Source organism: Haemorhous mexicanus, chromosome 3 (assembly GCF_027477595.1).
Source record: "Haemorhous mexicanus isolate bHaeMex1 chromosome 3, bHaeMex1.pri, whole genome shotgun sequence".
NCBI lineage: Eukaryota > Metazoa > Chordata > Aves > Passeriformes > Fringillidae > Haemorhous > Haemorhous mexicanus.
The window spans coordinates 76,522,149-76,810,506 of record NC_082343.1 but is presented as its reverse complement, the minus strand read 5'-3'; the positions used below and the strand labels follow the sequence as shown (position 1 = coordinate 76,810,506).

General features: G+C 42.1%; 7 protein-coding genes across 25 annotated transcripts; 2 read left to right on the top strand and 5 right to left on the bottom strand.

Moving 5' to 3' along the window:
* Nucleotides 1-72,282: 72,282 nt before the first annotated feature.
* On the bottom strand, nucleotides 72,283-99,526 carry FAXC (failed axon connections homolog, metaxin like GST domain containing). Its single transcript, XM_059842419.1, has 6 exons — nucleotides 99,222-99,526; nucleotides 98,590-98,725; nucleotides 93,222-93,418; nucleotides 85,862-86,079; nucleotides 80,107-80,223; nucleotides 72,283-78,597 (listed from the first exon to the last, which is right to left on the bottom strand). Exons 1-6 carry the CDS (start codon nucleotides 99,488-99,490, stop codon nucleotides 78,314-78,316), a joined length of 1,221 nt encoding a protein of 406 aa, XP_059698402.1. The 5' UTR covers nucleotides 99,491-99,526; the 3' UTR covers nucleotides 72,283-78,313.
* Nucleotides 99,527-110,162: 10,636 nt separating this feature from the next.
* COQ3 (coenzyme Q3, methyltransferase) lies at nucleotides 110,163-118,041 on the bottom strand. Of its 8 annotated transcripts, none has more exons than XM_059842411.1 (7): nucleotides 117,955-118,041; nucleotides 116,912-117,035; nucleotides 116,387-116,539; nucleotides 116,127-116,226; nucleotides 114,309-114,551; nucleotides 112,947-113,106; nucleotides 110,163-111,544 (listed from the first exon to the last, which is right to left on the bottom strand). In XM_059842411.1, the coding sequence occupies exons 1-7, from the start codon at nucleotides 118,037-118,039 to the stop codon at nucleotides 111,336-111,338; spliced, it is 1,074 nt and encodes a 357-aa protein (XP_059698394.1). In that variant the 5' UTR covers nucleotides 118,040-118,041; the 3' UTR covers nucleotides 110,163-111,335. The 8 variants fall into 8 exon arrangements, 7 of the variants coding, with proteins under 7 accessions (XP_059698394.1, XP_059698397.1, XP_059698398.1 ...); XM_059842414.1 differs by having other exon boundaries at nucleotides 116,912-117,009; nucleotides 117,955-118,038; XM_059842415.1 differs by having other exon boundaries at nucleotides 116,912-117,005; nucleotides 117,955-118,029.
* Nucleotides 118,042-121,893: 3,852 nt separating this feature from the next.
* Nucleotides 121,894-147,578, bottom strand: PNISR (PNN interacting serine and arginine rich protein). 2 transcript variants are annotated; one of them, XM_059842409.1, is made up of 12 exons: nucleotides 147,448-147,578; nucleotides 134,929-135,047; nucleotides 133,517-133,702; nucleotides 131,502-131,728; nucleotides 129,634-129,820; nucleotides 129,176-129,366; nucleotides 128,428-128,565; nucleotides 127,295-127,394; nucleotides 126,535-126,588; nucleotides 125,085-125,255; nucleotides 122,471-123,572; nucleotides 121,894-122,232 (listed from the first exon to the last, which is right to left on the bottom strand). In XM_059842409.1, exons 2-12 carry the CDS (start codon nucleotides 135,014-135,016, stop codon nucleotides 122,202-122,204), a joined length of 2,475 nt encoding a protein of 824 aa, XP_059698392.1. In that variant the 5' UTR covers nucleotides 135,017-135,047; nucleotides 147,448-147,578; the 3' UTR covers nucleotides 121,894-122,201. The 2 variants fall into 2 exon arrangements, with proteins under 2 accessions (XP_059698392.1, XP_059698393.1); XM_059842410.1 differs by lacking the exon at nucleotides 134,929-135,047 and having other exon boundaries at nucleotides 147,448-147,573.
* A 6,054-nt stretch (nucleotides 147,579-153,632) lies between these two features.
* USP45 (ubiquitin specific peptidase 45) lies at nucleotides 153,633-202,041 on the bottom strand. 8 transcript variants are annotated; one of them, XM_059842397.1, is made up of 18 exons: nucleotides 201,942-202,041; nucleotides 193,792-193,901; nucleotides 191,569-191,738; nucleotides 189,934-190,037; nucleotides 189,447-189,547; nucleotides 180,769-180,914; nucleotides 179,422-179,517; nucleotides 177,193-177,323; nucleotides 168,471-168,558; nucleotides 165,093-165,174; nucleotides 164,020-164,111; nucleotides 161,977-162,033; nucleotides 160,445-160,588; nucleotides 158,494-159,160; nucleotides 156,732-156,829; nucleotides 156,264-156,350; nucleotides 155,674-155,827; nucleotides 153,633-154,749 (listed from the first exon to the last, which is right to left on the bottom strand). In XM_059842397.1, exons 2-18 carry the CDS (start codon nucleotides 193,889-193,891, stop codon nucleotides 154,616-154,618), a joined length of 2,451 nt encoding a protein of 816 aa, XP_059698380.1. In that variant the 5' UTR covers nucleotides 193,892-193,901; nucleotides 201,942-202,041; the 3' UTR covers nucleotides 153,633-154,615. The 8 variants fall into 8 exon arrangements, 7 of the variants coding, with proteins under 7 accessions (XP_059698380.1, XP_059698379.1, XP_059698381.1 ...); XM_059842396.1 differs by lacking the exon at nucleotides 201,942-202,041 and adding an exon at nucleotides 201,475-201,588; XM_059842400.1 differs by lacking the exons at nucleotides 153,633-154,749; nucleotides 155,674-155,827; nucleotides 156,264-156,350; nucleotides 156,732-156,829; nucleotides 201,942-202,041 and adding an exon at nucleotides 201,475-201,598 and having other exon boundaries at nucleotides 159,000-159,160; nucleotides 160,558-160,588.
* A 1,734-nt stretch (nucleotides 202,042-203,775) lies between these two features.
* TSTD3 (thiosulfate sulfurtransferase like domain containing 3) lies at nucleotides 203,776-206,753 on the top strand. Of its 2 annotated transcripts, none has more exons than XM_059842404.1 (4): nucleotides 203,776-204,307; nucleotides 204,446-204,607; nucleotides 204,825-204,980; nucleotides 206,338-206,753. In XM_059842404.1, the coding sequence occupies exons 1-4, from the start codon at nucleotides 203,791-203,793 to the stop codon at nucleotides 206,373-206,375; spliced, it is 873 nt and encodes a 290-aa protein (XP_059698387.1). In that variant the 5' UTR covers nucleotides 203,776-203,790; the 3' UTR covers nucleotides 206,376-206,753. The 2 variants fall into 2 exon arrangements, with proteins under 2 accessions (XP_059698387.1, XP_059698386.1); XM_059842403.1 differs by having other exon boundaries at nucleotides 204,825-204,984.
* A 1,555-nt stretch (nucleotides 206,754-208,308) lies between these two features.
* Nucleotides 208,309-226,226, bottom strand: CCNC (cyclin C). 3 transcript variants are annotated; one of them, XM_059842405.1, is made up of 12 exons: nucleotides 226,096-226,226; nucleotides 225,074-225,180; nucleotides 221,475-221,559; nucleotides 221,160-221,229; nucleotides 219,636-219,687; nucleotides 216,982-217,037; nucleotides 215,707-215,742; nucleotides 214,210-214,301; nucleotides 212,993-213,060; nucleotides 212,634-212,713; nucleotides 210,709-210,827; nucleotides 208,309-210,045 (listed from the first exon to the last, which is right to left on the bottom strand). In XM_059842405.1, exons 1-12 carry the CDS (start codon nucleotides 226,125-226,127, stop codon nucleotides 209,991-209,993), a joined length of 852 nt encoding a protein of 283 aa, XP_059698388.1. In that variant the 5' UTR covers nucleotides 226,128-226,226; the 3' UTR covers nucleotides 208,309-209,990. The 3 variants fall into 3 exon arrangements, with proteins under 3 accessions (XP_059698388.1, XP_059698389.1, XP_059698391.1); XM_059842406.1 differs by lacking the exon at nucleotides 226,096-226,226 and adding an exon at nucleotides 225,521-225,852; XM_059842408.1 differs by lacking the exons at nucleotides 221,475-221,559; nucleotides 226,096-226,226.
* Nucleotides 226,227-243,597: 17,371 nt separating this feature from the next.
* PRDM13 (PR/SET domain 13) lies at nucleotides 243,598-250,720 on the top strand. The gene is made up of 4 exons (XM_059843386.1): nucleotides 243,598-243,738; nucleotides 245,420-245,551; nucleotides 245,647-245,767; nucleotides 249,255-250,720. The coding sequence occupies exons 1-4, from the start codon at nucleotides 243,598-243,600 to the stop codon at nucleotides 250,718-250,720; spliced, it is 1,860 nt and encodes a 619-aa protein (XP_059699369.1).
* Nucleotides 250,721-288,358: the final 37,638 nt, after the last annotated feature.

The following is a 288,358-nucleotide window of genomic DNA, read 5'->3' as shown; positions in this document are numbered from 1 at the left end:
CGAAGGGAGGGAGCAGTTGGAAGAGGGCTGGGAGCACTGATGTCATTTACATCACCCCCAGAAAGGTCTCAGTAGAACCCTGCCAGTGGCAAGGCACTGAATTGTATCTGAGAGTGGAGAGGGAAGTGCTTGCACTGAGCTCCTGCTTCACTTTACAGAGGACTGTCAGCAGCACCATCTTGTGCTGCTCCCTGCCAACATCCTCTCCTGACTGACAGCAGAGAGCTCACTGCTGAACAGGACACAAAATGAAGACCCAGGTTTATAGCCCGTGATGAAAAAGGAGATCACACTGGAGAGCATGCCTTGGAAGACAGCTACTGCCATCCTCATATTTATTAAAGTGATGCTGAAAAATAAATCTGGGTGCAATCAATTTATCTGCTGAGAGCATCCTGCACAGCCCTGAAAGGATTTGAGGGCATGGAGGGATCTATTCTGTTCACCCCTCCTAAGTCTGTACCTTTGGCAGAATGCAGGAAGAAATTGCTGTGTCAGGGATGGATTTCCACACAATTATTCATCTGAAGACCCAGTTAGAAATGGTATGGACACCCAGGTGTTGGACCATCCCTAAGCCTGGAGTAGGTTTCATCAAAAATGCTGCCAAAATAAGACAGCTACAAACGCAGGGCCTCTAATCTTGTTTTCTCCTCCATGGCTTCACCGGCACATTTGTGTTATCCCTTTCTTGCTGCTGTGTGCCTGTATGAAGGTGGTCCTGACCCAGAAGGCTCCAATCCTGCCCTTTGCTCCCAAGGGGGCAGTGACAATGGCCCAGGCAGAGGCGGGGTGGGGTCCATCAGTGTGGGGAATGCTGCTACACCCCCACACAGATGGGGACCCGTGCTGGAACCCAGTCCTGCCAAGCAGCTCCTGCACTGCCAGTGGAGGCACCCTGGCTCCTCTGAGGATGATTTCCTGCAGCAGCAATCTCTCCTCCCTGAGACAAGCTGCACCCATGAGTAATGGTGTGTGGATGCAGCAAGAAAAACCCGCTCCACCAGGCAGGGCAGCAGCTCTATTGCACTGCTCAGCAGCAATGACAGTGACAAAATCTGGCACTAAATTATTTGTATCGAACACAGAATCCATAAAGGTAGCAGTCAGGGCACGAAATTATAACTGCATCATCTCTACCTCTTGGCTTTGTTTTTATCATTGAGTCCTGAATCTTGGAAAAAGTGTTTACCCCAGAACTGAGCAGGTTTGTCTTTGGTAAGAGCCTCAGTGCATAAGATGATGCTTACACACCCATTGTTCCTTTGCAGCTTGTGATCCCATCAGCCAGAACAGAGAAATTTTAAAATTTGAGAAAGATATGGTATCCTGACAACTTTGAGAAAATCTGTGGCTGGGGAAAGAGGAGAGACGCAAATTGCTGCCACACACAGTGTGAGTTCTGTAGCCACCAACTGGCCACAAATCCCAGCAGCCTGTGGCTGACCTGGCACTGAGGGGACTGTGGGACACAAGGAGGAGCAGTGGGAACATGACTCAGTGACACTGTGAGAGAGATACCAGGGAGTTGTAGCAGAAGGAAACAAGATGTCCATAGCAAATCCACCTTTGCTAGGGATAACTGCCTTTCCAGGGCCTATGAGCATGGAAAAATGCTGGAAACATGATCTTAGAAAATTGCAAATTATTTGAAACTAAGTCCTTTGTATGTGTTATTTTTAAAATCTCAATATTCTTAAGCTAACTTCATTATTTTGGGAACACAGATTGTAATTTCTGGATACTTTACTTTATGAATGTCAGTGCATGTGACAATTTTTGGGTACCTCTCTCTTAAACACTGAATCCTGGAAGTTCCCCTTCCTCTTCCTCAGCTCCTGCTGGAGTGGCTGACTAGAACACAGACATCTGAGGATATCTAAATCCAGGCAATAGCCCTCCTCCTAGTGCTTTTCAAAGCCCCTCAGGTATTGGTATCTGTTTGGACACAGCCAAATTTCCAAGCTACTGGCCACGTTGCAGCAGTGGCTTCTTGTTTTCTCTGAGTCCCTTGCTGGAAGGGGTTCCCAAGGGGTGGTGCCCTGAAAGCTCAGGGGATCAGAGGACAATTTGCAGAACTGGAACTTCTGGGCTCAAATATGCATTCTGGCTCCACTGGAAGTGTAGGATCCCAGGGGTGAAATCTGTGGGGTGCCAGAGCCATTCGGAGCTGTGGCACCCCATTCAGAGCTTCCACACTGCATGTCAAGGCAGCTGCCACTGCTTTCTAAAAACTTCAGGAAATCAAGAATGCAAAGCTGGAGTCATTGACTGTTCCTGTCAATTTATTGGCATTGCTTGTTTGTCTTCTCTTCCCCCAAATTTTTAAACGTCAGGCAAGTGGCAGAAAAGTGTAGAAGAGATCATGTGACATTTCCGATTTGCTTCTGCATGAGAACTGTTTAGAACAGTCACAGTTTAAAGAAAACACGAGCATAAACAAAACAGTATTTATATGTATATTACAGTAAGGACAATAATACTGCTCCACCTTTTTTCCCCTCAGTAAAGAATATTTTACATCTGTCCTTTGCCTGACTTTATTACTTGAGTCTTCAAGCATTCCAGTGAGTGCACACCAAAGAGGGAAGTGCCAGCATGGGACCCTGGTTTACACCAAAACCTCTGCCTTTCTCTTTGTACAGCTCATAAGGCAAGAAACCCTTGCCTCTGATCAAACTGGAATACATTTCATACACTGCGTACGTCTATCCACTGTTCCCACCAGGCACAATTTTCATAGCACTGCCATAAGCTATTGAGGGTCTCTTTACCTTCCTGTAATCATTCCTGACACTTTTTTCCAACAACATAAAGACTGTGAAGATAGCTAGGAGTGGGTGGTATTCCTGTTTTTAAGCTCAACAGAAGAAGGAGAGAGTTTGTTTATTCTAGGTTTCCAGTCTCAAGTGGCACCAGTTGTTTTATTGTATTGTGTTTTTTCTGACAAGTTATTTTGAATAAACAGAGCTGCTGTTACTGCTGTTTAAGGTGGCACTTGCTACATCCTCCGCTTAAATTCTCCTTAGGCTCCTTTGATGTCCCCTGTGATTGTTTCTCAGTTCCCTCTTCCTTTTGAGATACCTCTGGGTCCTTGTTTCATTATGTTGAGTCACGCCTAAGACAGACCGATGTGCTTGTGGTGCAATGATGAGGCTGGTACTGAGCCTGCACTGTCTGTAGTAGTTTATTATTGCTGCCAGTGAAAAAGAAATCTAAACCTGGCAGCTCAGCCTGCTGTGAATCAATATTTTACAGGTAGTGTACTTTGAAGAGATGACACAAAGACAGACTTGAAGGAGGAGAGGTGGGGGGAAGGGAGGAAGGAGAGGAAAAGAAGAATTTACCTTGACATCCGTTGACATACTTTTCCACCAAAAGTGAAGGAAAACAAGCACCAGGCACTGGTGCTGAGGCTTCCTCACATAATAGGACTCTGCAGCCTTTACAGGACCATTTATTCCCTGGTTGTCCTCCCTGCTATTTTTCTGCTGCAAACAGGATAAAACCCAGAAACGATCAACTTAGCAGAGACAGAATCTGCGCTTTGGGATGAGTACAGAGACAGAGAACAGAAAGGTAGCCCCTTGAGGGGATCCTCAGAGCAAGAGTTTCTGAGCAACAAAGGATGAGGGAGGGAAGGGACCTCCTGTGCCTTTTTCTACTTCTGTCTTCAAGCTCTTGGCAAAGCTTGTTTATTTTTTTACGTTTTTTTTCCTTTTTAGATTGATCTGATTAAGCAATTTTCAGTTCTTTGTCACTGTACAATGAAGGAGCTTTCTGAGGTACCATATGGTAATAAAACCTTTCATTACTTTGTGCTGGCCACCCATTTTCTTCCTGGTGAAAATCAAGATATCAGTTACAATCTGTTAAGGCCTAAATGGCCTGACTCCAGATTATCAGAGAAATGATCTCTCCCAACCCGCCTCATTTGTACATCTGCTTTTAAATAGGACACTTTGGCTGTTTAACTCAAAGGTAAAGCTGGCAGGAGCCAGACTCAGGCAGCCCCTCAAACTCTGAAATTCCCTGCCCCTAGAAAAAAAGCTTGAATTCTTTTTTTTTTTAGAAGTGCATTATACTGCTTCTCTTATTTGCCCTCGTTGTTATGACATGCATAAGGCTTAAATATCCCGTTGGCTGGCACCTAGAATTCAGCAGTCTGACCAGCTGCAGGCTTCAGCCTCCAGGGTCTGCTCATCCACTATCAGAGGACTGCAAAATCCCAGGGGGGACCCCAGAGTAGAAGCTTTATCAAAAATATGCAAGGTATAGTGTCACAGTGACAGATGCATCTCATAAACACACATGGGGATGTCAGTCTTGCATTGAAATGAAGATAGTGGTTAAAATTACAAAATAGTTTGTATTTTACAGGATTTGGATCAACATGTGAATGGAAGGGGGAAGGAAAAGTCTACATCTCAGTACTCATTAGCACGGGGATGATAAATTACAAAATTTTGACTAGCACACCAACAGTTACTATGTTTTATGTTGAAATCTGAATAAAGTGAAGCTTTCTAGAAGAAACTAGAAACACATATTTCTCCACCTGCCCAGAATGATGCTCCAAATGAGAAACATAGCTGAGAGATTTAATGCAGCAAGAAATCCCTAGGGACAGAGACATAACTTAACAAAGATTAAGAAGTTTGCCCACAGTTTTACCAAAACAAAAAAAAAGAAAAAGGACTTTAAGGTTAAGTTCATACTTTCCCACAGTAATTTAGAGGTTCTGCATTCTTGCTTTGACACAATGTGTATCAGAATTAAAAATATAATGGTCAGTTAAATACCAGATTACCTGGTTTTTAAAGTTGATTGTTATCCTTATCAAGAGAAGTCAGTAAGACTCAGTCTGAGTGGATGCCTGCAGCAGAAGAAGGAGGCTGGGGTCATGAAGGTACCATGACATCTTTCTGAACTTGAAGGCTGACTTGTAGTTTGCAAGAGATTCCAATAGTGGACACACTTGTGTCCAGTTTAGGAAAAGTAGTTGTGTTTCAGGGGATCCATCAAAAGGAAACATAAGGTCTCTAGTTCTAGCACCCTCATCATAAAAATGTGTATAACATAATGCCTAATAGTTCAAAGACACACTGTGATGATAATTATTAGCGATAGCACATGAACCCGACAAAGCAATTTTGATCAGGTATAAAAGGATTATTTGATCTGATCATAGAGAGTTACAAACCAAATTACTTCTGATACAAGAGATGTTATTAGTGATCTCCATGGCCTCCCCGACTCATCTAAAAATTATTTTACAAATTTGAATAATGGAAAGTGAAACAATATAGATTTCTGCTCTGCTTTCCCAAACTGTCTAGATGAAAAGACCCTTAATCCACATGTGTGTACCTAGAATAATGACTGATCCAGGCTTACTTTTAAGTCTGCACTCCCTGATGAGGTTGATAATGAGCTGACATGAATTAAAGTAAATAAAACTCACAAGACCTATAACCTGGAACCTCTGTGCCTTGGAATTGAGGTCTTGATAATTGCTTAACTAACACCACCACATCATTTTAAATGTGGAATTACAAACAATTTGAGAGAATGCTATGCTGTGCCCGTGACATAACAGCTGTGGAGTCTTTCATGCAAAAATGAATACATCCCTGCTGCAGGTTAGTTTGACTCAATTCTTCAAGCAATATGAACACACTTTCCATGAAGTGCACGGCTGGTACTGTAAAGCCTTCAGGTGTCTCTAGCAGCAGCCCTTGCAGCACAGACAATGCACTGTCCCACGTGCTTGAGCATCTGCTGCCAGAGGCTCCCTCCAGCCCCCCTGTCCTGCCAGCGGCCAGGGAAAGGACAAGGCTTCGGCCACAGACACCTGATGCTGGAAAACAAACTGAGTTCACCAGTGTGTCAGTGACCCACAAGCGAAGCAGAGGCAGCTTCCTTTCAGTCCTTCGGGGTCATCATTAATAACAGATGGAATAAAGCCAGGGCTGATGCAGTGCTGCTCACCAGCCCGTCCCAGGGTGCTGAGCAGCGGGGCTGGCCCCAGGCTGCAGGCAGGGAGGCTGATGTGCCCAAGCTTGCTCAGTGAGCTGGTGGCAGGGCTGAAAAGAGCATCTGGGTTCCGGAATATGGTCAGTTTTTCAGGGCAGTGCCCTCTCCTTATGCCCCCAGCCAATGGGATAAAAGTTTGAATGGAAAGAGAGACATTTAAAGTGCTGGAGGAAAACAGAGGAGGAAAAACCAGACAGTGAAATAAAATGTATACCCACTTCTTATGTTATACAAAGACTTTGGACAGACAGACTTTATATCAATTGGATGAACACAGCATATTGCACATTGCTACCCTTGTCCGTGGTGCAGACATAACCAAGGCATTCTCCCTTCATGCTCAAACTTTTCAGAGATAGGGCTGTCAGATCAACTTTGCCACCCTGTTTAACACACAAACCATCATCCTCACTAATTTTTAATCTTTGAGCGGAGTGAGAACATCTCACACATCAGCATCCTCTATCTTTTCCTCTGCCCTTCTATTGCCCACGTATTTATAGGCTTCTAGTTTCCATCTCAGCAAACCTTGCAACCTTGTGTCTACTCATACACAGCAGCATTTTCTACCCCCAAAAACTCTCTTGGGTTTTGGAACTGCAGCCCACTGCTTACAGTTGCTCTTAGCTGACCATTAATCAGCTGGGTTTCCATTATAGTTATTTGTTTACCTAGTGTGAAAACCTAGTATCTCAGTGCAATTACCTGGCATACACCGGATACTTAATATGTGCTCTTCATAAATTATTGAGGAGAAAGTCTTTCCCTTCAACCTGTCCTACTAAAACAATGGCTGTTTTTAAAAGCTACCTTTGAAACTTTGGCAGTATTATAATTAAATCTCAATTGTGGAAGTCAGGAGTTATATACCAAACAATGAAAAACATATTAAAGAGTTAATTTCCAAGGTAAGAAGAAGGATCTATTCCTCAGCTGAATTTTCCACTTTTAGTATTCTACTATTTTCTCCTTATGTTTTCATCACTGTAATCAAATTCCAGTTTGTGGGTATTTCGGATGCAGAGTTTTGGGCTCAAAGAGTTGAAACTGCTGTATTTTTTCATGTCAGCATAAAAAAAAATTCCAGAAGGCTTTTTGTTTCTCTCTTTATCTGTATTTCTACAAACTCACTGCTTCGGCTACCTCGACTGCTGCCTCCCTGTGTGAGCTGAGGTGGTCATCAGAGCCCACACAAAGCCTTCCAGCTCTCGACAGCCCATCTGGTGTGAGCAGAACAGGCAAGGGGCAGAGCACGCACTGCACCTCTCTGGAAGCAGGTACTCATGAGCAGTCCTTCAACACTCTTTAGCTTCCAACAGGACAGGACAGCAGTCACATTTTTTCAAATACCCCCTCACTGAAACCCCTTGAATTAAGAATAAGAGCCAGGATAGGGCCTTAAGCCTATAACCACCATCTACTTTAAATGCTATTGCACAGTATTTCCTCACTCAAACCAATGACAATTTTGTTGCAAAGGGAAAATTAGATGTATCAGAAAGCTCTAAAACTGTGCTACCCCTCACCTCATGTGTTTATGTGAAACAAAAGGAGTAGGTGCTCCTTTTAGACTTGCTTGAACGGGGCTGGCTTGTTGAAAGGCATTTTTATCTATTGTTTATTGTACTACTTGTAGATTTTAAGAAAAAAATTGTTTACGTCTGATTTCCCCTTTAAAATCAAAGCAAATTTGCTGGGAACAAAAAACTCGTATCCTTATGAATAACATCGTTATGTTACGTGATTTAGCTTTCACACTGAGAGAAACAACTATTTAAAAACAAGAGCTGAAATAATTGCATTTCACAAGGGTAACGTTATATTACACTGAGCTCTGAAGCTCACATCATTGTTACACTTAACTCTACCCTTCACGGTAGCTGTAAACACATCAACCTACCTGCTCAGCTGTAAGATGCTGAACAGGAAGGGTCCTTTGGAATTTGAAAGGAACCAACATGTAAAATGCTGGGACAATTCTGTGACTCCCTCCCTGCCTCCAGGAGGAGGTGCATAAGCCATTCTCATTCCTATGCCTGTATTCTCCAAATGTGAACAGCCAGTCTCTTTCCAATGGGCTGATGACCGCTGGCTCGTTTGGAATCTTCTGGTGGCAAAATAGGAAACTGAACTGCAGTGCTGCTGTCAAAGGCAGGAAAGGCAGCTGTCAGAAGGATACTTTCCTGCTTTAAAGCCAACGACCACTTGTAAGTCTTACTAATATTGCAAAAGAGCAATTTACCCAATTCCTGCTTACAACCCAACAATCTCAACCAAAAAAAAAAAAAAAAAAAAAAATGGTCCAGGCACTCTGCCAATCTGTCTGAACAAGAGTCCCGGCTTCACTGTGATATAACAGTAGCACAGTCATTATGGACCAAGCACCAGCTATTTTTCAACCCCTCTGAAATCATCAGGCTTCCATCAGGCAAAAATTGAAAATCTGATACATACAGATGTGGAAGAAAATCCTCCCCTTCCCCCACACGAAAGGTTTGCCCTGGATTTTGCTTCAGGAGCAAGACTGGGTGCATGGATGGGTGTTACTTTATATATTCCTTATGCTGTATTTATTGTGTTTATAGCAGCCAGGATAGCAGACAGCCAATGAATTAACATAACAGCCTGCAAAGCTGGTGTGAAATATTATTTTATATACAAAAATCTATCTGAGATCAAAGATACAGCATCAAGCCCTATGAGGCTGCCGGTTGGAAACTCAGTTGATAAAGGGCATAAGAAACAGCTAGCAATACTGCATTTAAAGAGAAACTCAGCCTCCAAGTGAGCCAAGCAGGTATAAACTCCCTTGCTGAGAACTGCAGATCTAATCTAATCTGCCCACCCATTTATAGGATGCTACACTTGCAGCATTTAAGCACCTCACAAAGATAATCACAGTCATAAAATAGGCACATGCATGTGGTCTCCTAATCCACACAGTCCCCATTTCCTTTCATTCCAGCACCAAAATACCTGCAATAATATACGTACACCATCAGGACACAAGGCTATATGCAGGCGTTTTGGAAAACAGGCTGTTTTTCTGCTATGATGAAAGTGAGAAATACCTACATTAATTTTGTATTTATGCCTGCTTCTGCCCTGCTGTTTGCTATCTGGTTTCAAAGTGTTGGCTGCTATCTGGGTTTGCCACACACTGCAGGAAAGCATTTGACGACTTTAGAGAGCTCAGCAGCTGATACTCACCCAAAAACTCACATATTAAGTTTGGTACTGCTCAAACTGGGCACAACCACCCTTATCTTAAGGCAGGATTGTGTACCTCCAGTTGGACAACCTCACTGAGCAGGGAGGGACATGGTGTTAGTAAAAGTAATGCCAGCTCCCAGAAATTGATCCATCAGTGACAAATCAGGCTGGCTCGTGTCCCAAGGGAAAGAGCAGACTGCGAGCCAGGCACGGGAAATACAGGTTGTTTCTTTTTACACTGGCTGCTGCATATAAAATAAATAATTCTGTGGTGTGGCGATGTTGGTTTGAGTCACTACAGCTCACTCTGGGCACTCTGCTGTGGGGGAACAAACACGACAGACCTCCCAAAGCAGCATGTTTGCAAAGAGGAGTGGGAGCCAGCCAGCAAGAGGGAGCTGTGTCAGGTCTCCCAGGTCGGGCAGGGAGGATGTAGACTGCTGCCAGAGCAGAAGCAAAGCACTCACAAGAGGTGGATGGGGGTTCAGCTCACTCTCCAGGGGTGAAACCCCCTCATCACCCATTTACTTTCTACTTCTCATCACCTCAGCATGCACACAAAACAGTTCATTTTCTTTCCTGACATCTTTTAAATACAGATCAACTCTTCTGTCCTAGGAAGATACACAGCTGCATCTTTTGCAGGATGCAAACACAAAGAAAATGCACAGTGTCTCCAATACAGAGCATTCTGATCTTTAAGCCACAAGTCCCCAGTGAAGAAGAAACCAATCCCTGTAAAGGAATATTGAAGGAAAGCAATTGGCCAGTGCTTGGCTGGCTGTCCTGCTTCACTTGCCAACAGATGATATGTAGATTGTCAGGAGTCAAATAATTCTTCTATTAAATTTAATAATAAAAGCTACACAGATTGAGGGGCATTCACCTTGACCAGACAAACCTCTCACAAGGAGCCAAGAACTAAGTTCCATCACAATTTAGACCCCAGGAGTTAACGTTTAGGAGAATCCTAGCCAAACTGCCCCCTGACATCACTGAGGGATCCCAATCCTTACTCCCCAGTCTGTGCTCAGGCCCCTCAGGTTTATTTTGCCTGTCATCTCCTGCAGCACTGCCTGCTCCCCAGCACATTCTTTTCTCCCTTGGGTGCCTTGTAGCTCACAGGGGAGCTCGGTGAAACCAGCAACACCAGGCAGTAGTAAAAGAGTTTGGAGAAGAACACTTGAATTGCTTCTACAAAAGCAAGAACACAAGATACAGGTAAGATACACGGCTATGGTACCCCAGATATCAGTTTTCCATAGCACTGTTTGTTCCTCATTAGTAAACATTTTCTTTAAATCATCTTGGATACTCATTAAATATTATCAGCTACTTAGAACCAAAGGATAATTATGAGTTTAATGAAGCGTGTACCAGCTTGCTGAAGTCTAACGTTTGTTTCTCTGCTGGGACTCCATTTTACTTTGCACTTATCCTTCAGCAAAGCTCTTCTACAAAGTCACTTTGGCAATAAGAAGTATTTAATTAGATTAATGAATTTTTATCACCTCTCCTAGGGATTAGGCTTGTTAAATCCTGGCGACTAAAGAACAACAGATTTTTTATTACTAAATGTTTAGGGATGCATTGGTTGTGTTGCTGTGGCAGACCTCATAAGTCAGGCTGCTTTGGGCAGTTCTACCTTGTATATCCCTGGGTAGGCGAGGGATATTTGGCAGTGACAACCTGTGCCTTCAGTTAAATCACAGACATCAAAATGCAAATTAGGGTGTGCAGACTCCAGACAGGGTTTCCAGCAGCTGACTTTATTTCAAAGTTTTCTAACTATCTCTGTGGGAGGATTAATGAAACCACTTATCATGGGGTCTTCTCAATTGAAAAAAAAAAAAAAAAAAAAGGGAAAAACAAAAAGGAAGGCTGACAATCTGTATTTGGCTTTGCTCACTAGCTAGAGAGCACTGCTACTGTCTGAGCTAACTCTTAGTGTATTTGCTCTTTTGGTTGCTTTTTGTCATAGTCTTAGTTACACCTTGGGAAACTGGTTTTAGGTGCTGCACTGAGACAAGAAGGAGGATGGCCCCTCCATCCCAAGGAGTTTCCTGATGAAGGATTCATCGTGTCATGTCACACAGGATCACACGAAGTACATTTCTTACACAACACCACTCAGTGATGAGCCACGGGGCTCCCAAGACACAGCCTGGAAAAAACTTTGGGCCCCCTCACCAGTGCAATGGATGCACTTAACATCCTGATGATATGCACTTTCATCATCCCGATCATTTGCACTATCAAAGCATAGTTGCACTTTTATAGAGATGCACTGAAGCCATCTCACAGCACAAGCAAACAAGCTCTTAGATCTGGATAGCTGAGTCCCCCTCAAGACTGATGAACATTTTGAAGTTAGTTATGAGACTTTGCAGCAGCTGACTCTGGTTACCAAGACAGCGTGAGGAGAATTTGTGTGATTTGTGTGACTCGAGCCTTGTTTCAGGTGCACATGAGTGATGGTTACCACTGTTGCTCAAGTGAGACACCATCCAAGAAGGTCATTCACAAAATGCCACAAATTTTAAGTAGTGGTAAATGGGCCAAAAACATCAACCATGCAGCTAATGGAATTTCTGTTCCTAAATCATCCGGACACTTTAAAATCTCCACCTTAATGACCTGCCAGCCTTGAAGGACAGGCTTCATACTAGTGTTGGGACCAGAATGGCAGAAGTCCTGCCGGCCACAGCAGGGATCAGTATGTAGTTATCAGCATCCTGGATTTGTCCTTAAACATGAAACATTAGTATCACATTTCTTTGCTCAATACAGCCCAAAATCCACCTGCAGAAACTGAGCACCAAGCATATAGGTTCCTCTCCTCAGCTGGGTTCTGATGGCAGCCTGGCTGGATTCCCTGCTCACAAGAAGGCAATGCCACCTCCCAGAGAAAAGGCTTCAGAGAGTTTGCAGAAGGACAGGAACTAGTGGCAGCAAAAGAGACAGCAATAACATTGATTTTGAAAGGCTGTCACAAAGCAAAAGGGAAGAGAGAACATGAGGCTGGTGCAAAGAGATTACATTTTTAAGAAGTCGTGTCTGTGTGATTTGCACCTCTGCACAGGTCTGATGGCCGTGGCCAAGCCTGCAGAGCCTTGCAGGATTTCATGTGCAGGCACATGTGCCCCTGTGGGCCCCCAGCTGGAGGCATCAGAGCAACATGGGGTCACCAGTGCTCCCTAGGCTCAGGCAATTTCCCGGGTGTCTGGATGCGACCATGCAGCTGTCGGCCCTCCCATCCATGGAACGGCTGCATCCAGCCTCACCCGCTAATGTATGCACACTTCTCTGCCCATCTGTCTTCAATAATCTGTCCCCCAGGACCAGGAGAAAGAAAGAATAATTAAGCTGTTCCATTAAGGAAAGAGGATGTTTTTGACCAGGGAAAGTAACTTACTCGTTTAGCTCATCTCACAGACCCAGTAAAACGTGCGCTCATTGACCACGGGTGCTGCAAGTGTGCACTGATCTGAACTTGTTAATGAAGATAACTCTCTGTGCTGGGAGTGCTAGAGGAGGACAGAGGGTTAGAGGGGAGCACTGAAGTTTATCTGTATTCTGCAGAGTGCATCTGAGTAATAAAAGTCACCTTCCTCAGAAACCTTTGCCCAAGAGTGAACTCAATTCCTCACAGCATGTTTAAAAGAGTCCTGTAAGACACCTGCATGAATAATACTGAGCAGGGCATGCTCACTGAACTTCCTGGCATGCTGGATTCAAAGGGGAAAGAAAAGATGGTGAGAAGCAGGAAAATTGGGAGGAAAGCAAAGAGGAGGGGGAGAAAACCAGGATATAGGTTAAAAATTGAAGCAGGATATGAATAAAAAACTGAAGCTGTAAGCAAAGCTTACTGATGATTTACCAGGGGGACAAGGCAAAGGACAAAACTGGGGTACAAGAAATTAATGGCATTTTCTCACCTATTGAAAATACAACGAGTCTCTTTCTCTGAAAAATCTGTCTTGAAATATATTGAGAGAAGCATCTTTCAATTACCAGCACATTAAACTCCAAGCTCCATGGTGTTACAGCAAACAGAGGGGGAATGACTCTGAGGGGAAATGAATGATTAGGACTCCATCCACATCCCAGCTGCGACAGGATGTGTTTTCACAACACATCAACTGTTTAAATCATTTGATCTTCTTATTGTCTGACAGAGCAAATTAAATATGCGATCTGCTTTCATGAGGCTTCCTGGTTCAAATCCTGGAACTTTCCCTTCTTTTTTTTTTTTTTTTTTTCATATGCTTTTTAAGTTAATTACAGCTCAGCTTACAAATCCCATAGCAGTGTTCCGCAGGTGATCTGGGGTGAACACCTATCAACTCGTGTAGTAAAAGGCTTTTTACAGCTGTCTCTGCTCGGGAGGCTGAGGGCACAGAGCAGATTGTGGCTGCTGGGAGGCTCTGGGTCTTTGCTGTGACCCAGACACTCAGTTGTGCTCCTAGGCAAGGGAAAAGTTGTGCTTGCTGCCCACACAGCTGAGTTCCCTGAGCTGCCTCTCTCGGGAGGGATTGAGCTCTGTGGAGGTGGCTGAAGAGGGCAGAGATATGGGGAGTGGAGTGGAAATTGCACAAGGGGTTAAGAGTAAAAAGAGGGAAAAAAGAGCAACATCTCTGGCAAGTTGGGATCCTGGTGAGGCACCACTGTGGAGGCTCTGGCAGACACCAAGAAGCACTCAAACACCCAAAAATGCCTAGGAGGAGCAAAGGCATGAGGAATAACAGGCATGCTAGCACAGACTTCGAACACAAGGTACAAACATGTCAGCAGTGCACACGTGTTTCTAGAGAAGTGGTAGTGAGGGATACAACTTTCCTTGGAGGGAATGGACAGAGAGATGTAGGGCACTACACACATTCAACACATTCAACAGGCCCGAGCTGCTGCTTACAGATGGAGAAGTAATTCTGGCCTGGAGGTAGGCTTGATTTCTTGGTGCAGCCCTGGAGAGCAAAGGTTTGTCTCTGGACTAAGTGCTTGTGTTGGAAGTGAGATGGAGAGGCCAGGAATTCACACCTAGGACAAGAACCTGGCTTCTATCCCAAGGCCTTTTGACCCACCAGAGCATTCTTCTGTGGCTACTGGGAGGTGAACACGACAAGTAAAATCACTGAGACACTGTGCACTGTGATGCTGCATACATGTATACTATACACACACACACACACACACACATACACATATATATATATGCATGTGAATGAAAGAGATCATTTGACATACCGGGGAAGACCATCATTTTATTCAGTGTTTGTAAAGTGAGTAGCATAAATGTGTCTGCAGGTATTTGCTGCAGATCCATACTCCATCTTGACGTTTAAACAATAATAATGCATGATAATATAAACATTCCTGCTAGTGAAGGCGCCTCAATCAGGGGGCTTTTGTTTACATTTAATTCAAGACCAGTTTGGCACAGAGTATTCAAAGATTCCAGCAATATTTTCTGTTCCTAACAGCAGAAACAGGGCAATTTTCAGGTCAAAGAAAGTGTCCTAGCCATTGTTACAGGCGACCAAAAAATGGTCGCTGCCATGGATGGCAAGGATGTCTAGTTCTTCCTAGAAGACTGCAGAATAATTACTTTACAGTGATTAAAGGGAATTTACTAAGAGATCCTCAAGGTTACTCCATGGCAGCACCGCTGAACATCTGGGCTGGCTAAAGCAATGTAACTGGAGTGTGAGGCAGCTGAGTAGATCACACAATGATTTTGCTTTGTACCTTAAAGCAGGATCCACTGTGTTATGCAGTGTAATGTGTTTCACTCCAGAGCGTGGCAGGAGGTACAAAACACTGCACTGTGCAGACCATACTACTTTCAAAAAGCTTTTGAAAAACATGTGCTGCTTAATTCAATATTGCCAGCCTCTGGTACTCTCTGGCAGGAACTTATAAATCTCTTATAAATCTCTCTGTTTATCTGCAAGTCCAGAGATATGGAGGCATGATGGATACATCTTAATACTATCTTTGTTGTTGCAAATAGGTTTTAATTTAATTTTACATTATGTGGCATTTACTTTATCCGCTCCGATTAAACTAATTCTTCAAGGGACACGAGGAAGGTGACTGAAGGTGATGCAGGCAGTCTCCTGTGGTCTGGGTCTGCACAGGCAGCCCCTTCCAGCCAGCTGTGGCTGCAGCCACCAGAGAATGTGATTAGAGGGGGAGCAGCATCTTCAGTGCTGGGCATTGGGAGAGATTTAAAAACTAAGAGAAAGCGAAGGTAAAACTATAATCTAATTTTGAAAAATGAGGATTAAAGGTTCCATTACTCATGCTGTTTCCACTGTACATATGGAGGTAACAATATGTGATTTTGCTGGATAAAAATATTGGCCCCATGCAGCTAGTGTGGTGCAAGTAAGTCCCTACTGTGTTTGTAATGAGGGAAGGTTAGGATCATGCAGATGTGTGACTGTAAGCCGGTTTAGTATTCGAGCTGGCATAATATGAAGAGATTGTTCCTTGCCTTACTGGCAAGTCTGGATATTCTCCATCGTGTTGTGACAACAACAACAAAACCACCAGGAGAGCGGCGTGGCTCCGCGCCGCATCTCCCGCTTATCGCCCTCTAATGCACAAATTGGGTGGCAGCAGGAGGCTCCCTGCCTGGGGTGCTCCGGGCTTGCTTTCCCAGGAGGCTGCTTTAATTTCGTGTGTTTGGTAAGCGTCTGTTCTTACAAGGGTAGCACAGTGTCTAGATGCGTGGAGGAAAATACTGTTGCTGATGTTTCTAAGCAGCCAGAGACTTCTGCCTTAGTAGTCCAGGGATGCCCCTGGGGCAAGGCTGCCTGCCCAGATGGGCTTACAATTTAACCTGGAGAATAACACTGTCATGGATACTCGTGTGGGAAGGTGAGGGAAGAGGAGGGCTGCTTCCCTGCGGAACAAGGAGGTCACTTCACATGTTTGCCCACTGTCCATGCAGGACAGTGGAAAAAGATGAAGGTAGCAGAAGTGACCTATCACAACTGGGAATGCTTTGGAAAAGTGGGAGAAAAAGCTTCTTCAGGTTACCTGATGCACAGGGACATCACTTCTTCTGCATCACTGAGGAGGAATGTAGGCAGATGTAGGCAGAGACACAGGGAGGTGTGAGAGAAATTAGAGATGGATCAGCGGCTGTGAGAGGGACAGAAGAGAAAAAGAGAGGGAAAGGTAGAGCGTAGGAAAAAAGAACATAGTAGGTGATCATGCAGGGGAAGCAGAAAGCAGGAATTACAGCTGGAGTGGTGGGGAAAATGAGCATCTTTGAGGCTGTGTGTACTGAGGAGAGACAGCAGAGCCTGACTCTGAGCTCTGTGGAAGGTGAGGAGCTACGTGCTGGTGCATGGGGCTGGGGGCGTTGGCAAAGGCAAAGGAAATTATATATCACTCTAATCTGCAGCACATTCCTTGTTGTCTGGGAATATATATGTCAGCTGGGGAGATACCTGTGGAGGTTACTGGAATTAATTGTATTTTTGCATTTCCCTCTCTCTCCCACTCACCTCCCACAGTTGTACACACACAAATTTCTATAGGCATAAATGTAACACTGAAGTTTCATGATGGTTACCAGCATCACTTGGCTCCAGCTATCACATTGCCATTTGAATATTTTTGGATTCCTTACCCCCTCAATTCCCTGGGCATATAGAGAAGTTGTAATTTCCAAGGAATAGAAAAATAAAAAGGAAAACAAACAAACAAACAAAAAGCCCAGCCAAAAAAAAACCACAACCCTTTGGGTGTCCAGGAAGCTTTCCAAATTTGTCTTTGTATTGGATCACCAAGAATTTTCTGGAGACTGAATTTTCTGGCCTAAGTGGCTTAATAGATCTGGATGCCTGAGGTTTAAAACTGTTTTTCTGCTGACAAGATTTTTTCCCACCTGTAAGTTGCAGTAGATTAATTGTTCCTGGGAGATAATTAAGCAGGGACACATTCACTGATGCTGACCAGAGAGACAGAAAAGGGCTGATGGACGGGGACCAAACCAAAAAAAAGAAATCAGAAGATCCACTGTACAGTGCACATGTAGGTCCCAGATGCTGGAGTGAAGTGGGTCCTCAGTAGTGTTTTTATTGCTTTGTAACAAGCAATTCATTGTGGGAAAATAAAAAATTGTATTGCTAATGTATCCCTAACCTGACAAAGCATATATGAAACAAGGAGATATTTATTTCTGTGAGTGTGCCTGTTCTTTATTGAACACATTAGCATACTAAATGCTGCTTTAAAAAGACACAATACTTGTTCCCCATAGTTCATAATTTAAATTATAAATATACTACAGTATCAGAAGAAGGATCAAAATATATTCATTACATGATTCACTGTGTCAGCGCTTTGACTTGCAATCCTGCTGCCATGCAGGCTTTTCCTGCATGTGAAAGGAAAGCATCAAGAGAAATCTGAGTCCCAGTGCTCTCACAGAGAGTTTTGCATCCACTTCAGAGTGGTGGGATTTCATCTGGGAGCTGTTGCAATGTTCCCACTAATGTTCTGTGCATTTACTTCATCTTCCACTCTAGAAAGGTATTTTCCTTAATTTTTATAACAGGAGCCAGCACAGGTAAGGCTTCATCGAAAATTAAATGCTGCTGTGTTGGAATAAATGACCTCTCTTGAGTCTTTAAAATTCTTACAACCCATTCTTCCTGAAAGATGCAATATCTGAAAACCCTTTCTCTCAGCCTTTTATGTTTCTTTTTTTAATTAATATAAGCTGAGATGTCTGTATTAGTACAGCACAAACATTTGGATCTGAAGAACAAATCTACATTTTTTAAAACTTGATGGAAAATATTAAGTGATCAACACCAATTTAAAATTGCATATTAAAATAAATACATACTTTTCATTTAAAGAATTCATTGGAGAAGTCCCAAGTGACAACTACCTTCCATTTACTAACCAGGTAAATGCCACCTTTACAACAGTCATATTCTTTCTTATCATCATCAGTGTCAGCTATTTTCAGATAGTTTTTGTGAGTGGCCAAGACTGTTTGTCCTGCTGCCAGATGAACCAGCATGGTTTATTTTACACTGTTTAAATGGTACTTAGGGCATGCACACAAAGTGTGTCACCCATGTTTCTTTTTGCCACCTCTGATCACTCTATTTTCCCTTTTGTCGACAGAGATTTTACCTCCTCTCCTCCAAGAGAAAGATTGTGGAGACATGTCAAAGCTTATTATTCAATGGAGGGGTCACACCAAGGCTCTTCTACGAATGACCCTGACAGTGTTAAATTCAAGAAAACAGTGCTAAAGGGTATGTGGCCACATGAAAGATTTCCATGGGGTTTTTTGCCATACTGCAGGGTTTGAGTTTTGATTTTTTGACCAATACGATCATTTTTACGTGGCCACCTGAAATAATAAGGGATTATTTCAGATCCAAAGGTAGCCTAGGCATCCTTTCAATAATCACTTTTAAAATAGACAGCAATTTTATCACTCTCTTCTTTTCCATAAAATACCTAACCTGATGGTTCAAATACTTGCCAGGTAAGAGACAGATGAAGGAGGGAACAAGACTGTCCAGTGCTGTGAGTCCCCTCACCAGGGAGAAGACCAGGCAGGTAGAAACTGACCCTTGTGACAAAGAAAGCCATGTGACAAAGAAAAGCTGTTGACTGGGAGAAGAGATGGGTCCTGCAACAGCCAGATCCATCCCGCTCCTATTGTTCTTTCTGGCTCCACCACCTTGGGACAGGCTGGTCACTGCCATCCCTTGCAGTGTGGCCTTTCATCCTGGTCTGGTTCCACCCATATGGAGCAGTATGCAGGCTGTATTGCTGTGGACAAAGTCAAAATTCCATTGATGGTATCTTGTTCTGACAAGATACAAAAGGTATCCACCTCCCAGGCTACAAGTGTAGCAAGCAGAATGAACTCTAAATTCAGAAAATGTCACATTTTTAACAACCAGTTTTGGTGTTTTCAGCCAGTTCCCAAATGAAAAGACCTAATATTTTCTAAAGCCTGATTTTTAATAAAAAATAATTTCACGTACCAGGACAATTCAGCTTTAGAGTCATACATGTTTACTGCATCTACTCTGAAACATTAAATTTATACAGGGATCAACTGCTTCTGCATCCTGAATCATTCCAAAGATTGATTGTCTGTAAATAGGAGACCATGAGGAAGAAGAAAATATAAGTAAGAAAGTGCATTTGCTGTAACAAGCAAAAGTCCTTAAAGCAGGGAGTGGTCTTCAGTACCCAAAATCATTTAGAAGAAAATGCTGGCAGTTTTCCATACAAAGACACACTGACAGTGCAAGACCAGTGAGACAAAAAGGAGCTGCCAAAGGAACATGCCACTACAAACCTGTGCAGCCTGGCAGAACCCAGACCACAGGAGGGACCCCCTACACTCATCCTCCTTCCTAAGAGCACATGGGCAGCAGGGCCCACGGGCAGGGGAGCAAGTCTGCCTTTAGTGCTTCTCACATGGGTTTATCTCCCACTTCCAACACAACTTCCTCTGAGGTCAGACTGTGGGGGACCACTGGTGGCTGTGACAGAAGTCCCCCTGCATCCAAAGAACACCAGAGGGAGGGTGATAGGCAAGGACACAGACAAAATGGCAACTTTCCATTTTTAGGAGCAGCAGCAGTGCCCTGTACACTCAGTAGGACAAAGGATGAAGGCAACACCTTGGTTCATCAGTGGCAGAGCAATGCCCCGCTCTGTCCCAAACCTGTGGGGGCTGAGCTGGGGAGCCCTGCTGTTCCAAAGATAGATGTTTCTGGGTAGGTTTTAGTAACTTGGAGAAGCTGGCTCCAAGCATATGGAGGACAGTCTAAAATATTATTTCATCACACAGGTTTTCAAGAAGGAAAAGAAGAACATTCATGAGTCACCTCTGGGCAAACTCAGAGTTGAATCAAAGGAAAAATGTTCTTTGCAGATAGCACAAACCACCAGTCCCTGCCCACAACAGGCAGCTGTAACATCTTCTTCTGGGAGAGTCTGGACCTGTGCATCTTCATTTACCCTTGGAAAACGAGTGCAGAGCATTTCTGAATGGCAGGATGCACATTCCCACCCTCTACACAGGGCTGAGCATTTGGAGAGACATCTCAGACCTACCTGAGCTAGCAGTTTTGGAGGAGTCCCTCTGCAACAGGAGTCTTCTAGTCTGTATAAGTGTCCCTGTAACCATGCCTAAGGCAGGCATCAATAATATGTAGCAAGACAATTAAAAATTGGACTTTTAAACTCACGTGAGCTTTATGCCCTTCAGAATTTGGCCATCTGAAACTACAGGAGTCTCTAAGTAAAGCACCCAAAAGAGAGGGAAGTATAATCTACTAAAATCACAGAATCCCCATAATGAGGAGCTATTGGCTCAAGCAGGCCACTTTCCAATTTAACTTGTGCCTTTCCTAAGCAGCATGTATATCTCCTACCTTTTTGTGTACAGTAAATGGAAGCAGTGAATCCAGTTTGTACCAGCTTCCCTGGCCACAAAAGTTGACCCACTGTCTTTTCTTTCAAAGGCAGAATTTATAAATCTTGCCTTGCAGCCTTGAGTTTGGGCTGACATTTGTTTCCTTCCCCAAATGAGTTGCTTGGTTACATTTCAAGGAGACATCTGAAAGTATACAAATGTACTTCTAAAACTGATAATCATCTTGGGGGGGGGGGGGAGGCTTATATCCTGTTTTTGCTTATGAGAAGGGCCCCAGGCACCCTGATTTTAAAAATGATCTGACAAGAAGCAAAGACTCAAATGCTTCTTGACACATATACATCTGACACCTCAGATAATCAGCATAGTTTCATGGAATTAGCTGAAACTCCATCCTCACCCCCCACCCCCCACTTGTCATCTCACAGCAGAAAACATGCTGAATAAGAGTGCATCACACCAGGTCCAGGCTTTTATTATATTTTCAGTCCAGAAGAAAGAAAAAAACATTCTTTTTTTTCTCACTGTTTCTCTTCCATCAGCAGAGCTATTCTTTCCTTGATGCCGTATCAAATGTTTAAAAATTTTCCACAGTTTAGTTTTAAAAGCAGTTCATGAAGCCAAAGAAGGAAAAGAAGAAAAAAGAGAAGACCAAATGGAGCCATTTGAGCTCAGCTTTCTAACAAAGAAGCCCAATCAGGAGCTCAGACTTTGGAGCTGAAAGCCCCAGCCTGCCTTCGGACAAATGTCTTCACTTCTCACTGATTTCAGTGACATCTGCACAGTATGGTCAGGGACCCATCTTGCTTCAGAAACTATCTGCCTATGAAAGATTTTGCTCATAAAAGAGAACCTAAAGGATGTGTGAGTCATATGAAAGCACATGGATTTAGAAAAGGAGCACTTCACAGTGTAGAGGAGTGCAATAAAGCCTTGCTCGCCCCCTTACCTGAAGTATTTTTGCAGCACATATATTTACAAGACTCCTTCTTTATTTTCATCCTCTTTGATCTAAGCAGTTCCTTTGATGCATGCAAGTGATAAATCTCTGTGTCTTTCCTCCCAAGACTTTCAGACAATATGTGCCCTACTCTCATGACTACAGTCAGTACCTCCTGAGTTTGGATGCTCCTCTTCCTCCTCCTGCATCCTCCTACTGCTCCTCCCACTCACCAACTTTACCACTCTTTGCCCATAGCTATCTCCTTGTTCCTTGGCAGCACTATCCTCAGGTGTCCTTACAAGCCACATTGATAGAAAAGTTACCTGTAATCCTCAATCCTGCCCAGATCCACTTGGTTTCTGAGGATGCTGGTGCAAGAGATGAAAAGGAGCTCTGTATGTTTAGGCATCCAAGGGCTTGTTTTCGTTCTTCCATCTCCACTTCAAATGCAGCATCACAAAACCTGATTTCCTTCACCTTTCCTAGCACCTCTGTTTTTCTTGATGACCAGTGTTGCTGGCCTTGTGCCTATCTGTACCTGTTTGTCTCCTGGTCTTCTTTCTAGATATTGTAGTTCAGGACAGAAACTCCCCTTCTTCAGTGCTTTTGTGGCTTTTTGCAGCCACAATGTCCCAGCCCATGCCTGGACCTCCCAGCAACTTGAGTCAGGCCATATTGCTGATGAAATACTGTAGATGAGGGGTTTGGATTTCTAGAAATATTTTCCTTTCCATATTTTTTCAGCAGTCATCTGTTAGTAACCTCTGAAGAATGAAATATTTACCCAGGCTTTGATTATTTTGCAATCTTGCATCTTACTGAAAAGTATCTTTTCTAACAACCTTCCAAATTCTCACCTAAATGGAATAAAATGCAGTTTCTTTCACAGGCTTTGCTTTAGCTCAGAGAGATTTGAACTGGGGGGGGGAAAGTTAGCATCCCCATAATAAGACTAGAAAAATTACAGACCACTTTATGTTTTAGCTGCTTATCTGAGGTCTCTGAGCTACCATGGTTTCCCTCAGCTTCAAATATGGAAGCTCAACAGCTTTGAAGAAAAGCAAGTCATTTAATTCAATACATTTCATTTGAAAAACTGATATAAAACTGTTCTTTTTAAAAAATCCCAGCAGCTTTTGCTTCTACAAGGCTAGGTATGCATAAAAGGATGGTGTCTGCCTCCATACCTTAGAGTTCCAGATGCCAACAAACACTGGAAAATGCAGGTAGCTGGGACAAGGAAGGCAGTGGGGGATTGATGTTCTTACAAGTTTGGCAAGGAAAGTGAAAAATCCACCACAGCAAAAGGACAAAAATATACAGTGAGTAGATAAGATACTTCACCAGCCTTACAGCCTTCTTAGATGAAGGGCTGGCAATCCAGCCTCATTGCATTCATGGGGAGAGTATTTTGGAAAAGCACTGGTATCCAGAAATACACATTACTGAACAAGTGTTACTATTAATAGGATTAAGGCTTGCATTTATTATGTTGTGCAAAGATAGCAACTGTGATAAATGAGACTGCAAATACTGCCCACTTTAACCCTTAACCCTAATCACTCTTATTCTTAGACATCATTTTCTATACTCACTTCAATACTTGGTTCCATGCCCATGCTGGACAAAAAGTATTTTCAGGCAGCTCATTACAGTAAACATTAATTATAAGAGCATTAATTTCAACAATCAGATATAAAATTTATCTGTAAAGGAAGCAGCTGTCTTCATTGCATACTCAAACATGTAATTTTGTGTGTTTGCGTGTCACAAAGTGTCTCTGGTTTGTGTCATTTGGAATCACCTGGCATTTTACAGTAAAGGCAACGACATAGATGTCTTACAAATAACAAATCCAGAGATCAATTGCAGCTGTAGTCCTTGCACTGAGGTTCCTGCAGGTGAGAGATACCATCCATACAAAGCTTGCTTCTCTGTCCAGGGCATTCTGGGCCAGCCAGAGGGCATGGCCTCAGTCCGAGCAGTGTGAGTCACACAGGGCTGCAGCTGCCCAGCCTTGTGAGATTTACAGGGTGATCAATGGCCCCAGCATCCTGAATTACTCTGGAGACGGTTTATTAGGAAGGGGCCTTAGGGAGCAAGGAATAGAAGGAGAGAGTAGATTCACAGTTAAAGGGAGAATTGGTACAAGGCAATTTATACATGAAAATTCAGATGCCCTTCTGAATTTCTTAAAAGCTTGAGGCATCTGAGTCCAGGGCTTTGCTCTGGGCCCTTCTCTAGAACTGATGTGCAAGTAAATCAGGCTCCTGTATGAAATCGCTCTTAAATGTGTAAGGCGCCATCAATCAAAAGGTGTAATCAGCTTTCCTCTGCTCAGTCCCTGCAGAGCTATTCTTGGCATGCTGTTGGAAGAAAGCAAAGGCAGAGAGATGCTCTTTTTTTTCCCTCTGAACAGAGTCCCAGAGAGACGGCTACCCCGCATAAGGAATGCAGCCCGTATTCCCTGTCTGTAAGCTGAGTTTCACAGTGTGTCATCGCCTCCTCTGCCAAGGTGCTCCATTCCCAGTGTCCAGGACCATCAGGTCAGTGTCTGGGCCACACTAATCCACACATATTTCTACCTCATCTGACTGCCAAAAATTTCCTTCTCATTTCTGGAACGGTGTTATTTACCCAGACATGCCCTAAAATTTCATGAGGAAACTACAGACCAGCCACTGCCTCCACTTTCATGTACGTTCAGCTCCTCAGTGCCCCAGAGCAACATGAAAGCAGAGCAAAAAGAGTCGTGTCCCCTCACATATGGCTGGGAAGTAGGACTTAAAAACTACTCTGCAGGACTTTTGGATGCCCTCACAGTCAGGAATAGTGGAAAACCTTAGTGTGTTATGGCCAGCCCCTGAGCTGGGCCACAGCCACGGACTTCAACTGTGCCTCTTCCGTGAAACAGGAGCCCTTCAATGGGCATCAGGGAGCCTTGCTTATATGTGCACACACACAGACATTTTGATTATAGGACTGGTTTTGAAATAATTTAAAGGGTATTTGAGAACCAGGAGGAGATATAAAGGCAGTAGGGCCTCACAGGAAAGACAGGGGGAAGAAGCAGTGCTGGGAATTACCAAACCTGGGGCTGCAGCACTAGATTCTCCTCAGCACATCGCAGGATTTATGTCAAGGTTTCCCACTCTGACATTAACCCTCAATCCACACATCAATGGCTGTGTTCCTACTGGGGTGTTTCAGAAGATACACTGCCAAACAAAGCCTTTCAGCAAAGGGCACAGAGGTGGAACCAGACTGACCTCTCAGATTTTCTTCTGAAGTTTTTCTTGTTGTTTCAGTAAAGTCTTGCATAAGGGTAACAACATATTTTGCAATGCCAAGATGCATATCATTCACATATAGAGGTTACACGAGTATCACTGGGAGAATGCATCCCTTCAAGAATTGTTCTAATTAGTGACTTGAGCTTTCATTTAATTACACTCTTTAATGCACGTCTTGGAATTACAGAGGTGGGTGTAATTTAATTAGCCAAAAAAAAAAAAATCCAAGACACATTTCTATTCCCTTAAAATATAGGCTACACCTAAGACATGATGGGGATGACACAGATATTTCCCAGGAACAAGGTCCGTACGCCTTCACCTTGAGGTATGTTCGGATGCAGCCCTGGGCATGCGAGCCTGAGTGTGGCTGGAGGCTGACAGCTGCTCATTACAGGCTGCCAGGGGTCTCAGCCTGGCTCCTGGAGGACAGGTGGCCACAGGACAAATGGAACCCTCACAATTAGCACTAATTGACACTCGCGTGGCCGGTCTCCAACGAGAGGTCAGGGAGCGGGTGAGCTCAGAGGCTGAGCATCCCGTCCTGGCAGCGAGGCTCTGTGGTGCTACCACCACATTGCTGTGTGCAAGCACAAGACTCAGCACCAATATTTTGACAGTCCAGGTGTTCACCAGGACCCCCTGTGGCCCCTGACTAAACTATCCTGGTTTTAGGTCTGCTGTGAATGCCTTAGCCTGGCCTCTTACCCACACCAGCTCCATGAAGTTGCCCTATCATCCATGCCCTTCATCCCCTCTCCATGGATGTGCTGGCTTTCTGGAGAGCAGATGCAAGAGTCTGAGTTTGCTACCACCTCCCACCTTTCATTTTTTTCATTTAGAAACATTTCCACATTAAAAATGTGCAATAAACTGACCAGCTGCCACCCCTTGATGCTTAATCCTCTCTAATCTCGTCTGGGAACACTGAAATGTACAATTTTGCTTATTATGCAGCTTCCAAAAATAATTGAATGTAGCAAGTAGAGAGGGTAGCAAGTGAGGAAAAAAGGAAACTAACCCCTCAGCCATTTATTTATCATTTTCTAAGGGCCTGGATGGCAAACTCTCACTGCTGTGAATGATCTCCTCCTCCTTAGAGAGCACATACGGCTACTCAAGCTGTGGACTGAAAAATGCCCCTTGTCCAACAGAGGCCCTCTCCATCCAGGAACGAGATAACCCGTGCCCCACAGACCTTCCAACTCCACAGCAAACAACATGGTCCTCAGGGATGGAATTAATTGGAGTTTGGATTTTATACTGGTTGGCTTGATTGACTTCATCTGAGGCCTCACAAAAGCAGTAAGTCTTTCAGAGGGGCTCCCTATAAATTTATGGCTCACAAGGCAGGGAAAAAAAATCTCATGTAAATTATACCCTTTGAAAATGATCATGAGGTATCGAGATGGCCCAGGAGACTGTCGAGGAAGTTTCATATCTTGCTCATTTAGCATAGGTAAGTAGCAATAACTTGTTATTCTCTTGAAGTAATGCAAAAGCTTAGGAAAAAAGAGGTGTTTAATCAGTTTACTTAAACCATGCCCTGTACCAAATATTTTAGGTATGTATATATCTGTCTACAATCTGATATCTACAAGGTTCTCCCCATGAAAACCAGCAGGTCTAAGGACTGACTGATGAATGGACACACAGACAGATCGGTGCTGTCCTTTCTTGGAGTAAGGCTTTTCTTTCTTTTGCTGAGAAGCCACCGCCATACCCAGATAATTTTGTGAAATGATGATGCCACTTGGGCAGCAATTGAAAGTGGATCTGACAGAGCCACGGGCATATTGTTCCACGTTGCTACACATTGATCTTAGCTCATCTGGAGCCCCACAGTTTTGTCTTTGACAAATTTCACAGCTCCAGTCATGATTTCTAATCCAAATGTCTCACCTGATCTTTTTCTATGATATCACCAGCTTTTTCCCAGCATTCATCTCCCCCTGACAGAAATATAAAGCCTTATCATGGAGTAATAGAATACCTCAAGTTGGAAGGGCACAGGGCTACCTAAAACTAAATCATATAACTAAGAATGTCATCCCGATGTTCCTTGAACTATGACAGGCTTGATGCTGTGACCACTTTCCTGGGGAGGCTGTTCCAGTGAGTGATGACCCCCTTGATGAGCAACCCTATCCTAATATCCAATCTGCACTTCCCCTGATCCAATTCATTTCATTTCCTTAATTCTTTGGAGAAAGAATTTCTCTGAGGATCTGACTGTCTAACTTGTATAAAAGAGAGTTCATGGCTAAGGCATATCTAGAAAGTGAAGAATTCAGTAAAATTCAGCTTAAAATTATTATTTTCCAGTGTAGCTGTGTGTCCCTTGTCCCAGCTCTGAGAAACATTGAGTCTTCTCTTTTGCTTGTCCTGGGCAGAAGCTATAAAAAAGCAGTATAGAAAGCTCTGGAGGTCAGGGTCCTCTCTCAGTCATCTGCAAATCATCTAACCAAGTCATCAGCTCTTCACAAAGTGCAATATTAAGAGCATATTGTTTCACATATGCTGCTTATCATTTTCCACTTTGAAACAAGCAGCTACAAGCTCTTCTAGAGGAGCATTCTAGTTGCAGCAAAGACAATCAACTTGGAAAAAGTGACTGATTGCTATAGTGCTAGTTTGCATTTCATGTCACCTTGCTTTCAAGTTCTCATTAATTACATTACATTAATTAATTAAGCCTGATAGCACACCTGTTGTTAAGAATTATCCACACTTTATAGTTAGACACCAAAAGAGAGCTATTAGAAGGCTTGTTTTGAATCTAAATTAAAATTGAAATCTAGTCCAGTTTTATGCTGGACCCAGATTGTATCTATGTGAATACACGCTCTCCTTCTCCCTGTTTCCCATTGTACCCAAGACTTCCTAGCTTCTAAAAATAGAGGCAGCATCAAAGGGGTTGTGTTTTCCCTTCCCAGTATGCAGAAGAAAGCTTGGCTTATTTATGTAAGAAAATTATTGCAAAAAGATGACAATTGCAAAAACTCCTCTGTTTTCAAGCTTTTATGGTTCACCCCAGCTGGGGCAGGCCACTGGCACTGGCTCTTGATTTCTATCTGGGGTAGAGCCAGTGCTGAGCCCCATGGAAGGGTTTACTGTGTGATGGTAACAGCTGGACCAGCCCCAGGCCCTGGTCCTGGAAAGGGGAACAGATGGAGGCTGCAGGTGGCCAAATCCTCACCTGGCCTTCCCTTCCTGCAGTGCTGCAGAGCACAGGGAGTCTGGCTGGGCTCCCCTCTCCCTGGCCCCCATGCTTGTGCTGGACAAGAGTGTGAAGATCAGCCTCCCCTGTCCCACCCATGCAGCTCAGCCTTGTCCTGCCCTGCCCTGGGAAGCCCAGCCGTGGGCTACTGCACTTTGTGCCATACAGTAATGCCCTTTATGGACAGGGCAGGATGACACAGCCAAGCATCAAGATGATGGGGACACAGGCCATCTTATCCCAGTCCGTGTGTGATCTGTTACAGATTTCCTGGTAATTCCCTCTAGGGAGAAATGGGTTGCCAGCTACATCCAGATGAGCCCAGAACCCCTCTGGGCTGTGGCCTGCCTCAGTCTTGGTCTGTGTCCCAAACAAGGGGCTATTCAGCCCTTTGCATGGGTTCTTCATAAACCAGAAAAGCAATCCAGGAAAACAAAGTCTCCTCGCTGCTGGGTGGGGTGTTGAAGTGTGTCCTCCCAACACCCAAAACTTCCACAGCCCAGCTGCACCCTTTTTATTATTTGCCCCTCCATCTCATTTGTTGCACTTGATGAAGGCAGTCCCGTTGCCCAGGTGGCTCCTCAAAGGCAGAACAGAGGTGAGGCACCACGCTCCCACGTCCTCCTTCCCCTCCAGCAGTGTCCTTGCATCCCTCTGATGCCAGCAGCTGAGTACTTCCCAGAGAGTTAATTTGTGAAAAGAAACGGTATCGATTCAAGGGGCGTGCAGCAGTAATTCTGTCACTCGGCTTCGACTCGGCACAATCACACTTCATTTTCAGTCTCCAAACAATAAATAAATATAAAATGAGCATTGGCTTAAATAGCATTTAACACGCGTGACTTCCCAAAGAACAGCATAAAAGCAGGATCCATTGCTGCTTTTCCCTTATGTGAATCAATGGGAAATGCTGAATGAGTTAAGAAAAGCAGAGAATAAAAAAAAATAGAGATTATTGTTAGAACAGGGGGCTTTCTGCACTGCTTGTGCTGTATATCCATGATCCTTTTGTGTCCTTTTTTATCCTACCCTGGAATGGAATTAGCTTTCAGTCTTTCCTTTTTTTTTTTCCTTAAATTTGATCTTATTCAAATCAGCCCCTTAGCAGGTTGGCTGAATTCTTGAAAGCCTAACACAGCCTGCAGATGTCTGTCTGTGCAGCCACATGGCAGAACCAGGCTTTGGGGGTCCCCAGAGCATCAGGCGGGACCGGGAACTTCTTGGTGCCGGTTCCAAAAATCCATATCCCTTTCCAGTTCATTACAAACACCTATTGTTTGCCATATTTATCTGCCATCACTGCTGTTTGTTAGCAAATGGAAAAAGAAATGCCAGGACTAAATTTCAGCCTGCCCTTAGAATAGTGGAAAGGGGCTACAGGAATTGAATGACAGATGGTCTTTGAATGATATACAGAACCTCTGCCCCTGGGCCTGCTTTGGAGGAGCTGTTTTGGATTGTTGCTCAGAAGAGTGGGAGGTTGTTGTGTGATATGTGATTATTCCATAATAATTTTAATTATTTTGCCTGTTTTCAAACAATAGTCTCAGCCTTTTTTAATTTTTACACTCACTGAGTTGTGACACGAGCATTCTTTCCTCTGTGTTAGCAGGGATTAAAATCAAGCCCTGTATCCCTTCCCATTTTTTTTTTTTTTTCAAATAATCCATGTTTAAATAAATTACCTCAGCCTGGAAAAGTGAGTTACAGGGCATTCTCCTGACATGTGTGGCAGAGAGAAAAGCGAAGGGCTGGGGAACAGGGCTGGGGGGATGGGGAAGGTTTTATTGTGTTTTGCAGGATGAGATTGTCACCGTAACAAGTTTCAAGAAGAGCTGCTCTTTAACTCCTCTTCCTCGGCACAGAGAGCGCAGCTCTGGGAACCTCATTTACATGCATATGGGTATCTGATTGGATCTGTTCAAAGGTACAGTAGGAGTCAGTCAGATTGAATATGATGTGCATATAAATGAAGTTCCCAAAGTGGGGTGTGATGCTTCAGGAGAGACAGGGAAAATATGCTGTCTCTGCTTCATCCAAAGTCCAATAGAAACTTGGGGATTTTATTTTTTTTTTAACTGGCTTGAGATAAGCAAGAGTGGAAGCCAAAAAAAACCCCATATATATGTACAGATATATATGTATGTATGTATGTATGTATGAATGTATGTATGTATGTAGGTATTTCCCCCCTCCCCATTTATTGAATTTGCATCTTAGGCCAAACACTCATCGCTGGAACCCCATAAATTGCATTAGCTCTGCATTATCAGAGCATTTGGTTTGCAGGACAACTGCACACACACCCCTGCAGGGTTCACCTCCCTTGCAGCACACACACCACACTTACATCCATCCCTCTGCTGACAAGCAGGGATACAAAGAAAGCTGTTGGGCTTTGCTAGGCTTTGGTCTTTCTTGATCCTGCTCAGCCAAAGCCACCACTCACAGTTTTTTGGCTGATCAGAGGGCAAGCAGCATGTGGCTTTGGCTGAGCTTTGTGCTTGGGTGCAGGCAGCAAGCATGGGGCAGTTAGAAGTGTCAGGCAAATATGTTGCTTAGGAGAGGTTTGGTCAACCCTCAGGAGCTGGTGTGCTCCAAAAGTGATAGGAATTATCAGAAAAATGCAACACCATAAAAGACAAAGGGCTAAAGGGAACTCTTCTCCTAGCAAAATAATCATTAGCTAAAGGTACCGTTCCGGAAAGCACAGAATTTAAATAATACTGCAGTGCTAACCTGGGACAGGAAGCAACAATGTGCCTGCAGGCCACGACTCCTTTGGTTTGTGGGGCCTTCCGACCTTGCCAGTGTGCCAGGATTTGGGACACACCCCCCTGGCACATGAGTGCACACCAGACCCTTGGGAGAGCTGCACAGTCCCAAGGTGTCCCAGCCCTCTCTTCACAGCTGGGATAATAGTCGGCTCTGCCTCCTCCCCCAGGCTGGCTGCGAGGAGGAGCACATGGAGACTGGGAGATGTCCAGGAGCCACAAGGATGTGTGCTTTCCCTGAGCCTGGCTCCTGTCCTGAGACGTGGCACCCATGGCTGTGGGGAGGGGGCTGCAGAGGCAGTGCCAGCTGTAGGCGTGGGGATCGTGCACCTCATCGACGACATTCTCTGTAATACCTGCAGTTTTATTTTCAGCAAATCTCAGTCTCTCTGCAGCAGGGTCTCTCACTGGTACTGCAGCTAATGCCCAGCTGAAATTCAGACCATTCCAGTCCCACCAGCAAGGAGAGCCTGGGGAGTGTACTCTGCCTCCACAGGGAGACATGCTGGTGGATGAAATCTTACAGGGTGCTCTTGTGGCACAAGCAGCAAACCTAGCAAGCAGAAACCCACCTGTGGAAATAAAAATAGTGCATATTCATCTCTCCTCAGTGTTACAGGAAGACAAGAATAAATAGTTTACATAGTGATGAGGATGCTCTGGCAAACATCAAGAGTATCTTGAAGCTAGATGCCATAATTTTAAAACCGTAAAGCCACAATGCACATCTCTAAGAGAAATTATTCCAATGCAATCTGAAAAACTAAACTTAAAAGCCGACTCTTTCTTTTTCTTTTTTTTTTTTAACCTTCCTAGACTTGTATCCTGACCTGGGTGTTTCTCATAAAACATTAGATAATATCAAACATTTCAAGCCATCACTGAAAGGAATTTACTGTACAGCTTTATGGGTGCTACCAGCCATAAAGAGACGCAAGCAGAACACTGAGAACAGGTGAATACAAGAGAGACATTTCTATTCCTGCTGCTTAAAAAATATTTGTTTCTGTAACATTGGGCTACTTACTATTTGTGGTTCAAAATCTAAAGAGCTTTGTTTTGCCTTTACTTAAAAGCTGCACTTTGAACTCCTTTAAAAATACCCTATGAAAAGCAGAGCAGGTATCAGCCTTAATAACAGGGCCTAAACTCCAGCGTTTGTGGAGAAATATGAAGGATGGCCACTGCTAGAAGAGAGGGCTTACAGGCAGGAGCACATTTGAATTTTTATCTGCAGTACAGATGATAAAATAAAATCTTGTACAACTCACCAATGACACTAAGATTGGTAGAGTGGTAAGTAAGGAGAGCAGCTTATTGTTCCAGCAGACGGGAATTGCCTGGATGGATGGTTGCAAGTCAGCAACAAGCATTTTAAGACAGGTGAATGAAGTGAAATTCAGGTAAGACATAGGGCAGCAGAGAGCAGGCTCTGCCTGGGCCTCAAAAAATACTCTGAACCACTGAAGACAAGAGCCCCTAGGGAAGCTCCCCCAGCAATGGTATTGCAGAAGCGACAGTGTGGGTTTTGTATGTATAAAGAAATACTTGGTAGAAATCACAAACCATCTTGCCCCCACAGTCCTAAATACCTATGTCCATCTCTGAAGAAGACCCCAAAGGGTCCATGTACATATAAATTAGATATGAAGCAGGGCTAAGAAAGGCTTTTCAGCTTCTCCAATGTGGGCTCAACACAGATGATTAGCAAGAAGCAAGGCAAAGCACTGGGACCCCATGTTAGCATGTTAGATGCCCGGAGACTTTTCAGAGAAAAGGAAGCATAAGGGTGTAATGTACAGGGAATTTGTGTGGTTTAAAGGAGTCTTTTATCATCCATAAAATGTGCCTCAGTCTGAATTGCAGCACCAGCAATTGAGAAGTTACAGTGGATGCCCAGCACCCACTTATTATTTATAATGAGCCTGGAGATCTCAGTGGCGAATCAGCCACTTGCCATAACCCTCTGTCAGGTTGCTGATAATAATCTGAGGTCATGGGCAATGAAGTATGGGGCAGGGATCCTAGCTCTTATGTTTCCTAGGAGATAGGCTGCTGTCTTATATCTGTCCATGCTTCAGTCAGGGCACTGGACTAAATGACCTCCCGAGGTCCCTTTCAATCTGATTTATTCCATGATTCTACCATGATACCTTATGAAAAGTGAATATCTAGCCACAGACCTTAGCCCCAGACCTTGCAGGGTTTTTCTGTCCATCACCCTTGTAAGTTCCCAGCTGGACCACTCTTACCACTGAAACACTGCAAGTGCTTCTGTGATAAATGAAATTGCATGTAAGGAAAGCATGATTTTGGCCATCTGGGATTATGCTATAAACACTTCTACAAGAAAAAAGAAAGTACTCCTGGGAAATAATTGTCATTCATCATTATTTCAACCTTCAGAGTTTTGCAAATAGTTATATACTGCCTTTATATAAAAAAGTTAAACCATACCATACCTATGTGATATGCATAATATTGCTTCCTTGAATTGGCCAAATATAAAAGAGATTGTCAGGTGTGAATATAAGTGGTTGCTTAAGTAAAAATTCATATTGAAATTAGGGATAATTACCCAAGATCTAGCTACCAGCATTAGTAATATAAACAACAACAATTACGAGATTTTTCCCAGTTCATCATATCTAAGGTTTAGATTTTAGTGATGTCCAATGTTAATCTACCTTGTTTAAATGCCTGCTGCCCTTCCAAGTATAATACACCTGGAACAATGAGAAAAACAGGAATCAGTAACCAGTGGTGCTATTTTAATTATCCTTCATGGATTAAATGCTTCAATTTCACTCAGTTATCACCCTGTAACACTACTGCTCAGGAACTTTGCACTATCTTTCCTTGCCCAAGCAAGCTGAATCACATAATTTTATTTTTTCACAGTGCTGCTAACATAGTTCAAGGCATCATCTACATAATGTTGTTCCTGGGAGCCAGTGACTGAGAGAGCACAAAATGCCTGTCCTGAGGGTTTCCAGTGAAGGGCTTAAATGGAATAGAAAGTCAGAGGTCCTGAGAGGTCTCCTGGTGAAGATTGTTTGCTATGCCTTTGAGCAGAGCCCTAAACTGCAAGAGATGCAGGATATTGGTGGGTCTTTTCTCTGTTTAAGGAGCCCAATCCTCTTGAAGTTATCCAGATAGTTCTGATTTTGAAACAATTTTTTCTGACTACCATAACTGCAGGTTTAATTTCTTATTTGAAATAACTTGATTACAATTCATTGACATTTCACCTGGAGGCCAGAGGGAAAAAAGTGTTGCTCAGACCTTACCTTGGACTTGATCCTACAGATCTAGTCAGTAGGGAGGAGGCTTGTGTGAGGACTCCTGGAAAAGATCCTTAGTGGAATTAGTCAGTATTACTCATGATAATATTTGTTGCAAGTAATTGACACATTTTCTTGTAAATCAGTGCAGAAAGCAGCTGAAATTAAGTGGTGCAATGGATTTGGCTTTACTTTCTAATTCAGGTCAGTGATGTGGGGACACAGAATCTGCTAGCGGAGAGGACAGGCATTTTCCCAACACTTTCCCAGGCACCCTGGGAATCCTTCTCTTTCCCTATCATCATCTTACCTCTTAATTTCCTCAATAAACCCAAGCAGCAAGAGCTGGCACTATGAGAAAATATATTCTTACTGAATGCTGAACATCTGTATTTTATTTGTGAAGCCCTTTCCACCACAGACAAGGTAGTGGGACACTATTCACTAAGATTTAACTGCAGGATTTAAGGTTTGTCTTCTGCTCCCTGGAGAACTTTTTTTCTTCAGTTTTTGCTATTTCAACTGCTAAAAAGGGCTATCTTTTCCTGACTATTTGCAAACCTCTACATACATATATATTACCCAGAGGTGGAAAAAATTTGCAAACAAAAATTTGCAAATTTTAACTGATTAGAACATAAGTTCTCTTCCTTTATGAAAATCTGGCCAGTCTGTATTTTTAAAATTACCTTTTTAATCAGTATGAACACTGACATAAAAAGTCAGTATGCAAAAATGGACTTTTCAGCAATTCCAGGAAACTGCAAAATTAAAGTACAGTATATATAGATTTAATAAATGCAAGAATCTAAAGGATATTATTAAAATGTAGTATTTGTTATTAAAATGTACCAAAGGCTAGCTGTTCATACATACGATTCATCTCTACTAGAAGCAGAAATGATCAGAAAATGTATTGCTTAGTAAAAGTTTGCTTTGACTGTAAATAACTGCAGGTAAAATCATAGCCAGTTCTGTGAATTCCTTTAAAAAAAAAAAAAAAAACAATCCACACTGTGATGTAAGAATGTAATTTGGACTCTAAAAATTTTACTTTGTTTTTATTTGAATTTCATTTAAGTGCAAATATTTTCTTACTGCATTACATATTTACATGGTCAGACTATGAATGTTATTTTAATTATTATGTTATCTTAATGGCAAATTGACATTTTAAAATGTCACATAAAAGCACAAATTAAAGAGGCTAGTTTAGTACAATAAACATGATGTGTGACTGAGAACAGGTACTTTCAATTTTCTTCTGTTAGCCTAGTAATACTTAATTAAGCTATTTTGGGTATTAATAAAACCGTTTCAAGCCAGTTTATTAAAATGCACAAACAGAAGAGAGTTCGATCCAGCAGAAGACATTTCAATCCCAGATAAGTAGCAAAAACTAAAAATTTCTATTAGAACTTCACAACTTCAATCATTATTTTGTATGATACTCCTTTAAGTAAAGAGCACAAAATTTATTTTAAAAAAGAAATAAAATTGGAAGAATTTATTTTTCAGCGTGGAAGTCCCCAAAATTTGCAAAAGGCTGTAGAAATAATTCCTATTTCATGGAGAAATTGAAGATGTTTGACATGACAAGGCAAGGCAGTGATGGCTTATTACCCTTAGCACATTGATGTATTATATTGCAAACGGAAGAAAACTACTCTGAATGTCTCAGACCCCACCCCTGATTCCTTCTCATCGACTGTGTCCCGTGCCTAGCTGCTCTTGCTGGCAGAAAACTCCTCTTCCCCATGTCTGATACACACCTCCATGACTTCTTTGATCTCCAAAGGACACCCAGATAACTCAAACACCTCCCATTTTTGCCTATGATGCGTTAAAATTGCCCCATGTTCTTACTTTTATTTCTTTGTCAGAGGAGACAAAGATAACTGTGAGATTTTTTCCTCCAAAGGTCATGTTTGCTGTGCCTGTCCCTGCTGCCCTTCCCTGGCCCCTCCTCTCTCAGGACTATGTGGTACCTAACACGGGTCTCCAGTGCTGAGCACCATGCTCTCTGAATGTCTGCATACTAACATTGGATGTGTGGCTTTAATTACTCTTATGTAATGCCCTGGATGTACATTCATCATCACAACCTCCAGCTCCTCTGCTGCCAAACTGTTCCCTTGACAGTTATTCCCTTCCTTGCATTTCTGCAGTCAATCACGCTTGTGAAGGGTAGGAGCCTGCATTTATCAAAGTCTACTCCATTTTTGCAGATAAATTCCTAAAATATTCAATGTAATTCTGAATTCTAGCCCTGCCCACCAATGCACTTGAAGTGTTTCAGTTAGATATTTCTCTAAGTCTCAGTTCTCTGCAATCAGTGCAGACTTGCAGTGTAGCAGTGAAGGGTTGCCTGCTTTCTTAGGTCAGCTTTCCAGTCAGCCATTTACCCATCTGCCCACAGGTCATTGCTTTTTCTAAATTTGCTCATGAACCTGTAATGTGATTCATGGCATCCAGGAATCAAGATCTATCCTGAAAATCAGTTTATTTTCTCCATGAGGTCTGTTGCCCATAAATCAGTTACTTTGGCTGGATATAGTTGGCTTGATGAGGCAATTACTGGCTGTTGGATGCTTTTTTTTGTTGTTATCTAGATGGCTGATCCATTAACAAATGGATTGAATTATAAAAAAATATATATATAAAAATATAATATACATATAATCAAATAATTAAGACAATAGTAGTTTAATTCCTGGAATCCCTCCCTCTCTTTTAAAGAGAGACAATAGATCCTCAAGCTGCCATCACCCACATTTCTGAAGTTGCCCACTCCCTTCCCAAAGGCCTTCTAATTCTCCAGCTCTTTCAGGCAGCTCCCAAGTTATTCAGCCCTGACTTGTCCAGCTGTTTTGAAATGTCTCAACTTTCAGATAAATTTCTTTCAGATTTTAGCCGGAGTCCTTAGCCACTAGTTACTCCTATTAACTGCTTTAGCCATCTCATTTAATCCTTCACAAAAAACAAAGAAATGCCCTTCTTGGTTCCCTTCTTGTTAGATTAAGAAATGCCCTTCTTAGTTCCCTTCTTGTTAGATTAAGAAATGCCCTTCTTGGTTCCCTTCTTGTTAGATTTTCCTCACTGTTGAAGACTGGACTGACATTTTTGTCTTGTCTTCCTCTTACCAGTTGCATATTTTCAGAATCATGTATCTTTTAAAATAAACTTTGTTTGCTGCACTTCCACTTAACTCAGTAAACAACTTCTAAAAATAATTTTTCTTTTAAGAGGCGAGCACAAAAGGAAGATGCCATTTCTTTCCATAACACAATCAAATAGAGGTTTTTCAAAGTTCCCATGTCATTTAAATATGCAGTATCAGTAGTGGCATGGTGAATGCCAATGAAACACCACTGTCATATTATACCAGCATCATTCTGCTGGTAAATTTCCCCATGTAGACAAGTCCTTAGCAGTATTCCCCAGTGTTCCTCCCATTGTGAGTGACATTTCATAGAGCTGAGAAGAATAATATTGAAATGACCCCAAACCATGATGGAGCGTGGCAAAATTGCGAAAATGATGAGGCTTTGAACATTAACTATTTCGGATTTTAAATGCCTTCTTTCTTTTATTAATTTAGTGGAATTAGGAAGCTATTAAATACAGCAGACCAAACAGAAAGAAGCCAGGAATTGTCACCAAAAAAAAAAAAATTATTCCAGTCAAAGTGGGACCCCAGGCTAACAAATCTCACTACAAAACACCTACAAGGTTACCGCCATTCATACACCTAGGCCCTGGTCATATTATTCCATATGGTGATAAATGCAAGCTGTGCTTATCTTCTTTTTCTGGGAAATGGTTTTTAATAATTATCAGAATCATATCTACCTCTAAATACCATGTAGTTTCTCTGTTCTTGCCAGCCTGCAGCCCTTTCAGCTGTCTTTTCCCTTGACAAGCAGTGGCTTCCCAAGCTGGGAAGGGCTCTGAGAACATCTCCAGCTTTTCCTCCTTCTCCAGAAATGATTGCAGAAAGCCACTAAACCTGGCTGAGGAGGCAGCAAGGCAAGGTCAGAGTGTCTTTTTCTTGGCTGTCCTGTAGCAATGTCACCTCAGCTGCACTGAGGTAGATGGCATTTGCTCCCACGTGTCAGTCTGTGCAGAAACTATTCAGAATTAAAACAAAAGTTACAACTCTTCCTTCCATTTGCAACTTTCAGGTGCAAAATGGCCAAACCATCATGCTCTATTCAGTAAATTCTCAGCAAATGATGCATATAGACAGAGAGGACAATCCCAATCATAAATTAATTGTGCATCAAAGGAGGTCACATCTCGGATATCTGCTCACTGGAAGAAGCTTCTACTGCAAATTTTCTCCCCCAAAACCTGGAAACTTATCAGGGCAGGTGATAAACAAATAGCAATAAGCAGGATTCCATCCAGTTGGGATTTGAATGCTTGCAAAGATGGAGACTCCACATGCTCTCTGGGCAACCTGTACCCATGTCACCCACATCATAACAAAAGTATTTCCTGATGTCCAGGAGGGACCCTCCTGTGTTTCGGTTTTGTGCCCATGGTCCTGCCACTGGTTACCACTGAATAATGCCCCAGTTCTTTGCACCCTCCCTTCTTTATACCTTCTCTCTTATTCAGGTTGAACACTCCCAACTCTAACTCCTTTGTACAGAAACTCACCAACTTTAACTTGCAGTCTTAAAAATAGACTTAACTTAGACACTCATCTGGCATGGGTCCTCTCCAGGACGCCTTTGAGCTACATCAGCAGAGCACTACAGAAAAGATTTGTCTGTTATGGGCTCTGCATTATCTATTTGGGGTTTAAATGGGAGGCTTGCAGTTGCAACAGCTTCCATCCAGCCTTGGAGTGGTAAAATTCCATTTGTTTTAAAGATTTGTCTCTGTACTTAATCACGTTCCTTGCTTGCTCTTTGATAATGCTCATTTTGTTCTCACATCTTTTTTTTCATTATTTTAAAATGGGTGGGGGTAGATATTTCACAGAAAAAATAAATATATATATATTAGCAAAAAGAGTTTCATGCAACTATAATTCCATTTAGATCACTGTCAGTGACAGGCAGAATTTACTTAAAGATATTTTCTGTGCTTTACGGTTACTCATTCATGCAAATAAAGATAGCCCTTGAAGCCAAGTCACCTTGCCCTCTCAATCATCCACCTTGCCCTCCAGAGCTCTGGGGGGAATGCTAAATTAAAATCTGTCTGCTCTGGCAGAGGTGGTTTTTTTGATATAAAGCCAGAATAATTATTCAGACATATGTTTACAGCTGCAAGGTTATATTTTGCCGAAGATTTTTTAAAGTGAAAATGTAACTTGGTTGCTAAAGGGTTTTCTGTTTAATCACTGCAGAGGTATGGAAGACAGGAAAATTTGTGAATTTACCCTCTTTCATCTCAGTCCTTGTGATTTGTTTGTTTAGCTCACTTTTTTTTTTTAATAACATAAAATTTTAGAGGCTCAAAAACGTTTCCAAGTCATGTTTAAAGACTTTCATTCTATTTTTGTGCATAGAAACAGAGTTTCCCCTCTTTTTTGCTTTCTGTGTTGATAATAAACACTGGCCAGAGCGAAACGAAGTAGTACAAGAAAATTGTGTTAGTTGTGTTAAGAAGAGTTCAATGGAGGGCTTCAAACAATATTTTGAGTTGTTTTGCAGCAGTGAAAATTAGCTGGAAGGATGACAAATGCAAATTGAGAAATCCCTAGTTGGAATTTACAAACTGTCCTGTAATGAAAAAGATCCAGACTTTAATTTTTTAACTGTGACAATCCTTGAAGCAACAAGAACAGAAGAAATAGAAGGGGAAAATTCTCAAAAGGAAGACAACTTTGATGATTTAACAGCACTCATGTTACATAAACTTTGCAGGAACAGGTAATATAATACAAAACAAAGCTTCCTCCAATGTGGCATGATTCCACAATATGTATTGAACTCTCGAGTAGAGATGCACCTCAAGAGACTGTCTGTCATCATGCTTAGTGAGAGACATGAAATACCTCTCCATCTTCCTCCTCACTTTTTATTTAGCCCTCTTTTCAGTCAAGCTGGAGCTTTCAAATGATGTCTGTTGCAAAGGTCTGGATAGTTTGGCAGACTCCCTTTCCACCTCAACAGCTGGAACACATATGTGATGCATGAGGTACATAGTGCATCCTGATTTTTGCCTCTCTCTTTCATTACTGCGTTGTCTAGCCACTTCTGAAAGAAAAACAGTTATAGTTAGATCAGTGGTCTCAGACATTCAGGTTTTCAGACATTCACCTGCCTTGGGGTTTTCCACAGCCCTGGAAACACTGCCTTGTGAAGCTGCAAAGCCAGGAAGTTGGTGGTCAGGAATGCCAAGGCTCTGAGCAAGAGGAAGATGGAAACACTGGAAAAAGCTCAAGTTGTAGCAAACATTCAGAAAAGTTGTCTCATAGTAAAAGATTCCAGAATCTTAGTTTTTATTGATTTATTTATTATGTAAATCATGTTGTTTATATAATACATATTATATAAATATATATATTATAAATAATACTGCATATGATTTAAACAAAAATACTTAAGAAGTGGTTGCTGCAAGCAGGCACCTTCAAGATCTCTTACGCTGCATGGCTTTTTCGGTTCAGCAGGAAAAGACATCCAGGTGTTTGAAGCAAAAGCTAGAGAAAAAAGTATAAACATATTTTTTTAAAGCAGCTTCATTAATATCTAAAAGAATCATGGGGTGAAGCTTTATGAATCTCTCAAAGCTTTCATTTCAGGACTGGACAAGTTTCTGAAGATGTAGGAGTTATCTGGGCATGGAAACTGGAGAGGAGCCTGGCTTGTGTCCTGAGAGAGGTCACACAAGCTGGTCACTGCAGGCTCCTCTGTCCTTGCAGTCCCACGGAATCAGAGACCCTGTGAAAAGAGTTTCAAGTTCCAAGAAGCTTGCAGACAAAGAGAAATTACCTGGAGTCTGTTAATTCTTACTTTAAACCAAGAATCACTTCTCAAAATACCTTTGAAACTAGGCCATATTTTGTGTGTTGAGAATAGGCAAAAGGAGGAAAAAAATATTGCAATTAATTCCGAGAAAGTCTGCTTGTTTATTTTCTTCATCTGGCTGTCTCATAATACATTACACATTGTGAGGTTGAAGTCCTCAGTGTAATCTAATAATCAAGAGAGTTTGAGAAAAAATTCATGTGCACAAAGAAACTTTTTCTCAGTTATAATCTCTTAGCCTGGATAATGACATTACATTTTTGAGACACCGAAATCAACATTGCAACAGCCCATTCCAAGACCTATCAGCTTTCATTAACACAGCAATTCATCCCTGCCTTAATCTTTCTTCTTAAACTATTCAAACTGTGAACCAAATAAAATGTCTGTATCCACATGGCTTAAGTTTTACTAAAGTCTGATATTTGGCTCAGGGTCTGATTCACTAAAACATCTGCCTGCCAGTCTAGATTTGTACATTGATTTTCAGGTAAGACATCTCTCTTTAAAAGACCAGACTTCATACTGGAATTTAACACTGAGTACAGAAAAAGGTGTACTGACATTTAGTTCAGGGGCTTGATGAATCAAACCAGAATGATTCAGGTCTTATCAGACTCAGTTATGTGTTGTTTCATCTTCTCCCCTGCCCATTTCATTTAAGAATAATCTTTTGTCACAGTTATTTTTTTTAAAACTTAGGAAACCAGGGCCACTTTCTGACACAATTTTTTTTTTTCTTTAATGGAAAGTCAAGGTACTTTCTAGTCTTTCCGAAATAAGCTCTTAAAAGGCACCTTTTCCTTTTTTAAGGAGTAGATTTCTGCTCTTTGCAGATATTGCAGAGTTGTCCTCTTGTTTAATTGAAAAGCAGACGTGTCTGATGGAGAAATTCCAGTCTCAGCCTGTGGGCTGATGTTTTCAAGGTGTCTAAAATACCCAGTGTTCTCTTTCAGCTCTGTTACACTGTGAAATGGCAAGAAGCTGGGTTATCTGTAGCAGCGCAGAGAGAGACACACCACAGAATCATCAAGGAGTCACAGAATGGTTTGGGTTGGGAGAGACCTTACAGATCATCTAGTTTCAACTTCTCCATCATGGGCAGGGACGCCTTTCACTAGACCATGTTGCTCAGAGCTCCGTCCAACACGGCTTTGAACAATTCCAGGGATGGGGCATCCACAACTTCTCCAGGCAATCTGTTCCAGTGTCTCATAGAAAAAAATTTCTTCCTGATTATCACCAGATCACCTGCATTTCAGGTTGGTACTGCAGTCCTGTAAACAGGCGTTGCTGTTGTCAAAGAAAAATCTCTTTTGAGAAGAATTATTTAGATCCAAAGAAAATCCTCAAATTTATTTCCACAGCATTTATCAATAATACTTATTTACAGAGAGTCTTGCAAGCGTGTGTTGCTAAAAACAAGGGTCAAGACAGAGGAGCTGGGGAGTACAATTGCACCAAGTCATACAGAGAACACCAAATATTTGCCTCCCTTCATGACTCACCCTGGGAATCAACCATCAACCTTTGAAGTAGTGTTCCAACCCAATTCCTTCCTTCACTGAGAGTAGTTCCTTATTCCCTGAGTAGCCTTGCTGATGGAGAGGTAAGGAAGTGTGGAAAACCTTTGCCTGCATAGCAGCCTGAGGAGCTTGTGAGCCTCCATGGATCAAATAGCTTAGTAAGGTGGCAAGTGTTTGGAATCACTGTCTGCACACAGGAGCTCACAGACATGCCTATCTACCTACATGTACATACATACACTCACGTCTATGGGGCACTTACACTCCTATCAAATCCAGCTGATTGGATGGGATGATAAATTCCAAAGAAGAATTTCTGCAAAGAGCCATCCAAATATGTTGCAGCAGAGGAAAAGAACGAGGCAGAGCAAGCAAGGATCTGCTCTGAAACATCTCTCTTCCTCAGCCTGCAGCCCTCTCAAGCAGCATCACAACCCAATGCAGCTGTCTCTACCTCAGGCAAACCAACATGGTGCTCTCCACGAGTCACTAGCTGCAACATGAAACTCTCCACTGCATTCTGACAGCCATCCAGCTCCATCCCAAGCTTGGTCCCTCTCCTGCAATGGGAATTACCTCCTTTCCAAAGGCCCAAGGTGTGCTCTCCCTACTACAGCCTCTTGCCACTGATGCCCAGAGAAGATGAGCAAAGCTGGAGAGCTAAGTAAAGCCACATAGACACCTTGAGGTATTACTGTGAGGAGACACAGGCTGGTGCAGGTGGCATTTATTTCACAGCTGTGCACTGGAGAGGCAAATTTTGGAGCTGCCTGGTGTGTGAAGAGACTCTTCTGTCTCCCAGAACATTGCTGTATGTTAGCAGCAGAGTTTTCATAGATGTCCAGAGACAAAGACTCGTGACTTTTTGCCATCTCCCTTAAAACCACTGGAGGCCTTTGAGCAGGTAATACTTCCACCTCCCTCCACTGTAACTGGTACCACAGTGCTTGTCAGACTTGTAAAACCATAGGCAACTCAAGTTAATATCATCCCTAGGGATATATGGAACTTGCTTGTAGCAGGTGTTATTTAGCTTTTGAAGTTCCTGAAATTGCCCAGAAGTTAAGGAAGAGAGAGGAAATTTGCACAAAATATGTTAAATACTTTTGAGGGTATAGAGAAGGCAAAGATACTGAAAGCAGTGCCACACAGATAATGCTAAAGCATTTAAATTTCAGCATTTGAAGCTTCAGATTAGCTGGCTATGGTCAAATTTTCAGTTCTAGAAGCTAAGTAATAAGATCTAAATGTGGACAGTGCAATTAAACCCTTGTATTTAGAAGCCAAAAAAGTATAGCTGTTTGACATCTCCTGAAATGAGGTGAATGTGTGTACTAGTCTGAAGTACTTACACACTAGTGAGCTCCTGTAGTTTTAAGAGAGACACAGTACCTCATCCTTAATCATTCATGTCTTAAACCAGTTTGCAAAGATGCCTCAGGTGAACTCAGAGGAAAATAAGCAGGACACAAATCTGAATTTTAAAGGTATATACACAGTCTTGTGCTGCAAACAAAGTTAAAACCAGAAAACAAGTATTAAACACAGGATTCTGTCTTATCAAGTGACACAGTGGTGGTTCTCTGAATTAGAGTTGTAGCAGCCCTTGTAGAGGAAGTATATTTTCCACAGCAGATGGAGAATTTATGTTCTACAATGATGAAGTCTAGGTAAAGAAAACCATTATCAGTAGACCACCAATATATGGATGAATGAGACAAGACCTACTTTGAAGAGGAAATTTTTGTAACTAATTTAGGTAGCCAGTAGAGTTGCCTTCAGTAACTGGGACCAAACAGAAATTGCAAAATGTGCCTTCACTCTTTGATGAAGAGCCTTCTCCACAGAAACCAGGTATGTGCTCTCCACACCAAAGGCTTGCCCAGCTCATATCTCCTATGTCCCATCCATGAGGACGAGCCCTTATTAATCTGCATTAATCAATGTCCCAGTATACGCCAGGCCCTCGGAACACGCCCTGTCTGGATGTGACAAAAATGGCTTTGATACGGCATGATAGCTTTAAACATCTCACCATGCCCCTATGAGATGGAGCAGAATTTTGTGATAATTCCAAGGTGACAGACACCATTTGGACAAAGAACAAAATTCCTTAAAGACAAATTCACACTGGATTCCTGTCCTTCACTTAGACTCAGAAAGACCAACCAGCAAAACTTATTAAATTTTTGAGCTATGTTTGTCCACAATCAGATGAAAGAATGATAAGAAAAATAAAGGGAGCCTAGGCAAGCAATCCCTGCCATTTAAAAACTTCATTAAAGCCGATATTAAATTTCTGGATAACCTTTTTTTTTGTCCTAATGAAACTTTTCATTCTTGTGCTCAGGATTGTACAGAAACTTCAGCGCCTGAAGTACACTGGCATGCCCAGACTCTCTCCTAACTTCACCTCCTCCTACAGCTCCCTTAAATAGCAACTCTTAGATAACAAAAGTTTCTTCAACTTTTTTCAGCATTTCTGTTACAACACCTGACCAAGCCAGCCTGATCATGGAGAAAGAAAGAAACAGTGTTCATTGCCTCATCTACTTTTCTCTCTCTGCATGGTGTAACCAGCCCGGATAACACTGGAAGCCACGAGCCTGGTGTGCATCAGTCTGATATGAACCTTTACTGATCATGTTTATCCAGCACCTACTCGGTTTGATCTGCATACCGAGCCACATGAAGGCTCTGAGGCAGAAAGTGCATTTCAAAAATGTGATTTTCCTTTCAGATAAATGCGTTTTACTCAGAGCAAGCTGAATTCTAACTTCTCTCCCAGATTTTGCATTTAAAAATTACTCTTGAAAGTTGAGCAGCTAAGCGTCCAAATCTACAGGGAAAGTTCCAGCCTCAGTCTGAAAGGCAGGAACTTTACCTGTGCACTGTGCTTTCTGCTTCAACTTTTGGTTTGTCTGGAATTTATTTTCATTGTTTTAATCACAATCATTTTGGATGCTTTCAAATGCCCAGAGGACTGCTGATCAATAGATATAATTGCAGATTCAACCCACACAAGTCTGTGGGGGTGGATGAGATCCACCCAAGGCTGCTTAGGGAGATGGTGAAAGTGCTCACCAAGAGACTTTCCATCATTGACCAGCAGTCCTGACTCACCAGGGAGGCCCCTGCTGACTGGAGGTTGGCAAATGTAAAGCCCATCTACAAGAAGGATCAGAAGGACAATCCAGGGAAGTGGTGGAATCACCAACCCTTGAGGTATTTTAAAAACTGTGGATGTGGCACCTGGGTACAGTTTAGTGGTGGACTTGACAGCACTGGGTTAACTGTTGGATTTAATGATCTTAAAGGTCCAATCCAACCTCAGAAGTTGTATGATTCTATGATTCTAAAATCATCTGAAATAGAAAAGGTCTTCTTTTTCACTGAAGTTTCTTCTTGTTAGTCAGCATTAATTGACCACTTTAATTGATATTCTCTACAGCAAAGAAAAAGTAATGATTGGGAAATGTCCACACAGCTGTCACTGCCCACGGCTGCTCCTATGGCTTACTCACCTGAAATGACTACTGCTTTTGGAGAAATTTCACATATGTAGGATATGATGCTGCACAGGAGCACATGGAGGCTTTCTTCAGTGTTGCAGCCAGGGTCCATAGCAAGACCAGACTGATTTTTCCTATGCTTTCTGTGATGTTGCTGTGTAATACCCCAAGGGCTAAAGAAATATTTGGCTATATGTAATAAAATAGGAAAATGAGCAGAAACAATAGCTGGGCAGATCAGAAAATATCAAAGTTGTGAAGAGAGATTCACAAGAAAAGATGTGCCAAGAGCAACTGTGCTTTATAGATACATGCTTAAATAGAAATACAAATGTTTGGGGACAATAAAGTCCAGGTCCCACACATTTCAAACTGATCACCTGAAAAAAACCTACCTGCAGCTCCTCCTTGCCTCCATTTCTCATCTGTAAGACAAAAACAGCACTGTCATCATCACCACCCTTACTGGAGAGCCACAAAAACGAAACAAGGCTTCTGAAGCACCTCAAAACCCTGGTTTTGAACAATACAGAAAAACTTCACAAAAACGAACAACTTCTGCCTGCCAAGCCGAGTTTGAATAGCAGGCAGAGACCACACACAGAATAATTCAAACACAAAGGGCTGAATAGTTGCCTCTTAAATAAGTATTGCCCCCTTCCACGTACAGAGTAAGGCCACAACCCTGTGAGAAAAATATTGTGCAATGCTATGACTAAAACTTCTTATGAAGGGGGTGAATTAAAGGCTGCATAGAAAACTTGGACAGCATTGATGTATCTCTTCTGAGTGCTCATCCACGTAGCAATTTCTTTTGAAAGCATCTTTTAGTGTCATAAATGTAATGGAGGGAGAGAAAATTATTTAGAGCAATGTGAAGATTCAGAGATAAAAGAAATATTTGGTTTGTGCTCTTGAGTCGACTCTGAGATCAGTGATCCTTACATGGATTTCTCTGATTTCAGACCCTTTATGTGAACTTTACAAAACTAAAAATCCATAAATTTCTAGAAGCTAAAACAAACACTTGTTTGCTAAATTGAAGTTTCTTCTGTTTTCTTTTCCATACATCCCCCCAACCAACGGTAAGTAAATGTCTTTTTCTGATAGTGTTTGCATAAGAGGCAAATACAGCTGTTTGAGGACTGGTTTTTGATGATCCAGATTGATTTGTGAAGAGGTTGTCACAGAATTTCTATTCAAGTTCAGGTTTATAATTGTATGTCCTCAGATCCTGAGGCATCCCAGCAAAACCTCCCCGAAGAGAAACCCTAAAATGTTTAGGATCTCTGTCTGTATCTCTATATCCAGTAATGCCTCTATATATATGTATACAAAAACACATGTATATGTACAAAATATATAGTTACATTTATGTTTCTATTCAGATGAATTCACATATCCATATATTTCTATCTGGATATAACAAGTGGTAAATCAAAGAGCTGGAGAGCCAAATATTGACTCCCCAGTGTGTTGCAGACCTAGCCTGAGTGTCTGGGAAATGCACCAGGGAAAGGGAAAGCACTCATGTACTGATGTGGCTGCAGCCTCATCCCATCCCAGTGCCAGCAGAGGCTGCCTTGGCTCCTGCCAGTGCTCCCAGGGCAGCAGCCAGCAGGGATGGCACTGGTGGAAGCAGCAGGACAGGAACAGGACTGGGACTGGGATGGGGTCAGGGAGGAAGCAATATGTGCCTTGCCAGTGAGGTCCCCAGTGACAGCACAGGTATCCCCTGCTGCAACTCAGCCTTCCCAGGGAAGACAGGGCCAGGGAGAGGAGGGGAGGCTCGGTTCCCCAATTAAATTTTATACATCCCTCCACTGTTTCTCAGGTTGCTTTCAGAATCAGAAAATCCAAGAAATATATTCACAGATGTTCCCTTGTTTATTTGTTGACTCTGTGTAATTTGTTTGCCCTAATTTGTTTTTGTCTATCATGGGACTTCCCTTTTTAATTTCCCTTTCTCTGTTTACCACTCTTTGTGGAGCAGCGGTCTGTTAAGCTGTGAGAGGCACATGCCAAATTAAAAAAAAAAAGGGGGGAGGGGGGAAAGGCACCGCAGATTGTTTTAAGCACTGGCTGCCCCTTTGGGCCTGAAGGCCTTGCTTGCAGCCTGCACCTGCTCCTCCTCTTGAGACACGGGGCTCCTGATCTTTATCCCCTGCCTTTAAGCTGCCTGATTCCTATTATCCAAACTCAAACAGCGTTCTCTACATTCACGCCTCCAGCACTTGGCATGAAATTAATAAGCCTGGCTGATATATTTCCCTGGAAGCCTGCCACTCTTTAACAGTGGTGTTAGATTAAAAATTTTGGCATGGTTAATGAACAGGGAAAAGCTGAAGCCAAAAGTTTCATGCAGCAATGCAAAGATTTGGGGGTTATGAAAAGAATACCAACTTTGTTCGCATTTTCTGAATGCCGTCCTAATTACAGGGTTAGATAACAGACACAACAAAATAGTCATGGCTAGAAGAAAGGACGTGTTCTCATCCTTCCCTCGCATTTGATTTTATCTGTAGCCTTTTCAATCGCATCCCATTCTACTGTATTGTGTAACCTGAAACACAGTGGTGCTCAGTTGGATTCAAAACTCTGCATTCACACAATTAGCACTGAAAGGGGGCCACAAATCCAGAAACTCTCCCACCCTCCCCAGGGTCTGGGAGCAGTGCAGTCCTCCTTCAGACTCTTCTGGAGACTGGGAACAACCTCTTCCCCAAACAGCAAAGTCCAAGGTGGATTGCAGGTGGCAATCATGTCCCCAAGTCATTCAGGCCTTTGGGCATTTCTGATCTTCATCCATCTTTGGTTTTAAGAGATCTCATTTATAGGATGCTGACAGCATGGTTAGGTTTTTGCACCAGAAAAAATAATGCTAACAAGAAATTGCATGTGCACCCATGTGTGAGTCATAAGTACATGCATCTATACATATATATGTGTAAGAAGTGCTGTTGATTCTTTCAGGTGCAAGCCTTGTATCCAAATTTGCCTGACACACAGGTGCATTCACTGACTTTCTGTTCTCCCACTTTTGAAAGGAATGATCTTAAAGTTTCCCTGTAAGTCACTTTTTGCCCCCTGGTTACTACGTCATGGCTATGCTGTTACTAAAAGAGCTATAAAAATACTCCGAAACATAGTTTGTCAAACTGAAAGAGACATTAAACTAGTGCTAAAGCATGCCTAGCATGTCACCAGTGGCCCTGAGGTAGCATTAGGAAGAACATGAGACCTGTCTTTTTTCCTGACTGCCACAGGTCCCATAGCTGTAAAGCCACAGTGTTCTACTACTAGTGGCAGAAATGCTTCCCTCTTCCATTTCCTATGGACTCTGGGCTGTGCTCCTGAAAATCCCTCAAAGTGCCTCACCACCCTTCTGAACTCCACTCCAAGGGCCATCCCCTGCTGCAAAGAGGCCCATGCCAGGAGGAGCTCCAGCAGTCTTTTTGCCCTTGAAAACTGCAACAGTGCTACTGACAACAGAAAAGAGCAACTTCTCCAGCTCACTTCTCAAGGGAAACTTGGAGTGAAAGGGCTTTGTATCACCTTACTGTTGTCCTAGCTGCTTTCTCTACCCTGCCCCTTTTCTCCTCTCTTACAGATTTGTCACCATGGCTTGACCAAAGCTGTTTAACATCTGTTATCTCTTCTGCAGCTCACCCCTTCCCTCTCTCCTTTCCTCCTGCCTTCTGGGATGCATTTATATTCTGTTTGTTAAGGTACCCATTGGAACTCCATTTTCCTGATCTTTCCATTTTCCTGATCTTCCATCCTTCAAAATTTCCTCTTCCATACTCTTCAGTGATTTCCAGCTGAGTGAAAGGAACATCTCCTCCACATTAAAAAGTCTTGGCCATTCTGCAACCACTGAGGCGGCCAAACTCCTTTCCCTTTAGAGCAAAGGCCTGCCCTCAGTGCTAGTTTGGCAGAAGTGAGATGTGTCCCTCCCTTGAGTTCTGAACACGAGGTGCCCTGTTTGGGCTGGCTGTTGGCTCTTTATGCACCATGCTGTCGGGTATGGCTCGGAAGGACCAGTGTCACAGATCAGCTAGTGCATTAATGCCTCACTGACACCACCACGTCAGCCGCGGGCTCGGCTGATGGCACAGAAAAGTGTGAAACGATAAGGAAATTGCTAATCTGAGTGATAGGGCATGGCTCTCTGTGCAAATCCTACCTCTCACAGCTGCTCTTTACACATGCATGCCCTTGGACAGCTTCCCAGGCTGCCTCACTCCAAGGGTCTCCCAGAACGCCCCTCCTCTCCACCTAGGGTCAAGTCATCTTCTCCTACGCCAGCACCAACAGCTGGAGGCCAATGACATATGAAGTGCATGCTGAACATAATAAGAGTTTACAATGCTAATAACTTAAGCAGGCAGCATTTGACCCAGGCATAAGTGTGACATGGCAAAAAAAGTGATACGGAAGCACAACTTGTCAGGCTTTGTAACTTACATCTAGATGAAAGAGGGCATCTGCAAAGCATGACCTTTCCTAAAGTGTCCTGCTTGACCTACTGTGGAGCTATTTCAGGAGGCAGGAGGGACAGGCCCATGGGGACTGTCCCCAAGACTAGACAGTGGGAGCCTTTGTTTCAGAAGTTTGAAATTCTGCTGAGAGTCTAGAAACCTTTTTTTCTTCAATTGTCTGCCAAAGAGCAGCAGTTTAGAGGATTTGTTTTGCAAGCAACAGTTTCAAGGAAAATTACTTTTCTTCTGCCAAATTACTAATTTCCCATTTCTGTTTTGAAGAAAACAGACTGGAAGGAAAGTTTTCAGCCAGTACCAGCCACCAAACACCAGTTTCTTCATTCTGCAATCCTTTTTATGAGTCCTTTGTGCACCATTGATCTCCACCCTTCCAGCCTACCTGAGAGCCCCAGGCACAGTGAAACTGTGATTTTCTCTGTACAGCCAGAACAGACTATGTAAAAACACTATGCATTTCCATTAGATTGTAAGGCAAGGTAGCCCCAGCCATAGGTTCCAAATATATGCAAATTTATGATGTTTTGAATGTCCGGCACACCTTTAATTTTTATTGACGAGTTGCACAATAGTTCATCATTAGTAAAGCATAATCAAAATTAATTGATTATCAGCTCACTGTGTATTAATCAGAATTGTCTGCTACTGCAGGAAATGGCAATTAGTCTATATTACCACTGTGTGAAAAGCAAACAACTGGTCTAAACACATGCTAAGTCATCATTTAATATTACATGGCTCCCGCCATTCTGGTCTCTATTCCATGTAAAAATGTCAAAATCAAAAAAGATTTAGAGCATAATGGTTTTGCCTTAACTACTGTTCTTATAAACAATAATGCAGAAATAATTTGTTCGTGTGACATTTTGGAAAGAATGTGACAGAAATGTTAAATATCTCTCCACGTAATCTCACTACATAAACTGTTCCTAGTGTCTGAGTCAGCCATACCACATGATACTACAATCTCCTCAGATTATATGGAGTTTGGGAAGTGTGGATAAACACAAATGTTATAATTGCCAAAATAAAAGAGTGTTAAGACAGGCAGAATCCAGTTTAAAACCTAGCTTAAGAGACTGGATCCATCCTCTTTCTGAAACAGCTTCAGCTGAGCACATTTAGAAATCTCCCTATAAATCTTCATCTGTAGGGGCGCTTATTTCCTCCATTCCCAGCAGGCAGACTGTTGCCTCATGCCTTGGAACCCTTCTTTATATTAATTTCCCTTCCCCTTATATTTTATCTGACCAGAAAATTTTTTCTCCCTTAATCTTTATTATTGTTTATGTTGACGTATGGATACTAATGAACCTGAGGGAAAAAGACATCTGTATTTAGGCTGGCTTGCAGGAACAGTTGGATAATGGACAGTGGCTGGGACCTGGGTTCCAGCATTTTCCCAGCAGATGCTCTGAAGAGCTTGGCAGTCTGCACAAAACCACAATATTAGTCCCTGTTCCAGACCTGTTCTGACACATTTGTATGTCTGTTTTCACTGTCCATCCTGTCCTCACATCTCTTTCCCAAAGCCTGGGAAAGCAAGTCCCAGGCTAATGCTGGCACACGGTGAGGCACTGGCCAAACCAGTGATGCACATCAGCATTTGAGTGAGTTTGGGCTGAAAATTCCAGTATTACATGGGGACTGTGCTGGGAACCAAGGCTGTGGGGGTTGTTGAGTGAATTAGGGAAGGGTTGTATGAGAAATGGATACTATGTGTGAATTGTGCATGTGTTCTGGAGACCCACACAAAAGGTAAGTCACAGGGACAATGAGATAGAAAAGATAGACCAGAATTGAACCTGAGGACAACTGTCTGTTGTCACTTATTCCTCTGGCCTCACCCAAATGATGTCAGATAATCACAGGTCAGCTGTCAAGCAGCAAAGATCACAAACCTGTGGCAATGCAGCATCTTGAGAAGACCATCTGTTCTTCAAAAGCCCAACCAATTCTTTATGTTCTGTGTTCACAAGAGGGTAGCTTGACTACTGGTTCCTCCAGAAATAACCGAGCTCTTCCTTTTGCCCCCCATTTGTCTTCCTAGATTAAACTCCGATGGTACTAATTTCAAGATTTTCTCACATGATTTTTTCTAGTGAAGAAAGCATCAGGTGTTTCCCATGAGACCCATTCAGGTGGTGTCCCCTTACTGCCGCTTTGCCACAAGGCACAGAGGCTGGACCATCACCCCTCCCAGTCCCCAGTCCGTGTGATGCCCCTCCCTCCCAGTCACACATGGCTGCTGGGGAGGTGGCATGAGCACAGGGCACCGGGAGTACATCTCCTACAAGGTCCTGCTCCCCCAGTCTGTGATCTGGCATATTTTGTGACACAGCTTTTTTGGGATCAGTGCACACAACTGCATCTCTCATATGACTCAGATTTCCACCCCAACATGTGAGCTAAGAATTATCATAGTACCTTTCACACTCACCTAATTCCAAGTTAAATCTCAGCAGCTCATATTTCCTGTCTTTATGTGAATCTCCATCTCCTCTGGTTTGTTTTTTTTATAAGGCAGCGGATGGTTGTCAAACACATTATCTGCCCAGATCAGTCCCAGTCAAAGCTGGAACACATTGCTAGAGTTTTTTCCTGGAGTTGTCTGGGAACTTCATTCAGCACTCTGTGGCAAGCTCTGCCTTGCCCTGCAACCAGCAAAAATATCTTTACTACCCCAGGTGCCAGCTGCATCCTACCAGATGGTCAGAGATTTTTCTCCTTTGGTTTTAGACTGACTCAGCAAAGATGGCACTCTCCCATTCACGTGACCCACCACAGAGCTGTGTCCTTGCTCAGTCAGCTTTGAATGGCTGCTCTCCCATAGATGTGATAAAGCCATTTTTTCAAGAGATCTGGGAGGGAAGGATCTGTGGAAGCCAGGACATCTCTCTGGCTGTCTTGGATGGCTCGAGCCCCTGCCCAGGGGGCTCAGAGACCTTGGCACAGAGCCCAAGACGCCTATGACTTTGATTTTGACCCATGGAACAAATTACCACCTTTATATGAAGAATTACAAGTCAACAGAGTTTAAGTAGAATAATAGTTTGTCAAGTGGTGAAAAATAGTTTTTTGGTGTTTTTAGAATGGGGGTTCAGGGTCCCAAGATGGAGGAATTTGGGCGAGTCCTGTCCTTCTTTCTTCTTCCTAGCCTCCATCTTCTGGGTGATTTTGGCACTTTTGGGCTGGTTTAAGGTAGAAACTCACTGTCTAACATAGGTGATAGGTATTGGGAAGTTATGGTAAAGAATGTACACATAGCTTTTAGTATAAAAAGATAACACTGCCCTGAGGGTGGTCAGTGTGCCTCAACCTGACCTGCCAGACAGACCTACAGCAGGTCGGAGAAAGAATGTTACAGATAAGAAATAATAAACAACCTTGAGAATGAGAAAAGAAGAATTCTGACTACTTCTTCAACTGAAGGGCTGGGAAAAAGAGGCTTGTACATTTCTCAGAGTCACTCTGACCAGCAGAGATTCTGAGAAAGATCCATCTTTATTAATTTGTGGAACAGGGACCTTGCAGTTACTGACGGATTTGTTCCGTGGTGCCTGGGAGCACACGGCTAACTCCAGCCCCAGAAAAGGCCAGTTCCAGGCACCTGGTGTAAAACTCGGTGCCATGGGCTCGTATCTCACCACGCATTTGCTGGAACACACAAGGCCAGATATGCTGAAGATGCCCTGTGTTCCCCTGGGGCCCTGCTGACACCCTGCCAGAGCCAGGCTGGCAGGAGCTGCTGAGGCAGATGCTTTCCCACATCTCCCAGCAGTGACTATCCAGTAGAGGGGCAGAGGTACCAGTGAAATCCTCAAAGTAAGAGCATGGCACGCTCCTGAAATCTGAGTCTTGCCTAATTATTTCACTTAGCATTCTTAATGTTGCCAATTATACAGGAGGGTGCAATTATTCATGCTATAGGAATTGTGACATGAGAGCAGGTCAGTGGACTTTTTATTATTAGATAAAGTTCATCTCTCCAGAAATATTCTCATGGGCCAGTCTGTGGCAGCCAAATGAACTCTCACAGGACTGGTGAACCATTACTAATTCTGCCTGATCCATATGCAGAACACATTTCACCATCCTTGTCATCTTTAACACTATCAGCAAGGTACCTTTTAAAAAACCTGTAAGACCCTACTACAAATGCCTCTGCAGTTCTTTGCCATAGGAAAAATACAAAATTTAAAAATAAAAAAATAAATACACATTATTCAATGTAAGTTAGAAGGAGCTTGGTGTAGACATGCTGAAGTTACTGTTATTGAGATAGAATAGAGAGAATAGGATAGTGCAGAACAGAAGTTGCTTCTTTGTACAGGTCAATTAGCCTATATTCTACAATTAGGAGTAGTTTAAGTTGATGATAGAGTCTGCTATCTCTTTGAGTCATTTTTATTTACAGGCATGTATACAAAGACTTTTTTCTGCCATCCCAGTTCTACATCTCTTCCAGCCCACACTGTACCCCAAAAACGAGTTCTCTTCCCTTGTCTTTTCCAACATCATGTCTTCTTTCCTTTTTCTTTAATCTGTTAGATTTTCTTGGCTATATAGTTCACCAAACTCTTCCTCTCCTTCCCCTAAATAAGTTCATTTCCAACCAGGTTTACAAGAAATCTACATTTTCTGCAACTGTTGCACCTATTTTGGTCATGAATGCAATGTAGTTGCCACATTCACAAGTTTTGAGCAGGTTTTCCCTAATCTCCACCATAAAAATAGAATAGTCAACCAAAGTTTGATAGTGTCCAGTGACAGATGGCTTGAAGAAAGATGCAAAAATCTTCATACAGATAATTAAGGAGAAAACTGCTCTTGGAATGTGGGACTCTTACATGGAGGAAGTGTCTACTTAAACCCCATCTCTTGACTAGTTTCTGTATTCATTGCAGTAGAAAGGTTTATATCCCTTTGCATTTTTCATTGCATCTAATATAGCTGTAGACTTCTTCATTATCTGCAATTGCCCTAATAGTAAATGTCCAATTTGCTTTTAATCCTGCTCACCACTTGGAGGTCCATCATACCGAACAACCATGACTTCACATGTTTATTTTGTACCATGTTAAAAAGCCTTTTTTTTGTTTTTAAGTAGTAGTAGTGGTTTCTAGTTTAGGTATTCATTTCATCTGGCATTACCAGAAAGAATATGCAGTCTATTTACTTTTTTCATTTTCAGTCTTATATATTCTGCCAATATGTTCCCACTTCCTTATTTTCTTTCCAAGCTAAGCAGTCTTAGTCATTTCAACCATAACTCAGATGGGAGCACCTTCTATTTTAACAACCACCTCTGCTACTGAGATGGCAGCTTCTGCTTCACACTTCTTTTTTGAGACAAAGAAAGCAGAACTCAGACCAGAATTCTGGGTGATGTCATATTTTATGATTTTCATCTTCTCATATTTTATGATTTGCATCTTCATGACATGTCAGGTGTGACTGGAATGTGCTCTGCCTTCAGCTCCATTCTGTGCACAGCCCACCTTTCAATCCTTTCACCTACAGCTCCGTATTGATCAGCCACTTCCACTGGCTATGCCAGTTCTTTTCTCAGTTATGCTGAACTGAGATCCCAACAATATTTATGAGTAGTTTAATCTACTCCTTCCAATGAACAGAATAATGTAAGCTCTTTTGTATTCACTACGAGCAGAAATCAGCGCTTTCTGCATCACAACCTATTAAGTAATTTATTTTCTTTCATAAATCCTCTTTTCAAAACCCGATAGTCAACACCAAGAGATTTTGGGATAATCTCTCTGGTCATTGAACTTTTTCCTACTGTCTTAGTTTTCACCCCAATACTTCCTACCTGAGTTCTGGTCTAGGCCTGAGTTGATGTGTCCAACATCCTTCATTATTTCTTCACAATAAATAGAGGAGGTGATTTCTCTCCCTGTGCGTCATGAAAGTTTTCATCCAAACAAGGAAAGGTTTACATCATGGATCAGTAACACATGACTGTGCTGATACTTCCTAGGCCTTGACTTAGTAGCTCAATAAACACAAGGTCCAAAAATATATCATAATTCTGGTTATTTTTGCTTTAAGGTTAAATAGCTATGCAAAGCAAATTCCAACATTCCCACCAAAGGAGAAAGGGTAAGAGAGAGAAAGAGAAGCTTGCTGATATAAGTATGAATAAGTAAGAATATGGCAAATCCTCTGCAGTAGGTCGAAGAATTTTTCTTTCAAGTTTTATAACCATAGACACCACAGTCAATGCATTAAGTTATCCATAATGACCTGTCTTCAGCCTGGATCTTCCAGTGTAAATTGATTAGAAATGCAGACAAACAAGAGAAAAATGTGCAATTATGCCTGGCCCCGAGGTTCTTAACGATAAAATACTATCACTGACCCACTTGCATGACAGAAAAACTGCTGCCTGCACAGTGTCTGAAGGCACTATATAATTATGTAATGAGGAAAGACCAAGATTTTCAAAGAGGGAATGAAACATGGGAACCTATTACATGACAAAAGGAGCCATCTAACCAAATTGTCAGGGCTGAAAAGATGGCAAATCCTGACCTTGTTGATTTGTGGGTTTTTAATTACGAAAAGGAAGAAAAAGAAGCCTGCAGAGGTGATGCATTGCCATCTGTTGTAGATGTCTGTCTGAGGATGTTACAAAATGCTCTCCAGAGACAGATACCTGTTCTATACATTGGACACTGAAGAGTGCCTCCATGACATCATTCCACTGTAGAGATCCAAGAGAGTAAGGGAATTCATTTGATTTAAACATCTAATTTGAAGACAGCTGAATTCATTTGGATGTACATTACCCAGTTTTCCTTTTGTTGAATTCCACCTTCCTTTCCAAAGGAAAAAGATTGTGACTCCAGTGCACAGTGACCTCAGGTGCTCACTGTGCGTGGACCCAAGGAGATGCTGAGCACAGCAGCAGCCTGCAGCAGCTGACATTGCAGCAGCTTCTCCAGAACTGAGCTTGGCCAGTTTTTAGCTAGGAAGACTTCAGTATATAGTTCTGCTTTCTGCTGCAAAGCGCAGGAAGACTCAGGCTAACACTTCAAGTACCTGCATTCACAGCAAAGGATCAAAATTGCTTGCAGACACCTGAAGAAAACAAAATGCAAAACTGCAAAATTTTCCCTAATACCCCATTAAACCCACAATGAAGAGAAGAAAGGGAAACATGAGCAGCCATGAGAGGCACACTTACATGACTAGGTGCAGACGGATGTAATCTCACTCCAGCGTGGAAAACAGAGAGCTGCATTACTGCAAGGATGTGCAGGAGCTAAAAACTCACCCTTGTCTCTCCTCAGACCTTAGTTTCCTTGCAGGAAGGTTGGTGGGGTTGGTAGTTGTGAACACCTGCTTGACAGAAATGAGTGTGAAATGCAATAGTGCTTGTTCAGCTCTTTGGCAATGTTAAGTGCCTCTAAAACACTGCAAGTGCTGCACATATTATTCAACTTTTAAAGGTGTAACGGGAACTGGCAATCATTATTGCCCTGGCCAGAGTCTGTGTCAGATTTGTTCTTGCTGGAATTAAAAAGCATGGCTATTAAAATTTGAGTAGGAAAACTCAATCATTAGCTCATATAATTGCCTCATAATATATATGGACTGGTTTATCCCTCTGTGATCAGACCAGGGAAATAACCTCGTAATTCTCATGGCCTGTATCACCAGCTTTACTCCTGGCCAAGAGTCCAGCTCAAATTCTGCTCTGGTGGAAGCTCTGTATGGACCAAGCACAGGCACAACAGCTGAGTATAGTATGAAATTTAGCGATAAGGACAGGGAATGATAAAAAGCAGAAATGAGGTAAAAAAATAGAGTCCTACCCTAACAATACAACACCACCCCATCAGTTTGTTGCCACTGAACTTCTCTTGCCATCAGACCTCATCAGACAGACCAAGGTTGTGCTCCAGCAGCTGCCTTGCCATACAACACAGACTAGGCAATAGTTTATTCCACCATCCAGTACTGGAGCATCTCCGACACACCTCCTGGCTCTGCTCTGGGCTCCCAGAAATTCACTCAGCCCTGATAACCCCATGGTTTAAGGAAGAGTTAATTGAACATATAAATATGCAGTCTTCCTAGGGAACTTAGTTCCCCTGCACAAGAAAAAAATGAAAAAAAAAAAAAATTCACTGAATTCTGTTCAGTGAGAATAAAGGCAAACAGGCTCATAAAGATTACAAAAATGTGAAGCGCTTTTTAACTACACTTTCTAGAGTCCTTGTCACAGACTTCCCTAGAATTTGCATGTATCATATGCCCATCTTCATGACGAGAGGAGAAGAAGGATATGGTTCGATAAGTGCATTGTATTTGCTACTGGGGAGCCTTCTGTGAGAAGCTACCAGAAGCTGCCCCTGTGTCCACTGGAGCCAATGCCAGCCAGCTCCAACACAGACTCTCTGCTGACCAGGGCTGAGCCCATCAGCAAATGGCAAATGGAGCCTTTGGGATGACAGGTTTAAGCTGGGGTGGGCAGGAGAATGGAGCAGAGCAACAGCAACTGCAGCTGGAGAAGAGGAGCAAGAACATGAGAGAAACAGCCCTGCAGACACCAAGGTCAGGGAAGAAGGAGGGGGAGGAGGTGCTCCAGGTGTTGAAGCAGAGATCCCCCCCGTAGCCCCTGGTGCAGACCATGGTGTGGCAGCTGTGTCCCTGCTGCCCATGGAGGCTCAGGGAGAGCAGAGTTCCACCCGCAGCCTGTGGAGGAGCCTGTGACAGAGCAGCTGGATGCTCCAGCACAGGCTTTCCTGTGGGAAGCCTGTGCTGGAGCAGGCTCCTGACAGGACCTGTGTATCCGCGGGGAGAGGAGCCACACTGGAGTAGGTTTGCAGGCAGGACTTGTAGCCCTGTGAGGGGAACCAGTGGAGCAGCCTGTTCCAGAAGGGATGCACTCCGTGGAAACCCCCCACATTGCAGTATTCCATGAAGAACCGCAGGCTGTGGGAGGGACTCGCGGTGGACAAGTCATGGAGGACTGCCTGCTGTGGGAGGGAGTCCCCGCTGGAGCAGGGGAAGGGTGGGAGGAATCCTCCCCCATGAGGAGGAAGGAGCAGCAGAGACAACGTGTGATGAACTGACCACAGCCCCTGCTCCCCAGTCCCCATGCTGCTCGGGTGGGAGGAGGTAGAGAATTCAGGAATAAAGTTGAGCCCAGGGAGAAGGGAGGGGTAGGGATGTGTTTTTAAGGTTTTGAATTGTTTCCCATTGTCTCAAATTGGTCTGATTTAAAGGGCAATAAATTAAATTAATTTCCTCAAGTCAAGTATGTTTTGCCTGTAATGTTAAGTGCTCAGGGATGTCTCCTTATCTCATCCTCTGACATTTTTGTTATCTTTTCTCTCCCCTTCCCAGCTGAGGGGAAGAGCAATAGAGCAGCTTTGGTGGGCAGAAGCGAAGAAAATAATATAAAGGTGAGGCAACATTCCAGGGTGGGTAGTACAGGTACGGATCTCACCAAGGTTTGGTTCTTCTGAACCAAAATTAAGAAATGCAGTGAAGAATGCCCAGGACTGACTGCATAGTAAGTGTTGAATCTAAAAGAGCAGGATCAGATCTAGAGGATGAGGATGTTCTTCTATTTAGAATGGAAGGGAATGCTATGAAGGTGAGGAAAAAACAGTCAATGAGTTTGAGAACAGCTCAAAAAATCTTTTGAAGGCCTGGTGGAAAACAGCTATCACCACCTTCATTGGAAGTTTAACTGGGACTGAAGTAGCAGGTAAAAATACTGAATATATTTGGTCAAATGTATCAGAATTCCACTGGCATGCAGCAGAGATGGACTTGATCTACTGTTCTGACACTATAATTATCTGGTAGCTGATTTATCTTCTACCCTTTATGAGATATGACAGTGTTCACTGATCAAACACAGCTTTCTTCAGTGGAAAAAGGTGGTCAAACCCTTTCGTTTTGTGAGCTGGTGCCTGGCTAAGCAGACCTCTTTGTATTAGTATTCTGAGGGTGGCCCAGCAGCAGAGTAGCATGGAGGGCAGCAGTTGTTTTGTTTTGAGCCCACTTTGTGTTTTTCAGCCCCAAGCATTGCCTCCAGCCACTTTCATTTCCTTAAGAGGATTATTTGCCAGTGATATTTTCTTGAAAAAGCATCAACACAATGTAATGCTGCTGCTTTTTCTTACAAAAATAAGAGAAGTGAATGACCAAGCATATGTCCATGAGGGATTACTGATGTTATTAACATTTCTTGTTTATTTGGTGGCTTAAAAATAACAACAGCAACAAAACCAGACTTGTCTCAAAACTCTTAGTGAAGACTAGCTGATCTTGGTAACCTCATGTTCTTCTCTCCCCTTCCACCACCCACTTCACTGCATAGCCTGGGAAAATAAGCATTTGGCTTTCAGCTCTACAGGCAACAGAAATAGCTCTCTGAACCAAAAGTTTCCTCCAGGTTGACTCAGATTAACATTTTTTTCAGTATTTCCAGTTAATTTAGACTGCATTTGGAGTCATTTTTGGTAAAGACTAAATCACTTGGGTGAAGTTAGAGTCAGTATCTCTCATGAAGGGGTAGGTCATGATGAGGAGGACCTTTGTGTCCTGTTGCTGAAGGCACTGGTGGAGGTTGGGGTGCACTGGTGTGGGGTTGACTTTGGTTCCCTCCACCTTCACTTGACACAGGCCTACCAGCTATGGGCAATAATTCCCTTTCCACCCAGAAAAACCTGTTTTTTTACAGGAGAAACATCAGCACTCCTTCAGTGGGAACTTTGTAGTTATGTTCCAGGTAGGACCTGTATGTACCAAGGCGAGTTTCCAGCCTTCTACACAGCATCATTTTTCCATGATGTCTTTAAACATTTCTCCCAAGGTAACAACACTCCATACAAAAAAAAAAAATTAAAGTTAAAAATATCTATTGTTGGTATTCATAAGTCTCTATCTTAGGACACCAAAAACTCAGTTTCCAGTGTATTTTTCTTCAGAAGAGGAAGAAATGATAGAGTATTGCTCTCTATAAATAGGGAACTTGGGGGCCAAGTGGGGCTGCCAAGACCTCAAAGGAGATGAGTTTTTAGAACTGGTTGTTGAGATGCTAGGAGAAGATCCAGATATCAAAAGTATAAAAAGAAGTAATACTTTAAAAAACGTAAAATGAAAAGAGGACTGTGTTTTTATTGGTAGATAGGTCACAAGGAACCAGCTGACAGTAGGCAATGTCCAATATTTTAAACAGTTGAAGTGGTCACAGCCCCCGTGCTGCATTTGCTGCTGAGAGGAGGTAACACAAGTGTCTCTGCAGATGTGGATTCTGAATTACTTCCTGGTTTGTTGCAGAAGTCATTTACAATCTGTTTTATTAGAAGATGTTTCTGTCAACAAACTTACTCCCCTGACTATTGAGATAGCAAATTAGAAAAGCGAGCAAGGATCTAATAGCAGAAATGCTCTCCCTCTTTCCCCAAAAATCAGTTACTGGTGGGCTGTGTAGGGATTTGTGCTCATGCACCAGTGTTGGGTATGAGCCTGAAGGCTCAGTTTGACATAGGTGTATTTGTGAAAGCAATGTAAGTACAGAGAAATCCCACTTCTTGAAGTTTACATTCCATTTTGGATGTAAAAACAAATGGATTGGATTTTGGATCCAAACCTTAATTTGAAAGAAACATGTTGCAACCCAAGGCAGATCTGGGAGGCTGTAATTCCATGCAAAATAAGCCAGATTTGTAAATCTGTGTAAAACCACTGAGAGATAAATCACACATGTACCTACACAGCGAGTCCAATCCATTCGCAGTGGGCATGTGGAGTCTGACCCAGCAAGCACCAGGCTGGCCAAATGGAGATTTTCATCAGTCACCCCATGGTTTCTCATCTGCCCTTCACGGTTAAGGGTCAGGCTCCTTTTGCTTTTCCAGTGCTGCCTGAGCATCCCCTCCTGCCAGCGTGGGCGTGCTGAACCTTGCATTGGGAACTGGTGGCCAGCCAGCCTGGCAGCTGAGAGGATGGGTCAATAACCTACTGTTATGCATCTGGCCAGTGTATCTGCACACTGTCTGCTACATGGAGTCAAAACTACCTTGGCACCAGTCACAGAGCTCCCACCTTGTCAGCTGCTAAGGGTGGTATTTCCATCAGAAGCTGGTGGAGATTGTACTTGGAAAAATGTGAGTTTTGCCTCTGCTTGCTGTGGCCTTCTTTTTTTGCAATGCCACAATGCAAAGACTGGGGCTACTCTACTGAAAATGTCAAAAAGCTCCAGAATGCTGGAGAGCTGATACTACTCAAAAAACATCCTATCCCTACAATCCTAAAGTTGCAAAATGGGATCCTTGACAGATGCTCAGAGGTACTCTTGTCCCCAAGTTGCAATAGGGAAACTGAGGCATGGCAAGCGTGGGTGACTAGCACAAGGTCATGCATGCCAGTGGGAGTTCTGGGAATAAAGCCCAGAAGCTTCTGGCATATTGAGACACAGGCATATATTTCATACCGCCTTGGCAGGCTGCGGGTGCTCTCGTCTCCTCCCCGCACTGTGTGTGCCACAGAAACAGCCTTTGTTCTCCGTAACTTCCTTCCAAATGTTTCAAACATCACTTCTGCTGGGAACTGTAAAACTCCTGCTTGGTCTCTATGGAGCACTTGTCCAGCCAGTATGTGGCTGTTTCTGCTTGCTGCTAGGCTGGACTTCCTCTGATCCTGGCTATTTGCCAATTTCTGTACCTTTGATCGGCAGGTAAGGTCAGTCTGCAGAGCTTGTCCCAGCATCTCCACTTGTTAGAGACCTTCTGGTCACTCACACTGATCATGAGGACATTTGTTTTCCTTTGGTTTTACCAAAAATTTCTAATTCTGATAATAACTACAACTTTTACCGTTTGCTAAAAGCTAAGGCAAAAAGAGACACCAGCCCATTAGCAACCCACAGGAGGGTCTAGATCTATGATTTTATTAAACCATTTGTTGGCTGAAACCTGTGTGGAATGTGGGTCAGGTCTTTCAATGAAGAAGGAATAATTTGGAGTGTATCTAGGAGAACTTGTGAGCCAGATAACCATTAAACTGTTTGTGGGCTCTCTGTTATTTTTTTTCTTGGAAGGAAGTCCTGACTTTGAAAGTTGTGCAAACACGGGCGTTGTGCAAACACGTTTCCCTTGCTCCCTTCTTGCCCTGCATGCAGCACCAGGGATGGTATCACACATTCTCCACACACTGATGATAAGCTGGACTAACAAGAGTATGAGGAAAATGTGCCAAACCCACAGAGGGAAATGAAAATCAAATCCCCTTCCTCCCATCAGCGTCAAATTTTTATTTATTGACAAGATAGGAGCTCAGTGGAAGGGAAACGAAACGATTAAAAAACAGATAAAAACTAGAAAGAAGCTGCATATCCAAGTCATTCACTGCCCTCCCGTGGCTGTATGTAAAGCACATCCAAAGCACTTGGCAGCAAAGGAAGGCCTCCTCTTCAAATCCGTGCAAATACATTTGCCAAATTAGTAGATTTTCTTTATCTTGTCTTTCACCATCATTTAATGTTTGGCTGTTGGCTGAAAAATAGTTTATACCTTAAATACTGGTAGAATATTACTAGAAAATAATAGAGGGTATGTTATGTGTATTGAAAAAAATTATAAGATACAAAGTTTTAATAGTTGTCTACAATTTTTAGAAAATTGTAATAGTGCATTCTGGTGAAAAAAGGAATTTAAAAACCTTGTTATAACAATATTATTCTCTGAAATTACCTCTTTTTTTTTTTTTTTTTCTTAGTACAAAATAAGAGTCCCTGAAAAATTCCTGATCAGGTGCAGGTAGGATTACACAGTGTTACTCGTTTTCCTGTGCTGTTGCCAAAGGGGAAGGATTGGGATTGTCGAGTGTGTTGGAATCGTTATTTTGCAGCTTTTAATCCAGACGCATTTTTGGCATGTGCTGTATTTATTGTCAACAGACGTACAACTGAGGGATAAGAGATGTTCAGCAATCCTAAATCAAAAAATTGAGTGCATTTTTCAGAATTTTTGCTGTTTGCCTAAACTGTTTCCCACTTTCACCCATCAATATTCTACAAATTGCTAAATTACTGCCACACTGCCAATGCACCCAGGCGTGTCACCCAGGCGTTTCTATGAAAATAATGGGGAGATGTGCTGTCACCACAGAGGCAGAAGGGCAGGTGTCATTGCACATGTGATAATTAAGGGCCAGCATCTCTTCTGTGGGTGTCCCCACACCCTGCAGTGGCAGGGGAATCCAGTGGATGCGTGTCCCTTGGGGCCCAGCCCCACTGTAGGCATCCTCTGAGCTGTTGTGAGGAAAATCCCAAGCAAGGGCTGGAGAGGGAATTTTCAAGCATGGACAAGTCTATCTATTTAAATACAGCTTCTCAGTAATAGCCAACAGAGAGAGAGAAGGCTGGGCCCTGGTTTTCTCTCCACAAGAACACAGAAGAGATGAATGATTTGGTGAGATGCAGCAAAGCCTGGAGGCATTTGTTTCAGCACAACATCGTGCATCCAGAGAGCACGTACACTTGGACAGCTACGCCCAGGCACCACAAAATGAAGAGTAGGTGGTCAGGAACTGAAACAAGAGAAACTAAGGAGGCAGATTTGTCAGCACAGAGGGATCCAGGAGTCAGCCAAGCATGCTGGCAATGCTGCGCTACCACCTGTGTATCCATCAAGGCAAGCACAGAAGAGGTGTTTGCAAAGGAATGATTCAGGACAGAACTGGGAACATCCCTGCAGCTGACAGCCACTGATCATCAACAAGGATTCTGCAATAGAAGAAAGGGGCACAAACAACAGAATTATGTACGCTTCCCTGATGTAGAAATAGGGCAAGATTGGATGGGACATCTCACATCTCTCTTCTAGGAATAAGACATAACTAAAACCAACAACAGTGTCACATGGGCAACCCCTTGAAGAAAATGTCAGGGTCTTTTTTGCAGCTTCTTCCAGCAGATCTCTTCAGAGTCTCTTTCAATTTTCCCCAGGAAAGAAAATAGGAATATTTATGATCAAAAGTTTCACTACTCGATCCTCTCCTAGTGAGATGGCAGGCTGCCTGAGCAAGAGGATGCACATCATCGTGTGCAGGAGCAGCCAGCTCTGCTGGAGACTTGTCAGAACAACCAGGAGGAGGCTGAACAGCACAAGCAAGCTGAAGGCAAATAAGGTAGAAGCCCAACTTCAGTCATCCACAATGATGTTTTGCTGAATGCAAAGTGGATGATTTATTTCTGCTTCCTGGTATATGGCTGCTAAGAGATGAAGCACCAAGTAGGGAGCAAAGCACGTTTCAAAAGCATGGTAGGTCTGCATTAGATGATGTAATTTTGTTGCTGAAAGCTTGTGGCCTGATTCACTTGGCTTGAATGTTAAACTGTCTGACTATACCCTACTTAGGATGGGGAGGTTACAGGAGGGAAAGATCAGCCCTTTAAATTGCATACATCATTCAGTCATTTAAAGTTCTGGATAAACAAAAACTAATTAAATTTTTGAATACATATGGAACAAAATGCTGACTAAACTAGGCCAGAAGGGGGGCATCCAAGGGGTCTGCCATCTCCAGTGCCAGTCAATCACTCATATCTATTTCATTTCATTCACATGTCAAAGAGAAGAAATATTTACTTGCCTAACAAAGCTTTGTGTGCTTCTGTTAGCAGTGGTCTGGTGACACGAGCTCCCCTCAGCTGTGGCACAGGGGCAAACGGGCTTAGATTACAGCTAAAAACAGCACTTCTGTTTGAGGGAGATTACACAGAGAGCGAGAATGAAAAACCAGCTAAACAGGGACTTCCTTGGGCCTTTCCTTATTCGGGGCAATGTTATACCAGATCAAAATCAGGGTGATTGATGCCTAAGCTGTCATTTTAACCCCAGCTTGGAAGTTTGGGGATGTGCAATTAATAACTGGTCCTGGTGCCTCCCAGCAGCATAGAATCAGATAAGGGGCATGGTGTGAGCTGCTTCTTGGGCCAGGGCTGCCTCAAACTCATTTCTGTATTTATTTTTTTTTAAGTTTGAAGCATCATTTGGTCTTGAATCTGAATGGAAACAGGAAAGTTTCAAAAGATTTGCAAGCTGAAATGCTGCAGGATGACTCGTTCTGCTTCAACATTTTTTGCCTCATTGAGTGGCACAGAGTGTGTGGAAAGGGGGCTGCACCATCCCAGGCTGCAGGGAAATATTCACCCCAAAATACATGGCTTATGGCTCCTTCGAGTAATTTTCAGTATCTTCGAGCCATGTTTCAGTATCTGTGAAACTAAATCATCAATATTTGTAATAAAGGCTGTACAGATTATGATTTTATAAACATGTTTACCAGAATATTAAGTATTGTATTTATCATTTCCTTCCTCACCCCAGTTTCTTTTCCCCCTTCCCATCTCCTCAGATATCAAAAGCCAGTAGAATACAAGATTGTCTGTAGAGCTGAGAGACTGTTTAATTTAGATGATGAATGAACCTCTTCCTGCCTTACAATTCAATGAGACAAGTATGCACTTAGATTTGTGCAAGTAAAAGATGTCACAGAACCTACTAATGGTTAGTTCCCATCTGGAAAGGAATCTCAAACGTCAGCAGCAAATCCACAAGTTTCTCACCTTGTTAGCATGGCAAATACAATGTTTAAGTGATCTGATAGAAGCTATTCTGAAACTTTCAAGATGCCACCAAGCTTCAGAGCCTGGTTTTAGACTGGTAAAAGTTTATCACAAAATCTAGCTGGCCAGCAGCAGCTACTTCAGGACAGCCTGAGCCATAGTTGCAGTAAAACAGGCTGCTTCTTACAGACTTTGTGCAGAGGAACTTGCCTGCTGCAGCCACTTGATCTCTATTGTCAGGTATCACAGCGTTAAATAAGATGGCAAGAGACAACCTCCTGTGGATCTCATTCCCTTTCTTCCCCATGAAGCTTAACAATCATACTAGCTAGAATTTTAAAGCTTCACATAATAATCATAGGTTTGCATGTGTAAGATGGTTGCCTGTCTTCTATTATCCTCCTCCTATTCAAAGCTTCTGGTTTACCCCATTTGTTTAAATGCTTGCTCCTTCTCCCTCACCAGTCGTGCCTATTTGCCAGAGGATATCACAGTACATGGTCCTGTCTGATGCTACCAGGCTCATGTGGTGCATGGTTCCAAAGCTCTCCACAATCTACGTACAGATTAAGAAATATATACAATAATAGGCAAGGCATATCATTATGAAGCACTTGATATTTATGCATCCAAAACCACAGAGAGATTAGTTTTACAGTCATACCATTCATTCTTGTTTGCCATATTTTTTGGCTTATTGTAAAAGCACTAATATTTTCATGGCTTTCAATTGAAAAATGAAGGCTTCTTTAACAACTTTTCTAAGAGATTTGATTTTGTGAACTACTTCAGTAAGCAGGCTTTAAAAAGGCTGCTATTCACTCTGACGCTCCAAGTGGGTTCCAAGTGTATCCATAGCTATATAAATGGTGTATCAGATGGAGTTGCTTTTTTCTCCTCTTCAGTTCTCCTCTTTTGGCCTCAGCAGAAATCAAATACCTAACAATAGTTACAGAAGCTAGAAATTCTTCATATCATCCTCACACTTTTACAATTCTTTGTCATTCTGCAGGATTTTGGTAGCTGGTTATGTGCTACAATGAAATCCCAACTCATGTTTGTTAAGAAATGTAGACTAAAGTGAGTGTAATATTTGAATTATTTTATTGGAATAGCAGGGCTGGCATTGGCTTTCAGAAAATAGCTGGGAGAATTTTTACTATTCAGATAGCACTAAGTTGGGGCAGGCAGAGTAGCTACGGTCCCACCTTTAAAATGTGTAACCGTGCTTTACAGTTGAAATATTACAGGAAAATTCTCTGGAGCTGGAAAAAGCATGGGCTGTTCACAACTTGCTCAACAGCTCAGGAGAGAGAAGGCACAAACTTCACCCCCTGCTTTATCAAAACATGCACACATTTGGGAGCCACCTGCTTTCACAGTGATGCTTCCTTCACCAGCAAACCTTCGCATTTTCCCCTTCTGAATCATTGTGTGACAGTGAATCACTGATGATCTTCAGCACTGGGACCAAAAATAGGGCTGGGCGCAGAGAAAGGCTGGGGTAGGGGCAGCCTTTCCTATGTTCAGCCCTGGCTCTCCCAAGCAACAGTGAGCCCGCTGTTCTACCTCTAAATACTTCAGATCCTCCTGGGAGCAATCACCTTTCCCTGCTCCACAGGCTATTTCTGCAGTGCTGCACTGACAGTGCCGAGAAGCCGCGGCAATGGGAGCCGCATTAGCATGCGGTGAAGTTTGCACCCCGGGTAATTATGGTTTTCTTTGTCACAGTGAATCACTGCATGTGAAATTACGGCAATTTCCCTATGCAGAGATGTAGTTGATAAATCAAAGCTGCTTACTAGATAATAACCGTGCTTCAGGTGGCTCCCAAAGAAATGCTGCCTTCCAAACGATGGCGAAGCACGGCCCAACCTCAAAGCCTTCACCCTTAAGCAGAGAAAACTCAGAGAAAACACAGCTCCTTTCACTGCTGTCTGTGAGGTTAGCACACCCTCAGCCACTGCAGAGTCTACTGTGAAGGACAGAAAAACTGCATCTGCCTGGTGACAGCCTATGTGTCCTCTCTCCAAATGTTATTTCTGCATCACATTTTCTCCTTTAAATGTCCTCCCTGTTTTGATAAACAAGTCTTTATTTTAGATCCTCAGTTTCCATCCTAATCAGCACTTCTCTAAGACCCTCTAACCCACTTAAACTGCATCTGCTAAGAAACTCTTTGATGGCTATTGTTTATATCTTTCCTTCTTTCTTTGAGTCCACCCACTGGTGCTTCCTGTATCAAATTCCAATTTCTTGCACTTAGTTTCAAGGCTCTTGACAACTCCATCTTTCTAGTCTTGTCCATTACTCCATTTATCAACTTGTTAGTATTTTTGAAGCACCCAGAAACCATGGTAATGACTGCCACAGAGAAGCTCATGAGGAAATTAATCTTTCTGCTTCCACTGTAGGACTTGGATCCTGAGCAGGAAGTAAGGCTTGGGGTTCAACTTCAAAAGAAATGCCCACCAGCTCATCATTAATTCATCAGTCACTACCTCCTGCACCAGATGAGGCAGAGATCTTAAGGAAAAAAAAACAGTAGGAGAAAGAAAGAATTGAAATCTGCACTCCATGCCTATGCAAAAAGAGGTGGCATTAAAACTACAATGTGCAGTGGAACTCTGGTATTTCCTAACCATGGAGTGCTCAGTGTTCTGAAATCTGAAGTTCCTTTGAACAACTTCCCCTGTCTGAAATGGTACATCATGGCCCAGAAAAAGTATCAAAGTAGAGCTGATCACTGGGCTTTCTGGTAAGGACATAACTGGGTTTGGGTGGGATTCAGCCTGGGATTGAGGTGTTAAATTTGATGTCTGACCATAGGGTACACTCCTGAGCCACGTCCATCTTCCACAGTCCCCCAGGGAAATCTGGGTCATGCAGTCAGTGCAGCAGGGGCAGCTCTGCTCACCCAACAGCAGACACTTCTGCTCTGCTGAGGAGCCCTGAGGCTGCATGGCCCCTCAGAGCAGATCTTCATGGATTACAATAATGCAGGCACCTAGAGAAGCCTAGAAAAGTCTTAAAATAAAATCAAATGTTCATGGCTACATGCACAGCCAACACTGAACTGAGACTATCTTTATCTTCTCTTTCTTGCTGCACCTTTTTTTTTTCTCAGACTGCAAACTTCACAGTAGTTAATGTGAGCCATTGAAGAACACTGCATGCAAGGACTCATGCTGGCCAGATTATTTGGGCCCTACCACAACATAAACATTGAATAATATTAGTTGCAACACCACCATCACTTTCATTTTCCCTTTAGATGTTCCCTTTAGGCAGGATTTGTTTGCAGCTCTTCAGCCATCATTTCAGATGCTGCAGAGGCCCTGTCTGGCCTCCAGCTGCTGCTCCAGGTCTCACCTGAGTCCTGCCAGCCTTCTCTACACAGATGCCTCAGGTCTCCCAAGACACACTGGGCACCCACCTTGCACCCTTGAGCCCATCTCACAACATCAGCATGAGGGAAAAGCTGGTAGAGACCTCTGATCAGCTGCTGTGAACAATTTAACTGGAAAATGAGCAATATTAGAAGGTTTTGGGGTTGAATGGACCTTTACAGGTCATCTAGTCGAATCCCACTTCAATGAGTAGGGGCCATGCTAGATCTGGCCAATAGATAAATGGCTTTTCAGGGAACTTATCTAGGCAGTTTCCCAAGGGTTGTTGTCCTGGGGCACTCTTGGACCATGTGCCAGCCTCCATCTCCCCATGCAGAGAACACAGGCACCCACCCTCACCTTTTTTGCAGCACTCTCTAAAGTAAGGATGAGGTTTACCACCAGTTACTATAATTGACCAAATTCCCACTGACAAAGCTGCAGTAAGCAGCTGTGTGTGCCCATATGGCCCAGAACTACATATAGCATCCAGAATATTTCTCACATGCTGCAATTTAAAGTTTTTGGGAGTAGAGGATAAACAGAGTTTGTGAGTATTTCGCCAAGACAGAAGTTCACTGGAATAGAGAGACCCCTGAACTTGACAGGACTCTGCTTTGGCTGCCACTTCCTCCAAGCTTGCAATATTTAATGTTTCAATAGGTGCATGTTTCTGACCTCAGTGTTTACTAAACACACTGAAATTTCTAGCCTTCATGGGGAGGTTGTTATCTATAACAACCTCACCAACCATAAAAGTTTAAGGCAGTGAAAGGAGCTAAAAATCAACTAGAATAGTACTACAGACTTGGGCTTGAGTTGTCTTTGAGTTTTTTTTTGGGGGGGGCTGTGTTATTTTTGGTAGGTTGGGTTAGGTGTTTTGAGATTTTTTTTTTTTTGGTTGGTTGGTTGGTTTTTTTTTTTTACTGCAACACTGACACAATCAGTTAGGAAGCTGGACTTGATGTCAGGCCTCTGTGAGGTTTGAAAGACCTGTGTATAGCTTTGCACCCTTATTGCCTGCCTGCTGTTGCCCTGCATTTGTTCCAGCCAGGTCACATCTCCTGTCACGCACCCCCTCTGCTGCATTTGGGGCAGCACACTAAGCCTGGCTAAGGACTTGCACTTGCTGAAAATTTTGAAAAATATAGTGAAACTAGCTACCACAGTTCCCTGAGCAAAGATTTTAAAGGTTCTGCACTCCTGACAGAGCTGCCTTCTCAGGATTACTTATCTTCCCACTGGTAGCAGTGGCCATAAAAACAGAGTGAGGACAGCAGGGACTCCTCATCACACCCAAGTTTATGTTAGTCCTTCCTCTTGTGCTACGCCCTGAAATCCTTCCTGAGTGTCAAGGGGAGGGGATCAGTGACAGAATGACTCCATTCAAACAATGCTGGCGGCTAAAGTATTTGCCTGGGGAGATGAGGGCTTAACTGACTGGTCATTAAAGTTTCATGCAATCCCTACTCTCAAGAGAGCAACTCTCAGCTGTGCAGAGCTCCACAGAAAGCACAGACACAGAATAAGGACATGAACCAGAAAGGTATTTTAGATCCATTAGTTATAATTTACACACCAATGACATACAGCGTAAAGACAAAATATACAGATCTTCATATATATGTACATTGATCAACACAGTGCACAATTTAAAGTTATGTTACAATTAAGTGTACAATTTTAAATATGGCTTTATAAACTAGTAATAACAGTGCTAAAATAATGTATGTCTCGTGTAGTTCACAGACAAACAACATAATGCAGCTGCAGCATCAGAGTTCCCATTAAGAAATGTGTTGCTTCATTTTGTTAGTTAAACCTCGTACACTGCAGCTAGCTGGATATATCCCTTGCCCATATACATCTACATACACTTTATTCTTGCTGGATTGCACACCCCTGTCTTTGGGACTTGCATTCTTCAAGTATCCTGAAAAATAAGAACTTGTACATTTGAGGAAAGATAAGTCAGAAGAACAAATTAAGAAGTGAGAGAACACACACAATCATAGTGCCCAGTGAAAATACCAGTGTGACCAGTGCAGATGAAAAGAGCACTTTTTTTAGGGAGCTTAAAAAAGAACAACAGTCACATCTTGTTTGCCTTACTGTCCCCAATAAAGCAAAATTTTACTTAAGCATAATTAGACAGGAATGAGAGAAGCAGTAATTTCGGGGTCACTTGGAAGCTCTGTTGGAAACTCCGGCACCGCTGAAGCAAATGGCACTTTTGTCAACAACTTCAAAGTGGAGCAGGATTTTATTTATTCTGCAAAACTTGAATGCCTTTTGGAAGCATATGTTTCAGCTGTAACTTGTTGAGCTGAATGTGTAAATCATTACATGAAATCCCACAAACCTTTTTATGCTGAAGTCTGACCAAAAGCCTGTAAGGATCTCCCTGGCCTTGAAAAATCTGGGAGTGGTGCAACCAGGACACAGAACTAAGAGTTTAACACTGTAGTGACACACAGTGTTTTCAGTGACTGGAATTCCTGTGCTGTACACAGACTAACACTATTTAACTTTCCAAATTGCTCAGAGAGCTGCAGAAACCTCTGCTAAGAAGTATTTCACACTGGGGCATGTCCATAGGGAATGAACACAGACGAAGCCCTCCCAGTGGCCATCAAAGAGAGGACTGCCCCAAACCGGAGCTGATTCCTGTTGCAACCCTTCTCTCCACCAAGGCAAAGCTGTGAAGACTGGGGTCACTGGCCTGAAAATGAAATGCACATGTGCAGTGTGGGGGAACTTCCCTCCACAGGACACCAGTACAACAGCCCATGTTCACCAGCAGGCTCAAAGCTCTGCTCACTGCCAAGGCTCGCTCCCAAAGAGACCCTTGTCTCTGCAGCTCAGCCACAGGATGACAGCAGGCTGATGCCCCAGAGGAGCCACAGCTACCACAATGAGCCCCTGCACAGTCCACCCAGCACTAGGGAATACCCAAGGCACAGCATACATGGATACCCCACAGCACTGATAACTGCTGAAAGGCACTACAGTATTCAGAGTTACCTCTAGTCCTCTGGTTCTGTGGGATTAAACAGTACAACCTGCATGCTGCTCCGGATCACAGCTGCTGAGAGGTATGGCCATGACTCACACCTATGGGGACCCATTGCTGTATCCAAGCTACTGGACCATCCAACTTAATTCTACATTTAGAGAGCATAATTTGCTTCATTAGTATCACATGTCTAAATCATAATTTCGCAGTATTTGGGGAGGGAAGGAAGCTTAGGCCAAACCCCCAAACTTGTCAAAAAACAGCTTCAAATTCTTATTCAAACATCTAAGGACAAGACCCACTTGAATTCATCCCCTGCCACAGAAATTTCACTTGGTGAGCTGCCCTGCATAAATCTGCACATAACACGCTTTTCCAGCAGGCAATATTTTGTAAGGCTTAGCATCTGACAGATACAGGCCTTTCAAGGAAAACAGTATGAAACTGTCATGATTACTTGAGCAGACATCACTGACAAAAGCAAATTTGTGCCTGAACTGTTGCTGCAGAAATATTTCAGGCAGTATTTTTTCAAAGAGAATATAGATCTGGAGGGACATTGCCAAGGTTTTAAAGATCAAAATGTGTTACTTGCAGTGCTATAATTGGATGGAAACAGTCCTCCAGATCTGAAACATCAGGTTCAGTTTGGTTTTTAAATCAAACACCACATTTGCAGGATTTCTGTAGGACCTATACATCCCGGCGCCTGTTTCCCCCACTCGGTAACAGTGAGCTCTGCTGACAGAGCCAATGAGACCGACAGGGGTAAACAAATCCCTTCTGACATGACAGAGTGTCACACAGTCAAACACTGCCATTCACATGAAAAAAAGCCATCAGACTGCTTCAAATCCAACTCCATTGGAAATGCAGGGCTGGCTTTGAATTCCATTCGCCAAATGAGGGGCAGACCAATTACTCATTCCTTTAAAGCAGCACTATGGAAACACAAAGGCAGTACTCAGCCTTTGGCAGTATTTAGGGTCAAGTAACCAGGAGGAACAGTGCTGTCTGCTCACTAGGATTTGGGCTCATGCTCCAGCTCATAAGCAGGGCAGGGGTCCCACCCATCCAGAGCAGCAGTGGCCCCTGAACCCTTCCTAACATCACCCTACAGTGAATTTCTGGCTGTGGCAGAAGGACCTAAGCCAGGGAAAAACCTCTTGTGGTCTGTGTCACCTCAGACATGATGTCCTGGCATCCATCAGCCTCCAGCTCCTGGCAGAAGCTGCTATCCCAGTCCACCTGCTGGGCAGCTGGCAATCCACAGCTGTCCCAGGTTTCATGGCTGCAGAGACACCTGCTGACCCTCAACCCCCACAGCAGCACCATCAGGATCTCCAGCATCCCTACAATGGACCCCTCGCAATTTTGATCAGCGAGGGAGGCAAAACAAGAAAAAGGAAAAAAAAAAAAAAAAGGAAATTAAGATGCTCTCGGACTATTTTTAGTTCTCTACAGCCCCTCAGCACTAACATTAAAAATAGATATGATGGAACGGGGAAAAAAAAGACTGCAGGACTAAGAAAATGTTCTTTTAGCAAAATTTTGGAAAGTCAAAAACAACTGTTCCCTTTTTAAGAAAACACTTTTTTTTTTCCATGATGCAAACCAAAATAAATGAACATGTTGGTTTTTTTGGTTAACTTTTTGTTTGTTTGTTTCCCCATGACAATTTACCAAGACAGCTTTCAAAAGAAAATGCATGGATTGAATCCTTTTAAAGAGGTCTGACCATCCTTTAATGGTCTTTTAATGACTGGGACTCATCTGCTGCAAGCACACCTTGCAATGCTGAACAAATAGAGAAAGCACAGCCTTCAAACATGCATCAGTAAATGAATGAGAACATCTCCATCAGAATTTCCAACACACTAATGATTTTAAACAGGAACTTTTTGATGCAGATTCCTTTTATTCAGAATATCAATACCTACATTTTTTGCAGATAAAACTCCATGGCTAAGTCTCTCCTGACTTGGCCATGGAGTTACCCAGGCCATCACCTCTGCACTTTCAAGCCCAAGACTTATCTTCTCGTGCCCTATTTTTGTGCTTAGTTTCCTGAGAAGGATCCCAAGTAACTGGATGATATCTTTCTCCTCAGTTTTGGTTCACTTTGCCATTAACACATGCCCACAACATTGACTGGAACAAGGCTTCAAGGACATGCCTAGGGAATTGTGGAAACAGGTGCAAATTCATACCAAACCTGTCAGCTCTCACTGCAGTGGCTCCCATGCATGAACAGACCTGGGGTTTCAGTGCAGACAAACATGTCCCTGCTTTCAAAGCCAAGGCTAACTCCAAGTTTCTCCAGAGCAGGTGCTTTCCTCTGCAGGAGGCACTCTAGGATCCTAGGGAGCAAGCTATTCTTTGAGTGCTGGAGCTATTTCAAGCTCCACATTCACTACAACTATCAACAATTAACATCCTAAAGCAGTTGTCTGCCCTGTCTGCTCCTAGAACATTTGGTACAACCAACACATTATAAAAAAATTGCTGAGGGATCCTGATTCATCTAACTGTAAGTCACTGAGAATGTCATAATTAAAACAGGCCACCAACAAAGTCTGCAGTCAAATACCCAATTTTATATGCATATTTAAAAACACAACAGCTCAGTATGTTTGATCTGCTCTCTCTCTACCAAAATCAACTAATCATGGCCAAGCAACACTGAAATACATGTTTAACTTCAAAGCTGTGAGTAAATCCAATGGATTTATTCTCATCTCTAACCTGCATTTAGGGAGACATGAACATGAAGCATGTAAGAACCTGTGCAATCATTTTGGGATCCAGATCCAAAGATATGTCAGCAAAGGCAATTTAAAGTAAATTCTGGTCATGCTTTCAGTATCTGAATTTCCCGCCACACATGGCAGTGCTGAGAGAACTGTCCCATCTCACCTCCTCCCGTGCATCAGCTTTAGGGACTGTGAACTGCAAGCCAGCACAGTGCCCAGCACCCCCTGAAGCACCTCCCTAGGCAGCTATAAACCATTCAATTGCCTGGGCCAACATCTTGCAGCTACACAGCATCCCATGCCTACTAACACCTCAAACTGCTTTGCAACCTTCATGGGTTTGCTATGTCTGTTGGTAAAGAACATAAAGCATCCACTGCTGAGACACACCAGACTTTCAGCAGCAAATCCCAGCTCTTTAGCCTTGCCTAGAAATAGCAGACAGCAGCCATGGGCAGGGAGTTAAAACATAGTAATTCAAAAATACAGAAGAAATTTGACCAGCACATATTCCAGATGAGTTAACACTGACATCTCCCTCCTGCAATAAAGTATTCTAGAGTAGTGATTTCAACCTTCTGCAAAGAACAAGAAACACTAACCAGCTCCATTCTGCAGGATTATGTTTTCCTCCATCCTTCCCTGACTGTCTGCAAAAGAACTGGGAGCAGTTCTTTTCTGCAGACCCTGTAATACCCAAAGTATGGGTAGCTATCAAATAAAATTCCCCTGAAACTTTGCCAAACTACACAATCTTTTTAGGCTGGAAAACACTTTTGAGATCATCAAGTCCAAGGTTTAACCTAGCACTACCAAGCCCACCACCAAACAATGTCCCTGAAGTGCCACATCTACATGGCTTTTAAATACCTCCAGGGGTGGTGACTGGGCAGCCTGTTTTTCTCAATATCCAATCCAAACCTCCCCTGGCACACCTTGAGGCCATTTCTCTTATCCTAGAGCTTGTTACCTGGGAGAAGAGACCAACCCCCACCTTGCTACAACCTCTCTTCAGGCAGTCATAGAGAGCAATAAGGTCTCTCCTGAGACTCCTTTTCTCCAGGCTAAACACCCCCAGCTCCCTCAGCTGCTCCTCACAAGACTTGTGTTCCAGTTCCTTTCACCAGCTTTATTGTCCTTCTCTGGACATGCTCCAGCACCTCAATGACTTTCTTGCAGTGAAGGGCCCACAACAGAACACAGGACTCAGGGTGCAGCCTCACCAGTGCTGAGACAGGGGGCCAATCACTGCCCTGGTCCTGCTGGCCACACTACTGCTGATACAGGCCAGGGTGCTGCATGAATCTGATACACCACAGCACACCACTGGCTTATCCTGACATGGCACTCAACCAACACCATCAGGGCCTTTTCATTACAGCATCCATCATTTTCTTCCACAGAAGAAAACTGTGCCAATCATATCTCTTCCATTTCTGTCCTCAACCCACTGCTGTAAAGGTAACATAACAACACAAACCAGTTGTGACAAATGCTCCACTTCCCAGAAGTCCGTTCCACTTCAATGGGGGACCTGGTTTTGAACATGAACAAAAATAGGCTTAAAGGTCCTGCTGCCCTCTACACCTCCAGTTTGCCCACGTGTGTTTTAAATGTGTTTACCTTGGTCCACCTGAACAATTACACAAAACAAAATACGGCTGAAATAGTCCAAGCAGTATGTGACAGCTGAATCAAGCACAATGGTCTCTTCCAAAGTGGTATAAACCTCTTCCTGACCTGAAGGAGAAAACAAATCAGAGTGATCCCAAGAAACAGCTTATCTGCACAATGGGAGACACTTGTACACATCACTTGCATTGTTCATGATCTCTGTACTCATCCATGTCCACGTCTGAGTCAAAGAGGGAATGTCCAGTGTAATCTGTGTCAGGGGTTTGGGAAATACTGTTCCCTTCCTCATCAAATGTTTCTGTCCTTGAATAAAAACTAAAGTCCTGCAAAGGGGAGTAAGTCTTGCTTGCTTCGCTGCTTTCCTCAGATTCATACAGAGTGTTGTCATCATCATGGTGCCATTCTGGCCAAAATTTCCTCCTTATTCTTTCACAATACATAGCAAGGTTAATCAGTTCACCTGCAACACAACACAACAGACTTAAGTAAATATATCCAAGCAGTAATGCTCTAACTCACCTGATGATGCAAAATCACATTAGCTGTGTTTGGAAACAAACCGTGTAGGGCCTTTCCAAAGAAGTTCAAAATTCCAAGATGCCATCAATCCTCTTAGCAGTTGTTTTTAATTTTAGTGTAACTACATACAACAAGAAGGGTTACACAGGAATAAACACAAATGCATGTTCACACAAATAGCAAAGTAAGTATCCCAAATTCAACCTCTAAAAAAAGAAATCAAGACAAGCACTAATACTGTAAAGCTTCTGTAGCAGAACTTTTTGCTTAATTGCAAACACCTGGATCCTAAAGACAGAATTTGATCTTATAGATGGCACAGTATGCTTATTAAATACAGTGAATGTGGGGTTTTCACCACCAGATGGCAGCGTTGTCTGCAACATAAATTCACATTTAATATGGCCACCAGCTCACTCCTACAGCTCCCAGCCCTAGTATCTTATGCCTTGTTTATAAATATATGTATGCTTACAGAATAAATCATAAAAAAAAAATCAAAAAAGAAATTTAAAAAACTCAAAAAAGAAATAACAGCGTGTTAAAAGGGAGGTGAATGTAAAACCTGTACTCATAACAGTGTAAGTAGGTTGATAGGTACAGAGAATCAACCACACTCTTGGGTATTTCAATCTATTATCTTCTATTTATTTTCATTAGAGACAAAATAATTCAACAAACACAGTAATCCTTCTAGACAGCCATGATCCCTTCAGAATTTTACCTGTGATGGCCCAGACATCAAGGGGAAGAACTGCACAGCCAATATTTATATCCTTTCCTCATTATCTGAGGAAAAGAGTAAGCCTGTGCCTCTTCACCACAGGTTTATCAGAGCTGTCTTGCACAGAGTAGGTTTACAGGTCAGATTCACTCCTTTTACACTATTTTACATCCTTTTTCTCATTAGCTCTTCCCATTTTTCATGCTGTGTGGTTTTACTATGAAAATGGATGCAAAGAACAACCCTCTCTGGGGAGGAGGGGTATGTTGGCTTCCAATTCATGCAAAAGCAAAGTGACTCTAAAGCCAAGCTGGATTTCTTCCTTGCCTGGCATCTTCAGGAACTGCAAAGGCTATAATTTCAGTGAGAAAACAGCACTTGCAGTTCTACTATCAAGGAAAGTACTCAGCAAAATTTGGCTAATGGCTGATCTTCCGTTTTCTCATATATTACCCAGCATCCAGTCCTTAAAAGCTTTAAGGCTTTGCCATGTTAAACAGGGAAAAGATCAAGTACAGAAATAAAAACAATTACTGTGTAGAACATTAAAGAGAAAACAAAGAATTTTAAGAGAAAACAATATTACAGGATACGAATGCTACATCAAAGGCAAGAAAAGTCTGCTGAAGTACTGCAGTCTTCAAAATGTCCTTCCAAGGTATTCCAAGTTGAAACATGAAAAATGCCACCAAGAGCTTTTAATCAGAGGTCACTAAGCTTTCTTACCTTTGATTAGTCTCTCTGGTCGAGTCCCTGGTAACGTCCACATTGCCTGTGCCAGATGCCCAAAGACAGTGGCATCAACAGTGGAAACAGTTGATCCCATAATGTACTTCTTGTCACCTGTAAGTACAACAGCAAATATTTCTTGACTGGATGCCACTTTTCGCCAAATGAAAAAAAAAAAGAAAAGAAAAAAATCACAGTCCCACCTTTAGCATATTTATTTTACTGAAATCATTCCAATGAAAAGGCTGACTTGCTCAAAGACAGGGATTCCAAAGCTATTTCTAGGGTTCAGCAGGTGAAATCTATTACTGCAGCTGCCCCTGTGCTTAAGACTTCTATAACCAGGCCAATTACAGAGCCACCACTGGCCAAGGAACCTCCTCTGCTTCTCACAGCTGGCAGTACTCACACACTGTACTCGTTCTGCTGCATTTAAAATCTGCTCTGCAGCTACAGGGTGCCTGAAAACACATTCAGGGTGCCTGAAAACATTTCTGCCTTTGGTGCAAACCCAAAACCACTCAACACAATTCAAAATCATGAACTTGCTGAAAGAAGCTGGTCACCCTTTACCTCCCACCCATCCAGATCCAGGTTCAATTTACTCATCTGATCAGCTGGAAAAAGAAAAGACACACCCAAAGCTTTCCTCTCTCCCTATTTGTTCAGGATGAAATGGATGCACCAGTCAGACCTTCAGCAAGTGCTCAGAAATAACCTGCATCTCCAGGGAAAGGACAAAGCTGTAGGGAGGAGTGGACAGGTCCTCTCACACACCACCACTGCAGTGCCCTCACCCCCACTGACCCCTGACAGGGAGAAATCAGAGGCACGTCAGGCACTAAGTGAAACAGCAGCCCTTTGGGACGGGCCTGGTGCAGTGGAGGGACATGTCTGCTCCTCACAGCAGTTCTGCTTTACATCTCTGAGCACCCCAATATCATGATGGTCCTAAATGGCCACCACAGCACAAACAGATGGGTAACTAACTAAGGGAAGAAAATACATGAAATACATGTTTTAAAGCCACTGTTTGCAACAAAACATCCCCTGTAGACTTGTTTTCCCATCACAGGAAGAAGACTTGGAACAAAGACCAGGCACAGAGCACACAGTAAAACATGAAGTATTGCAGAGGTCAGGTTAGCTGGTTGCACTGCTCCTGCCTCAGCCCAAAGTGCCATTAACTCTGTGAAATGTGGCACCTAATCGAATTCTCAAAATCCAGTTATCCCATCTCCCCAGGACATTCTTTCAAGCTGCCTGTAATTCAGCAGGTTATTCAATGTTCGGTTTATTGAGCAAGTCCAGAGGAACTGTCCAGTGTAAAATGCATCGAATTCCAGAGTACAGTACAAGGAATGCTCCCAATCCCCTGCACAAGAGCACAGCAAAACAGTGCTCAGGAACACCCAGTAACAATCATCTTCTCTGACCTGTCAGATGTCATTTGAACATGCAGTTAACTCTCCCCAGCTCCTTCCACAGTTCCATCAATTTATTGTTTGAAAACTCTGTACAGGGTAAATGTTGTGTCTTTTAGGTATTTATCAGACACCTAAGCACTCATCAATCTCAAATACAGCTCAAAAATTGGTCCCTAAACCACACTTACATGCCAACAGCAGGAATTTAGCACCATACAACCGGGTCTTGAGATTCAATCCATAGTGGTGATGTACTGGGAAGAAATACTGCCATTTCCATCTTGCTACAACTAAAGCAGGCTCTGAGTGAGGGCTAAACCATCCCACCCTCTGGTTCCCCAGGCACAACACCCCACACCTTCAGGTGCATGGAAACAAAGAGCAAGAAGAGAAAACTGTGGGGTCATAAAACTCCAAATCTGATTTTAAGCCATGCTGCTCCACAAAATCTGGCAACTGTGCATGTTTTCTTCCCAATGTGTTCTCAAAACTTCCAGTGCAACTTTAGTCCAGAAGACTTTTTGATAGACCAGATATCTCTGTGTCTGTTCTTAGGCAAGATTACACAGTGTCTGTCACATCCAGGCTGCCATAGCACTGACCATCTCAAACATCTCTCTGCATCCCCTGGCTAATCCAACAGAAATGAAATCACCTAGTCACACTGGACTTGGATCAATTTTGTACTGAATTCCCAGGAATTTGAGAGTACCCAACACCACGGTTTACAAATGCATGGACCAGAGGATTCAAAAGCAGCTACTTCAACATAGGGTTAAGAAACCCCAGCAAGAAGCAGGTCTGTGGGACACAGGCCTGCACCCTTCCACAGAGGCAGGTACAGCACTTGCAGGCTGCCACAGGGCACTTAACTAACTTTAGAGGCACAGATCTAGGTTAGTCCGACCTCTGAGTTCTCAGCTCTGAGCACCCCTGCCCTTCAGGAAGCTGCTGGCCTGCAACTCCCTGCTCAAAATCCTCACTACCAAAGAGCCTGAGAGGCAGAGAGCTGACAGGGCACCAACAGATTTATGGCCACTCACTTGCCTCTTCTAAACAATTACCAAAATGTGTATTTTTATATATTGCTAATTCATGTGCTCATTCCCCACACTTTCTTACACTATTACCAGGCAGTAGGAAACTGCTACACTACAAGGAAATTACTTTTGTGGTTTAAAGACTGCAGGACAGAGAGAAAGGTGATACCAATGGGATAGGCTGACCCATCACAGTGGGATTAGTTCCAATTTCCATGTTTATAAGATCTGGAGGAATTTGTCAGGGAAATAGGCATAAGGGAGATTGAAAAATCATTCTCAGAAACAAAAATAAAGAAAATAAAAAAGCACCAAAGATGTTATTGGGAATCTCAAAATTAATGTTATAAGAACTGACAGCTGCAAAGTTATTATTCTCTGGAAGCAGCTCTTAGAATTAAAAGTTATTCTTGTTCCTATGTGAGTGGTCCTTGTTAAAAAAGGGGAGCATTAACCTGATATTCCTGATGACTGACAGCTACAGTTTGGCTGCAAAGTTATCATTCTCTGGAAGCAGCTCTTAGAATTAAAAGTTATTCTTGTTCCTATGTGAGTGGTCCTTGCTAAAAAAGGGGAGCATTAGTCTGATATTCCTGATGACTGACAGCTACAGTTTGGTATGCACCATAGGCATTGTTTTTAAGCTCTTAAGGTAACAGCCAAAATCTCAACTACTTTCTCTTCTGGGAAAAAAACTTGGGTACATATATATGGAGGCAGTAAGCTGACTGCCTTCTCCTTCCCCCTTTGAAACAGAGGAGCCTCTAGTCAGGCTGGAAGTCTTCATCCCACCTCCTGTCCCCATTCCAGGATACCACCTCGAGGTCACAGTTACCTAGACCCTACCATAAACAGACAGCTGGAAAAAAACATAAGTATAGTTATGTTAATGAAAATTAAGGCAATTACAGAAAAGTAGACAAACTCATCAATAATCAAAAGGGAAAATAAAATTATTCATGTTACTGCACACTGACCAATCTGACATTCACTTCAGAGGGGAAGATGAAAAAAAAATGTACAATATTCAGCTGGTAATATAATAAAATAACAGGAATACAGCAAACAGCCATCAAGGCTTTCTGAAGTACACAGGCACATTCTCAACAACAATCTGGAGTTAAGAAGAAAAACTCTGCTAGTAACATATGTATAATACAATTAAAAATTTGATACAGTGAAGAAGCGCTTGAGGATTTTCAGTACATTTTCTATAAAAGCCAAAGACTGATTATAGCATTTACCTTCACAGGGAGATGACCCAAGCTACCCAAGAAGGGTGAAAGAAGTAGGAAGATAATTTGTCTGCAGGCTAGAATCAAACTCTCATTTGAAACAAGTCCAGTTTTGAACAGATTTAAACTAACATCTGTCAGCAAAACATGGTAGCACCTCTACCTGCTGAAATCTCATAATTAAAACTAATTAAAACTTTCAGAAAGCCATCCCCAAGCCAGCAAAAAGGCACAGGCCTCATGACAGCAGTCAAGCAGTCCGACCCACAGAGATCTGTCTAGATGATTAAATGATCTCTTTGAACTTGAAAACTTACAAATCTCAGCGTCAGTATAGACTACAGAGAAATAAGCAAATCAAGACACTTTTACAGGTACTCAGGCACATGTTTTAGTTTTCTCTTGAAGGTTCTGTCTGCTCTTGGTAGACAGGGATGACTTTAGCACAGACATATCCACTGCCACTCCTTTCAGCCTGACAGTTATCTAGCCAGAGCCGGGGGCTTTGCTAAGCTTCTAAGAACTTGGTCCAGCTTCTGTCCCAGCCCCACACCTCCTTGTGATGAACATGGAACCACACAGTGCCAATCTCAAAACTACAACATCTGTAGTCCCACAGAGGAGAGCACCTGAAGCTAACCACAGCTCTGCAGCAGGTATGACCAGATTTCCTCTTCTAAAATTAATTGCTCCCTCCCTTCCTCCCTCTCAAAGAAAAGCAACTTCTTAATCTCCAAACAACAGATTTTCTCTGAAGAGACACGAGAATAGATAATTGTTCCTGTTAACAAACAAAATGCAGCATAAGAAAGTGCTGTCAAAAGAGGAGCTGTCAACAAATTTTCCCCTTGCCCATTGTGTCCAGGCACCTCATGGGGTTTTTTCCACCCTATTCCCAGTCCAGTAACTCAAAGGTTTGTTTCAGAAAACAAAGTTAAAGAAAACTCTACATCTGGGTCCACTGCAAATGCCTTCCTTTCCAAAACAGCTTGGAAGTCCAGAAGCATGTCTTTTGCTTCTCTTTCTCAGCAAGTACTCAGCTTCTGCCTTCTGCTGGGCTCTTCCCAGCTTGTTCCTTTCATCCACTCCACACCTGCCTCTTTAGAGCATGGGTAGTGTGTCCCCCTGGAGCACAGGGCAGGGAGGCATCCTCCTGTCCTCCACTCAGCCACCTCTTTAAAGCAATTGTTACAGGGAACAACACAGCTACCATCTCTCTTGGTTTCTCCAAGAGAGATATAACCTCAAGGAAAATGACAACCTGCACCACAGCAATTCCTCAAAATGCAAGTCTTACACAGATGCACAGTATGCTTAGCTCTCAGTGGAGCAGAAGGCAAGAAGCACAGTGCAAAACAGTTCCAGTGCACATTTCAACCTGAGCCACACAACAGAAATGAGGTTCATGTAATTCTAGCTAAGTGAAGTCAACCTTAAGACTAATTATATGGGATCCACCCAAGACAACCAAGAATCTTAAACACACGTATTTTGACAGCACAGAACCATCTCCCACTGGGAGCTTTGAATAAAGCTGCTGACACCAACCAAACACAACAAAGTTCAGCTCATCAAAATAACATCTGCAAAGGCTTTTCAAACGCCAGCCTCAGAGCACTCTGCCAAGCAGCCACAAATAAAAACCAGGAAAGGAAATATAACCAGGAAATAAAAAATGAGACTGACTCCCCAGGCCCCAGAAAAGGTATAAAGAGGCTTCATTTGCAGAACTAAACACTGCATTTTCCTCAGGTCATATCGCTAAATGCTCTTCCAAAACAGCAGGCCACAGTTTGCTGCTCTAAACACACAAACTCTATGCTCAGAGAAGGAAGCCTCTCATGCCTCTAGACACACAATTTGGCAGCAAACAGTGGGAAAAGAAAACAGTGTCTCTGCCAGAGCAAGGAAGGCACTAAATGACAGCCCCTATCTTCTGCCAAAATGAGATTATTTGTGTGTGATCAAGCTGTCAGGAAGCACTGGAGGTCAGTTCCACCCTGTGGAGAGAGGGGCTGTGAACAGAGCACCATAACTCGCTGTACCTTACCCAGGAGGCCTGCCAGAGTCCGCATGTCCTTCTCCATCAGCGTGTACATCTCCTCCTCCGAGAAGCGCCCGATGCCATGGCCGTACATCTCCCGCTTCACGATCCCTTTGGTCAGATGGCAGAAGATCCACTTCAGCAAGTCGCTGAAGGGGCCGAAAAGCGAAACCATCTTTTGCGTCTCGTGAAGATTTTCCACCCACTGGCAATAAGCTAAAGTCCTGGAAGGATGCAGAAAGGAATTATAGCAGCGTAATCCCTAGAGAGCCCAACACAACCCAGCAGAGGCTCACACAGAGGCCAGGCAGGTGCTCACTGCCCTGATGGAGAGGTAGCTTCCATAAACAGCAGACTCTGAAGCAACTCAGAGCGCCAGCAGAGCAAACTCACTTTACAGTACTTAGGCAGACTGCCCAGTGCTTATTCTCTCATTAAATCATGACTCATTTCAGGAGAAAACAAGATTCATGTTGAAATATAAAGTAAAAGCTGCAGGATTCTGCTAAACTCCTGTAACAAAACGCATTTATTAGATAAAGAAGAGTGACTGCACAGACCTGAGCAAAACAACAACAAAAGCCCCCCCAAAAAAATCAATCTTTCCCATCAACCTTTCTCCTTTCTATGCTTCTGACACTTAGGCAAGCAGTAACTTTGCTCTAACATAAATATTGAAGCAGTAATTTTTCAGAAGATTTCTCTTCAGAAACTAAGAATAACACAATCTTTTAAAAATAAAGCATAAAAAATTAAGAAGTAGCGGTTAATAGGTTGGTTTTCCCCTGTACAGTTCTCTCTCTTCAAAATGCTGATTTTATGAGAGAGACATTTCTAAAGGACTCTGTTGCGCTCCATGCTTTATTAAAAGGCAAATAATATCCTTTAAAAAGTCTTTTTATAAAATTTGTTTTATCAGCCTGAATTTTTATTTCCCACATTAGTTGTTGTTCTTTATTAATATTATAGGCAAACATATCCTGATTTTTTATTCCATAAACCTATGAAAAAAAGAAATATTAACTTTTTTAATATCCAGCATCTTCAGAAATTACAAATAAACCAAAAAGACCATATATATGAACTTTGTCACCAAGTTCAAGGGTTGTTGGAAAAACAGCTAAAGACATCTCAAAGTAGACAAGATAAACACAGGAAGCCTGTGAGGTCTCAGAAACACTGGGAACTGATATACATATTCCAATCCAAGCCATTCCAAGGCTTCATTGTTTTAGTTTGGAATATGACTTCAGTTTTATCACTGTATGTATTTCCAACTTCACATAATTTCCTTAGTGCTGATGTGATTCACCTAATTTGAGAAAGGAAAGGAAAAAAAAAACCAAAACCAGTATCTGCTGGAGAACTCCTGCGACTTCTTTTGATAACATACATTTTATCAAACTCACATTGTCCACTGCAGTTCAGCGCCTCCTGCTCTAACTGGTTTCACTGAAGTCAGTAACAGTGAGGTGTGAACAGGCTTTGCTGCAAATGTATAAACAGGGAAGAACAAAAATGTACCTGCTCTGCTACTGATGGCTTTGACCGTCAACAGATTATGCCACAACCTCCAGCCCTGGGAAATTATAACAAAAGCATCCTGCTGACGTTTCACATGCTTCAACCCCACTTTCAGAATGGGGTGTTCTGCACATTTGATGGATGAACTCAAGTCACTGAGCAGGTTTCAGCAACACAAAGTTTGAATCAGAGACAGATTTAGCAGAGGCACCATCAGTACAGAAGGAATGTGAAGCCAACAAACACAGCAGTAAAGAGCTACAGAAAGTCCTAAAGCATTGACTTTGTCTGGAAGATGTGGTGTGAGACTGCCCGTTCCAGGAACAATGGTAAAGCAGGACTTGAGACAAATGGAAAGAAGGCTAGCCTGAAGGCATAAGGGCACTCTATAGAGCAGAAGGTTGCACCAGTCATGTTTCACTGGCCTGGCAAAGGACAAGGTCTCTTCAGCAACTCTGAATAGGACAAACTCTTGACGTGAACACTAGGAAACAATTACAATACTATGAATTGGGTTGGAAGGGACCTTAAAAATCATCTACTTCCAACTAGATGTTCACTACAAGGATGCCTACTCTGTGGGCAGAGATATTATTACCCATTAGATCAGGTTGCTCAGGGTCCATCCAGCCTGGCCTTGAACACTTCCAGGGATAGGGCATGCACAATTTTCTGGGCAACCTGTGCCTCACCACCCTTTGAGTAAAGAACTCCTTTCTAACATCTATTTTACATCTCTCCTCTTTTGGTTTTAAGCTGTTCTCCCTTGTCCTATCACTATCTACCCACATAAAAAGTCACTCTCCCTCTTTCTTATAAGACCCATTTAAGTATTGGAAGTCCATAACGAGATCTCCCTGGAGCCTTCTGCTCTCAATGCTGAACAACCTCAGCTCTCCCAGCCTCTTCACAGGAGAGGTGCTCCAGTCCCCTGATCATCTTTGTGGCTTCCTCTGGACCTGCTCTAACAGGTTCAGATCTTTATTATGCTGGGGACTCCAGAGCTGGAAAGATGTGAGGTCTCACAAACAGAGCAGAAGGGGAGAATCACCTCCCTTGACTTCACTTGATGTAGCCCAGGATGCCATCTCATGTCCAGTTTCTTCATCCACCAGAGCCCCCAGGTCCTTCTCCACAGTGCTGCTTTGAATGAGTTCTTTTCCTAATCTCTAAGTTAGTATTTGTTATTTGAATAAGCTAAGAAGAAATGCTCTCTGAAAGCACTGCTCTGTCTTGCTGCAAAGGCCCTCATTCCCCAGGATAGGGACCTGACCTGCTTCATCTGGCAACTCTGTCATACAATTTAGTTACTTTGGACAACCGGCCTGGCCTGGAGAAGGGCAACAAGAAAAAGAAGTCAAAACAAAACAGAAAAAGAACACAGGAATTCCATTGCAGCGTTTTTTAAGTCACCCCAGTTGCACAAGATTAAACCTGCTCACTCCAACCACACCAGTGAGCTGGCATCGCACCAAGAGTGATCAACCATGTCCAAAATTGTTTTAATTTTATAAAACAGAATGAACAAGGTTTCCCACCAAGCTAATTGGCTCATACTTTAATGCAAAAATACATTTCCCGAGAGCTCACTTGCTTGCCCTGGGAGAGAAGGTCTTTGGGTCTGGACGAGGCAGAAATTAGATCAGGTGTTTAATGACTAGGACAGAATAGAAAACTACACAGAATTTAGGTAATCCTGCATAGGCTAAACTGTCAAGCACAAAACTTAAGACATCTGCTTGTCCCTTTGAATGAGCAGAATTGTTATATGTCCCAAATCTTGAATTTACATGGGCAATGAAGGCAGCTAAATAGACAATCACAGAATTTACTTCCAAAATGTAATGGTTCTGAGTAGACAAAACAAGGAAAAAAGTAGGCTCCAATTCAGGGAGAGTTAAAAGAATTCTATTCAAGGGTTCATTAATTTGTGTTTTCTGCCAAAATATGCTTCTCAGCATTTAATTCCACCCATCACTCCTATACTCAAACTACATTAGTGGAGTATGATCAATAAAAAGTTAGGAAATGCCAGAAATTGGGTAGTCTACATAATAATCTACTTCAGTACATCCTAACTATACATTTTACACCAAAGTATTTATGGGATGACATAATTACTTAAATACTGGCCTGAACAGAGCATCTTGGGAAACATTACCATTCGTATTTGTGCCAGCACATCTGTACAAATCTTAGAGTAGAAATAAAACAATAATGCATTAAAGAGCAATGCTGTCGGGGTGAAGTAAATCCAAAGTCCAAATGTAACAGCAGCTTTGGCCTCAATACATAAACCAGGCAAGGAGATGAAGAAAGTGACTCATCAACAGCAGCTTGCCTGATTATCCCAAAACTGTCTGAACTTCAAGGCAAGGGGAAAGCATTCACAAGGATGTGAACACGGGGTTATTTTTCCTATCTGAACCTGTGCAGACCAGAATTTCTTGATATGCAAAAGGATAATAGCAAATTCATTCCACAATCAGCTGTAGAAACCCCAGCCGCTGTGCAACTTCTCAGAGCAACTGGCTTTTAAGACACCAGCGGCATTCAAGCCTCATCACTGTTAGCAGTAGGAGAGATGCTACTCCTAAAATTGGCTTGATGTATTTCAACATATGTACATTATAAAAATATTTTATGTTTAACAACTGGCAAGTCTGAATACTGACCAAACTCAGATTCATCCATATTGTCATATTATGCTCTTCCTGTACTTCAAGCATTCATCACATATGATGCTTGCTTCTTGAAAGACAAAGCAAGAAACAAGTCAAATATCTTTGCAAGTGTATATATATATATATATATATATATATATATATACAAACATACACATGCATTTATAAATCACACATATACACACACATTTATAAATCACTACAGCTGTGTTTGACAATACAGCTCAGCCAATCTAATGGGTTAGTCTGCTTAAGCCGAATATTCAAGGCTTTATGTTCTCACTAAGCACATTAGTGTCACCATCCTAAGATCTGTCTCCTGAGATCGAAGTGACAGAAAGCATCTCACAGCAACTGCTAGCCCTACAGGCACCCAGGAGGTGCCTGGCCTGAATCCCAGCAGTATTGTCAAGCCCAGCATGCCAGCTCCAGAAGAAGTGAGAATCAGAGCTCTCTTAATCAGAGGTCTGATCCCACAAATGTGCTGCAGTTACACCAAAAACCCAACGCATTCCCCAAAGGTGGCTGTGGGTGCCCCACTGGTTTCTAGGGGTCCACAGGTCACTGCAGGCAGTGGAGGTAACTCAGAGCAGCCCTATAGCAGATGACAGAGGTCTGCATTGGATCCAGGCCCTGGAGTGAGAGTCACAAAATTATTTCATTTCCACCTCTTCACTGCTGGCTCACCTCAACACCCATTCTGTTTAGAGGACTTCTTTTTCTTTTGCCAACTAAACATAGCAAAAGCTTAATGGCTTACTGCCTTCTACAGGGACTGCAGCTCCAGCACCAGCTCCAAATCAGTCTTGTGCATCTCAGAGATAGGGTGTAACCCCAGCATGGAAACAGGCACGCTCACTTTCTGTCTTCCTGCCTGAGCCCTGCCGGGTGTCACAGCCTGGGGCCGAGAGAAGGTGTCCAGAGGCTGAGGTTCTCAACAGCCCTGCACTCCTCCCAACTCCAGCCACAGCAGTCACTTCCACATGTAAGTGGCACTAACTGCTGAGGATGAGCCACTGCTTGGCAAAACTAAACATTTCTGGAGGAAATGCTGAGCATCCAGCATTAGCTCCACCCAGAGCCAGCACACCACAGGATGTACTCTTCTTCTTCGTCTGATAAATCTACTACAGTGTTACTAATTTATGATGAAGCTATTTTACATGCTGCTGGCACAAAACAGCAGGAATCACATTATGTATCACTGCTTTGGAGGCCTTGTTTTATATACCTCATTCTGCAGAAAGGCAATCACTGTTTCAAATTCCTCACCACGGGACATGAGGACACCAAGCAAAAGCCCTAAGCTTCTAGTTGGAAGGTTCAGGGACAGATGCGAAGGGATCCCACAACCACAGATGCAATGCTGTCAAGGAGAAATATGGTCCTACACAGTGAAAGCCTGATTTTACTTTGGTGTTAAGCATAGGATGGGCAAAGTTTTTCTCCAGGAATTACAGCAGTACAACTGCAACACTTCATGGCTCAGTCTTTGCCTACTACAGGAATCTGCAAGGTATAACCTCACCAACATATCAAGCCTCTGGTACAGCCAGAGGGACATACAGTAAGACAGTTGGACTTTTTACTGCACTGCAGCAAAAATACATGCCTTGGAAGAACTCAGATCTATGTGACTACACAAGAAAGGCAACAGGGATACACAGCCAGGCATGCACATCTGCTGTTCCTGATGTAACTTTGTCCACCTGTTAAAACAGGTGCCCCCTCTCTGGACCAGTGCCTGAATTTGCAATACCTGTCTTCCACATCTGCCTATGTCATGTCCAGCAGTGCCCAGTCAGCTCCAGGGGAGCCTGGATGGATGGACAACTGCTACACAGAGGAAAGCACTGTGTAATTGAGACAGCAGTATAAGCCTGCCAAGAGTAATGATACATTTAACACATTTAAATCTATGAACCGTGAAACAATGGACACTAAGGCAAGGAGATGAAGCATTAGGGGACTAAAAGGCTTCATCCTCCTTTTGGCAGCCGCAATAACTGAGGGCGGAAAAACAAACCAAAAAAAAAAAAAAGTTAACTTACAGGCTGCCTGTATCATGTTTGGGAGGCTATGACTTTGCACATGGGTATAACTGGTGAAGGCCACACTTCTTAGAAGGCAAAGATTTAATTTCTAAACCAAATCACTTCAATATGCTAATTACTGAGTGCTAAAATTGTTCTCTCAGGAGACACTAAAAATTATTTGAAGAACTACATGTACACATATTGCTGCTGATCTTCGATCAAAAGGTAAAAGAAAAAGCAGGTAAATGCATTCAATTTAAAAATCACACACTGTTTTGAAAGAAAAACATGCAACATAAATGCAAAACTTAGTGTAGCAAGGACTTAAATGCATACTAGAAAATAAACTATTGGGAGAAAGCCTTGTGCCTGCTAAGGCAGCAAATGCAGTATCCAAGGTGCATGTCCACCTGATGCCCCTATGCCCAAACTGAAAAGGGCACTTAAGAAGGACAGAAATGTAAAGCACAGAGGAAATCACAGGAATTATTTTCAAAGATGTCAGTAAAATGCATAAAGTCCCAGAAACATTCTATTTCTATTTTTCATTCATATACATACTTCAGCTTCTCAGGATACTGTGACTAATACTGGGCATTATCAATGGGCAGTATTGTTAATAATCCATATCAACAGGAGAATCCTGTGTTACAGGAAAGGCAATGATCCATACTGCAATCACTCACACATAATTAAAATCAGTCAAAGTAAGAAAACAATATTCTGGATTCACCACAAACACTGGATTCATTCCTCTACACCCCACAAACCACAAACACATTCAGCCACCTTGTTATTTTGGTCTTTACTAACAAGGCTGCTCCTGTACAGAAGTCACATGGAACAGAGGAGCATCCCACTGCTGCTTCCTTCTACAAAGCTGCAGCCAAAGGGCCTGACTTTACATTGCCTGCACAGCACAGCTGTTCAAGGGAATTATCCCTGGCTCATACCACTGCACACATAAAGGAGCAGCAGTTTCCAAGTATGAAGAGAGTTGTGAAGTTAATAATTGGGTACCCAAAATTTCTGCAAGAGAAAAGAAGCATTTGTGTAGAAGCCCAAGCTCAAGGACACATCTGACAGCACAGGAACACAGCCAGCTTTGCCATGCAAGCTTACCAGTACAGGTGCTCCTCCACCATTTTGGTCACAGCTCTGGAAACAGCTCTCTCATGCGGACCAAGGTGTTTATTTAAATTCACTCCAAGTTTCTCTTCCAAAAAGTCAATAATGAACTCGGTGCCAGATACTTTCTTGTGATTGTATTCAATCCAAGGCATTTTCCCTTGAGGGGAAAGTTTTCCATCAAAATAGTTCTAAGGAAAAAAAAACCAATCAAGTAAACAAACAAATATACAAACAAAAAAAGCCCCTCAGGGTCTGTTTTAATGAGAATAAATATTTTTAAATAATTTTCTGTGTTCTTAAAGAAACAAATCCACAAATCTCTTTTTTTAAATAATACTCTAGAGTAGCAATGGCTATTCAATCAGAGCAGCAGCTTTACCCTACATGAAAACTCAGACAGAATTATTTCCAGGCTCTGCAGGGTATTCCATGCTTTTATGCTGAGTGCCATGTGATATAATACGATTTAAGGTTTTTTTTAATTATTTAAATACCTGGGTTATTTAAGGGTTGGCGATGCTCAGATCTCCCAGAAGACACTGCCCGTTATTCTAAAGAAGTTTTAAATCACAGGTATCACAACTAAATTCAGTTCCTGCACACATCTGCACTTTTCATGTTAAAAGTACCTTAAAAAAAACAAATTCACTACCCAACTCAGATGGCTACATTACCTCCAAGGACAAAACACACACAGTCACAAGCATATATGAAAGGCATATCATTCCAGAAGGCATATCATTCCATGAGCGGAAGGGAAATCTGCTTTCTGCAACTTCAAAACTTAGAAATCTCAGACATTTACAGACATACTTGTTACAACTGGGTCTCCCAAGAGCCCAGCACAGCAGAGCACAGCACTACTACAACACTGAATACTGCTACACCTGCTCAGCACAGCACTCACACAGAAGCAGCAAGGTGTTTTTCCTATGACAAGGCGAAACAGAGATTAGAGAATTTCTGTCTCATGTAACAAGCATAAGAGAACATGCTGGCTGCCAAAACATAATCAGACATTTGTCTCCAACTCTCTTACTCCTGAAGGCAGAGACACAAGGCACAACCTTTTTCCTTCCTTGTGATTCCCATCCTCCCATCCTGTTATTTAGTGAATGAAAACTCCTAGCACAGAAAGCTGAACAGTAAAGGCTCTGCACTCAATCTCTGGCAGTCACCCCAAGAATTTCAGGACCTAGCTCCTAATTGCTGGAGGTTTAGGGTTTGCAGTTCTAGATTGATCTGTTTGGGTGTCAAGTATTTACCCTTCCTGAATCCACTTAAAACAGATTAAGGTGCTCTGGCAGCAAGAAGCATACACCAGAACACGCCTCCAGCTCAGTCTGAGAGCGCCAGCATCCTGGCTGCCACCCCAAATGCAGATGTGCAATGCACTGGGATCACGCATCCATTCCTAAAGGCTCTTCCTTCCGGACGAAAACGAATGGGTAACGCTTCTGGGAAACACTGCCTTCTGGGCTGCAGCCTCTTCCAGGGCTTGTGCCCAAACAAACAGCATGGCAGGGACACTGAATGATATCATGTCTCACCCACCTCACCCCTCTGCGGGTGAATAAAGCACCTGAATCCCTCCCACCCGCGCGTGTGGGTGACACGGGGGCAATCCCATGGCAAAAGCTCTAAAACCGCTGAACGTCTGAAACCGAAAGGAGAGCACTGCCCTGTCCTTCCACCCTCCAAGATCTCTCCTTCACCAAAAATGGTCTTTCAGCACTGAAACTGACTGATACATTGCCATAATTTTTCATTATGACTTTACTACAGAAGCACAAGGTTTTCCTGGAACTACACAGCATGTTTAGAAGATCCTGAGCATTGCTGGCTTAATCTTCATTAAGCCCTTCCATTAAGATATTTCCCTTCTTGTGCACAAACACTGGTGGTTTGCAGAAGCTACTGGACTTGAAGATGTGTTTATTACACCTTCCAATTACTGCAGTCCATACCATTTGCAACCCACTAAAAAAGCAAGTTATTACTCAGTTGCACTTTTCTTCAAGCACATACATTGCCTAAAAAGATTTTTGTGTTTCATTACATACAGTTTATCAAACAAAACAGGAAATATCTTTCAGTGACCTGAGAAAAATCTAAGTCTCTTGAGAAATCCGTTATACTGTTTTTGTATCCACTGTTCTCAAACAGACATTTTTAGGCTTGAAACCTCTGCATCCTTATGGCTGATACTAATTACTATCAAATATTTATCAATTGTCCACTTAAAAATAGTGCCAGCTGCTAAGCAGGAAAAAGCTACAGTATTATTAAAAACCGAAAACAAACCAAAAGAATATCTCTTTTCATTCACAGTACATTAAGTGCCTGCAGAGCAACAATAACAATAGCTCTACAGAACCTCATTCATAAGAAATTTACAAAAAGAATGGCGCAAGGTATTTCTAGGGTAATTTTACAGTACTATACAAAAGAAATTAGATTTCGCATTTTCCATTACTCCTGTTTATGACTTTACGTTCACTCATGTCTTTTCCTAAGGAGGCTGCCATTTCCACAGACCTGGCATGAAAACAGCACATTCCTGCTGTGCTAATTATTCATCAGATTACATAAAGGCTCAGCCCTTCATATTCTTGAGGAAATCAAGGAATACCCAAAAGATCTTGATGAGCACACAGACAGGGCTCTTTCAAAGCAAGCCTTACCAAGAAAAGCATCAAATGTTTTGAAAACGCAGCTAGGGATTATGACAGCCCAGCTGGGGTGGGGCTGCCCAAATCATTTTTCATGGAAGCTCACACATAGATAGGCAGATTCCAGAAAACATAAGCACATGACAATAGTGCATTTTCTGGGAGAAATTCAGGTCACAGTAAGGTAGGAATATGTCACTCTACTCCAACCCTCATGTGCCATTAAAGCACGTTGCAGAACACAAAGCACAATAGTCAACAGTCTGATGCACCACAATAAACACAAGGAACAAAAGTGTAAAAGCTGTCTGATCATCTCACTGTCTTCATTTCAGAACCCTCCCTTCAAAGCAGTCCCTCCTCAGCAAGGTGATGACCACAGCAGGTTTCCTGGGATGAGCACTAGCTGCCTCCTGCAGCACTAGCTGCCTCCTGCAGCACTTCTCCATCATGGCCCCTGACAGTGTGCAGGGAAGCAAGGTGTTTCCTTCTGGATCCTGCTGAAGCCCCCTACACACCCCCACTGCTGCAGCCATCAGGTGCTTCTGTCACCTACAGCATCCTAAGGGTAGCACAGTCATGAGGGAACAAGATAAAACTCTACAGGAAGGGTATAAGAGACTCCAGCCAAGAACAGCACCCTTTCAGCTCCCCTCCCACTCAATCCCACTCAGCAGCAGGAATACTTTCCTCCACTCGAAAGAGCCCAATGTAGCACCACACTCCTAACACAAGGACAGAAACAACATCTGCTTTTTTCAGAATAAAAGAGCTGTATCCTCAGCTCCACCAAACTTACCTCTAAAACCCTTCAGAGGGCCAGTAACCCCACAAACACCTTAAGCCCATGTAAGCCAGCACGGCTAAAAGCGCCATCCTGGTGTTCTCACCACTTGCAGGACCCATTCCTGATCCTACAAAATGACCCACAGAGCATGTGGGGAACCAAGCTAAGTTAAAACCAAATAAAACATCATGGCTCTAGCTAGGCCAGCTCTGATCAGCCTGAGCTGCCATAGAAAAGCATGTGCAGGAAGGGACAAGAGGTAGAGCTGAAGGTAGGCATGTTGCTTTTGATGGTCTTGTCAGTTTCGTGTACTCACAGACAGTGAGAGACATACAACACCAAAAAGTAATGCTGACCTTCAGAACAAAAACTAAAGAGGGGAGGATAACCCTCTGGAAATTCCTCTCTCCAAAAAGCTGTGTGATTTCTGACCACCATGAGCTCTCCAAACAACTCCATCCTGAATCACACAAATGCTGTGTTATCTTTCAGAAGTGACCATGTCCAGTCACAACCATCTTTTATAATGCAGCTTTCTTTACCTACTCTCCACCAGAGCAAACGTGACCATCACAAACCTTTGAACTGCATCAGCTGCCATTAGAAAGAAAACAGATCTTACCAAGAGAGTCATCCCCTCAAACGTGCAATTTCTACCCAAATTATTTTGAGAAAAGCATTGTGCACAAAGTCCTCCTGCTCCAAGGACATGTTCAAGCTTCAGAATCTTGCAAGTTCTGTAAACCTAAATGAGGAAAATACATCCCACAGGATGGAAGTCTTCTTCTTTAGTACTCCCAAGTACCTGATACAAATCCCACTGAATTGTAAGAAAACATTAAACTCAAGCTTTTAAAGAATTAGGCAAAGTGTACTGATTAGACTTTCTTTCTCTTCCAATGTAGAGGAGTTTAGCCATATATGAAGTTAAATATCGATGGCAAATGTGTTAAAAAAGGTGCAATAGGGTTGGTTTTCCACTGTACAACATTTGACATACACAAAACATTCTTCCTAACACCTTGCTATGGAATAAAATGCCAAATTTATATTACCGAGGAAAAAAGGAAAAGAAGTCCAGACATTTCTTCTACCTAAGATCTTAGGTATATATCATCATCATATATCTTTATATATATCATCATTATTTTATCATCTTAAAGGCATTCAGTGCTTAACACACACATAAAATCATCCCATGTCTCAAAGAGCCTGTGTGCTGTACAGCTTGCCAACACCACAAGATGTGTGCTACACTTGCTGAGTCCCAACTCAACCTCAATGCTAATGGACAAGACCATGAGAATAAAGCGTCCACTCTCACAGCTCTCTTTCACTGGAGTAGCTCAGGCTTCATTCCCTGCAGGAAGATGGCAAGGGATGTACCCAACCACAATTAAGGAGCAGTATTCATGACCTCTAAAAGCAATCCTATCTCACTTCACTGGGGAGGAAGCACTAGCCAAGGCAGGTGAAGCAAAAGGTAAGTACTTCTTCCCAGACAGCTTTAGAGGTAAGGCCTCCAGAAAAACAAGAACCTGCAGCTGTCTAATTGTGGTGTCTTTAGCATGGTGAAATTAAAGGATCAAATAGTCTTCTGCTTTAGTTTTGGGGTGCCATTAAGTGTTATATAAACTCCAGACTATTCTCCCACTTCAGCATTTTAACTTTGATTTAGCTTTGCCGGTTAAGTCTACAGGTAATCTTATTCAAGTAATATCTTTAAAGGTTATACACTAAATTTATTTGGAGACACAAAAATGGCAAACCCACCTAGCTGCAGGTGCATGCTTACATCTCCCTAGGTGAGACAGACTGGGGGAACGAGAGGCAGGACGCCTATGTGCCATTTCACGCAATTACAGAGAGCTGCAAGGCAAAGACAAACTGCAAGATGTACCTGGTAGGGTAAATCAGCCATCCTCAAGTATGTTTCCATTTTCAGGCAGAACGGGGATAAACTCGGAACGCCATTCCTAGGCCTTGAAAACTGATGCAGTATGATAGCATCCTTCGAATCGAGCTCTTCCTCTTTCCTGTCAAAAAAAAAAAAAAAAAAAAAAGAAAAACATAATTTAAAAAAAAAAAAAACCACCAACAAGCAAACAGCAAAACCAAACCGGACAGGTGCATGAGACATCAGTACATTTAACAGACAAAGGAGAAACCGCGGCCCCGGCAACATGCCCGTCAGCCCTTAGGGGGCTGCTGCAGGCTTTGGTTGCCAAAGGGGTCCGGAGGCAGCGAGAGGGCCCAGCCCGGGCCACCTGTGGGGGCGAGCGCAGGGCTCACCGCGGAGCCGCCTCCTGCGCTGCTGCAAAGGGCGAATGGGGGAAAACGGAGGGAAAGGGGGGGAAAGAAAGGTAAATGGCAAAAGCACCGTGAAGGAGAGACCCCAACCCAGCGGACCTCGGCAACCTGACCCCTCAGGTGAAAGCGGCTCCGAGCGCCGCGCCGGCCCCGCGGGGAGCGCCCTGGGCTCGCAGCGCCGCAGCCCCCGCGCCGCTCCCGCCCGCAGCCCCGCAGCCTCACCGTATGGCCAGCAGCTCGTGGAGCAGGTACGCGGCGGCGGCCAGCAGGGCTCCGCCCGTCAGGTACAGCGTCTTCTTCCACCAGGAGTCGGAGCCCAGCGCCGCCATGGTGCCGCCGCCGCCCGACAGCGGGAAGGCGACGATCTCGCCCCCATAGAAGGCGGGCGGCGGCTCCTCGGGCCCCGCGCACCAGCCCAGCGACAGGCTGCGGTTGCGGCTCAGGTCCGCCACGCAGGAGCGCGGCGCCGCCAGGCCCACCCCCCACAGCATCCTGCGCCCGGCACCCGCATCCCCCGCCGCGGAGCCGCCGAGCCCCCTACCCTGCCCTCCCCTGCCCGGTCCGGCCCGACCCCCGGGCCCAGCCCGGCCCCGCGGCGGGGAAGGGCCGCGCCGCGCTGGGCGGCTCCGGCGGCTCCCGCGGCCGGCGCTGCGCGGCTGCGCGACCGGGCTGGGAAGGGAGGGGATGGGGAGGAGAAGGAGGGGATGGGGTGGACCCGGCCGGGTGTGTCCTGCCCTGCCCTTGCGGTGTCCCCCGGGCCCGGCAGCCGCTGTCCGGAGTTGAGGGCGACGGGGCTCGGTTCCGCGCTCGGGGGTTGCGTGTGCGCCTGCCCTGTTAGAATGCCCGCGGTCCGAGCATCGCCGTGCTGCTCCTGGAGGAACAGAAGCCTCGCATTCACCCCGTATTTGGGACAAAAAAAGCCAGCCCCCCTACGCCTCCGCCCCCGGTGCGTGGCCGCAGCTGAGCATTGCCACAATGTGTCTGCAAACACCGCCTGGATTTTTTTCTTATTAGTCTGGTGCTGGATGAGGTAACTGAGGAGAACACCCCTGTGAGCAGAAAGGGAAGCAAAATGGCTTCAAAGCAAATCCCTTGTCCCACAAGGTCATGAGATTTTACTGGCACTGAGGGGCCCAGCATTCCCTGGCCTCCGGCCTCCCTGCTGCAGTAGGATCTTTGGGTATCCCATGATGGCATGAGCAGGACTTCACCTGCATTCTGCCAAATATCCTCAGCTCCCAAAACACCACCCTTTGTGTTTTGGATAATACCACTGCCTAAATAGCCCCTTGTCAAATGCTGTGGTGTGTACATAGCTGCTCCAAAATGCTCCCACAAGTTGGATATTTTATTATGCCATCGGGCAAGAGAAATTATCTTATCCTTAACACAAATGAGCCAACTTAGAGTGTCCAGGAGGGATGGACAAAGTCTGTGACCAGGACTTTGTAGATGTCTTACCTCAGGATATGGGACAGGTGGGACAAAGGAGGCGAATGAGGAAGAGGAGGTCCCTGAGCAAACTCATGAAGTTCAGATCCATATAGCGACTTTTCCTAGTGCCAGCAGTAGCCAGTTTTGCGTTTAATTTTTCTGCGCAACGTCAATGAGAGCAACTTGATGCTGCCAGGAGAGATTTAGGTTGGATGATAGGGAAAGGTTCTTCACCCAGAGGGTGTTTGGACACTGGAATAGGTTCCCCAGGGAAGTGGTCACAGCACCAAGCCTAGCAGAGGCCAAGAAGTTCTCAAGCATGATTCTTGAAGTTGTCCTGTGCAGGCTCAGAAGCTGTTCTTCTTCTTGTGGTCCTTTCCATCTCAGGACAGTCTATGATTCTGTGAATCTGTGAACTGTCTCTGCCTCCTGCCTGCACTCACCAGGGACGGCTGCTGTGCTCTGCAACTTTCCTGCAGTAGCTCCTTGCAGCATTTTGTTTTGCTCTTCACTTTGAGCTTGTTGTTTACACATATTCAGTAGCCACAGGCTGCCATGCAAATATGTGTTCAATACAGTACTGATACTCTGCTCTCAGGAGTCAATGGGATCAGAGAGGTCCCAGTAAATCTCATTCCACGTACAGGTTGTGCCCTCCACTCATCCTTAGCAAGGTGCTGGCTGAGCAGCTACTGCACAGTTTTTGAGCTATCCCACATGACAGGTGATGCACAGGTAATGAAACAAGAGTGGAAAGTGAGAGCAGCAGCCTTTTCGTGCCACAGCTGATCATTTGCAGCATACAGTTTTGTTAAATTCTTACGACAGGGCAATGAAGAGACAAAGAAGAAAAGTGCTTTTTCTCTGCAACAGCACCTGCAAATCTCAGGCCAAAGATTTGTTTCAAGTGGCAGGCAGCCTAATAAATCTGGACCATCACAGCCTGGTAGCTGGTCTCAGCTTTTGTTCCTGCATGGGAATTGCTTGCTGTGTTACTGATAAGAGGGATCCAGTTACAGCTGGGATCTAAGTTTCTATGAGGGCGGGGAGAGGTCCTGGGCATCCACATCCCAGCTGCTGCCACTGGTTGACTTTCAGAGACAAATGAGTTAACCTGAAATCTGTGTTTTTATCAATGGCCAGCACAAGTGACACCTCTGGGGGAGAGTAGAGAGGGAAGGTCCTGGTGCAGACCTAGAAAAGTCAGGCAAACCTGGATGCACTACTGCAGTTTATGCTCTGAAGATCAATGGTGTGTTTTGGTAGTCCAGCTTATGCCTGGTTGGCCCAAGATTCTTAGAGCAGGACTTCAGTCAGGTGTTTAGCACTTGAGCAGTAAGGGCACTGTTGCCCTTGTTTTGGAGGAGGACTTTATGCTGTGTTAGTCCCATTCTGACTGCAGTGTTGCCTGGAAGCTGCAAGGGTCCAGAGCATAACGATGCCTCCTAGAACAGTGTGGGAAGCCTCAGCAACAGCACATGTACCTCATGGTATGTCTGATACAGATCTGCATGGAAGCCCCAGGAGCCTGCTGTTCTGCTCATAAAGAGGATTTTTAGAGGTTGGTGCATGGTGCTGACCAGACCTGGCCATTTAAAAGGTGCAGGTCCCAATGTCACATCTTGTTTGCCAGAGTTTAACAGCAAATAAAGAGCATGGGTAGAACACAAGTACCCTCATATCTGTCCCACACGCTAGTGGTGCTCTGCCAGCCTTTCTTCCTTCAGGTTTCAAAGATTTCTGCCAGCAGGTATTGAATCCATTTGGCCTGGCAGTCTTGTAGTCAAGCTTATTGGCAGGCAAACCAGCCAAGTGTGTCCTTAGCCTGCCTTTTCCCTGGCTGTGGAAGAATGCAATGTCCCTTCCTTCAGGCACTGTTGCCTGTGGCAAATGACTTGTATTAGGGAGGATTATTAGCTGGTAGCAGTGCCCACAAACCTGAGTATTGTTTTCTGCTCCTGTGCATTGCAGGTGCCACAGTCTGAGTGGTTCCTGAGATATGGTCTGATTTTCCCAACTTTGCCTCAAAGAGGCTCACAAGTGATGCCCACTGCCCTGACAGCTGCCTCGCTGTCTCACTTATGGGGGGTGAAAATCCAGCTAATTTAGCATGTTTGCTTAATTACCACTGTTCACTTTTCTTGAGTGGGGAAAATGAGAGCTAAGAGTGATGCACTCAAAGTCTGTCTGGCTACAAAGACACACTGAGTGCAGCACAGACTGGAACAGTCGTCCCTCAGATACATCACACAAAGCAAAATACCTAATACATTAAAATACACTTATATCTATAATCTGTTCTAGTGCAGATGCCTAAAGGAAGAGAGAGTAACAGAATAAAATAAGTAGATTTTTCTAGTTACATAAATCTGAGCTTGTTATATAGCAAGTCAGATTTTTCTTCTGAAGTCTGCAATTTGATTTGGGGGCAGGTAGGCACTTAGAATGTTACTAGATTTTCTACATTGGCATAAAGACTCTTGATCTTCATTACCTTTTTATTTTCCTGTAATGTCCTTGAGTTTGTTGCGCATCTTTAAAAAAGCCTGAGGTTTCCATGGCAGGCTGCCCACAAAGGTGGCATCGGATGGAAACCACAGTCTGAGCCCAGTGGTTTGTGATGGGACTTTGTGGAGTGCCAGTGCACAAGCTGTCCCATCTGTGTTTTAGCTCAGAACTAAGTCAGCTTTTTAAAAATCAGAGCTCATGCCCTGAGCTCATGCTTACCACAAGTTTACTTCTATGTACTGCTGCCAGCTGTGCTTGAACAGCAGAGTTTCACTCGCCAGGTCTCCCCTGGGGCTTTAAGAAATAGGGCCACCCATTTTTCACTTGCTTCCCGCACTGGTGTCATCCATGGCTCCTACTCACTCCTCTCTCTTTTCCAAGTGCTCAAAGGTTGGGCAGCAAGGAGCTTTGAGCAGCTCCATGAATTACAGTGAGTTGGTTTTACAGGTTGTTCTGCCTGAAGTGAAAGCACCTTGCTGTGCCCTTGCGCAGGGACTGGCTGTCCTCAGCTCAGACTGGGCTCTCACTTTGAGTGCTGCCGGGGTCATCATCTAGTGGTATGAAAGTGCTTTCCTTCTTTTTGAAGTAGCCCAGAGTTATTGAGCCCTTCACTTCCAATGACATAATTTAATGGGTTTTGCGGTGAGGTCTGAGTTTATGAGAGGGTGAAAAAAAGGTTTTTCATCACCAACAGGCTTCCAGGATCTTTATGAAACAATCCCTGACTGCTGCCAGGATTGGTTTTGTTGTAATATTAATGATCTCTCAGGGCAGCTTGAGTTTCATAAACATGTCTTTTTAATTATTCAGATAAGAATAGCCAAGGTATAGATGCAAAACAATAATGCTGTGTTTCAGTTTGGATTTAGAAAAGGAATTAATGATACTTTAATGACATATAAAGGTACAAATGCATAGAAAATGCAGAACATCAAGAATCTAAACTACTTCAGTGCTATATGGAAGTGTCTGTATGGAAGTCCACATTAAGTGCAATTCCAGCAGTTCTCCAGAGTTTGCTTTGCACTCGCTGGTAAACAAAGCCACTTTCTGAGGTAACACATATCCTGAGACTGCCCTGAATGATGTAACTCAAGTTCCTTGCTTTCATGGGTTAAAAAAAAAAAGAAAAAGCTTTGCATGAAACCTCCTGCTTTCTGCAGATAAGTACTCAGGCTGGTAGCTGAGTATAGCTGACTGCTACTCAGCTGACAGACCTAGTCTCACAATTCTTTAGTTGTTTTTAATTTTATTGCTCTGTTTTATAAGCTTTTTGGACAACTGGCAACCCTTCCAATGTTGTGGGGGCAGTTACATGATTTATAGTCAGGTCTTCCATATAAAACTTTCTCAATAGAAGAATAATGTTGGGAACCTGCTACAGATTGCTTGCCTTAGCCTGGTGCAGTGATTCCCAGTCTTTGCCCATTTATAGGTGCTCTCTGATTTACAGCATCCTCAGAAGTAGTAAGATTTGCAGTACATACTGCCATTACCTGGTTGGCATCTCAGTTCATATTTAATAATAATAGAGATGTATGAAGTTTTTGCAGATTTTCATACACAGATTTCCTTTCCTTACCATATTTACTTTTTTCAAGAGATCTGTATGGTCTTCAGATTTTCAGGGAAAATGAGTTGCTTCAATTCATCTGCCTTAGATTTGCTTGTAAGTAGCCTAAGGTGGTAATATAGGTAAAAGCACTGGCTGCTGCAGACACTGCAAAATGGAGCAGTGTACTATTAGGGAAAACAAACCCTGCCAATCCAGAGCAATTGGGCCAGAAAATGGGAAGAGGAGATCATTCCAGCATTCCATTTATCTGCAAATAAACTGTCAGCTGAAAGCAGTGGGAGGGGAATGAGAAGGGATGGGAACAGGGAGGAGGAGAGACCTTTCCAGAGGCCATATTCCTGAGGCCAGGGCTGTGCTTTCATCTCCCAATAGCTCTGGAAATAAAGACAGATGGGAGAGACAGTGGCAGAGCCAATGCCCTGCAGTCTGCATCCTCCAAGAAGGTGAACTGTTGAGCACTGCAGAACGTAGGAGGATTTTGGTTTATTATAAATTTGGTTCTGGAAAAAAATGCTTGTTAAGTAATGCTGTGGACAGAAGCTTTTTCCTTATCCACAGGTAAGATTCAATAAGGGGGAGGTGCTGCACAACCCACATGGGAATGTTGTCCTGCCTAGACAGGCCAGGTAACGTTTCTTTCATTACCTGCCATTAAGTTTTTCAGCCCATGTAGCTCCCTCCCTTAGTTATCCTTTCAAGGGACATCATCTCATCTGACAACACCTTCAGAAACTTCAGTGTCTTATCTGGGGCCTCATGCTTCTTCTGGAGAAGGCAAAAATAAAGTTTCTCCAGAGCACTTCGTCTTCAGCCATAGCAGTGTCACCCAAACCCCATCCTATACACACATATTTCTTCTTAGCAGACACCTTTGGTTGGCAGCTTTGGCAGGACTTTTCTTACTATGGTGTACTGAGAAATGCTGTTCTGGTGATTCTAAACTCAAGGGGTCATTTTTCCTGGCTGCAGAACAGAGAGACCTTTGGACAAGTCCATGGTCAGAGAGCCACCTCAGTATTCCAAAGCTTTGTGCTCTTGAGAGGTTAGATGGCTTGCTGTTGGGATTGGGAGGGCTGAGAGGAGGATAATGAACACATACCTCTCTTTGACATCAAAAGGCACTGTGGGAGTGCTTTGTTTAGAAAGAACAGCATAAGGGTTTACTGGTTTTTAACATCTCTGAGTGTGGGAGAGACACCATGCTCAGTGTTCCTGCAGCAGCAGTGAGCACTGGGTGGCTGTGGATGTGCCCATCCAGGTCAGGACCTCCCCAGTTACAGTTGGGGACCAAGGCAGGGAGCACCCCAAAGGGGTCCCCCAGGGATAGCCAGGTCCTGTCAGTTTTGTAAAGCATAGCTTGGAGGTGGATCAAGGAAGGCAGGGTGCTGAGCTGCCACTTCTGCAACAGCTGGAAGGCAAACCCCCGTGTGTCAGTGCTGGGGGTATACTCCATCATAGGGCATTTGAGATAAATCAGCTAATTTACATTTGAGTTGGATACATCCTTCTGAGGTATCCTTTATTGTATGTTTTGTTTATTTATTTTGTGTCTGCAGGTTGTATGTGCATATTCTAACTCAGGAAAATAAACACCATAAAATTTTCTCTATTTCCTACTATTGTAAGATTTTATAATACAACTACCATACAAGGCAATGTTAGCAATTCAATATCCAAGTTATTTTGGGATTGTTTCTGGAGGTTTTTTTGGGGTTTTTTTGTTTGGGTTTGTTGTTTTGGTGGGAGTCTTTTTGGTTGGTTGGTTGGTTGGTTGGTTGGTTGGTTGGTTGGTTGGTTGGTTGGTGGGTTTGGTTTGTTTTATTTTTTGGATGGGGGGTTTAACGTACCTCATGAGAATGCAACAGAGATTTCAGATTTATTAATGGAACACTAATGGTCTTCACAATCCTTTTAGGAAGAAAAAAATATATCTTTTCAGAACAAGGGAATATTGATTATATTGCTGGAGTGACTCCATGGGGGAGTACAAGCACAATACAATGGAGATCAAAGTATATATCCTAAATTCCTAATGCACTGAGAGGTGGCTGTGCAATTAATGCTTGTTAGAGTCAAGACAGGTCAGGTGATTTTACAGTCTAGGTGAAATCCCAGCTAGAATATAACATGACATTTTATATTGCTTCAGTGAAACACATGTCAATAAAAATAAGGTTTACCATCAGCACAAACTTAAGCGATTAGAATTTTGTCCTATAACCTGGAGGACATCATGAATGAGAAATCTGTCTGCAATTCATGGTTAGTAAATCACCAGCTTTCCTTCTAGGAGCTCAGCAAGGGAGGGTGTAGGCATTGGAATGAGGCACTGGAGGTTAATGTGCAAAAGCAAGCGGGAGGCTGTGAACTCCTGAGCTTTTTTGTGTCAGGCTTCAGCCTGACACAGAGCCACTCTCCATCATCAGTATTTCCACCAGTAGTTCCTCCTCAAAGGCACACTAGAAACAGATTGCCCTCTCTACACCTCTGCTTCACATTTCTCCTCTCCATCAGAATCATACTTCCAGACATTGCTGATACTCCTTCTATTTCTGGCTTTTCAATTCTCTCTCCCATTCCAGGCACCACTCCTGGGCACCTCTCAAACCCCTGCAAATACAGTATCAGCACCCATGTAGTCATTCATGTTCTGTCTCAGTTTTTCTCCTCCAGTCTGCTTCATCAGGCTAATTACTGACACTGAGTCTTCTAACTTCTGAACTTCTAGACTGCATGGGATTATTCTTTTAAGGCATTTATTAAAAGTGTATGAAAAATAAGTTTATTTGTTTGTTGCCTTTCTTTTAATTAAAGCTGAGATTTCAACACAGTGAAAAACTTCAGAAGCCATTTTCAGAAAACCTTCCAACAAGATATTCATTATTCTTATCTCAGCTCACAGCCACTGCACAATTCCTCTCCCACTCCTCTCTCTCTCTTTTTTTCCATCCCCAAGGAACCTGACACAGGGTATTAGTGGAAATGTGGAGGAAAGAAATTGTCAAGTCCTGCAAAAATGGCCATGAAATGTCACTGGACCACAAGGGAACAATAGGCAATAAGATGGCATAATGGGAACCATGGAAACTTCAAGTTGTATTTTTATTTAAAAAGGGGATTAAATGCAGATTTCCTCTGAGGCTCTCATACTACTCCAGTTGGGCTTGAGCACAATTAATGTGTCAATTATTATCTGAATGTGATGTTCCACAAGACAGGCTGAGCCAACCTAAAAGCCTACTGCCCCTCAAGGGGCTGTTCTGTCCCATCTTCTCCCTGTCAATTTGCTCCCAGTGCTGATCTCCCAAATGGCACTAGTCCTCTACAGTGGGAAAATTCAGCTCCCTGAACAGCCCAACCACCAGCAGCATCCCAGGCAAACGTAATAAAAATAGGAAAGAAAGCAGAAAAAAAAATTTACACCTCAGACAAGAATCAGTCTGAGCAAAGAGCTGGGACTGGGACCATGTGGAACAATGTGGGAGAGATGAAACAACACAACAAGCCAAACCACAGCTGAATAGCCAAGACCACCCATAACACCATTGTTTGCTCTGCTGGATTTTTTTTCTTTTTTTTCACGATCAGCTTCTTACTCTGATTTGTTTTGTTACGGGAATAAATGGCTGGTAATAGGAGAGTCAAGAGTATACGACCAGAAATAAACACAGAGGCTGAAAAAGACCAAGCCCCAAATAGTTTTTTCCCTATCCCAAGGAAAGAATCACCTCTTGCCTCACCCCTAGTCCTGGCTGCATGTCTGGGAAGCAGTAACATTGCTTTTTTCACCTCCTACCACCACTGTTCCTGTAAGCATTGAAGGTATGGCTCCATAAACATGAACAAGTTGCAAAATGAAAGACAAAAGATCTGCAAATTTATTTGATTTAAATTCTGTCCATTTCAATAGCATCTATGAAATTTCTGCAGCAGCTGGGCTAACAGAAGTGTGAAAACATCATTGGTTTTCCAGGCACAGATTTTAAGAAGTTGTTTCTGGAGCACAAGTGCGTAGTACATATTCACAGCACAATACTGAATTAGATTGCACTGTGCCAGTTGGACATTTATGAAAAAGGTAGGGATGTAAAACACCAAAACCAGTTCACAAGTGCAGGATATTTTTGTACTGTTTGTTATCTCATTAAAATTATTTCTACTGCATTCTATGATTCCTGCATTTAAACAAGGTTGTTTTAAACAGGGGGATGAAATATAGCCAGAGTAGTTAGGATAATCCCCAGGAGAAGAAAACTGAGGGGTAAGGACTGGGGATGGAGCGTATCAGGACATCTGGAAACATACTAAAGGTACAAGGAGTTCAAGCAGTCCCAACTCATTTGTCCACACTGCTCTCAAAACTCTCCCGGACTGACTGGGCTGCAATACACATGTAGGAGCAGAAGATTAGATGCTTGTGGTAAGGTTTTTGTCAAAATCAGAGGTATCCATGGATAACCAGGTCCATGTGCTTGTGGTTTAAATGCCAGCCATTGTTCATTAGGTACAGGATCCCTCTTGTAAGCTTGGACAGAGAACCCAGGCAGCATCAAAGGTTTTTTGTCCTATGTGCAATAGAAATAACAGTGAAAAAAGCAAAACAAAATACCCTTTCCCCAGGTGGTTCACAGTTTAATGAAAACCTACAAGAAAGTAACAAGTAATTCACTTTAGAGTTGGACTTAATCCGTGTGTGTCCCTCTCAACTCAGAATATTCTGTGAATCTATGAAGTGAGGAAAAACAGAAAGGATGAGAAAGCCAGGATAACAGCTAGCCACACAAGCATCCAGACTTAGGGCTCCTAAATAAAACAAAAATCAGCTCTTTCTATTCTAGTTTTATAATATTATTTTTATTTCACTTGATTAAGTCTCAAAACAAATCACTGGAGGAGGGACTGCCTCGTGGGGGATGTTTCTTGTCGGCTACCTCAGGAACCTGTCCAGGTCTCAGTGCTTTACAGAACTGCTGGCAAAATTTGAAACAAGAGTCATACAGTTGTGGTAACCTAGATTGATGTTGGTAATTTGGTCAGGGGAACTCACTGGAGCACATGATTTAACACACCTGAACACAGTCAAGAGCAAAGACTACTGGTCATCTCTTTTGACTCCTCCTTCCAGCATCACTCCTCTCCTGAATGCTGTGCACCACACTGCATGCGTGACCAACAGAGCAGATACTCCTTTGCAGGAGAAAGGCAGACAGGGAATGATGTATTCCTCCTGTGGACAGCGTTAGTGAAACCTTTAATGAATTGTTGCAGCCAGTTCCACTGCCACGCTCCAGAAACAATGTTTACCACAAAACTTCATGTGAACTCAGAAACTCACATGTAGTGCTAAGAGCTGTAGAGATACTCTCAGACCACTTATCTAAGCGAAAATTAAGGGGTGACAACTCAAAATTGCAGCTGATAGAGGTACTTAAGTGTAAAAATGAGGATGTTAGGACATCGCTGGTGAGGTTCCAAGGTTAAACCACCTGAACTGATGAGCATTTGGAACAATTTCTTTACTGGTGTAGTGGGTTCTCCATCACTAAACTCCTAACATGATGATCAATCTTCTTCTCAAAGCCAACATATAGCCCACAGAAATATTATGAAGCAGAACTTATTGTCATGGAAACAATCACACCAGATACTACTTCTTAATCTTTATTAGCTATGAATAACTATTATTTCCATTATAAATTAACTATATTCTTCTGGGCATCATCGAATCCATCAGGAAACTTGGATGTGAAGGCAACTTGCAGATATGGCAAAGCAGGAAGAATGCAAATGTGTAAAAAACTAATTTAGCCCACTACACCTCTAGAGTAGGAGAAATGCAAACTAAAATAGGGAGAAAAATAAGAGAGGAAAAAAAAAGCTTCATTTTCATCCCTGCAAACAAAAACAAGACACCTTTCCAACTGTGTACAAGCTGAAAGAAAAAGGAGAAAGAAGGAAGGAGATGCAGTCATAGACACACACACATGACACTTTATTTAGAAAGTTCTGTTTCATTGTAAATGACTTTTCCTTACCTGGGCTCTAGAACATTAAGAATTGGTATGGCACCTCAGTTATAGGACAGACTGCTAATCTGTCATTCTTCTAGCATGGAGCTCTGGTTGCTTAGTAAAATTTTACCTGCAGCTTCTCTTTATTTGGGCAGAGGGAGAAAGTTGAAAAATAGGCACAGATACAAGTATCTTTATGGTGAAGGGGCTTTCACAGCTGAGGAACTCTGGTCTCAGAGACTCTTCTTCCATGTCACAGATCCAAAAAGAGCAGAAACAGCAGGACTCAACAGTGAAGGTTTGCTATTTTGTTTCCCCTGTTCAGGGAGAAAGGTGTATTACAGAAAAAAGTCTTCGTAGATCTTAAATGTTTCATGTATTTTTACAGAGTTAAGTATCTTAAATACTTAAGGCATTTTATTTATTGTACAGCATTGTGGTTTTTAACTCACTCTACAACTACACCATTATTCTATGGAGAACTGAGTCCCAGGAGGACTGAAAACACTACCACATAATAAAGCTTCCTCCAAGATACCAACAGAATAATTTGCATTTCCCTGTCCAACAATTTGAAACTATTTTCTCATGAAAATACTTATTCTTTAAAAGCTTTGCTCATTTCAGTCTTAAAACATTCCTGAGATAGTGGGCACTTGATTTTTTTGAGACCGCCCTAAGTATTTGGCCAAAAATAGCACATGTAGTATTGATGCAAACAGGAAGCTTGTTGTTGGCAAAGGTTTTATTGTGTCCATCTGAGTAAAAGCTCACTTTCTGTTCTGGTGACAGTCCATCACCACACAGTCAGACAGCGCTGTCTGGGACAGTGCCAGCTGTGGCCGAGCGCTGTTGAGAGTCTGTCTCTGGCAGGGTGTCTGTGGCGTGCGACTGTGCCGGAGCCCCAGCCTTGACTGCGTGCAGCGCGTAGTTCAGGCTCGTGCTCTGCACCCAGCTCCAGGAGCCCGAGAGCGGATTGTACAACATCCCCTTCACGCTCCTGACTGAAAAGCCATCTAGGAAAGAAAGAAGCTGTATAAAGCAACGGATGTTCTTATATATTGTAAGTCACTGCAACAGCAAGCTCTTTAGAACAGCAAGTCCAAAACATGCTTCTTCCTCTGGGCTGGGGAGGAAGCTGGTCTTTTGCAGACACCCCCACGTGCAGTGCCACTGGCATCGCTGCTGACAGCAGGTCCTGGCAGTGGCTCTAACAGCTCTGTGCCAGGCCATGCACCACCAGCAGCTACAGGGCTCTGCTAAATCCCCAGCCTCACACCTCCCCCTCTGGCTGACTGGTAATGTTTTCTAAAGGTGGAGACATGCTTCAGGTTAACATCGCACACTCTAAAATCAAAATCTGAGCACATTTTTGCAAGGATTCTTCAGATTCCCTTTAGGAATGGAAAAATGTAAGAAAAAGGCACATGAATGCCATCAAGGACTCGGTGCAAAGAGAGCGATTTATCATTCTGGCTGAGCAGCGTTCAGTTCACTGCATGGACCTGCTGTGTCCCAGCAGGATACAGGATGGAAGGCAGAAAACAAACACCCTATCAAAACAAATCACTCCACTGCACCTGCTTCTCCTTTCAAAGGAAGAACTGAAAAAAACCACCAGTATGTGAACCAGTATTAGTCATATTTCTTATGGCATCACTGCAAAGTGCCAGGAAAAGACCTTGCCAAGAGAATAGCTCTACTCATACTTCAGCTTCTTTGCAGTGAAATAGAGCAAAGTGAAATATTTGGTGAGAGGGTTTTAAAACATCTGTGGTGAAGGAGGGCAATGGGCAGAAGTCTTCCCAGCTCATTGCTTTGTCTATTTTAAAAGCAATCAGACCAGGGTAATTTATAATAAAAAATCAGTATCACAGAGTTTCTCAAGAACTGACTAATGAATTTGTGGTAGGTTTCATCTTAACATTTTGGAAGAAATCTTTTAGTAACACAATGAATAGAGAACACGGAGCAGCAAACCAAAAATAAAAACGCCTCCTCCCAAAGGAAAGGCAACAAACAATGCAGTGGCAGCAGTGCAGCCCCAGAGTGCCAACACAGTTAATTCCTCAAACCTGACCTAGAGCTTATGAACCACTTCAGAGCATACACTCTGTCACCAGAACACAATGGAAAACATTGGAATTTTTTATTTAGGCTATTAAACAGAGGGCAGCTGCAACAGTGATTTTGTTCAAGTAATCACGGCATTCTTAGGATTCAATTTTATTTATTTTATGCAAAATCCAGTAAGCAGCAGTGTCTTTAAACCAGGAACCATACTCTTAATATATGACTGTTAACTCAAGCAGGAAAAATTGTTGCTAGCACTCACCCCACCTAACTTATCCCTTTGCCATTTCTACAGGGACCGTGTGGATATCTCTCTCCATTCCCACCATCTGGCCTGAAACTTACTTGATTCCAGGAGGCGCTCCAGCTCTTCAGGGGGAACAAACTTCTCCCATTCATGTGTTCCTTCTGGTACAATCCCCATTATTTTTTCTGCAACCACAATTCCCAGGACATAGGACAATTGTGTTTTATTGATTGTCGTAATGAATAAAGAACCTTCAGGCTAATTAAAATATTAAAATGTTCAATTAGAAGAATTTTTGGGTTTTTTTAAATTGTAAATTTAATCACATTAAGACAAATAATTTGTCTATGTCAAAGTCTACACAATGCAAGACTAAGAAGTAATTTCATCCAGGATAGATATTTATAACATTTTAATACAAGAAAGAATATAATTTTCTAACAGTATGTCTCAGGAATCTTCAAAGAATCAACATAATCAGGTCTTGGGTGGCCTAAAAACTATTCCCTAGCCCAAAGAACACCTAGAAGAGTCACTTATAATATTTTCTTCCCAGAAAATGGATAAATAAAAGGTATTAGAGCATATACAATATCTTTTGTTAAAAAAAAAAAAAAACCCAAAAAACCAAAAATCCAATGAAGCAAAAAACCAAAATAAAACCACAAAGCACTTTTTTAATTGAAACCAAAGTTAAAGGTGAAATACTTCCTTAATTTTTGAGACTGCTGAATGCCATGCCATGCTTGTTTTAATAATTACATGGGCAAAGAAACAAAGACAGAAACAAATTCTAAGTCCTTAAAGGACTGTTTGTTAGAAATAAGGGATAATTTCTTTGTCCCTAAAAGTTAGTAGTGCATTCAATTGAAATAATTAATATTTCTTCTGATGACCAGAAATATAAAGAGATCAAAGAAAAGCTCCCACTTGTGTGCTGAGCTTACCATCCTTCTTTTGCAAATGAACTAGTATCAAGATGAAAAACCACCTGATTATCTCCAAAGCTTAACTAGGAACCTTTAAAAGCAATCCAGGATCAAATCTGATGTGATGCTAGTGCTGGAATAAAATCCTGTGTCAGAAATATCATTACAGAGTTGTCATGCAGTCTGAGCCACAGCTGTCCATCAACAGCAGCACTGCCACATTTTCTCTCACCCGTGTGAAATCAGATGCACCCAGATTTCTTAAGGTCCTGATGCAATGCAAACCTGCAATGCTAGGTAATGCCTTAACACTTTTCTGAGGCTGAGTTGGAGAAATAAATTTCCCCTAACTGTGGTTACTGAATTTGGGAAGATGTATTTGCATCATGGAGAAGAACGGAAGGCACTTCGAGAACATGCTTCTGACTTAGTGGAGAAATGTGTGCAGATGTGTTTTCACACTCTTTTTAAAAAGCCACAATGATAAAAGAGAATAAACATTCCCAATAATGAAAGCAAAAACTCTCTTACCTTTAACACCTGAGAGCAACACTTGATAAACATTTCAAGGTCAGCCACATGCTCCACTACTTCAGAAGCTACAATTACATCAAAGGTTTCCATAGACTCTTCCACAATCTCCTCCAGTGAACTGGACTTGTACTGTATTCTCTTGGCCAGGACCGGATCAAATGACTTGTGCTGATCTGCTGTTCTAATGCTGTCCTCTACAGGATCAATTCCAGTAACTGAAGCTCCCAGTCTACCTAAAGGCTAATAAAAAAGAGTGTAATTTATTCTCTGCATGAAAACAATTTACTTAAAGGTTTCTGAAACTTTGCAATGTACATACAAGATGCAGAATGCATCAACACAAGACAAACATGAGTAAATTATGAGCTCTGATCCGGCAGTTTTATTTTAAATGTTTATTAAAGCAAAAACACCCTTAGATTTGGGAAAGGTGGTGTTAATTTTCTTAGAAAATTATATAGTGGACTATACACACATCTAAATTGTCTTTTAAAATAATTTGTTCTCAATTCATTTTGTTACACCAAATAAAGATTTCTTCCACTACCACTCTCTGATACAGGAAAAACAAAGAGGGAAAATCAACACAGTAATTAAAGGGGAGAAAACAATGCCCTATTTAATTACTGTCATTACTTTCTTCAACATCCACCTGTAATGGTAAATCCTCATATCTTTTTAATGGTTACTTAATATGTGATTATCTCTGGGACTTTCTCACTGCTGAGAACTAAACACTGATGTTTACTAGGATAGCATCAGCCTTGGCTGTCACTCAGGTTTCTCCAGGGTCTTCTTACTCCAAGGTTAGCACCTTAGTCATCACCTCTTCTGAAACTGAAACAGGCTGTAGAACATGACCACATGTATGATATTCCAACCTGAAATTCGCCAGTTGTTCAGCCTGAGAAGGTGATGCAGCACAGCAGTTTTGCCAGCATTGTTGGAGAGACCCCTCTCACAAGACTACAAGATTTTGCTCAAAAGAGGAGAAAAAACAAAGAAAGAAAACATGGGAGAGGTTCAGGTCCCTCTGTAACACCTCACTTCAGATGCTGATGAAGTTCCCAAAGTAAGGCAGCCAGATCTGTAACCCTAAATTTACAAACCATCCCTAGCCTACTGATGGGACACAGCACTGTTCAGAGCCTGTGCGGACAGTGCTCTACCACAAACAGTAACTTCTCAGTCCCAAGTTTGTGCAGACTTCTCTGGAAGCCACTGTAACATCAGCCCCTTTACCACAGCAATCTCTACTGACACAGGAGAGGGTGTGATTTGGGAGCTTGATGTTATTCCATGCATTTCCCATGGGATCAAATCAAAGGTGAGACTCCCCACCCCCATGTAAAACACTGAAGATAAGCAGTTCAAATAAATGAATGTGTAAGAACAAGTTTATAACAAAAATTGTTTCTTTGGTAATGAGGATGTCATGATTCCAAGTATTCCTGCCTAGACTTATAAAGTAAAAAAGAAAAATTAAAGAAGAAATATTCAAGGACTGTTTCATCATTCTTCCCCTCTCCTTTACTTTACAGTGCTTGAAATCTTATTTTCTTGATTTAGAATCTCAGAGTTTTAGAATTTCTCATTACCAACTCCCTCATTCTGTGTAAACCACCACCACTATGCTAAACCAAATACTCTATGGGTTTTTTTGTATGAGTGCACTGCACTCTACTCAGTAACTAACATATCATAGAAGAGAAAAAGTCCTCCGTGGAGGATTAAAAATTAAGCAGTGCAATTAGTACAACAATTCAAATACCTTGCAAACCTTTTAAGAAGAAAACAGAGCTCACTGTTTCTTACCTCACTCAGCAGTCCTCCTCCACAGCCCACATCAAGAATCTTGATTCCAGAAAGTGGATTTCCCAGATGATAATTACTACTCATGCTCAACAGAGTATCTCTGAAAGGAAAGAGATGTGATTAAGGTTGAACACACAAGGTGCTCCAATAGATGCTGCAGTTATCTTAAGTACTGGTAATTAGCCTTTTTACAGTATTTTCTGAGGTCATACAAAAATAGTACATATAAAAAAAAAAAAAATCTGTCTTCAAAACCATACCTAATAAATGGCACTCTAATATCATTCATAGAATGAAGGGCCGCATATTCTCCTTCTTCATCCCACCACTTATGTGCAAGGAGCTGGAATTTTTTAATTTCCTTTGAATCCACTGACGAGTGTGAAGTGCTGAAAGGTCTCTTCACAGTGAATCTAAATAATGAAAGCTCATTAAACCAATACTATGATTCCATGTTAGCTGAAATATGGGAAAAACAAATACAGCATTGGAAAATGCAAAAAGGTAAAATTCATGTTTCTTTAGAGATTCAAGTTTCACTTGTTTAGTAGCATACAGATATTATACACTGTATGGGTAACATATCTTCCCAAACAGATGGCTGCAGGCCTGTAATTTTTAAGTTAGCAATTAGTAAAACAAGAACAGGCCACATCAAACATTCAGACGTGTGAGATATAAAAACGGCTCCACGTGACACTGTCACGAAGTCATGAAGTCAAATTAAATTGCTACAAAAAAGGATAGCCCTCATCACACAGGGTAATTTTAGCAACAATACTTACATGTTGCTTTTCATTTCAGTCAGAGAGACAGGCAAGGTACTACCAGATTTCAGCTGTCTTTTCCTGTTGGAGTCCTGAAGGATATCTCTCAGACCTGTCTGAAAAGACAGATCAGCATGGTCATCTGCATAAATAAAAGACAACCAAATGGAAAGCATCAGCTTTACAGGAAGTCAGAGACAAAACACCTAGTTTTAAGAGTGCTGCTCCAGCAGAGTACTAACCATGCAAATCTTTGCACATTTGCTCACTATTGTACTTACCGAGTCAGGGATTAAATAAAAGAATGTATGCTAGTTCACCACGCCCCTACTTCTCAAATGCTGGACAATAATTTGTACGTAATTTTCACATTCAGAGACTGAATGGAAAAGAGTTTTTTATGCAACTGAAATGTTTCAGTTAGTGTGAATTTCCCCAAAATGTTTACCCTGACCATAAGCTGTGCACACACACACACACACACACACACACTCAGCAGTACTAGGTTTATTATGCGTTCGAAAGAGACATACACAGCTGCACACTCATTCTACATTGTACCAACCGGTAAGGAAACCTAAGCAAAAAAACGCCAAAGACGGTGCACAAACGGGCCAAGGACAACATCCTGCAACTGTTCTCCGCTCCTGCTTAGCCCACGCAGGGCTCTCCCTAGCACGGCGAACACCCGCTCACCCCCAGCTGCTGCCTGGTCACGAAGTGCTCCCGAATCACAGCAATGCCTCACTGTACCCAGAGTAGACCACCCCGAAGACGATTTTAGGCCGCAGTGAGCGATGGAGCGATCTAGACACCTCCGGACTGCAAAGGAGGCGGCAGGGGAACAACACCTTCCCGACCGGCCGGCGCCGGGCTGGGAGTGCCGTGCGACGCGGCCCGCAGCTGCCAGACACACAGACACGCCCGGGGCCGCCGCCGGCCGGAGGTTTGCGGGGCCCGGCTGTGAGGGAGTCGCGAAGCGAAGCCCCGTTACACCGCCCCTGCCGCCGGCCGCGCTGGGGCCCGCCCTCCCTTTCTCCCGCTCTCCCGCACCCGCTCACCGCCCGCAGCCCCCGGCAGCGCGGCCGCCGCCCGCCGGCGCCGCAGGGCGCGGGTGAGCGCTCGGGCCGCCCCGCCGCCCCACATGGCCGCCGCCGCCGCCGCCGCTCTCGCCCCGCCCCGGTCCGCGGCCGGCGGTGCCGGCTGCCTCGCCGGGCGGGAGCCGGGAAGTTCCGCCCAGTGCTGGGGCCGGTGCCAATGCCAACCCCTACGGTGACATTTGTCGCCAAGGCTTCATCGGGACCAACACAGCTTAAATGTGTGCCCCGTCATTGCCTTGTCTTGGAACACGGAAAGACCCGCAAGCAGAGGCTCGTTCGGATGACACAGCGACGAGCCCACAGCTTTCAGCCCCTTTCATTGCCAAGAAACACACTGGGCTTGCAGGGCACCGCACAAAGTACAAGAGTCCTCTCTTCGGGGCAGGCTCAGAGGGAAGCGATCCCAGCAGCCGGCACTCCGGCCTGGAGCAGAACCTCTGGGCCCCAGCGTGGCTGGGCCTGGGGCAGCCCCCTCATGGGAACCATCCAGGCTGGGCCTGGGGGAGCCCCCTCATGGGAACCATCCAGGCTGGCCTGGGGCAGCCCCCTCATGGGAACCATCCAGGCTGGCATGCCGCTGCCTCTCTGAGAGGCGGCCGTGTCACGGTTTGCTGATTAAGTCCGGGCTGTGGCCCACAAAGGAGAAAGGTTTCTGCTTTCCCTGCTCCCTCGCAGGCACTGCTGCCCAGGGCCCCGAACTGAGGTGAGTGGTCCTGGCAGTTCAGGGCTGATACACACAAATGGAAAACAATTAAGCCATTTTTTTTAAAGATTAGTTTTCTGACACTTTATTGAGCTGCAGGTCCAACAAGAACACCCAGTGAAAACCAGAGCTGTCTGGAAGGCAGCAGCGCAGAGCAAGCCAAAGGTAAGCCTTGAGGGCAGAGCTGGCAGCGCTCCTCTGCCTGCCAGGCAATGATCACAGCCGGGTTCCCTGCCTGGCTGTGCAGATGCTGGCATCCGCAGGCAGGAGGCACGGCCTGCACAATGCCAAGGGAGGAGCATCCTCCGGGCTGCAGGAAATTTGGAGTAGTATAACCAGTCCTGGCTTGACTTCCCTCTAGTGCCAGCCTGCTTTATGAACTGACCTTGCTTGGTAATACAACCCTCCTGTAATACAACTGCTTGAAATCTGCTGTTTACAGGTGTCCTGTAAATACAGTATAATTCATGTAGTAGTTAAAAGTCTGGATTATTTTATTTTTTAAGTTAAATAAGGACTGCTGAAGGGGCTCAAAAAAGCTTGTCTTGACAGAAATTAAACATATAGCAAACCTGCTTAGTATATACACCTGCCTCACTTTTCTACTCACCTGATTTCTATCCAACAAAGCTCACAGTGCACTGGAGCCATTAATAACACCTCAGAGCTACTGAAAGAAACAGAGCTCCAACAAATCCTTTGTGGATAGTCTCCTTAAGAGACAAAACTAAGCCTTCCTTCAAAGCATGCATCCACGTATTATTCAGCTTTATTACTTGTCATTCATTTAGCAAAGCAAATGCAAAATCTGAGCAAGAGAGCCAAACCTTACGTTGCCATTGCTTTTATATTTTTGATTTTAGAATTGGTTACTAACAAGTAAATACACGCACACTGGCCATGTATTCTACTTAACAGGACAAGCTTGTTTGAAACTAGAAGTAGCTATTCCATGAGACAGAGCCTCAAATACAGAACAGAGTTTTTGTTATTGTGCCATATTTCAAAACACATGTAGTTGCTCCATCTTTAAGGTCAGAATATTTACTCAACTACTCTTTTTTGGCCTGTCCATGGCCACAGCTAATTCTTGTTCTTACATGGTGTAGCAGGCTCCTTGGGGCACATACGGACGTTGGCTTGGTTGTATTCACCTTCAGAACAATTTGCATGGAAATCATTATTCATTTGATTCCATACCATCCCTCATTTGTTGAAAAAGTTTTCATGGGAAATGCCTCCAAATGTCATGTTGCTGCATGACATTCAAAATCCTATGTACTGCTTTCCTGTAGTGCACTGAAATGTTTTTGCAGCATTCATTTTAAAATGATACATACAAAAATGGGAATGTATTTGCACATTTTAGGATAACTTCAGATGTATGGAATTAAAAGAGCAGTTGTTATTTTAGCCTTTTCTGGTGAAAGACATTGCTAAGGGGAGTTTCCAAAGCCCAAAGAAGTTTAATGTACATGATGCTGACAAGAGTACCGACGTGTATGTAATTACTGAGTGATGAGTAGGCTGTTATAGTAAGATTTCTGAAACAGTTAAATACAGAGATCGTATGCTCTTTTTATTGGCATACAGTCACTACCCATAGAAGTGCATTTGTGTCAAAAAAATAATTTTCATATTTACAGGAAGTGACAGAATTCCAGTTGTTGGCAGAGTATATAAAGCTTTTCATACACAATCTTTTTTATTATTAGACAGAGAATATAAAATCTGAACTGAAAATCAAATTCAATGCATCCTGGAAACTGTATTCCTCAACAGCTTTTCTTAAACTTATTTCTAGTTTCTGTCTCTTGTAAGACATCCTTATAGGACATCTGAACTGTTATGCTACCTACTTTCCAAAAATTCCTCACTCTTACCCAAAGCAAAGAGTGTAGTGAGATTGGATCAATATATCATTATTTATATTCCTACCAATGCAAGTAAAAGTTGTGTGTTGCAAATTATGCCTTATTTTGCTAATAAATATGAATGGTTACTCTATGTGAAAGATATAATTGAGGGGAGTGATATAATTTATAACTGATTATTTATCTGTAAGTGTTTTGATAAACATGCATGTATTCACTAGCAATTAACTTGCTTATTAAACACATAGTTAAAATGTATTTCTTTGCCCTGAAGCAGTTTATTTCTGCATCTTATTTATGAAAAAAATTACAGTGGAAAAAAGCTGCATAGCTGAATTTTGATTTATTTAAATGGATTTATCTGTTCATGAAGACATGCTTTCCAAGTTGCCTGTACTAGCACCATTTTTTCTTAGAAGATGGAGACAATCAAAGAGAATTTACTTCGATGTTAAGCCTTTTACCTTTTTCACAACTGGTGTCATACCAGACCTTTTAGGCACAGATCTCTCCCCAAATTTATGTTCTTCTGTATGAGTCACTGGCCTAGAGTTGGGTATTGTTGGTTTGTTTTTTAACTTCTATTACTTCTGTTTTTTAACTTCTATCACACTCTTGTTTCTAATAGCAATAGTCAATTTCCTTAAGTAGGTAATCAATGACCTCTTTCACTTTATGGTAATATTAAAATCAAAAATTTAGTGGCATTGCTAATACATCAGTGTATCAGCTTTACACAAGTCATAATTCTTGTGACACTAAGAACCAGCTTTAATATTCACTACTCATTTCATGCATGTGCCAAAATGTAAAGTTAACCTATTGTCAGTTTTCCAATGTGTACTGAGTGATGTTTATAAACATGCTCCATAAAAACATCTGAAATTCTGAGATGTGTGTAATATCCCTGAACATCCAAAGATCTCTCTGAAAACTGGGTGAGGAATATAGTTCCAGAGCTTAACACTGCCACATGAGATCAGTTAATCGCACATATTCCTAATGGGGTTCAGTCGGTTTAAGTATAGCTTGTATTACAGTGACCCATATTTTACACAAACAGCATATAGTATCAGCTAGACCAAAAAAAAAAAAAAAAGGGGTTATTAAAAAATCTATTACACATATCTAAAGAAAAATAAGATGTCTTTTCTCTCTTCTTCCACACCCCCAATAAAGTAATCTTATCATGTCCATGGATTACAAGTGTTTCACGTTAAATCTTTTTCAAGTACTTTAAAAATCTGTTATACCAAAAAAGCTGCCTTTTTCTTTTTTTTTTAAGTACTTTCTACCATTTACCACAAAATTCAGGTGCAAGAATTTTAAACAAAAAAATGAACTAAAGAGCTTTATTGACATCACAGTACATTCAATAGTAATTTTAAGAACATTACAGCTGAAAGAGAATGGCCTGTTTTATAGTCTTAATAAGCACTACCGTTCTTGAAAAAATGTAATACAAAGAAATCCTATTATTCTGAGCAGCATTTGGAAAAAATACACCTATTTACAAATTAAAAAAAGGATTCTGGTTTCACCTACATAGCCACAATGTGCCTCTATAATGAGACAAGCCTTTTATAACTCATGGAATTTTTAAACGTCATAGCACTGGTGCCATAAATTCCTCAGCGTTTACGACGAAGAGGAGTTGTTGATCTGAAAAATAAAGGAAAAGGGGGAAAAAGTTAATTGGAAAAAATAAAAGACCCCCAAACCCACACACACTTTAGGCTTAGTAATTAATAGTTTAAAAAGATTTTCCAAAGTTACTTTTGCCTAAGACAAAGTTTAATAAATACCATACTTTATTAAAAAGGTTCATATGCCGTACACATGAAGACGAATATAAAAAAACTTTTATAAAGTCAGACAAAATACTTAAAAAGTATACTACCTTGATCGTGACTTAGACTTGTGTTTGCGGCTTGCCTTCTTACCAGACCTTTGAGATTTCTCCATGGAGCATGACCGAATATGCTTCGATTTCTTAGCCTTCTTTTCTTTACTGCTTCCTGGTGATTCAGAACTACTCCTTGCACTAGATTCAGAGCCTGATCGTTTTTTGCTATCTTTGGTAGTAATTTTTTTGCTTTCTTGTCTGGAATCCTGTCTTATTATTTTCACACATATTGAATCACTGCGAGAGAAAGTTCTTTCGCTGTCTCTTTTTCTCTTTAATCTACTGTCATCATGATTGCCAGCCTTACTTTCTTTTTCCTCTTTTTTGGGCTTATCTTTTCTTTTTTCCTGATCTCTCTCCCTTTCTCTGTTCTTTTTTTTGTCTTTATCTACACCTCCACCCTGCTCCTTCTTCCTTTCTTGATCTTTACCCTCACTTTTATGTTTGTGCCTATTTCCAGTAGGGCTTCTACGCTGGTCTTCAGCTTTACGCCTGTCCCTGCTCCTGCTGCGGCTCGCACGGTTGGCTCGCCGGTCTCTTGAGCGGCTGCCGCTTCTACGTCTATCCCAGCTTCTCTCTCTCGAAGGACTCCGATTTCTCCGCCTCTCCCCCCTTTCAGCACTGTGATTTCTACTAGATCTTCTCCTTTCCCTTACTTTCTCCCTGCTCCTACTCCTCTCTCTCCTGTTTCTGTGGGAGTAACTCCTGCTTCTACTGCGCCTAACTTTATGTGATGGCGTCCTACTGCGACTGTGTCTCTTCTTCCTTTTGGGAGAGGAAGAACGTGAAGTGCTGCGACTACTACCTGAGCTAGTGCTATACGATGAACTGGATACTGTGCTGCTACTGCTGCTGCTCCTGCTATTGCTGCTGCTGCTACCACTGCTAGAGCTTCTAGACCCACTCCTTCCTGTCCTCTCTTTACCCTCTTTCTTGAGTTCTACATCAGGTGCGATTGCATTTGGAGATCTCTTCTTTTCATGAACCATATCTGCTTCAATTTCTTTTGCCTCCTGTGATGCTAAGTTACTGTTCTGTTCTTTGTTGATAAATTCATTCATCTCTTTTGAAACTTTTTCATTTTGTAGCTTTTCTTCTGAAAAAAAAGGACGCAGAAAACAAAATGCAATTAATTCCAAGCAATATGTAATTTTCATACCATTACATTGACAAAACCAAGTTTCCAAGCACCTCTCATAAAACTTATAATTAAAACACTACCACTATACCAACTACTTAACAAATCACTCTCTTTTCTTATAATTCTAGAGAAGTTGTCCTCTTGGTTTAGAAGAAGTAGAGCCCAGTCATTTTAGAAGTATTGATGTTATTCCATGTTTTAATGGTTTAAGATGAAGTTCTCAAACAAATATCCTGGAACACCAGAGCTCCCAAACTGACCTACAAAAAAGACTTTTTCCTTTTGCAACCTTTCTGCACACCTGATTCTCCCTTTCTGCTTCCTACAAGACTCCTCATCAATACAGCAGGAAATACTGATGCTTCCTGCCTTTCTTTGAGACCCATTCATCTGGGTTGAGGATTACTGTCTGGTCTGAAGAAGCTATATTTCTCACATAGTGAGACCCTCAGAGCATTTCTCAGAGGTTTCCAAAATAAAAATTATTTTTATTCAATCTAGGATTCTTTGCATCACTGCCAACCTAATCTCCCCATTTTAAATTGAATCCAGAAAAAATAACTGACATATATTTTTTGCCTAAAAATGGGCTTTTGATGTGGGCCATCATTTCCTGAATTAATTTAGGGAATAAAACTGCATCCAGAAACCCAGAGTGGTCCAAATGGCAGCTAATGGTCAAATTTAACCCAGAAAACAATTCCAGCTGGTCCCCAAGTTATTAGGCAATACAGGCTGAAGCCAGTGTATATTAGAAGATGCTGTATTGTCCATTAGAAATCTTTTGCCTTTCCAAAACACTGCAACAAATGAGACTGTGCACTAGCATTCTTCAGTATTATGGATGTATAGAATGAGCTGCTTTACACCCTTGTTTTGTATTCCTGCAAATAGCCCCATGGAGATGTCTCCACACTGACATCTGGCTTCCTGCACTAGGAAGACAGAGGTCAGAGGCCACCACTCAGACACTCGCCATATGGCTATGCTTTTATGCATACATCTCCCAACACTCAAAGAGAGACAGGACTATTAAGAAAACCAAAAGTTTAACTAGTCCAGCCTTTCATTAAGGGCTCCATATGTCTTAATTTCAGGCTTTTAAATAAAAAGTTAAAGGAGGAAACCATCAATTTGAAGTTCTATCATAATAGCACTTTCTCCTCCAGCCTGTGAACTTGGTTCATGACTTCTTAACACTGCATCCATCTTCAGACAGCTCTTCAGCACTGGGATGTGACTGTGCTACCATTTTGGCCTACATTACTTGTACAAAAGAACAAACCTTACCTTGTACAGAGAAGCAGAAGTAAATCACAGGGTTTTGGGGTTTTTTTTAATTTGAATTAAAAAACCAGTTTCATAATTTTTTTTTTGCTTAAAACATGTTTCTTTGCCATGCATTTACATACACTAAGTAGTAACTCCATACACAGTGGCACAGTAAGAAGACATCGTATGGTTTACCTTCTAGCTGTTTTTCTAGTAGTAGTTGCTGTTCTCTCTCTTTTCTCCAAAACGCTTCCTGTTTTTGCCTTATTCTGTGTCGTAATTCCTCATCATCAGTATCAGATGATTCAGAGCCTCTGTCACTCCTCTCATCTTCACTGTCTCCTGATCCATAACCACCCAGTCCACCTGCGTGCATAAAGTCCAGTCTATCACGAGGAAAGATTAAGCTTTGTTCTTAATACTTCTGTGAGGCAAAGAGGAGAGTAACATTGCCCTTCCTTCACTTCCTTGTATCTGAAGAAGTCACTTTATTCTGGTAAGTGCCAGAGCTGTTTGCCAGTGTGTTCAAGGCCCCCGTATCTGCATTGATGGTCACTGTCTGCTTCTACTCCTTCTGGAACAGCTTGTTTATTTTCAGCAAGCAACCACTGTGACCATGGTACTTTTTTCCATTGTATGGAAAGGCAAAAAAGCTCCCTGTGGAGACTGTAACAGTGCCTGCCTCCGTATCAGCAACAGGACAAAATATGCCTGGGATCTTTCCCAGAAGACATCTCTGAAATGACTTCAGCTGCCTCCGTAGTCCAAGGCTACAGAAATTCTGAATGCCATATCAATTTTTTCCATATGATTTAGAAAACACTGCACTTTGACAGGTATGGAGATGGAATAGAAACAGACTTTCTTCTCCCCCAGAGACACTTAACTACTGGACTGATAAGGATAGAGTCAGTTTAAACATCTGACATGGATTTCTTTCAGTCTGAGGTCCTTAGGATCTTTACTGAGTTAGTTTTGAAACATGAATACTTGTGATGATAACATTCAATCTAATTCATCAATATTCCATGTAATGAATACATAACTGATCACTGACACTGCTGTAGTACATTTTAGATGATAAAAGTCATGTTGGGAGAAATCTCTTGCAGTTGTGTCTCAAGCTGGAATTTCAATCTCTCTTTCCTGTGTTGTTTCTGGCAGTATATGATATGGGAGCCTTTGTGTTTATGTAGCTTCTCAATAAAATAACAAAGATTATAATATTTTTATTTATAGACTTTCACATTACTCTTCTATCAGCTTTCCCCTCTGGTTCATACGGATCAATACAGAAGAAAAGTATGAAATAGTATTCCTTTCTTTGAAGGCTGCAGTGTGCTTCTGAAACTATCATACTTTGACAAGTAAATTTATCTAAAAATTTTACGTATTTTCAAAATTAGGGCAAGATTCTCATACACTAAGTCATACTGCCTAATCCACTACTCCAGCAAGTATCCCACTTATATATCAGTAGGACCACCTGTGGAACAAACAAAGGTGCTGATAATGATAAAGTTATCAGAAAGTGACCCATACTCCCAGGCAATTAAAATCTAGTTTCAAAATGCAATTTCTAGAAACGCAAGGCAAAAGTGAAACTCCCCCTTTAAGCCCTCTCAAAAATAAGGAACACACTTACCGAGTCCAGTGAGGGAAGCCAGTGCACTGGACTGTGCCAGCTGTTTTGCAGGAGCTTTGTATCACATCAACAACAGGAACAACATGTTAACACAAATAGCCACGATTTCATAGTCATGAGTCTATGGTATTGTTAAATCTACTACTATTGCTGTTCTTTGGAGGGAGAGAAGAAACATTAAAAACGCATCATCCATTTAAAACCACTTCTAGATTTTCTGACCATGAAGATTTAGAATTTAACTGCAAATTAACAGTGAACAGAAAAAACCCAAATATATACTCATAATTCACTTTCCAAGTTACAGCATCTGCACATAATTTTCAACTTCGGTAGTTACATACTTAGATTAACTCTGTTATGTTAAAATAATCTGTTCTGTAAGTACAATACATGTTAATAGCGAAAGCAAATTAATTACTGATTGAGGACTCAAAGTTCATCTCTTTTCACTTCTGAACAGCTTTGAGATAAAGATGATAGTAGTAAGGAACAGCTACAACTAAAGAGCCATTGACACACAGGTACCATTTTAACTGAAATGAATTGTATGAAAAAAATGGAGTAACTCAAGTAACTCACAATACACTGCACAGGACAACAGTACATGATTACTGGATTTGAACTCTACCAAGTTGGATGCATTATACTGGAATTGTTCTTGAGGGAGAACTATGGAGGTTAAATGTTCTAAAGACATGCAAATACAGAATTTTCGCAGAAGAAACTAAAAAGAAAAAACCTCCCAAACCCAGCATACCTTTAGTTGCTTTACGGTGAACATCTTTGGCCACATAATAGATTTCTTCATTTGTGACATCTAAGAGAATCTCTGTCAGCAGCATTTTTGTCAGCATCATCTGAAGAAAATTGCATATACAATTAAAGGCCAAAACCACTTGAATAAATTCTGCATTCAAATTATATCCATACAGCTTCACTTCTTTTGGTGACTATGAAAGTCGTCTTCTGCACATTTTATTTAATAACTTCTTTCAAAAGACATGACTAAAAAACCAAAAAAAGATTGAAACTGCTTAAATGCGACCTGATTTCACAACTCTAAAGTTTCTATTTTGACTGTGAACTGTATCTGCATTTATTGCACACAGCTATCCAGGGCTCTGATCTTAATGTCTAAAATGATTATAACAATGAATATGTAAATCAGAAATGTACTTAGACTGATTCCAATTATTCTTTCAAAAAACAAAGAGCACTTTTCTGACTGGTATGCTGCCTGTAAAGATCATCAGAGGTTACTTATGCAGCATTTTATTATTACATATTTTCTACAAAAATTGAAAAAAAAATTGAGGTGGTAGCTAGTTCTCCAAGTCGTTTATGTCTGGCCACATGCTCTACAAAAATATATTCATCAAAGTTAGGAAAATTCAGGGCCTTAATTAACAAGAATTCACAAGTATGAAGGTTGTGCAGACACAGTGAAACTGCTGGTGATCTAGGATTTAGGGTTGTAGCACTTCCTTGCAAGAATATTCTTAAATATTTCAAGAACAAGAACATTTCTTAAATACTCTTTCACAGGAAATGAGGCTGAAGCACAGATTTTAAATGGGTGCACTTAGTCACTAAAAGTTTTCAGAAACTTGGTAAGTGAAACAAAACCACTGAATTAGTAAAGATCAATGCAAAGATTATAGTCATTACATTCTTTCACTATTGTGCTAAATGACTTACATAACTGATATCCTTGTTTCTATGAGAAACACAGCATTATGAACAGATGCAAATATAACTCTGCTTTACTGTACAATTCATACTGTACCTCTGTTGACAGTATCAGGCATAGAAAAAGTGATTTACTTTGATATGCCTGAAAAGTATGAGCAATTAAACAGAAATTCTTAGTGAGAACTACATTATTAATACCATTTGATACTCCTTTTCTTCTTCTGTCATTTCTGGTTCACTTTGCTCCTCTTGAGGAGCTGGGGATGGACTCCTGCTGATTTTCCCAACACTTACAGCTTCTGTGTTTTCAGCATCTTCATCTTCCTCATCACTGTCCTACAAGTACAGCATCATAAACTTCAGGAAAAACTTAAATATCAAGCTCCTTAGTTTCTATTTTTAATAGTCAGCTTTATTTCCTTTGTACTGAAATCTGTATTACAAATTATCATAAAACCATTTATTTTCTCCCGTCCTAAAAAATATGCAGGTACGTGTACCCACACAAGCTAAGAAAATACTTAGTTGTCAGCTCCCTGCCAGACATATACTTTGGACTACAAAATAGATAACTCCTAAAATGAAGGCAATGCAAGGTTTCCTAAATTGGTTGAGTTTAGCAAATACAGGTATCTGAATATTTTCAGCTGCTGATTTCGAATTCTGACTTTCAAGGGATCTGTACGTTCCAAAAGGGAAAAAAAAAAAAAGTCCAATTTCATCCTTGTTTCTTTGTTATTACAGATCAAATTATATACTTCTACCTCTTAGCCATTAAAGACTTCAAAACATCAAGTAATTATCAACAGAGCAGCAGCTTAACCTTACTTTAAACAACAAAACCAATGAGGTAACCAGGAACACAGAGTCTCTCTTTTAACAGACTAAAAAATTGACACCTTTCAGGAAATACAAACCTGAGCAAAAAACAAGCCCTTATACTTACAAATTTACTTCTCTGAGGTAACCGTGGGCCATCCGCTTCTTCAGCCTCCTCACTTTCCTTTTTCTCTTTTTTAGACATCTGTGAACGTTGCTGCTCCATTCTCTCTTTTTCCAATTTTTTCTGTTTTTCTCTTTCCATCTTTTCCAGGCCCTCACGAATCCATGCAGGCAGAGTTCTACGCTTCACAGCATCTACATAAGCAAGGGTTACAATTTTTCAAGATGAAAAAACCTTTCCCCCACAAAAAGGAAAAAAAATATCCCCCAAAGCAAAGAAGTAAACCCCCCTCTCCCCATCAAAACAAGTCCCATATCTGATTGTGGGGGAAAAACATTTATAATTGCTTTTTCTTTCCCTGCTCTTTTACTTGCTATTAAAAAGAAAAAGGTCTTCAAATTTGGCAATCTTTACCAAATACAGCTTTTATATTTTTTCATTAAGGAGTGGTTAACATGTACCAATCTGGGGAGGCTCCTGCTTCACAGGCATCGCAATAGGTGAACGCTGTCGATCTCTGAATGAGGGTCTTTCCCTTCGATTCTGAGTAGGTGCAGGAGGTGCTGGAGGACCTGGTGGCCCTGGTGGTCCTGGCTGCCAATAAGGTGGGTGAAATCCACCCTGAGGTGGACCAAAAGCAGCCCCATGCTGAAAGAGTAATGCAGTTTATTTTTCTTCACATGGTAACAATAAATGCAGCATGTGAGCAAGTCGGTCTACAAAAATCCATGCAAGTAGGAATCCATGATTTCTATGCTACTGAGATCTCTCAATCTCTTTTACTGTGGTCCCCAAGAAACAAGTTTCTTTTAAATATTTAATAACTAAACTTAGACTTAAGCAGGGATACTTAACAAACCTGGAAGGGCTTCAACCAATCTCCTTTCACATTGGGCTAAACATTAAGCTCTATAATCACCATCTATCTCCATCAGTTCAGTGCCAGCTTAGCATCAGAGCATGCAGTTAAATAAAGAGTGTACAAAACTAAGATTTAAAAGCCTAAAAGTCTAGCTTTGTTAGCAGTCTTTTAACTACAGCGTGAGCACAAAAATTTCAAGTTCAGACTTTTATTACATAAGAATTTTGCACTGTGCACTTTCCAGTAATCCTTCACAGATCTTATTAATATGGCTGATTAAAATATTAAATGCATTAAATGCAATTTCAGTACAGATCCTGGGTTCTGGGCAATCTCTATATAACCCAAAAATCACAAGTCTTGAGGCATATATGAGGAGTTTTTTATTTTAATATTTACTGCCTAGAAATGCCAAATGATACTATTTAAAAAGAGAGTGTTCAAGAAAAAGGGTACAGTATCAAATATTCCACTGAGTATTTAAGTGACTAGCACTAAGGCACTCACCACTACAATTTCAGGTTAAGCATCTCTCTTTCATTTAATACAAAACAAGTTTTCCATAGTATTTAGAAAAGCTAATTTTAAGAATTTGTCCCATGACAATAAACAAAAATTATAATAAACTCACGTATTGGAAAATTATTAGCTCCCTATTTAACAATACTGTTGAACAAGAGAATTGTAAGAGGAAAAATAACCTAGAAGATAAAAAATTGCCTAGAAGATAACAAAAATTTTCTGCCCATCTTCCCATGTATTTGTTTATGAACAGGAGGTAGGTTTTTAGACAGCTAGTTTGTCATTTATATCAGGAGTTCTGAAGAAAAATACTGAAAATAGAGGAAAGATACAAAACGTCTTTGTGTTTAAAGGTCTGTCCAGTGCATCCTGCTATTATTAGCAACAAAACCACCGACATGTTTATTATACTATACAACTTATATGCCAGAATGAAGAAAAAAGGGGGTATGGATTTTTTTTTTTAGAAATACCATTGTTTATTCAAAGAATCACAGTAGATAGATATGGTAAAGATCAATGGATCATCCAGTCTATCTCCCTGCAAATACAGGACTGTTTCCTGTGGTACATTATCTAGCATATTTAAGCATATCTTTCTGAATTTATTTTTTTTCCTTCTCCTCTTTTTTGTTTTTTTTAAACACAAAGCTACATAATGTTAATTTATATACTGGAACACAATGATTAATTTTAATACTGCAGACAACAGCCATTTCTCATTAATACTGCAGAAAAATAAAACCCTTTGGCCTCTGAACAGAACAGAAAACTTTAAAGTTTCTTTTGTCAAGTGTTTAGTTAAAATGTATCTTAGCAGATAACAGATTCTGTAGATGTTTGTAGAACTGAAGAATGAAAGTCGCTGCTAGATGATATTAGAGGAACACATCCATGGAAGGGACTCTGCGCGCCTACAGTATTAAAGCAACAAATATGTTTCACCTGATAGTCAAACTGGTTCACTGGCCCCATTGCAAAGTTATCGGGAGGTCCCCCAAAGTTGTGATTGTTCTGGTTAAACATATGCCTGTTGTCAGGAGTAAATTCCCCACTGTCCTGACTGTTGCTGTCTTCCGATGGAGGAACAATTTCCATTTGACCTGGGGGGGTTGGAGTCATCCACTGCTGATCTGGAGGTGGGTGAGGGGGTTGGTGAGGCATTCCCCATTCTGTTTAGGATTTAGAATACAATTCGATACCAAGTTAGTATAATTTATATGAGTCACCAATCACTCAGTTTTCTTGCATTTATCACAAGGTTCCTCAAAGCATCACAGATGATAAAGCAAGGAAGAATTATCAATCTGCAGACTGTATTATACTGTCTCAATAATTTCTTCAACTAAACAAAGGGAATACAAATAGCTGTAGCTGAACTGAAACATGCAGTGGGGGACAGAATTGGACAGGCACAGACATCCTGTAAATTTGTTTTTATAAATTTCTAGTAATAGTGAGTTCACCACAAGATTTAAAAATTGCCTAAACTGTTAAAAACTGCTCCTGCTTCGCTACATCAATTTTGAAAGCAAAGGGCTATTTTACTATTATGCATAAGAGACTTGAAATACCTACTATGGAAAGAAAATGGTGTTGTAAGCAGCACAACCACTGAAACCTGTGCTCCAAAGTCTTGACCCATGATAATGAATGATTTTTTGGATTGCCCAATATCTAGCACAGGTCCCATCCCAGAATAAACTATAGTCATAAGCCCTCATACATACGTTAAAATTGGCTAACAGAGTGAAAAGGGTCTAAGGAATGAATTAAAAGCTCAAGTGGCCATAATTTTTGACTCCTTAAAAAGACAAAAATTATGTGCACTATACAGATACTTATAGAGCGTGACAGAGCTGCCTTATAACTCTCACCAGTAACAGAATTAGTATTTAGCCTCTCAGGTAAATTCCTACCTTCCATCCAGACATTTAGTACATTTTTCTAATTTTTACTGTCCTTCCCATCTGCATCATAATTGGATCTCTTACTGTAGCAACTAGAAAGTGTTATTATAGCTTTTCTATTTCTGTGAAAATTTCTACTTACTGTACAGAAATACAGCTAGAATACACTCTGCCACATAGAAATGTTAAAAATTCTTACATGTGCCTACAATAACTTGTAGCCTAGTGTAGGTAGGTGAAACCCGATGGCTACCTCCCTTTTATTACACCCATATAAGAGCTACCAGTAACATATTAAGCCTACTAATATTAAATGTTGCATTTCAATACATTTGGATAGTGACAGTGAAAACTGGGAGTGTTATTCTTTCAACCATTAACAGAATCAAGTATGAAGTGCAGTTTTCCCCAAAACAACTTAGGACATGCACATAGGCTTACTATGTTGCTCATACACTTCAAATTGCATTATACTGTAGTGTTGTAATCCAGCTTTCAGAAAACAATTTCAGAAAAATTCTTAGCAGAAAATAACCCATTTCTATCCCATTCTTATTACCAGTGGTGTCTTGTGAAGTTTAAAAAGAAAATTAATTTCTGGGAAAAAATAAAGTTTGGAGGAAGTAAAAAATACAGAAAATAATCAATACTAACAGAAGAGTACAATCAACTTTAACTTACAATGACTGAAAAATGCTGACAATCAGATACCTAAGTTAAAAAGGGTAAATCCTAAGTATATGAAACACAATAAAACCATATTTTTCACACGGACTTTTGCTGATCTTCCTTTTTAAAGATTTTATGACATCTAAAGCCAGCATCAGTTATACTGTGAACTCATTCTACACTTCAAGATCATGCCAGAAGCAGGTATTACAGTACAGGAGAGGCAACAGTAGCTCTCTAAGTAGGAGCTGTGATTAATAAGTCAACTGGTAGTTTTGCATTTTGAAGCCTGAGGGACAGGGCATGTTCGCACCAAAAAAGTCTGGCAAGAATAAAATGAAGAAACATGAAAAAAGGGAATGAACAGGAAGAGAAACAAACCTGGCTGCCACATTCTGTTGAAATTGGGATCCCCCTGAAAATTATTATGGTTGTTTGGACCAGACTCTATTCCTGAAATATCCTGTCCGTTTGGCATCATTCCCTGTTGTTCCACCACATTCTGTTGCCCTGAGGCTTCTCGCTGAGCAATCCATGCTTGAGCTAATGCAGCCCAGTCAATCTGGCCTAAAATAAACAGAGGAAGTTAAAAAGATTAGAACTCACACGTCTGAAGTTTAACACTGTTTCTTAATTACAGGTCTTATTGCTCAAGATAAATGGGCAACATTTACCTTCAGCAAGCACTGTGAGCACCATTTAAACTTATTCACAGTGTACAGTAAAAGAAACAAAGCAAATGTCAGTGTACAGACTTGCTGAAGTACAGTTTCTCTGCATATGTTCAAAATGTCACAAGGCAGATTATTTTACATTCACATTAGCATTGAATGGGTGGTAGTAATGCACTTTTTTCATATGTGAGCTAATTCTGACATCAGAAATTAATATACATATCCTTATATTATAAATTCATGAAGATTTGAGCGTAAAAAAGATACATCATTGGAAAATTATTCTTCAATGTACCTCTTCATATAACCCTTGCTGGATATTATGTTACAGTTCTCTCTCCCATTCTTTTTCTTTACTGCCATTCCTTTCAGTAAATAAATAAATTGCACCCTCAGATAAGAACACTAGTATGTCTTCTGCTTATTATCAAATTAGGAAAACCCTCCAGTGAACTTACAGAGATTAAAGTGACAGTAAAACCTGTATGCCTGATCACTTTGCCTTAGTATTAAATACACACCTGCACTTTCATCCATTTCTCTATTTCTCTTGATATTTTGAATTGTTACCACCTCCTTCTCAATTAAAGGTATATTATGTTCTACTCTTATAAGCACTTAATGGTTTTGGTGGGGGAAAAAATTCAAACAAGAGATCATGATTATCACTGCTGTAACCTAAATCAAGAACCATATTGGTCTTCCAGTGAGGTTTTTTTTTCTGTATATATAATCTGCATCAATACTTCTGCCACACAGGTACTGAATAAAAAAGCATATTCTCTCAAACAAAGGATTTAGCTTGGCTAAAAAACTGACAGGGATACATATCTAGTAACAGAGGTCTAAATGTTGATCTGTATGACTGGTAAAATGTTGGAAAATTGAATAGGATAACTCAGGTTTCTTGCTTGTATTTGCATATTATATATTAACTACGTGAAAACATTTGGAACCTTTTGTATGTTTTCTGTTTTCTAGTTCAGAAAAGCATCATAAATGTATTATCTCGAGAGCAGCTACAAAGGCAACCATGAGTCATACTCTGTTATGAAGATTCAAAAATTTAAACGACAACACATTAAAAGAATTAATCCACAAAGCTTTCTATATACTTACTTGGATCTTGCTGGTGCTGAAATGACTGCATCCACTGCTGTTGGTTCAAAGGCCATTGCTGCCAAGGTTGTCCACCTTGATCCCACATCTTTTAAGTCTTTATATAGTCTATATTTCAACTAAAAATAATAGTTGTATGTTTAAATAGATGCCCATGAAATATCACATAACTGAAACTTACATAACTGCAGATATAGTTAAGCCTTGCAAAGCAAGCTGAAGCAATGCTGGCTTAATATTTTAAGCTGGAGGAAATGGTTCATCCTTTTGGAGTAATATCTGAAATATTACTGTAAGATTTCAAGAGTCTAGTATGCTTTCCCTGTATTTTCACAAAGAAATTAACTACCAAATGATGCTCAAGGAGAGATATGACAAGTTTGTACGACAAGATCTCAACTGGCAATAAATGCAATTTAAAGCAAGTCAACATATAAAAGGCACTATTGGTATCTTTGCCTGCTTCTTAGGGAAAAGATGTGTATTTCTTCAAACAAGTGTCATGCAAGGCTGTTAAGCAAGACAAAAGTCACCAAATGGTAAAACACATTGTTAATGATTGCACAGGAGAACTGCACAGGTACAAGACAGTGCCCGCATGCATGTTATGCATTGTACAGACTCTTTTTAACTTCTAAATATATACCTTCAAATCTGAGAAAGAAAAATAAATATGACCACACAATTACCACATTGCACCTTAAAATCATGAGAAACAACTTTTGCTGTGCTGTATATATCCTCACTGAGCAGGCAGCAGCAGCCCTAGCTCCAGATGGCAGCAGCAGAGCTCCACAGCCTGCCTGCAGTGAAGCTCCAAGGCCAGCTCTGTGTGAATTTGCTGAGGCACAGCAGATCAGGCAGGCGTGCCTGCAATGGCACACCAGCTCCTTCGTCACTTGTACCTCCAGCACACACCTAACCTGCTACACATGGAAGACCTGAGAACAGCCACCTGCATGGCTCCAAAGAGCTTCTCCAAAGACAAAGACTACGCACAGTTATGGGAACACTTCACTCCAGAAGCTGTTCCCGAAAACCAGTATGGTAGGAATGCACTGAGTGTGACCCCGTCTGCCCCATCCAATTTGTTAAGAACTTCTCAACAGGCTTTCCACTCAATGAAAATATCCTCATGGAATTTAACATACAATCCCCGAGTTCACACTGTTAAAACATTAAGCATGTAGGTTGTTTCAAACACTCCAAACTTAAAAGAAAGAGAAAAATTCATTCCCTGAGGTCACAGGAGCAGCATACAGGACCCAGTCGTGGCTCACAGCCAAGTGCAATACAGAATAGATGAATAGAGCCTCTCTGCTTCAGAGCAAACCAGTTCAAAGCAGCCAGTGCCACTTGGGTGGCCAGCCAGGAGCAGCCCCAGTGGCTCTGAGGGAGCAGGACACACACACCCCACAGACAGAGCCCACTCTCGGCACATGGACAAAGCTACTGGAGTGGAACCTACTCACAAAGGCATCCTGTGCTCACCAGCTCACACAAGGGACTGCAGAGGCAAAGAGCATCCCTCTACAAAAGTGCACCACACAAAGAGCTGCACTCAACATCAGGGGCACTGGGCCATGCAGAGATGAACACAAACTTGTATTTTGCATACTTCTGTCAAATGAAATCCTTTATCTGAAAAAATGCAGATTGCCTTTGTTTTGAAACCACTTACTGTCAACACTGTACAAAAATTACACCTGTGGCCCTGAAACATTCAGTTGCATTTTGGGGGGGGCTTTAAAGAAGACCAGATCAGCTTTGGCAACAGGGGGAGTACTGGGCAAAACCTATCTAACACTTTATTAATTTCACTATCTTTTCTTGACTAAGTATGGAGGCTCTTTCCCATTTCATGAATACTTTTATGCTAGTCAAACCTTTAATAAGTGAAGACATGACCCTTTCTCTTGTCTCTTTCTTTTCACATTTTTATCCATACCTAGGAAATTAACTTTTTTATACCAGCTGAGTGTATGGGTGGCTACTAATGCACTTAATGCAACATTTTAGCTGATCCCTTAAACTAGCTCTCCAGTTATTCATACACTTCATATCATACACTACATATGAGGAAGTAACTGCAAATACTATTTTCACCCTAAAGAAAAAGGTAAGTAAATGTTTTTTTCTTCCCTCAGTTCATCTTTCCATCCTGAATAAAGATACTCTCAAATGTCAAAATAAATTTGTTTACATATTAAAAGTTTTAAGAACTGGGATTTCAGACTACCACTGCAGTGCCACAGCCTCATGGTACTGCTCCCTTTGTTTCCAGCTGTTAAATCCCACTAGCAATAATCAACATGGATTTCACTAATTCTAGTAGGATTTTTTTACCTCAATACATAGTATGTGGCAACAAGTTTGTGGAACTAGACTAAAATTTCGCAAAAGGTTGTTTTTTCACTAATAAGACTGCTTTGCATATAATTGAATGCAAAAAAACCCCAAAAAACACAGTTAAATACCAATTTCTCTCATAAAAATGTAACAATATTAAGACCACTTCTACAAATGCAACTAAATTGGAACCTCCTACACACAGCTTTTACGTGGTAGGATTAGATGAGATTTATTTTTACTGGACTTGTTCTATCTCTGTCCTAAAATCTTCAGTATTACAGATTTTTTTAAACATGTTCCAGCTAACACAATTACATACCTATTTCTCAATTGAAATGGACACTTAGTATTCTGCCTTTTTTTCTCTTTACTCTCAGGCCTTGATCCTCACTATGAAGAAACTGAAGCACTTGTTTAGATCATTAATAAGGTCTAAGACAACAAATGCCTCCACATCTCAATAAAACCTGCCCTCAAGACAATAAGTGCCTTATTATATTACAGGGTATTCAAATAAATCTTGTGGGAAAGATATATTACCTTGCAGCCCTGCACCAAGTGGCATCTGAAATGGTGACCAAGGGATAAAGCAGACAGGCAGTGACCTCAGACAGCAGCAGCATTCATTCACCTCCTGGCTGCCCCATCAGCAAGTTATTATGCCCTAGGACACCGAGGCCAAGTCCATACTCCTACAGAAAGGAGTGCTGAAGGACCCCACCCTGTCCTCACTAGAGAGCAGCACTGTCCCAGGCCACCTCGCACTCTCTGGGTGCTTCCAAGCACGTCTCAGGTGTTGCATGGACTTGGGACCCCCCAAGCAGTTAACACGTGTCCAGTCTAGTTTGGAAGGTCACAGGCTTTCCCTCAGTGCCAGCTGGCTGCAGAGCCAGAATAAAAAGCACTGTTGGATTTTAGTTGTTAGCATAGATAGCTACTGATCCACTGGTCTGCAACATAATATGGCCAAGTCTTCTACTTGCCCTAGAGAGATTATTTTATCTTATTACTTCTATTCTGGGGAGAGAAATCAGGTGTGGAAGTGCAAAGCAATATGTCAAAGCATGGAGCTGGGTTCTATTTTGATGCACAACATTATGACAAAACAACAACAACAGTGTAAAACCCTGAAGAACTTCAACATTTGATTAATTCAATTTATGCCACTCAGAACAAGCTAATTTAAAATCACTGCTATTTGAAACAGCTAATTTTAGTTTGTGAACTGTATTTGAAAGCTTTTAATTCTGCATTGCATTTGTACTTCTACGGTTTTCCTGAAGAAATGTTGATTTTCATAGGTTGCTAACTATAAAGTATGCTGGCTTTCAAGTACACAGCTTTATTACCAAATTCAGTGTAAAAACATTTGTTACTAATCAGAAATATGTACTACACAAATACTTAAGCAATGACATCACTTTTTTATGCAACCGTACATGCAGAAGCCCTTTTCCAAATATGATGTGAAAACTGTCCAAAACGATTTTTTATTTATTTCAACACATCTTCTTTATTGAGCAATGTTTGCTTTACAGAAACACAAATTGGATATGGAAGGAATAAAATTCACACCTTAAAATGTTTATAGAAGTAATCTTAATATATACAGGCTAAAAGAGAAGGTCATGTATTCAAAATTTTTAATATTGAAGACTAAATGTGTGGCTCAGAGCCATTGAACAGAAGAGGTTAGTTGTAGCTCCTCTCTCTTTATGGTCACCTGGAACAGCAGGACATCATCATTTTCTGGGAAACTGACTCTCCTGCTTTTTAGTTCTCCATTCTCTCCAAGTTTTCACCAACTGGTGCAAGGTAAACATGAAAAAGGTACTTGATATAATTTTTTTATCTACTGCAGGGAGGCTATAGGCATTTAAAAATAGTTCAGCCTTCAAAAATTATTTTGCTAAGCACTGCAGTGTCTAATAATTCCATCTGCTTTTAAGTTTCAGAGGCAAACCCCAACTTGGTTTTAGTTCTTCATTTGCAGCTGTCATGTTCTAAAAGGTAACTAAAACAAGAACTTGTGCTACTTGATGCTACTCTTTTTTACATAAAGGCAATGTAACTTTGTATTCTGCTTGTGAAACTTTACTGAGTATGAAAGGACTTTTCAACAGAATCTCAGTTTCCTTCCTAGTGATATTTTAAAGGTGTCAAAAATAAAAACAGATCAAGTCATACAGTAATGAACAAACCAGATGTGAGTTACCAACACAACACTTTTGAACCTGAGTCCATAAACAGAAAAGGGCACAAACTACTTCACAAAGAACTCACAAAACACAGCGGAGAAAATGTAGCCTGTTAGCAGTAATTTTAAAATGACAGCAAGGGATTCACCTCCTATACCAAGACAGGGGAGGAGGAAACAAACAATGCCTCTCACCCACTAAACCACTAAGTTAAAGGCTTGAAACAACTGGAACCTCTTGTACTAATGTATATGACAAGAAACAACCTGAGACACAAGTAGAAATTAATAAATAGAGAAAAGAGACTCAAAATCCTCTCCTACTAACTAAAATCTGCACTGACAAAATTAACTTAGGATGCTGCCACACAAATAACAGACAAGTTTTTCTTTCTTACAAGTTCCCAAATCAGCATCACCTGAAAGAAAGGCTTCACCTAATACAATGGACAGCTCTATTTCCTACCAGTGACCTAAGGCAAAATACATAGCAGAGCATCCAAATGACAGTGACACAAACTTTATTTTCTACTGAAGTTGGAAGGGAGGGAGATGAATACTGGCTAAAATTAACTCAGTTCAAAGGTTAGCAAGACAGTAACAGAGGGGTACTTCAACTGAGCAGTCATTAAGACAAACTGGTTCTGACATCACTAGTACATACAACAGGTTTGAAAAGCAACAGGTTTTAAGAATGGATCCATTTTGTAGGCACCTACTTACAAAGGAAAATGCAGACACTATCCCTCCTTTACAATGATGGGTTAAGGTTCTTTCACTTAGCTGTTCTACCCTCCAATTCAATTGGACATAGCCTTTTTTCCTTTCCTTCTCTCTCTCCAGCATACACACACAAATAAACAAAAGAACATTTATTGGTGCTTCAAGAGCTGTTCCCTGATGTCAGATCACAGAACAGGAACCTGAATCTATTAAAAATCTGTTTACCAATGAAGAAACAGAAGCCAATTCAGGATTCTTTTTGTTTTATACAGAAGCACAATCACATGAGCAAAGCATCAACTCACATTCAATTTCACTTACACCTATTTAACAGATTATAGAAAGTTCACAAGATACCTGAAAATCCTGCAGGAGTTAAGAGCAAACATGTTCTGAAATATGTTCTTTCACATGTTGGGTTTTTTCTTTTTAAATTTCTATTCAAATGCTGGACTAGAATCTGCTGAAGTCTTATTAAAGCAAATTACTGGTATGAAAATGTGCTACCCTTGACAGAACTGCTGGTGAGGGCTCCACTGCTGATGATAAAAGCTGAGACAGCAATATAGACAGGACTTACCTCGATCACCATCAACCTCTGAGAACCAACAGCACTCAGAAACATTTAAACATGGTGTCAAACTCTCTACCACTGTATTTAAACTAACTTTTCTTTGTGTAAAGACAAAGAACATATTTTTAAAGGCACCTTTCCACTCCCATCCTTGATTGTAACATGCAACTCAACTTAAAATTACACTTCAGTGTTAACCTGTTCTTTTAGGGAAAAAAGGCATCTCCTTCAACCTATTTGTTAGCATAATAAGGTATTTTCCAACATAGTTGTATGATGTGTCCAGACACACCACACACTGAAAGCACACATTTAGAAGGTACTTACCAGTAAACAGAGTCTTGAGTGATAATTCACAAGCTCACCTTTAACTTTGGGAGACTCCCCCAAGCACTTCCCACATAACATAGCTATCTTAAAGCAAATTATGTATTTCCACACCAACAGGAATATACCCTGTCAAGAAGAACACAGCTTCCTGAGAACCCACCAATGGCACAGTGCTTTGTGAAGGCCCTTGATGTCAAAGATGGGGCCATCTTTTAGACAAGGCCACCAACAGAACTTGAGCAGCAACAGGCTCACTCAGGTTCCTTGGACAACCCTGCCTAGACAGTTTCATAATGTAAACTCCTAAAATCCACTACCAGTTCAACAGCACTTGTGCAGAGCTAACTGTGCTCTGACCTCTCAACACTGGAAGAGTCTTATGGAGCAAGGCTCAGTCTTGGAAATGTCAAAAGACAAAGCCTGCTTGTCACCCTGGAGATCCTATCTTCCTTAAATGCCTTATGACATTGGCTGCAGCAGAACTGAAAAATATCAAGAAACTTCCCCTGGAAACATAAGCAAGATCTGTCCCCAAACAAAATTTAATGCAGCTAATGGATAAACTGAATTGCTCCAATTCATGCAGCTAGTCCACAGCAAGAAGCACAGAGACCTAGGAAGTTAGTTCAGCTCAAGAAAAGCATCAGGAAGATAACTAACCACATCAAGCTGTGCTGATGAGTGCATCTTACACGTGCTTTCTTGTTCCTTCTAAGTAACTCGCATCACTCTGACAATCTGCTTCTTCCTAATTTCAATGTTACACACCATCTGAACCATGCAGAACACCTTACAGGTCAACAGCTTCTGCAGCAGATACAGAGATTCTGAATGGCTTGCCAGGAAATCCATGAAAGTCAAATATCTTCTTACAAATGAGGAAAAAAGTCATCTTTGGAATATGAAATCAAGGATTTGTTAGAAGCTAGACTTATTTAACGCCAAGAAATCAGGAGACAGCCTAGGAATCAAGCTGTCACTAGAAGGAGAGTGGCAGAGCACACACTTTCTGCTGTATCATGAACTGAAGAGATCAAGGTTAGGAATTCCTACATCAGACATCAGTATCACTGGACCTGACCTTCAGGGCACACCCTGGTGGTGGTGGTTTATTCAACCCCATAGACAGGCAGACTATGGATTCTGGAACCTACAGAGCCCTGAGCCAGAAATCAAGAGCCTTCTAATGCTGAGGGGAGGCTGCTGCATCACTTTTCTGATCATACTACTCATCATTCCTGAAAAGCAGGTCAATATATGACACAAGATGGTCTGACAAGTTTTACTTGCAAATGGAACTCTTAACACACAGCTGCAGGAGTTATTCTGGTGACTAAAGATTTGTCTTGCAGGCATTCCAAACAGGCATGGCATTTAGCAAAGAAATATCCATCATCTAATTAAACAAGGAAGCTGAAAGAACAGGCCATCATGCATACTTGGAGAATCCCTACACAACTAGTCTTTGAACCTCAGGGTTTAAAGACAACACACTCTTTTGCAATCCATGGTATCTTGGCAAAAAATAAAACCAACCAACAAACCAACCAAAAAACCAAAAAAAAAACCCAAAAACAAACACAAAAAAAACCCAACCAAAAAAAGCTAGAAAGATGTTCCACATCCTCTAAGGTAACCTGCCAGTGCAGCCATGACTTTTTGACTATATTTAGGTCTACATAGTTGAAGGGAAAGCCCCCAAGAGGTAGGAGTCCTGGTTTGTAACAAACTGCAGTTACTGGTTTTGAAACACACAAAGGCACATTAGTCTCTGTTGCTCTTTGTAGAACCTGGGCTACAGAAGTCATCCTCAACACATCTTGAGAAGGATCTCAAAAGCATCACATACTCTGTGGGCAGAGTTTCTTTATCTCATATAAATTTAGGCTCTGAAGGTGAACCTAAAAGAAAATTAAGATGTTTCAGAAGCAGAGCTCCTTGAAATCAATAGCCTGATTTCTTGATCTTCATATGGGTGCCTTATTCTAATGTAATGCTTTTACCTTTCATTCAAGGTAGTTAATACTGACTCAGTGAAATTTCAGCACAGTGACTGAAAGCTCATGATGAGTTTCCAGATGAATTCTGTGGAACTGTTCAGTTGCCAGTGGGACAAATCTAATCCTGCATTTACCACACAAGGATCAAAGCAGTTAGTAGAAAGACAGGAATAAGGCCAATACCTGAAAGAGTTGAAACTGAACAAGTGTTACAGCCGAGCTGTTTCCCCCCTCCCTTTTCTCCCACTATGCTATTGCTTCAACAGGGCCATGGTAGCAAAGACATCACCAATGAGGTTGGAAGGACTAGTGGATAAATACTCTGGCGATATAACAGTTCACATAGCTCTCCCAAGGAATTAGAAAGAGCAGCTCAGCCATGGTATTCTCAACATCCAACCATGCTGGAACCCAAAGTCACTAATGGACATAGACGGTACAACTCCAAAGATGTCTATTTCAAAGTACTCCCAACTGGAAGGAAATGTAAACTGAGTGCTTCTTCCATGACTGTGTCACTGGAATAAAAGCTACTTTTCTGTAAGAATTTGTACATAAGAGGTGCAACTAAAAGGAATTGCAAATGAAAAATAGCTTTGCATATCTAAAGGAGCCCCCCTACCAAGAAGAAAAATTTAATGCAGGAAGGGTGTCACAAGACTTATCATTAGGTGGGGGTCTTAGCATAGGAGAGCCAGGTAAGTCAGAACACTTCTGCAGTTAAAAGGAATCATTAGGTGGGGGTCTTAGCATAGGAGAGCCAGGTAAGTCAGAACACTTCTGCAGTTAAAAGGATGTGGGAGTCTGGAAAAGCGCTGTATCCTATGCACCCACGCAGGAACGAACCCTGCAAGTTACTACAGAGTGGCTGCAGACACATTCAGTCAGAGTCAGAACAAATGCATACCATCACTCAGACAAAAACATACCAGCTTCCATTTTACTTGGGAGAATTAATATTTACTACTATATCATACTCAGCTGATCAATAGAAAATCAAAAATTTATGGCATTATTTAAGTCTACACTAAATCAGAAAAGTTACGGTAACTGTCTTGCCTCTGTTTCACTCATTACACTTTCACTTGGCCAAAGACTTTTATACATCACATAGGGCACCACTCTAAGTTGTTCCCAGTATTTTATGCCCAGATACTATGCACCTTTTCTCCTCTTGAGAGCCAGAAGCTCTACTTTTGTGCCTGCTGGGATCTGTTAGCATGATGACAAGTCAAAAAACGTGTAAAATTTTCCAGCTCACTTACAGTTGTGTATCACTAAAATTTGCTCCACTGGAATTTTTAACATCAGAACTGTTCTTTCTCAGACTGAAGAACAGAGGTTTTTCAAATTTGTAACCAAGATCCAAAATACAGAACCAGAAAAAGAAATTATGAAAGCAGCTTGCTCAGTATCCATGAAGTTTTCCAGAACCTGGTTCACACATCAGTATGTCTGACTAATATTTACAATGCTTACAAGATGAAGCAGCATGAACAAAGGTCGAATTTAAAAAAAAAACTGACAGGAAAAAAAAAAAGTACTGTGAAATCTTCTTCAGGGAGTCACTCCAGCAGTACAGCTTCCAAGGTCTGTCAATTCAAACTTACATCCACATATCCACTGAGCTGAACACAACTCTTTTTTAAAAGAGCAAAGGGACCAGATATTGACATCCAGGTACCATTTACTTATTTTTTGTATTTCTAAGACAAAGACAAACACATGATTTGATTATCATACAGTACCAAAACAAAATCACTGCTAGAACATTTACTAAAACAGAAACATTATCATAACGTAGGCAACTTAAGTCCAAACTGTGCTGGGCTTGGGGGGCGGGAAGGGAGGAGGGAAAGTCCAATCTGATTATTTTTTCATGTAACATTCCACTGAAAGTCCTGATGCAGGATTTACAATTAGCCCTGTAGCACAACATTTTTTTTTTTCTGAAGTGAATTGCCCATCTGCAACTTCCTCTGCAATGAACATGCTCTGCACAAAAATGAATAGTGCCAATAACTAAATAAACAACTACTCCTCACTAGTCATGAGCAGATATTAACCTCAATGATACAGCTATCACTTAATAAGGGATCAGCTAGTGATGAAAGTAAGAACTTTAATAACACCTACCCAAAATATTATTTGTCACTAAAAGCAGACTTAGAATCACCACATACCTCTGTCATGAAAAGAAGTGAGACGGGAAACTCCTACTCCCATTGAATCTTTACATAATTCTGCAGTTAACTAAAAATCAAAAATGGTTATAACTCCACTCTACCACTACAGCTTATAAGGGGAGTTAACCACTAAAAAATTGTGGAACTGTGCTACATTTGTGGACTCTTAAGCCCTACAACACCTCTGAGCCCAAAAAACAGAAAGTATTCTTATCAGAGCAGGAGTTTGTATGTCATATGGGACAAAGGAAGTCTTGTCGTGGCCTAGCAGCAACGATGACACAAGGTTTGCTGCTGCACCAAACAAATTGAAAACCAGGAACTTGTCCGTCACCAACCCTAGCAGCTTGTACCCGGACAAAGCCGAGACTTTCAGCTCCCCTCTGTTCCACAGTCAGGGGAGCTGCAGCATCGGTCAGCCACATAAGAGCCATCTTCAGGGCAGCTGCACTCCAAAAAGAGGTTTTTTACTCCTACCAACAGTACAGGTGTTGGCTGGACTGCACTGGTATTTGTAATCCTGTCTTTGGAAAATGATGTTAGAATACTGTCTGCTGGTAGACATGCTTCATGCTTTGAAGACCACCATTCTCCCTCTCTGAAAGGTGGCCGACTCTGCTTCAATACAAAGCCTTAGGGCAACACTTGTTTCCCGTATCCCACACTTTCCAATAGACTGTTTGCTTGAAAACATTTACAGGTGATAACTATAAGAGAAGAAATTAACAACAACCAAGGTGGCTGAATACTCTGTATTATCACTTGTTACAGAAGTTTAGGAAATTTCGGCTGGGGTAGTACATCATAGAATAATCCAATGGTTTGGGTTGGAAGGCACCTTTGAAGACCATCTAGTTCAACATCCTTCATGAAATGATGTCGCTGAAAGCTCTGTCCAACCTGATCTTGGACATTTCCAACTGTGCGACTTCCCTAGGAAACATATTCTACAGCTTCTCCATCCTTATAATAAAAAAATTCTTCCTGATGTTCAGTCTAAATCTATATTTCAGTTTAATACTCTTGTCCCTCACCCAGAGCCCTGGTACCAAGCCTTTTATCATCTTTTTCATATACGAAAGTACCTTTCATTCCCTTTAGGTACTGAAAGCCCACAATAAGGCCTCCCTGGAGCCTTCTCTATTCCAGGCTGAACAATCCCAGCTCTCTTTTCCTGTCTTCACAGAAAAGCGGTTCCAGCCCTCAGACCACTTTTGCGTCTCCATCCTTAACTGTAAAGCCTAGCACATCCCATTAAAATTCACTTCAACAACTTTGTGGGATTGTCTAAAAAGAGAAACTGCAGGGATAAGTGCTGAAAGCAAAAAGGCTCTCAAACCCATGATCAGTTTGAGAATCCATTTTAAAACACCCTGCATTTGCCAAGCTACTGGTCCAGGTAACTTACAAACGCCACTGTGTGAATTTCAGTTCTCTGGAGCCCTCCAGTGGAACGAACTCATAGGAGCGGCCAGGAAACCCATGAAACAGCACAAATACTCCATAAATACATTTCATCTGCAGGAGCCAGGCTGCTGACACAGCCAACTACCAAATCCCAGTGCACATGTTGCTTCCCTAACTAGGTTACCGGCTAAACCAAGCAGACACTGCGCCCCGCGGAACCATAGGCGCTGCTTCGCCGGCGTTTCCCTGCACGGCCGGGCCGGCTGCGCGCTCCCAGCATCCCGGGATCGCCGGCCCCGCGACGTCGCGCGCTCGGCACCGGTCTCTCCCGGCGCCGCCGGGGCAGCGGCAGCGGCGCGGGGCGGCCCCGGGACATGCGCACTTTCGGGGCCGGGCCCGTCCCCACCGGGGACCCCCGCCGGGGGGGGCGGCGCGGAACGGGGGAGTCCCGGGGGTCCCCGCCGGCCCCCCCACCCCACCCCGCGCCCTCGCCGCGCATGCGCGGCGCGCCGCCCCCCCTCGGACGGGCAGCGGGGGAGGGCGAGCGGCTCTCGGCTCGTCCCTTCTCGTCCTGGCCGCCGGTTTCCGCTGTCGGCGCCGCCGGTTCCTCATGCCCGGCGAGCAGCTGCCGCCGCTACCGCGGCGCGCGGCGCCCTCCCGGTTCGACTCGGAGCGAAGGGGAAGAGCAGGTCAGCGACACCCGCCGGCCCCCCGGGAGCGCTGGCGAGCGCAGCCCGTCCCGCTACTTACGCGCTCCTCCGCCTCTCACCGCCGCCGCTGCCGCCGCTCCGCGGCCGCGCTGCCCCCGCTATCACTCCTCGTCTTCACGGACAAGACAATATGGCGCCCGCTGGCGCTCACCCGGAAGTGAAAGGCGTCACGGTGCTGACCCTCGCCTGGCACACTCGGGCGCCTGCCTCCGCCATCTTTGCTGAGGGCGGCCGGGCGGCGCTTCCCGTTCCCCTCGGCGCGGCCTGAGCGCCAACGCCCGCCGCCGCCATCTTTACTGCGGGCAGCCGCGGCGGTGGTGCCGTGGGCGCGCTCCGGGGCAGCCGCGGCGGGACAGAGAGGCGGGGCCGCGCTCCAGCCCGGGAGCGGGGAGAACCAAGCGGGATTCACCTTCCCGCCTGCCGTAGTGTGAGGAGGCCCATGGGAGGCTCATTAGCTCCGTGGCTCCACGGGTAACTTGTAGTCGGAGTGTGATCCGTGTTTGCGGTACGGGGTCGACATGAAGAAGTTCATAAAGCTGCGTGAAGTTTGTAAAGCTACGCCCGTAAGTGGTGTACGTACCTGAGTGGACAGGCTCTGGGCAGTGGCCCTACACTGAAATGCATAACAACTTAGTGCTGCACAGCTGCAGCGTGTGAGCGTTCAAAGTCAGGCCAGCGTGTGGCTATAAGGAGTGTTTGTGAAGCAGGACAATTCTCCAAATAGTTTATTCTGAATATCCAAATTAATTTCTGTGAGTTCTGCCTCGATTTTTTCCTTTTTTTTTAAGGCATGAAGAAAAAAAAAAAATCACCTGCAATAAACAGCTCTTCTTGTATCGACACTGGGGATGATTCCGCAGGCAGGGACTGAGTAATTCCATTCCTTTGTGTGGAGCAGAGGTTTCCATTAGCTGGTACGTTACTTACCGCTGGGATCACTGCCTTCCCTTCCTCAGCGTCATGGCTAAATGCCTAAAACATCCACAGTCTCTCTGATCATTGCATAAAGATATCGTAATACCCACACAGAGTAACAAAATTAATTCTTATAAATCTATAGAAAATTCAAGAATTCAATAAACTTTTGTTCTGATTGTCAGTGCCACTTAGGCTACATATTAGTGTTGGCTGAAGCGGTCTACATTTTCCCCTTTTTGTGTCACATGGAATGGCAGGATTGAAAATGCTTTCCATGGACAGAAGTGTTGTGAAGTTTTAAGTCTGTCGACTAGCAGTGGAACCTCAGAGTGGTGCTTATGGATGGACAAACTTCCAGCTGCCACTGAAATCGGGCATGTGAGGGAGTCCCACTCTTGGTCCTGGTTTTATGACAGAATTACAGAACTCAGTTCTTGTAAAGGAAACAAACTGTATCTCTGTCCTTTGCCATAGAGGGTAAGGCAGGGGAAACAAGAGGTGCACCTTAAGTGTTCAAGGATATGGATTCATCTTTGGGGAGCTCTTCCACAGGCAGTGGTGATGTGAGACAAAAGACAAGCAAAAATACATTAACTCAGATCTACAACATACAGCTTAAGTTTAAATAACACAGCTTTCCAAATGGCTGGATGTTTTATTTAAACTTTTTTTTAACACTATATAATAGATGAAAAGACAAAATGAATAGATGACAAATGCAGCTATTCTCTCAGAAACTTGTTAAAGCACCTTGGGTAGATTAGAAAACTGATCAGACTTGTGTTTGTTTTTTAAATACAGTCTGTATGTAAGACCCTGTTTACTTAGTAATATTTGGAATTAGGAATCTTCAAATGAAATGTACCATCTATCAGCACTGTAGTCAAATTCTAAAATACTATTTAAATACCTGCAGAGTAGAGTCAGACTATTAGTTCAAATAGCTGAAAAAAGGAAATGAATGAAAACTAGATGAAAATTTTACAAGCTTGATTTATTGCTCACAAGTATTTTGAACTTAGCAACAAGATTTTTGATAATTGTATTGTATTTTTGTGAGTGCAAGCACACATGAACATACCAGGGATTATCTCCATGTATAAATGACAGTAGAATCAGAATTCAGCTTTGTGGAATGGCTAAATAGGGAATGGTGGCCATTGACAGGGTGGTTTCACTACAGAATACATTAAAATGATTCCCACATTACACAGCTCAAAAGCAAAGAAACCCTAAACTAGCAAAGCAATGAGGTAATTGCTAAGAAGTCATAAACTCTCTCAAAATAAATGCTCTTGTTTTCTTTTAAAAGCAGTTCTGCACCTTTACATTTGTGCTAGAAAAATACTGGAAGCTGCAATAGATGTGAGAAACATTCTTGACACTTAAAAGTTCGTATTTTCTTCTGCTATCAATGATGATGGAAGTATTTATAACTTTATAGAAATGGAATGTACACCAAGTAGTTTTGAAGTGGCTGCAATGCATTGCAATGGTTTTATTATAATGTAAAAATTAAGTTGGATTTCTTATGTAATGCTGTGCACAGAAAGTGGTTTGACTTGCACAAATAGACATCCATCTGAAAATATATTTTATAATCTCACAAAAAAATAGATTATGAATAATTTTGAATAATCACTTTTCCACCATTTCTGCAAGTTGTTTATACACCAACAGGAGAGGTACAACAGCTAGAACAGCTGGCAAAATGACAGCCTAAGACATGGTAAACAGACACAGAAGCAACAATAATCTTTTCTAAAATAGACTGAAATGGTTTTACCAAAGAATAGTGGCATTTCTTTCACATAGGTATACAAATCTTTGTACAAATGCATAAATGTGTACAGGGTACAGCAAAATAGAGTCCAGATATTGAAAACTAAGGAGTATCAAATCTTTGTTTAATCAGGGTTGTTGTAACTCTCATCTAAACATTATGTTTCTTTCTTACTCAGTGTAGACTTAGGTTATGATGTTGTTAGCTGGAATACAGATAGCTAAAGCTGAGGTGTGCTTTTTAATGAAAATTGAATTTGTTATTTATTGTTAACAGAAGAGTTGTATTTAAATGCTTTTTGTTCCCATCTAATTTGTTTCCTTTTTAATAAATACATCTTAGATTTTCTACTAAAGAAATTACTCCTTTCTTAGTTTGTTACTAATATGTTCAAATAAGATTTTTAGAATGGGTTGGGAATGTAGATGCATTAATTTCATGTCCCTTTATGACTCAGTTAGTATAAAAAAGAAGCGTACAGAGAAGCAAATGGTGAAGTTAAGACATTTCAGCCTTTTAATGAATTTATAAACCACTCTCACCTGCTACCACTTGAAATCCATAGGCAAGAGCACTTCATTGATGCACACAGAGGGTGCAGATGGGAAAGGGGAGGAAGGTTTGGCAGACTGCATGGATTTCATTTTCTAAACAAAGGCAATTACAGTGTGTACTTTTTGGGCGGCAAAGTTCAAGGTTTGTTTTTCCTTCCCCTCTATTTGTAGCCATCTCTTAGGAGAACAGACTAATGCAAACATGATGTCTCTACACATATTGTAGACAGGTTAGTATACTAAATTTCCCCATCCTTTTTTGCCACTTTTGGTGTAAATGATATATAAATCCAAGGATAACAAAGCTCTTTCTTATAATCTGTATTAACTCCTTAGCTGATGCAGCAGTCTTTGTTGATGCCTCTGTTCTGGGGCATCAGGTAGTTCCCATAGGTGAGGTTTACTTACTGATGAGTGAGGAACTATTTCATTTGAATTCTTTGTAATTGTTTTACAGGCACTGTCTTGTGACTGGTCAGTAGAAAGCTGCTCAGAAGTCACAGCTTTTTTCAGGGGTCAGTACTGCAGCCTGTAGGCAGAGCCAGTGTGCTGGTGGGGACAGACCAGACTACAGCTACAGTAGCTCTTCCTGCAAAAGCTTTGCAAGCTCACAGAATAAGGGATGAGATTGGGAACCACTATATCATGCTTAAGGATCAATGAAAGCAAAGACATTGACACAGAGGCTTATGGAGACCCCAAAAACATAAAGAACAAAGGGAGCTGATGAAGAAAGCAATGGTGCCCCTTGTGTGAAGAGAACGTTGGGATGAAGAGAAAGCCATTTTGAAGCTCTGCCACATGAAGACCCAGGCTACTGCACTTTCTCAGGGTGGGGACCACAAAAGTATGGTGAAGCTCTGTAAAGAGTACATGCTGTGGGCCTGAAGAGATTTTTGGTTGGCAATATAAGACATTTTAAGGAGAGTCTTAAACTTTCAAGCCCTTCTCTTAAATTCTGAAAACATACAGCTATTCAATAGCATTCACACATCTGGTAGTTGCAGGAAACTGCCAGCTCTTGACTCTAGAATCATATGTAGCATTCTAGCACATATAGGATGTATGTCTCTTGTAGAGAGATGTATAGATGTATATCTCGTTTTCCCAGAATACTTTGAGCTTCTTTTCCAATTCTTGATAAAGAATTATAAGAAGTCTTCAGTATACACATTTATGTAGTTCCTTTATAGCCAAACTTTACACAAAATAACTTAGGTCTGTGTAAAGGACGCTGTGACTCGCATTTAAAATTGTGCGTGACATCTTGCACTGGCCATCAGTTTTTTAATTTTGAAGGCATAACTTCGCCTATTGCCTTCATTTTTAGCGAATGCTTCCTTCTAGCATATTTTCATATCTGTTCCTGACTCAAGGCTTACAGAGTTCCTGCCAACATAGCTTTTTATTTCAGCTCAGAAAACCTCATCCAGGAGCAACAGTGATGGCTATCCTGAATAAAGTCATTGGCTCTTTTTCATGACACTTTCTGTCTATGTTCTATAAAATACCTGTAAATAAAAGTAAATGTTCCCTGGCTGTTAATGAGAAAATAATCCTGCCAACATCTTTTATTCATTCTTTTATGGACAAATCTTTTTCCCAAATGGACATAACTGCCTAGAATGTCATCTTTTATGACATTCTAGGTAGTTATGTTCATTTGGGAAAATTTCAGCAAACATCTTGTAAACTCCAGTTAAAAAGGAGCAAAGAGCACCTTAGGAATTTCCTGAAAATAGCATTAAAAGTAAGAAGTAACAGGTTAAGAACCTCATTCTGTTTCTCTCCTAGTTGTGCAGTCTAGGGGAGTAGTTCTAGGCTAAAAAGTAGAGTAATACAGGTACCTAAATTCAGTAGTTTTCCAGAAGTCAGCAAAGAGAGCAAGGTCAGGTGTCAGCTACTCACTCTGTGTGCTTTAGGGTGGAGGATCCACGTGTCCTCCTAGCAAGACTGTGTCACAGAAGTGATACTTAGTTGCCATTTGTTACAACGGTTGCCTGGAACTAATTCTGAGTTTGATCACTTGTATACAAAGATGATAAAGGTGTGTGTAGGTGGATTAATAGTATGGGAAGATAAGGAGCTAGAAGAGAATTATGGTATTTTAACCAACTCTCATCTAAACATTATCTTTCTTTCTTACTTATTGTAGACTTAGGTTAAGATGTTGTTAGCTGGAATACACATAGCTAAAGCTGGCTGCTTGGTTTCTCTGATTTTTACTACTTTTGGATAGACTGAGACAATTTTAATTTGTACAAGGAAAAAACCATGGTTTTGCCCAAAACACATAGCCTATTTTTGATCTAAACAGAGGAGTTTTCCTCTTGAAAATTAAATTCTGTGATTATGACTATCAATTTTATGGCCTAACAATCCCTGATGCCAATACAAGAATGTGCAAGTCATGTGGCTGTAAGATACACCTCAGCAGTTTCAGCAAATGCAATTCTAGCAGGTTGTGCCATTTTCTTATGCAAAAGAGGGAATGCAAGTGGGATGAAGCTCTGAAACAGAAGTAGAGAATAGGAGAGTCAGGCAGTTAGGTATGACAACATGTGGTACAGACAGTAATAGGGACTGCATGTCTTTTCATTTAAAAAACATTTCCATAAATGAAAACAGTACACATATATTAACATTTTTTTCTCTACCAAAGAGCAAGTCATACAGGATGGAACTGTTACAGAAGTAATTTGTATTTAAATAACTGCTTATTAAATAATTTAATTACCACATAACTTCAAGTAGTCATCAGGTCTTGACCTTAGAATGTATCTGTTACTCTCTGGGATGGAAATGAGAAATTACCAAAGGAAGTAACACCCCAAAACAGGGCAGTCACACAGTCTACAGAAAGCAGTTCTGCAACTATGACTCCTGCTGTTCCCCACTGCTGACAAAAGGAAGTCCAGACATGTATCAGAGGGCAGAAGTCATCATTTACTGTCCAACTCACACACACAGTGCAAAAATAATTTATAGTTTATTACTCCTGTGAGAAAAGTATTCAGGAACAGATAAAGAAGTTCGTGTTTGGAACCAAAAGTAACAGAATTTACTGAATTACACATAAACTCTGTACATACACAAGCTTATATGCTGTACATTGTCATAACTGTGACGTTGAAAAATTACTAAATACAGAAATTATTTGCAATTCTCTTTCCTAGAAGGTAAAATGACAATATCTATTGATGGATTTATGGTGTGTGTATATATCTCAGAAGATATACTTATGCACACCAAGTACATATTTATATGGAAACAGGAGTACATTGCTATACCAGTTGGAGACAACTGAAAGGGTACTGGGTATCTGAGGATTCACTGTCACTATTTAGAAGCCATGTTTTCCCTATCTATTCCCAGCTCTTATCAGGAAAGTGCACTGAAGCACTACCCAGAGACAGCTGTTGTCACTCCATTCTGGAAGGACTCTGCTTTCCAATTAGTACACATGGAAGCGACACTATTTGATAGGCTCTTGTTTGCAGAAATCTTAACAGCTGACATCCAACCCAGTGACAGGAAGGGTCTGGACTGAATCAGAAGAAGTTGAACACTTTGTATTGTTACTGTACACCAGCAAATCCAGGCACTTAGCGCTATCAGTATTTCTATTCTCAACTGTTCTAGAACTATGGGCAAAAGCTTATCTTTATTATAATCAAAAACAAACTTTCCCTAGACCTCAGTAGGATAGGACATCATCTTACATTCTAATGGTACTGCATTTTCATGAACCCAGGAATTTTACATGTTTGGCAAAGTGCATACTTTAAGAGAATCATTCAGATATTTATAATAGTTTAACTGAACTTCAGAGTCAAAATATGATAAATTCTCTACAAGATAAAGGCACAATATTTACAGGAACTCTTACCACTGCAGCTTTAAATAAGATAAACTAAATAACACTATCTTCTTTGAAATTAAACTGTTAAGAATTATAGTAATAATCTTTCATAAAAAAGTAGATATGCTTGTGCATTTAGTACTCTTGATTCTGGAACCATCTGAACATGGGCATCACTAACGTACACCCACTGTCCTCCTGATGCTCCCATGGCTTCTTTCAAACCTGAAATGCAGAAGCAAAAAAAAATATTTTTCTTGTCTTTCACAACATCATCAAGCAAATACAGTGGCTATTTCAAAAAGCAAGAGAAGCCTCTAATGTAGGAAAGTAAGTCATTACTTAGATACAGTCTGCTATTCAGTTTGAAACTTACATGTCAAAAAGCACTGTAAGAGAAACTTGTGGAAGACAATGTCTAGGAATGAATGCTGCCATGGCGTTTTTCACATTTTTTTACAAAGCCTAAGACATTTCCAGTAAAGCTTGCTGAGTTTCAACAGGAAGTTATACTACAACACAAGCAGTTCTGGTTCACATTAAACCAGAGTATTCCAGATTTTTAAGTATTAAAAAAATTCCCTTCCTAAAATACCTAAGATACATAAAATGCTCAAATATTCAGAAAATGTAATTTAATTTAATGTAATGGATTTGACTGGTGTACTAAACCATTTTCAGATATCAAATATGGCAAATAATTAAATTTTACCAGGCACAACTATTCATCAGGATGTATTATTCTGAGTAGGAAAGAGAGGAATGTTTTCCCTCAATTATCTGTGTAATAGCTGAATCAAAATTCCATTATTCACTCAGTTCTATATGGCATTAATAGCAGAAGTAGGATATGCATTGTGTGCAACAACAACAAAAAAGAACAATTAATAGAACATAGGTTGGTTTGGGTTGAAAGAAACTTCAAAGATCATCTAGTTCTAACAGCTGTGCCATGGGCAGGGACACCTCCCCTAGCCCAGGCTGCTCAGAGCTCCATCCAGCCTGGCCTAGAGCACATCCTGGGAAGGGGTTTCTACAACTTGTCTAAAAACCACAATTATTCTCAGCTAAAAAATTATTTGCTATAAATCCCTGTAGACAGTTACTTTTGGTTTATAGTAAAGGAAAGGAAGCTCTGTTTGTACATACCCAGAACAGTTTTAGTGGTAGAAATATGCTCCAGCAATTTCTTGGAGGATGTCCTGACTTTCACATATGCCGCATAATGACCCCCTCTCATTGAGCCACTGTGCTCCACTATTCCATAAAGACTATACAGCACTCTTGCTCCATCCATAACATTCTGCATTCCCAGAAACACAGAAAACAAAGGTGAATTATTTCACAATAAATTTTACTGGCATGTTAAGTAGCTATCAGCAGTATGATTCCAAAAGAGGCAAACAGCCATCCACAGCATTTCCAACAGCAAATTACTTCTATTACAAGTACTCAGTAGTCTTACTAATTTAGTTACCATAGAGGCAGTAATTACTTGTCCTTAAAGCTGTTATGTGCACCAACACCACCAGGGCACCACAGCTTAACTAATATTAGCTAACATCTATGATATTCTTGATATGAACGGCATTGCACACAGTTACAGTTCTGATCTCAGGACACTATCTGAAAAATTCACTCTACAATTTAAATAAAAATCATCATCATCAATCCAATTTAACTTGTGGTCAGGACACCAACTGCTGAAGTACAATAAAAATAAAGATTTTATATGGTACCTTGCAAGATGCAGCACAAAATGGTGCTAAGTCTAGAATCAATGGGAAATCCACATGCCTGTTTACTTTCCGTAGACTCAAACCAGCCTTCAAAAGAAAAAAAAAAAAACCAAACTGTAAAATAAATATTTTTATGAGGTAGCTTTTTAAAGCTAAGATGTATCACTATACCATTAAAATTAACCAAATCCAAGAGAAAGATTTTAACTGATTTAAACCTTGTTATGTTTCCCATACAGTGCTACATGTAACATGACTGACACATAAGGGGTTTCCCTGGATACATGAGGATGGCTAAAAGTACTCTGAAGGTGTTAGAATAATCACAACAAACATCAGCATGTTTCAAACAGTGCTTCTACCAGGTCTCCATCTAAAAAGGCAGTACTGGGATCCACAATGACACTTGAAGAACTGCTTGTCCACCAGTGGGGCAGGGGAATATACAAGAGGGGTTTAGACTCTTACCTGGTGGAATCTTTTCAGGTGGAGAATAAGAATAGCAGGAACTGAAGAAATCAAAAGCTGTTTCCGAGCATTTGTGTAGACACCTTCCATTTTCTTTTCTGTATTTATGAATATCAAAATAATATGTAAAGTGAAGGCAGTCATATGGAATTTTAAAAGTACTTTCTAAACATCTGACAGAACAGATCTATGCTGTGATGGTTTTGTACTTGTTAAATAAAACACAAGGGAAATTTTGTGGATTAACAAAAATATTTTCTCATTTTTCTAGTTATTAATAAACATAATCTGTGAAATCTGAGCATTATTTTAGCCAGTCTTGTGCAAATCAGTTCAGAAGCTGGAAGCCTGTCCACTATCTAGGTCAGCTTGCACACTGAGATACCTACATTTTCTATTACTATAGCACCCAACTTTCCTGTTAAAACCTAAAATAAATGGGTGATCCCTGGATAAAAACTGGAAAACACAAGTCTCTTTATCTGGATTAATGTCCTAATCACTAAGAGTTTAGTTTTCCATTCTTCAGTTCTTTCTGCATGAATACATACTTCATACTTATTTAAAGGTCTGAGGAGGGCTGTCTACCTCAGGAAGCTTCCTCACCTGCTGGCTTCAGCATTCAGGATTGGGATATGTGGCCTCCAAACCCCCTGTGGGGCAGAAGGCACAGAACACTGGGTGCTTACCAAAAGTAGCACAGTGAAAGCTCCACAGTAAAAGAGAACATACCACTAGAATTTGGTTTTGCTGAAAAAATTAATTTACTGGTTTTACATGTGTTCAAAAGAAAATAGTTCATTTGAGGTATAATGGAGCACTTAATGTTTGATTGGGTGGCCTCTTAAATCTTTTGTTTTAGAAGGAAAAAACAAGTAATGAGTAATTGTGAATTGATTTTGCTTTTCCATGGTGCCCATGGAACCAAAGTGTTATTTATATGGCACTATAGTCCAATGATGATTAAAGGTATGACTATAAAATACAAATAATTTTTCTGAATTTACTCATGCTTAAATTTTATCTCTCCCAGTATCTATAAATGTACAGCAAACAGGCCATTTTTTATTATTATACAAACTCCCTATATTGTATTTACAAATTATCAGAAGAGCTTAATTTTTTTATTCTTCTGAATTTCTATATATAAAAAAATCCCAATCCTCCAGTCCTTCTAAAATGTTAATTTTTCATTAAATTTGTTTTTCTTATTCAGTGAACTCTAATGATCTGCTTGGGATATACAAGCATCGAGAAAAACATTGTCACAAGAAGGTACTTCTCTCTCATCTCCATTCTTACAAATTTTTGGAATTTTTTTTCTCTCTTCATTACAACTCTTTTTTTGCCTCTTTTCCATACATAATTACATTACTTCCCTGAGTATGTAAGCTACTGAGGCCAAATATTACAGCATATATTTCAAAGCTTTGAGGATTGTAAGGAAAAGAAACAGCAGCAAAGATTAGTATCAAGCAATGCACATACTCAGTTTACAGTCATCTTGAAATTCTTTATCTTGGATAGAATAAAGATGCAAAATTAATTCTGTGTTACATCTACCATTATGTGCTAATATAAAAATTAGTCCTGTTGCCATTGCCTGATGAAGTTTTAAATTATTACAAATAAACTTTGTCTGGGGAGATACTTCCTATGTAACTACAGCAGGGAGGCCCATGCTGGAGTAAATGGAAGAGCAGCCAGCACCCAGGCTTTGGGAGGCAATGCTGGAAACTGTCCAGAGGTACAAGCGCTTTACCTGTGGAATTGGTTTTCTTCTGATACTTCTGTTTCCTTTCTGTGCAGCTCTCACATAAAAGCTTGTTGTTCCCCATTAAGAGCTCCACAGAGGTGAACTGGTAAAGGCAGGACTGGACAGAACATTCCTTTGAGCTAGTTATGTAGCTTTGGGAAAGTGTCTGGAAAGCATTTTGAGGGTTTTGGGAGAGTGAGGATTTGCCTACTGAGAACATGGAATTATTTGATAAACCCAATGCTGGATCTCCATAACTTGACTTTTTATCCTCGTTTACAGGATCGCAGAAGCTAAGCTTGGATATGGAACTGGAAATCATCTCTTCATTGCTGTCGCTTGGCTTGTGCGGCGTTTTGGGGTTTAAGTGGTTGACGTGCACACCAGACACGCTGCTGGGTGGGCTCAAAGCTGTCTGCTTAGAAGCACTTTCGCTTTCTGAGGCTTCACTGTCTGCATCAAAGCTGCTTTCAGAGCGGCTGGCTTCCTTCTCACTGCCCTCCGTCTGGCTTCCATTTACAGCTGCCTCTGCACAGGGGTCTTTGGCGTACTGGATGCCAGAGCTACCTTCCAGCTCAAGCTTTTTGGCTTTTTCCTGCATGATAACAGGACTTCTTTCTTCTTCCTTTGAGGAAGCTTTTCTGGCAAGCCGTCTCTCATGGTTCAATTGATTCTGTAAATTATGGCATTATTAATTCAGTAATAGAGGGGAGAAACAGGAAGCAGATTTGTAAGCAAACAAATCTTTCAAAACATGACAAATGCAAAGCAAATTATTGGGGGGTTATATTGTTCTATATTTTCCATCTCTCATGTTTAAGATAGCTGATTTCCTTAAGATGTTTTTAAACTAACTTAGTATTGCAAACCTACATCCCAGTCAACTAAGTCAGCTTATACTTACTATGAGATCAATACTTCCCACAACGAATTACTTTCACTTTGTGACAGCTGTAGATGGCACATTTGAAGTGGCATTCTCTTAATCTAATTTAAGCTTCTAAAAGGTCCTCAAGTTTAAGCTACTCCTCTGATCTCCCATAAGAGGCCTTAGTTGATGAGCAGCTCCAGGAAAAATTCAACTCGCCTTACAAGCATTTATCACAGAATTAACTAAGGCATCCTTAGGAAGACGTTTGCTGGTTTCAATATTACCTGAAGTTGACTTTTTTTTTTTTTTAATCAAGATTGCAAGAAGAAGCAAAAGATTGCTTCCACAGAAAACTACTCCTATAGATTTAGAAAACCAAACCCACAAAGCTGCCATAATTTTAGGTGATTTGCAAATGTTCATGACTCTTTTCTTGTCTTCCTTTGTTTGGCTACTTTCCAAAAGAAACTAGCAACTTTCCTTCCCCTTTTTTTTTTTTTTGCTTTATTTGAATTAGATCAAAATTCCAGTGGTACCAATGGGAATCCTTCCATTCATCTCAACAGTTTGAGTTTTAGGCCTTTTCTTCCATAACAATCAGTTTCTGCACTACTTCTTTCCATCCTTTCCTTTGTTTCTACCTCATGTCCTTTTCCTACTTCTGTCTCATTCTCTTCTCCTGTCATTCTTTTATATTTTTTGTTTTATATGTTGTATTTTATACATTGTATTTTTTCTTTACATGTGTTTAATGCGTTAGGACTTGATTCAGGAGGGTTTTTATGGTACTCAACAGAGCACAGACCCTTGCAACAGTCCCAAAAGCAACATGAATTGAAACTAGCCTGCAGATTTTTTTTTTCCTTATAAATGAAACCCTGTAAGTGAAAGCTAAATGGTTCCCAATGACTATCAGTTCTCACACTTCTTATGATGACCTCAATATTTTAAAACAAGACTATGTCAGCTATATGTATACTAAAAAACCCCACTGACATGTATCAAAATTCCCTAGAAGTTCTCAGTCACCCTAGAAACTTGAGTTAACTCAGGATGACTGGTTAGTGTGAGTAGTTAAGTTCTTACCTTATCTTTTGTTAAAGTGTGTTTCTTGACAATTTTGGGTTGATTATTCAGAGTACTGATAGAAGAACAATTATACTGACCAAGATCTGCCTCCTGTACACTTTTACTTTTACCTGTTCTTCCCAAGGGCACAGGTTTTGCAACCTAAGAAATTAGACAGGAAATTAGGAAAGGCAACATGTCAATTTTGTATTCCTTTGCAACCTACAGCAAAGATGAATGTCGGTGGATTTTTTTCCTTTATTTTCGAAAGCAGCGACCTACACAAAACCAATTAAATGGCTTACTGAATTGCGCTAGAAGGCTACTTCCTAATTCTTTTTTTTACTCATAAACTCACTGTCAGTGTCTCTGAAGGTTCAACTGAAAGCTACAAGGAATAGGAATGATACAAAATTTCTGTATGCAATACCATACAAAATAATCTGTTCTACTATTGTATAAGCACATGTGTAGCTCTATGAGATGTGACTTTATCAAAAGGGACACAGGTGCCCCTAAGTCAGTCTCTGGTGCAGCCTGTGTCAACAGAGTTGCCACACCCCCCCCCATCACGTTACTGCCAGCAGCACATGTCACCTGTGAAGGCAAGTGCTGGCTATAAAGTAATGCCCATCCTCTAGTAAGTGCAGCCACTGCTAAACAGCCACAGCAATCGCTCTCAAACAGAACCCACAAACACATGGGATCCATGAAGCACAAGGGCCCAGATTCCCAAAATGCTCTTAAAGCCTTAACTCCCACAGGCATCTGCACTCAGTGCACCAACAAAGATGAAGAACTGGTAATGAAGAAAAACTGGTGTTTGGAGAAAAATACATTTTTTACAGAAATAAATATTACATTCATTACTCTCCCTTAAATGTAGATGAGTACGTGCAGGATGGAGGAAGAACCATTCCCAACCCACACCCACTACTCTCAAATTAAAAGCCCAAATCCTGAAATATAGCTTATGCCTTCAAAGGAACTGTGTTCCTCTGCAGCTAGTGGAGGCAATCCATAAAGTGCTGAGAACACCAGAATAAATAAATTCAAATATCCATTTTTAAAGTGTCTCATCCTGTAGGTAAACATCAGCCCAAGGGACTCAGGTTCTCTAGACACAAACCAATAGGTTAGAATCTGACTCTCTGGACCTCAGAAAAAAAAAAAAAAAAAAAAAACCAAAAAAAACTTATAATCATTCTATTTATGTAAGTACATAATAAGTACATACTATTAAATTAAGCTAATCTCAGTAATCTCCGACCTATATATTCTGTGGGTTACTATGGGTATTTGATGCAAGTTTGGACTAATTTAAAGATATACGCACTTATGACATTGCATGCCTATATATATATATATATATGCATATATAAAGAAAATCATATAATGAACAGATGGATTAATAGTACGTGTATTTATGGACAAGGTTACATTTTTAGGCTTAAATCAAAACTATGTGTATACGGATAAATATCTTCATAAGGCTATTAAGAACAATCCACTGGAAGCAATAGTTACTTATTACATATTCTGTTTCTTACCCTCTCCTCTATTATAGGAAGTGAAAGATCAATGAAAGGCTCTTTTACTGTTGAAATCTTGAAGAAAAAGAGAAAATGCACTTAAACGCAAAGAACAGAATATGGATTTAGTACATAGATCCCTTTATTTAATAAATTTTGTTATCAAAAGCTATACAACAAGCTAATTACTTACAAGATGTATGAAACTACAATGAAGAACTTCCTACTAACTTTTTAAAAAATTTATGAAGTTAGCTCTAATTTTCTTTCTAACATCACACAAAACTTCAGCATGTAGAGGTAAAGGACAAGGCCATCAATCTGGGCATGAACTGACTTGAAGCAGTGTGGTGCTCACTTTCTCTGAGCTCCAGATGGATTTTCAAGTGGGCCTCTGTGGTACCCTTTTGCAGAAAGCTACCTTTTAGAGTTTCCTGATTCTGGACACTTCTGCACAGGTGTTTGAGCTGTTATGCAGCAAGGACTGGTTAATGACAGTTAAGTAACAGGTTCTAACTTCATGCTCTCAGTTAAGATTATTAAGTCAGTCTTATTGGTTACAGTCAAAAGCTTTGTTAGATTTTTTGACACCATACACTAATTAGTAAAATAAATCCAATTACAGGGGAAAAGGGACTTGAAATAAACCAACCTCTTTTTTTGTACTGAGGTTTCATTTTGCCATGTATAAGCTGGAAACATCTTGCAAAGCATACCTAAAGACAATCTCTTTCAGCACTTTCCATCTGCCTTTATCACTAAGTTCCTTAGGCTCTCTCCCTTGCTGTGCTCGAATTCCTTCCAAAACTGACTTATCTTACCTCTGAAAAGACTGTGAAAAACAAAACCTTAAAAAAGGAAGTAAAAATCATGTTGTACATTTAAGTCACAGCCATGCCATCAATTACTGTCACCATGTCCCTTCTCTTGTATTTGTGATGCCAACTTCCACCTGTGACATTAGGTACGGACTGCAAGCTTATTTTTACCTGTTGTGCGAGGGACTCAGGAATGTTTAGGTTCCAGTAAAGCAATAAATGAGATCAAAAGCAGGCAGCTCTGGTGACTGCCTGCCTGGTGAGCCAGGTTCAAACAGGGGTTCCTCTAAAGTGTCGCTTTGCATGAACAAACATGAATCAAAAATATCCCGCCAGTGCAGGCAAAGGAAAATCAACTCTAAACTCTTCCTCAAAGGGCTACAGCTAGCATATTCTCAAGTCCTGTGCAGGCAGAATATAAGAAGCCAGCAAAAATACATGAGACATGCAAAATACATACAACCTCTATTTTTTATATGGTCAAAGTTCTTCATTGGTACTAGTAGCACATCGAAGAGTAATCTGCACATCACACACAGGGAAGTTTACCTGGCACTGCAGGACTGTGCTTAATTTTTCAGATTGATTAATTTACTTAAACTCTATAATATGAAATAGAATGTTTTAAACCAAACACAAATGTAACATTCAATTTAAAAAGTCATGCAATTAAGATTTTTCTCTGTCAAACTTAAAAGAAAATTATAAGGATCATGGGAAGCATTTATGATGGAATGTCAGTAATATTAATTATGAAAGGAATATACTGTTCATTAGGATTATTATGTTAATTATAAAAAATACTTCAAAGAAAAAGAAGTAATTTTAGCATTTTCCCACTCATTCTAATTCAAAGTAAGTAATTTCCAATTTTCAGGTGTATCCCACAAGAGCAGGCAGGAGGATTTACATTTTAAAATAGGTGTTTCAAAAATATCAAATAACACAGGTGTGTAACACATATGATTATAGAATTTGGAACCTCCAGCCTTAAGTCAGATGTAAAATCAAGCCCAGTACTTGAATCCTTTTTGAATTCAAAGGATCCCTCTTCTTACGTCTGGGAGGATAATGCTTTAAAGAAGGAATAAATAATTTCAAATGAGAAACTTTCAATAGAGTCTTGTTTTTACAAACAAACAAACAAGTATAAAATTGGCAACACAATTTTATACTTTCAAGACAATGTAATCAAACCAGTATGTGATCTATTCCACATCAAACCAAATTCCAGAATACCTACATTTTCACATTCCTCACACATGACAGTGCTAGTCAATTCACCAACAAAGATCCTATCTATGAAGTTCATCTTCACACCCTCTCTTCCATATGCTGAAAAAACATTGCTTTTTTTAAATGTGAAAAATAACACATCCAATGCCACACTATAAGTACAACAAAATTCTTTCCAAGATATATTATGAAAGCACAATTTTAAACATATTCAAAATGTTTTGAACACAATACAATAACTAATACATCATATACTGTGTTATCTCAACATTTAAAAATATTTTAGTGAGAAGGTTCCCTTTTATCCTTCCCTTCCCCATCTTCTGTAACAGAGTAGTAATAGTGCATCTCTTAATAAAAGCTTTTTATATCTCAGTTTTCTTTTGAATAAATAATATTGCATTGCCTTGATATAGACACTGAGGTAAGCAGAGAGATTCTCGCCCTTTCAAAATGGTATTTGCAACTATAAAGCTCTAAAACATAATAAAATCCTTTTCTAATACATCTTTATGCCTCAATTTTTGCAGATTTGGGAAGGATGACTCACAAAAGATCTTAATCATTAGGACTTTAATTAAAACAAAATCCCCCAAATTAGAACTACTGAATAAAGAAACATATGAAAAAAAAAACCCACAAAAACTTCTTCTTTTGAAAAAAAAAGCCTTCTTTAGCTGTCTGTCTTGACTTTGTAATTGCATTTAGAGTGCTCACAGTACCAGTCAACTGACAGAAATCAGTTTTATTTACGGAACGTGGCCTCTCTGAGTATAAAATAATTATGACTACATAACAAATATAGTTTAGGCTACTTTAGAAAATAAAATTAAATTCTACTTATTATTAAGAGATGGATTAACACTGGGGAGCCTTTCTCCTGGATACACAGATGCAAGTCGGCACACGCTAAGCTCTCTACACTTTAGGTATGCACTAGGCGGCACTAGAGTAACACAGAATAAATAAAGTCTGGCCATTACAGCACTTCAGATCTCCTGTTCCCAACAGGAAGTTCAGAAGAAAATGGTATTTAAACACTAGTGCAGGTTTAGAAGTTTTCAATAAAGAGTTGCATACCTTTGACTTTTCTTCTAGTTTCTTCATCTGCTGTCTTAGTAGTTGGGTTATTGAATGCTTTTAAGATACCAGTTTGTATACGCTAGAAGTAAAAATAAAACCAAGTATTTTAAGTGTAAACATTCTAAAAACTAGTCATATATGATTAGACTTTATCTTGTCTTATTTCCATAAAATAAACGTAATTTAATATTGGAAAACTATTGTTGTTATTCACTAACAATGTCAAAACTACATGAGCTTAACTATAATAATCACCCAAAAATTTCCTTCCCTTTAAAGGGAACCATCATAGGGCACTTCACAGGTTACCAAGAAGCTATGAGATTTCCAGTGAACTAATGCTATCCATTTCTCCCACTGCAAACGGACTTACACTGATTGACTAGGATACAAAATACTTGGAAGGCAGCTAAGAGCCTTTCACTAGCCAAACTGCAGTGACTGCGTTTGGGCAGTATTTTTATCACTTCTGTTTATTTTCTAACACTGCCAATTCCAGAGGTATGTTAGAAAACCTTAGAAGAGAAAGAAAACTTCTTATGAATTCATGTAAATGATACCAACATTTGCTAAAAAAAAAATCCTCCTAAAAACTAGAGTTTTGAAAGAAGGATCAGAAAGAAGAAAATTAATGAGTTGTAGCTGCCCCTCCAGACAGGGGGTGCTTCTCCCTGTTATTTTTCAACTGCCTGGAAGTGAAGAGGCATTGTGTTCCTGCCAGCAGAACTGCATGGGCTGGTAAAAAAGCCCAACCTCTGACATGCTGCAGAGAAGGAAGCAGCAGGATGAATCAGGTCCCCTGACTCTAGCTACCATGCATGACCTGTGCTTTCCTTTTTCCTGGCAAATGTCCTGTCTCTCTGATCCACAGACTCTAGTAACATGTATGAGTCTCCCTTGTTGGTGTGCAAATGACATTTATAATACTGAAGTCAAACTTAGAGCAAAATACCATTCTAAGAGACACATATCAAACCTTCTGCAGGCAACTCAAACCCTCTGCCCTAACAGCAAAAGATTAATAGATGGCTCTAGTTTCCAGGCAGCAAAGCACACTTCCAAGCCACATATCACCATAGTGTGAGGATGACAGACAGTGTCAGAGGTTTGGTTTCCAGTTCAGGCACCCATCAGACCAAGTCATACTCCGACCTTATGAGTATGTGACCTGGCTTGTGAATTAACTCCCGCTGCCCCGAGCTCAGCTTTGTTCATCTTAAAGCCAACAATATACTAAAAGGATTAATCAATAGGTAATTCATGAAGTTGAGCACCATAAATGGGTTTAGGGCCATAAGCAACCCTTTTGTTGGGATTAGTGCGTTGAACCATTTATTTAGGTCAAAGAAAGACATAGTCTTTGAATGGGCAGGGTGCTGTGGACAATGGCAGCAGACATTAATCAATTAGCAGCAGGGTTCAGCCACTTCAGGCCCCGGTGTGAAACCATCTCCAGCCCACATTGCTGGAGACGGCAGACGCTATGTCATCTTTATTGTTATACGGCCAAGCTTTTAGCTGAAAAGTCCACTTGTGTACACTTCCTAACTTTTTCCCTCAGGAATATGAAAAAGTTCGGCACTGGTGTCAGATACAAACACAAAACCACACAGAAGAGGCAAAAGTATAACAGGATTTTTGGTTAGCTCCTATAACTAGTGTTATGTTATGTATTATATGTATTTCTCAGCAAAGCTAAAGGTTTAAAAACAACTAATCCTGACAGGGATAGGGAAGCAGGGATGGCCAGGCTGCTGCCTTTGCCCAGCTGGTTGTCTGCCATCTACAGACCTGAAATGAGGGGTAATTAAAAAAAAAAACAGAGAGAAGGAGGGGGAGAGAGCTTTTACTAGTACTGTCAGTGGCAGAGCACCCCGAGGTGATAAAGATGTGTTTGTAGTCACGCACCATTAGGGCAGCAGTGGGATGTAATTGCAGGGCAGGGTGGCACCCACGTCTCTCTGCCTTTTGATGGAGTGGCAGAAATACTACCCAAAAATCACTGTAAATTCTTACCATCTTCCATCACTCTTTTGAGGTAGGTACTGTAGCTGTCACTGCTCTCTAATAAAAAATGATTCAAAAGGCAAATGCTAATGCAGGTTATTGCAATGATGGCACATCCACTGGTGAAGCTGACAGGAGACTGACTTGAGAGGAAAGCACAAGCACCTCCTGGAGAAGCAGCTTAGTTGCTGTAATAATCCTGCTTTCTGTGATTCCTCCTTTGTCAAGAAAACATAGTTTTCACCTTTTATTACATGGAAATCAAAAAATAAAATAACAAAGTTTCCCTCTGCTGCAAAAATGTAACAACTGTTTTCCAACTGAAGTCAGCCGCTTCTCCTGTGTGCCATGTTCAAGACATCATTTTCTAAGCATGAGTGTCAAGGTTTGAAGGTTTGACTGTTTCTTCTTGCAGTTCAGTTCTGTCTGTAATCAAGAATGCTGACAAGACCAATAAATATTTGTACTCTGGCAGGATGGGGATTTGCTCAGCTCTACTGTAGTGCCAGGAACCAGGCTCAGACACAGCTTTACATCTTATCTGTGAGATAATTCAGCTCAGGATCACAACACTCATTGGGTTACTAAATGAAAGGGAAGAGGAAGTACTCTGGTCAGTGTAAGATTTAAGGTCTTCCTTTAGAGGAGACCTAGAAAAAACTATTTACCACAAAGAAGGGTCCAAGACTAAGTCAGACAGATTAAATTTGATATGGTCAAAATAGCAACCAAACACTCCCTTTCTTGTATGAACAATTCATGAAGCACAAATAATTAAGGAAAAGAAACCAAAAAAAAAAACCACACAGGGACATTTTCAACATAACAAACTGCTTCTACACTTCACATACTTGGATGTAGATTTTAAGCCATGAAAAGCAGCATCTTATTGATAAAGCAAGGAGTTCTTCACATTTTCAAGAGACACAAGAAACTTTGCAAGATTTTCCCCCCTCCCCACACAATTTTCAGTGAAAATTTTTGGTTAAAATTATGGGCAGGCCCATAGCTAAGAACTGCTAAGTTTTGATCCAAAGCTTTAAAAATTCACTTTGTCAGCTAAGACGGAGGTCCTACCTTTATTTTCTTGACGTCTCAGATGTCCTTTTTTCCTTTCCCTATTTTTAAAGGCAAACAATTTGGATTCCTAAAGTTATCATGTTCTATTTATCATATTCCTCCTACTGACTGAAACTTTGATTCCAATCAACTATTTCAACAAATCAATATAAACCTAATGAAATCTCTCTAAAAAAAATTTCTCAAGATAATGAAAACAGACACTCATGCTTCATGAAGTACATCTTTAAAATATTGGGAACATGAAGAATTGTAGTTCACTTTTTAAAAGACACACAAAGACATTACTTTTGTCTCCTCGATCCTGATTGCATCCAACAGATAGTGCAGAAGCTCCTGGCTGTCCTGCTGCTGGAACCCCTTAAATCGAGGAGCCCTATGAAAGAAACAGTAAAGAATTTTAAATTATCTTGGGAGATTCTTAACAAGACAATGTCAACATCAGACACTTTGCCGGGGCACAAATAAGTACAACCCCTGCAGAACCTCAGGGGGCTTTAGGAAGCTCCAGCAGGCAATTTCTCCAACAAGGCTGCACTTTAATCTGGGTTGCAGTTTGACTCTATGTAGTATGGCTTGACTAAAATACAGATTTGCCAGTAGAGTCTCATCCATGCTAGCAGCCTTTCCCTGACAGACTACACCAGTACTTCTGTACCACCAGACATTTCCAATGACATGGAAGAGAAAGAAAAAAGATTTTCCGAGTGCTTAACCTCCTTTGTTATCTCACCCTTTTCTCAATTGAGGAGAAATATCCAATGTGCATAAGCAGTCCTTTTAGATCACCAGCAGCATCCACATCACCCTCAGAAGCCAGAAGAGGAAAAACATCCTGATTACATTCTGTAGTTTCTGACTACATTCCCATTTACACTGGTGATCTTCTAGGCAACTGCACAGGAGTAATATTGCATCAGTTCTGAGACAGCCACTCAGTGCTATCAACCACTACTACTCAAGAACTGTTGAATTCTTTTTTTACTATTCACAGCACCTAATATACTCTAAATATCACATTTTCCAGGTGTAGATTACATAGAAATTAGAAAAAATAAACTTATGAGTACATGGATAGCTCAAGATGATCCTTAAGGATAGATCCTTCTCCTTACCACAGCCAGAAGGCTCCTAATTAACAGTTTGAATCTTCAGGATCTTGCAACCCCAAATGAATGAATAGTATTCACTATTAACACATCTCTGTTCACATTAAGTATAACTGACTGGCCAAACTACACCTGTCTTTCCAGGCAGGTTACACTTTAGATCTTTAATTACAGCCTTGAACTACTTAATCTAAAATGAGATTCCACAGAAACACAAGGGGTTGGAAGAAACCACTAGAGGTTGCCTAACCCAACCTCTCTGCCCAAGCAGGGTCCCCTAGAGCAGGTTACTTATGATTGCAGTGGGTAGGTTCCTGAATTTGCAGTAATGCCACCAAATGGCAGCTGTGACTCTTGCTGCAGACTGAGGTGAGCACACACAGGTGTAACCACGTGCACCCCTTCCGAAACCCAGCACAGGAGACAACTGGATTAGCACAGCTCAAACAGGAATTTTATCAAACTGGCAGAGCAGCCAGAAAAACCAACCCCTCACTCGGCTCCTCAATTTTATTAAATACACATTGAACCAATTTTCACTCTGAGCTGGGATTGCATGCTATGGCCAGCCAGTACACAGAGCTGCAAAAACGTACTGGTATTTCCCCTGGCACAATGATCTCACTTGCACAGCAGAGCTCTTCAGCTGCTCAGGGTTTCAAGGGTTAGTGAGGCTTCCTCATACACTCACACACTAAAGCTGCTCAGATTTGCCTTAGAAGTTTGTGCTCACAGACAAGAGAATTTACAGCAAACACCCAAGCTGTGCAATGAGCCCACAACAGTAAAATGTAAAGCTGGGCAAGGTGTCGGGACGCCAGGTTAGGGCACAGCAGACATGGGCGCAGGCAGGAGAGTGATACAGGGGTCTCAGCTTTGAACTGCTCCTCACAGGCACTGTGGGCTGTAACTGGAGAAGGACTGAAGGTGACAACTCAGATAGCTAAGGGCAATGCCTAAAATTAAGTGGAACAAATCTGGACCTGCATATGCAAAACAACACGTTCACATTTACAAATAAGATACTTTCCAATTTGCGCTTCATATCTAGTTTTTGATACAAAGTTGACAATATCACTAGTTTAAAATGATTTAATGATCCTACTGCACTGCGAGGCTTACTATAAAATCTGAATTTGGTTGAGTGGGTAACTTTTTTTAAGCACTCTTTTGAAATTGAATTTTTTTTCATGAGCAAGTCAACCTCAAAAATTAATTTCAAATTTGAAAAATTGAAATAATCTCTTAAATTAATATTTTGCTTAATATTCCTAAAATGCCATCTCTTCTTCTAATAAAATCACATGCTTGATTTCTAATAAATTTTATTATATTCAAAAATATAATCTCAAATACTTTCTGAAAAGCAATGAACCTTTATTTTGGTTCCAATAAAACACTCAATTTACATTAAAAAAATAAATAACATATGTAGCTGCATGCACGTTTGCATGCATGCACCGTTTCACTTTTCAATTTGCCAAAACAGTTTTCTCTCACTGAATGTCAAGGAATCTGAAAAAACTCAGATGCCAAAATCAGTTCAATTCTGAGAAATCTGTAGTTAGCCACAGTATTATCATTAATTTATGGGAAATTTCTTGTTTTACTGAGGCAGTGAGACTCAATGAGTATATTCAGCCCATCTCCTCCAGTACCGACACATTAATAGCTCCAGTATAGCAAGAAAACCCTATACATATACATGTTCTGGATCCTGCTACTAATAGGGATTTTATTCGTTTTTGGCAAGAAAAGCAAGACCTCTTCAAGACACACCATAATAAAAGGGAAGATAAATTAATTATTACTTGACAAAGGAGCAAGCAAAAATTTCATCACTGTTGCAGGAGGAGTTGTTTTTTTTCACTGCAGAGACACCTCACAGAACTAAATCTTTAATGCAAATCAGGAAAAATACATACTTCTTGTTACTGCACTGTAACCTCCCACTGATGAGTATACAAAAATAATTTCAGGTGCAAATTAATTTACTAATTTGTACTTCAAAGTAAAATAATTTACCTGCATGTTCCACACAGTTTTATTAGCTTAAATTAGAGAGGAGGAAATTACCTCAGCCATGGAAGTTTTTCATTTTGGTTTGGTTTGGGGTTTTTTTCATTTTATTAGAACACAGTGCATTTACAAGTACAAGATCATTTAGGCTTCTCAGGGCCTGTACTAAATTTATATGCCTGATTTTAATGGAAACAAGGATGATGGGAATGTAACAGCTACCACTTTAAAGGTGAATTGGCAGGGAAAGTGACTGGTAAAGATTCCCTGTAAGGCTTTCATTTACTTGGAGTGACAAATTATGGCATTTTTAACACTGCTTAAAATATATTTAATCTGTCGTTCATGTACAAAGCATGCTATGTAATGTTGCATATAATTCCAAATATCTCATGCTTTGTGTAAAAATAGTTGAAATTAGTGCATTTGTTTTGGGGGGGGACCACAAGAGGAAACCAAAAAATAACAATAAAAAGAAAGGAGGGAATTTTACACCTCACAATACATTTACTGGAAACTTCCTACACTTATAAACCAGTATGAGAGAAGAAAAAGGAATTAATCCATGCTGATACACAGAGATCTGACAACTAAAAGATGTGTGCTCTCGTCTCCTTGAAAATGTGCTTCAAGCAATATCCTTGGCAAAAGTGGGGGACTTGGAGATGGTTGGTTGAGTTGACCGCTCACAGATGTGCTGACATATGGAAGCCAGTGCCAATGCAATACAACCTGTTGTACAGTGTCAGCAGGATAATGACAGAACAGGTTGAACTCCTGCTAATGGCCAGAAGTGGTGAAGGACAACTGTGACATCTTATCTACTAGCCTCTCGTTGCTCATCTGGAGACCAGTTAGAATTGCTTGACTGTCAGTTAAAGAAATACTTTGCATTATGATCTACTTCCTAGAATGCTGTAATAACAAAAACTACATAGTAACATAATATTTTAAAGAAAAAACCTAATAGTTATGATTCCTATATTATATTCATTTGAGAGAAAATAAGCTATGCTTTAAAAGCAGAACTGGGATGCAATTAAAGTCATTCAATCATACTGCATGGAACTGCCATACTTTTACTGTCTTTAATAAAAATCTTATCCAAAATCATCTTTTCAAGAATTACTATCTTTGTGCAGAAGATAGCCTAATACCTTGGAAAATTTTAGAAGCAACAATAAGCACTTGGAAACACAAGAAACTATTTGATCTTTTTCTGTAAGGCAACATGCACAGGAATCTTGTAATGCAGTACATACACTACACAGTTCTGCTTGGTAGGAGGTGCTTGGGAGGAGCCCAGCCAAACATGGGCTTGCCTCCACATGGAAGTAACAGATAACACCAGACACAACTGTACTATCTCAAGGGCATGGATAGACAGCATTTTGCTCTCCTTTGGATGTATTGGCCAATTCATTTCATCTTTTTTGTCTCACCTTCCCCCAAAAGGGAAAATGAGATACCTCTACTTTCTTGCAATGCACCAGATCTATTCTTTCTTCCTTTAAGTCCTGCTAAGATTTCCAACAGCACTCTGCTCTGACAGCAAGTTCCATAGGTTAGCCCTATAAAATGCTAAAAACTGGGGTTTTTTCCCCTGGCTCTAAATCTGTTGCCTTTAAGTTTCACAGACAGCTCCCTGAACTCTTATGAGGGCAATTAAAGAAGCACAGTTAATTTATCATTCATTGTCTTCTCTTGCTGTCATGTCTTCTTTTCACATTCTCTCTTGCCTGAACTCCCAATATTCCCAACGTCCCTGTTGACATAAAGGCTTAGTATTTTTGTTACCCCTCCCTAAATTCTGGTTAACCCAAATGGAGAATACACTGCCAATGTACCTAATAAAATTACTGGTTTTCTTTTTCCTTTTGTCTATAAACTCTGCTTACACAGCTCACCAATACCACACACTGAAAATACTTGTGTTCTCCAAAATGCCGCATGGGTCTTCCTTCTAAATAGAAGTGAACATAAAGCTCAGGAACACGTACAGATGATTGCTACCAAAACACACTTATACGCGCAATTTTTCTCCTTTGCATTCATGAACTTGTTCCTAAAATTATGAGAACTCTGACAAAGTTTACTGAAATAAAAAGACACGCAATCTCTCAACTGCCACTGCCCAGAGAAGCTGTAATCTCCTCTGTCAGAGCTCCTCAACATGACGCAGCACCACTAGCAAGGCACATGGAGGCATGACAAGGACACAAAATAATCCATAACTACTGGTCAAGGAAACAAACTGTGTTCTGCTGCAAATATACTTACATGGTGAAAGTCAAATGGGAAAAATAAACAAGCAAAAAAATCTTTTCTAAGAAGATTATTTTTCAATATCTTTTTAGATACAGCAGGATTATTTAAAAAGAAAAGGCCCAAAAAGACTCCTTAATGAGAAAAATCCTGTTTCTTTTATCTCTTCTATCTTCTATAACATTACCTTGTTTTCCTTAGCATTTCCTCTCAAAAGTGATAACTGTGGAATTGTTTAGGTTTCTCCTCTGAAACTATCGTTCTGTTAATATCCACAGTCCTAACCACACATGACCTCCATTCTGCCAGTCCCACCTCTGCCTTCAGTTCTACTTTCTGCACATAAGAAGGAAGGATGAATAATGGTCTTTGGAGAATGAAGACCTATGTAGATTTTGTGAACACCAATAAAATCTTTGTTAGGGAAGTACTTTTTCCTGCATGGTAATGTAGCAGTAAAATACCACTATTAATTATTTACTGGAGGTTTGAAGCAGCTAAATTCTGCAACCTCTTTCTGGACTTACCACTTACATGCTTCAACATTTACTTGCTACACAAAACTAAGCTTTCTTCCACCAATAAAATTACTCAATCATAACAAATAAAGGAAATAAAATTTATGTCCTCTTAATACATCAGTGTTGTGTTAGTCACTAAGTCTCCAGATAAGTCAGAAGTCTGCAGTCCTGATATTCAGCACAGTGGAAAACCAACAGAAGGGCCCCGTAGCTATGCTCACAATCTGTCCTTGCAAAACATCTGACAGCTGCAACACTAACAAAATTAACAGTGGATGAATTAGTACCAGACGCTAAACAGTTGCTATAGAAAGACTCATCCACTTCTTTCTCCTTCTCCCCTTCTTCAACCTGGCTACTCCACCACTTGATAAAATTAACACTTGGTATCATGTTTTTTTTATTATTTAATTAAAAAAAAAAAGAGCACCACAAATGTCCTTTCATACACAAGATTATGAACTTCACACCATTATCTTCTCAGACTCTTAAAGAAGCAGTTTGCAGTTGAAAATTACTGTGTTCTAGTTCTCTTACTGCTTTTGAGCAGAGAACATGTATCCACTGGCAGGTTTTGGGATCCCACTCAGAGACAAGCCAGAGCTGCACTGTCTGCCCCCTTTTCTATCCTATACTATCTGTACAATCTCCTTCATAAATTCTTTACTGAAGAAAAGTACGTTGACATACTGTATACTTGCACTGAGACAGCAAGATCTGTGATGGGGAAAGAATGAATTAAAAAAAAAAAAAGAAAAAAAAAGAGGTTGCAACTGGAGTCAGCAAACCTTTATGTTAATATATAAAAAACCAAAACATTACTATCAGAATAGGAATGCCCTTCCTCATGTCCTTCTCCCCAGCAGCTGTGTCAGTGTAGTTCTTCCTTTTACACATTCATCCTGACATCTCTTTAGGAAACATTGTTTGAACTTTGCTTGTTGAATAAAAAGAATTTGTGATAATGCAATATGAAAACCACGGGTAGTGCCTGCCTCTAGGATTACTTCATTAACACAACCTCTTGGCAGCATTCAAGAAGCAGTTTTACAGAGAAAGCTGCAGTAACACAGACTTCTTCCTAGCTGAAACTCCTGCAGTCTTGCCCTGCTCTCTCTTGCATTTCAACTTTGATGAAAAATAGAAAGCTGACTTTAAAACAAAAGAAAGAAAAAGGCTTTGTAAAAATGGCATGACAGAACACTGTATTCATACTGTTAAAGCTAATAAATAGTAAATGTATTCAGTTTGCAAAGATAACGATTTCCTGTTCTCCTACTTTTACCACTGCACACTGCTGAATTTTCTGAAACCCTCCCTTTCTTGCTTGTGTCACAAACAATGAGAAAACAATCCAAAGACCAAAACCTTCTGTCATACCTGTCCAGTCCCTTACTGCCCTTGAACATCTGACTTCTCACTACCAGGATGTGGTTGACACTTTTGTTGTTGATAGTCGAGCTAGTAAAGCATTTGTATGTAAGTGGTGTTCTGCAAAGATATCGACAGTAAGAAGTAGGGATGAAGGCAAGGGATGGAAGGAGCTGGCAGATACCTGTCTAAACAGCAAAAGTCTGTCGGCCACATTAAAATGCTTCAATTTTGGTTGATAGATACAGTGTATGCACATCTTAATGATCAAAAGACAACAGCAGAACAAACAGATAGCTGAGATTTAATACTGACATCGCTCAATCACTACAGACATGCAGAGCAGACACAGAATGCCTGTCACTTCTAAAAATACCATGCCATCTGAAGTGCACTGCACTGTGATTATTTCACAATCAATTTGCTAAGGTGGGCTTCAAAGCATGTTTTACACCATTTTTTCCCTTCAATCCTTAATACTAACTGGGAAAAAAATACTAGTGTTATTTAATAATTTTTCTTCCATCTCTAAGCCAAATTTAATTCTTACACTCACATTTTTTTGAGAGAGCCTTGAAACACAAGGAGGAGTGAGAAAACAATACAGCTTTCTTCCCTATATATTTTTCATCCAGGTAGATAATGCTAAACAAAGAACACTGCTGTTTGACTCAAAAATGCTGTAAGGTAACTTTAGACGCATTTCCTTTTACAGCTCAAAAGAATCAAAAGGAAGACAAGTACAATAGAAAAAACATAATATTAAATTTCTGAAGCTGAATTTTGAGGATAAAGCAAAGGCAATTACTTGTTTCTTTACAGAATTAAATTGTCCCTGCTCTATTTTAAAAGCTTTTGTTTCTTTCTACCATATTTTAAATCCATTTCTGCTCAGTAAGGCTGTCCTGGAACTCCATGGTAGGAGGCTGCAACTTTCCTCCTAACTCTCGTGCTGCAGAATGCTTGAAGTTCCATGCAGCAATACTGTAGCAAATAAATTATCATGCAACATTATTCTTCTTTAAATATGAGATTCATATACACCATCCTCCAGCTACTCTGCTTCTACAGATTCTGTTACTTGTATCAACTTTTAAGTAGGTCTTCTACAGGTGTTTTTAAAAGCAAGATTGTTTGCATCATCATTGAAAGTACCTACAAAGCACCACTGTAAACATTTTCCACACCAAGAAACAGGAGTTTCTTTAGGGCTTATAAGCTCTTTGCAATCTGGAGCCATATGCCATTTCAGTACTGCTTCAAGTCCTTACTTGTTAGACCCTTTTTAATTTTGAATTGATGCCAAGGCTAGACATCATAGCAGAAGTTCCCCATTTAAAATCTTATTCTTTTTTACAAAATACCTACACATACTTTGCAGTGTTAGCACAGCTTTATGCTAACAAACAACAAAACCTGGAAGGTAGTCCTATTTTCTTCAGTTGTACCACGCCCTCTTCTGTCCCCTCACATTCAGTTTGGAGCCTGTTGAATGCCCATGGTTATGAACTGGGCTACACATTACACAGAGAGCAGGTACAACCCTGGTGTGCAGCAAGGAGTCCTTCAACTTTAAAACATGAAGAAGCTGCTTTCTGGACTGCCTGGTTAAAATGTAACAATTTCTTTAGAAGGGACAACAGACATTGCACACTTAGAAACACATCACTGGAAACTAAAATTTAAAAAATAAGTGAAAGATGAGCTTGAGAACACAATACATACTTTTGACAAAGCTGGCTGAACAGCACTTTCGGAGACAGAGGACCTTTTCCAGCCTCTCTCATGCTGTGAAGGAACAAGAACATTGCTGAAGTCAAAGGTCCTGGGCTGGACAGGTTTACCACCAAAGGATCCTTCAAAAACAAAGGCAAATTACACATCAGATTTCAAAAGTAATGACACAAGACTTCTTTCAAGTTACTTGATACATGATAAAGAGCAATATAACTTTCAGTCTTAAGAGTGTTTCAGGGTGTTTTTTTTTAAATGTTTATATAATCCATTTGATTGAAATAATATAAGAGCAGGCTTATTATTTAAGGAGTAATAGTTGCAAAACCAAACAATTCTTGGTGGTAACCAATAGCTTTGGAAACAGGCACGTCAATGAGCTGGTCTGGCTCTCACAAAAACAGGCAACCTTTGTATTACCTGCTTTACTCCTACCTCCATATGCACTGATATTTATCCAGAGAGACAACAGGTGACCACCTCCATGGGCCAGTGTAAGATTGTGTTCAGTGGCTCTCTAATACCCAACTTTAGGAAGGGGGCATCCAGCTTCTCTGACCTGTGAGCCACACACTGAAATTTCCACACATCTGGCAGCCACAGAAATACAACCTGTTCCTCCACAAATCAGGTGCTGTGAAGGTACCAGCAGTGGTTCACAGCAAGAGCTGATGGCAGATCCCACACGAGCCTTGTGGCACTGGGAGCCAGGCACAGAGTGCATCCTGCACAGCCCCTCTTGGTATGACATTCAGCCCAGCCAGCAGGTTCTGGGTCTGGAAGGATCAAGCCAATCAAGCCAATTTTAAAGCAGAATTCTAAAATCCTGCACTGCTTACACACCACTTGTTACAATGACCACAGACCACCAGCTCTCCCTAATACACTCCAAGGTTCCTATGTGCCCCCTGTGCTCCCTACTAGCTGGCCTGACTCTCAGAAAAACAGATTACAAGTGCCAGATAAACACTTGGAGAGGGCACCTTGTCCAGAAAGCAGATCCACATAAAACGTATGGATATACACAAATATAAAGTATTTGCTTTATATGCACTATCAAAAGGTGGGAAAAGGCCCCTTACCAAGCAAGAAGCTGCAGGTTTCTACATTGCTATTAATTAGACTACTGCAGCCCTCTTATTCAATGCCAAATTCTGCACTGGCATACAAACACCAGAAAGCACAGTCTTTGCTCCAAAGACCTTATTTACATTGTAAGCATTGTCATTAAATTAAAAATAAATCTTTCAACCTTATGGCTGTGCAAGTTACACATCAAGCATAAGCCAACACCCCACTGGCTTGCTAAGCCTTTGGGCAAAAACAAGCTCCAGACCTCTGTTGTGGCTCGGGATAACTTTGTGAAACATGCTGCTGCTCTGAACTGCCACTGGAGGAAATTAAGACAGCAATGCAGTGAATTTTATACTGTTCTGGACTGGAGAAGCTATGAACATCACCTACAGCAACACAGTGAAATCATCATCATTTCAGAGGTATCCGAAACAGAATACCACTCCTCTACCCTCACTGCCACCAGAAAGCTCACAGCAAACAGCAGGAAAAAAGGAAAACACTAAGAAAAAATCCTCTGTAAACTGTTTGCTTCAGCTAGCAGAGGGAAAGGGATGTTATCTTTATTGCCAACAACATATAATGAAACCTCCAGTCTCTAAGACATGACTGGAACAGCAGAATATTCTTTGGATAACAGCCACAGGAGACACTTTCCCATATGCCTGCAATGAGCTTGAGGACAAATTTGTTCCTCACTGAAATTTCGCTTCTCTCATTTTAATCCCCTGGCCTGTGAAGCATGTAATAAACTTTACAGACCTTATCAATGAAGGGCAGGGATGGACTGGAATAAAATATTTCACAGACATTTTCTAGAGCCAAACAGACTACTTCCTATCATACGTCCATACTGAAGAAATTAAATGGCAAGTAAAAATAAGCCAGATGCTCTTTCTTAAGGTAAAGCATTATTTGATACTTCAACATCAAAAAATGTGAAAGCAAGTAATTCTTCCTCCTTCTCCAGGGCTGAGTTATGATTTCTGTAAAAGAAATCAGTTCACAGGTAACATAAACCCACTGAACAATTAAAATGTGAAAGAAATGGGAGAGTAACAGCGTGCCTTTAATGGAGATGTGATTTCCTGTCCTCCAGCTTCTTCCCACATTTTCCCAAATTTGTATTTCTCAGTGCATACTTACCAATTGAGAATCTGAAGTATGACAGATTTTTAACTTTGTTCCTTTCTCCTTTATCTCATACATCAGTTCATTTAGCACATGAGTCTGTGCCAAGTTCTTAAAGAAAGAAAAAACCAAAAAACCGTGAGAAACATGCTGATCATTCATTTACACAGTTTCTTTAGTTGTATATTCTAGATTCAGGGGTAGACCAAACCAGACATACTTCATAACATGTAACTGAGTTTTAGATCTGGCCACTAGAAAGAGCAATAAAAAAATCACTGATCTGTTTCTATAATCGTATTTATTTCTTTTTCTGTCATTTCAAAATAGTTTACTAGTAATAACTTTAATTTATGTTGAACAACAAGACTTTTTTTTTTTTTTTTTTTAGGATGAGGACATTATTATCAGAAACTATTTCCCTTTTAAACTCTGCAGTCCCTCTAATCACGTCCCATGAAGCACAAAGGCTTTGGCACAATGAAAAGTATTATCCTTCTTAATTTAGAAGACAAACCAACTCAACACAGCTCAGCTTTGTTTCTTTATTTTTGGTCAACTCTGACAGCAGATTAGAAGAAACTCAGAAACTCAGGTTTCTATGATGCCCTAAGTATGGACAGATAACATTTTGCAGTTTTCCAGTCTGTTTGATGTTTTGCAATCACCATCATAAACACAAGGTGAGGTGTGCTAGTACAGAACATCTTTGTAGCAGTTTTCTTTCACTTGTTCACTCTTGTCTGCAAACATCTCTATGTCTCTGCTCAGCTGACAAGCAACAGGATGGTGCAATATAAAACCCACTAAGGCTGCTGCTTTTTTTGAGGATGTTGGATTGGTGGTACACTAAACATCAATATATCTGTATTTGTATAGCTCATCCCTCTTATTGTAGTCAGAAAAAAAACCATAATCAATAAAAGTAATTTTATAACTGCATCCATTGTAGGGGTTTAAAATCATCCCAATGAATAGTGCAGACATTTACATTATGCACACAGTGCCACTATTCACATCACCAGTATGGTAGATACCCTGCATTAGTCATGACTAATAATGCTGAACTTCAAATAAAACCATATGCTACAGTACAACCCACACACATACGCAGAGTGTAAAACACTTGGCATTTTCACTTGTTTCATTACTGTGCAAAATGCCAGTGATCCAGGAATTATTTTTTATTATAACAGGAAATACTCCTTGGATAGCTAGGAGTAAAAAAAAATTTGAAAAGGACTTTCAGAAAGTAGAATGAAGACTTGTAATACTCAAAACCTTTTCAGAAGCCCACAGATTATACAGACTGAGTATTTCTGAAATCTGTTAAGAGAAAGTGGCATGATCTTTCCATCTTACCTGCATGACAGCATTAAAAAAGCAGGTATTTCCTAAATTATTTATTCCTTTAACTGGAACTGATGCACCATTACCAGAGCTTTTTCCTTTCAGTATTTCACTTGTTTCACTGCTTTCTTCACGAAGACGTATGATTTTTGATGAACCTATAATTAAATTATAGATTAATATGACCACATAACTGCATAGTTCAATCACTTAAGTCCTTCCACTATTATGTTTATTAATTTTAACATATGTGGCAGATACCTTGATAATACTCTGAGCTGCTGTACGCAGTCTTAAAAACACCAAAAACCCAAAAAACTAGACATCAACAGATAAAGCCCTGGGGAGTAAAAAAATGCCCTCAACAACTACATATATCCAACAAAACCTTCCATAATAATCATCCTGTATAAGACTGTAATTTCCACAATTAGACAAGCAACAAATAAAGTAAAATGAGTTATTTATTAACAATAGGCAGATGAGATAAATGTTCATTAGACACATCAGAAACACCACCCAAAGGCTGCTTGTTGGAGCATTTTAAAGGAGGTAGCCCAAAGTCACCACCAAATGCTGCAAGTCTTTATCAGTGCTCTGTTCCAACTGCCTTGTCAAGAGCCCAAGTGGACTCATTATCCCTACATGTGCTCCTCAACTCACCTCTCCTTTGTCACAGCCTGAGGAATTACTCATGCAATCCACATACATACAATGCTAGTGTTTTAATTTCAAGTAACAAAAAATTGATAAAACTATGCTATAACATCCACATAATTCCTTGTTTCCCTTATTATTTAAATAGATGAGGGGCAGCAAAGTTAGACAGTCATTAACTTGTAGCCTAGAGGTAATGGAAAGACTTGAGATAACAAAATTTAGCCTTGAATTCTACTAGCAACTTTCATACTGTCATGGTTGCAGGACTAAATGTGAACATTACTGACATCTGCAGTGTCTTAAATATTGATTAACAACGCACGTCAATGTAAACGAGTTATGGACTTAATAGATGCCAAGAACTGTGATGCTACAATCTCTGTCTTGACATATGAATTCATGTATTTGTTCTAATGAGTTTCACATTGAAGTCTCATTAAAGTGTTCTTGAGAAATAACTAACAGACCTATTTACGTTAATGAAATTCTCATGCCAAAAGGTTCTTTTATGTACACTCCTAAATACCTTCTTGCTCAGAAAATGAAAAAAAAATATAATTAAATAAAAAAGAAGTCATTAAAATATCTATTGTATCTGGCAACAAGCTTCTGATGCAGTCTGCCTGCACCCTACAGCGCCATTGAGGCACAACTATTCTTCCAAATTGTATCAGAGTTTTTCAGAACAGAGTTAGAGGTGCTTTTCTGTTTAAAAACATTTTTAAATATTCTTGTTAACAGTGCTTACACAGCTTTAAATTACTCTCCTTTCCACTTAGGTGGAAAATTAGGACGGTACAAGGGCAAAGTAAAAGATGTAATTCTCCTTGAAAAAGCAGACAAAGTGGTTTTGAATATAATGAACAACAAGCGAGCTGCTCACACCCTTAAAGAGTCACTGTTTTATGGGCTTCATGAAGCAACACCTTTTAGCTTAGAAGGGGATTGCTACAGTGTCTGCAGCTCATCCACCCACAGAGCTTCAGAACAACCACAGCATGGGAATGGCAGCTCCAAGTTATCTGCAATTCAAAGGCACTGCTCTTTCTCAGAAGTTTAATATTATAACTGGAGATGTTTTCCCCTCAGAGAAGTGGGCCATCCAGAGCAGTGCTGGGGAAAAGAGATGGTTAAAAAGAAAAAAAAAAAAAAGATGGGAGAAAAAAAAGCCAAAATTGTGGAAATAATTTGTGTATTAGTATACCACAGTTGTTGCATTTATCCATCGGCATTCAAAAACATCTGGGACAGCATCTTAAAGTAAACAATGTTCACAGGGCCATCTGGACAAAACTGCAGGCAAAAATTAAAGCATAAGCATATGGAAAAGCAGATTTTTCTCTTCCCTTTAGCAGTACAGGATGACAAATGTCAAACCTAGATCTGTCCACGCTTCACTGTGCTATGCTTTGCAGCACCACCTGGCTCTCCTTGCACAGCCACCAAATATGGACAGCACTGCCACAGCGGACCATATCTGCAGGGCAAACTCAATAAAAGCATTTCACTTCATGGTTAAATGGCAGCTTCACACAAGTAGCAAGGTTCCATTTGCTGAACCTTACATACAAATTATTTAAGGGAGGGAAAACAAAGCCAAAGCATCCAGCTTTGTGATAAGAGCTCGATGAATATGCAATTACAAGACACAAGAAATAAGAACCAGACATCCGATTGCCACGAAGCTGGATAATTAGGATATATATAGGGAAAAGGATATATGTAGAGGGATAAGGAGTAGTAGCAAATTGGAAAAATGCCTGGATGTTGGTATCAAAGTTAGGAACCTCCTTTCATTCAGATGGTTTTAATTACTGCCTTTTTACTTCTTAATAATTTTAAAAACACAATCCACAAGACATTTTACTATGTTTTTTGTACCTGTGAAAAAGTCCTGACAGAAATGTGCTGCTTTGCCATTACAAACATTACCTGCTGCCTTGCTTATATCACACAGATATTTTTAAGTACATATACAGAGCCAGAGGAAGGACAGCAGTTTTTAATTTAGCTCTGCTCAATGTCCCCAGCTCAGTGATAAATGACAGACAGGCCTGAAGCTGAATGTTTACTTGACATGTGAAGAGTTGGTCAGTCTTAATAGAACATGCTGGTAATGACTGTGATAGCTAATACTTCTACAGATTGGGGCTGGAGGGTCCTTCTGCGAGATTAACCCAAGGCTACAAGCATGTTATTAATCAAAAAGCTAATATGTAATTTTTTAAAGTGAATTTGCACTGAACAACTGTTTCACGGACCCTTGCTGGCTCAATCTTGCAATCCTGTAATTTAACGGGTGTGCTTTTGGGTATGAAAAATTACTTTTAAGCCAGTATATACACAAGGATCCCAGCTGAAGGATTCCATCAAAATGGCTGTCATCTGCAGCTGCCCACAAGGACCTTCAGCTCCTGGCCTAACAGAATAAAAGAAGTAGTCCAAGTCATTTGTCCACATACAGTAATATTTGTTATAAAGGACCTTGTTCATACTAATGAGAGTCGGATGGGCGAAAAGCACAGAAGTAATTAAATTCAGACAGATTTCTGTCGTTAGTTAACTCGTCTTTTAGAGAACTGACACGGTAACCCTTAAGCTCTCAGCCTTTCCCAGGTAGCATGGACATCAGCCCTATGCAGGCCTGTCCATTCCCAGCAGGGACAGAGTATCCCACTGTGCTTGGGACTCACATTTAGACCATGCCCCTCTGTCAGACTCTTCCTGCTGCTTTGCTGCAGAGGTGACCTTTCTGATGCAGCCATACAAGGAAAACTCACCTAAGCTGTGCCTTGATCACTGGAACCACCTCTTCCTTTGACAAAGTGTATCTGGCTGCACAGACACTGTACTTGAGCACTCAGCCAAAACCCATTGCCCAGCTCTCCATCCACATCATCACACCCTACTGACCACCTCTCCACAGGCACCAGGTCAGTGCCCACCTCTGGTCCCACCATGATATCCACCTCCAACCCTCAGACAGCTGCTTCTGAACAAAGACACTGCCTCACGCTTGCCAAAGCTTCCCATGACCACCCTGCTCTCCCCCATGCTAGAAAGCCGCTCCTCGCACCAGAGCCCTGGGAAGAAGGGCAGCAGAAGCTGCTCCTCTGCTACAGCTCTTGTCTGCAAAGCACCCCTTTCTTGCTGCTCTTTTCTTCAGCTTTTCTTGTGCCTGCTCCACTCACCTGTGGTCCTGTCCCATAAGCTCTCTGCAGGCAGGGAACACTGCTTTGTCCCACAGCTGCTCAGCACCAGCCTCACGGGCAGTGACTGAGACTCCTAAGCCAAACATTAGCATGGACAATGATTCATTCCACAAAGCAGAGCCACTTCCTGCACCAGGTGTACAAAAACACACGGTGCTGACACATCCGCTTGCAAAGGGAAATTATTGTGGGTTCCCTATCAATTTGTTTTGCCAGCATTTCAAACATTTGCAGCACACATGGACTTCTGCACTGCCTTTGCTGAAACTGAGCTCTGTCTGGGGGTGCAGATGGTATGAAAGCAAGAAGATAAATGACATCAAGATTTTTTTTCAGCCAGGGGAGTAAGCACTATTGCTCATCTTTTCAATGCAACTTTTTTTTTAATTAAACATAAAGGTTCCAGGAATACACACTTTTATTCCAAGGTCAAGCCTTTTCTATTGAATACAACTCTGGTACTTCAGCTGAAGGTCTTCACAGTAAAAGCAAGGTTAAGAGACTCTTTCTTTTACCAAGTTCTCATCATGCTGTATTATGAAATGGTACTAAATTGTCTGGCCCCCCTTTTTTATCTAAAAAATTTAGATTTTTTTTTTAAACACCGTATAACAATTAGAATCCAACCTTAGAAAAACAGCCTGGTTTTATTCTGAAATGGTCACTAGCTTTACATTTTAAAAATCAAAATTTCGCTATTAGTGTCACAACCCTACATATCAAAGATTATAAACTGTAATTTTATTTCTCTGAGTCTTGCCACAATGTTATAAATTAGAAAAGACATCTGCACAGTGTGGAAGAGCAACCTATTCAAGGAGTGCTTTTGATCCTCAACGCTCAGATGACCTGTGTTACACCTCACAAGTAAATAAGTACACGGACAGGAAAGGTGAGAATCTGTGGTTAAAAATGACAGAATGCCTAAAAAATTTGTCAATGATTCAGTTTTCATTCCTTTGCAAGGAGCTTACTAGCAAGTAAGTAAATTTGATAGAAAATTTCTGAACAACAACAAAAATGTCTTTTTGCCAAAGTGTATTTTCAGATTCAGAGAATCAATATAATCTGTTTTATTCTGCTAGTTAATTTTAAGTAGACAGAATGGTCTTCTATGACTCCAAACTACACAAAAAAGTCACTTAAGAAAGAACACCATTTTTTTCAATATGATCCTTTGTCAATTGCTAACATCCACAGCAGAATGGGAATCTGCAAAGTTATTCATCACACTGTTTTTCCATGTACTGTAAAATTATATCTATTTTCGAAAATTAGTTACAGCCATCAAAACAAAAATCATGTTTCTAACTTTCAGTTACTGGCAAATCCGGGCAGCTGAACTCACTAGACAAACCTCATTCCTCTGCTTGCTCCTCCCAACAATAAATTCAACTACAACATTCGAGAATATATCTTCTTCCTTCCCATTCTATTGCCACACAAACCAATTTAATTAACTGCTCTATAAAAAGTATGCGATCTTATGTTTCCACCAACATATAATTTGGCTTTTGTAAAGGAAAATACGCATAAGATTCACTTTTAAGACTGCAAAACAATTTGTTTTCTCCAGTAAATGAGCAGACACACAGATTGCAATGTCTCAGCATGGTTCCTGTGTACTACATGTGCATTATGTCCATGTGAAGCTCACAAGTGTGCCACACAGACAATACTGCACCTGCCTTTCTGTGGCAATCATAACGGCCTGCTAACCTTCTCCACAAAACAAATTTCTGGGTGGTACACCCTAGAAAGCAATCTTGCTTTTTTCTTCCAGCTTGTGCCCAACATGACCTCTTAACCAAACAGACTCCTCTAAAAAAAAAAGGGAAAAAAAAAAGAAAAGAGCAGGCATTGCTGGGTACAACAAACCATAGGATCAGATGTGAAAATCACACAGCTGCAAGCATTCTTTTGGGAACCCAGCACTGGGATTTATCTCAATCGCTTAATGTAATTACAAAAGTCAGTCATGTAGTAGTAATGTAATTTGCACATTTTTACAGCTGAAGTGAAGTTGAATCTTTATGAGAGGCCGAGTGAAAAGCAGGGATCCTGCTGCCACACTATTCCACCACATTAGTACCAAATGACAAGCATTTTGCTTTTGTTTATTTTCCAAGATGCATTAATTAGGAAATCTATATAACCCTCTCTCATGTTTCAACTGATCATTTTATCTTTAAATGAATCCTGTACTTTTGAGAACTGAAAAAAAAAATCCTAGCAGCCCTCATTTGCTACTTAATCCATGTTCATACTGCATTTCTACAGAAATTTCTACACAATGCTATTTGAATTTTAATGATGCACCATGCCAACCAGTTGTTACAACAGAAAGAAATCTAGACATAGGATGAATTCTTGTTACAGTGCCACATTCTGCTATGAGAATGTGGCACTGTCCTCACTTTGACTGCTTCTTTAGAAAGAAGTGGAAAAGCAATGGGGAAAAAAGCACAAGATTGATTTTTAAGCAAAAAATATGAATTAACTGTCAGTTTTACACTACTTGTTTTTTACAAGTTATTTCTCATTTTTTCAAAATTAGCTTATGTTTTTAAGGGGTGAATACACAAAATGAATTTTAAAAATCTACACCAACTAATAATTTAAAGAATGATAACTACACTGAAAATATCAATGGAACATGAAATAAAATGTTACACTAAAAAAATTAAACCAAACCAAAAGTAGAGTTAATTTTCACAATAATACATAATGTCCTTTTGTATTCTGGACAACAGCACGAGCTACATTTCAATTTCACATTTTATTTTTTCAGAATACCTAAAGGTAGTCTAATTTAAAGAAAAAAAACCTTAGATAGATTTCTGTAGAGAAAGTACCAAGTCTGTCATTTATCAAAATGAACCAAGAGTGCCAATTCTGGTCAGGAGTTCTCTGTCATGCACACCAGTCATTTATAAATACACGACTGTTTTCCAGCCTCTTCCAGCAAGAAGCCTGGCCTAAAGCAACAGTCCTGGGCAAGAGCTTTTCTGTCTTTTCCTTGCCACTTAGGAAAACCCAACATATCATCTTTGGGCCAACATTCCCAGAGCTTTCAGGAATGCAATCCAAACTGCTCAACACAGACAGAGTGGAGAGGGTCACAGACTTTCACCTTTAAAACATCACTGGCAGTACACACACACGCTTAATGCATTAATCCAAGCCTGCACTGGAGCCACAACCCTTTCCCAGAATGGAGCAGGAGACGCGGCTGCCCTGCAGGAGCGACCCTGGCACTCTCAGGCCTCTTGTTGCCAAGGCAGGCACCCTGCAAGGCTATGTCTAAGCCCTAAACAGATTTACAAAAATACAATTTTGGTTCCTGTTACAGCAAAGTTTCCAGCTATATCAGCAAACATTTACATGAAATGTAAGCATCTTCGGAACAGAGCACCAAAATAAAACTCAAGTGCTTACACAGCAGAAACATATGCTGCCCTGCTCTGCTATAAACATGCTTACTTTTCCTGAGGTAGTTTGGAATTTTAGTTGCTTAATTTAAGACATTTCACAGAAAACTTCTCAACTTCTTAATCTGAAAGCTTTAGATGCTTTGAAGTTTCACAAATTAAGAGTCTAAACCAGGAGGCACAGAGTTGTCTCACTCAAAGTCTTATCCAGCATTACAATAACGGAATAAAATTGCTTTCGTTACATTAACTGAAAAAAAAACCACCACAGCATTTTCATCTGCAAGAAAGCTGCAACACACATTTATTACACATAAATTTGAAACTAAAGCTGTGAATAGAAGTGAAACCACATGCTGTATATTCACTACTCCAAGAAAAAGATGCAAAAGCTAGCAATATATCAATTTATTAAAACTGAATAATTCAATATACAACCTGTGACTACATCAAAGTACCATATTTTTAAGCAGCTCTTCATTTTTTCCCTTAAAAAATATGTAACATCTCTTAAAACCAGTAGGATTTATGTACGTTCAGCTAGAAGAATACTTAGTATAATTCTGTAAGGCAATCGTTCTCCTTTCTCACTTCTAACTGGTAGATTATCTCTGTTAAAGGATGCAAGCAATTGTTTTAAAATTTACTTAAGGTGGGTTTTGAGAAGCAAATGTGGAATTCAGTGCACTAAGTCACAAGCTAGAAATGCTGCCAAGTGTGTTACAGAAGGGATGAATAACATCAACATTATCAAGAGTAGACAGCTGAGGGCCAAACATTTGAAGTTCTATCCACTATCACATATATTGAGAAGGTGTAGAATGCTCCTAATATAAGAAAATAATTTAATACTATCTTATTTTAATAGGAATGACAATTCTGTCAATTAAAATCAAACAGTAAAAATGGACATTACATCCAACAACAGAGTACAAGAAAATCTACTTAAATCTAGTAAACTGTGGAGAACAAGTTTAAATCAGAAAATTTTAAGCTGTTATACATCCATAACAAGAAAATTAAATTCATTTATAGTGAATGTATAATGTACACTTTGATATATTATGTGCTAATTTGTGATTAATTTATTAATTTATATGGACTTATCATATTTAAGTTAACAACTCCTCTATGACAAACTTTCTTTGCAAAATATAAAATTCATAAAAACTGTCCTATAGAGTCCAAAATATTTTTAAAATGCAATCATACTGTAGAAAAAAAAGTGACACTATGTTTTGATAGGCATTACTTCCCCAAGAAGTTCCGCAATTATAAATTCCATCATGGTCACATTGTACACAATTTTTCAGCTGTATTTTTAACATGACTCAAAATCTGAAATGCTTATTATTATCTCAAGATAAAACTATTTGTGCAAACTTACTTGGTTCAGCCCTGGCACCATGTTTTTGAAGGAAGTCAACTATCTGAGCCAGAACCTTTTTGTTGCAATGCGTTGACAGCTCTTCATCACATTCATAACACCTAAACAAAAGAAGAAACAAACTGGAATTCAGGACTATCTGCATGCACATCCCAGCTCTAGCAACCTCCCAAACAACCTTACACAAATTACTTAAGCTCTCAGTTTCAATTTTTCACATTAAAAAAATGGAATAGAATTGAATTCCTTCATCTCATACATGCTCTTCTATAGATCAGTCCCAATTCTCTGTGGTTCTTACAGATTTAAATAATTTCAGAGAATACAAGGGACAAACACATATTGCCTCCAGAAAGCCTACCTTTCTTCTAAAGAAAGCATTAATTTTATCTGTCAGAATCATTCTTTATCATGAGAAAACACTGCTTTAAGTGATGTGAACTCCTCAGGCACAGGCACACACAAACACCTGCATACTGATTCTTACCATATGATCCATGTGCTGAGGTTGATAACGATGCAATGAGGTTCTGTGCGTGCAGTTTGGAAATGTTTCAGAGAATGCTGGCCTTCCGAATTCTTACTACATCCCTAAAAATGGACATATCAATCCAGGAAGGGGAAGGGGGGGAAGGGAAGAAGAAAAAGACTATATTATTAGTAAATACACTACAAAAACTCCTCTTTTCAAAACTGGACAAGAAGCTATTCTGTCCTACTTATTTATCATTTGTAAGGATTGAGAGGATTTAACATTCTCATCTTTTCTACTTGGAAAAATCACTTAAAAATATAGAGAATTATTAGGTTTGCTCTAACTGAATAGAAATAATTCCTAGCTTTTGGATAAGTATTGAATAAATATTAACATACAAAAAACTATAACATTCACAAAAGAAAGAATGCTCTAGTAATTGTGAATGAAACAACTATGTAGCATATTTGGTCCACAGAATATCAAGGAAGATGACAGCCTAGGTAGCCCTCACTGCTCAAGAATGCCAAATGCATTCCAGACAGCAAATGAAAAAAGTACATAAAGTGCTTTGTACTACAAAGCTGCTCAGAACACACTATTTACGTACCACAATTTCAAGAGAAAGCATTTGCAAAGGTTCAAGAATGAACAGACTGGGACTTAGATTCAGGACTGGTCCCTGAATAGGCAAGTTTTAGAAGCTGTTAACAGCATGAACATGAAGAAGCACACAGAATTAATTCCTTTTAAAAGCCTCCTTAAGAGAAGTTTTTCAAGCAGGATATATGAGTGCTCCTCATATAGATCTAGTTAACTATCTTCTGAACCCTGTGAATAACATGTTTCTTTGCAAAATCTAATCTGTTCATATTATACTGGTAGGAGCTGGCTTCTATAGTAAAACCTACTGAAAGTAGTTTTCTATAGTGAAACCTACTGAAATTCCAAGAAAATCATTACATGCTTTGTTCAGGCAACTATTGGCTGAACTAAGCTTGATACTGTCCATAAACTGAATTTTGCTGTATCAAGCAAATTTTTTCTTTACTTCACTCCCAGGGCACAAATCTGGGAAAGCCCTTGGGGTCAGGACCTGCCATTTTGAACTCCAAGGCCATGATCTGACATTATAACTGATCCATTCTAATGACTCGTTGCCACAGGAGCAGCATTCTCACTCCATCACAGTCCTTTCTCCCTGGTTTCAGTCAAATCTAGCAATTGAGTCTCCACAGCACAAGTTCATTCAGCAACAGACATGTTTGGTTTTTCATTCATTCCTATTTATGGGAACTCCTGCCAGAGGAGCCAGCTGAACAGATGCATTTTGCAGCCACATAGTTCCCAGAGCCAATTCTCTGTAAGTGGCAAGAGGATGCAGATAAGAACAGAGAAAAGGCAGGACCATCACTACTTGTGATGCCACAACACACTGTGACACATAAAGCTAACCCTAAACACTGCCAAAAACGAACAGGAACATAAGGTCACACCCCACTTCCCCAGGAAGCTGAAGCAGGGACTCTCACAACTAAGCAGTTGCGTCACACTGTTCCTCTGGAGGTAATGAGATGCCAAACAGACAAGGATCCACAACATATCCTTCAGAAACTCCACCTTTGCAAACTGAGCACACATGCTTACCTGAAAGCCACATTTGAGACACAGCCAGATGTCTGAAGGTGCCACGGGCTCACCGTCGCTCACCCGCCTCTCCTTCAGGCATTCTGCACACACTGACCACACGCTCTGAGCCACTGCTCTCTTCACATGGTGCACATCCACTGCCTGGCTCACGTGCTGGCAGGTGAGCCCTGCAGAAAATAACACATACTCACTTTTATCCATCCAAAATAATAGCTATGGAAGAGAGCACATGTACACTGAAAGACCATAATCTTCAATTAATTCAGCACCAGGAAAAAAAACAGCAAAGAATTAAAGTAGGAAAGATCAGCCAGCTGCTCCCCACATACTGAATTTTATGACGGAATCTCTTTTAGTCTTTCCATAATGGAAATTCTTTTCAACTCAATAAATGCCACCTCTTAAAACCAGATAAACTAGTTCGTACAAAAGTACAAGGATTACTTTTGTACAAAACTAATTTCCCTGGTTTTTGACAATAAAATAATAGATAAATCTATTTATGCATATAACAACACAGGCCATTGACCTCTTTTCAACCCATAAAGAAAGATTTTCAAACACCCATGCATCCCTACTACAACTGCTCATCCTGAATGTGAATATCAACCATTCTTCTCTGTCATATTTTTTTGCAAAAATTTCACTATATCACAGAATAAGCTAAGTTTGAAGTAACCTCTGAAGGCCATCTTGTCCAAGCCCTCACTTAAAGCACTACCAAATATTAATTTAGGTCTGTTTGCTCATGGTTTTGTTCAGCTGTATGTTAAGTATCATCAAGGACTGAGGCTTCACCAACTCACTAGAAAATCAGGTTTCTGTCTGACCACTCTCAGAGTGAATAAAACAAATTTCCTCATACCTAGTCAAATTTTCCATGCCCTAAATTTGATCTGTTGCCTTTAGTCCTCTCATTGTGGTCTTCCTGCAAGAATCTGGTTCTGCCTTCTCGGTAACTACCATCAGGCAGTGAATGAAAGAAATTATACTTTCACTCCTTTGGCTAAAAAAAGACATTCCCTTCAGCCCCTCTTCCCACATCATGTTCTCAATCTCCTTAAAAATGTGGAAGGGGTGAACCACTGGCCTCACTGACAAGTCAGCCTTTCTTGTAAGAGAGAGCGACAACTGAGCACGGTTCTCCCAGTGAAGTCCCCCAAGCGCTGAAAAGATGGAAAGAATCACCTGCCTGTCCCGCCCTCTCATTAATACAATCCTGCCTACAGTAGGCACAAACAGCACAGCTTGGTTTTATTCAGTGTGTGCATTAGGATCCTCAGGACCTTTTATGTAAAGATGCCTTAATTCCCACCCTGTAATGGCATGTGGTTATGCCCAGGTGCCAAACTCTCCACTTGCCACTGCTGAACGTTGAGAAGTTTCTGCCAACCCATTTCTCTAGCCAGTCTAAGTCACTCTGAATGGCAGACCTATCCTCCTGCTTATCAGCTGGCCTCCTCAATTTTTTGCCATAAAGAGATAGCAGAGCACAGCCTCACAATGACATCAGCCAGTTTTCTCAGCACTTTCAGATGCATTCCATCTGACCCCAAGGACTTGTGTGCATCCAGTTCGTTTAGCAATTCTTAATCTTCTACTGTGGACAATGTTTATACCCCAGAGTCTGCCATTAACGTCAGGAGCCAGGGAAGATCAAGTGCAGAGCTTACATGTGAAGACAGGAGCAAAGGAAGAACTGAGTTCCTCAGCCTTTTCCCACATCCTGAGTCCCTAGAACCCCTGCCCCCTCATGCAGCAGGTTTGCACTCACCCTAGTCTCCATTTTACTGCCACTGTATCCATAAAGGCTCATCTTACTCTTTACACCCCTCACCAGACCCAATTCTAACTGAAGTTGCTTTACCTAGTCCCTAATCCTGCACACTCCAGACCTCTGCAAAGGCAGCCCAAACCTGCCTCCACCCTCTCTGCCATTCCTTCTTCCCTCTGAGCCCAGCTGGAAGCTCCCTGTTCAGCCACACAGCCTCCTGCCACACGTGCCTGACCTCACATGGAGAGGTTGTCATCGAAGATCAAACAACTCTCCAGCCCTTCAGGGAACTCATGTAGTGTAACAACTGATCATGTCGTAAACACCTGACTGGGGATATTTCTGTTACAATTCAAGCAAGAAAAGGATTTCATGATACCAATGATTTGTGGTTTTCATCAGTCAACATCCTCAACCTCAGGACAAACATCACCCTACAAACTTACCTGAAATATCATCTGAAGAGTCCTCATCCTGTGGCCTGTTAGGCCTTTTGCTTCTCTTTGGCTTCTCAGGGTTGGTTCTTGATGGATCTTTCACCCGCATCTGTTGCTTACTAGGAAAGACAAACAGAAGTAATGTTATTGTTTATTGAAATGTTTCACTGAATGCAGCAAGTTTGAACTCTCAAAGCACAAGATCCAATCACACAGTCGAACACCACAAACACAGTTTTAAGCTTGGTCTAATGTCACTTATTGTGTAACAAGGAGTATGAATGTGTGAGGAATGAAGTCTTAGAAATGTCACAACAGCAGTTAGACTACAGGACACTATGAATTGTAGCTGTAAGAAAAGGGGACACATGCACACTCACTTCTAGGCAGTGGTGTTAAATATCTGAGGCATTGAAATTTTCTTTATTTTTTTTTCAAAGTAAGTTATTACAACCACAACATACCAGAAAAATTTCATCAAAATAAATGTTTCTCTTTCTTAGCATATACCCCTCATGAAAGGTTTCAGTCATTATTTACCCTTGGCACATTCCCTAAAGGTTTTTGAGCAATTTCAAACAGTGTAAGAAAATAAAAGTCTTCCAAATCTGATTAAAGTGTCCTATCCTACAAAGGATGACTGACTGGAGTGCAAACTGATCCCTCTATTAAACATTGGAGAATCCATAAAGATGAAGTCTCTCATAGGAATTTGTGTCATTAATCAAGGAGTCCTATGAGGAACAGAATTAAAGCATAGATATTTGCCAGTAAACTTTAAGAAAATCATTAGAGAATTCAGCACACCAGTCATTTAATCAAAATCCAAATGTGAATCCACTGAAGGACTGTAGCTGTGCACCATACAGATAGCAGCTGGGGCTTAGTTTACAGTTTGTCTTTTAATGGTGTGGTTCATAAAAACAGATTTTTGTTTTCACATTCAAAGCATATGAATGTAAAATAGTCAAATACTCATACACTGCAAACATGTGAGCCATTCTGTTCAGAAATAAAATGACATTTTGTCAGAAACAGGCTAGTAATGTCACCTGAGCCAACATGACCAAAGATTTTCAACTGTGCTACTGCATTTAGGTATAGGAAACCTCTAAAATGCCCTACATTTGGGAATAGCAAAAGGTATATTCCTACTACAGATCAATTAGTTAAGTTTGTCAGAGTTTAGCAAGTTTGTCTACTTAAGATTTTTTAATCTTTTCTGTATGTGCATTTAGACCTTTGTATTACTGAAGCTCTGAGAGACACAGGAAACAACCAGCATATTGAATTCAATATTCCCTCTCCTTACTTATCCACTAAGCCAATGAGTAGAACAGTCATCAATATTGATATTAGAGCACCACCACCACTGATACCTTAACAGCCTTCCCTGAAGCAAAGCAGGCAGCAGGCAATCTGTACCATCAAGCTCCTGTTCCAAGTTCCTACACATTTGGATAGACATCCCTGCATCTGTCCTACATCCCTACCTTACATACTGTTAGTGCTAGAGGTTTTCTGCATGAATCTACCATGAGAGATTTGCTTTGGACAAGTCACATTTTCGTATAGTATAAAAGAAATCTTTACTCACTGCTTCCTTGCATCTACAGCTTCGTGTCTCCTCAAGCCTTCAAAATACAGCACTTTTTTTTACAGAAATTAGCTTATACTATATTAAATACCATGATGTTCTTAAATTACAGATTTCAAATTTTCCTATACTTATAGTTATAAAGCCTAGACATGCAAGTGAACAGTGCCACTGAATTCAGCTTTGCTGATTTCATGGGTTCACAATTCCTGTTCATACAGTAAGAAAGGTCTAAATATTCAAGCTCCTGACTATATATTTTCAACAGATGTTAGCACACCTAATGTCCATCAACAGCCATGCAATCTGGCATCCTTAGAACATGAGGAAGCTCAAACAACTTCAGCTATATCTTTCTGCCTTGGCAGCTTCTCATATATACCCAAGTTTCATGTGAAACTACCCATCACCTCCTGTCACACTGCCACTTAACTGAGCACAAGAGTCATCAAGACATTCATCAAACAGTAGGGCCAAAAGAGTCAATAGCAAAGACAGCAAAAATGTCCTCCCTAAAGGAACACAGTTGTGTTTAGGTGATTCAACATTGACATAAACAATCTATGAGTTCGTTTCAGCATAACAATTTTGATGTCTTTGGACAGATTATGTAAGACTGTCCAAAGCACAGACTTCACCCCAATGAAAGTCATCTTGGTATCAGTACACTTAGAGAGCTCCAATAAATAATTGTGGGCCCAACCAGCCGAAATACAAACAAGTCTTTCCCACGTGTGGAATCCCTATCCACAGCACAGGTGATAGATACAACCTGGATCAGGGCAAACACAGCCCACTGCTGAACCCATATCCTAGGGACCCTCAGGACACAGGGAATAAAAAGCGTCAGGTGATACCCACAATGACTGAAAGCATGGCACTTCAAGCCCAACCTAAGCAACATGGCATTAGAAATGAACACTAGCATAAGAAGCTGCACTCCCACTGCACAGCACAGACACTTTTCAGTCTCCTTTCACTAAGAGCAGGCAGAGGAAAAGACAACACGGACCATTAGATTAATTACTTTTCATGGACATACACACAGACAGACATCCATCAGACAATGGTTACTGACCTGTGAGCTCTTGGAAAAACCAGAGCATATCAAGGACTCAGCCAGGGTTTGTGCCTGATTTTGTAAAGCACAGAAGTGTGATGGAAGGGTAAGAGCAACGAGCTACTCCACATGATCTACAATGCAAGTGTATATGGAGAACTGCCTGCCCTTTTCCAGTACATTCAGGGACTGAAAACCTTACAAATTAAAGACCCCATTTAATAAAAACATGATCAACATCAATCAACATAATTGCAAAATCAAAATGCTTATGACAGGAATTTGATTATTATATTTAATTGAGTTAAACAAGGAAGAAACTTAGGATGCTTCAGAAATATTTCAGAGAGAATATAAATAATAAAAGATTTGAGTTTTTGTTGGAACAAACTGACTCAAGAAAGCATAAAATATAGCTAAGAAAAAACCAAAAGGGATGCTCTATAGCTTATTGTTGGACACAGGCACAAGCCATTCAGGACAAGCAGGCAAAAGAGAAAAGAACAATTCAGACAAAATTAACTTGACACACTGAAGATTAAAAACCATGGAAGTATTGCCATGATTTGCCTCCTTTCAACCCACTCTCATTTTCTTTTAATCTGTCCAATGAGAATTTTCTGTCTACGGCCACCAACTATTCTAAAGGGGAAAGACTCTCCTCCTTTTCCTATGCAGAAAGAGGTCACCGTGAATCTTCCCTTGAAGTTTTCTTTTGTGATGGAAAAACAAATATATTTAAGCTTTTCATTTTGTACACATAAAATCAAGTCATGGTGCACACAATATTTGACTAATGAATCTTACAAATAAAAAGACACTGATTTTTGTGACAGAAAAACCTGAGTTTAGAGGGTATGTTAGCTCTACTCTCATCTCTACTTGGCACACAGTAAAAATCTTAAGTAGAAATTATGCCGTTTCCTTGGGAAAAAAACCCAAAAAATAGAAAAAGTTAGATTTAAAAAATCTAAACCTTTACCTTTTAAAAAATCATTTTGTACAAAACTAAGAACTAATCTTTGCCAAACATGTTCAGATTCTTTGAGCTCAGCATACAAGAGTTTGGAGCGTAATCATCACCATCACTAGCTATTTTCAGTTGACTTCTTACTTCTTAAAAGACTCCTAATGTCAGTCTTGCTACAAAAAGCTGATTAAGATAAAAACCTCCTCACTCAACTGCTCATTTGCACCATTCTAGAAAGAACAAACCACTTCAAAAGCAGCAGAATGATCTGCCTATCTAATTTTAAAAGCTTCAGATTTGCCTGAGTGCCAAAAATCAATTTGCTGAATTTGTTAAGTTAAATCTACAGTGTGCCTAGACTATTTTAAATTTAAGATATGCTTGATATAGTCTATATTTAACAGCATTAATATTCCTATATTTAGAAATTTACCCTCTTCATGAAGTATATATTTAGATACTTACAAGAGTTGAATATTGTTTCTAAAATAAGTAACGGCTATTTTTAAAAAAATTTACATTTTACAGTAATTCAGTAGAGCTAAGACCAATAAAAGTTACAAGGCTAGTATGAACTAAAAATCACTTTTCCTTAGGAAACCAACCCAACCCAACCAACCAGGTTATTCCTCTTCACAACATTTTTATGCAAGAGAGTTGGAGAACCAAACTGTCTTCACTATCTGCACTTCCAAAAACCTTTTCCCATCTTACCATCTTGCACTTCTCACTTGGAAGATGAGTCTCTCCTCCTAGAATGTCTAGTGTTCACTTACTAAATGTTGAAATGTGTCACCTTAGTGAGTCTTCCCATGCTGCACCTTCACCATGATGCTTTTAAGAAACACAGACCAGACTACCAGTATGTTAGAGAAATAACCTGCTGCACTGATTAATATCATATCACTGCTTCCATCTGCCTAGATCCACTTTTCCACTCCTCTTATAATTAGGGTGCGAGCTCTTTCAGATACGTGTCACATTTTTGTTCTTATCTGTGTAATACATATTACAATTTTTTTTTTGATTCTTTATTAACTAGGAGGATTCCAGTTGCATTACTACAATGCAAGCAAGATAAAAATTATGCAAAACCCACCAGCCTGTTTAAGCATCTGACCCTATGAAATGTAGCCAAATGAGTCTACAGAAAATCTCCAGACACTATTTTGGATGTGGGCAATACTCTCCCAGTAAGACTGCCCATTGGCTGTGAAATCAGTACTGTTAATTATTTCATCAGTGAGCACCTCAATTCAAAGAAGCTGGGGCAAATATATTTACCTCAATCCCTTAATTCATCTGAGGTAGCCTAAATTCCAGCTGTCTCACTACCTGTTGTCAAACTTTCAAGTTAAAATTGTATCATTTTACGTTGCTGATGCAAAGAAAAACCTGGGTCACACTGAATACTGGGAAAAATTAACATTTTCATATGACTTAACAGAACTGCCCAGCTGTAAACAGCAGCCTTGCACCAAAGGGGTGAAGGAACAGCACAGATGTGCAGATTAAGTCCAAAGATGCTTTGAAACACATCTGTGAAAGGTCCCTGTATGGATCAGTAATGCCAGATCCTCTGCAGAACTGCTACATATTTTGATGTAAGCCGCAACTTGATACATTCTGGATGTCGGTTCCCAGCATTACCTGTGGCATTTTGCCTTGCTTGCCACTAGACCAAGTGTCACCCAATCAAAAGAGGCACCACATCCATCACGGTCAGCAGCTGGGCAGTGTCACCCATCAGCAGGCCAGGAGGCTCAGCGCTCTGACAGCCACCAAAACCTTTCAGAAAACAAGCCCCCGCTGCCTGCGAGAGCAGTAAAAGGACCAGAATTGCTGACTGGTAGTGGCAGCGAAGCTTCTTCCCCCGGAAAATGTCATCTGAAATTCTGAAAGCGTCATCTCCTAGATTTCCTAACCCAAAGGCACATCACACATCCTACACTGTCACTGGAGCTCAAACGCCAATCCCGGCATAGCATTACAGTCCTAAAAAGGGTGAGACACTGATGTACTTTTGGAGCAAGGAGTGGAGATGGAGGCTTTGGACCGCTAGACACAACTTTCCAAGTGACAGTAAAAATCTCACAGCCTCTCTCACTTTCAGTAATCCACTTCAGCCAGCTGCTCATGCCAAGCATATTCTATCAACTTTCATGTCTGTATCCGCCACAATCCCCCTCGGATTTCCTTCTAAAACCACCCGCTACAGAAAAATTACCTCTAAGGATGAACAGAAGCCAGATACGTCCAGAAACAAACTGAAAAGACTCTGTAACCGAATTTATGACTAGAGTATATTAAAGCTCTAAGTGGGTAAAAAGAGTAGCATTTTGATGACATTTTTTTGCTAGTATCTTACAGCAAAGTTTTATGGAAAATTTCAGCTACACCTGGCAATATGCAGCCCCATAAAGCAAACTGCAACTTTTGTTTATGTTCTTTATCCCACATTAAATGTTTGGGGTTTTTTATAACATACCAAAAGGGAAAAACATCTGGAAAGATTCATGTGTGGTCCAACATAGGTCTTTCTAGAAAATTCATCTTTTATTTAAAAAAAAAACATCTAAGTACCATAAAAAGAGCCATAGCTTATAACTAATGATGCAAGGTAAAACTTTGTATGCAAAAAGGCAGTCAGATGACAGACTGTGCACTCCCATGATATAAATAACAACATTACTGTACAGTCACCACAGAAAATCTGAGGGCATAAGAACTGAAACAGCTGGAAAGTAACCAGTGAGCTCACAGTACCTCGCCAGGATAACCATGTTGGCAAAAACTGTGGAAAAAGCACTCAAGAAAATAAAGGGCAATATGAGCAAAGGATGAACTTTGAAGAAATGCTCATTCTGTGAATTCAAATAAATAAAAAAGGAACAGTGTTTGAAGCCTGTGTGTGAGACAGAAGGCTGAAACCCACACAATACAATACTTTAAGCTAAGGCTCCTGCTGTACCTCCACCTAAAGGGCTGATTTGGAGAAAATAAAGGAAGACAATGGCTGCCCCTGACTTCCCATCTATTCTGGAAGGGTGTTGTGGGAGTTGGTTGATCAGTGGGAACAGATAAAACAGTAAGTTACTACTAGTTGGAGCTCTTTGAAAGTCCAAGTCTTGCCATCAAGAACAAAATATTTAATTCCATTTTTTTTCCTCCACACAGACTGCCCCAGTTTGCTTTGATGGCACGTCTGAAGCAGAACAACTTGTCCTCGATCTACAACTGATGCTCAAAACAGAACCCCTGAGACACTAGCTGCAGTTCTGGGAATCTCACAGAAATAAAGCTACAGAACACCACTTCTTCAATATTTCATGAAGAAACCTGACAAAATATTTACAAATGTAGTAAACACAAGAACAATTTCACAAAGGCATAATCTGCTTCAAGCCTGCACATGCTCATGCCATTACTATGTTTCTGTTTTAAAAGCTAGAAAACAAGAGCAGAAAGAATCCTTTAAATACAAGTCTGTTCTTTATGCTTGTTTGAGAGGATTATTTAATGGAACTGGAAATACTTGTAGTTAAAGATGACACGCAACTAGAATACAGTGCTACACCTGCAGCTATTGCCATATGCTTCTACATTCTTGATGTCTTCATTCTACTGCACTTACGTTTAATATGCTGTTGTGAATACCCTGTTTAATAGTGCAAGTAGCAACACAGGTACAGCAAGAGCAGGACAAAGTCCTAAAGTAAAGGACAAATAACAGCAAAAGAAAGAAAGAAAGAAAAAAAACCCCAGAAATCAAAACAGAGAATCCCAGTAACAACTCAAACGTGGAGAGTTGCAGCTATGGGTATAGAACACCACGTCTCAGGCTAACCGTGAAGACCGGCACCGGGCTGTCATACGATCCCTGGGCACGGACATCTCCGCGCCCGCCCAACACCGCGCTTGAGGCCGCGGCGGCGGCAGCTGCAGGCCAGCACACGCAGCCGGAGCCGAGCGCTCACGGCAGCCCCGCGCCCTCCGCCAAGTGACCGGGCCGTACGTTCAACGCGGCCCCAGGCGCTGCCACCGACCGCCCTTAGTCCAACACACCGAGAGACGCGCTGCGGCTCACGGAGGCGGCCCGGCGCTGCCGTTCTCATGTCTCGGCAGGGTTAACCCGCTCCACACCGACACCGGGCGGTCGCCACCAGCAGCTCGTCGCCGGCGACCCAACACGAGCCGCACTTGGCCACCAGCCCGGCGGGAGAAACGCCGGACAGCGCTGCCGCGGGCGCCGCCGGCAGCGGGGAGGGGCGGCCCGCCATGGCCGAGGCCACGGCGGGGCAGAGCCCCTTCCCACCGCCCCCAGCCCGCGCCCCGCGCCCGCCCGGCCCCCCGGGACGCGGCTCCGCAGGCCGCGGGCCCGGCCGCCGCCATGGCGGGGCCGATGGGCCCGGCCCGGCCCTCGGGACGCGGCGGAGGCTCCGCGACCCCCCCGGCTGCGCAGGACGGGCCCGGCGCGGGCCCGGCGCCCCCCGCGCTGTGCCGCCCGCCCCCTCCCCGCGCCCCGCACTCACGGAGCGGCGGGCGGCGGCGGGCGGGCGCGGCGGCGGCAGGAAGCGGCGGAGGAAGCTCCGCTCCGCTCCGCCCCCGGCCTCGCCGCGCCGCTCCCCGCCCCAGCCGCAGCCCGGGCGGCTCCGCGCGAGTGGCAGCGGGGCTGGTGCTGGTTCCCGGGCACAACGCGTGTCCCGGGTGGGAAGGGCGCGGGGGAAGCGGGGCCGCCCGGGAGCGCGCCGGGGCCCACTGAGAGGCAACAGGTAGCAACAGGTCTGGCTGCGGGGCACCCTGGAAACTCAGGGCAAAGGCTGGGGTGACCTTCACTTCTGAATTTTGCTGAAAGAGCTGGAGATGCTGCGCTGGGTTTGTGCCTGTGGGCAGCGCACTAAGAGGAAGTTTGGCAGCGCGCAGGGCTGTGGAAAGTCGTGCCCACAGGTTATGCAGCAGCGTCTGGGCCCTGCGTGGATTTTCGAGGCAGCCGCCGTGGGAGGGAGTGGTAGGAGAACAGCATCGAATGTGCATATCCCCACTGAGGACAGGCAGAGTAAAGGATGTCCAGCACTCGAAGGAGGAGCTACTGGAAACTGGTTGGGTGCCGCTGGGTTTGGGTGTGGGAGGCTGTACAGAACTGGAAAGTCAAGTGAAGAAGAGGTGAAATGAAGGAAGCTGCTGAGGGGAGGTTGACTGAATGCATTCTCTGAAGGAGAATTGAATGTGCTGCTTCCCACCTTTCACCAAGCTGCGGGAGTTTGCTAAGATTTATGTGTTCTGACCTCAAATTCTCTGAGTTTTTCACAAGATGGCTAGTGAATGCTTCCTATTTCAGCAAACAATCTAGTGTGTTCTCTCTTTTTGTACATAGTGTGATCCAGGGTCAAATCCAAACCATGAAAATCCTTCTTCCTGTGAATATGCATTTCATATGACAAGTGTTCTGGTGCTTCAGATTGAACGCTTTATGGTCCTTATGGTGATACATGCAATAAGTAGAGATTAACTGTGGTCATTATTTTACTACAGATAAAATATACAGCAAATTATACTTCAAAAGATAATTTCTAGAAGTAGTGTATTCTATACTTACCTGGTGGAAAATGGAAAATGCATTAAACCTCAATTTGTGTATAGATATACTGCTTTAGACAGACAATTTGCAAATGCCTGTCAAGGAAGCCATATGGAGAGGCTGGCAGAAGGGCAGCTAGTGAACCAGTTATATATGCCAAGTTCAATTTGTCACACTTTACAGTACCAAGAAATATTTTGTTCTCGTTTTGAGAAGGAAAACTCTAATTAGTAAAGATTCATCAACCTACTCTTCAAAGTGCATCTTTTATCAGAAGATCCAGCATGCCTGCTTTTAAAGACTAGAAATACTGGTATGTAACATATCTATAAAGGTATGCAATAAATATGGAATACTGATTTAAAATATGTGAAACAAGAGGACCCTCATTTCTCCACTCACATATGTCTTGGCCATTAGTCCTTGTGGCTAGAAGACTGACAGCTTCAAAACTAAAACTAGAGTTTCAGTTCAAAAGTGAAACATTCTGAAACTGAAACCAGGGATCATCGACTCATAGAATATCCTGAGCTGGAGGGGTCATACAGTGTTTGAGTCCAACTCCTGACTGTGCACAGTACAGGAGAATTACACACCATGTGCCTCACAACATTGTCCAAACACTTCCTGAAGTCTGGTGGGTCTGGGGCCATCACCACTTCCTTGAGGAGGCTGTTCCAGTGTCTGACCGCCCCCTGGGTGAAGGTTTTCCTAATATCTAACCTAAATCTCTGATGCAGCTTCATGCCATTCCCTCGCATCCGCTCATTGGTCACCAGAAATGAGATCGGTGCCTGGACCACATGTCCTGTGGCTGTAAGGGGACAGTGACAGTGGTGAAAGTGGTGCAGGCCAGTGCTAAAATCACTTTTTCTCCTCGACGTTACACCCAGAGGCTGGGATTTTTTAAATTTGATTTGGCATCAAAATTCCTCATCTCTGTTTCATCTCCCAGCCTTTGGTACTTTCAGGCATCTCCACAGTTTGGGCTGGCTGGTAGAATTTACCCTGCCCAGGCAATGCAGGGTAAATGTTGGATGTACCGAGGCCGGAGGCGGTGTCTGTGTGACCTGGCAGGTGCCGCGCGTGGCCACCTCGGCGTCGCTCCCCTGCGCGGGCCAGCGGCGACCGAGGCTGCGGGCCCCCGCCCCTGCGGAGAAGGCGGTGTCTCCTCCCTGCCGGCGGGGCTGGGCTGGGCTGGCCGGGCCCGGCTGGGCGGCCGCCATCGCCGGGGAGCCGGGATGGGGCTCGGGGGCTGGTGGCGGGCGGCGCGGGCCCTGCGGGCGGCGGGCGGCGGCTGGAGCCGGGCGGCAGCGCCCGGTGAGCGGGGCCGGGCGGGGATGGGTCCGTGCGGGGCTTGGCCGGCGCCCGGGCACAGCCCCGTGCGGCTGCGTTTGGCGGCGCTGCCCGCCCCGAGCGCGTCCCGCGGCCGGTCTGACCGGCTGTGCCTCCCGCCAGGCCTCCCCTGCCGCAGCCTGTGCACCGCCGCGGCGCCGAATCAGGAGCTCTCCTACCAGGAGCTCAAAGACTTGAAGAAGGCCAACGTCCTTCACATTGATGTGCGGGAGAGGTGGGAGATCGACAGGTTTGGAAAAATCCCGGAGTCCATCAATATACCCCGTAAGTTGTCAACGCCGCTGTTTGCAGGCGTCGGGTGTTCCGTGTTCCTCCTGGCTGGAATGGTCAAGTGGTGGTGACTGAGCAGAGAGGAACGCTGGTGAAAAGCTGCTAGCATGTAATGAGGCTGAATTTTTCCTCCAGAGGAGTTAGAAGTCTTGCAATGTAAACCTGTCTTTGGATGGAGAATAAACAATAGCTTGTTTTCTGTATTTCCCAGTGGGTGAATTAATGGAAGCTCTACAAATGGACCCCACGGAGTTCAAGGAGCAGTATAATCAAACTATGCCATCCAAGTCAGACCCTGTGGTTTTCTCCTGTTTGGCAGGAACAAGAAGTAAACAAGCACTTGGTTTTGCCATGTCCTTGGGTTTCAGTAGGTATGACTTTTTACTTTGTGTGTAAGGATGGGATTAATGCTCCTTCCCCCCATGAAGCAGAATACTTACCTTGTGTGCAAGGGTAAAAATGTATATGTGGAATATGAACAAAACAATTGGTACTTGAGTTAGATACCTCCTCTTGTCTCCACTGAACCTGGAAGGATGCCATTGGGTGTTGCAGCAAAGTGAGGTGTACTATCCTCTGAAACAACCCTTCAGTGGCTCTGCACATGTGCCACTGGTGACACAAACTGCTGCAAGACCCTGCCACTGAAGGGTCCTTCTGCCTCTTAGGGCTCCCTTACCGAGATGTTTCTTCCTCAAAGAGCTCCATAAGCATTAGTCCTGAGATGCAGGAAGATTGTAAAGGTGGAGAACTGCTTGTTTTGGTAGTAGTACAGTCTTAAATTGTTTGAGAAACCACACCCTTTGTTGAATTGCAGTTCTACCTTTACAGTTCACTGTTGACAAAGGATGCCTTCACTTCCTGTAAAGCTTTGGATTTGCCAGGAATAAAGCAGTGAAGGCAATAGTTGACAAAACAATGAGATGATGATAGAGTGAAATGCAACATTTGGTTTGCAGAATTGTTAAACCTATCTTAGGAAGGTGCTTTGCTGTCTTGAAGACTGCAGATAAAATTTAAGACATTGGTTATCTGCCGATGTTTTCACTGAACTGCAATTCAGGAACTGGAACACTCACATTATTTCTAGTCAAAAGTATGGAAGCATGTTCTTGTTTCAGAGTGAAAAATATCCTCCAATACCTGTTTTTCATAATGCCCAATTGAAGGAGTGAATATTGTTTTGCATAGTGGATTTTTGTTAGAGTTTAGTTTTGCACAGGTTGATGTCAGACCTATAGAGAGAGCATGTAGGTTTGCAAGGAAGTAAAGATCAGTGTGCAGGGTTTATTTGGTGACAACTGAAGTATAAGACATAATAAATAGATGTGTATATCTCCCACTGCTCTAAGTCTCTTCTCAGTCTTTTAAAAAAGAACTGGCAACTGTTTCATTGATCCAGCTACTATTTCTTGCTTGATATTTGAACAACATTGTAATTTGGAAGAAAAGAGTTACAGAACTCACTGCATGGAAGCAGGCAGTATTAGAGTAAAAGGAATGTCAGTCTGGCTCATTGAAGCTAGGTACAAGTGTATATGGTTGCAGAGAATTTCTGTGTTTTCTCTTTATTTTAATCTGGTTTTTGAAGGGTTTTTTTTGTTTGTTTGTTGGGTTTTGTGTGTTTATTTTTTACTTTTGGTTTCAGTCTTTTTTGCTGTGTTGTCTTTAAGGGACAATATTAAGGACTCTTCTTGAGAAAGGTATCTTCTGCATATTTTCAGAGTTCAGCAGTATGCTGGTGGCTTTGATGACTGGGTAAAACATGAACCTCCAGAAAAGAAATGAAGATGACAGCCCCACCCCTTACCCTATCAAGGCTTCAGGATGGTTTGGAGGTTTTAGCAAACCACATGCATTCCACTTCCATAATAAAGCTCACTACTGACTTCTTGTGTCAATGGACATTCACCTTCAAACAGCCATGCATATCAACTGCTTAGTTTAAATTATACCTGAAGACTATGACACAAACAGAGGACATTAAATTTGCTCAATCTTTCAACCTTTATTTTGGGTTATGGTTTTGGTGAATGCATGTGACGAGACCCTAAGTGCAGATTATGTTTACTTTTTTGTATGTAGTTTATGACTGCTTAAACCAATGATGATAGGACAAATAAAATTATTATTTCTCAAATACCTGTGTCGGGTAGTTGCTTTAGAATTTGTTAGAATAGTCAAACTGCAGATATTCTAGTATCAAGGGATCAAGGGGACAACAGAAACCTACTGCTGGCTCTGTTGCGCCAGGCCTCAATGCCTTTTGAAGATCATTAAGGTCAGAGTGTATAGAGGATTTCATGATTTAGTTAAATGTATAATTCATCATGCTTTGCTGTATTGATCAAGCCACAAAACTTCAGCATACAAATGAACAAAGCAAGGTAATCAATGAAGTCGGTACTTAGTCATGAGCAGCCAGTGCTTCCATTTGTAGCTAAATTAACATTTCTTGGGAACATCTAAAACTACATAACCACTATATTAAAAAATAAACAAGTTATTCTGTGTTACACCAAGATCTATCTAGCCCGCTATTGTCTGTTTGGCAGCAACTGGTAATAAACATCTGCGGAAGAGCATTAAACAGGATTAGTATGTAGTGGTACAATCTCCAGATTACTCCCATTTACAACTCAGAGTGCTTCAGGCTTTGCATGTCTTACTGTATTTGGGTATTTCAAAATTTTCAACAGAAACTCCCATCAGACACAGCAGTGGTGAGAATCTTTCCTTTTGTTGCTTCCCAACTTGCCATGTATTCATCAGCTGCTCTGGCTTCTTCTGTCAGAAGTGAGCAGTTGTCCCCTATCAGTCCTCACACGACCTCTGATTTTTCTAGACCCATTGTCTTTTCTAAACTGAGGAGATTTTGAGTTTTTTTTTTTTTTTATAATGGGAAAATTACTCTATACCTCTTTTTTATTTTCCTTTTTTATTAATCGTGGTAGGTTTTTTGCAAGATTTTTGCTCAAACTATTTGCAGCTTACCAAATTACATGATCCTTTCTAATTTGCCTTCCAAATGACGGGGTTTGGGTTAAATAACTTGTCTGATAAAGTTTGTTTCCTTTGGAATTTTTCTTTAAGTCTTTTTGGCATAGATGGCTTGTGTTTGCTATGACACTTCAGAGTCACCTCTTGCCATATAATCTGTGAAGTTTCAGCTACCTGTCTTTCAGTGAGATACCACATTTTTATGCACCTCTCCTTTGACGGGAAGCACAAGAAAGGTGATTTTTTTTTCTTCTGCTTACTTAGTAGCAAGACTATTGAATTCACATTATGTTCCATTTCCTGTTGTTAAAAACAACATCTTTTTAAAACTGTCTTTACTGAATCCAGCTCTTTTAACTGCATTTTATTGCCTTTCACTGTTTTTACTGGAATCAAAGCTGGTAAAATTAGCCTTATCTTCCCAGTAGAGAAATGCCTTAAGAAATTTCTAGGTACTATCAAGAAGTGCCTGACATTTTATCTCTGAGATTTAGGTCCCATTTTGCTTTAGGTGTGAAGTAAAGTCTGCAAAGACTCTTCAGCAGCAAGAAAATATTTAATCATTTTAGCCAGTATTCTTAATTAATTCCCCAATTCCAAAACATGAACTTCCCTGGCAGATTACACGGTATATGTGAGAAGACTGATGCTTACCTAAAGAATAGTTACTTTTTAATTACTCCACACAACAAAGGTCAAGTTGCTTTGATTTATTTCTATTCCCCAAGTCCACATTACAAATCGCACATTTTAGACTTCAAGAAATGAAAGCAAAATAGCCAAATTTCACTTCATCAATCAAGTGTCTATAAAAGGTATGGATCAAATGGCAACCAAGTAGCAAAGACCAAAATGTATATTTTTTCCACCTCACCAAAGTGTCTGGGGCTGGTGTACATAATGGTTTATGGAAATAACCTGAACAGAAATAAATGCTAGTAGCCTAATGGGCTACATATAAAAACACTTCAGTTATATGTCACTGAATGACCAGCCAATTACAAAGACAGTATTTGCAAAAACAGGTGGGGTTATTTTAAGGGATCAGATTTTTGAACCAAGACACATCACAGAGCACACATTTTTAATCTCCCTCCAGGATTCCAGAGCAGTGAAATGTGTTGTTTCGGGGAAGAAAAAAAAAAAAAAGGAGAACAACGTTACTGAACTTTATCATTCAACTTTTATACTTGGGCAAGTTGGCATTATCATTCAAAATAAAGTTGTACAGAACTTAGTTAGAAACAAAGTTATCTAAAAAAATCAAGTAATCAATTAAGGCCAATTCCTGTCTTCAGTGGGATATTTGCCTGAGTAAGGAACGCAGGATATGGCCTTCTGTTTGAAGAAATCGCACTTTCTCCAGCACAAAGGTAACCAAGGAATCCCATTTCAGTTATTCTAGAGTTGCTCCTAACATCCCAATTAAAAATTAGCCAGTATGAAGCTCACCAAACACTTGATCCTCTTAAATAAACTCTCTAATGAACCACACAAATTCACACTAACAGTGAAGGCAGACTAACAGTGTATATCTTTTCTACAAAAAAAATTCACCCTAAAAAATAGCAGTAATATCCAGATTTGTACTTGATTGTGAAATATTCCGATTGTACCATACAGTAGGTTTATTTGAAAAAAAAAAATACTAGTATGTTGGGTTGTCTTAATTTCTAACACTTGAAATGTTTCAGAAAACTGCAGAATCACTATACATATTGCACTTCTCTGGCAAGCTGGGCTACTGTATCATGGCAAAAACAACCAAGTAGATTTACTGAGGAATATAGCTTTTTTAAACCCAAAAATAGCAACTGACTTTCTTTCCTGCAGTTTTCATTAGGACTGTTAGAATATTCTTTACAGGCTTTTCTAGGCATTTGTTTCTGAAGGACTGTGTTACTTGTTGCAGAATCTGTATTTATTTTTTTTAAATCAACAAAACTGAAGGTAATGGATAGATTCAACATAGAGTGCACTATCTTCCTTCAGTCACAAACAAAATGAAGACAACACAAGTCATTAATACAGTTACACTTAGGCCTCCGGTTACTGTCACTCTAAAAATAGTTCACTTCAACACAAATAAAACCAATAATGAACTATTTGTTTTGAGTGAAAAACATTAATCTTTTGCAGCTTGGTTTAAAGTTTGATTCCTTACACTGAAAAATCTTAGCACATTTGTTCCAGCGTCAGAGAAAATGATGTAGTTTTAGAGAAAAAGCTTTCAAAATGCTTGACACAAACAAGCTATTTATTCTTCGAGTTCTTTGTCAAAGATGTTACTAAAACCTTCTGTCCATTTCATGAACACAGGAAATATCCCAGGACGTCTTGAGTCAAAGTGGTCCATAAAGTAATTCTTTGGAATGCCTTAAGATTGGCTATAACTAGAGTTCTGGCTACCATTTGGACCCTGTTCTCCTTCACTGTTGAAGAAAACAAAAACATGTATCTTCAATAAGAAGCATCACATTACATTTTTATCTTTTTTTTTTTTTTTAATTTAAAAATACAGTATTCTGAAAGTAATAAAAATCTTTGGAAAGAAAATACTTCAACCTATACATAAATAGGTCAAAATATTCTGCTCAGTTTCATAAAAAAATGCAAAGGTTATTCTCAGCATGCATAAATAACTTCACTGTATTTATGTGACTAACAAATTCAATATACGCCCATGAAGCTGCCTGCTGAATCTGCTTCTGAAGTCAACACTGCAAAGTTCACATTACATAAGCATGTGCACAGGAATTTGCATGTGCAGATTCCCAGCAGTGATATTTAATCACAGTAATTAAATACGACATCAAGCAGGCCCAGTTCCATTGAATCTGGCCCAGCCATGGAGCCTCACACTGGGGTTCCTTACATTTGCTGAGCTGTATTGATCACATTCTAATCACATTAACACTCTCTGTAAGATAATGAATGTTATGCTTCCCACTAGCTCCTAAATAATCAGACTGGTTTTGTATCAGAAACATCTGCACTGTAAAAACATACCCCACACCTTGAATTAAACATTTACACATTCTTAAGATCATAGTGTAGATTTTCCACAGGAAAGGTGAAATAAGGAAGTACCATACCTGTTTGGAGGTGGTTTTGGTTTAGGCATTTTACTAAGAATAGTAGCCATCTCTTTTCTCTCATCAAAGTTCTTCCACTGCTCATACAGCTTCAGAATAACCCTGATTATTTCTAAAATCTGTATTAGAAAGAAAAGAGAGCCTAAGCTCAGACACAATAGTGATTTTATCTTTGTCATAGCCTGTTTTAAGTGTGCAATTAACTAAACAGGCCCCAAGCTGAAACTAAGCAACACAATTTTCATATTATAAACAGAGCTGTCTCACACTTAATCTAGTCCCAAAAAAACATTCAATTAGTTTTTTGATTAATTGTGAATTGAAGCCTGAACAGAATACTTTCCCTTTCAACTGTATTTACTGCTTCTCTTCCCCTGCAAACTAAACACTTATTTATTTATTTATTTGCAACTACTATCACAGCCTATAACTGAGCTCCTGGGAAAATACAGACTTGCATGCATGACTGCATCTATATGACCATCCATGATCAATACAGTAATTGATGATTATCAATGTTCTATACATATCAGGGGAACAGTGTGGGAAAACAAAAGCCCCAAACCACAAAACATTCATCTGAACTCTTTCCTTCCAAGGAACAGAGCCAAGGAGTTTTTAAATACTTCTTACATTCTTATATACATATAATACGAATTGTTGACACTATATAAAAGCTGGAGAATATTTCATTCATAATATGTTTCATCATTCTCTAAATTAATAAAGTAGAATTTACTTTCTTTCTTCTTTTTAATACACAATCTTTTATTAAATGCTAGAGCAATATATTTTGTCCTTGAAATGAAAGTCACAGTTCGTGCTTCACCATGTCCATGGTGTTTGTGTGAAAAAATCAAGCTCAGGCTTTATCACTGACCCAATACAAGTACACATTCAAAGATACTCTGTATCAAGCTTATGGTAATTTTATCTATTAAATATATGTTGCTTCTCCTTGGCTGCCAGCTTATTATCACCCTGCCTTTAAATGTATGACAGCATAATTCACAGAGCTCTCCACGCAGCATAGCATCCACATTGTGTTTACATTTCAAGACAAATCTTGGAATACCAACACAATGCCATAACATCAGTGGGATAAAGGGCAATACCAAAGGCACAGAGATAAATGGTATCTCTCAATCATAACAGGCTTGTTAATTCCAGACACTCAGTTTCAAAAAAAGACTGAAAAAAATAAGAGCTAAGTGAAACAGTGCCATAAGGAATGTGAGTACTACTTGGATCTGGTTGCTGGAGCTAAATAAAGGTTAAAGAAGCCAACCTAAAAAGTAAAAGAAACTAGTGAGGATGAAGAACATTGTTAGTATAAGAACAACTGCACTCTGAAACCTAATAAACTAATGAAGGGGATTATTTGACGTTAGAATTTGCATTAGCAGGGAACTCAACTGAATGATCTTGGTGTCTCCCTGCTTAGCACTGACTGAAGTCATCCTGAAAGTGTCAAAAATGTTCTACACTATGCTATATTCTTCAGATGTACAGGGAGAAAATGAGAATGGTGTGCTGGCATGATGCTGAAAAGTGAATCAGAAAATCACATGCACGTCAACTGAAAAGTCAAACTTGTACAGACAATCTTGTGTGACAGAAAAACACTGGGAATTCTTTTTTCTGGCAAACAATGTAAAAGATATTGGGTTTTTATTTCTGTCTGGAAAATGGCAATAACAGCAATGCTCTTCTGTTATGCAGTGGTTTTGTCTTGACTTTCAGAGCAGGGTGATAACCAAATAACCTGACATTGTCTCCCTTCCAAAGAGATCTGCCTAACTGCAACAGCACCTAACAAGAGCACTGAATTTTAAGTTCAAATCAGTATTGCGGATGTGTAAGACAACCATGACTACCATTTCTGGTCAGTCCATAACAAGTGGTGGGAATAAAAACCAGAGTACCTTTTCCATATCAACAGACAGCTCAGCAAACCATTGCCTTGCATCCTTCTGCTGGACAACACAGGCCACATGTAGGCAAGCTGCAAAGATCAGGTGACATGGACATTGAACAAAGATACATTTCCAATACAATTAGAAACATTCGGTTTTTTTATAAATCCTATACAGTTCAACAAAGAAAACTCAGGATTAATTATCTGACTTTTCTTTAAGGCTTTTTAAGTTGCAAGGTGACAGTGTCAGTGCTGTATGAGACAACGTGAAGCACTTATGAGGGCACTCTGAGGAATGCTTAAGATGGGACAGTGCACAGAATACATCCAGGTAAAAATGACCAAGAGACATTACTTGTTACTTACCTAGAGCTATCATGAAAGGAGGGTAGAGCAGACAAAGATCAGTTCTGTATGTGTCATTCACTATCCTCCTGTGCAAAAAAGAACTTTTAAGTATCTTCCTATTCACCTTTAGACTATATTCCTTCAAAAACTGCTGTTGGTTTACAAACATTTTGTCAGTTTTCCAGACAGTCGAAGCAATAAGGCTGCAGGGCAAAATATCAAGGAAAGAGATCTTTTCCCTTGTAAAAATCTCTTAAAGCCTTTCTTTTTTTCCCTTATAGTCACAGAAGTTTATTTGGAAACATTCTTTTAGTACATACATGTCTTTCTGCCGTGGATGTGTATGTATACCATCAAATAATTATCTGTTTTACAAATAAGTAAAGGCTAGCATAAAAGTAGTACTTCTACTGTCTTTCTATATTTGAAAGAGTTGAAGAATAAGAGTGCTGCTTACACAGCTAAAAAACCCTATATATTTGCTTCTACCTCTACTGTAAAGCAGGGCAACCCCCAGCATCTGGGAGAAATGATGCATCTGACTCCATGGATATCAGAAGGCTAATTAATTACTTTATTATACTATATTATTCTATACTATAATACATTACATCTAAACTGAATCTGCACAAGCACTCACCCAACTCAACTGCCCAGAATCTCGTGACTGTCAGCCAACAGTCCTGACACACACATGGATTCAGCTGGTAAATGAATCAAAACACTCATACCAGAATCCAATTACCAATTCTCTTCAGGTAAACAATCTTCCACAATGCATTCCACTTGTGAACAACAAGAGGAGCAGCAATTGAGATAAGAATTGTTTTTTCTTTCTCTGAGGTTGAGAGAATGTGAATCCCAGAAATAACCCTGGGAAGTTGTGCCCTGCTTTTCTCTGTGAAGAGAAATGCGGCTACAAACCTCCCATGACAATGGTGACAGAAAGAAACTTCCTCTACTCATAGTCACCATTCAGTAATGTTGAAACTGTGCCACTAGAGCTAGTCTAACAAAATAAAAATTAGACCACTGCAAAGTAAAATCATTACCAGGCTAAAGACAGAATAAGATAATTCAGGGACATAGACCTGCATAGGTTAACTAGGACACCCTTTCTATTCAAATATGGCTAAGCCTGCTTGGTTCAGCAAAAGCTTAACCACCTTTGAAGCATAACTGTTAAACACTTGCTTTCTTGACGAAAGAGGAACTATTTCCATTGTCTTCATTACCATGCGAGAGGTAGCAGCATGTCTTCTTGGCCCATATCTTGCACATATTGGAGCAAAGGTCTATAAGGATGATATACTATCAAACAGCAGTCCTAGAAAAAAATGTCATTGGGACAGAAGTTAGATTTCAATTCAGAGCATGTTGTCAGTTCATATTAAAACATTAGGTTTACGAGTCAATCACTGATTTTTTTTTTTAATAGTATTTTAACACCTAGCCCTGCTCTAATGAGGGCAGTGCTCTCTCTAGAATACCATTACACAGCACAGTTGCCAGTCTGTCAATGTCCTTCCCCTAAGAGACACAGAAAGTCACATCTGCAGCACATTGAAACCTCATTTGCTTACAAACCCGTAATTCCCACTTGGAAATACAAAACGCTGCCAGAAAACAGTCTGCTACTAAATACCATACATGGAGAGTATGCCAAAATAACTGATGCTGGTTTGGAAAGAAAGAAAAGAAAAATTCCACTGCTCTCAAATCCCCTAATTTCAGGTCCAGGTAAACAAGAAGGAATAATCCTCTTGCTAAAAGCAGCCAAATGTGTGGATACTACAGGGAAAAGCCACATTAAGTTACATGTACTGAACACTTACATGAAACACCTTTACTGCACACACTATATACTGCATAGCATACTGGAAAAATAAGTGAATCCCCAAAACATAACTTCTTGCAAATGCAACTGCTTATGCTAAAACTCCTGTATACAAAACTCAAGTTACTGCCATGTATAGCAGAGGTATCAAGGACTAAATCTAAACAGGAATCGAAAAACTGTATTAAAATTACTTGTAGGTACAAAGAAAAACTTTGATCTGATCTCCTCTGTGTTCAGTTCCCAAAATGTATTCTCTTATCTGCTGTTTAACTCACTAGGCTGCTTCCTGGTTTCTCACTCCTTTTCTCTGCATTTGAGCAGAACTACTCTACTAGAGTAGTACTAGAGTTCAGTGCTTAACCCATCCAAGTCCAAGCCATATGCAGAAATCAGGCACTACTTTATCCAAGCCTTGTAAGAAGCCTGGGTTGCCTCCTTTCAGCTACCAAATACAGCAATGGGATAGCTACTCCTACAAAAATCAGGTATGGCTCCTTTCTTTGAAAAGGTCTGGAAGAAAATGTCCCACTGTGCTCCTGTCATCCAACAGCCTAATAGTTATAGCACCATCTCAGAAAATAGGAGGCCTCAATTCGGTTTTTCACAGGATTCAAACCCACATCTCACTTCCTTAGAAGATTCATTATTAGGTTGTTGTAGACTAGCCTGAATGGGATACTACCCACACCTTGTGCTAGAACCTGTATGTGTAGCCTCAGATTCTTCTAGGCAAAAAGAAGAGGGCATAGTAAGAATACAACTCTTCATGGTCTTAACTGGCCATTCATCTAGGGAAAAAAGGACACTGACATCCCAGTCTCTGCATCAGGACTTAGATATAGCTACCTCTCCCACAAAAACAAAAGGAGTTCCACCAAAAAACGCAACCTACCATTAATTCTAAGAGATAGAATTCACATTCTAGTATCTGTAAAGAAGCAAAATCACAGTTAATATGTTTCAGTATGCAGAAAGAATTAACTGACACACAGTTTAACATCACAAATGCACAGGAATTCTCAACAACTATTCCCAACAGTCCTAAATGTATTTTATCTGAAACTACAAAACCAAACAAAAATGAAACTATTATTGGCTATTGCCTTATCACTACTACAACTCCACTCCAGTCATAGTAACAAACAAGTTAAATATTTTGCATCAAGTTTGCTATGAAAGACTGCTTCATTGGCAGCACTTGCCTGATTTGTTTCAACACCTGGTAGCAGCAAATTGTTCCCACTGCATAAAAACTTCACAGCAATAGAGAAGTTGTTTTGTAAAATTAGATCATCTTCATCAGCTCACTAACTTGTCAAATAGCATTTCAAAACATTTTCAGTTTTTATTTCATATGAAATTTTCTGTGCAATTGTAGCAATTAAATCAGCTCTCACTCTCAATACAGAAGGTGATGTATTGATGACATGAAGGAAAAAGACTCAACTTCTTTGACTATACGAAAGCAGTACTCCAAAATGTATTTCCATTTGCCTTTATCTATAAAATAGCAGTGCAGTTTCATTTTAAGATCTTAGGTATTTTACATTCTGATGTATCATTTTGCTTTCTAGATTGGGTAAAATGCAAACAAAAAAAAAAAAAGTAGTATTTGTTACAGCCAACCTAAAACTAGATGTTTAGCTTTCAAAATTCTACAGCACAGGTCAAAATTGGTTTAAAGAAAAACTACAAAACTTCTCAGTATTGTGGCTGAGAATACCTTGAAAACCACTGATAAATTTTAAAGTACTAATTAAAAACTATTTTTCAAGAGCCATTAAATTTTACAGGCAAAAATAAAACTGCTTTCTGTAAGCCAACTGCTCATGTGTGCAAGCTTGGAAGCATTCCAGGTGCAAAGGCCATTTACTTTCCCTGGAGCACTCTATTTGTAACCAAGAATATTCAAAAAATCTAAATCTCTTTTCTCATCATGCTATAAAAAAAACTACCATTTCAGTCACCCTACCACATCAAAGGAAAGGAGGTTATGTAAGATTTTTATTATTTTTAAAAGTAACTTTCCCAATATTCTATACAAAAATAATCATGAACATACCTGACATATGAGTATGAAAATATTTCTTTCTTAGTATTTAAAAGAAAGAATTTCCTGATAACAATTATTTATTTGATCAAGTTGTATTTCAAATAGCATACTTACATGGTTCATCCTATAAGGAAACTCCTTTGGAAAGGCATATGAAAACCTAGTTTTCACTACAGTAAACAGAAAAAAGTATGTTAAAAATAATGTAACTAATACTTTTACTTCTTTCCCTTTTTATTCATTCATCTGTATATAGCCCTTCAAAACTACCTGGCAGCACAACTTTCAGTTTGTGGCTTTCAGTACAAAAGGCTTGTATTTCAAAGAGAAGAGGTAAGTTACAAGATTTAAGATCCTGAAAAGGAAAGAGAAATACACCTGAAACTCAGATTTGCACAGATACTCAGCCAGACATTTGACTGCTGCTTTGGACACTACTAAGTCTTCTGGTTAACCACCAACTAGATCAGGGACAGCTAACTTCCCACAAGTTATCATTCACAGAGCTCTCCAGCTACTGATGCTCAGGATTTCAGTACAAACACTAAATCCAAATGGAATTTTCAAGTTGGAATTTTTACATAGGTTTGATCCTTCAACATGCAAGATTTTAAAGGAACTAATGAAGTCATAGAAAAGCAAGCCCAAGGGCAGGGTAAGAGAGCTCAGCTAGACTTTCTGCACGTCCATAATGTAATTATTATCTCCAATTGAGATATTTAATTAATCTTTGTGTATTTTACAAGGAGAATGAGTACAGTTAGTGCACTGGTAAGAAGCATGCTAATATGCAAAACCAGAGTGATTTCATGTATGAAATGCTGAAGAAAGCAAAACAAAAGTTAGAATGCTGAAGAAAAACAAGAACACTTGAAGATGTGGATTTGACTTTTGTACACATAAAACATTTTAAAAGCTATTTTTAGTCCTTGTCGTCCAAGGAAAACATGTAACATTTAACATCCTGGAAGTGGACAATATTCCTTATACTAATGACAGACAGTATATTATTAAATGATAATATCAATACTACTTCCAGAAAATCAGTATGACATTCAGTTCAAAGAAAAGACAGCATCAGACCTCTGGACCAAAGAATTCACCATTTAGGCCTAGTGTGACCTTTGCTAGAAAATTTGCTGCAGGACACCAAGACTGGGCTACTGGTTAGAAATTTTAATTACTTCAAAAAAGAGAAGAATTAATAATAGAGTTTCTCAAGATGTATGCAAACTGAAGATGTACATGGTAAAAAAAAAAAAATACCAATTTGAGAAAGAAGATAGGGAGAAAAAGCATTTTTCCCACAAAGCATGCTGCAGACACAACCACTACACGGTAGCTGTTATTTTAGTGAGATGTGTTAACACAAGAAAAACCTTTTGAAGAGGTTGTGAAAACCAGGGTAAGATAATCTTCCTTACAAAGGAAGCTAGTGTTATTAACTTCATGTTGCTACTGAGCTAAAAGCAAGTAAACCTCTTAAACCAGCCACTATTACATTAGTCACCCCTTTTGTTAGCTTGTTTTCACTTTTACTTGTTTTGCCTCATCTTTTCTTGCCTTTGGTATTAAGACCTCCCAAAAACTGCTTTGTGCTACTGAAGCAACTCTGGTAAAGGAAGAGCAGGTAGAATAAAAGAGTAAATGCTTGTAGAAAGCCTGTTGCCTGTCCTCACTTCCATGAAATGCACAGCACTTATCAGGGCTGACAGGACTTCTAGGTCTGAAGGAAGAGCTGTGAGGAAAATCTTCTATAGGGTCCTGAGACTGGAATTCTGAGAAACAGCACAGCAAAGAACTAGATGTCCAAGTAAAATCAGCTGCTGCGTGTTTACCAAAATCCATCTAACCGTCTCACTCACGCATCAAAACTTCCACACAACGATGCTTCTGACGTAAAAATAGCAACTCTCAGTGCTAAACCCAGTACTGGTCTTGGTCATGCTGGCACGGAAGATGTGTTTCAGTTCCTGGTGGCAGAACTGTCACACGGCCAGCCCCATGGACTGATACACTCTCTGCATCTGGAGGCTGCAGATGCAGCCAGTCACCTGTCCCCTCAACGGCTGACCTACATTTGGAAGAGCACTGCCAGGAATTGCCCATTGAGAGCAGCTGGACCTTCTGGGTCAGATAACAGCATTCAGCTAAGGAAGACATCACTTCAAGAGTTTGATGGATGACATGTAAGTTACATGAACTGGGAAATACAAATACAAGTGGGAAAGATAGAGAATTGAGTAATTACAGTGTAATTTTATTGGATTTATTGTGAACAAGTGTTCTTAAAATATATTTTTAGAAATAAATACCATGTGCAAAGACTAATTTTATGATGGGGAAAAAAGGATTTTAAAAAATCTGAAGGTATACAGCCTACCAAAAATTCTTAAAACGGGTATTTTCACAGAGCCATACCTTTTACTAAACAGGCAAAGCTGTAAATTTCCAATTCTATCTTTGAGTTGTTCAGAATTCAATTTACTACTCGAAGTTGTTTATAAATTTCAATAGTTTTATTTTATGACTCCGTTTTCACTTATGCTTGGCATAAGTTCCAACCATAATCAACCAAAACTAATACAGAATGGACCCTTCTGTCTCTGTATTTGGAAACAGAAGCTATTTATTCTAAATGGTTTTAACTGGCTCTTTAAGTCCTCCATGATTTGATAAAAAGCTAGCTTTTAAAAAAAGCAAAGCAAACAACTGATCTCCCTACAGAGATACTTAATTAGAGTGTAATGAAAATTACTGATACTTACATACAGAAGTAGCAGCAGAAATCAATCTTGTATTTGAAACCACACCAAATTCCTGAAGAAAAAGAAAGGTAAATGAGGTGAACCACCTGAAACACCATACACTCACACTATAATCAAATTAAAATAATGGCTTCTTACTAAATTGGGCTTCCTTTTGCAGTATTGTAGTGTTTGGTTTTTCCCCCACCCCCTTTTTTTTTTTTTCCCTTAAGGTAAACAGGGCTAAACTCTACCTAGGAGTTATTTAATTGATTACTTTCTTGGTTGTTTGTGAGGAACAGTAAAGATTTATGAAAGGTACAAAAGCACCAAAAGCTCAGCCGGCTAACCTTTTTTTTTATAAAATAGAGAAGAGGGCTTCAAGGAGGTTATTTTTTTCCTTATCCCATTTGGAGAGAAAACTGTCTTTAGAAACCTGCCATTATCTACCCTTTTTAGTTATGTTTTTGTCAAGTCTTAGCTCCTGTGCTGAGACAGTCAGCAATCAGAAAATTTTCTGTACAGAGTGTTCTTCCAGAGGTCCATAGCTGAATCAATAGTGCTGCCCTCTAAAGCTGCAGAAGCTTTAGGAAGGCTACACAGGAAGGAAGGCTACAAAGACTTCTAATTTAAGGTACATCTACGTATATACACTCTATGTCTGTGCCTGCTTAAATGCTCATTTAACAGGCTGGTAAAAAAGCACTCTCTCCAACACTCTCTTTTTTCCTAGATGCCTTCCAAACACTGAAGAGTGTCACAGTACTTGTACAGACAACAGTATCACATGTCACCACTAGTTTAGTAGTGGATGTTTCTACCATCCATTAAGTATTTGAGCTCCTTCTGTAAAACTACTTAGTGCTGAATACAATGAAGTGGCCAATTTGACTTTTTTCCATTACACAGACATTTCTCAAACAGCTGTAAACTTGCTGCATTACAGAGGACTAAACAGCAGCACCCAGCTGATGCTAACTCTTGGCCACATTCAAAGGGGAGTACCAATGGTGGAGGCATGGAGCCCTCTCATCACAACCCCTAATGAGTCAGTTCTTTATGATAAATTCTCAAGGACAGAGCATGAGCTACAACATACTTTTAATCCAAGTAATGAAAGTGTGGTAAACTCTGAGGATCCCTTGCTATATGAAACAGAACAAGATAATAAGGAAAAAAATTCCAATTATGTTTTAAAGTTTGAGTAAACATAAATAAGGAGAAACACACCAGAAAGGAGACACTGCTTAAGATATACAAAATTTAAGATACAGTTTATGTAAATATTTAAACACCATGTGACAGTGAAATAGCCATTTAAAATATTTTTTTTCAATTTTCAGAGGCACTTCAGGGTTAGTAATTCAGACAAATTTTGAAGGCCTTCTCCGTCTCCTTTTCTTAAATGCTATAGAAATCTATGCAAAAAAGAGAAGGTTTCAACCCCCAAAGCATGAATAAAGACAAAAAATTTGAAAGTCCTAAACGTTTTCTTTCTCTCATACATCACATAATGTTACATTAAAAAATTGTAATACTTCATACCTCTACTTTGGATGCCAAAAACACACACGTAGGAGCCATTAATACTGGATCTATACTTTTTAGGGAATATCTGAAATGTTACAACAAAATTATAATATGTTGTTTCATACATGTAGAACGATTAATCTATTAAGAGCACCACACTTCCTTTTGAAAAAGCAAAGCTTAAGTTAACTTTATTAAAGCATAAAAGCTTTACACTGTCCAGAAAATAAAAGTGGCACTGTTTTTAATACAGAACTGCATTTTTAAAGGGCTACCAAAATGTGCCTAGCAAATGTTTTATTCTTGTACCATCATAGTAAACAGTCCTACCTGGCATAGAATCTCTTGAAGTAGACTGTAGCAGTGGCAATAACTTGTTGTCTTAATTTAAGATGTTCACCTAAAGCCTGGATAACTTAAAAAAAAATGAACAAAAGCTTGAGTTGAGTTTTTTTAAACAATTTGACACCAAATACCAAAGGGTCTCAAAACACAGCTAGCGCTGGGGATTCTAAGGAGTAGCACCACAGTCTTCTCCCTCTGTTGCTCTAGAGAGACAACACGCTGCTGTAAACCTACAGACCTGCAGGTGAAGAACCGCTGCCTCCTGAAGTTTGGGGACACCTTCAAAAAGGAAAAGGAACTTTGACTTCATTGTGTACAAAGTGAGTATGACCTTAAAGATGACAACACAAATCTCAGAAGGGTAAAGCTCAGGTATTCCATTCTGGAGCAAAACAAATTCAGACACAGGAAATATAAACCCTCAGCTCTTCAGTGCCACACAAAATGGATGGTATTTTTTCAAACATGTAAAACTGCCAACACAAACACGGTCATTAAATTTGGCTGAGGCAGCAGGTGTTAAAAAAATGACATACTTAGTCTAGGGAGAGGGGGTGGGAGACCAGAGGATGCAGTCAGCTGCTCCATCACAGTGGTCCTCTGCCAGTTGGCCAAGAAACAACCCTGGTGTCATCTGTGCAGGTAGCTCTTGTTTGGCCTCCCAGGCAAAGGAAAGGTGCCAAGCAAATCAGATGCATCAAGCTGGGATTAAGAGCAGGGGTTGGATGTAAAGAATGGCACAGTGAAACATAACGTTGTTACTTGTTATTTTTCCCATACTTCTGCACAGCCATTATTCTGAGAACTGCTCAGCTCTGTGAAGACTCCCTCTTCTTTTTTCCTCCCTCATGAGAAATGTCAAAAACAGTATTTTAAAATACACTTAAGTAGATATTTAAAATATGTACAGCAAGACCAAGACAGTGACCACTGGTGGGGAAAGCAAACATTTCTGCTGTCAATCACCACTAAATTCTTAGTCTCTACTTAAACATTCAAGTAGAGATTTTTTTGCCTATGTTCTTATCACATATCCCCTGCAAACAGCCAGGGTACACGTCTGTCACCCACTAGCAAGGCCCAAAGCAACACTAAATCCCTGCCTGTGTCATACCATTCTTTTTCTAGAGAAGAATACCAAACTGGGACTAGGTTTGACAGTGACAGTAGGACAAGCAATACTTCCAAAAAGGGTGTTAAACCCAGTATGCAATGTCTGTACAAATATTAAACATTTGATCAGCATATCTTGGGAGCTTGGGAAGAATTTTTGCCTTTAATTTGACCATGGGGATAAAAAGCTGTCCCACTACTAGGGCATCAGAAAAATTTAAGTATTAGGCTAAACAGAATTCTCCAAATATGTCTCATACTCCCATGGGATTTTCAGGAATGGTTAGGCCATCTGCTGTCATAGGAAAATCAAGTGTGGTTTAGAAGAAAAAAATGGACAAGAGCCTAGAGAGACTTAATGAAATGGAAGCTTGTATATGCTGGGAAAAAGTCCAATGCTTGTAATTATTTTAATATATGAAAATATTAAAATTTGAAAAGAAACTATAAGATCAGATCATTTATTCCTGTATGCTTAGAAAGTAAGCAGTTTCAGTAGTTTGGGTTTTTTTAATAAAGGTTGTTTTAAATCTGAGTATTTTGAGTAGCCTCTAACACATACATTACTGCTTCTGCCCAAAACTAAAAAGGGAAAACAACTAATACACTTCTCAACCAAAACCAGTTAAGGATTGGTGATCCAAACAGAGAAATCAACATCAGTTTATTTTTTCAAACTATTTTAGAAGATGATCTTTTTCCTTCTCTTCATAGCTGCAGGGAGCCATACAATCAGTTAGTGATCTACTGCACTTGTTTTCCAATGAGAAAGCAGCAGGAAATTGCCCCTCTCCATGCAGATTTTAATTGCTTCAGGGAACAACCATCTCCTGGGCTGACACACACTGAATGTGACATGCGGGGCCAAGCCTCATCTGCTCTCAGGTAGTGCAGATGGAAGACAAGGGGGACCCAAAGCAGGGTGTCTGTTCAGAGGCAGGCGAGGATACAGCACATCGAGGGTTTGAACACAGCGAGCTCTGCCTGAGCACAGAGCAGCCCTGCCCTCTGTCCTGCACTGTCCTGTCCTCTTCACTAGAGAGAGGCAGAAAGCCCAGCACCACTCACTCCTGCAGAGTAGGCTGTGTTTGTACAGGCACAGGGGAGATGCTGGCAGAGCTGCTCTCCAGCTGCCCCCAGTCACTCGCCGGCCTTCAGGGGAGGCAAGCAGTGCCAAGGAAAAGGACCCTGGGAACCGCAAACCATAACTAACAAACTAACTTGTTTACTTTGTAAAGCTTTGTTTACCCAAGAAAAACAATGAAGTGAAACATTTAAAAAAAGCATATTTCACAGTTCAAATTAATACTAATGAAAATTAGCATAGAAATACAGTTTTAGAAATATCCGTAACCCCCCTTCTGTCTCTTTTTGTATTATGAAGTTATGACGCTTGGTTTTAACCTCAAGAAATTTCAGGAATGGATCAAATGGGTAAATTATTGCTAGCTTGATTTCCTGATGCCCTATAAGCCATAACACAGATGTATCCATAGTGACTGTGTTTACAGCATATGCAATTGTTACAAAAATAACTGAGCTAAGAGAGAAGCAATGGTATCTTTCACAGATACCATTCCAGCACTGACATAAGATCTTCCAGTGGCTCTGGGAAAGTCACTTCACTTCTCTGTCACAAGTCTGGCCAGATAGCTGAAAAAAATAAGCATTCTATACTTTAAAGGACTGCTGCAAAAATATATATAAAGAGCTGCTTGCAAACAAGTTGCTACTTAGCAATATCCTTTGCGTAAGGAGATTTTTTAAACTATTGAACAATTGCACAGAGTAAATTTTAAGTGTCTTTGTAATCTGATATACTCAGGTGTGGCCATTCATATGGATAGCTAAATGCTTTGCAAGATCAAGTAAATCTTAGACAACTTCACACACAAGTCCCAAATTCTTTGGGAGAACAGGCTGCCTGCCAACAGCTCTCAGAAACTTGTTGACAATTTGAGAGCCACCTGGTACTGGGAAATCAGTCAGAAGACAAAACACAGGCTGTGTTGCAGGTTTCAGAAAATCTAAGTGAACACAAATAACAAGTTTCCAAACTCTGCTGTTTAACAGAACAGCACAGATCACCTAAAATACTTACCCCACCCTAAGAACTCCCCAAAAGCCCAGGCCAAGTACTAATGCTTGACACTGAGCCTTTAATACACTAGCTTAGAAGTTTCTGCTCCTTTTATGTTTTGATAAGAACCTCTTGAAAATAAGAAAATTTACTGTTTTGTCCTATCACAGGTTAAAATGTCATATATGCAGCTAATTAGCCGGCAAAGACTCCTAGAATTGTGTTAGCACAACTAACAAATTATTTATATTCCACATCTTTGTTAAAATATGTTGTGAAAGTACATGTAATACAACAATGAAAACATTAAATTCTCTAAGCAATTCAAACCTCCATTTAGACATGGCACACATTGCATAGATTTTATGGCAGAAATAAAAAAAAGCTTTACCATTAGTAAAAAATATCTGTAGCTTCCAATATTCTTCCTCAGTCAGAAATTTCAAGTCTTTCTGGCGTTCTTTCAATAGATCTTGTTTATCCAAAATCCATTGTAAGCTAGAGGAATTGAAAATAATTTCAGCAACTCTTTTATTAACATTATACTGTCTCTCCAGTACAGACTGTGAATTAAGGCTCGGGGATAAAGAGCTTGTGGCCTCTAACAAAGCCACAAACAATCTTCTCAAGGAACTGTTCTTCAGTATTTTTTAAAGTCAGACAACTGAAAGCAAAGCAACAAAAAACCAAAAACCAAACAACAAAACATGAACTACCAGGGGCTGAGATTAGCCTCTACCAGTACCAAACTGAGCTAGCTGGCTGTAAAGATCTTAGACCCTGAGAGTCACCAACAAGGTTTATGTTGCAGCCATTTCATTATGGGCACCATTCAAACCTTGACCATGAGCTCAGCATGAAGTGTTTCGGGGCAGAATCACAGAATCAATCAGGTCGGAAAAGACCTCTGAGACCAGTCCAACCCATGACCGAACACCACCCCTGTGTCAACTACACAGAGTGCCACGTCCAATCTTCCTGAAACACCTCCAGGGACGGTGACTTCACCGCCCTCCTGGGCAGTCAGCTCCAGTATCAATCACACTTCCTGATGTCCACCCCAAGCCGAGGCCCGGCTGCCCCGCCGCTGGGGACAGGCGTGTCAGGGACCCGAGCTCCCGCACTCCGCCGCTGGAGCCCGAGCTGCCGCGGGCACCCACACAGGGACGCGACCCCTGTCCCGGAGCGCCCAAACGCTTCCCGAGCGGCGGCTGAGCGGGGCCGGCCCGGGCTGCTCCCGCACCCCGGCCCGGCTCCCGCCAGGGTCCCGCGGCGAGCAGGCCCCGCCGCCCGCCCGGCGCTCCCGGGCCTCCCTTCAGCGCCGTGCCCGCCGCCCGGCCCGGCAATGAATGGACAGAGCGCGGCGGCTGCCCGCAGCACCCGCGCCCCACGCCCCGCAGCCGCGGCACCCACTAGTGAGAGCTCTGCCAGAAGTTCCCGGCCATGGGAAGGAGCGGAGCGGGGAGGAGGCGCCCGGGCCCGCGATGCCCCGGCCCCGCCGCCACAGCGCCGCCGCCCCCGCGCCGGCAGCAGGAAGGAGGAGGCGGCCGCCGCCGCCGCCGGCCGGCAACACGCGGCACTGCCAACCGTTCCCCCGCGCGCGGGTTCCGCCCGCCCCGCCGGCCCCCGCAGCCCCGCTGGCTGGCACAGGGACACGGAGCGGGATGGGCCCGCAGGGAGGCACCTTCCGAACCACCCGGTCCAGCCCCCGCCGTGTGCAGGGACACCTTCCACTAGGCCAGGTTGCTTAGTGCACCGTCCAACTCGGCCTTGAACACCACCCGGGATGGGGCAGCCGCAGCTGCTCTGCGCAACCTGTTCAGTGCCTCACCACCTTCACATGGAAAGAATGTCATCCCTATTTGCAGTCCAAACCTGCCTTCTGTCAGTGCAAAACTGGCTGCTTCTCCCAATAAGGTCCCTACTGTAAGCAGCCAGGAAGATCCAGAGCTTACTTGTCTTGTGCTGTCTCCACCTCACCTAAATTTCCCTTTAACTTACCTGTTCCCAAGTTTTCACGGCTCAGCTTGCTCAAATTGCTGGAATTTTCCTCATCAGAGAGAGCTTCTAGAGGTATTTACTTAATAATTCTAGATTTAAATTACAAACAGGAAGTACATGGGCCTGCTTTCTTTCCATGCTCTTTCCTGTGGTGGCTCTCAGCTTCTTAGTGGGATCTGAGATGTATCAACACACATATTGAGATGTATCGATATCATGCACTAGAAAACTCGGGAACAGGTAAGTTAAAGGGAAATTTAAGTTCTGCTTAGGAACTATGAAGCAGAGAGGGAAGATGCATAGGATAAAATGGTGTCATGGTTTAAAAATTATATTCTCAAGTGTCATGTTCACACTGAAACTACTCCAGACCTCACATGATTCGCACACTTCCCTGTCCCCTTGTCCCCCTCCTTGCGTGGCTGGAGAGCAGAACTGGAGGCACAAAAAGTAAAGATCATGGACTGAGAGAAGAACAATTTACTGGAAACAGCAATGAGATAAGAAATTAACTGTAACAGCAACAGCACTAATGGCAGAGGGTACAAGAAAACAAAAGTTGTCTCTCACCCTGTGAAAACCCCCATCAATGCCAAACCACTCCCTCTGCAGTGCTATCCCAGCCTGCAAGCCAGCCTTTTTCCTGCCTTGTCCCTGGAAAATGGCATGAGGTGGCATAGAACAACCTCTAGGTCCCGGACCTGACCCTCATGGCTACAGCAGAAATTAAGCCTGTTCTAGCTGGAACCAGGACAGATGGAGCCAGTGGTTTTTCTAAATGCCTTTGCTGGCAGAATGAGACGCTGTTCCAGCATGCCAGAGAGACTCTAGGTTTCAGACCCTGTTTATACATAGGAAGGTGGAGGAAGGAGGTAGAGAAAAAATTATTTTGCAAACCCTTTACCTTTCCTTTCTCGGTACAAGGAGACACAACGGAAACCACAGGCTGGGTTTGTGGGGACTCTGTGAGGGCTTTCTGACCTGACACCTTTTTCCAAAAAATATCCAGACTTTGCAGGGTATGGGGAAAGGAATTTACTCTGCTATGTCAACGTCACAAAGAGGTGAACCAAATTGCCAGCAAATAGCCCAGCACCAAGGAATCAGAGGCTGCTGTATAACAGAGAAGCTTGTTATTGCCTCACTGAACATACTTAAGCAACCAAAATAGCAGCAGATCTCATGTGGTTATCACATCAAGTGAGCTTCTCTTTTTTTTTCACCATCTTTCCCTGCCTGAGCCCTGCCTTGCTCTTGCTCTGATTTAGTACCTGTGTTTTGTTCCCTCATGTTGGTGGTTTGTGTTTCTGCGCAATTGGAAGAATAGGAGACATCTGTGTGCCCAAGTGGACAAGAAGGCTGATGGCATCCTGGCCTATATTAGAAATAGTGTGGCCAGCAGGACCAGGGCACTGATGATCCCCTTGTACTCAGCTCTGGAGAGGGTGCACCTCAAGTGCTGTGTCCACTTCTGGGACACTGAGGTGCTGCAACTTATCCAAAGAAGAGCAATGGAGCTGGTGAAGGGTCTAGAGCACAAGTCTTATGTGGAACAGCTGAGGGAGCTGGAGTTGTTTTGCCAGGGCAAAAGGAGCCTCAGGGAAGACCTTATCACTCTACAGCTTCCCTGAAAGGAGGTTGTAACAAGGTGGTGGCTGTTTCTTCTCCCAACAATCAAGTGATAGGGCAAGAGGAAATAGCCTCAAGTTGCAGCAGGGAATTTTTAGATAAACTTTCTTTACCAAAAGGGTTGTCAAGTGTTGGAACTGATTTCCCAGGGAAGTGGTGAACTTACTGTCTCTAGAGGTACTTAAAAGATATGGGGATGTGGCACTTGGAGACATGGTTTGGTGGTGGACTTGGCAATGCTGGGTTGACTTGATGATCTCAAAGATCTTTTCCAACTTCAACAATTCTATGATTTTACACTGCAGTATGGCAGGAAATAATTAGTAGAGACTGGGCAGGATATTTACCATAGCTATGATAAATGCCATTGCTGCACTCCACACTGAACATGGGAAACAGCTCTGCTGGCCCTGTATCTGGCACCACAGTGGCTGTATAATACTGCTGGAATGGGAGCACTTGGCTCTGCAGACTCTTGCCAGCTCCACTCCCAGACTGTCTCTTTCCCAGCAGGACAGACCTCATATTGCATGACCCCATTTCACAGCACTGCAGCAGATCACACCAGTACCAGAGCTATGGAGACAGAAACTCTCCCTGCTCCACAGACCCAAAATCAGAGACAAACAAAGACTCCTTGGGGTACATATTGCCCTGTAGCGGGACACTCTGCCATGCTGGAGATCCTCCCTGCAGAATGGCACCCAGGGGGTTCCCAGTGCTTTGGGGGGTCCTTCTCAGCTCTGCAGCATCCCTTGAGCAAAAAGCTAAAGGTTCCTCTAGACTGGGCCATGCCACTGCCTGGGATGCCTATTGCCAGGCCAGGAGGCCAGCAGCTGGTGGACCCACAGTGCAGGGGGGCTGATGGCCATGTGTGGATGCTACTATGACTCCATCTCCCTGGAGGTCCAGCTGGGAGATGCTTTCTTGGGCAGGGGCATGGCATGGGGGGCAGACAGGACAGAGCTTTTTCCCTTTGACATTGCTTTTGAACCTTTCTTTTCCAGGAGCTGTGTGGAGGATCGCTTTATTTACCATGTCCTCTGTGTGTGTGTGTGTGTGTGTCAAAACAAGCAAACGAAGATTTCATGAAACAGATGTTCAGTGCTGCTATGTGTGCTGATGTCTGTCTCCTGCTCAGCCTCAGACCTGGCTGCTGCTCTGAGGGACATCCAGATATAGGATGAAAAGATCGCAGCCAAGAACCTGCAGGTAAAATTATACTTTGTCATATCTGTGAGATGAAATTATCTGTCAGCTCTTGCTGATGTCTTCCTCCTCTGCCCCCCTAATAAAAACCATCACAAACATATTCAATATACTTAGTAGTCCATTGCTAGATATAAATATACTCAGGGTAGTTGGATAGATATTTTTTCCCCACAAAACATGTTTCTTCCAATCCACATCTTATAAATAGCATGATAAATAGGATAATACATGGTCAGTTTTTTGTTCATGGGTGCTCCCCCACAACTGGAAATACAATATTTTCTTAATCTCTTTCCCTTGGATGCACACAAAAACAGTCTTTGCTGATACTCTCAGGTTTCTCGCATGTTTACATATTCATCTAATAACTGAAAACAGTACATATCTTTTCACAGATCTGACAATAAGCATTCTTGTTTGCCCTCTGCTGTTTAATATCCCCTCAGGAAATGAATGAGTGGTACAAAACCAGATTTACTGACTTTAATCATGCTTCTACAAAACATGCTGAGAATGTGAGACATTTCAGGGAAGGAAAAGGGAAAAGAAGTGTAAGTGGAATTGAAAACCCCTTCCAGCTTATGTTATGTCACTTCTAATGGAAGCCTTTGTTATGATTTCACTAAGTTAGGTAATGTGACAGTTGTCCGATATTTTCCCCAATAATGGTGGTCTTTTAGGCTATATTTTGCAACAAGCGAGGTGGATTGGAGGAGTAGTGACCCTGGATGTGACTTCATGTGTCAAACCAGCAGCAAGTAGCCACAAATAATATTTATACATATGAAATAAAAGTTCAGCTGCTCAGTAATGCATGTATCTGAACGCAAGGATCCTGTTGTTTTGAATGACAATGTCTGGGGAAAGGGGTTTATATGGGAGAATTTTTTGTTTGAAGCACCATCACAGACACTTCCACTTCCACACAAAAAGCAGACTCCTGCAGAAGCAACCATTTAATATTTTATGTTGAAGACATTCAGGATAATTTCATTAGATGAGGGAAAGACCTTAGAATAACAAGGGTTTGGTTTACAGCATGAGGATAAATAACAAGGGACAGAAGTGTTATTAAAACCATCAGCTCTGTTGTGAGAACCTCTTGATGAGGATAGATGGTTCAGCCGCCTCCTACTGACCTTTGCTTAAAATAATTTTTAAAAATCAGCATTCCCATATAGTAGCCTGTTATTTCAAAGGGTTTTCCTTTCTGGGTCACAGACACTGGCATTTAACTCCTCCTTCTCTCAGTAAAACATGCAGCAGGAGTACACGCAGGATGGAGTATCATATCAATGTTGTGTTGTTTTGATTTTTTTTCCTCCTCTGGTCAGTTTGAAATGCATCCTCCACTCCTATGGCTCAGGCTTTCCATGCAGGGAGTAACCGGTGGGTCTGGATCCTTAGCAGCTCACCCTGCCCAGGCTGAGATGGTTACTCAGGCTGTCCTTCAAACCCTGGCAGTCACACAGATCAACCTGCAGGCCAGCCACCCATTCACATGGGACATGTGTTCCATCTGGGAGGGCTTTGCCTCTGGGAAAGACCAAGTTGCCAGGGTCACTCCATTGGGAATCTGTGCTGGGACATGAATAGTGGACTGAGGGTCTCTTAGGTAGCCTGCACCTCACAAGGAGAGTTTGCTCCCCTCTCACCTCTTCCCAAACATTCACTTAAACAAGCAATAAGCAGTTATGGATAATGAAAGGCTTCCTGAGAAGTCAGGAGTCTGGCCACAGCTGCTCTCCAGCCAGGACACGAGACCTCTCTATCCTACCCACATCCCTGGGTGCCTCTCTGCACCCTAAACAGCTTTTCATTGAATCATTAAGATTGGAAAAGACTTCCAAGATCATTGAGTCCAACCTCTGACCAAACACCACCATGTCAACAAAACCGTAGCACAAACTGCCACATCCAGTTGTTTTTTGAACAGTTCCAGAGATGATGGTTCCACCACTTCCCTGGGCAGTCTGTTCCAATGCTTAACCACCCTTTCAATGAAAAAATTATTTTTGATGTCCAACCTCAACCTCTCCTAGAGCAGCTTGAGGCCATTTCCCTTTATCATGTCATTAGTTGCCTGGGAAAAGAGACCAACCCCCACCTTACTTCTACCACCTTTCAGGCAGCTGTAAAGAGTGATAAGGTCTCTCCTAAACTTCCTTTTTTTCCAGGCTGAACATCAACCTCTCCTCATGATTTACCGTCTAGATCCTTCACCAGCTCTGTTGCCCTTCTCTGAACATACCCCAACACCTCAATGTCCTTCTTGTAATGAAGGGCCCAGAACTGATCAAGGACTTGAGGTGTGGCCACACCAGTGCTGAGTACAGGGGGACAATCACTTCCCCAGTCCTGCTGGCCACACTATTGCTGATACAGGCCAGGATGCCATTGACCTTCTTGGCCACATGCTGGCTTGTGTTCATCCAGCTGTTGACTAGCACACACAGTTCTTTTTCCACTGGGCAGCTTTCCAGTCACTCTGCCCCCAGGCTGTAGCGCTGCTTGGGGGTTTTGTGAGCCAAGTACAGGGCCCAGCACTTTGCCGTATTGCACTCCATAGAGTTAGCCTTGACCCATCAATCCAGCCTATCCAGATCTTTCTGCAGAGTCTTCCTACATTCCAGCAAATCAACACTCTCACCCAACTTAGGGTCATCCATAAACTTACTGAAGGTACACTTGGTCTCCTTGTACAAATCATTGATAAAAATGTTAAACAGGACTGGCCCCAAAACTGAGCCTTGGGGAAATCCCACTACTGACTGGCCACCAACTGGATGCAACACCATTCACCACCACTCTCTGTGCCCAGCCAGACAGCCAGATCTTAACCCATCAAAGCACCTGTCTAAGCCGTCGGCTGCCAGATCCTCCAGGAGAATGCTGTGGGTGACAGTATTGAAATCTTTACTGAAGTCCAGGTGGACAACATCCACAGCCTTTCCCTCATCCAGTAGATGGGTTGCCTGGTCATAGGAGATCAGGTTGGTCAAGCAGGCCCTGCCTTTCCAAAACCTGGAAAGTCTGATGTGCTGGTTGTTCTGTACGTGCCAAGTGATGGCACTCAAGATAATTTGTTTCATAACCTTCCCTGGAATGAGGCCAGGCTAACAGGCCTGTAGTTCCCCGGATCCTCCTTATGACCCTTGTTGTAGATGGGCATCACTTTGGTCAACCCTCACTTGTCTGGGACCTCTCCAGTTAGGCAGCACTGATAATAAATAATGGAGAATGCCTTGTCAAGAAGAGAAGGAGAAAGTGAGTCTGCCTCAAGGGTGTAGATTTTTGCACTGAGCTCTTGGCCCTTCCAGAGGATATGATACTGCTGTGAAATGGAAGTAGCTTGCAGCCCATGCCCCTGCAAAGCAGCAGGGATGCTCCTTTGCTACTCCAGGCTTGCACAGGGGCTTTGCCCACTTCCTCAGGACCTCTCCTTCCTTTCTCACTGTTCCTCCAGGTTTTCACTCCAAAACCTGCATTTTCCCCTGGAGAGCAGCTCCTCCACCTTCAACCCGAGCCTTCTGCTATTGCAGCAGTTGTGTCGCTTTTATTAACTCAAATAAAATGAGGAACACTAATTTTCTTGCTTGACTCAGTCCTGTGGGACTTCGGGAGCCAGATTTTCTGCACGACTTCGCAAAGGTATCGGGTAACCTTGAAGCAACCCGGCAGGCGGGAGGGGGTTGCGGCTCCTGGTGAGCTCGGTAGAGCCTGGCCCGAGGAGAAGCCCACCCCCTTCCCCAACAAGCCTCTGACATTACCGGAGAGAAATGAGCGGAAAACAGAGAAGCGAGTTAATTAGCTGCATCTTCGCCGCATCACGCTTGAGAGATGCTTTCACAAGGGCAGGCTTCACTGCCTTGCCCTATCTGGTAACGAATGGTTTCTCTCCAAGCCAGAAACTCAGAGGGAATTTCTGGATCTATATAAGTAAATAAAAACTATACAACCGAAGAGAGAAAATGTATCCCTGTTCCGTTATATAATTCCGTGTCTCTATTCCCCCGGACAGATTTCATATATGAGAAACACACATATATATCTCACGCACATCTTTTCCACCCGGTTTTGCGGGCTCCCAAAGGGAATTTGAGAGACTGCTGTCTTCTCGCCCCAGGTTCAAATGGCCTCCAACACAAGCTGCCTCTGGGGCCGGCCCGGCGGGGCCGGAGGACAGGGACACCGCAGCCTGCCCCCCGACAGCATCCCGCAGTCTCTCCGCACAATATGCGCGGCTGCGCTGCGGACCCCGCGGCTCCGGGCCGGCTTCTCCTCCCACGGACAGGCTGCGGGGGGAGCGCCGATAAGGTTGATATTTATAAGAGTTGAGAGACACGGAGAGAGGGGCTCGCTGTGACCACTGGTACAATGGGGCGGGGTGACAAATTCAGGTGGGCTGTGATGAAAATCCAGATATTTCCTCTCCTGGGAGCTCATCCCAGGTGACAAATGCATTTTTGATTTCCCCAAATTCGAAAGAAATATTTTTTTCTTAGCAAGACTAAGTACTGGAAAATCTCAGCACACCGGCTACGGGGTACCCAGACTGTAGAAGGGGCTGTCTTTTCTCAAATAAAAGTTGTCGGGAGTTGCAGGGTTTTCCACAGATCGGGAAGGGCAGGGACTTGGCCCGCAAGCCGCAGTGCCAGCGGGTGCGGACAGCTTGGTGTGGCGGTGGCAGCTCGGTACCCGGGGGTGCGGCCGTCTCGGGGGCTGCCTGGAAGGCTCAGAAAGGATGACTGGAAATCAAGTGTTCCTTCTGTGGGGGTATGCGTTTGCAGAAGGTCCAATCCCACACTCATCCGAAAGCTGTTTCTGTACCTGAGGGTGAGCCCTAAAGCCCGGGGGGCTGCTCTGGCTGACACGGACTGTTGAAAACCTTGTCTCAGTGGTAACTCAGTGTGCCCAGTCGATATGTTTAGTTTGTTTTTCAAATACCTCGGGACACGGGCTTAGAAACAAGAATGGCAAGTCCTTTCTCAGGCAGAACACCTATACGGTGGCATCCTAATTCAGCTTTAAAAACAATTACATGAAAGAAGAGATTAGTTCGACTCTGATATTTTGAACTGAGCAAAGCTTGATTCAAATCCTGTTTTAATTGTTCATTCCACAAATAATTTAAGGAGATCAGCTTATTAAAAAGACCCCCACTCTGTGATAGAAATATTCAAAGATAAATAAGATTTTCCCCTCCCAGCTGTGGAAGAGCTAACCCTTCTGTATGTCTGTGGCCGAAGTGTGCCCTTGTTTTACCGCGTGAGAGATGCAGAGTGAGACACTCTGCATCCCTCTGAGGTTAATCTGTCTTCTTCTTCTAAATGCATAATTGAATATTTAGAGTGAAAGATGATGACACTGGGGAAGCTGAGGGCAACGGTCCATTGGCGATTGAGCAAAAATACTGAATAATTTTATTTAGATTTTATTTAGATTTAATAGCACAAACAATGAACAGAAAGAACAACATTACATCTGCAGGCTGTTATGAAAAATTGGTTTTGACAGGTGACACCTACAAGTTTCTTTGGTCTTATAACTCCAAATCTGTCAAAAATGATGCATATTTTAGCATCGGAATATACAATGGCAAAATAAATAGAAGAAAAAGAGCTGTTCTTCGTGATGTACTTGATAAGCCTTAGATAATCTGGGTTTAACCTGCTGTATTCAGCATATGTAAATCAAGTCTAGTATCTTTATTTGGGTAAAGAAAGATAAAAGAAAAAAAAAAAACAAAAAAAAAAAAGGAAAAAAGAAAAAGGAAGAAAAGAAAAAAAGAAAGAAGTCAAGTCACAGGGACCAGAGAAAGACCTTTCAGTTTGTCAAATTCATTAATTAGAGAGCTGCACATACTAGAAGATGCGTTTTCTTGCTCTGCTTCCCGCCCCCACCAACAATTTTACCATGAGGGAATGTTTACCAGAGTGTAACGAACAGTTTCCGATGGCTGCATTTTAGCTAAAGTTCTATTTTTTTTTCTTCTTGCTGATAGTCGTGTCTTGAAAAGTCGTATCTTCCGCATAAAACGCTGAAACCCTTAACAACATTATATGCGCTCATTAGGAAGTCAGCTCTCTTATAGCCCTTTCTCCTACTCGCTGGCAAAACCGATCTCTTTCTCCATTTACACTGTTACCAGCCAGCCAGCAAGCTCTGCCCTGCTCCCTGGTGCCACTGCACTGAGAGATCTTCCTTCCAGCAGCTACCGTTTTTTCATCCCTTTCTTTCTTCCGTGCCAGTGATTTATTTCCCCTGCCTCTCTTCAGATCAAGCGCTGGATTCGGCGGGAGCCCAACAGGCGGAAGCACCACCGTTTGCACCTCCCGACTCCCGAACCGAGGGCAGCCGCCGTGGGAGCGCCTTTTCCCCGCCGCACCCGGCTCCCCGCTCCTGTCCCGGCACTGATGGCACTTGCTTCTCCCGAGGTCTTTGGCATCCACCTACGAAACAAGCTCTGGCTATGTCGTTGCTGTTACCGTACTATAACTGTGCCCCTCGAGGAGAATATTTACAGAAATTAGGTGCCTTGTTTTACAGCTGCAATTCTTCTGTAAACACAGGGCTGATTTTAAAAGAGATGAACCCCCCTCACCCCCCCCCCCCCCATAAGCTCTTCAGGAAAATGCAACAAATTCACATAATTCTTTTTTTTGCCTTGAGCTGAGCTGAGCACAGCAGAGAAGTCCTCTGAGGATGAGGAGGGGAGCTCTGCGGGATGGGCTCTCTGCCTGCATGCTTTGGCTTCTCCTGTCGCTGCACAATTTCATCCCTGGAAGAGATTCAGGGTCTGGCTGGAATCTATCAAGCTGTCAGAACGGATAGAGACAGACTGTGGAAATGCTCAGAGAAGGGTACTCCCACTGTATATTTAAAAACCCCAAACAATTAAAGCCTAGGCTGAAATAAAAAGTCAATACTAGGTTGCCTGCCTAGAGGTGGAGGGAACCTGATTTAAGTGTTACAGCCGCTGTCTTTACAAAGCGGGACTCAGAGAGAGCTCAGATCAGAATACAGCTCCATGAATTGGATTCCAGGGGATATTTAACGCTGGAGGACTGGGAGGGAGGGAAGCACCCCCTGTTTCCTCACCCTGCTGCTCCCCGGAGCGCAGGAACAGCTCGGTGCCACGCAGACTTTTGCGGATGTTTCCTAAGACATCGGTCCTGCATACGTTCGGTAACCTTTGGCTTTTCCACATGCTTTTCACTAAATAACAGCCCTGTCTCTCAGGGGCGGTCAAGAAGGAGAGGAAGGGCCCCGTCCCCCGCACAGCGCCACGCACGACCGTGCCCGCCGCTCTTTGTCTTGCAAGAATACGAACGTCGGGCACCCGGCGGTGCGGGAGGAGACTGGGAACAGAGGGCTCTGTCAATGTCCTCTAAACCAGATCTTTCTCTTTCCAGGTGCGGTATGTGGGGGGAAACCCTCCCTAGAGAACCGATTTCAGTCCTTGATCTGAGACTTTAGCAATATCTGGTGTCAAGAGTCATAGCGCTGCTTTCCAGGCCAGCCGAGCCTCGCATGTTGCATACCGAGCCCTGTTCAAAGCTGGAAATGGGGCACCATGCCCAGCAGCCTTAGGCGACACTCCTCATTTCCTCTCCCCACCCGGCCAGCCCCACGGGGTGTGGAAGGTGCCCGCATAAGTGACCAGCGCGATCAGGTGGCCTGGACAGAACCTTTCTCACCGCCACGAAGAAGCCTACAGGTAGCGCCAGGGCGTTTCCTGCACCGGGGGACACCCAGCTCAGCATCACCGCATAAATCGTGTCTGTATCGCCCCGGAGTTGCCGAGCTCTGCTGGGCGCCGCGGTGACACGGGCTGTGCCTCCGGCCGGGTACTGTGGCGCAAAACCGCGCCCGTCGGGACCATGGCTGCTTTGCAGAGGAGAGTGGAGAGGATGAGAGCAGTCGGTGGTCACCAGCTCTCCGTCATCACATTGGCACAGAGTAGCCTCTGCAAACAAAGGCCGGTAGCGGCACAGGCTCTCTTCTGTCTGAGTGTGACGGGATTAAACCTCGTCTTTCTGATAATTTACCGTAGAGTTTAGAAATCACTCACCTAATTATTAATTTTCTCACCACGTTTTGGGCTACTGCACCCCGACGACCTCACACACGGAATAGCCACAGTGTGGAGGCCAGGCCTGAGCTTTGGAGGTTCCATCTCGTTGTGGCCTCACAAGCACAGAGTCCGCAGCAGCAGCAGGATGCTTTGCGGCGCCGGGGCTGCTAGGGCACGGCTGACATGCAGACGGACAGACAGACGAACGGGCAGGGCAATTGGTGGATATGGACGTGGAGCAGCTTTGTGTTAAAAACACTGACTGACAGAGTGCTTTGGGTGGGAAAGAACCTTTAAAGAGCATCCAGTCTGGGCCGTGGCATCTTCTACTAGATCAGGCAGGCCCGAGCAGGGGGTACAGCCGCCGACCATCCCTGTTGCAGCAGGACGGCATCCCAAGAAAACTTCATTTCCCTGATGTCCGCCCTGCCTGAGCAGGCAGTGGTGTCTGCCTGAGACTTGCATTTCCTCTCTCTGCCTCGCTTCCCCTCTGGGAGCCCGTTCATTCGTCTAGAATCATCCAAGGAAGTTTTTTCATGGGGTTTTTCACTCCCGTGTAACCCCCAGTGTTTCTAAACCCGAAAGCAAGCTGGGCACGAGAAACCTGAGGCTTGCTGCCCTTCCCTCCGAAGGGAAACCCGGGGCCAGGGCACTTGCCACTGCCCACCACTGCCAGTCCTTGCCCCCGGCAGTTGCCACGCTGGCAGCCCCGCAGGGAGACATTAGACTGGTCATTTTCTGAGTCTCCTTTATTTCCTCAGTTTCTCCCTGAAATCTTTATAAATCTCCCTTTTCCAGGGGGAGTGTCCAGGCGGGTGGAAGTCTGAGCACAATGAAACCTGAGAATTTCTGTCACTCTCTGCATATGGTCCGAAGTGCTTTAATCCCAATTAGGGGCGGCTGACACACGGTCCTATTCATCCCAATCAGCTCTTGAATACATTTGCCTAGAAATGAACTTCACAAATAGACTTTCTCCTAAATGTGCCCAACAGCAAGGAAAATCGAATTGAGTCAGGGGCTCATTCTGAGGCGATCGAGGGAGAAAAGGTATGAATTTATAAGGTACACCGAAACATTGCAATTCAGCAACAAGTTTACTGACTTTTATTTGCACCATGTCAACCGAAAGAACCAAGAGATACGGTGGGGGTTGCGGGAGAAGGGGAGTACGGTTAAAAGGCAACTTTAGACAGACTTTGAATACTTTATGTGGCAAGCTTCGCCTCCAATTGAAGTTGGGCTAAAAAGAAAAAAAATCTCAGCCCCTACACTGGAATTTTTAACGAGCACAAAACGTGTTTGGATCCGATCTGGGCTGACGCTAGCGATTAACAATACGAATACCAAATCGAGCTCCTGTCATCTGCCCGGATTCCCATAGAACCTGAATTACTATTCAAAAGCTGCTTTAATATCCCACCCGCATCTCGTCTGCACCCCACAGCTGGTTGGGGGCCGCCGGCCCGGCCGCAGCCGCTCGGCCCCGCCGGTCGGCACCGCCTGCCCGCAGCACCGGGCACCGGGCACCGGCAGCGCCGCGGCGGGGCGGCACGGCTGCTGCGGGCTGCGTCCCGGGGGAGGACTGGAAGTGAGGGGAAGGATGGGAAGAGAGGGAAGGGTGGTAGAGAGAAGGGGGTTTGAGAAAGAGAGGCTGAAACTAGAGAAGGTGAGCGAGATCGAGGAAAAGATACTCGGAAATTGCAGAAGAGAAAGAAGGGGAAAGGCAGGGAACAAGGGAAGGGAAGGGAAGGGAAGGGAAGGGAAGGGAAGGGAAGGGAAGGGAAGGGAAGGGAAGGGAAGGGAAGGGAAGGGAAGGGAAGGGAAGGGAAGGGAAGGGAAGGGAAGGGAAGGGAAGGGAAGGGAAGGGAAGGGAAGGGAAGGGAAGGGAAGGGAAGGGAAGGGAAGGGAAGGGAAGGGAAGGGAAGGGAAGGGAAGGGCAAAGGGGAAGGGCAAAGGGGAAGGGCAAAGGGGAAGGGCAAAGGGGAAGGGCAAAGAGGAAGAAGAAAAGGGGAGAAACGGAAACGGAGAAAATGGGGGAAAGAGAAAAAGAAAAAAGAGTAAAAATGTTATTTAAAAATAAAAGAAAGAAAAAAAGAAGGGATAAAAAGTGAAAAGAAAGAGACATTCAGACCATATTGGTCTCTTCGGTTTAAAGTGTTTCAGGGTCTCAGCAAGCTTCCTCCCTGCCCTCTACCCCGTGCCTTGCATCCCTATCTACCTGCCGCGGAGCCTCGCGGCCTGCTCAGGCAGGGACGGGAGTCTCGGACCGTCCCGTCCCGCAGCCCCGGGAAGGGCAGCCCTGTCGGGGCAAAGCCATTTGGGAAAAAGGTCACCCCGGGAGCCGCCGGCTGGGCCGCCCCGCCGGAGTATGGCCTGCTGAATGAACTTGCAGCATTTTGTTCCAGCCTCCGCTGCGATGCTCTGCGGCATAATGAGCCGGGCCCTGTATACAGGCATTCATGCTGGTCTGAATGTGGTGTTGAACCTTCTCTGTGCCGGAGCGGTTTGATGGTTTGAATGGAGCTCCCTGGTGGGACATTGCTCTCTGCAACTGTGCCTCTTTGGATGACTGTTGTTCCTTAACATTCATGCCTCATTATGGGGCAACCTGTTAAATCAGGGAGAACAGTGTGCCAAAGTGTTACTCAGGGGCACCGGCAGTTCAGCGGTGGGCATAAATAAGGGCCGCCAAGGAAAATAACTTTCATCACATCTCTGGGCAAAAGTGATCTCTCTTTAATGGTGCCTCTAGTAGCCCGGTTTAAGTATATAAAGAGCGATAGTGGAATGTTTTGATTGAGTCTAAACATTGTCTTTGAATAAAGCTGAAACCATGTAATTAATGTGTCTTTTTAATAAGGGACAATACGGTCGTTCAAGCTATTTAATTTCATTTAATTTTCCATCCCATTTGCTCCAAAGGCTGCTTTTACTTTTAACACCCGGCCTTTCATGCTGCATCTTGCTCCAGTGGGCACATTAGATCGGTTTCACCCTTCCTTTTTAGGGAAGGAAAAATAAAAGAAAATGTGGTTCCTTTCCTCTTTTGTGGACAATTTATTTCACTTGGGGAACTTCAACTTTGAGCCACAGGACAGAATAAAAATTGGAGAACTGGTGTGAATGCTTCCAGAGCAAGGGCTTTTCTTTTCTGAGTGGATGGGAACCAGCCACAATCGGCTATATTAATAAATAACTTTCCTCACAGTCGGCCTTTACATGGTCCTATTGATAAAATTGTTCGCGTGTCGTTCACGCTTTTTGACTCATTAAGGCCTGGGAGGGAGCGGCTCCCGAGGCGGAGCAGTAGGGTACCTTGGTCGCCTTAAAGGCCCTCTCTCTACCTCTGCGGCTCGCGGAATTTCAAGCCGGTCTCATCCTCGAGTGGCCAGGCCAGAGGTTACAGGGACATGTTCATGGCTTAAATTTATTGCTCTCAACTTCTTGTTTATCCTTTTTTCCCCCATTCATGCCGCTGATCAAAGGGGTCATCTTCAGTTCCCCACATCCTCTCCCCCCTCCTCTTCCCAGCTCTGCCGAAGTGAAAACGAACCCTCCCCTGCTCCCGGGATAGTCCCTGGCGTTGCACCCCGGAGAGAAGCGATCGATGGTCACTGTTGCTGCTGGGGGAAGGCACGGGGTGGGGCAGACGCGACATTTATCTCTCGCGCTCATCAATACGGATCATTACTGGAAATCCACTCACAGCCTACGCGGACTCGGTGCCGGCCAGCAGCCCCCGGAGCGGGAGGTGGCAGCGCCCCGTCCCGTCCTTGTCCCCGTCCCTTCCCGGTGCCGCCCGTCCGGGGCAGCTCCGCGCTTCCCTCCCCGCGCCCGCGGGCAGCGCCAAGGGCGGAACGGGCCGCACCGAGCAGCTCTGCGCTCCCGCCGCTCTGCAGAGGCGCTGACACTTCAGGGCTCGCCCCGGCCGTGGCAGCGGCCGCCAGTGCCCCGGGAAGGCGGCCAGCAGGCACCGGGCGGGCTGGCAGCGCTCTGCCGAGGCGGCCCCGCAGCGAACGGGGCCGGCGAGAGCAAATATCATCGCAGCAGCCGCGGTGACTTGCCAGGCTGAGCTTTCAGTGCTTTCTGGCGCGGTGAAGGGCAGGGAGAGAGGAAAGAAGAATTCTGCGACCTCCAGCTGGTGAGAGGTGCCGGTTCAAAATCGCTCTCGCTCCCGGTGCGCATCCCTGTGGCCTCTGCACTCACGGTGCCACTCGTGACGGCGGCGAATAAATCCAGAGTAAAGCTCCCACCACAACCACATCGAAAGCGACATGCCTAGGTTTATCTTGCAGAAAGCGGGTTACTCGGGAAGAGCCCGCTCAGTTACCTGGCATCTGTCGGCAGATGTACCTCTAAGCGTAGCTTTTTGGCTTTCCTGTTGAAATTTATTAGGGCTGACTATTACAAAAACGCCACAGAGGAAAAAAAAAAAGGAAAAATAAAAGAAAAAAGAAGGAAAAAAAAAGGACTCCATCTCTGCCATTGTTTCCGAAAGCAGTGGATAAAATCTCATGTGCAACTTTGTAACTTCTCCAAAGGAGAAAGGTTTAGAAATCTTCTTTTTGGAGTGTTATGAGGCATGGAGCAGAGAAAACCCGCTAGCAAGAATTAGATAGGAGTATAAAAGCGAAAGTGGAAAACTGAATTTGTTAGTGTTCTTCTTGGTCTGACAGGCACATGTAAACTGTTGCATGCACTTAAGGAAAAAAGTCACACACCTTTCCTTTTCAGCTCCTGGAAAATTCCTGGGACATTTATCCAGACTGAATTATAAGATGACTTAATCCTAACACTTCGTTGTATCTTAATTAAAATATTTATGAGAAGAGGAGGGACATGGGCGTACACTGTTCAAATATTCTCGTTCTGACTTTATTTACAGTTGTTTTTTGTAGGTACCACCTCCTAAAGCAGTTTCGGTGCAAGAGATTTAGCGTGTGGGCAAGGAACTTGTGGATGTATTAAATGAGGAATCCAGCTGCACACTGTTTGCTAGATATCTGTGTTATCTGCTGTCCGTGCCCGCCTGTTTCCTGGTGGTTGTATGTCTCTATTTCCTCCTGTCTCTATTTCTTAATCACACGAACTACAGACACAGCTTCCCCAGTGCTCGCAGGTGCAGCGGTTTGTGTTTTACAGGGGCTACTGCGGCTCATATTTTGTGCTATTCATCCTCCTTAAGGATCAAAGCTCTTCTGAAACAGATTACTGGCCTGAAACCAAACCACTGAAATGGTAATATGGTCGTTCTTAAAAAAAAGTGTAGGTATTTTCTGGTGTTTTCCCATCAAGTACCTGCCCAATTTCTGTATGGCACACGCCGGGAATCAATAGAAGTTAACAAGTCCTCAAAACATTCCCCATCTCTTTGTTTAATCTCCTTTACAATAAAGCCAAGGGAAGAGAATTAAAAATCTTTGAAGTATATTAAACCTCAAAAGGCTCAGCCAAGTAGACTTAAAATAGTCACTTATTTTCCAAAACTGGTTTGTCGAGGAACAATAAAAGGAAGTAAAATTTATGGATAAATTATACAGTGGATTTGTCACTTAAAATATCGTAACTGTCTCGGGGACAATACCCCATGCTGAGGATTAATGGTCCCTCCAGACCTTTGATTCACCAGCGCCTTTTCTTTGCCCTTGACAAATTGGATTTTTAGGAATGGGAAGGTCGCCTGGCCCATTGTCTGCCAGCCATTCACTCTGCCTGATTATGCAGGAGGGTTAGGGAAAGGCTCCATGTGACCCTCTTGGATGGGACTCCGCAGCTGCTCGAGGAGCCAAACTCTCTCACCAAACTCTGCGCCCCAGAGCATCCCCCTGCCAAGGGGTACCCCTCCTGCTCCCGTTGAAAAGCCGGCGTCCACACAGCGCCGCGTCACTCTGCGGGCGGAGATACGCCTGTGCTCATCCTCCCGCCGCCTGCCGCTGTCACTCCGGCCCCCTTAAGTAGTTGGGGTTCCCGAGCGCTCACACCCAGCGGCAGCGATGCAAACCAGCAGGGCTCCGGCCATCAGCGTCAGCGCGGAGAGCTGCATCCCGGCTGGGCTGCGCCTGGGTCCTGTGCCGGGCACCTTCAAACTGGGCAAGTACCTGTCAGACCGCAAGGAGCCAGGACCCAAAAAAAAGGTATTTTCCTACGGTCGCTCCTGCACCGCTGGACTTTGATTATTCGTTGACTCGGGGGAAGCCGGCTTTGGGAAAAGAGGCTGCTCTTCCCCAGTCTCTCTTCGATCCTCCCTTCTTAGAGAGAGCCAGGAAAGCAAAGGGAAGCGTTTCCAGAACGTCCTGAGATGTCTCCCCGTGGTTTTGCCAGGAAAGCCTGCCCGCTCGTGCCCTCTCCCCCTCCTCCCCAGCGCCGGGGCCCCTAGCCCGGCCGACCTCCGGGGTGAGGCCAGAGGACACGGGGGCTCTCCCGGAGGAGTGGACGCTCCCCCTCTTGGACAGAGACGTGCTGGAAGCGTCGCCTGAGCTCCACGACCGATGTCGGCGCCCTAGTCCCGCCATCCAGCCCCCGCCCCCCGGGGCTCCGCTCACTGGGGCATTGCCCCTTTCCCTGGCGGAGCCGGGACGTGCCACGGCCGGCTCCTCGCTCCTGGAGCCCCGGCGAGGCGAGGGCATGAGGCTGTCACAGCCCCCCGGTTTTGTCCCGGGAAGGAGCAGGGCAGAGGCAGATGCACCAATTTATTTCTGCGTTTGGCTCGGGTTCGTGCCCCCCAGTCCCTCTTCCCGGCCGCGAGTCTTTTGGCTTGGGCCTGAAGGGAGTGTGGGGCGAGAGGACCGCGGCTACCCCAGAGACGGCGCAGGGGTGCGGGTCGCAGGTGTCGGGGCAGCCCAGGGCAGCTCGACCTTTCCCCAGAGCCTCGGGGGACCTCCTCCCCTGGAGCCGCAATCAACCCGCACAGCCGGAGCGGGAGGGATGCCGGCCACCCGGCTGCCGGCTTCGGGGTCAGTCCGTGTCCGAGCGAAGGAGCGAGGAGGAGGCGGCGAAGGGCTCTCGCCCCGTCCATCAGGCTCTTCAGGGGGCTGCGGATGAGACCCTTCCTTTCGCCCCCCAGGGCAGCCGCGGCTCACGCGTTCCGCTCTGATTTTTAATGCACTTTAATTGTTTTTAAACGCTCTGCCAGCCCACTCAAATTTATTTCTCATCTGGCTCCCTTGGTTTCTCGCTTTAGACTGCTTTGTTCCGATGACTTTTATTGCACGGTCATTCAGGGAATGGGCACTTCATTTTCTCTTTGTATGGGCAAGCAGATTATGAAATATGGGGCTACAGGGACTTTGTAGCTAAGCAGAATCTTCTCCCCTTTCCCCCTCCCCATCTCCCGACAAGTCCTGCATGTCGCAATGGTTTTGCACGGACTTAGAGACAAAAAGAAAAAAAAAATTAAAATCGTACCTGGGTGTTTAATATAGCTTTAAGCGAAATGTAACAGCTGCAACTGGACAAGGTGCGTTTGGATCAATGCTATCCAAGGGAAAAATCCCGTTTCTCCTCTCCGGGCAGGGGTTCTTCCATCCTTACCCTGCAGAGCTGCAACCCCCGCTAGGGCAGCTGCATCTCTCCCAGGGCACCTGCTAGTCGGGGAATGTCCTACCCAAAGGTGGGTGAGGATGGAAGCATTAAACAAGGAGGCAAAAATAGATGCTCTCGCCGCTGCTTTCAGCTGCGATGCTCGCCCCCCTGCCTAGTGAGGGGAAGCAGCTCGAGGGGCCAGGCAGAGCGGGCAGGCAGGGGAACGGGTAAGCTTCTTGCTCTCTTTATGTTTCGTTTCACGTGAAAATGACAGCAGTGCCGCCTGTTTTCCAGGTGCGGATGGTCAGAGGGGAATTAGTGGATGAAGCCGGGAGCTCGGCTCTGGAATGGATAGGGTTAATCCGAGCGGCCCGAAACTCCCAAGAGCAGACACTGGAGGCTGTTGCGGATCTGCCAGGAGGACAGGTACCCCACTCGCTCCGGGCTGGCATGGCGCCTCTCTCCGCCACCTGCCTCCCCTCTCAAGCCTCCTGAAGAAGTTTCCTTTCTTCCCTCTCCAGATTTTCTACCGGGCCCTGCGAGATGTCCAGCCGGGAGAGGAGCTTACCGTCTGGTACTCCAACCCTCTGGCGCAGTGGTTTGACATCCCCGTCACGGCCACGCCGACGCACGACGAGAAAGGTACAGATGCGGGCACTCATTTCAGAGCAACCAAATTAAATGAAACAAAACAAACCCTCTTTAACTGACACCTTTGACGGGATCTCAAACTGCGGTAGGCAAACGTGGGCCCCCAGAAAAATAAATGCCAGTACAGCTGCCGTGAATTTAACCCACCACCCTTTAAACTAAGGCTCCATCTGCTTACATTTAAAGGGTGATCTATTAACTCGGTAGCGTGTGGAAAGGCCCCCGTGCGTCGAGTTGTTCCGTCATCGGCCCGATTTAATGATTGTCTGATAGGCAAATGGGGTTTCTGTGAAATATCGCTATAGTTGGTATGCGAGACAGCAAATTGGCTCAGCTCAGCTCACCCGATGCTGTTTCCAAAAACATTGGGTTTACCTTCCGTTCTCAGAGTTTCAGAGACTCTTTTCAGGTTCTCTTGCGGGTAGATTCACATAGTCAAGCCCAAACTGGGCAGTACTGGGCAGTCCCTGTACATTAGAATACATTAGGTAAAAGGTTAAGTCGGCGTCAAATCACCCTGAGATCAGGATATGCAAAGATATTGGGAAGGGGAAGGCACCAGTCTGGGACTGCTTGTTTCAATCCACAAACCTATTCTTAGCTGGAGTTACACCGGTATTAACAAAATTATAAGGTGGCAGCACATTAAAAAAAAAGGCCAGGGAAAAAAAGACGGAACATTTCAGCATTCACTTGTCGGGTTTCTCTGCCGGCGGCCACCCCCTTCCGCTGGTCCTGGGTCCGGGCGCTCCCTGGGGCGTCGGTGGCTGCAGCTGCCTGTGGGCACTCCCCTCGGGCTGAGCCCGCTCTGCGGGGGATGAGGGAATCCCAGCCGCTCCTGCTTTACGCAGAAGATCCTTCAGCTCGGCAATGTCCTCGGGAAGAGAACGAGTGCACGATCCGGGCAGGAGCTGCCCCATCCCCCCCCGTCACGGCTGGCCGCTCTGCAAGGTGACCAGGGTCCGGCCCAAGGGGATGGCTGCGGGAAGGCCAGGCTTTGGCTATTATACCACATCGTGCCGTGTGCGAGAGCCCAAATCCCTCCTTGTACGAAAACTACACCCGGAAAAGAAACTCTTGGTCACATTTTTGTCCCCGCCACGTCGAAGGGCAGTGAGGCCATGGATCTGCCGAGGGCCACCCCCTAGAAAAGCCTGGCGAAGTTTCGGTGGCAAGTAGGACACGCGGCTGCGTTGCGCTCCACTCCTCTCCAACCGCCCTTCCTGCGGATGGGTTCCAGTGCTACTGGGGGGAAAAATGAAAGAGAGCTCAGGTCTGCAAGAGGCTCCCAGCGTGCGGCGTCTCCTCGCCCCGTCGAAGCAAGGCTGATTTGCAAAGTGACCCTATGGATCTGCTGTGTCTTCGGTCCCACAGTTTCCAGACTGATTAATACAGACTCAGAAAAAGTGTATCAGCATGATGAAGTGCTCTTCTTTTAATGATCATATGCTGGAAAAAAAGCCGGAAAATCAAACTAAACTCCCAAACCCCCACCAACAGAAAAATGACAGCGGAAGAAATTCGGAGAATTTTTTTTTTTTTTTAAGCACAAAACGAAAAAACCTAACCAAATCAAAAATTTGGAATTCTTCCGTGTTTGACACCTTTAATTTGGGTTACCGTGGTGAGAAATAGGTGGGTTTTTGGTGGGGAGGTGTGGTAGGTTTTTTCTTTGCTTGTTTGTTTTTTGTTTTTGTTTTTTAAAATCTTTTCCCTGGAGCCGTCCTTGTTGAACTAGAGCTGAGCCGGGGAAACGCCGGGCGGGCTCGGTGGCGGTCGGGAGCCAGTCCCGACCATCTTTTGCCGAGGACACCAGGGCCGACCCGCGCCGCTGAAGATACCTGCGTAGGCAAACGAAGATAGCGGAAGGGAGTCCTTGGCGGGCCGTGGCCGTATTCCTTTCCATCCGTACCGCTCCTCTACTCTTTTTCCCATGCACGGCAGTGGGATTGCCACCGCGGTTCTTCCTCCCATGGCCGCTGCCTCTCTGGGCCCAGGCAGACACAGTTCCGTCTCTTCCCCTCCTCGACGGGGCGAAAACCAGCGCCCAACGCCTTCACAATGCTGCAGATCCCGGGACCGCCTCTCCACGGCTAGCAAGGAAAGGTTGCCCACGGCGGCGAGCACACACGCGGCGAGTTACAGGCCACAGCCTGCGATGCTTCCACGCGCGTTCGCACACGAGTTTCCCGCGGAGAGCGAAGATTCCGTTTCCACCCGCAGCGGACATCGACTGATCCCTGACAAAAGCCGGTGACAGAGAGGCTGGTCACGGCCATCGCATCTACCCGGACGACCCGCCCTCCCATGGTGCCCCGACAGATGAGGGGCACTATGCAAGGTCTCTCTCACTCGTGTCATCCCCCACGGGATTCCCTGAAACGTAAGGAGCTGTCCCCAGGCCTGGAGCGGGCTCTCATTTCCGTGCGGCGTTTGGCTTCACCTTAGGTGTTTCTGTGCACTAAACTGAGGTGTGAGGGTCAGCTGGGGACGGTCAGGGTGGCAAGAGCCGAAAGGGAAATTCAGGGGCTTATCAGGGTAGTATGGTGACTGGGAGAAACGAGGGAGAGAAAGATGGGTACAAAGGGACAGAAAAAGAGAAGAAAAGAGAGGAGAGAATGAAGAGAGGAAGGAGAAAGGGCAAAGTGGGGGAGAGGAAGGAAGGAAGGAAGGAAGGAAGGAAGGAAGGAAGGAAGGAAGGAAGGAAGGAAGGAAGGAAGGAAGGAAGGAAGGAAGGAAGGAAGGAAGGAAGGAAGGAAGGAAGGAAGGAAGGAAGGAAGGAAGGAAGGAAGGAAGGAAGGAAGGAAGGAAGGAAGGAAGGAAGGAAGGAAGGAAGGAAGGAAGGAAGGAAGGAAGGAAGGAAGGAAGGAAGGAAGGAAGGAAGGAAGGAAGGAAGGAAGGAAAAGATTGCAAGACAGACAGGTGGCTACAGAGGCGGCGTTTCACCGTCGGAGTTGGGGAGATGCTCCTCCTTGGGAGTATCCTCCTGGCAAGCAAGGCCAGGAGGGGGAAAGCAGAGTCTGAGCCTCTGCGGTGTCGAGCAGCCACCACAGCCGCGGCCACCGAGGTCTGTTCCGCTTGAGAGAAGTCGAAATGGGACGGGGTACAAAGGGCATTGTCCTCTGAAAGGGAACGATTACATATGGCCCATACATATCGGATATTGTCTCGCCGCGTAATGAGGGACTCACGATCATTAGATTGGCCTTTGTTCAGTGCAGCCGACTCCCTGACATACGCTACCTCCTCTGCAAACGCCAACAGATGGGCCCTCCGACAGACGACTCGCGGCAGCAGCTGCTCCCCCCGGCTCTACGGCGCCCCGCTCGCGGGAGCTCAGCCCGGACCGCGCAGCGCCCGCACCGCTCCGCGGCACAGCATGGCGGGGGCGGGACGAGGCGGAGGGGGCGCGGGGATGCGCGGGGAGGCGCGGGGATGTGCAGTCGACGCTGACGGGTCCCTCCGCTTGCCTCCGCAGGGGAGGAGAGGTACATCTGCTGGTACTGCTGGAGGACCTTCAAATACCCCAACAGCCTCAAGGCCCACGTCCACTTTCACTGCGCTCTGAGCCACGGCCGGCCCTTCCTCCATCACGACCACGGCCGGCCCGCTGCCACCGCCTTCGGCCTGCCCCCTAAGGAGCTGCCGGCCGCCTCACTGCGCGGCCACCCGCCGCCCGGCTGCGGCCCTCGGGAGGCCGTCAAGCGGGAGGCCGTCGTCGCCTCCCCGCCGCTCGCAAAGCCGGCGCTGCCCAAGCGGGCGGCGGGCAAGGAGGAGCAGGAGCGCGCCCTGGACATGAGCGTGGGGGCCGCCCGCGGGCCGGGGCCGCTGCTGGGGCCGGCGGGCGGCAACGGGCTGGCGCTGTGCCCCGGGGCGCGCTCGGCCTTCCGCCCCGCCGGGTCGCTGCGGGAAGAGGCGCGGGGCGCCGCCGCCCTCGGCTTCTCCAAACTGCTTGGGGGACTGAAGGCGGGACGCCCCGCCGCCGAGGCGCCGCCGAAGTGCGGAGCGCTGCCGGGTGAGGCCGCCCCGCAGGCGGCGGCGGCGGGGCTGGCTTGCGGCGGCGGGCTGCGCGCCTTCCCGCTGCTGTCGCCGCTGGAGGAGGTCTCGGCCTTCCGGCAGGTGGAGCGGGGTCTGCCCGCTGCCGCGCTGCCGCCCGCCCGCTACCCGCCTCTGCCCGGCGGGGCCCTGGAGCGCTTCGCGCTGCCGCCCTTCGAGGGGCTGAAGGCGTACGCGGGGGAGTGCGGGCTGCCGGTGATGCCGCTCACCGTCTACAACGGGGAGCTGCTCTACGGGGCCGCGCCCTACTACCCGCTGAAGCTGCACCTCGGCGGCCTCTTGAAGTACCCTGAGTCGGTGTCGTACTTCGCGGGGCCGGCGGCGGGTCTGCACGCCGCAGAGCTGGGCTCACTGGCCAGCATCGACCGGGAGATCGCCATGCACACGCAGCAGCTCTCCGAGCTGGCGGCCGAGAAAGGTCGAGGGAGGCTGGAGACGCTGCCGGCGGGGGCGGCCGGGGCGGCCGGAGGGAAGCCCAAGACCGGGCACCTGTGCCTGTACTGCGGGAAGCTGTACTCCCGCAAGTACGGGCTGAAGATCCACATGCGGACTCACACCGGCTACAAGCCGCTTAAGTGCAAGGTCTGCCTGCGCCCCTTCGGGGACCCCAGCAATCTTAACAAACACATCCGACTGCATGCCGAGGGCAACACGCCCTACCGCTGCGAGTACTGCGGCAAGGTGTTGGTGCGACGCCGCGACCTGGAGCGGCACGTCAAATCCCGGCACCCGGGGCAGACCCTCGGCAAGGCGGCCGAGGACAAGAGTGACTCTGGCTATGCGCAGCCCGAGCAGGAGCAAAAGACTGATAACGAGAGCGATGTGGATGTCTGCTTCACCGACGACCAGAGCGACCCTGAGAGCGGCAGCCGGCACCGCGAGCAGTGATGCGGGAGGCGGCCGGGGCGGGGATGAGGGGAGCGCTGCAGCCCCCCCCCCCCCCCCACTATTCTGGGCTCCCGGGGCAATCCCACGGGAGGCCGTGTCGCGGAGGAGCGCGGGCTGGCGGGCAGACCCGCCGGCGGGGCTGGCAGGGGTGCGCGGGCGTCCCAGGGATCCCTCCACGGCGTAGCCCCCGGCGCTGCAGCTGCGGTGACGGGACAGGGGCGGGAGGGCGAAACCCTGACGGGCCCGGGATCCCGCTGGACAGGCACCGCATCCCGATAGGAGCCCGCATTTCAGTGGCCATATATTTTTATTGTACCTTTGTGTCGAGAAAATTGTGCCTTTTGGAAACGACTTTTTTTTCTATGCGCTCTCCCATCACTTGTTCCAGCGGTCTGAGCCGCGGGGCTCAGCAGCAGACCCGGGTATGCAAGCGCCTCTGGCACCTGTACACTTTATTTGACGCCTCACCCGTGCTTGCTCGGGTCCTAATAAAGCAATACCAACAGCTTTTTGGAAAGACAGAAAAAAAAACAGGCAACAATATGCCACTCTTGCAGCATGGAAGAGGTTTGCATAACAGGTGCACCATTTGATCAAGTTGCAATTATTTATAGCAGATAATATTTGAGTAACAAATGTAAAATAAATATTGAAAAGCATGACTCTAAAAGCACGCACTATATAATTTTAAAGGAAATACACTCTCTGTTTGGTAGAATACAAATGTGGTGTATGTTTGTTTTCTAATGAACGATGTACAGTGGATACAGTATTTTGGTCTTGGTTCCAGTTTGTCATGCGATTTTTTAAAAAAAGAAATAAAGTTACTGACAAACCACTGTTTTCCTAGTTGTTCGTTGAAGTGCTGTCCGCAGGATCTCGTGTTTCTTCACAATGCTTCTGATGATTGCAAGCTCAGACCCATCTATATATAGCGTCTTTGGGTCAAGCTCTTAACAATTTGCCTCCGAATAATGTGCCGCCTGAGCATTTTCCTTCTCTCACTTAGCAAAACCAAAGGGCAAAAATCCCAAATCCAATCTGTTCTTCCCTATGCCTAGGATTTCTTAATTTTTTTTTTTTTTTTTTTGCTATTTCGTTTTGCACAGGGCGGAGGCAGAGCTGTTAAAGGCTGGACATTATTAGTCTGCTTTTATCCGTTTGCACTCGGTCAAACGTACCACTTTTGCAAACAGTCTTCTTTAGAATCGTTGTTACTTTTATTTGAGGGAAAAAACCTTATTATTACTTGGTATGAAAAACCTGAAAGGAGTTCAACTTAAAAATAAAAAAAAAAAAAGACTGTCAGAAAATTCTCTTTCCCCTGGCGGCTCCTCCAACTCACCAGGCGAAAGGATGCAACACTGCCGACAGTGACCCGCCAGCTGTGACCCGCCAGCTGTGCGGATCTGCCCGCTCAGGTCCGAGCTGGGGCTTTCCGTGTGCCCTCTGGCAGGCGGAGTCAGGAGGGAGCCCCGCTTTTTGGTTTGGCGTAGCTCACAACTGTGAAGGAGACGGTAAATCTCTTAGATTACTCGATACACTTAGAAGACTGTGAGGATAGAGCCCTGTTTCAGTCCGGGGTGTAGGCGATGCAATGTAAAATACAGACAAATTACTTTCAGTATCTGAGAGAATTTCAGACACAAAACTGATCCTTCGTTTGCTCAAATAAGGTTACACCGTGCTTGACAGCAATAGGAAGTGGGAATTCCAATCTTGAATTTCCTTTACAGGTTTGATGCTGCAGCGTTGGTTTTCGGCTTTTTTTGCTTTTTTTTCTTTTTCTTTTTCTTCTCCTCTCGCTCCCCCCCCCCCCCCCCCCTTTATTTGGCAGCCACTTACTCGATTCACTTTATCCCAAGACGCAAGTAGTCTTTCTGACATGAAAATAAATGGAAAACCCCATCTCCTGCAAAGAGGGGGATCTTTTTCATCTCTTGGCGGAGTTGAAAATCCTGTTGTCATTCATAGCACCGTCAGCAGGACCTGGAATATCTCCTGCCTGTTCTTTATTTCAATATATTTGTCTGCTACTTTCCCAAAGGAAGGCACTCACCGCTGAGCTGCTGTCGGGGAGGGATGCACCATGTGTGCTGTGAGATCGTGGAAAGGGTATAATAATTCAACTGATACGGGAAATATTTTAATGTCTGCAGATTTTGTGAGTTTTAACAGAAGTGTTCCATCAAATCGTAGTACTTGGGCCGCCCTCATTAAAAAAAAAAAAAAAGTGTACTCCAGAGAGTCAATTTGTGGGAATTAATGGTCTGTATAAATAATAATCAGTATTAGAGTTAAGAAAAAACCCCAAAACTGAACTAAATGTAACCAATCTCAAATAACCAAAGCCGAGAAAAAAAAAAAAAAAGAAACAATATTTGGTTTGTCTTTTTTTTTTTTTTTTTTTTTTTTAATTGCTATGCAGCGGCTAAATCGAAATACAAAGTACAGGCGGAGACACGCGGAGAAATTCAGCCACATTCACTTTTAGGGCTCTATTCCTGCGACGTTCCTAGCGGAGCCGCTCCCTCCGGCACGGGTCGGCGGGCGAGCCCCGGTGGCCGGCCCGGGGTGCAGCGGCCCGCCGGAGCTCCCGCCTCCCCGAGCGTCCTCCGACCCGGGCGCTGCCCTCCCACTGCCCCGACTCCGAGGAGCGCTGCCTGCTTGGCATGATTATTAATCTTCCCCCCCCGTTAAATTTTATTCTATTAAATTTTACCACATTTTGGGTTATTTTATTCAATTCTGATTTATTTTGTTTTATTGTCCCTGTCAGGCCAGGGATGAGGCGGCAACGTTCTCCCGAAACCTCAGCGACCTGGGCGGTGTCGGAAGCCCGAGGTGCAAGCAGGGCCAGGGAAAGCAGCGTCTCAGGCGGGTCAGCAGCCGCTGCTCCGGGGTTCCGGCGGGCCCCTCGGGACGGAGCTCCGGGCTCCGCGGGCGCAGGGCTCCGGCTCCCGCCGCTCTCCAGCTCCCGCAGGGCGTGCTGAAGGTCCCGGCCGCCGCCGCTCCCTCCATCAGCCTCGGCCCGCTCTTCCAACGCGGGCGCTGATTGGCTGAGCCCCTCGGCAGCCCGCGCTCCTATTGGCGGGTCCGCGCAGCGCGGCCTCGCCCTGCGGCGGCGCTGAGGGCCGTGCGGGGGCGGCGTCCGGCAGCGGTGGGAAGGGTCGGGAGCGGCTGCGGGCGGTGCTGGGAGCACCCGTGGCTGCGGGAAGGGTCGGGAGAGGCTGCGGGAAGTGCTGGGCGCACCCCGTGGCTGCGGGAAGTGCTGGGCGCACCCCGTGGCTGCGGGAAGTGCTGGGCGCACCCCGTGGCTGCGGGAAGTGCTGGGAGCACCCCGTGGCTGCGGGAAGGGTCGGGAGAGGCTGCGGGAAGTGCTGGGCGCACCCCGTGGCTGCGGGAAGTGCTGGGCGCACCCCGTGGCTGCGGGAAGTGACCCCCGTGTGCTCGTGGGCCTGCGGCCTCGCCGATTGCAGCTCCTGGGCTCATTGAGTCATGTGCCGGTCATGGCGGTTCCCGCGTCCTTCGGTTTCCCTGCGGGCAAATTTGGGTCTGGAGGGAGGTGAGAAAAGTTCAGGTCGCAGGGTCGGTGCGGAGCTGGTGCCAGCCAGCCTGGGCACAATACCCGCTGGATTTTGTGTTAGCCTCTCTAGGTCTACCATTGCTTCTGTCTGGCTACCATTTCAAGCTAGGGAAAAAACCAAAACCCCAGAGGTTTTACCTTCTGAATTTGTAATTATTGATAGCTGCAGTAAAGCAGGTATGTCCTCTGCGTTTTTATAATAAAGGAGAAAATAACTATATTTGCAGGAAAAAATGTGGGAAGTGTAGGCAGAAAGAATGGTGCTAAGACTGAAGAAAGATTAACTCCTTTAAAATATTACTCATTGAGATACTTGTCAAGGGCCATAGGCATTAAATGACAAGATTTCTCTATTTTCTATGGGAGGACTCAGTTTTCTTGAGTCAAGTTGAACAGGAAATAATGAAGGGTGCATTTTGTGAGTGAAGAATAGAACATTATTTGCTGGTTGGAAGTCAAGAGCCAAGAAGAATAAATAAATTGAGATGGCTTTTGGACATTATTAGAAACTAGTCTAGGCATTTTGCAAACTGGTCTTTCTGTTTCCAAAGATTCACACTTGATCTCAGCTATTGCAAAAGCAATTGATTTCAGTAACATCCCATTTTTTAAATTTGGGAAGCAGTTTTGATGATTATTGACTTGCCCTGTATTAGCTTCTTCTTAGAATCACCATCAAGAAATCTGGATGTCTCTGGAAGGGGGTGCATAGAATTGCCAAGAAGTAGGTTATAAGGATCTTGAAAGCAATTTTGGTTTTCAACCAAACTTGGTTATGGCACAAAACTCTCATATATTTTACTAGTTAATGCTGTAATTACTGTTGTTTCCATTGCCTGAGGATGCACATTGGAGATGAATGGTGCTGTGAATGACCAAGCTGTAGGGCAGGGTCTCTCAGACCAGGGATCTAGGTCTTATTCTTCTAAACTTGCTAAATGGGTTTGAACATAGCCTTGAGTTTACAGCTTTAAACAACCCTAAAATTACGTGATTTTGCAAATGTGTTGAACACTTGCTCTCCCCAGTGGAGTTAGCGGGACTGATTTACAATCTGCCAGGCTCTTTGACATCTAAGTGGGATAGATGTAGTCTGCTGTGAGTTTAGATTTTGAACTGGTTGATAGTACAATATTCAGGGAAGACTCGATCACTTTAAACAAGGAAATGGCTCCATATGCTTAGAGGAATATAGTGTCAAAGATTTTTGTTTTGAACTCAGATTTTAAATTCACACACATGCACACATGTGATTTGATCAGAAAGCTCAGCTAAAAACATGTGTGTTCTTAAGGGTCCCTTTCTATGGCTGCAACTCTGGTGTTGCAAATACAGGATTTATTGATCCAGAAAAACCTGTGAGTTTGTTTGGGTACATTCGTGCTGAAGATATTTTTAGGGATTTTTTTTTTCACTAGAAGTTATGTGCTTGGAAGTACACTTTGAAATGGTCACTGTGTTTGTAAGCTGTACTTTCAGTATAGAAAAGAATCCCCACACCTGCAACTGAGGAAGGGAGCAGCAAGGCTTGGATTCATACTTCCTATGTGCCAGGGAGACATGAGGATGGGAGAAAAGCTAACTGCACTTGGCTTCAGGTAAGGGAATGGTGAAGATCAAGAATTCTGTCTGAAAAGAGCAATTCTGCACTTGACTGTGAGCAGTTACTTTCTGAATTTTCACCTGAAGGTAAAAGTTCAGCATGTCAAGGTCATGTTCAAGCTCACTGGAGTTCATTGGACCATATCAGATAAAATCTACAAGCAACAGAAACGCTTTCAGGTATAGTCAAAGTCAATCCAATGAGGAAAGATTCCCTACAGCATATGTAAGGCTATAAACTTGTATTTTGCAAGAAACAGGAGAAAGTTTCTTAACAACTGAAAAAATCAGTAGCTGAAGAAACAGATCACTAGATCTGAGATGTGTATTCATCTATGTTTAGAGCTGATATTCTGAAATGTTATGGAAAGCTATGAGCAAAATTCATAAGCTTTTTATCTAGATTTGCATATGATTGTGGCTTTTTGATGTTTAAGTTTTGATTTTTTAATCTGTTCTGTTTGGAATGCATTATCCTGTTTCAAGGGTAATGAAAGGGCTTGCATTTATATTCTTTTTTAGAAATTATAGACTGCTTTCTTCTGATGAGTGATTTAGTAGCAGGTAATTTGAAGTCCTGATCTGAAATGGAGTGTGATTTAAAAAGACTACATCAGTAAAGTGAGGCTCAGAGCGCTAAGGAAACATTCATCACTGTTCTGCTGTTTGCATCACTTCAGTTTCATTGCTGATGGCTAAGCAGCTGCAATGAGAAAACTTTAGGAAGAATGGGAAGAGGTGAAGTCTTTATACTCCTTTGTAGTTTTTAAAACCTACTGGTGAGTCAGAGCAGCGGAGTCTTGTATTTTAGCTTTGGAGCATATAACTGGTTCTTACAGCATGAGCAATTTTTTTGCTTTATTCAGAAAATTGGAGGACTAAAAATGTGTTTCAGCTCTGAGTCCTGTTTTTCTATGCACTATTTTTTCTTGCACTTACCTATTTTGCAGTAGTCTAAGCTATGCAGTAGCTCACCAAAAGAAATAACCAAAAAAGTAGACAGTGTATTTTTTTAGTATACTTCTTGAAAAATCAAAGAGGCTGAACACTCTGGGGTTTTCAGAGGTACTCCACCAAAGGTCCTAGCTCCACCAAAGGTCCTAGCTACAGCACGGGGCTAAAGAGTCCTGTTGGGAATGCACATTTGCAGCTAAGCAGCAACTTAGAATTGTGTTGGAATAGCTGCATGGCTGATGATTAGCGTCCAGTTTGTGCTTGTTATTTCTCCAGAGAGCCCCTCCCTCTTTGTAGAAACAAGCAAAACTGACATTTTTTGATGGAAACAAAGGACTGTGGGGACCTTCAGCCTCTGGTCTGAGTTCAGGCAGGATTCTGGTTGCAGCTCACAGTGCCCTGTGGCTCACAGTGACAGTTGTCTTTGTCAGTGCCCATAAGGAAAGCTGCTTCAGCTTTGCACAGGCCAGAATTCACTGCAACAGCACACTGAAATTTTGTAGTCTATTTTTTTTCACTTTCTGTTTATAAAGCAGAAACTTAATTTAACATCCCTTTGCTTTGCGTTGCTGACAGGCAGCTAGCTAAGAATAATGCCTTTTGGACAAAGCAGAGGGAGGAAGCAAACCAATTTTTTACTGCTTTAGTCTAAGAGATCTAAATTGTAAATGAGTTTGTTATATTAAATTATTTCAGTGGTTCTGTAACATTGTATGCTAATATAAAAAAAGGTAGCTTAATTATTGAAGAAATGAATGAGAGTTAAATTCCTGAATGAGTTAATTTTAGTTTCATGTGGGGCAACAAAGTTGCTTAAGCTTAATTTCTTGAGGTAGCCTGTATAGAATACGCCATGATCTTCCAAAATAAGCTATGCTTTGCCATGATCTTCCAAAGTGTTTTAAAATAGAGAACCTTAGAATTTCAGAAGGATACATTTTTTTTTAAAATAAAAGAATAAATAGAAAAGAGTTATATGATTGTATAAATTGTGTTCCTAGATGAAATTTGTTTGGAGTAATATCTCATGCTTTTGTCATAGCCAATGAAAAAAACCATAAACCTGTTTAAGGGGATATATAAAACAGTTGAAAAACATAATTAGCAAAATAAAACCTTTCACAATGATGCAGACAATTATTTGTCTTAAATATTACATTCAGTATTTATCTTAAATGAGAAGAATTTATATTAAAACCATAACCCTTATATCTGATTATATCTCTTCCATAAAGGTCTGATTCACCACACTTCAGATGAGACCTTCCTGCGTCTTGCTCTCAACTTAATGCTTTGGAAATAAAGAAATTTTAATGTGGTGCAGAAACTAATAGCTAGTGAGAATCCATAGTTAGAAGAATTCCTCAAATTATTCTTGTAAAATGCTTGTCATAATTAAAGTCAAGTTGCACATTTATAAAACAAGGAATACATTTCACTGATTGAGATATATCATATAAGAAAACAAACAGTTCCTTTGCTTTTAAAATGCCTTCTTCCTTTACGCAGCAGATGGTGTTAGATTGTGAATATATGTCAATTTGATTTATTTATAGTCTGAAGAATATACGGTGAAAGACATGGTATGTACAATGTTCAGATAGACTACTGAGCAAACTGATCTTTATAAACTCATTTGTTTTGGCACAGTCTTCTGTGGCGTGCATGCTTTTCCTGATGTCTCCTCTGCACCCTTCCAAGACTTTCAGAATTGCTATCGTGCTCATGAGGGATGGCAAACCTAACAAGCAACTGAGTGACAGAATTACAGTCAGCTCTAAAAGGTACCTTTTAGCTAAAGAATAGGCAGGGTAGAGGTAATAGTAGTTTAGACCAACTTCATTTATCATTTGTACTAGAGCTTGTACTGTCAACAGCATCCCAAAAACCTGGCAGTGTTCCCAATCCAGGTCTGTGTGTTAGCACTCCTGGACTCAATTGTACCAGGTACAGCTATGCAAGTTGCTTTATGGGACCACAAACATCTGTGCTAAAAAGACACATCTACAGAAGAGTGCATGTGTAGACCTGCACTTTGACTACACCCCAATAGGTCTTTGGGCTCACCTAGAGTGCCTATCTGCAGTCTGGCATCTAAAGCTGCCAGAGGTAAGAGAGCTGCAGAAGTGTCAGTGCACAACTATCAAAGCACAGAATGCCACATGGCTTCTGATGTTATTCTGCCCTTGTGCTCTCCTGCCCCCATCCAGTGTGAGCCATTGTCAGAGTACAGTCAGCTCCAGTCACATCACCTGTACCTCAGCATAATTGGATTTGTTGGCTGAAGCATTACTCAAGGAGCTTGGTGTCTCACTCTTGAGGGATTACAATGGACATTTGATGTCTAAGTTTTCAGGGCTCTTTGGAAAATTCTAGATGCAACAGTATGCAAAATAGGTGGTTTTGTCCCTTGACAGTGGGAACCTTTGTTAGAGTCTGTTAGCTTAGGTCCTGAAATCTCTTTTAGGAAGTGATAGATCAAAAATATGGAAAGTTAGAGCTTATTTGCCTCATCCAAGACCTTGAGGATGAAAGAGACAATGTCATTTCAACCTTTCCAGAGGCCTTTCCTGGACTGGAGAAATACCCTTTTGGGATCATTCAGGTGCTGATTAGAAATTCAACAGAGAATAAAATCCTGCTCAAACACAGAGGAAAACTAGTACGTGTTCACTAAGACATTCTCAAATGTCACCCCAGAAGTCAGGTACTGAGGTCAGTACATTGGTAAGTATGAAGAATTATTATTACTAAATTAATGCTTTAGTAATGTAGAGACTAATGAGTTTCCAAAAGAGTGAGAGAATGTTTAATCCTATTTATCCTTCACTAGAAGTGGTTACTAAAGCAACTGCAGGAAGTTTCATCACTAAACCAGAGCTACTGTCAGTATAACCAGATGTTGCTGTAATTCCTAATAAGTGAGGCTTCAACACAATAATGGCATAAATATTTAGTGACTCCACAGATGGGGAAAACAATATGGAAAATAGTCCAGAGTGTTGGATTGCCTGAGTAATTTTCTCAGAAAGACAATTAAAGTGTTACTCAAATTCATATCTTATTAAGGCTTTTAAATATCATTGGCTCAGTTTGAAGGTTTATGGAAAAAATTCCTTGTATTGTAGCTTCCCACATACAGTTCAGGCTCCTTGCTTCAAGGTCTTGCACAAATTACTTCCCATCTGTCTTTTCCCCCCATCTTCTAGCCCATTTCTGGCCTGCCTCATCTGGCTCAAATCTATCCCTTTTCCTACTTCCCACCTCTGATTTCATTCCTGGTAATAATATATATATATATAAAATTTTGCAAGTTGCTTTATGGGACCACAAACATCTTGTTTTCCCTACTGAAGATTAAAGTATAAAACCAAAGAAATCATACAAGAATAATGGGTGTGTTCTGTATGAAACTTGCCCGAATATTGAGAATGGACTATATGTAAGTAACAACTCTACTTGGTAGCGTAAAAAGTGCTTAACTGTGCAGCATACTCATGCTGGACCAAATTATATTGTTAATAATGGAAATGATCATATGCCCTGACCAAGTTCTTGTCAGGGGATTGATTGGCTTTTGAAAACAGGGAAGGTATCGCAGAACCTGACTAAAGGAGAAGAAAACAAACTTAGGAGAAAAACAAGCGGTAGTGATGTAGAGCTAAAGCTGATTGATGCAGATTGTTGTTGAGGCCTTACAGCACCATATGATTAGACCCTGGATGTCATATGTGAAAGATTTCTGAAATCTTAAATAGAAATCACTGACAGCTTACTTCAGGCCCCTCTTAGCAGAATTAATGCTTTTGCACTCTCAACTTGAGTTAGTAGAATTTAACTCAAATTTTAGCTCTTCAGTAAAAGTTTGAGTTACTATTCAGTGGAGTTAGCTCTTTTGAAGAAGTCAAACTGCTTTGTAGTCTTCATTTGAGTTACTGGGTTGAGTTTTAAGTCCTGACAGGCAGGATATATTAATTTGGGTCCTCTGCTTTGCTAACACATAGCCAGACTTACCTAAAATCAACTTGCACTTTCCCCCTTCTGTCTATTCCCAAACCATTTTTAAAGCCATTTTTTCATGCCAGGTGACCTCATTCTACATTTTTTTCTTCTGAAACACTTCAGAATGTCCAATGACATCAGCATCAAGTGTTTTGCTCTGTTCCAGGGTAAGCTCTTCAGGTTTTCTAAACACTGTTTAAACAATCTTAACTTTGTTTCTACGAAATTGTTATATACCCAGAACAATTTAATTGCAAACATGACTGCCATAACTTTTTGTGTTATAATTCTGATTTTCTCAGATGTCTTAGCCCATTTCAGGAAGATGTCTTAAGTGTGCACAATAACGGAGCACAATATGCTTGAATGGTTAATTTTCAGTTCTGCCCTTCTGCAGCTCCAAGCTTTGCTTTGTGCCCATTCCTTCTTGTCCCCATAAGAGATGTTCATTCTCCTTTGTGGATTCTTGTAGAAAAAACATTGCAAAGTTCCTAGGAAAAGTTGGAGGAAAATTATTGTTTTCAGTTTTCATTTTGTGTAATGGGGTAGCTTGACTGAGATTGCTCTAACAGATTTTCTTTCCTGTCTGCCTAACCAATTAGTCCTCAAGTTTTAACAGCTGAGAAGAAGAGATCTTGCATTTGTGGGATTTGTTTCCTTTGAGACAAATCTCCAGATATTGTTGTTCCCCTGCATCTCCTGTCCTCAGCTCAGTGGACTAATCCTGACTGTCTGTAAGAGACCGACTTCAGGGTGTTTGACACCAAGAGGCAGATCACTCTCCATGAAATGAATTAGATAATCACGGGGTATTAAGGAGGTATTAAGAGGGCCTGCTCTCTGCCCACGAACTCTTTGAGTAAGAATTATGCTATCAGACTGCAGTAGAGGTTTCTGGCAAAAATAAAATATGTCGTATGTGTTGACATGTGTCTTGTCCCTTGAATTGGTGCCCTGGGGAAGGACCTTAGCTTCGGGATTCAACCAAACATACACTAATCAGAGAGCGCCCCTGATTCCCCACCAGCCTTGGCCATGTCCCTGGGTAACAGCGAGCGCTGCTGATGTGGAGCCAGGCTCACGGGCTTCCTCTGAGGAAAGGGAGTCCAGGCTTGAGGACAAGTGCTGGAGAGATGACAAATGAACACCATGAGATGTGACAGTGTGCCTCATCCCTGCAGGAGCCTCCTCTGTTGGGATGAGCCAGTCCTGTAGAGCAATCTTTGCTGCTCTGTAGGTCTTTTCAATAATTCAGCATGTGGGGAGAGTGCCGAAAAGGCTGCTGATCCACTGATCTGTCCTGTTTCCATTGGTCCTCTTTCCTAGCCCTTGGTTTATAACAAAAAGTAATCTGTAATAAAGTCTGTTCTATAGGCTGTGGAGGATGCACATGGTGTGGCAATGGCTACTGAGCCTCCAGGAGAAGGAGACTTGCACAGTGTGCGGTAAGACCTCACAGGACAGGTGAGATATGTTTGAGACAGTACAGGCGTGACTGGGAGCCTCCAAAAGTGCCATGCACTGTGTGTAGAGGAGGACGATGTAGTCATGGAGGCATTTCCAGGGACAACTCAAATGAACAATCTCTCAGCAATATTAAAGTGATTCTTCTGGTTGCAGAAAGGGGGCAGAGCTTAGTGCCATATAGGTGTGGCTGAGTTGTTACCCTGTACCATGCACATCATCTGGAGGGGCATGGATTTGTGAAGGAAAGGTAGGAGCACTGCTGGAGGTGTGTCATTTTTTGCCTCGTTCTCTCCAGTGGGAAAGCTGTCAGCATCAGCCCTGCAGACTCCATCCTTTTCTGCCTCCATCCATCCTCTCCCATTTTTCTGAGACGCAGCTACAGATGTGGTGCTGAAAGGAAAACATCACCCATGTGGAACTAAGTTGAGATGGTGAACACCTTTCTATGGTTATAACACCTCTTTTGTATATTAATATTGCTTTTATTATTAATATTGCTGCTGTTACTGTGTTTTTCTTATTTAATTGCTTTTTGCTTTCAGTAAATTGTTTTCTCAACCCATAGTCTCTGCTTTTGTACCTTTCTTACCAGAAGGGGCTAGAGAAGGGAGTGGCTTACTTGGAGTTTAATTTATGGTTGGTGTTAAAGAACTGCAGTGACCAACAGGACTTAATATCTGATATATTTTCAGTCTGCAACCAAGTGACTGAATGCTCCATTTCCTAAAACTCTTAAAAATATTATCTTTTTGAATTTTTATCTTACTTTACCACAGTAAGGAGGGATTTCTTGACTTCTTAATTTATTAAATTATCATTTTTATCTGTTTGTGTTCAATTTGACTTAGTCATATTCACATAGATGTTCATCTTTAAATCAGACACTGCCTTAATTTGTTCACCAGCTACCTGTTTTTGCAATTTATGGACTTCAATGGGTAACATTTTCTCTGCTTTTGCTTTTCAAATCCCTGTGCCATTATATATAATCCCCTTAAAACTTCTGCTCTGGTTCTGCAACCTTTAGAAATCTAGATGAGGATCCTCTAAGAGCTACTTTTTCAATTTTGTGTTTCTTATTATAAGTGGATTCTGAGTGAATGTTGCCATAGGCACTACAATACTGCATGTCTGACTCAACAATCTCAGCTTTGTTAAATGATAACAAGAAACCACCAGCCTGAGACTTTTTTTTTTTTTAGGAAAAAAAATCTAGTCTTTTTGAAGATTTTTTTTTTAGTTCTCATGTTCTTTGGGTTTCTTTAGCACAATCTAATAACTGCATTCTCTCCCCGGTGTACTGTAGGTTATTGAAAGCCTAGCATCTTTGAGCAAATAATTGACAAGTATTAATAAACTTCTAACTCTTGCAAACTGCTAAGACTGCATCGTTAGCAGTTCTTTTCTTTTTTGCCTCTTTTTGCCTTTTTCCTTCTAGATTTACTCTCTGGCTTTCCGTTCATTCTGGCCACTGGGAAGTGTTCTTTAGCAGTTGGGAAAGAGTGCAATCAGTCAGCTCACAGTTATCAAGGGGCTCACCCAGAACATCTGGCCGGTGAGGCTGCTGTGAGGGCTTTCCACCCTTGGTGTAGAGGATGCTGAGCTGGGGAAAGCTGGGCTGGTGCAGTATCTCAGTGCTGAATGTGGAAACGACCCTCCCAGCAACAGCATTCATTGCCCTCTGTCTCCTGTCCTCCTTTTGTCCAACAGGAGAAGCAAGCTTGTTCCTTCATGGTGGTTCCCTGTGTATCCCATCCCAGCTCCTTTCCACAACAGGAAGAGACTAGCTCTGGGTGCTCTTCTTGACGGGGAGCAATTTAGCTGTTTCTGCTGTAACAGAACATGTCATCATTCAGGAGGCCATCCAGTCCAGCATTCTGCACACAGCAGCATCAGTGCAGGGTCATTCAGGCCAGGTTGCTCAAGACTTGGGAGACTTGGTACATGCAGTGGAGCTATGTCTGATCGTAGAAGAATGAGAACAGAATGTCTTGCATAATTGTTTATCTTGAGATCAACAAGGCATCTTATACCATCTCTTACAACATATTTATTGATGAACTGGTGAAGAATGAACTACATAAATGGAAAACCATTTAAACTGCTGGTCTTGAAAGGTTGTGATCAGAAACTTAAAGTCCAGCTGGAGGCCAGTCACTAGAGATGTGCCTGAGGAGGCCAATAATGTTAATCAATAACATTTTAATTAATCACCTGAACCACAGAATCACAGAATAAGCTGAGTCGGAAGGGACGCTCAAAGATCACTGAGTCCAACACAGCCCTGCACAGCACCATCCCCAAAAGTCACACCATGTGCCTGAGAGCATTGTCCAAACACTTCTTGAACTCTGTCAGGCTGGTGCTGTGACCATTTCCCTGGGGAGCCTGTTCCAGTACCCAACCACCCTCTGGGGAAAGAATATTTTCCTGATATCCAACCTAAACCTCCCCTGACACAGTTTCAGGCCATTCCCTTGGGTCCTGTCACTAGTTACCACAGAGAAGAGATCTGTGCCTGCCCCTCCTTTTCCTCTCACAAGGAATTTGTAGACTGCAATGAGGTCTCCCCTCAGGCTTCAGGCTGAACGGACCAAGCGACCCCAGATGGTTCTGATGCAGTTCAAAAGGACCTTGGCAGGCTCAAGAAACAGTCTCAAAGGAGTCCCATTAAGTTAAAAAAAAATGAAATGCCATGTCCTGCCACTGAAGGAACAACTTCATGCATCACTACATGCTGGGGACAAACTGCCTGGAAACCAGTTTAACAGGAAATAACTTGGGGCTCCTGCTGGACAACAAACATGATCCAGCAGTGTGCCCTCTCAGTGAAATGGCCAACAGCCTTCTGGCCTTGATCAGGCATGGCATTAGCAGCATGGAGGTGATCCTTCCTCTTTAATCAGCCTTTGTGAAGGCCCAGTGCAAGAGAGACAGGGGCTTGCTGCAAGTGAAAGCAGCAAGTGAAAGATTATGAAGGTGATTAAGAAAGTGGAACATCTTGCATAGTAAAAGCTAAAAGAGCTGTGCTTGTTCAGCCTGAAGAAGAGAAGGCTCAAGAGGATCTGATCAATGCATCCATATGCAGTTTCACAGAAAGTATTTAACACCATGTGTAATCACAAGAGAAAAAGCAAGACAACAAAATTATGCTAAATCAGGATGTTTAACAATTAGCCAGGAAGATAATAATCTGAGTCAGCTAAGGATAGAGACTCTTCCCATCATCTGTGGAGTAAGTGGCAGATTTTCAAGAAGTTGGGTGAGTGTGTTAAAAAGAGTTTATTTACTCTAATAACAAAAGCCTTCCCATCACCTGCATGCTTTTTAAAAAAGTAAAAATGACCTTGCCTTAAAAATTAGGTATCTTGCCTACCCCGTCGTCCCAGTACTGATGCCTTTGTTTCCATTGTTAGCTCAGATCTAACCTGTAGCTTTATGCTGGGAGAGAAAGAGCTTCTGCCCTTGGGAGAGAAGTGAGAAGCATCTGGTGTGACAGCATGGACCAGAGAAAGGAGACACAAGTTTGATGGACTGCAATTGGAACTGGAAAGGGTTTCTTTCTGCTCTTCCACATTTTGAGTTATGTTACTTTTTTTGTTTGGAGCCTTCTGCTGCCATTGTGGCCCAGGGTATCTCAGGACAGCAGGAATCCCCTGGACATCAGAGCCTCAGGGCTCTTGAGGAGATGTGCATTGTTTTACATTCTGCCATCACAAAACATCTCGGGGGACTGGATATTTACTTCAGCATTTCTTGTGCTTTCTGGCTGTTTTTATCCATTTATGGAAGCACTACCAGTAATAGAAAATAATTTGCCTTAAAATCAATAAAGTTTTTGGTGTACTCAGTGATGGCACAATGATATTTATGCACCTGATTCCAATTCTTCTCCTTTGAAATATAAGTCTGTCTTCGTTCTCTGTATCACTCCTGCATCACTCCTCTACATTAATAATATTTAGTACTGATTTTCAGCCTCCAGGATATCTAGAATTGTGGTGAAGTATATAACCTAAGTTAGCTCTCTAAAATCTGTCTAGGCTGTAATTCATAGAGATTTGTCTATTTCCTAAGAGATGTTTATTCTTTATTTTTATATTCTTTCAGTACTATGTTGCTACTGTTGCTTATACTTAAACATTTGAGATTGTACACAGGAATGAGTGCTTGACTAAGGGTCACGAATAACACTTATTTCATGAGTAGTGACAGCAGGGAGCTGTTCTTGTTATGTTAAGAATTTTTGTGATCCTTCTATGTCTTATTTTAGGCTTGTTGCTGGAGGTCAGTAGTTCTCAGACTTTTTCTGAACAAATGAGATACTGAGAAAAGTTGAGAGCTTGAAATGCGTCAGAGATGATAGGCATAATTTATTTCATCATAGTAGAAAGATAGAAATTAATAATTTTTCAACATTGAAAAAGTTCAGTGTGCAGTTTTGAATATGAGATCTTTTTCCTGCCACTTGCTTCATGCTGGACTACCAGTTCTAATAAGGAACTTTCAGTATTTGCATCTTTGTGATTCTTTCCGAAACACTAGCTCATTTGTTCTTAATAACATTACTGAAAAATACCAGTAATTATATAATGGCTGTAGAAATCACATTTTAAATAAATGAAGAGAGAAATGATTTTTTTTATTATAACTCTCCAATTTATATGTAATTACCAGCTATAAAAGAACCTTCCTGGTATGCATAATGACCACCTTTTGTCCTTGCATGAAAAGTCGAGGTGATTTCATTCAAGGTTTTGTTCTCTTCAGCTTATTCCTGGCTGGTTGGGGAGACAGAGGCAGCTGTTTTTATGACAAGTCACACAGTCCTTCCCCAGACTATTGAAAGTGTTGGTTTGAAAACCAGCTGGGTGTATTCTTAGTCTGTCAAGCCCAGGCCATAGAAACAAGAATCCTGGGCAAACTAGTTGAAATGTGCCATTGTTAAAAGGGAGCTGTTCTTGATGTTGTTTTTTAATGTTAATAGAAACTAGAAATTACTAATTACCTGTAACTGCTATGATTTAAGAGTAATACAATGGAAAACACACAGACAACATAAAGGGACACACTTTGTTTTTCCAGTTACTTTGGGCTCCACTAGAGATTTGATTCTCTGCCACCTTTTGTGTAAGTACATATAAAATTCTACAAGAGAAAGATGCAGGGCTAGTCTTGCTGTCTCAGTTGTTATGTATTATCTGCAGGCTGCAGTAGAATTCATAATCAGAATGAAAAATGCCTTTGTTTTTGAACAGAAGGAGAAAGGTTACTGTTTGTGTAGCACCACAGCTACCTTTATGACAGAAATTTGCCAGATAACTGACAGGGGATGATGATACTTTTGGCCTTCATCTTACTTGGACTGGAAGGATATTGCTCAAGATGGAAAATGTAGAAAAGAGATGGGGTCTGTAGATGATACAGACATGGACTGCAGAAAATTGTAGTCACTGGGACAAAAGGAAAATGCTGGACATAATTCTTGTGGAGACATGAGACCTGGTGCTTGACAGCAGCCTGCATACATAATCTCAATCTGATTGAACCTGAGCAACAGGTGGGAGGGTTCCTGTGCAGCAGTCTTTGTAGCCTACAGCAGTTTTATGTACTTGACCCACATCATGAGAGAGTACTCAGAAACAGCAGTCCCTTTGATGCCCCTTTTGTGATGGCACGGTATTACAGGTACAGCAAATGATGGGTACAGAAAGACACCTACATCTGTTGGCTTGTCATGAACTTAACAGTGACTGAGATGAGTGCCTGCTATATTTAGTACACATATTTTTGGAAGAAACTTTGCTACTAACAATGCCCCATATTCTCCTTCAAAAAATAGGGAAATGGCCAGATGTTTTTCCTGCTTCCCACAGGTTTTATTCCGTTCTGGCAGAAATATTCCCAAGAAGGTGGACAAGAAGAAAAAAGTCTTGCTGCAGAGCTATTTTTTTCCAAATTTAAAAAGTTCTTGGCTTTAATTTGGAATATGGGTGAGTGAAGAATACTGAAACTTCACTTGGTTCCTCTGGTGTTTTCATCAAAATTTCCCCAGGCTTGGGATCTGAAAATTGCTCTTTAAATCACATAAACTGTGTTTTGTACAGTGTGCTTTTTGAACAGTAAGCAATTTGATGAAGGATAGGTCTGCTTTGTCAGTGTAGACTTCTTGTGTTGTGGCTGCCAGACCAGTGATATGAGTAGGTACAAGAAAGTGAAATTTCAGTTGAACAAGTAGCAATAAATTCTAAATGTTGCAACACCCAGTATCTAACTTTTGGTCCTAAACTGTCTTCCTACAGGTATGGGTTTTATAGATTTTGAAATTTTGTTTCAAGTTTTTCTTAAAAGACTAAATCTAGTCCCAGATCTGAAACACAGAAAGGTGGAATAAAATGTTTGGTTTTAGTCACCACAATGTTTGAGAGTCTGGCTTTCTGTGGATTTGGATGCTTTTCCATTCTTTAAATATCCCTATCCTCCCTATTTCTCTGCAATAATTTTACTTTCACTTTTATTCCCTACACTTCTTTATGGTGCCTTCTGCATGTCCCCCATTGCCCATTCCCCCTCTTACACTGAAGTCTTTCTTTCAGCAGAGGCAAGCTGCCCACACAGAGGTGTCTGTCCCAAGGGAGCTGAGTTGCGTTCTGGACTTCCTGAGTGGCTTCCCTAAAGCTTGGCTGACAGCAGCAAGAGCCAGGGCATGAGTGCTTAGCCATCATAAGTGCTAAGCTTAGAGTGGATTCTTTCCAGCAGCTAAAATGAGCTGATGTTAGAAGGGAAGTTAAAGCACTGACTGGGAATGGAATGGTGGTTTCCCATAACTGTGAGTCTAAATGGCCAGGCTGGATGAGGCTCTGAGCAGCCTGGTCTAATGGAAGGTGACCCTGACTGTGATCTTTAAGGTTTCATCCAACCCAAACTATTGTAATGATTCTATGATTTGCATTTTGCTGTGAAAGCAACACTTGCTTCAGTCACTTCCTTTTAGCTCTGAAGTAGGATCAGTCAAGAAACACAAATTACTGCAGGGGTCTGACATTTACTTGGCAAAGACATTTTATGTGGAGTCAAATTTGAAAGGTATGGGAGTACATCAGCTGATTCTGCTGCTAATGAAATTGCTATTGTTGAGGGTAGAACTTAAAACCCGTTTATCAAAATATATGGGCAAATGGATTTGTCATATCAGATGTTATAATAAAAATCACTAAATATTTAATATTTTAATTAGTCCTACTTAATTTTGAATTAAAAATCTCTCTAGTTTTCAGCAATTCACTTATTTTATTCAGTTATTGGTTAGCCAAGTGGACTATGTAATGATCAGGGGATTTACAATGTGTAATTAGTTCCTAGTGATAATGTATATCTATCTAGCAAGTAGCTGAATTTTCTCCATCCAAATGCATTACATTTATTATCTTGATAGATGTGTAAAGATAATTAATTGAGGCAACAATGCAGTGCAAAAATTCTGCTCAGCTTATATTGGAAAAAAAAAAAACCTCTTCACATTTTCATATGTTTGGTTCCAAATTTCAGTGTAAACCCATTTTCTCTCTATCCATTAGGAAGATTTTATGACTTGAAAGTGTGCAATGGTGAGTCTGGGAGGTGATGACTGAGTGGATCACAGCCTTGAGGGGTCCAAAACAAGTGTAGTAGTGTGTGCTTCACACTATGGTTATGGGTGGTGCAGACAGGACAGCCTCTCCATAGTGCTTCTCAGTCAACTGCATCCTGCTATATATTTATATCTTTTGCTTCTCAATTACTTGCAAAGTATTGAGAAGTTGTGGGATTAACACACATTGTTGAAGTGATAAGATGTAAATGTATGTGTTGTCTGCCTACTGTGACTGGCTGTTGTCACATCATCTCCCTCAAAGGCTTCCTAGCAATGATGCTACTTCTGAGAGCCCTGTCTTGAAGGAGTCTGCAGGAATCTGCAACCACAGCTTGTAATGACCTTCTGTGCTGGAAGAGAGTGGGGAACGTGACAGCTTCTTTATCCCACCTTGAAATCTCTGAAGATGGGACAGAAATAATTGGTTATCACCAAACACCAAAAGCATAGGAACATAACCCATCTAAATAGTCCACAAGTAGTACTTTCTTTTTTGTGCCACAGAGAACCTTGTCTTCTTGACCATCAACAGCAAGTGAATGGTAAATTTAATACACAGTAGTGCATGCTAAAGCCTGCAGGTAAATTACTGTCTTATTTGTAATAATTTACTTTCTATTTAACATACTGGAGTTGTTCCAAGGACATCTTTTCATAGAAGAAGCAGATGTAAATGAAGTTTTGCAAAATTTAGGCTGTATTTTTTTTCCTGAAACATTTAATTAGCAGGCATTAACACAGCCAGACACTTGAAATGGCACTAAAACAATTGTTTGATATTAAACAGCAGACACATTCAACTTGTGAATGGAGTAATACTGAAAAGCTTGAAAATATCAACAAATTACAATGTGTTTAAAAAAGAAGTTTTAATTTTCTTCCAAGGTTTTTTCCTGCAGAATTTGAAAGGTGGGAGAAAAAAGTTCCAATGAACACCAAAAACTAAAAGAAAATGAAAGAAAGAGAAGATTGTTTCTCTGAATGCCAAGAGCTTATTAATGTGTCTTTCACAGATCAGAAAAATAATTGTGACCCATGTTCTATAAGCTGTATTGAACTGCTGTTATTGTTCTTGGGGGGAGAGTGGGACTCTGAATCATCTTGTTAAAATTTTGAATGTGAAGAAAGAACCTAAATAGTATTTAAAGTAAGAAGTTGGTAACAAGCACAAAAAACTCAGCTGTACAGTAATTTTTGCAAGTTGTTGAGTGTTTAGGACAGTTCCAACAGATGATTGCAAAAGCAACTTCTTGCTTTTCTGAACTTTTCTGCTCTCTCTGCCCTGAGAGCACCTGAATGACTGCGACAGGAGCACGTCCCAAAGGGTCTTGATGCTTTGGGTTATAGCTCAACATGTCCCTTGAAAATGCTTGTATGTAGCAGCCTCAGGAGTAGGCTTCTGGATGGATCAGGCATACCTCAGAAGAAAGCCTAGATTGCATCACCTAAAAACATTGACTTCACAGTTTTCTACCATCAGTTAGTCATAATTTCATTAGTCTTTGTCTGGAATAGTCTTATCTTTACATACCCTTAATAGACATAATCAATTATCAAAAAAATGAGAACATACAGATACATAAAAGATATCATAAACCTACTTCCACAGAATCAAAGGTTTTCCAAAACATGCAGAAAAGTTTTTTATTTGCGTTACCTCTGGATGAATAAGTTTGCTTGATAACTGCTTACAAGACAAAAAGCAACCTTCCCCTCAGTCATATATTCCTAGTAATCATAGACAGGAATCATTGTAATCATATTTCCCCGCCCTATTTAGTCATAGTACCATCATAGACAGGATTTCTATAGAAAGTCTTTTATACAGTTACAGGTATGTACTATGAGAAGACTAAATCCTGAAATATATTTCCCCAACACATCCTGTGTCATTTTTGGCTCATCTCCTAACTTGACCTAACTTGCAATCAAGAACAAACTTCTTGGAAATCAACAAATACTGAATGAATCTGTCGCTGGCAGAACCCCATCATCCAAAACAAGAAGTATGTGTGTACATAATTTTAATAACTACGGTGGTAAATTTATTTCACAAGGGAATCGCAAGAATCTAGGAGTATATTGCTCATATAATGCTCCCACAAAATAAGCCAAACATTTTTACAGAATTCAATCAGAACAAGCAGGAATTAATTAATACAGAGAGCTGAGAAACAACTAGTTACCAAGCAAACACTTTCATGAAACAGCCAGTGCATCTTTTACATTTTAGTCCTGATTTACAAGAAGGATGTATGTAATTCTTTCAAAACACAAGTCTGGGAAAAAGTGTATGTTTTGATGGATTCTGGACATGGTAGATATGATAAAAACAAGAATTACAGGGTAAGTTAGTATTGCAATTTATACAGTTGGAACGAATGAAAAAGCTGGAATGACAGTTGTTGATGTGCATGTAATTCTAGAAACACAGCTAGCAGTCTGCTAGAGAACAATTTGTTTGGGGTTACCATAATTCTTTCAATCAGCTAGGCAAGTAGACAGGCAGTGGGAGTTGTTACCCCTGGATAAGGATGGGGATGTTATCAAGAGGACAGGAAATTGATGGTCTCTCTATGACAGGCTCGTGAGGAGTAAATAGTTATTTGCCACTTGCAAAAGATTAGCCCTGAATCACCGTACGGAGAAGAGCACAGCAGAGCCTGTGTGAAACCACACAGCGTGGGATTTTCAAAACAAAGCACTCATGTGGCAAAATAAGAGAATAGTTCATGCACATATTATTGTGAGAAATTAGCATATGTAGTACCATTTTCACACTCAACCCATGGGGTTTAGAAGAAATCAATTATTGCCAGCACCTGCTTTGGATAGCAATTTTTTTCAGCCGGCCAAAAGATCATGCAAATGAATTGGGAAACTTATGATTCCCTTTTTGCAGTGTGGTGCGATGGTTGTTGCCTGTTGGTTGAGTTTTGGAAAGGTCATTGGGGATGCTTGGTCATGCATTTTGTAGGAGAAGGAGAAGTATACATTAGATGTGCTGAGCTTAGAGGAGACAGCTCTGGCCACAGTCAGGGTCATATGTTCACTTGCAGGTGGAAAGAGCAATGCCCCACTTAGCTGTCAGATGAGGATTCTTCTTCAACACCTGGTAATTTCTAATTTGGAATACAGCTGTACCAGGGAGTTACACAGCTTATTGCTGGACACTGTCAGAGCACTGCTACAACAGCCTGACCTTTCCTTTTTCCTGCCTTGATGCCATTTCTGTCACTGGCACTCAAGTAGTTAATTTCTTACTGCACAGTAAGTTGGTACTATGTAGTAGCTGTTCCTTACGTAGCACCTCCTGATGAATTCACCAGGAGTGGGGCTGTTTATGAAGTGACCTTCTCTCATGGCCTTATTTTCACTTCAGCAGTGTCTGAACTCTGAATAAATCTCAGTTGTATTTGCTTCAAGTAAGAACATTTCAGCACAGAAAATTCAGCTAGTGTCACTCGACATATGTCTTTTTCTCTCAGTCATGATTTTCCTGTTTCAGGATTTGAGATTTGCAAATGTTTCCAGCAGCAAAGAAACCCAGGTAATTGGCTTAGACCTTCTGCCCCTCCAGAGAAAGACTGCAAATGGGCAACAAGGGAATAACAACATCCTGAGTACTGGAGAAATGTCTTTTGAAATGATAAAGTGGAAAAGATTGGCTATGTCTGCACCAGTAAACCAAACAGGACCAGGGTACATGGCCAGCTGCTCTGTTGCAACCATCTGCGCTGTATTTTTAGTGTGGCCTGTGGCATGGCTACTCCTGTTCCAGACACTCGGAGAGGGGCAGAGAAGTGTCATGCTGAGAGGCTGCTGTGAATCACCCAAGTAGCCTCGTGTGGTCTGAGCAGATCCCAACAGCTGCTGCCACACCAGGCTGCTCTGGAGACCCAGGGAGGATGGGGAGCCATCAAACAGGGCAAAGAGAAGCAGGCAATACACACAAGGTGGTGCCTGAAGGGTGCATGCCCTATGATGTCACAACCTATATTTGATAGTTTTCAAATACACGCCAGACCACTAGTTGCCTTGAATATTTTCTGCTCATTGTAGGCAAGTTTTGAACCGGTGATGCCATTTTAAAGTTGCCATGCTGGTCAGCCCCCTTTTTTGCCTTTTTTTGCTCAGTTCTCCCTGAGGTAAATAACTCCATATTGCACAGGAAAAGATTTGTCAAATAACTTAATCACCTCTTCACATAATGATAAAACAAAATTGGCAAAGGAAGCTTGTTATCAATCTGGGGTACTGGTAAGCAGTTATTATGTATAATGAGGTTTTTGTCTTGCAGCATTCTGAAGATCATCTTGAACCCCTCCTTGTGCTTCAGCAAAGGGACCGTCATGTCAAATTTTCCTTTAACGTTTTTTCCCCACTCCCTGAAAAGAAATTATAGGTTGTTATATGGAAGCTCATTTGAAGCCTCAATTTTCTTGAGTATCCTGCTCTTGTGGGGAGTACCAGGTGTGCTCAGAGACTGTGGCCTTCAGGTTCAAACTCAACTGGCATTCTACAAGTCTTTGATTTTTTTTTCCCCTTCTGCTGAAGAGGCAATGGTTGTCTTGACAGCAAGAACAAAGCTTCATCCTTGTACTTTGATGTGTAGCAAGGTTAAAATAAATCCAAAACAGGCTTTCAAGAAACTGAGTATTTTTAAGACAAAGGTTGTATGTAGTAAAGGCTCACGTTAAGATATATAAAAATTTGTTGATTTTATTCAAGGTATTTTTTTACACTGCTCACTGTAGCACATAAAGATGCCACCCATAATAATGTATGCTCTGCAAGGTGATTTTTAGGGTGTAACACATTCTGGACCCAAAATGATGTTATGCTGTCAGAATCATATCCCAAAGGAGAATAGAAGAGCACTCAAAAATTAGGTTTGCTTAAGAGGTACAAATATTGAAAAATAACATGATTATATTAAAATCAACAAGAGGAATCCTGGAGTGCTGGAGAGACAAAACAAGCTATTGAAAGAGAAAAGAAGCATTTTGCCTTTCACCATTTCATAGAAATTCCTTCATTGGAAGGCTGGGTTTGCAGAGACTTATGTTCAGCTATTCTGTATCGGTAAGAAGGTCAGCATAACATTGTAGGAAGCATTAAAAAAACTGTTTATGACACTGGAATTTTGAGCTTTAAAAAAAATAATTGTTGAATGACCCATCATTTTCTCAATTTGAAACATTTTGGACTCTACAATGAAGCTGTATTTGTAGATAAAAACTTTTGGTGAAGGAAGAAATTGCATATTAATCAGGTTCATTTGGTACTATGAATTTACACATGTCTGAGCAATTATTTTTGCAAGTGTATCTTTTTTGTTCTTTCGCTGCTGTGGTCCCCCCCTTCCTCACCTCAGCTATTATAAGCACTTCAGGAAAATAAAAATAAAAGAAATGAAATAATAGTGAGAAGAACTAACCAAGAATTTCATCCACCTCTCCAGTGAACTTCTGTGAGAAAAAAATAATTATATGTCTGTGTGAAACTAATTTCTCTATCATGTAACTGAAAAGGAAATATAAGAGGTAGAAGTCCATATTGACATTCAGATCTGAATCTGTTAGAACTGAATGAATAGTTTATTTATTATTTATTTATTGTTATGATATGTTGAGGGACTGTACCACGTAATATGTTAGAACAGGCACCTGATCATCTTTATATCACATCAGTTTCAATTGTTAGGACATGGATGTGATCTGCATTGGTGCAGCCTTACCTTGAATATTGTGTGCAGCTTTGGCCTCTGCAATATAAGAAAGATATAAAAATACCAGGGAGCATCCAAGGTAGGGCCATGAGGATGGGAAGGGAAGGGAAGCCTTGGGGGAAGCTGTATGAGGAGCAGCCCAGGTCACTTGATCTATTCAACCTGGGGAAGAGAAGACTGAGGGGAGACATTGCAGTTACAACCTCCTTGTGAGAGGAAGAGGAGGGGCAGGCACTGATCTCCTCTCTGTGGTAACCAGTGACAGGACTCAAGGAAATGGCCTGGAGTTGTATCAGGGGAGGTTTAGGTCGGACATCAAGAAAAGGTTCTTTCCCCAGAGGGTGGTTGGGAACAGGCTCCCCAGGAAATGGTCACAGCACCAGCCTGACAGAGTTCAAGAAGTGTTTGGACAATGCTCTCAGGCACATGGTGTGACTTTTGGGGATGGTTCTGTGAAGGGCTATGAGCTGGACTCAGTAATTCTTGTTTGTCTCTTCCAAGTCAGCTTATTCTGTGATTCTATGATTCCATGAAAAGTGGGTTGCTTTACGAGAAAGAACATTAATTTCTAGAGCAACAGACTTACATTTAATATTAGTTCCTCTAAAAGTAGCAGAAAATATGTAATAAATTCACAAACACTGACTATTGTTGGAATATTGGCTGAAGTTAGGGACTAATTTAGAGAAAACTTGAGTACTGATGCTACCCTGAATGCTCTGCATCTGCACATATCAAAACATATCTTTGGGTTGCTCTTCTTGCAGTAAGGGAAACTGACGATGGCAAAAAAAAAAATCTACTCCCTACTTCCACAAAAGATGTTTGTTTTCTTTCTTGGTATCTTTGGAAGATGCTAGCCATGGGACACTGCCCTGTGAGGGACTTGTCAGCTTTGATGCTCGCACAAATCGTTCTCTGGGTGGGAGGACAATGGGCAGAGCTCAGGGAGCGCAGAGTGTGAGACTCCCATTTGGCAGGGTGGCATTATTGTCAGCCAGCTGTGCTGCTGGAAGGCCAGCTGTGCCCATGCTGCCAGCTGTACCCGTGCTGCCAGCTGTGTCTGTGCTCCAGGGCAATGGATGGCTGAAAGCACAGCTCTGTCCTTCTGTTAGCCTCATGGATGGTCTGTCCTTGGATGTTGGGATGAAAGCTGTTTTCAACCCATTTTTTTTTGAGTTTTTCTCATCTGCCCGTAGAGTCAGACTCTCAAAGTTGTTATTTTCAATTCTTTCACCTGGCATTTTTTGGAGGGGGCTTTGCCTGCTATTAAATACTCAGTGTTATCTTGCTATCCTCCTTCTTTAACTTTCTTGAGCCATAGGAGGTTAACTTCTGTGGTGGTGACTTGTTCAGCCTTGGCTGAGTTAGAGAGTGACTTTCTGAAGCTCTTGCCAGCAGCTGGACACCACGCTGAATGAGGCTGCTGCCACAGCACTGGCTAACAGCTCGTCACAGCCTCAGCCCATCTCTCCATCTGCTTGCTGGACCTTTCCCCAGGCAAAAGTGTGCCAAAGATTGCCCTTTCTGTAGCTCAGCAGTAGATGGCTCAGCCAGTGCTGTTACTTCCACCACTTGGCACGGAGTTACACCACAACTGCAGCACTCCCATGGCAGGTTTGCTTGAATTGCTTCCAGTGCAGTACAATAAGCATGTAGGGCAATAAGTGAACAGTTGCCATGTGGCATCAATTTTTAACTTTTGTTTTGTCTCTTGCTAGACACCAGGCCAGGCAGACAAACATCTCTGCTTCTCTCTGACTGCCGCTGGAGGCTGGCTTGTCTGTGAATGAGAATTGTTTTTACTAAGACTTTGAGAATGTGACAATAGGCCAAATTATCTTTTTCACTCATATGCAGTGACAGTAACTTCCCTGGGAACAAAATAGTTAATCTGGCTGCAGGTGGACACAAGAGGAGGGGCACTGAGGGTCTTCATCTGTGTGTATGAAAGCAGTGATGCATGTTTGATTCCTCCAAATAAACAAGGAAAGACAAAATGAGGGCAAATCCTTTAACTTGATTGCTGATTTAGATGTGTATTAGGGATACAGAATGCAACACCGGATTTTCTTAGGAGAAATGCGCCTTCCATCCACACCTCGGGCCTTGTGGAGCACACCTGGGGGAATCAAGTATGAAGCAGTGTGTAGGATGCTAGCCTGAAGGCAGGGTATGTCTAGGAGAAAATGAATTAATATACTAATTTCCAACATAGTCTAAGCATGTGCTTTTAACATATGTGCAAAGTGTCATACAAGGCAGTCTGAGGAAGTCCAGAGTGTCTTGGCATACTCAGTTTTAAACAGCTGAAGAAAACATTCCTGTCAGACAGTGCCATGGAGGACTCCTGCTTGTCACCAGCAGAGACAGCCTATGCCAGGTCCTTCTGCAAGCAAGGAAGGGGGAGATACTTCTGTGCACAACCTACAGGCTGGTTAACATTCACAGGGAATGGCTGAAGAGTTTTGCCAGAGCTCATCCTACCTTGTGGCAGTGTGTGGAGGTCACCTGCCAGATGATACAGGTACCTTTGTCATATATAGGCACCTATCCCTGACGTAGTTGTAATAGGCTACCTTTGTAATTGATGGCTGGATTATTCTGTTTGGATGATTGATGGGATGTGGATGTTTAGAGTGTAGAGGTTTCAGTTTAGAGGACATAAAACCATGCTAAAGTGTCTAATTGCATTCTGCAATTTAAAGTCCCTCTATTATTTTAATTAATTTTGAGTCTCCCTGTAAATTCTAGCTCTTTACTATAGGAGATAGAGGGGACTTGCCTCCTCTATGTAATCAGTGTTATTGGGGGACGCTGGTTACATTCTAGTTTCTTGGAACCTATTTCTCAGCTGACACTTCTAAGCTTCTTGAAATGCTAGGGTATAGGGCAGGGAACAAACCAGCAAACCTTTCCACCCTGCCTGACTTACAGTAGGGAAAACTCTGCTCCCTCTCACCCAAATTTCCCCCCCACCAGAAAAGGCTGCCAGCATGCAATGCCTTTGGGAGTTTTGAACTCCAAGGATTTCTTATCAAACTCGGCAAATGAAACTGTGCTGAAACAGGCACAAGGAAAAATCCCAGCTGGTATGAATTATTTATATCTTTGTGTACCATTCCCTGCTGTGTCTGGAGGGGCTTTACCTGAGCTGCACTGAGCAGCCACAGGTATAGACAGAGTCTCTTCCTGCTGTTTAGCTCTCTTCCCACCACCCTTTAAGGTCACATGGGGAAAAAAAGGAAGGAGAAGGGGGCTCTTTGCTGCAGAAGGACCTCCCCCTGTTCAGCATATGATGCCTTGGGTGGTGAGCGTGACGAGCCTCATTTTCCTTTGTGCTCTAAAGATCACTACATTGCTCAAAAATTGTGAGCTGTAAAAATGACTGTGTTCGTGGTGAACGGCGCTGGACACATATTCTGTAATTATTCAGTCTCCCGTATCTGTGTGAAAACTGTTCACACAAAAAAGGCTCTGCAATTATGTAGCTACTGTCCCCGTGAGTGTTCTTGTGTTTTTGAACAACTTTGCAAATTTCTCAGTGGTATATTCATAAGAAAGATAATAGAACAGAAGACTTTTAACTGGAGTCTATTATGTGTTTTTTCCATCTGTTTGTGATGAACCAGAAAGAGCTATGTGTTAGGTCTTGCCTTATGGCAAATCCTGGTTTGCAGTTGCTGTTTTCCCACACTTAAGCTTCCCTGCACATCCCGGCGCACAAAGCAGATGCCGGTGCCGCAGCAGGCCTGAGAGGCTCCTCCTGAGCGCAAGAGGCTCTCACACAGCCAGGTCCTCGGGTCTAGCCTCCAGCAAAGCCAACCAACCAAACAAAAAAAGCTGCTTTCTCTTGACATCAGATGATCTGAAACTGGTTTATCGATTGAAAAGGCAAAAGAAGCGCATGAGATCATCAGAGGTCTGCTGCTGGCCTTGTGGTCTCAGCAGCCTCCTCGGTGAAAGGTTTGGGAAAAGAAAAATAACCCCAGAAAGTGCACAATGTTTTTCCTACTTTTCAAGTCTAACAAAAAGCAGCAGTGCTGAGGAGACCCCACAAGGAACAGATAACATTTTCTCTTTTCTCTTTTTAAAAAAGATGAGGGATAAAACAAGTAGTAAATTCTCTTTCCCTGAATTGATGATGATTGCTCTCTCTCCCCAGGGCTGAAATCTTGCCATATTAAAATAATTGGGAGTATGCCATTAATGTCAATAAGGCCAGGTTTCCACACTTTCATTCAGACCTGGACTCTCTTTTTGGCAATTGGCCCCATCTCAGATTTTCTTCCAGAGAACCATTCTCTTTGCATTATTTTCCTACCCCCATCCAGTGCTACAAGCTGTGTCTCAGAACTACAGACTTCTGACAAAAAACAATGAAGTTGATAAGTGCATTATTAAAAGACAAAAATAATCTTGGACTTCTCTTTCTTTTTTTTTTCCCCCCCCCTAGAGTATTTCAAGATTTTTTTGTAGTCTTTTGGTAGGTTTTGCGTGTGAGGTAGTTGAAATTACTTTCATGTGCAGCATCATAAAAATAAAACTCACAGTTCATTTGTGGAGTTACACTTGCCTATAGAACAATTGCATGACAATTTTTCATAAAAAGGGCACATTTGTAACCATAAAATAATCTACCATATAATTTTAAACACTGTATTGTAATAACAGGTGTCATATGTGTTTTCTTACATCCTATAATTTTATTTAAATTGCAAAACTTTATATGAATACTGACAGAATATTCAGAAATGTGTTTTAATTTAAGAAATCTGTTGATTTTGCTTCTCATTTTTCCCATGCAGTTTTTTTGAGCTGAATTCTGCTTACATTGTCTCAACAATTAAAGTAAAACTAACTTCTGTTTTTGTATCTATCTTCTGTAAAAGAAAAAAAAAAAAGACTATATTACAATACATTTTTTGGCATTTTACAACCCAGACAACCAAAACAATAATTGTTAATAAGGGTTTTAAGAAACTAACATTTTTTATCCCTAATTTTTTAAATTTTAAATTCTTTTATCCCATTTAATTTACATAATGCACTTTTTAAAGGCTTAAATTTCACCCCTGTGTAATCTGCAGCAAAATCTGTATTTATTTATTTCATGCTGCGGGATCAGGCATAGATATTTACATATATCCTGTCTACTGAAGGGGTTTCATGGGTCAGCTTTTAATTTCAAATTGGGCTACCAACAGTTGTGAGTGGATGTTAATGTAACCTGTCAAGTTAATGTTTTCTTTGCCTTTTTAGAGGCTTTGAAATTCACCAAGTAACAAATACATGGCCCAAATGATATTTTTTTAAATATCTATAGATTCTTGGATATTTGTTTTTCAAATTTTTCCATTGCTTGGCACTTGTTGTTAAAGCCAGTATAAAATCTTTCCAGTCTCTGCTTTAAAAAGTAGCTATAAGGAGGAAAACATGACAAACATCTCGCTTTTGTGACAACGTTATTGCAAGTCTAGCAGGGGTCTGGTTCTACAGTCCTGAGAATTTATTTGTACCAAAGCTCTTTGAATACATAATGAATACTCACAAACGAGAACCTATTCAGACGGTGTGCTATTGAGTCAAGTTCATCAAAGTTAAAGCAGCACGTATTTTCTGAAAGCTGTAGATGATTACACACTGGTCTAACTTCAATGAGTTCTGATAATCATAATTTCCTGCAATAGAGTTAATTAAATTATGTTCTGCCTTGGGGTTCCTTTTCTTACACCAGTATGATTGTAAAATACTCTATTATGTTGCATTTCTGCCCAGCAGATTCTACTTAAGAGAAACCAACCCAACAACCACGTTTGTTACATAGATGTAAAATATTTCTGTTTGGTGTACACTGGCTCCTTTACTGTGTTCACCCTAAATGGCACCTGCCAAAACCAGCGGAGAGCAGGTGCCTCCTGAGTGAAAAGAAGCAGGACAGAGAGCAGCCTGCCTTATCTCTTGGGGGAGCTTCTGGGGATGCCCTCCCTGGCCCCTGAGCCTGCCGCAAGCCAAGGGCACGGGGTAACAGCAACGCTGGTGGGGGCAGAGGCTCTGCTCCTGCTGTGGTGCTGCCACTCTCCAGTGACACGAGTGTCCAGGGCTGAAACTGCCAGCTCAGGTTGAGTGCAGGGACTGAGGTTATTCACTGCTTTTGGGGGGCAGCTTTTAAACTGTCCTCACATCTGCAGCAGAGCTAGGGGACCCCTACTTTTGAGAATTCAATACCTCATTTATGAATAGTGCTGCACTCCACAATATCATCATTTGAGGGAAGAAGAAAATTAGAAAAATATTCTATTTACCATTATCCTCATGTAAATTAAAAATGGTTAGTGTAACTCATATGGCTGGGAAAAGATGGTATAACCACTATGGAGAATTTAATGGAGAAATTGATTTCCTGAGGTTCCTATATTATGCTTAATGGATGACTTGCCAGTTGCTGAATCTCCTTCTCCAAACCTGATGAAATATGGTGCTTTTTAGATTTTAATGACTAGGAATAGTGCAAGAAAATATCTGAGTCCATGTTTGATGTTATTTTCAATCTCACAGCCCAAGAAAAAAAACAAATTTTAGGGAAAAACTTGTTGTATTTTTTTGTTGCACATTAATATTATTAATAGTTATTCATTTTAGGAAATATTGAAGACTTTTTTTTGCACTGTTGTGATTCTAACACAAAACCCCAACCAAATTTCCTCAAGTGCATTTGTCTGTATTAACTGGAGCTTCATTGAAAATTATTTTAATTTATTTGTCTGTAATTGTGTTATTCTTCTATTATAATGATAAGAAACACATACTATTATTTTTTTTTCATCAGAGTTTGATTCTAGCTCCTGTTTACACAGTTTTCAGAAAATAATGAACAAATTACTTTAGTATTTGCTGTGATAACAGAAAGTATTAGTTATCTTCTGGTGGGGGCTGAGTTCCATGGGGTTTTGTGGGAGCGATAACAACTTGTCCCTTGTCAGCCATGTACTACTACTTCCACAAAATTGTCTGCCTATGGAATTATACTAATACTATATAGAAAACAATGGGTAAGGCCAGGTGCATTAAAAATATGAGTAAATTTCAGCTTCTGACCTTGTTTAAACAGCTGATCTCTGAACTTTTAGTTTATGATATCCTTTGTCAAAATCCTATAATTGATAAATAGTTTATCTTTCTCCATCTGTTACACTTCAAGAATTCTTAGACTGGACTGGCAGTGGAATATACACAGTAAAATAGTATTTGCAGTAAAATATTTTTTGATTTATTAACTCTATTCCTAGCTCACCTGAGATTACTGTAAGCTGAGAATGCAAACACATAGATGTATATATGTAGTCCAGTTGCTGCAATATGGAGAGCAAAGCTGGTTTAATTTCTGGGGGGGCTCAATTTAGCAAGAAGTCGATGTATGACTTATTTCTGAAATGCCCAGCCCTCAGAAACTCCACCACGTCCTGCTGCAGTGAAAACCCATATATTGTAATATTTGTTTTGGAAATTTGTATATTGGCTGACCATATGAACATGTTCTCATTGCCTGCTCAGGCCTTTGAGCAATTTGCAGCCTTTTGTTATCAAATAAAGGCTCTCTGAGCCTCCTACTTGAGCACGGAGTTTACCAGCTGCTATCCACTCCTGGAGCTCATTAGGAGCCTGCTGTTCTGCTGAGAACCACAGCACATGCTCTGCCCTGCGGATTAGCCTGTTGCTGCTCCTTAAATTACCAGGTACAAAAGGTTGCTCTGTTCCTCCATAGAGAGCTACCACTCTCATCCTCTTTGAAGAGGCTCTATATCATGATCTCTCTGACTAATTAAGGTCTGCAGACAAGCCACAGGTTGTTATAGAGGATTCGTCCCCATGGTTGATATCAGTAAGATATTTTTGAGTTTTGTTTCTGAAGGATTAAAGGTGCTGTTTTTCAGAATCAAGTCCTAGAAAAGCCAACAAAAACCATGCATATTTATGTAACCATTAAAAAAATGCTTCTTAATATCTTAATATCTTAATTCTCATCAAGCAGATTTAATGCTATTTTACGTCTACTTTCAAATGTTATTTGGGAGGCATTTTATAAACATTAAAAGTTATTTTAAGTATGAGGAATAAGTTGAATTAGCTTCCATGTGTCTTGAAATAATTCCTTACTTATTACAGCCAGAGATGTTTTCATATAATTCTGTTTGGAAAGAATAGGGCATTTGAAAACCAAAATGTTGACCAGGATAGGTCAGTTGGGAAATACTGCTTTTTTGTTTATCTGAGCTTCACTTTTGATGGATTTACGCACACATATGCATAATTTAGAGTGCCATGTGGGAGAAAGTGCAGAGCAGACCCCCCTCCTGTGTCCAGAGTTTGCAGTTCCCAGAGAGTTACTGGTCCTCACATACTGGACCATGTTTAAGGCATTCAGAGGGATTTTTCTTGGTTGTTTTTTGTTGTTGTTGCTGTTTAGTATGTGACAGATTATGTTGTGTCTGTTACATAATGACATTAGATATTTTCTGTTTTCCTTCCCAGACATGTGATGCCTATGAATGAGTAGGAATTAGTTGCATCTCTAGTAAGGTAGCATGTGTTCCACAGATATCACATATTGATCTGAGACCTTGTCTGGCAACTGAGGGACTCAACACTAAGTCCAGTATTTTGTGCAAGCATCGTTATATGCGGGTGCCAGTAAAGAGTTGCTACTTGCCCATCATAATGGAATTATTAACATGTAGAAAATATCAATATTTATAATATGTATTTCTACAGTGTGTTCTTCAGAGAGCCTCAAGTAATGAATAGGGAAAGAAGAGATGAATATATCAGTTAAGGAAGTAAGTTAAGGACTCTTTTTATAGGAGATTACTGATTATACAACTTGTTTTTCCTGCTATTCAGTATGCAGATGTGAACCAATACTGTCTGGACCTGATCTATCTTGGCACATAGTAGAATAGTCTTCTTTTAATTTAGAATGGGACAAAAAACAGTGTTGGAATCTTTTGGGGAAGTCCATTTATATCATTCAGTGGCAGTCAATGGCTCTATTATGTGTTCTGCCATCTGTTCAAAAAACAACCAAACCCAGCCATCCTTTCCTCCAGGATCTCACCGCAGTACCATGGCTGTACCAGCAGCTCTGTAGTACACATGAGTATAAATGTGTGTTGAACATTAAAATGGTTGAGAAATTCTAACATATAAATGGTTGAGAAATTTCAATTGCAAGGAAATGACTTCATTCTACATGTTTAATAGTGTACATGGCTAGCATCAGCGTTCCTGGTGATCCCAAATATCTATAAGTGATAGTGTAGTCTGGCTCCTCATGTACAACATTCAAAGATGCACATACAGTAGTCTGTAGTTAAGACTATAGCACTTGCTTGAGCAATGTTGTATTTCTGAGAAAGAAAATCACCCTGAGATCTGCAGGAGGGATGACACAGCAGGACACAATAACACAACGCTTGTGATAACTTCCAGACACTGATGATCAAGGAGCAAGTGAAGGAAGATGCTCTGCTGGACTTCATTTTTTGCAATAATGGAAGCTTGCATGAATGAACTGCTAGAGCTTACAAGACAAATGTAAGGAAGAGTTGAAAGAAAGGACAGGTGATTTGGAAGCAATGTACAAAGATGGTCTAAACATGCGAAGATGAGGTTTGGAAAAGCCAAGTCCATGTGGAGCTGGATCTGACAAGGGACAGGAGCAGAATGGGATTCTGCAGGTACACTTCAGTAAAAAGAAGACTGGGAAATTTGGGTTCACTGCTGGATGGATCAGGGCACCTGGTGACAAAAAGACATTGAGAAGACTCAAGTTACTCAGTACCTGTTTTGTCTTGGCCTTTATACTGGTAAGATTAGTCTTGAACTGAGGTAGAGTACTGTGTGGGAAGAGCACAAAAGCATGCACAAATAATTGCTTTATTGAACATTATTCATCTAAAAAGGGTTTTAAAATGCAGCAGTCAGTCCCATCAAGGGACAGATGTTCCAGGGAAGTAGGCACAAGGTTTTTTTGCAAACACAGTTTCCACAATAATACGCACAAAATGGGACATTTTAAGCAGAAATATCTGTAAATAGCCATTTGTGCATACATTTGTGATGTTTCCACATGGCTGTGTATTCCTGCTTTGTGTAGATGTCATGACTTGGAACCAAGAGTGCTGGTGAAGCAACTTCTTGAATGACAGCTCTATGAAAAATAGCTCCTTGGTATGTGTGCTTAGTTAAAAGTCTCAAGGAAAGAAGCAACTGGGCTGTGATTGCTGTGGGCATGGCTACAGCAGAAATCCGCCAGCCCAAGTCACTCTGTAAATGCAGTTCTGAACCCTAACTTATTGTTAAAGGTCCAGCCAACAATTCAGTAATTATATGGTTGCAGCTGGTAAAGCTGACTGACATTCATTTGACTACAGAACAAAAATGTGTGAAGCTGGTCCAACTACCCATGCCCATGAGGAACTCTTTAAACAAAATTCACAAGGATAAAGACTAAGAAGTCAAATTTGAAGGAATGTATAAAGCTCATCTAAAACACTGTGGCCACTGGGATTTAATGGAATTTTTCCAAATTCTGAATGGGTGAAAATTGCATGCCTATGCTTTGGAAGTTTTTCTGACTGAAATACATGCTCCAGACTTGTTTACTTATCTTGCTAACACCTTTGCTTTCTGTCCTGCAGCTGGGAATCACAAAAAATAATATGCTACAGCTAGAAAAATTGTAACTGTATGTTGCATTTTTTCAGGTTTAAAATATTCCTTTTGGACCCTCCTACATGTGCAATTGAGGATGTTCAGATTTATCTCTCACAGATTTTTTTTCAGAATGTTCAAGTGGTGATTCTGGTGAGATTACTCTGCAAGACACTCAAATAGAACAACTGAGAAAGGAGGCATCCATGATTGCAAGTGTGGCTGGGACTTCATGCTAATGATGTGAAAATTTAGGATTGGTTATTCTTCCTAAGTCTTGAGAAAAAGAAATTATAAAAGTAACAAGTGTATAAAAGAAATTTGTAAATGCATTTGGAAAATATCCCCAAAGAAGGAAATCTAGTGATGGGTATTTAATTAGGTAATTTTCATTTTGGATCCTTTTTGCCCTTCCACCTAACCTAGCATCACTGAATTTATCTAATAGAGTGCTATCACAGCCCAGAAGAGCTGTGAGATGCCCAACCACACCCTGAGCTCTGGCAATAGAGGCGTGGCCAGCAGGTTGAGGGAGGTGATTCTGCCCCTCTACTCTGCCCTCGTGAGACCCCATCTGGAGTGCTGCATCCAGATCTGAGGAAAGATGTGAACACAGGAAAAATGTGAACTCTTACAGAAAGTCCAGAGGAGGACTGTGAAGATGATCAGAGGGCTGGAGCACCTCTCCTACAAAGACAGGCTGAGAGGGCTGGAGCTGTTCAGCCTAGAGAAGAAACGGCTTTGATGGGACTTCACTGTGGTCTTCCAGTACTTAAAGGGGGCTTATAAACAGGAGAGAGAGCAGATTTTTATACAGTGTCAGGACAAGGACATTTGACTTTAAAAAAGGACATGTTTAGATTACATGTTGGTAAGAAATTCTTAACTTACTCTTTTCTTACATGGAAAGAAAGTAGCATGGATTTATATTTATTCTTTCCTTCAGATGTACAAAATGTTATGTCATTTAATGGGATAAGTGATCTTTTTGTAAAATGTATAATGTTGGGGCACAGATTTTTGCTCTGTCAGCTTAGGAACTCTTCTGTCTCAAAAATAAAGCTAATTTTTAGTTTGGTGTTGTGCAGATGAGGAGATATCTGAAGATGACAGCAAAGATAAGAATAGGAATAAAAACATTGAAGCACTGCTGGTCATTTTAGGTCTGTGAAATGAAAGAAAATAGGAATATTAATTCCAATTTGGGGAAAAAACCATCTTTGATTATGGTCTTCTTAATTAAGTCAGCTGGGTTCTACAGAAGATACAACATATTGCCTAGCAAATCAGCTTTTCCAGTGGTACTTGCTTTCTAAACTGGTAAATGCTTTAGTGCATTCTACACCATTTGAGATGCTGAAGAGGCTTGTTGCTCCCAAGTTCTCACTACAAAGATTTTTTTTTTTTTATAACATTGCTTTCTTATTTATCACTCATGCAGCTCTCTATCTCCTCCTGCTCCTGACTTTATTACTAGAAGAAGGTCTTTTGAATTAAACCCCAACAAACTGCTCTGTCTTATGTCAGTTAGCACCTTGTTCTGATGTAGCTCTGCCTGAGCTACATCATTAAGTATCCTCAGGAGTAACATTTATTCTGTTTTTTTTCCAGGAACAGCCACGTGGCTGTAGGTGGGCATGGCTCAAACCCCAGAGAAGGAAAGGCTCCAGGGTGTGCCTGCTCCAGACTCCACAGCCTGCACTGCTGCAGGGGGGACAGCCATCAGCTGCTCTGGCCATATGAAGGTTGGCCACTTCAGGGTGTCCACCACAGAATCATAATGGTGTCTTAATGACATAGCATTCTTTCTTTATGTGCCCATGTGGGCACGTCTCTTTGTAATAAATACAGCCAGGCTGTTGGCTGTGCATTTACCTGTGGGTAGAGTTTAGCATGCTCTCTCTTCTTAGAGGAACACAGTCTAAAAAAATATGTATGAATTGAGAGAAG

Bases quoted from the DNA above. Each gene is read 5' to 3' on its own strand.
- FAXC (XM_059842419.1), bottom strand. From the start codon at position 99,490: ATGCTGTGGGGGGTGGGCCTGGCGGCGCCGCGCTCCTGCGTGGCGGAC. The intron at 98,726-99,221 runs GTGAGGCTGCGG...TTTTTTTGACAG, and splicing joins CACGAGCTGCTGGCCATACG to GAAAGAGGAAGAGCTCGATT. The intron at 78,598-80,106 runs GTAAGAAAGCTT...GTTGTGTTGCAG, and splicing joins ACCAGAGAGACTAATCAAAG to GTGAACTGATTAACCTTGCT.
- COQ3 (XM_059842411.1), bottom strand. From the start codon at position 118,039: ATGTGGGGCGGCGGGGCGGCCCGAGCGCTCACCCGCGCCCTGCGGCGC. The intron at 116,227-116,386 runs GTATGGTTTTGA...CTTTCCTTTCAG, and splicing joins ATTAGAGTGCCATTTATTAG to AGATACTCTGTTGAGCATGA. The intron at 114,552-116,126 runs GTAAGAAACAGT...CTTTTTTATTAG, and splicing joins GAGGAGGACTGCTGAGTGAG to CCTTTAGGTAGACTGGGAGC.
- PNISR (XM_059842409.1), bottom strand. From the start codon at position 135,016: ATGTGGGATCAAGGTGGACAACCTTGGCAGCAATGGCCTTTGAACCAA. The intron at 131,729-133,516 runs GTTTGTTTCTCT...AATCCTAAACAG, and splicing joins CAACAGAATGTGGCAGCCAG to AATGGGGAATGCCTCACCAA. The intron at 122,233-122,470 runs GTAGTATACTTT...TTTATTTTTCAG, and splicing joins AAGTCTAAGTCACGATCAAG to ATCAACAACTCCTCTTCGTC.
- USP45 (XM_059842396.1), bottom strand. From the start codon at position 201,524: ATGAGAACGGCAGCGCCGGGCCGCCTCCGTGAGCCGCAGCGCGTCTCT. The intron at 165,175-168,470 runs GTAATGTCTTTG...TTTTACTTCTAG, and splicing joins TCAGGATCGAGGAGACAAAA to CGTATACAAACTGGTATCTT. The intron at 159,161-160,444 runs GTAAGAACTTAA...CATAATTTACAG, and splicing joins ACACTTTAACAAAAGATAAG to AATCAATTGAACCATGAGAG.
- TSTD3 (XM_059842403.1), top strand. From the start codon at position 203,791: ATGTCCTGTGGCTGTAAGGGGACAGTGACAGTGGTGAAAGTGGTGCAG. The intron at 204,308-204,445 runs GTGAGCGGGGCC...GCCTCCCGCCAG, and splicing joins GAGCCGGGCGGCAGCGCCCG to GCCTCCCCTGCCGCAGCCTG. The intron at 204,985-206,337 runs GTATGACTTTTT...GCATATTTTCAG, and splicing joins ATGTCCTTGGGTTTCAGTAG to AGTTCAGCAGTATGCTGGTG.
- CCNC (XM_059842405.1), bottom strand. From the start codon at position 226,127: ATGGCCGGGAACTTCTGGCAGAGCTCTCACTA. The intron at 225,181-226,095 runs GTGGGTGCCGCG...CAATTCCTCTAG, and splicing joins TTCTGGCAGAGCTCTCACTA to CTTACAATGGATTTTGGATA. The intron at 212,714-212,992 runs GTAAGTAACAAG...TGATCTTTGCAG, and splicing joins TCCTTTCATGATAGCTCTAG to CTTGCCTACATGTGGCCTGT.
- PRDM13 (XM_059843386.1), top strand. From the start codon at position 243,598: ATGCAAACCAGCAGGGCTCCGGCCATCAGCGTCAGCGCGGAGAGCTGC. The intron at 243,739-245,419 runs GTATTTTCCTAC...CCTGTTTTCCAG, and splicing joins AGCCAGGACCCAAAAAAAAG to GTGCGGATGGTCAGAGGGGA. The intron at 245,552-245,646 runs GTACCCCACTCG...TTCCCTCTCCAG, and splicing joins CGGATCTGCCAGGAGGACAG to ATTTTCTACCGGGCCCTGCG.